This window comes from Lissotriton helveticus, chromosome 2_1, assembly GCF_964261635.1.
Source record: "Lissotriton helveticus chromosome 2_1, aLisHel1.1, whole genome shotgun sequence".
In the NCBI taxonomy this organism is placed as follows: domain Eukaryota; kingdom Metazoa; phylum Chordata; class Amphibia; order Caudata; family Salamandridae; genus Lissotriton; species Lissotriton helveticus.
The window spans coordinates 1558254516-1558542873 of NC_136059.1; positions in this window are offsets into that span (position 1 = coordinate 1558254516).

Consider the following 288358-nt stretch of genomic DNA (forward strand, 5'->3'; position numbering starts at 1 on the left):
GAAAGCCGAGGGACGTCTTGCCCGGTAGGCAGAAACATGTTGGCCCTTTTTTCGACAGTCATTTGTTTTACACTGTCGTTTGCGCTGTTCCTCTTTTTTAATTAGGGGATGTGCCACGTTTCGATTAAAGAGTTGTTCAGACACATCACTCTATTTTACATTCACCACCTTTTTCTGTATGTTGCACTGTATCTTTATCACTTTTCACCAACCATCATAAACTGGCCAACAATTGGAGGTTCATTTCATTGTGGACCGTACCCAGTATTCACGATCTACTGTGTGGCGAGGGGTCTAGATGATCTAGGGACCCGCCAGGCCACGGTGTGGACGGCCAAATGATAGGACGGATCACTTGGTTTGTTTGATGGTTATCCACAAAGTTTATATTCTGGATTTGGTTGACCAGTCTGTGATCGTTGTTCTAGAGATTCTTTCTAGAGATTACCTTTCACATTTCCCACACATGTATCCTCTGTTCTCCTTTGTTTGACTTTTAGTAGTTATTATATGGTGACTGCAGCATCAACTGACATAGTAGTAGTTTTGTCAGTACGGCCAGTATAATGTATGGCTTATAGACCTCCTGGGTTCTTGTTTGTGTTTCACATGATGTTGCTGGGGAAATGAACCAGTAGTAGGTCTTTAATCTTTTCCCTTTGACCCTCCCCTCCCTGTATGTTTTTTGTCCATCAGGAGAATGCACTAAGCACTTAGCTGGGGAGAGGGGTGCGTCAGGGTTGTATTATAGCTCCTTTTCTTTTTATTTTATATATAAATCAATTAGATTCGTTTTTAAGGGATAACTGTAAAGACGTCCCAAGGATAGGATGCAGAACGGTACCCACCTATGCAGATGATACCGTCCTTATTTCCCAGAGAGCTATTGGCTTGCAATCTTTACTGAACCATTTATATGAATTTATGGAAAATTTGGGTCTAAAAATTAATTTTACCAAATCATATACCATGACTTTAGGACCTAGAGGCACCAAGACTAGAACGTTTATGATAAAGAATAACAATATAGGTAAGGTGGATAGGTTTAGCTATCGAGGCCTATTGCTGGATGATAGACTGTCCTGGGTGCCCATATTTAAATCACACATTCAATCCTTTCCTTGGGCGGCTCATAGCATTGATGCTTTCTCTAGGCGATTAGGTCTCAGTCACATAAAGTCCATATTACGCCTCTACAATGCTAAGTGTGTCCCGGCTGTAACCTACAGGGCAGAACTCTGGGGTTATAAATCTCATATATTAATACAAACAGCAGAAAATAAATATCTAAGGAGACTGTTATGCATTCCACAGAATGTCCCATCAGAAATAGTTCAGGAAGAGAAAGGGGCCGGCCACATATCTGACTATATACGCTGGTGCCCGATACTACTATGGTGTTCAATATGGACTAAAAAAGAATTCAATTTTAATAGACTAATAGTAAGATATTGCCTGAACTTGAATTTTAGTTAACATATTCCATGGCTGAGTTATATAAAAACTACCCTGTCTAATTTGGTCTTATTGCATGTCTACAACTCACCAGAGAAAATAACTAAATCAGTTACTGCAGAAGTTAAGAAAGTATTTTTAGAGCTTACTCAAGAATCTAGACCTCAAGACTCACAGCCTAAACGCTGGTGCATACATCATACAATGGTCAAAAGCAGTCAAAGAATGGAACTTTATCTAACACTGGATATGCTGGTGAACCATAGAAGACTTTTAACATACTTTAGACTGAATATATTCCCACAGCTTGTGGTAGTATGGCATAGGCAACCAGATCTTCATATATGTCCTTGAGATGAGTCTTCTGCACTAGACACTTTACACATTGTATTAATTTGCCCTAATGGGCCAATTTGTATATACACCCTTTATTTGAATTTTAAACAAGCGAGACCTGCCCTTTTATATTTACAATTTTTTGAAAATTGTACCGTCTGTTGCTATGTGGCGAGATTTTCAATAGCAGTGTATTATGCTTATGCTTGACATTGAATTGGAGTGTATTTTCTTAATTACATTTTTTGCTGCTTTTCCTGCTTTTTATTTGATTATTTTATTGTACTTTTATGATTGTTAAATACAATCAAATAAAGTAATTATTGATAGATTGATTGATTGATTGAGTGGGGAACCCCTCTGCCACTTTCCTAACACCCAGAGTTTGGAATTTCTGTGTCCCCTATATGACTTAAGGTGGTACAAAAGGGGGTGGTGATGGACGGAGCATCAGAACCAATCAAACACTCGCACCCAGTCAAAAGATCTGGGTTTGATCCATCACCGTTCTTTAGCCCACTCTGCCACCCCAGTTCAGACATGCCTATATGCAAATCAGTCTGACCCTGTGCCTCATGGGAACAGTCCAGCCCGAACTGCCAAGCCATGCCTTCCCTGGACCGGAAACAAGATTCAGAGGACCGGTTTCTGGCATTCCAGCCGTCTTCAGCCCGGCTTGCTTGAATCCAGTGGCAAAGTGAGCAAGGGACTCACGTCTGAGCATACCCTGCCACACTTATGGCGGCCAAAGCGGTACAAAAGGGGGTGGTGATGGACGGAGCATCAGAACCAATCAAACACTCACACCCAGTCATAAGATCTAGGTTTGATCCATCACCGTTCTTTAGCCCACTCTTCCACCCCAGTTCAGACATGGCTATATGCAAATCAGTCTGACCCTGTGCCTCATGGGAACAGTCCAGCTTGAACTGCCAAGCCATGCCTTCCCTGGACCGGAAACAAGCTTCTGAGGACCGGTTTCTGGCATTCCAGCCGTCTTCAGCTCGGCTTGCTTGAATCCAGTGGCAAAGTGAGCAAGGGACTCACGTCTGAGTATACCATGCCACACTTATGGCGGCCAAAGCGGTACAAAAGGGGGTGGTGATGGACGGAGCATCAGAACCAATCAAACACTCACACCCAGTCAAAAGATCTGGGTTTGATCCATCACCGATCTTTAGCCCACTCTGCCACCCCAGTTCAGACATGGCTATATGCAAATCAGTCTGACCCTGTGCCTCATGGGAACAGTCCAGCCCGAACTGCCAAGCCATGCCTTCCCTGGACCGGAAACAAGCTTCCGAGGACCGGTTTCTTGCATTCCAGCCGTCTTCATCCCGGCTTGCTTGAATGCAGTGGCAAAGTGAGCAAGGGACTCACGTCTGAGCATACCCTGCCACACTTATGGCGGCCAAAGCGGTACAAAAGGGGGTGGTGATAGACGGAGCATCAGAACCAATCAAACACTCACACCCAGTCAAAAGATCTGGGTTTGATCCATCACGGTTCTTTAGCCCACTCTGCCACCCCAGTTCAGACATGGCTATATGCAAATCACTCTGACCCTGTGCCTCATGGGAACAGTCCAGCCCGAACTGCCAATCCATGCCTTCCCTGGACCGGAAGCAAGCTTCGGAGGACCGGTTTCTGGCATTCCAGACGTCTTCAGCCCGGCTTGCTTGAATCCAGTGGCAAAGTGAGCAAGGGACTCACGTCTGAGCATACCCTGTCACACTTATGGCGCCCAAAGCGGTACAAAAGGGGGTGGTGATGGACGGAGCATCAGAACCAATCAAACACTCACACCCAGTCAAAAGATCTTGGTTTGATCCGTCACCGTTCTTTAGCCCACTCTGCCACCCCAGTTCAGACATGGCTATATGCAAATCAGTCTGACCCTGTGCCTCATGGGAACAGTCCAGCCCCAACTGCCAAGCCATGTCTTCCCTGGACCGGAAACAAGCTTCCGAGGACCGGTTTCTGGCATTCCAGCCGTCTTCAGCCCGGCTTGCTTGAATCCAGTGGCAAAGTAGGCAAGGGACTCACGTCTGAGCATACCCTGCCACACTTATGGCGGTGGTGGGGGGGAAAAGTGAAAACTGGTCAGCTGAGTGGTGGCCGGCGTGCCTGGGTCCTGTTCCCACACCCTGTGAGGAGGCCAAGAATTTAGGAATCTGGATGAATCCCTCTCTCTCATACGAGGGCCACATAAGGCGGTTGGTAGGCAAATGTTTCGGAGTCCTAAAGACCCTAAATAAAACCCTAGACCTCCTACCCATAGAGGCCAGAAAGACACTAACTCAGGCACTGGTGACCTCGCGGTTGGACTATGGAAACATACTGTTCCTAGGGGCAACCGAGGGGAGCCTAGGCCGCCTTCAGGTTATACAAAACTCCGCCGCCAGGCTGGTGCTAAGAAGACCTAGGAGAGCCAACTCGCAAAAGGCACTGGATGCGCTTCATTGGTTGCCTGTGAAGAAACGTGTGCTGTTTAAGTGCCTCCTCTTCTGTCACCGAATTGTCTGGGACAGGTCGCCCGATTACCTGAAGGATTTAGTCAATCGCTATGAACCGACCAGGACTCTCCGTTCGGAGGGTGCCGGACTGCTGATAGTCCCCAGGATAAGGAAGGCCAGATTAGGCGGGCGTTCCTTTGCGCTACATGCAGCTCAACAATGGAATAAACTTCCCCTTGTACTGAGACTGGAGAACAGTGAATCACGGTTCAGATCCCTACTTAAAACTCATCTATACACGGCTTAGAGCTAAGGACCTCATGTCATGCTGCTCACTGATGGCTTTAGCGCGGGGACACGCCGTGATGGCGTTACTGAGCGCTCTACAAGCTTTTATATTATTATTATTATTAAAAGCGGTACAAAAGGGGGTGGTGATGGACGGAGCATCTGAATCAATCAAACACTCACACCCAGTCAAAAGATCTGGGTTTAATACATCACCGTTCTTTAGCCCACTCTGCCACCACAGTTCAGACATGGCTATATGCAAATCAGTCTGACCCTGTGCCTCATGGGAACAGTCCAGCCCGAACTGCCAAGCCATGTCTTCCCTGGACCGGAATCAAGCTTCCGAGGACCGGTTTCTGGCATTCCAGCCGTCTTCAGCCCGGCTTGCTTGAATCCAGTGGCAAAGTGAGCAAGGGACTCACGTCTGAGCATACCCTGCCACACTTATGGCGGCCAAAAGCGGTACAAAAGGGGGTGGTGATAGACGGAGCATCTGAATCAATCAAACACTCACACCCAGTCAAAACATCTGGGTTTAATCCATCACCGTTCTTTAGCCCACTCTGCTACCCCAGTTCAGACATGGCTATATGCAAATCAGTCTGACCCTGTGCCTCATGGGAACAGTCCAGCCCGAACTGCCAAGCCATGTCTTCCCTGGACCGGAATCAAGCTTCCGAGGACCGGTTTCTGGCATTCCAGCCGTCTTCAGACCGGCTTGCTTGAATCCAGTGGCACAGTGAGCAAGGGACTCACGTCTGAGCATACCCTGCCACACTTATGGCGGCCAAAAGCGGTACAAAAGGGGGTGGTGATGGACGGAACATCTGAATCAATCAAACACTCACACCCAGTCAAAAGATCTGGGTTTGATCCATCACTGTTCTTTAGCCCACTCTGCCACCCCAGTTCAGACATGCCTATATGCAAATCAGTCTGACCCAGTGCCTCATGGGAACAGTCCAGCCCGAACTGCCAAGCCATGCCTTCCCTGGACCGGAAACAAGCTTCCAAGGACCGGTTTATGGCATTCCAGCCGTCTTCAGCCGCCTTGCTTGAATCCAGTGGCAAAGTGAGCAAGGGACTCACATCTGAGCATACCCTGCCACACTTATGGCGGCCAAAGCGGTACAAAAGGGGGTGGTGATGGACGCAGCATCTGAACCAATCAAACACTCACACCCAGTCAAAAGATCTTGGTTTGATCCATCACCGTTCTTTAGCCCACTCTGCCACCCCAATTCAGACATGGCTATATGCAAATCAGTCTGACCCTGTGCCTCATGGGAACAGTCCAGCCCGAACTGCCAAGCCATGCCTTCCCTGGACCGGAAACAAGCTTCCGAGGATCGGTTTCTGGCATTCCAGCGTCCTCAGCCCGGCTTGCTTGAATCCAGTGGCAAAGTGAGCAAGGGACTCACGTCTGAGCATACCCTGCCACACTTATGGTGGCCAAAGCGGTACAAAAGGGGGTGGTGATGGACTGAGCATCAGAACCAATCAAACACTCACACCCAGTCAAAAGATCTGGGTTTGATCCATCACCGTTCTTTAGCCCACTCTGCCACCCCAGTTCAGACATGGCTATATGCAAATCAGTCTGACCCTGTGCCTCATGGGAATAGTCGAGCCCGAACTTCCAAGCCATGCCTTCCCTGGACCGGAAACAAGCTTCCGAGGACCGGTTTCTTGCATTCCAGCCGTCTTCAGCCCGGCTTGCTTGAATGCAGTGGCAAAGTGAGCAAGGGACTCACGTCTGAGCATACCCTGCCACACTTATGGCCGCCAAAGCGGTACAAAAGGGGGTGCTGATGGACGGAGCATCAGAACCAATCAAACACTCACACCCAGTCAAAAGATCTGGGTTTGATCCATCACCGTTCTTTAGCCCACTCTGCCACCCCAGTTCAGACATGGCTATATGCAAATCACTCTGACCCTGTGCCTCATGGGAACAGTCCAGCCCGAACTGCCAAGCCATGCCTTCCCTGGACCGGAAACAAGCTTCCGAGGACCGGTTTCTGGCATTCCAGCCGTCTTCAGCCCGGCTTGCTTGAATCCAGTGGCAAAGTGAGCAAGTGACTCACGTCTGAGCATACCCTGCCACACTTATGGCGGCCAAAGCGGTACAAAAGGGGGTGGTGATGGACGGAGCATCAGAACCAATCAAACACTCACACCCAGTCAAAAGATCTGGGTTTGATCCATCACCGTTCTTTAGCCCACTCTGCCACCCCAGTTCAGACATGGCTATATGCAAATCAGTCTGACCCTGTGCCTCATGGGAACAGTCCAGCCCGAACTGCCAAGCCATGCCTTCCCTGGACCGGAAACAAGCTTCGGAGGACCGGTTTCTGGCATTCCAGACGTCTTCAGCCCGGCTTGCTTGAATCCAGTGGCAAAGTGAGCAAGGGACTCACGTCTGAGCATACCCTGTCAGACTTATGGCGCCCAAAGCGGTACAAAAGGGGGTGGTGATGGACGGAGCATCAGAATCAATCAAACACTCACACCCAGTCAAAAGATCTTGGTTTGATCCATCACCGTTCTTTAGCCCACTCTGCCACCCCAGTTCAGACATGGCTATATGCAAATCAGTCTGACCCTGTGCCTCATGGGAACAGTCCAGCCCGAACTGCCAAGCCATGCCTTCCCTGGACCGGAAACAAGATTCCGAGGACCGATTTCTGGCATTCCAGCCGTCTTCAGCCTGGCTTGCTTGAATCCAGTGGCAAAGTGAGCAAGGGACTCACGTCTGAGCATACCCTGCCACACTTATGGCGGCCAAAGCGGTACAAAAGGGGGTGGTGATGGACGGAGCATCAGAACCAATCAAACACTCAGACCCAGTCAAAAGATCTGGGTTTGATCCATCACCGTTCTTTAGCCCACTCTGCCACCCCAGTTCAGATATGGCTATATGCAAATCAGTCTGACCCTGTGCCTCATGGGAACAGCCCAGCCCGAACTGCCAAGCCATGCCTTCCCTGGACCGGAAACAAGCTTCGGAGGACCGGTTTCTGGCATTCCAGACGTCTTCAGCCCGGCTTGCTTGAATCCAGTGGCAAAGTGAGCAAGGGACTCACGTCTGAGCATACCCTGCCACACTTATGGCGGCGAAAGCGGTACAAAAGGGGGTGGTGATGGACGGAGCATCAGAACCAATCAAACACTCACACCCAGTCAAAAGATCTGGGTTTGATCCATCACCGTTCTTTAGCCCACTCTGCCACCCCAGCTCAGACATGGCTATATGCAAATCAGTCTGACCCTGTGCCTCATGGGAACAGTCCAGCCCGAACTGCCAAGCCATGCCTTCCCTGGACCGGAAACAAGCTTCCGAGGACCGGTTTCTGGCATTCCAGCCGTCCTCAGCCCGGCTTGCTTGAATCCAGTGGCAAAGTGAGCAACAAGGTACTCACGTCTGAGCATACCCTGCCACACTTATGGTGGCCAAAGCGGTACAAAAGGGGGTGGTGATAGACGGAGCATCAGAACCAATCAAACACTCACACCCAGTCAAAAGATCTGGGTTTGATCCATCACCGTTCTTTAGCCCACTCTGCCACCCCAGTTCAGACATGGCTATATGCAAATCAGTCGGACCCTGTGCCTCATGGGAACAGAAAAGCCCGAACTGCCAAGCCATGCCTTCCCTGGACCGGAAACAAGCTTCCGAGGACCGGTTTCTGGCATTTCAGCCGTCTTTAGCCCGGCTTGCTTGAATCCAGTGGCAAAGTGAGCAAGGGACTCACGTCTGAGCATACCCTGCCACACTTATGGCGGCCAAAGCGGTACAAAAGAGGGTGGTGATGGACGGAGCATCAGAACCAATCAAACACTCACACCCAGTCAAATGATCTGGGTTTGATCCATCACCGTTCTTTAGCCCACTCTGCCACCCCAGTTCAGACATGGCTATATGCAAATCACTCTGACCCTGTGCCTCATGGGAACAGTCCAGCCCGAACTGCCAAGCCATGCCTTCCCTGGACCGGAAACAAGCTTCCGAGGACCGGTTTCTGGCATTCCAGCCGTCTTCAGCCCGGCTTGCTTGAATCCAGTGGCAAAGTGAGCAAGTGACTCACGTCTGAGCATACCCTGCCACACTTATGGCGGCCAAAGCGGTACAAAAGGGGGTGGTGATGGACGGAGCATCAGAACCAATCAAACACTCACACCCAGTCAAAAGATCTGGGTTTGATCCATCACCGTTCTTTAGCCCACTCTGCCACCCCAGTTCAGACATGGCTATATGCAAATCAGTCTGACCCTGTGCCTCATGGGAACAGTCCAGCCCGAACTGCCAAGCCATGCCTTCCCTGGACCGGAAACAAGCTTCAGAGGGCCGGTTTCTGGCATTCCAGACGTCTTCAGCCCGGCTTGCTTGAATCCAGTGGCAAAGTGAGCAAGGGACTCACGTCTGAGCATACCCTGTCAGACTTATGGCGGCCAAAGCGGTACAAAAGGGGGTGGTGATGGACGGAGCATCAGAATCAATCAAACACTCACACCCAGTCAAAAGATCTTGGTTTGATCCATCACCGTTCTTTAGCCCACTCTGCCACCCCAGTTCAGACATGGCTATATGCAAATCAGTCTGACCCTGTGCCTCATGGGAACAGTCCAGCCCGAACTGCCAAGCCATGCCTTCCCTGGACCGGAAACAAGATTCCGAGGACCGATTTCTGGCATTCCAGCCGTCTTCAGCCTGGCTTGCTTGAATCCAGTGGCAAAGTGAGCAAGGGACTCACGTCTGAGCATACCCTGCCGCACTTATGGCGGCCAAAAGCGGTACAAAAGGGGGTGGTGATGGACGGAGCATCAGAACCAATCAAACACTCAGACCCAGTCAAAAGATCTGGGTTTGATCCATCACCGTTCTTTAGCCCACTCTGCCACCCCAGTTCAGATATGGCTATATGCAAATCAGTCTGACCCTGTGCCTCATGGGAACAGCCCAGCCCGAACTGCCAAGCCATGCCTTCCCTGGACCGGAAACAAGCTTCGGAGGACCGGTTTCTCGCATTCCAGACGTCTTCAGCCCGGCTTGCTTGAATCCAGTGGCAAAGTGAGCAAGGGACTCACGTCTGAGCATACCCTGCCACACTTATGGCGGCGAAAGCGGTACAAAAGGGGGTGGTGATGGACGGAGCATCAGAACCAATCAAACACTCACACCCAGTCAAAAGATCTGGGTTTGATCCATCACCGTTCTTTAGCCCACTCTGCCACCCCAGCTCAGACATGGCTATATGCAAATCAGTCGGACCCTGTGCCTCATGGGAACAGAAAAGCCCGAACTGCCAAGCCATGCCTTCCCTGGACCGGAAACAAGCTTCCGAGGACCGGTTTCTGGCATTTCAGCCGTCTTTAGCCCGGCTTGCTTGAATCCAGTGGCAAAGTGAGCAAGGGACTCACGTCTGAGCATACCCTGCCACACTTATGGCGGCCAAAGCGGTACAAAAGAGGGTGGTGATGGACGGAGCATCAGAACCAATCAAACACTCACACCCAGTCAAATGATCTGGGTTTGATCCATCACCGTTCTTTAGCCCACTCTGCCACACCAGTTCAGACATGGCTATATGCAAATCAGTCTGACCCTGTGCCTCATGGGAACAGTCCAGCCCGAACTGCCAAGCCATATCTTCCCTGGACCGGAAACAAGCTTCCGAGGACCGGTTTCCGGCATTCCAGCCGTCTTCAGCCCGGCTTGCTTGAATCCAGTGGCAAAGTGAGCAAGGGACTCACGTCTGAGCATACCCTGCCACACTTATGGCGGCCAAAGCGGTACAAAAGAGGGTGGTGATGGACGGAGCATCAGAACCAATCAAACACTCACACCCAGTCAAAAGATCTGGGTTTGATCCATCACCGTTCTTTAGCCACTCTGCCACACCAGTTCAGACATGGCTATATGCAAATCAGTCTGACCCTGTGCCTCATGGGAACAGTCCAGCCCGAACTGCCAAGCCATGCCTTCCCTGGACCGGAAACAAGCTTCCGAGGACCGGTTTCTTGCATTCCAGCCGTCTTCATCCCGGCTTGCTTGAATGCAGTGGCAAAGTGAGCAAGGGACTCACGTCTGAGCATACCCTGCCACACTTATGGCGGCCAAAGCGGTACAAAAGGGGGTGGTGATAGACGGAGCATCAGAACCAATCAAACACTCACACCCAGTCAAAAGATCTGGGTTTGATCCATCACGGTTCTTTAGCCCACTATGCCACCCCAGTTCAGACATGGCTATATGCAAATCACTCTGACCCTGTGCCTCATGGGAACAGTCCAGCCCGAACTGCCAAGCCATGCCTTCCCTGGACCGGAAGCAAGCTTCGGAGGACCGGTTTCTGGCATTCCAGACGTCTTCAGCCCGGCTTGCTTGAATCCAGTGGCAAAGTGAGCAAGGGACTCACGTCTGAGCATACCCTGTCACACTTATGGCGCCCAAAGCGGTACAAAAGGGGGTGGTGATGGACGGAGCATCAGAACCAATCAAACACTCACACCCAGTCAAAAGATCTTGGTTTGATCCGTCACCGTTCTTTAGCCCACTCTGCCACCCCAGTTCAGACATGGCTATATGCAAATCAGTCTGACCCTGTGCCTCATGGGAACAGTCCAGCCCGAACTGCCAAGCCATGTCTTCCCTGGACCGGAAACAAGCTTCCCAGGACCGGTTTCTGGCATTCCAGCCGTCTTCAGCCCGGCTTGCTTGAATCCAGTGGCAAAGTGAGCAAGGGACTCACGTCTGAGCATACCCTGCCACACTTATGGCGGCCAAAAGCGGTACAAAAGGGGGTGGTGATGGACGGAGCATCTGATTCAATCAAACACTCACACCCAGTCAAAAGATCTGGGTTTAATACATCACCGTTCTTTAGCCCACTCTGCCACCACAGTTCAGACATGGCTATATGCAAATCAGTCTGACCCTGTGCCTCATGGGAACAGTCCAGCCCGAACTGCCAAGCCATGTCTTCCCTGGACCGGAAACAAGCTTCAGAGGAGCAGTTTCAGGCATTCTAGCCTACTTCAGCCCGGCTTGCTTGAATGCAGTGGCAAAGTGAGCAAGGGACTCACGTCTGAGCATACCCTGCCACACTTATGGCGGCCAAAAGCGGTACAAAAGGGGGTGGTGATGGACGGAGCATCTGAATCAATCAAACACTCACACCCAGTCAAAAGATCTGGGTTTGATCCATCACCGTTCTTTAGCCACTCTGCCACTACAGTTCAGACATGGCTATATGCAAATCAGTCTGACCCTGTGCCTCATGGGAACAGTCCAGCCCGAACTGCCAAGCCATGCCTTCCCTGGACCGGAAACAAGCTTCCGAGGACCGGTTTCTTGCATTCCAGCCGTCTTCATCCCGGCTTGCTTGAATGCAGTGGCAAAGTGAGCAAGGGACTCACGTCTGAGCATACCCTGCCACACTTATGGCGGCCAAAGCGGTACAAAAGGGGGTGGTGATAGACGGAGCATCAGAACCAATCAAACACTCACACCCAGTCAAAAGATCTGGGTTTGATCCATCACGGTTCTTTAGCCCACTCTGCCACCCCAGTTCAGACATGGCTATATGCAAATCACTCTGACCCTGTGCCTCATGGGAACAGTCCAGCCCGAACTGCCAAGCCATGCCTTCCCTGGACCGGAAGCAAGCTTCGGAGGACCGGTTTCTCGCATTCCAGACGTCTTCAGCCCGGCTTGCTTGAATCCAGTGGCAAAGTGAGCAAGGGACTCACGTCTGAGCATACCCTGTCACACTTATGGCGCCCAAAGCGGTACAAAAGGGGGTGGTGATGGACGGAGCATCAGAACCAATCAAACACTCACACCCAGTCAAAAGATCTTGGTTTGATCCGTCACCGTTCTTTAGCCCACTCTGCCACCCCAGTTCAGACATGGCTATATGCAAATCAGTCTGACCCTGTGCCTCATGGGAACAGTCCAGCCCGAACTGCCAAGCCATGTCTTCCCTGGACCGGAAACAAGCTTCCCAGGACCGGTTTCTGGCATTCCAGCCGTCTTCCGCCCGGCTTGCTTGAATCCAGTGGCAAAGTAGGCAAGGGACTCACGTCTGAGCATACCCTGCCACACTTATGGCGGCCAAAAGCGGTACAAAAGGGGGTGGTGATGGACGGAGCATCTGAATCAATCAAACACTCACACCCAGTCAAAAGATCTGGGTTTAATACATCTCCGTTCTTTAGCCCACTCTGCCACCACAGTTCAGACATGGCTATATGCAAATCAGTCTGACCCTGTGCCTCATGGGAACAGTCCAGCCCGAACTGCCAAGCCATGTCTTCCCTGGACCGGAAACAAGCTTCAGAGGAGCAGTTTCAGGCATTCTAGCATACTTCAGCCCGGCTTGCTTGAATCCAGTGGCAAAGTGAGCAAGGGACTCACGTCTGAGCATACCCTGCCACACTTATGGCGGCCAAAAGCGGTACAAAAGGGGGTGGTGATGGACGGAGCATCTGAATCAATCAAACACTCACACCCAGTCAAAACATCTGGGTTTAATCCATCACCGTTCTTTAGCCCACTCTGCTACCCCAGTTCAGACATGGCTATATGCAAATCAGTCTGACCCTGTGCCTCATGGGAACAGTCCAGCCCGAACTGCCAAGCCATGTCTTCCCTGGACCGGAATCAAGCTTCCGAGGACCGGTTTCTGGCATTCCAGCCGTCTTAAGCCCGGCTTGCTTGAATCCAGTGGCAAAGTGAGCAAGGGACTCACGTCTGAGCATACCCTGCCACACTTATGGCTGCCAAAAGCGGTACAAAAGGGGGTGGTGATGGACGGAACATCTGAATCAATCAAACACTCACACCCAGTCAAAAGATCTGGGTTTCATCCATCACCGTTCTTTAGCCCACTCTGCCACCCCAGTTCAGACATGGCTATATGCAAATCAGTCTGACCCTGTGCCTCATGGGAACAGTCCAGCCCGAACTGCCAAGCCATGTCTTCCCTGGACCGGAAACAAGCTTCCCAGGACCGGTTTCTGGCATTCCAGCCGTCTTCAGCCCGGCTTGCTTGAATCCAGTGGCAAAGTGAGCAAGGGACTCACGTCTGAGCATACCCTGCCACACTTACGGCGGCCAAAGCGGTACAAAAGGGGGTGGTGATGGACGGAGCATCAGAACCAATCAAACACTCACACCCAGTCAAAAGATCTGGGTTTGATCCATCACCGTTCTTTAGCCCACTCTGCCACCCCAGTTCAGACATGGCTATATGCAAATCAGTCGGACCATGTGCCTCATGGGAACAGTCCAGCCCGAGCTGCCAAGCCATGCCTTCCCTGGACCGGAAACAAGCTTCGGAGGACCGGTTTCTGGCATTCCAGACGTCTTCAGCCCGGCTTGCTTGAATCCAGTGGCAAAGTGAGCAAGGGACTCACGTCTGAGCATACCCTGCCACACTTATGGCGGCCAAAGCGGTACAAAAGGGGGTGGTGATGGAAGGAGCATCAGAACCAATCAAACACTCACACCCAGTCAAAAGATCTTGGTTTGATCCATCACCGTTCTTTAGCCCACTCTGCCACCCCAGTTCAGACATGGCTATATGCAAATCAGTCTGACCCTGTGCCTGATGGGAACAGTCCAGCCCGAACTGCCAAGCCATGCCTTCCCTGGACCGGAAACAAGATTCCGAGGACCGGTTTCTTGCATTCCAGCCGTCTTCAGCCCGGCTTGCTTGAATGCAGTGGCAAAGTGAGCAAGGGACTCACGTCTGAGCATACCCTGCCACACTTATGGCCGCCAAAGCGGTACAAAAGGGGGTGGTGATGGACGGAACATCTGAATCAATCAAACACTCACACCCAGTCAAAATATCTGGGTTTCATCCATCACCGTTCTTTAGCCCACTCTGCCACCCCAGTTCAGACATGGCTATATGCAAATCAGTCTGACCCTGTGCCTCATGGGAACAGTCCAGCCCGAACTGCCAAGCCATGTCTTCCCTGGACCGGAAACAAGCTTCCCAGGACCGGTTTCTGGCATTCCAGCCGTCTTCAGCCCGGCTCGCTTGAATCCAGTGGCAAAGTGAGCAAGGGACTCACGTCTGAGCATACCCTGCCACACTTACGGCGGCCAAAGCGGTACAAAAGGGGGTGGTGATGGACGGAGCATCAGAACCAATCAAACACTCAGACCCAGTCAATAGATATGGGTTTGATCCATCACCGTTCTTTAGCCCACTCTGCCACCCCAGTTCAGATATGGCTATATGCAAATCAGTCTGACCCTGTGCCTCATGGGAACAGTCCAGCCCGAGCTGCCAAGCCATGCCTTCCCTGGACCGGAAACAAGCTTCGGAGGACCGGTTTCTGGCATTTCAGACGTCTTCAGCCCGGCTTGCTTGAATCCAGTGGCAAAGTGAGCAAGGGACTCACGTCTGAGCATACCCTGCCACACTTATGGCGGCCAAAGCGGTACAAAAGGGGGTGGTGATGGAAGGAGCATCAGAACCAATCAAACACTCACACCCAGTCAAAAGATCTTGGTTTGATCCATCACCGTTCTTTAGCCCACTCTGCCACCCCAGTTCAGACATGGCTATATGCAAATCAGTCTGACCCTATGCCTGATGGGAACAGTCCAGCCCGAACTGCCAAGCCATGCCTTCCCTGGACCGGAAACAAGATTCCGAGGACCGGTTTCTGGCATTCCAGCCGTCTTCAGCCTGGCTTGCTTGAATCCAGTGGCAAAGTGAGCAAGGGACTCACGTCTGAGCATACCCTGCCGCACTTATGGCGGCCAAAGCGGTACAAAAGGGGGTGGTGATGGACGGAGCATCAGAACCAATCAAACACTCACACCCAGTCAAAAGATCTGGGTTTGATCCATCACCGTTCTTTAGCCCACTCTGCCACCCCAGCTCAGACATGGCTATATGCAAATCAGTCTGACCCTGTGCCTCATGGGAACAGTCCAGCCCGAACTGCCAAGCCATGCCTTCCCTGGACCAGAAACAAGCTTCCGAGGACCGGTTTCTTGCATTCCAGCCGTCTTCAGCCCGGCTTGCTTGAATGCAGTGGCAAAGTGAGCAAGGGACTCACGTCTGAGCATACCCTGCCACACTTATGGCCGCCAAAGCGGTACAAAAGGGGGTGGTGATGGACGGAGCATCAGAACCAATCAAACACTCACACCCAGTCAAAAGATCTGGGTTTGATCCATCACCGTTCTTTAGCCCACTCTGCCACCCCAGTTCAGACATGGCTATATGCAAATCAGTCGGACCCTGTGCCTCATGGGAACAGAAAAGCCCGGACTGCCAAGCCATGCCTTCCCTGGACCGGAAACAAGCTTCCGTGGAATGGTTTCTGGCATTTCAGCCGTCTTTAGCCCGGCTTGCTTGAATCCAGTGGCAAAATGAGCAAGGGACTCACGTCTGAGCATACCCTGCCACACTTATGGCGGCCAAAGCGGTACAAAAGAGGGTGGTGATGGACGGAGCATCAGAACCAATCAAACACTCACACCCAGTCAAAAGATCTGGGTTTGATCCATCACCGTTCTTTAGCCACTCTGCCACACCAGTTCAGACATGGCTATATGCAAATCAGTCTGACCTTGTGGCTCATGGGAACAGTCCAGCCCGAACTATCAAGCCATGCCTTCCCTGGACCGGAAACTAGCTTCCGAGGACCGGTTTCTGGCATTCCAGCCGTCTTCAGCCCGGCTTGCTTGAATCCAGTGGCAAAGTGAGCAAGGGACTCACGTCTGAGCATACCCTGCCACACTTATGGCGGCCAAAGCGGTAAAAAAGGGAGTGGTGATGGACGGAGCATCAGAACCAATCAAACACTCACACCTAGTCAAAAGATCTGGGTTTGATCCATCACCGTTCTTTAGGCCACTCTGCCACCCCAGTTCAGACATGGCTATATGCAAATCAGTCTGACCCTGTGCCTCATGGGAACAGTCCAGCCCGAACTGCCAAGCCATGCCTTCCCTGGACCGGAAACAAGCTTCCGAAGACCGGTTTCTGGCATTCCAGCCGTCTTCAGCCCGGCTTGCTTGAATCCAGTGCCCAAGTGAGCAAGGGACTCACGCCTGAGCACACCCTGCCACACTTTTGTACCGCTTTGGCCGCCATAAGTGTGGCAGGGTAGGCTCAGACGTGAGTCCCTTGCTCACTTTGCCACTGGATTCAAGGCAGCCGGGCTGAAGACGGCTGGAATACCAGAAACCGGTCCGCGGAAGCTTGTTTCCGGTCCAGGGAAGGCATGGCTTGGCAGTTCGGGCTGGACTGTTCCCATGAGGCACAGGGTCAGACTGATTTGCATATAGCCATGTCTGAACTGGTGTGGCAGAGTGGGCTAAAGAACGGTGATGGATCAAACCCAGATCTTTTGACTGGGTGTGAGTGTTTGATTGGTTCTGATGCTCCGTCCATCACCACCTCCTTTTGTACCGCTTTGGCCGCCATAAGTGTGGCAGGGTATGCTCAGACGTGAGTCCCTTGCTCACTTTGCCACTGGATTCAAGCAAGCCGGGCTGAAGACGGCTGGAATGCCAGAAACCGGTCTTCGGAAGCTTGTTTCCGGTCCTGGGAAGGCATGGCTTGGCAGTTCGGGCTGGACTGTTCCCATGAGGCACAGGGTCAGACTGATTTGCATATAGCCATGTCTGAACTGGGGTGGCAGAGTGGGCTAAAGAACGGTGATGGATCAAACCCAGATCTTTTGACTGGGTGTGAGTGTTTGATTGGTTCAGATGCTCCGTCCATCACCACCCCCTTTTGTACCGCTTTGGCCACCATAAGTGTGGCAGGGTATGCTCAGACGTGAGTCCCTTGCTCACTTTGCCACTGGATTCGAGCAAGCCGGGCTGAAGACGGCTGGAATGCCAGAAACCGGTCCTCGGAAGCTTGTTTCCGGTCCAGGGAAGGCATGGCTTGGCAGTTCGGGCTGGACTGTTCCCATGAGGCACAGGGTCAGACTGATTTGCATATAGCCATGTCTGAACTGGGGTGGCAGAGTGGGCTAAAGAACGGTGATGGATCAAACCCAGATCTTTTGACTGGGTGTGAGTGTTTGATTGGTTCAGATGCTCCGTCCATCACCACCCCCTTTTGTACCGCTTTGGCCGCCATAAGTGTGGCAGGGTATGCTCAGACGTGAGTCCCTTGCTCACTTTGCCACTCGATTCAAGCAGGCCGGGGTGAAGACGGCTGGAATGCCAGAAACTGGTCCTCGGAAGCTTGTTTCCGGTCCAGGGAAGGCATGGCTTGGCAGTTCGGGCTGGACTGTTCCCATGAGGCACAGGGTCAAACTGATTTGCATATAGCCATGTCTGAACTGGGGTGGCAGAGTGGGCTAAAGAACGGTGATGGATCAAACCCAGATCTTTTGAGTGGGTGTGAGTGTTTGATTGGTGCAGATGCTCCGTCCATCACCACCCCCTTTTGTACCCCTATATGACTTACGTCAGCCGTGTTCCTGGTCTTTGTAGCACGCGCATACTCCCAAAAAGTGTAACGCAATATTATGCAACCCCCCCCCCAGAATGTGATGTGGGCCCTAGAGTCTCCAAATCTCACAGATATATATTGACCATGGGCTGAATAGGGCCCCCTTGAAGGCCTGCGGGCCTCCTTGGGGACTGCCCACCCACCCCCATGCCTTGGGAGCTGCGGGGGCCTGTGTGACGCCCCAAGACTCCCGTGTGTTTCTATTAAATAGGAAACAGCACCTTTACCTGATTTCATAGTGAAAAGTGTAATATTTGGCGACAGACCTTCATACATAATACAGTGTAACATTTTCTTCTCAAATGACTGAAAATGCAACTGTTCTGTCAATGCAGCCAGGGAATTACATTGATGCCAATTTATTTATTTCGTTTTTATATAGTGTGAACCAGCTTCAAGAGCACCAAACATGCGAAATAGACATCATAATGTCTTAAAGGAAAAAGAAAAAGAGTGCTGTGCAGTTTTGGAAAGACAAGAACAGCAGACTAACAGCAACAGTTTTGAAGTAAAAAAAATATATTCAGTAAAAACATTCTTGCTTGGAGATCTTTGTGGTGGGGTAATAGAAATATTTCTATCATATTAAGGAATCTAATTATAAAGATGCATTATCTTTGGTGACGAACTGTCCTTATTTCTCCGTGTTGCTTAAACACTTTACTAATGCACATTATACACGTACTACTTGAGTGTGATTTCCATATTAAGTTTGATCATAGTTAGTGATTCTAACGTTATAGTTGACCATAGTAAAAGTGTGTTGATGTTAAGTTAGCTATGATTAATGTAGGCCTCAATTAAACAACTCATATTCACACTGAACATATTCCTTTGGCTGCTGTGTGTTATCATGATTTCCCCCTCTTGTTTCAGAAACGAAACCTTAAGCTACAGCAGTTTGCATTAATGAAATGCTCAATGGTTTTAGATGGGTGAGAAATGTTATAATTGTTAGGTTCACAGAAGTAGAATAATGAATCCTTTGCACTTGCTTTGAGGGTGGCCTTACCACATTGTACCACCCCCTACGAGATATCTCTGAAGGCTGTGCATCTGTAAGCCTCTTTTGTGTGATGAATGATAATATGACCAAAGTTACTTTATCAAGAAACACTTGATCCTGAATGGTTCCCGCTTCCTAGGAAATGTGGGGAGTGCTAAAATCTGAGAAACTGTGTGGTTTAACTGTACATTGCTGAGTTAGTTAAATCGAGATTGCTTCTGCCCACTTTTGAATGCAGATGCTCCTAGCTACTCTTTTGAGGGCAGATTCCCCTTTCCACTCTGTTGAGAGCCCAGACCTATTTTATTCCTGCTCATTGAGTCAAACTCTCAAACAACGGAGAGGAGCTTGGCGGGCATCCGAGATGGCCGCTTGGGCACAGCGCTCTCCGGACCCTCGCCGCTCCCGACATTTTATCCTGGCTGAATCCTGATTTCTTGCAAGAATTCGTGTAGGGGACGTTTGGCTGATTACCCTGGCACTTTTCTGAAATCGATTTGGATCTCGTATTCCTGAGATATGGTGCTCTGAACTTTTGGGCTCCGCCCTTGAGGTGCGCCCGGGACGGGGTGCGGTACTGTAGCCGTCCTGCAATTGAACAACAACGGCAGGAGATCTGGCCTTGTGGGTCCCCCCTTCCTAAGTTTCGGTTTCGATTCTGTTTTGACTTGGGCCACGGACGTGGATGTCGTGTTGCGACTGAGACTTGGAGGCAGATCGGCTGTTGGGCTTTCGTGTGACCTATTTGCTGGCCTGGCGACCTCTACCCGAGTTGTGCCCCCTTTTTATGTACTTTTGATCCTCTGCTTTGGGTGTCGGGCCCGTCGACCCTGGTGGCTTGTCCCGTGACGCATCTTCAAAATGGCGGGCAGAGGGGACAGAGAGACGCGCAAGACAAAAACACCTCTGCGCGGAGCTCCAGTTCAATCAAATGTCATGGACCGTTATACCCATTCTAAGGGGTCCCCCGGAGCTGCCCTGCCTGGTTCTAGTATAGCGTCCGAACGAATTTTGGAAGAGTCGGCGGAGCCCTCCCTACAGGATATCATGGGCGCCATCTCGGGCGTGAGGGAATCCATCGGCCTGCAGTACGAGGCCTTGGCCCGCAAACTTGACACCGTGGCTATTGAGGTGAATCTGATTCGTGCTGATCTTGGCAAGACGAATGAGAGGGTACAATCACTGGATATTAAATCCTCTAGCCTTACGAATGATGTCTCGGAGCTCCAAACAGAGATTGGAAATCTCCGTCGGGGGAACGACTTCATGACCCGTCGCCTGGAGGACTTTGAAAATAGGGCGCGTCGCTGCAATGTTCGCCTGGTTGGTGTACCGGAAAACCCTGAACCCCACTCGGTGGATCTCCTGGTTGAGGATCTGGTCTTGAATCACTTGGCCCCTTCTGGTCTCACAAAATTTTTCACGGTGGAACGTGCACATCGTGTTCCAGGGGGCAAAGTCAAGCCGGGAGCCCCGCCGAGACCCATTGTAGCGAAGCTTTTTCATTATAGAGACCGGGACGCTATCCTGCAGGCCTCGCGGGTGAAGGGCCCGGTGGCCTTTGAGAATGCCACGGTGAACTTTTACCCGGACTTTTCCCAACAGGTTCAGAGACAACGTATGGAGTTTCGTGGTGCCAAGAAACGTCTCCGAGATCGGGGTCTACGTTATGCCATGCTCTTTCCCACTAGACTCCGGGTTGAATACAATGACCGTACCCTTTTCTTTGATCGGCCAGATGCTGTTAATGACTGGCTGGACTCATTGCCTGATCTTCCTCCTGAGACAGACTCCGCCGCTCACCCTGGTGGTGCCGAAGGTGGGGTGGAGATCTAACTGTTCGGCTCTTACGTCTTCTTTTGAATACATTCTCAGGAGTGTTGGCCGGCGTCCCTCTACAATGTGATCGCACTGTCTTTCGTTTGTTATTTTTGTTCTTGCTGAGGTCGGGGGGTGGATGGAACGGAGACCTTTCCTCCTCCGGGGTCTTTGTGTAGAATAGGGGTTCTTGGGCGACAGGCACACTGCAGGTTGGGGTGGCTCTTTAGCTTTTTGCAGGGGTGCAGGGTGGGGGGTATTTCTCTTCAGTTTGGGGGTGGGGGGTTGGGAAGTTTTTTCTTTTCTGTGTGTTGTTTTCAAGGCGAGTTGCTCCTGTGTTTGCTGCTGTTTCTGATGTCTAGCTCATGGACGAGGGATCTGGGCTCGGGCGGATGGGATGGGGGGTAGAGGGTTGAAATTTCTTTCCTGGAACGTTAATGGCCTAGGAGATCGTATTAAGCGCAGTGTGGTCTTAAAATGTATACGACGTTTGTCACCGGACATTGTTTTCATGCAAGAAACCCATTTGATTGGTAATGTTTGTTATGCAATGAATAGATGGGGCTACCGCCTTGTGGCGCACTCGGGGTTTACCTCCGGATCTAGGGGTGTGGGTATTCTTGTTCGAACCTCCCTCCCCCTGGCTATCGATGAGGTGATTCATGATGACCGTGGGAGATATACTGTCCTGGTGGGTAGATATGAAGGCCGCACCCTATCTCTCTTCAATGTTTATGTTCCCCCGGGTTTGCAAGCCTCTACTTTTACTGACTTGGGCCGTGTTTTGTTAGATCTCCCTGATAGCACTCTCTTCCTTGCCGGTGATTTTAATTCGGTGCTTTCTGGCCTCCACGATCGCCATCCCCCTAGAGATACCCCGCAGGCTCAGCAGTGGTTGGGAGGGTTTTTAGATACCTTTGGCCTTGTGGACTGCTGGCGACTGTTGCATCCTACTCAGCTCCAATACACCTTCCATTCTGGGGCCCATGGCAGTCTGTCCCGGCTGGATTATTTCCTGATGCCCGCAGCCCAATCATCGGCGGTTCGCGAGATCTTACATTTGCCGAGGGGTATTTCTGATCACTCGCCGCTCTGGCTTCGTTTTGAGGTTGGGGTAGAGGCGGCGGGCCGAGTGGCTCCCATTAACCCTTGGTATCTTTCCTCCCCTGGGACTCGTACCCTCTTGCTCAAGTCTATGGATGCATATTTCCTGGAAAATGAGGGGTCGGTCTCTTCGGCTGTGTCCCTGTGGGAAGCTTTTAAAACTGTGATCCGTGGTCAGGCCCTTTCCTTGATCGTTGAAGCTAAGAGGGCAGGGAGGAAGGAGGTGGTGGACCTTGAGGGGGAGATCTCTGCTTTGGAGGACGAGTTGGAATCTGGTGTCACGCCTGAGAAACTCCATGCCCTGGGTCTAAAACAGTTTGCATATAAATCTCTGGTCACTGACGCTGCAAAGGTGATGTTTCGTGAACAGCAGGGCAGACTGTACGATGTGGGTGACAAGGCGGGCAAACTCCTGGCGTGGTTGGACAAGAAAGAAAGAGTTAATCGTGTAGTGCCTGTGATTCAGTCTGCGAGTGGTGAGAATGTGATTGATCCGACCGCCATTGTTGATCGTTTCGCGGAATATTTCCGTGTGGTATATGCTCCCGTGTCTGTGAGGGATGTTGCTGACTCCCGCCTTCTTCTGCGTGATATCTCTTTGCCCTGTGTCACCGACTTGGACCGTATTGCTTTGGACTCCCCTTTTACGAATGATGAGATAGCCAATGCACTTCGATCGCTCCGTTCGGGCAAAGCACTGGGCCCGAACGGTTTGCCTATTGAGTTGTACAAATTACGCCCCAATAAGGTGGCGCCGTATCTCCGCGCCATGTTTCTAGAATCTCGTGAGCGGAACATACTTCCTTATGATCAGCGTCTGGCGACAATCGTCGTCATTCCCAAAGAGGGTAAACCGCGTGACCTCTGTTCCTCGTATAGGCCCATATCCCTATTAAATGTTGAACCTAAGGTGTTGGCTAAACTTTTGGCGACCCGTCTCCTTTCGGTTCTTGGGGAGTTGGTCCATCCGGATCAATCTGGCTTTATCCCGCATCGCAACACTGCTCTGAATTTACGTCGCCTTCACGGTGCGCTTGCGAGGGCGGGGCTTTTGACTGAACCGGCCATCTTGGCGTCCCTGGATGCCTCGATGGCCTTTGATACTGTGGAGTGGCCCTATTTATGGGCAACACTTGAGAAATTTGGATTCGGGTGCGAGTTTATTAACTGGGTTAGGCTGTTGTACGCGGAACCTCTGGCGCAAGTTGTTGTGAACGGTAGAGTGTCGGCCCCCTTCTCCTTGGGCAGGGGTACCCGTCAGGGTTGCCCCTTGTCCCCTCTTTTGTTCGCGCTCGCTCTTGAACCGTTGGCGGCCTGGCTCCGTTGGGAACCGTCCCTTAAAGGTATTCGTTGGGCCCCGGACTTCGAAGACCGCGTCTCGCTTTATGCGGACGACATCCTCTTGTATCTTACTTCTCCTCGCAAGTCTTTATCTGTTTTATTTGACGTTCTCGCGTCCTTTGGCGCGAACTCAGGTCTCGTTATCAACTGGTCTAAATCCTGTGTATACGTTTTATCTGGTATCTTGCCTCCGTTGCCGAGTAGACTTCCTCTTCAGGTGGTCCGGGATGGTTTCAAATACTTGGGGGTTTTCGTTACCTTGGATCCGTCCCTTCGTTTTGATCGTAATCTCCTTCCCCCGTTGCTTAGGCTCCGTTTGGACGTTGCCCGCTGGCGCAAACTTCCCCTGTCTCCACTGGGTCGGGCGGCCCTGTTTAAGATGATGTCACTACCGCGGTTTCTCTACGCTCTCCAGAATTATTATGATCCTGTCCCCAAGACTTATTTTCGGGAGATTGAGAGCCTTCAGAGGCAACTTATTTGGGATGGGCGACCGCGCATTGCTCTCGCGAAACTTTCCATCCCGTGGTATGATGGGGGCATGGCGCTCCCCGATATTAAGAGATACTACTGGGCTTCCCATCTGTCCGCTATTAATCACGCTATGTTCTCTCCGGGTCGTAATCCGGCGTTTGAGATGGATAAACTTCAGCTTCCGGGAGGGGACTTTAATAGAGTGCTCTATTCTCGCTCCGCTGGACGCCATCTTGTGGGACCTACTTTGACTGCCTTGACGGTGTGGCGTGCTGCGAATGTGAGCCTGGGCTGGGAGGATCGCTTGACGTTGGCGACGCCGCTTTATGCTTCGGAACGTCTGGGCGGTCTTTGGTCTTCCAAGGGTTTTGACCGTTGGGACTTGATTGGGATCTCTAAAGTGGGGGATGTATATTCTAAGGGTTTTGTGCGCCCGTTTCAGGCCCTCCAGGCTGACTACGGCCTGAGTAGTCGGGAATTCTTTCGTTATTTACAGGTCAGGCACGCTTTGGTTTCGGTGTTTGCTCCTGGTGAGATTCCGCCTGACTCTTCCCCACTTGAGGACCGTATCCTTGACGAACATCTTCCTGATAGCACTATCTCCCTGATCTATAAAAAGTTGATTAACAATCGGACTGACTTATTGGCCCGACTTCGGGAACAGTGGCTGGGAGATGGGTTGGAACTTGATGACGAGGATTGGCAATCGGCCCTCTCCTCTCCGAAGGAGGTGGCTATACCGGCTCGACTCCGTCTGGTCCAATTGAAGATCCTTCATCGGGTGTACGTGACGGGCCCGCGACTGATGGTGATGGGCTTTTCCTCCGATGGACTGTGTAAGCGTGGGTGTGGTTTGCGTGCTACTTTCCTGCATATTCTTTGGGAGTGCCCGATGGTGGCTGCTTATTGGGTAGCCGTGCTTGATCTGATGACTGTGGTGACAGGGATTTCCTTGCGACCGGAACCCCGTCGCTGTCTTTTGAATGTTTGGGAGCCCACGGACTATTCGGTGGCGCAGACTAGATGGGCCACCCTGGGCTATATGGTTGCGAAGCGAGATGTGGCGCAACTCTGGGGGGCCTCCAGGCCCCCTGCCCTCTCGCAATGGGAGGATAATATGGATTGGTCCATGTTCCGTGAGAAAACTGTCTATGTGGCCAGGGGTAGACCCAGGGCATGGGTGAAGGTGTGGGGTCAATGGAACGAACACCGTGGCGACATTTGTACTCCTCCCCTTGTGGACACTATCGAGGTTACCATATCTCCTTAGGCTAGCGTTCCCGGAATCTTCATATAGGGACTGAGCTGGTGTCTCCGGCTCTTCCCCCCTTCTTCTTCCTGATCTCTGCCCCCCTCCCCCCCCCCCACTCCATACTTCTTTGTGCTTAGGTTATTACTACTGCACCTCCGCTGCTGTCCCCCCCTCGCGTCCCTTGGGCTGACCTTCAGTGACACACTCTCGCCTTTCTATATGTTTGTTTTTTCATATATATAAAACCTGTTTTGGTCCTGTATATAATGTGGAGTATTGCATTGTTGATTGACGGTTCCCTCTGCGGGCATATGTGATATGTATCTACTCCTTTTTAGCGGCTGGCCCGTGTGGTTGTAGGCCCATCCTTGTACATTTCTGCTTGCTCAAATAAAGGTTTTTAAAAAAAAAAAAAAAAAAAAAAAAAAAAACTCTCAAACAACTCTATTCTTTTTTGACTAATTGAACCTTCACTTGGTTCTGCCTTTGGAGGCCTTACTTGCTGACACCTGCCACTTAAATTTACCTGACTTTATTTGTATACTAAGCTTAGCTTTAGCGAAATTCCCTTTTATGGGAAACTGATCTTTATTCGATTTACATATGCAATCTTTAGGCAACTTGCCTTTGTATTTGTAACTTTGACCTGCTTTGGATTATATTAAAAATTGCTTTGGTAAGGTCACTATTACTTGAGGGTAAAAAATGCGTAAAAAGACACAAAATATATAAAAATAAGAAGAACTATAAAGCTGATTTAATGTGTTATAGAGGTTATAGAGGTCATACAGATAGGGATATATACTATTCGAAATGCATCGAATAAAATGCTTAGCTTGGAACGTTTCGGGCTTAAATAATAGATTAAAGAGGAGTCTTGTGTATGAGGAGTTGAAGATGTACAACCCTCAAATCGTGGTAATTACTGAAACCCATATAGCTTACAAAGATAAACATTTGCTTAAACAACTAGGATATGATATTATAGTTTGTACTAAATTTAATGCTTCAATTCGGGGGGGGTGGCGATCTTAAAGGATAAAGGTTTGAAGGGTGAGACACTCAAGACACTAACTGACAAAGCTGGTAGATGGGCTATAGCTCAGATAAAGGTGGAAGGTCGAACATATACAATATGCGGGGTTTATGCGTCAAATCAAGATGAACCAACTATTTTTTATCAGATTAATATAGAATTGCTTGGATGGCAAGGGGAATATATTGTATTGGGCGATTTTAATTGTATAATGAATTACAACGTAGATATAACTAGGAAAAATTCCTTCCAGAGAATGAGGAAAACTAGAGCTGCAATTCTGGACCTAGCGACTACTCATTTCCTGAAAGATGCTTGGAGATGCTTAAATCACAAACTAGCTGGTTATACATATTATTCTGCCGCACATAAGCTATGCTCACGCATAGATATGATCTGCGTTTCAGACTTTATTCTCAGTAACTGCTCAATGGCTATATATCCAAGGGTAACCTCAGACCACAATCCAATTTCTTTGACTTTCGAGGTCACAGCTGAAGAGTTTTCTCCTCGCCTTTTCTCACTTCCAAGATATTTGTTTACTGATTATGGGTTTGTGAATCAACTTAAAGAACACATAAAAGAATTCATCGATATAAATATACAATCTAGTCAACCGTTGATAGTTTGGGATGCTTGTAAAGCTAGCATACGTTGATTCAAACAACAATATATCTGGCGACAAATTAAGAACATCGAAATCTAAATGAGAAAAGGCTTGGAGAAATTCGTGACATTGAGCTTCAGCTATCAGAAGCTCTGTCTGATGGGGCATCGAATTTAGATATACTCAACTTTAAACTAATTGAACTTAAAATTGCATTAAAGGATTTTCTCAGGGCCAAGAGTATTAACAAATTAAAAAAATATCAACTTGATCAATATGAAAACGGTGATAAAATTGGTAAACATTTGGCCTATAAAGTTGCTGAAGATCGATCACAGAACATAGTTGAAGAAATTAAAGGAGATAATAATCAATTATTTTGCGAATCTAAATCAATATTGCTACAATTTGCTTCCTTTTATCAAGCTCTATATACACCTGAGACTACAACCTCGGAGGATTGCATTAAAAATTATATAGAGCTTAATATGGTTAAAACCTTAGAACCGGTACAATCTGTACAACTAGGGGAAGACATTACAGCAATAGAAATTAGGGACGCTATTAACTCCCTAGCAACAGGGAAAGCAGTAGGGGAGGATCTATTCCTTTGGAATTATATAAATGCTGTGCCGAGGACCTGACACCTTTATTAATGGATGTGATCCATGCTATAGGTAATGGGCAACAGGCACCTAGATCTTGGAATCTAACTCAAATTATCTTCTTTTTAAAAAAGGGTAAAATACCTCAAGAGAGAGTTTCATACAGACCAATCTCGCTTATCAACAGCGATGCTAAAATCTTCGCCAAAATATTGGCTACTAGGCTCGCGCCAGTTATGTCTCAGCTTGTATCTTTTCAGCAACATGGATTTATTCCAAAACGCGATACTACAGCGCATATTAATATGGCCATTTCTGCTTTTGATGCTGCACGGACTCAGTCCGCCCCACTCGGTATGATTCTACTAGATGCAGAAAAAGCATTTGACCGAGTGGGGTGGGGCTTTTTATGGGTAGCTTTACAAGCATTTGGTATTAGCGGCCAATTTCTGAGATGGATTCAATAACTTTATGATAACCCTGCGGGCAAAGTATCTTATATGGGAAAATGCTCTGTTCCCAATTAAGAGGGGGACAAGACAGGGGTGTCCTTTATCACCCCTGCTTTTTGCTTTAGGTATGGAACCTTTTTTAATTGCACTACAACACCAGGCACTAATCAACCCTTTCTTCAATGGCTTAAATAAGCTTGACATTACTGTATATGCGGATGACGTAGCAGTGTTCTCCTCGGATGTGCCTCAAGCCTTGAAAGGTATCATAATTGAAGCAGGTATATATGGCTTAGTCTCTGGCTATAGACTTAACACCACTAAAACTCAAATTGTTACGAATTACCAGCTGTCCGTTCCCACTCCAGGAATTTGCGGTGTCGCAACGTATCTGGGTGTCAAAATCTCTTCGGATATTGACTCAATTGTAGCACTAAATTATGAAATATTATTAAAAGAGACTGCTATGCAAATTAAGAAATGGCATAAATTACCACTAAGTATCATTGGCCGAATAAATTTAATTAAAATGAAAATCTTGCCAAAATACCTATATTTATTTCGTGCAATTCCTCTACGCGTAAACAATTCCTATTTTCTTAGATTAGAAGGAATTATTAGTAGTTTTATAAGGGGGTATAAAAAAGCCCGACGAGCTGTCTCCTCACTTAAACTTCAGTTTAGTCAAGGAGGTCTGGCTCTCCCGGATTTCAAGCTATATTATTGGTCGGCTTTTTTGGTTAGTTTTCGTAGTTTAACAGTTTTTGATAAGTTTTTGTATTTTCATAAATTCTTACTCGGACAAGATGCTAATATGTTTATTTACAGATTAAATGACCCTAATTATTTCAAAAGGGTTAAATTTAAGACGGTACGAGATACCGTTAATATCTGGCGTTCCATCATGAATAAATGTAATATTTCTTACTTACATTATAAAACACCTTTGTGGGGTAATCCAGGCTTTCCTTTAATTTTTCAGGATTCAACATGCCGATTATACTTAGAATCTGGTATTAAGCTCTTGGGAGATTTGTATGATCATCAAGGATTTATGGTGTTTGAAAAAATAAAGCAATGTTATAATTTATCAGAACTGGTTAGGTTTAAATACTAACAGATTAAAGTTTATTTGGTGAAGAAATTAGAACTCACTATGGTCATAGATTCTGATTTTTGGGACTGTATTTATAGAGAATCAGACAAAGCCATGATTTGTATTGGATATAAGATATTTTCTGACTTTAACACTAGCGACATCATAAAATTAACTGAGAAATGGAATAGAATATTAGCTTTAAATGTACCACCTGATCTAATTACTTTATCTCTTAAGAGCTTAAATACATCAGTTCATTCTTCTAGCCTTAAATTACAAATGTTTAAAACTATATGTCAATTATATCATACCCCCGAGAGAATTCTTAAATGGGCAACTAATAATAACTATAGTGAACGTACGAAATGCCCTAAATGTGATCTAAGTGGTGCTGATATTGTTCACATGTTTTTTTCTTGCCCTCATCTTAGTGAATATTGGGATGGAATAGTCAAGGTGGTTTCTGATAGACTTACTGAACCTATTTTTTTTTCACCAACTGATGTGTTGATTGGTATATGTGGGGGTTCTAGTACATTTAGTGACTTGTTGAATATATTAGTTACCTGCGCAAGACTTATTATTGCTAGAGCTTGGATTCAGAAAAATCCACCAACTGTTATGGAATGGTGGTGTTTAGTTAAGGAAACATATACTATGGAGATCACCCTAGCTATTTCAAAGGGCCTTCGGGCTAAACGAAAAACTGACAGAATCTGGGGATTATTTATGTCTTAAACATAGTATACTTTACTTATCGTTTTCTCTATTATTTATTATTTTTTATTCTGTATGATCTCTTTACTACTTATGACTAATGAAATGCTTAATGTTTTTCCTTTGACTCTACTGAAATCTGTGTAGATTTTGTCTATCATGACTTTTTTTCTTTGTGTTCATTTGATGCAAATAAAAAAATATAAAAAAAAAAAAAAGGTAAGGTCACTATTGATTGATGACTAATTTGATTTAGTGAGTTTGCAACTTTGCTAATCTTCTAATTAACCTCCATAGTTTACAAATATGATACACTTTGTCATCCTTGTGGGGCAAAATGTCCTTAGCTGTCATTGATATACGGCTGTTGAACAGATGATAAGCCTCAATTCAGTCAACGATCCATCCGTCCATTTGAGTGCAACTTGTACTTGAATTTGCACTAAAGATTTGCATGGTGTAAAACTCATCCCAGCTTCTTCAGTTGGTAGCAGAGGATGGCTGTCATTGAGGGTTAGGGAGGTAGAATTTGCCACAGAGACAGATTCTGCCCTAGCCCAGGTCACTTCCCCCAGGTTCCATGATCCGGTTTGGAGAATCAGCAGTGTTCTGACATTCCTGAAGGGGTTGAAGTGTCCTGGAAGTGTGACTATATTAGGGTTATACATCTTTGGTTGTGTGTTGTCAAATGCTGCAGTGTTTGGGGGCCTGATGAGTTAGTGTGTTTTGTGGTGTGGTATCCAATTGGTTCTAGAGAAACTCAGTGTTGAAACTGAGATTTGAAATGCCGTTTTGTGTGTATTGCTTGTGCTTATGAAAAAAAACATGCTTGCTATAAGAAGTTAAAGTTTGGTTATCAGACTCATCATAGTCTAAGATCCCTGGATGAATAATGAGTATGAATCATTCAATTCAATCTTTATTCAAATGCTATAAATTAAATGAAAATAAATTAAATAGTGCTATTTTAAGAGAGTTTATTTAAGAGAGAACTATAAATTCAGCTGATTTAAGAAATCTTCCCAATCTAAAACATACGTCATCATTAGGTAAAATTTGTAAACAAGCATTCACAATGCGATAGGTCTCGCATTTACGTGAGTTTGAGCTATTGGCATTGTAAATGACAATGGCTTTTATTTATGTTTTGGTTTTTAAAACATAAATAAAAGGCATTGTCATTTACATTGCTAATAGCTTAAACTCTCACAAAAGCGAGATCTATTGCATTGCAAATGCTTGTTTATTTTGAGAGGAAGAGTACTCAGCACTTCTCAAGAGTGACATATTACTTCTAATTGGAAAGTACTAGCACTTTTCAGAAGCAAGCAGGTACTCTGGTACATAGTACCTGCACTTCTATTTTTCCATTTCAAGCGCTGACTACAATGGTAAGTCACAGCAAAATCTAGGTGAATCTGAACCATGTTTCCACAATGAACCGCTCTAGACACTTATCTTAAACCACTTTGATTTGGATCTTAGTTTCTGCAGAATTCTAAGTGCTCTCCTAAATATAGAAAAAAAGACAGAAGCCTTCAGGCGTCATCCAACCCAGCAATAGGAACACCCTCTGGTAAAGTGAAACCTCAGGAGGCTTTGGAGGTGCATCATGGGGAGGCCAGTCTTCTATGCAGTATGATAGCAAGAATGCCATGAGTTCTGGTGCAGGCAAGGAAAATGGCCATCTTGACTGCTACAAGGGTAGAAAAATACAGCACTGGCAGGACTTAAAGGGCTTCTGGCCCCAGTGCCACTGGACATGCTGCAACAAAGGTAGCTATACCCCCTACTTCTAAGCCTGCTGCCCTACACAAGTGCTGTTCCACTGGACAAGCTTCCATAGCTTTTTTACCCGCACTTTAAATGAGCAGGTACTGTTGAGATCTAATTAAATGCTCTTATATGTTTTTGACTAGATGAGTGTCAGCCCTTCTCAACATGGAGGCATTACTGTCATGAGGATACTGGACTTCTCAGTTGGAAGCAGGTTTGGCAACGACATTGAGTACTAGCACTTCTCTTCAGCAATTGTAACTAATGCAATAAATACTACAACTGTAATAAACTTTGGATAGCTCACCTGGTTCAGCACTGCCTGTGCAGACCCACTTGTAAACATAAAGGGATCTCTCAACAAAGCCTTCAGTGCCAGTAAACCAGTACTTGAAATGGAAGAGTAGAAGTGCAGGTACTCTGTGCAAGAGTACCAGCTTGTTTCTGAGAAGTGCTGATACTCTCCAGTTAAAAGTATTACATCTCTGTTGAGAAGTGCCAGTATTCTTGAATGAAAAGTTTTACGTCCCTCTTGAGAAGTGCCAGTACTCTCCCCCTCAAAATAAAAAAGTGCTAGTACTCTGTACCAGGCAGTACCAGCCCATTTAAAGCACTGCAGTAAACTGAATACCACTGGGTGGGGTCGCATGCTATGTACAGCTCTACAAAGCACAACATCTAACTAGCAAGCACTATATCAAGACCCAATTATGTTATTTGCTCCTAATCAGCGAAAAGCATTATAACAAACACACAGTGGAACATAGTGCTGTCCTTTGGCTACACTCTGCTGCAATGAATACGTCTTGGAAGTACTGCAAGCAGTACAAAATCACATTTCAGCATTTCTTTCCACCAAAGAGGAGAAATTCAGCCAAAAGGCTAACTGCCTGGAAAACAGCTCTGGCTCATGCCTGCCAAAGACGGAAGCCACAGAGGTGGAAGTGGGGCCTGGCAGGGCCTCGTCTGTGCTGTGCATCTGAATCTCAAACAGGACAGACAGGCGCACTGAGTCTGAAGACTTGCAGTAGAACTATAGCATTGTGACCACCATTAAAAACAGATCAGCGTTTACCAAACATCAAATTCACTTGAAAACAGATTTTTAGAAAGAATTTTTAGGATATTTTAAAGAACAAACTTGGTTAACAATTTATACAATAAATGACATTTGAATATGGTATGTGGCAATTGAGACTGCTGGTTATGTAAGGTTCACAGCTATGGTAAAGCGCTCTCTATCTTTACCCCTTTGTCTCGCTTTCTCTTACCCGTTGCTATTAATTCGAGCATTAGCATAGAGTTTTCTGACTTTGGGCACACGTTACCTGCCTGTAAAGACGTTTCAGCACAGATGCAACAAACCAAAACACGCATGTTGTCAGTGTCCTCTTTTTCTGTTTAAATTGCATTTATATAGTGCCTACTACCCCGGACGAGGTGGTAGTTGCGTGCACGTGCACACTAGCCTTTCTGCAGAGCTCGGTGTAAATAAACACCAGTGTGTGTTTCTCTAACCCGCGCACACTGGGATGTGACCCCAGTGACACAGAATGCCCCACTGTCCCTTGGTGGTAGATTTGCACCATAGATACCCCCAGATACAGATACTCCGAAATTTGCATCGGTAGCCCAGGACCTAGTAAACCTTCATTGGCTACCAACCCGCAAGAGAATTATTTTTAAAGCACTCTGCATGGTCTTCAAAGCCCTACATGATATAGGCCCTAGAAGCATGAAACTGCTCTTTAACTGGCACAAACCAGCCAGAACCCTGAGGTCCGGGGAGCTGGCGCTGGTGACAGTCCCCAGAGTTAAAAAAGCACGCTGGGGCGGCAGGAGTTTCTCCCTTGGAGCGGCTGAGGCTTGGAACAAACTGCCACTCAACCTCAGACAATCCTCGGACCTGATGGCCTTTAGGAGAGAGCTTAAAACCTGGCTCTTTACCCACTAAGTTACCTGACACCAACACTCTCCTGTACAATCATGTCAGCGCCAGGACACCTCCGGGTAACAGAGCGCTCTACAAATGTGATAATAAATAAATAAATAATAAAATACTAAGTGTGTCTGTAAACGCCAAACGCCTATACATAGGCGGTAGTCATGTTTGCACAAACACGGTGTGAGGCAGACGGGGTGAATCAAGGTTGCATCAAACGCGGTACAGGGGCAACTTTTCCATTACTTAGTAACAAAAAACACAAGGCCGGGGAGATTGGATTGACTAAGAAATACAGGAGATGAAAGCAATGCTGGCGTGGTAACAGAGTAAAACCGGGGTGTGAAACACGCTCCACTTAAATGTTCAGTCTGTTAAAGTGTCTGTCAACACCCTCGTCACAATTAAGTTCCAGAGCAATGTGTGTGGTTACTTTGAATGAAACGGACATAAAATGAAACATCGGAACAAAGAAAATAACTTACCCGCATGTCAGCGAAAAGTCGCATGTTTGTTCCTTCCCTATAATTCAAAAGCGTGAATAGTTTCAAACCCAAATATGTGTGATTAAAACGGGTGCACGTCTCGGAAGTGAACAGTGTTCAAAGGTTACTGCGGTCATGGCGATAGAAGACAGACTCAACGTCCAGTTTGTCAAAACAGGTAAACAATGTGCAAAAGTGCCCGTGAGGGTAAAAGACATACTCAAGGTGCATTCCCAAATTACTCTTAAAAAAGAGGAACATAAAGCAAATAATGTGTTGTAGTTATTCAACTTTCAAAAAGTTAGTGGAAATGATAATACTCTTAAAACGAGCAACATGGCGAAGCAGAAAGCCCCCTCCCCCCTTGGATGCTGAGTGACATTAATCAGAGCAGCGCCAGTGGAGTACATCCCGGGGTTGGTGAGCCCTGCCACCTTTGCACATGAGGCCGGGGGAGGCACCAAAAAAAAAAAAAGCATAATTAAACGGCGGCCATGAAATGGGAGCCGTTAGCGTGAACCAAACAAATAAGTAAACAGCGGCCGTGAAATGGGAGCCATGAGCATGCCAGTCGAACAGAGGAACTTGACGGGGGCTAGGGGAGGGCAAAATCTCCATAAGCAAGTAAAAGCAAATGGTGGCCGTAAAATGTAAAAGAAAAAGTAGAAAAAGTAGTCCCTAAATAGACTAATTACAGCCCAGCAGCGTAACTAAACAGTAGTTAGTCGGTGCTGCTTCCTGCAAAACGGTAGCATAAAGGAAGTGACGTTTTGCATCCCAAACCAAGCATAAGCAAGATAAGAAAGAGCAATGCAGTGTTAAACAAATGGCGATCAGCAGCACATATTAGCTGCCAATAGGCGGGGTTTCACTCAACATTTAGAATACTTTATGTCTCGCTGAGACAGCGCATGCGCTGCGCTCTGCGAGACCTAAAAATGATGGGCAACCCTACATTGCTTAAACCTGAGCATCCTTAAATGCAGTGATAAAAAAAGTGATCTAAAATACTATAACATTTGCAAAATAAAGAGTAAAATGCTACAGAGACTGTGGGGAGGTGCTGTCACAGATACAGTTGTTCCCTTCCAGGTCACCAAAACATCCCAGTGGAAAATATAACAGGTTATACATAGTACTGGCTCTAAATCTCACCAGCAGAGCTCTCTCCCAAATGTTACATCCATGGGTCAGATACCAATCCAAACCAGGGTTAGTTTTTAAAACAGCATATTTTCATGCAAGAGACTTTCTTAATTCCTGACTTTCTCTTTGAGCACAACTCATAAACAAACACTTAACAGATAATTTATCACCTTTTCATATTGTTGAACGATTATCAAATAAAAAAGATCTTCCCAAGTCAGCAAAATTCTGCTTGACATATTTAAGCCAAGGAATATTTGAGACATGCTCACTTTGCAAGCAGTAACAATTATGGATTGACTAAAGGTGGCCCAGGGATTATTTTACACTAAAAGCCATAGGAAAAGGGGCCTTAACAGAATGGGAGCCTCAAGGTACAGTGAGACACGTTCTTCATGGAAAAAGTAGTGAGATGTAGAGAGGGGAAGGGAGAGGAGACACCTAAAAAATCTGTTCTCCTCTACTTGAAATGCTTGACAATTAGTGAAGCCCCAAAAACCATTTCTGTAGATAATGTTAGGAACACACTGGGGCATATTTACAAACACCTATTGGCACAGGAACGTCACTTTTAGTGATGTTTCTGTGACGATAGGGGCTTCGCCTTATTTACAAGGCATAGTTAAGCCACTTAATGTGGCTTAACGCCGCCTTGTGAATAAGGCACCCTTTCACGCTATACTTAGGGCCCCATTAGGATATTGGGCGGACTTCAGTCCTCCCACCACCCTAGCGTTGTTGGGACCAGCCGCCAGCGGTGCGGCGTTCCCCTACTACCAATTAGGATGCGACCGCCACCCTGCGTGTAAGACTCATGAGGTTGAACAGGGAATAGCAGAAAATATTTGAATTGACTTGTCTAAGAGTCAGAATGTGAAGAAGAATTTTAGGATGTTCATGAGTGAGTAATGAAATTCTTAAAAACATGTGAACGCCAGGACTCAAATTACACCTAAAGGAATCCTCTGGCAGTGTCCAAAAATGAGTGATACTCAAAAGATTAAGGATTCATGATCTCAGAAAATTAAGAAGAAAGCGAATGATGATGTTGGAGGACCAGAATATGAAAACAACAAAAGTGAATCAGAGGTTTGGGCTTACCCATGGAAAATAATACATGGGGGGTGGATATGTGCAGGTACCCTGGAGTTGTGGTGATCTATTCATGTTGACAAATTAATTTCCAAAATTGAGAGAAAATCCTGACCTTTGGTATATGCAGGTTTGACCACTTTGTGAAAATTTCAAAGGTGCTTTTGAAGGATTTGAATACCTTCTTTGACAGTGTTGCCCCTAACGATTTGTAGGCGGAGTGCAAAGTGGTGGTGCAGTGGCTTACTGAGTAACCGTAGAGAGATGCCCAAACGAAAGCTACATCTCCCACTATCATAGGAGGATAACTATTTGAAGACTAAGGTTCCACAGAAAGAGATTGATTGATTGATTGATTGAAAATAGCAAGAACTACACAAGAGTCTATGTATTCCTATTATGAAAGTCACATGCAAGATTTTTGGCAGCATAGTGGAGCTGAGAACACTGAGTGAGGAAATCTTATTAATTGTGTGTCTCAGTTGCATATTTTGTCCCTAGCTTGCAAATTTGTACAAAAGGGGGTGGTGATGGACGGAGCATCTGAACCAATCAAACACTCACACCCAGTCAACAGATCTGGGTTTAATCCATCACCGTTCTTTAGCCCACTCTGCCACCCCAGTTCAGACATGGCCATATGCAAATCAGTATGACCCTGTGCCTCATGGGAACAGTCCAGCCCGAACTGCAAAGCCATGCCTTCCCTGGACCGGAAACAAGCTTCCTAGGACCGGTTTCTGGCATTCCAGCCGTCTTCAGCCAGGCTTGCTTGAATCCAGTGGCAAAGTGAGTAAGGGTCTCACGTCTGAGCATACCCTGCCAACTTATGGCGAACAAAGTGGTACAAAAGGGGGTAGTGATGGACAGAGCATCTGAACCAATCAAACACTCACACCCAGTCAACAGATCTGGGTTTAATCCATCACCGTTCTTTAGCCCACTCTGCCACCCCAGTTCAGACATGGGGCATATCAGTATGACCCTGTGCCTCATGGGAACAGTCCAGCCGAACTGCCTTCCCTGCTCGCCATAAGTTGGCAGGGTATGCTCAGACGTGAGTCCCTTGCTCACTTTGCCACTGGATTCAAGCAAGCCTGGCTGAAGACGGCTGGAATGCCAGAAACCGGTCCTAGGAAGCTTGTTTCCGGTCCAGGGAAGGCATGGCTTGGCAGTTCGGGCTGTACTCCAGATGGTGTTGCACTTCAGACAGGCAATGAGCACACAAAAGTCAATGGTTGAATTGTTCCTGGTTTAGACAAAAGAAGACGGAGTGAGGAAGTATGGATACTCACAAAGATATTGACCTGATCACAAGCGTTGAACCTGTGAGGATAACAATCAAACAGAATGCAGAGTAGCCCCAGGAAAATCAGTCACCTGAGCCAGAGGCTGGAATGACCACCGTAATTGAGTCCCTGTGGAGCAAGGCATCTTAAAAGCTGTATTAGGGAGTCCTTACAATTCTTCTGTAATGGATTTATGGAAACCAAACAAGAAATGGAGAATTGTTCAAGACCTGCAAAAGGTCAATATTGTTGTTGTCCCATGTTGTCCTGTGGTACCAAATTCCGCTGTGATACTGTTCAAAATACCCTGTGATGCTGAGGGGGTTCATGGTCCTAGACCTGTGCCAAGCCTTCTTTTCCATTCCTTTGCATGAGCATAGCCAGTTCCTCTTTGCATTCTCACTCCAAAATAAAGTTTTGGCATGGTATTGAGTCCTGCAGGGGAATGCAGAAAGCATCTCAATCTTCAACGAGATACTAAAAAGGAATCTGGAGATCTTGCAGTTGCTGTGCAATTCAGTCCTGGTTCAGTCCATTGACAAGCTTTTGACGGTGTCACCAACACAAGATGCATGCAGAGAAGATATAATTGCCCTGTAGAATCAATTGGCCAAGAATGGACATGTGGTGCCCCCAACCAAACTACAGTATTGTCAGAAGGAAGTTCTGTATCGAGGACATCATATTGAGAAAGGACCTAGAAATGTGTGGCAAGAGAGAATCTCAGCCATACTGAAAATGACCCCTCCTACAAAACAAGGAGAAGTCAGAATGTTTCTGGGGATGGTCGAGTATTAGCGTTAGTGGATTCACAACTGATATTAACTGGCAAAGTCTTTACGTAGGCTTACACACAAAGATATATCTAATCCATTACCAAGGGACAGTGCTTACACAGAGCCATTTAAGTTCTAAACTCTTGATAGTCACAGCATTGCCTGGGTTACCTAAATGCAGAGGCTGCAATTGGTGTCAGCATTCAGTAATGTAGGAATAGTAATGGGATACACTCTGTTAGTTATGGTTCCACATTCTGTTGAAATCCTGCTTACCTGCTTACCTGCACACAAACACAACACATGACAAACAGTAGGTTAACATGCTACGGGCAGCTTATCCTCACTGCAGAGAATATCACTCTGCAGAGGTGCTCCTGTGCCAACACTGCCACACTGTTACCTCTACTTGTGACTGAAAATGATGATGGAGTTGACCATGGTTGTCTTTATGTTACAGAATTGTGGACCAAGCCTGACATTCAAGATGTCCCTCTGGAAGAGCCCAGTTATATGTTCTCTATGGAAGGCTCTTGTTTAAGTTATGAACAAGGGATTTTGAAAGCAGCCTGAGATGCTTGCATCTTATCACTTGTTGTGGAAGCCTTCTCTTGGAGCAATGTTACATTTGCCCAAGTGGCCAAACTGATTGCTCTTTCTAGAGCCTATTGTGGCTGTTACAATTTAAGAGTCACCATCTACACTAATAGCCAATACCGGTTTGGTGTGTTCCATGATTTTGGATAGTTGTGGTCACATTGGGGTATCAGGACTTCCTCTGGCTCTCCCATCCAAATTGGAAATTATGTCATGGATCTTTTAGATGGCGTTGCAATTACCTGATGAAGTATCTGTTGTGAAATGTGCAGCACACAACAGTGGCTAGTATTCTTTTTTGACCATTGGCAAACGTTATACGGATGAAAACGGCATATCGACGGCATGTTAACTGTTACTGATACGTGGGAAAAAGTTAAGAATTTGCAGAATGGAGCCTCCAACAGCGAAACAGAGGGTTGGGTTACAATAGGACATGTGAAGAATCAGGATGAGATCTGGGTTTCAACAAACGGTAGGCCTATCATGCCTGATGCAAAATTGTCCCCTATGGTCAGACATTTTCCATGGCCCCACCCTCATAGGGAGAGATACTATGGTGCGTCTCTTTAAGACTCACCGGTTTCAATCCTCGGTTCAGTGTCATTGCTGAGAATTTGTGTCACCGATGTGTTATATGTCAGCAGTTATATGCAGGTGGAAGGACCGTGGTGACATTGAGTCATGTAGGGAGAACAGGTAGTCCTTCAATCACATGCAACTTGATTTCATTGAAATGCATGTGTGCAATGGGCTTTGCTAAATCCTAGTAGTAGTATGTATTTTGTCACGCTGGGTGGAGGCATACCTGACTAGGCAAAATGAAAGTCTCACTGTAAACAAGTTGTGGTTGAGGGAGTTGGTCCCTCATTTCGGTCAGCCGATTTATTTGGAGTCAGATCATGGAACTCATTTTATTAGTGAGGTGATGAAGATGCTATGTGTAGCCCTACATGTGTATCAGAGACTTCATTGTCGCTACAGGCCTGAAGTGTCAGGAATTGTCGGACAGATCAATCTGATGCTGAAGTCCTCAGTTGCCAAAGTGTGTGCATACACATCTCTTAAATGGTTGAATGTCCTTCCTTTGGTGTAGATGAGTCCCCAAGGTACCCCTGAACGGAGCACAGAACTGTCCTTGCATGAGATCCTCATGGAGAAAGCCATGAGAGTTCCTGCTGTGCTTGCAGCTACACTTGTAAATATTACAGACGATATGAATCTCAACTACTAAAAACAATTGGTAGATGTGATGCATTCTGTCTCTCCTCAAGTCGAAGATGTGACTCGCTTTCTGAGCAAAAAACAGTGCCACAAACTTAGACCAAGGGACTGGGTCCTAGTAAAGAAACACTTAAGGAAATTGTCTGGAGCCCCACTAGTGTGCTCCTTGTAAGTCATCTTGGTGACCAACACTGCTGTGAAGTGCGGTGGCCTTCCGAGCTGGGTACATACTTCTCACACCCATAAAGTGAAACAAGCTGGTGTAGGGGTGTTGAAAACTACCATTGATTTTCAGAACCAAACACCAGAGCACAGTGGAAAGAGCAGATGGTGAAAAAGAATATGTCCTAAAGTCGACCTGTGACAAGTGCTGAGTCTGTGATGAGTGAGCCAAGAGTAGTCAGAGTGAATGAAGCTGAAGAGAAGGGGGACAAAAACTCAGATCCTGGAGAAGAGCCAAGTGATGCAATCAGAGGTGGGCTGAGAAGAGAAAGATGGCTAAGGAAGGGTGAGAGAATGCAAGCTGTTGTGTCAGAGGAGCTCCTCCCACAAAGACTCACTGAAGAAACAGAGACAAGTCAGTAAATAGACAGTGAAGATAAACAACTAATGGTCAGATCAAAGAGAACACAGATGTGTAGCCAATGGTACACCACTCCTGAATGGACTTACTTTGCTCAGTATGGACCTTATTAGAGAACACACAGGACTGATGATCAATGAAAGATGCTTCAAAAACCTCCGTGAATAGGGCTACTACAGTGACGATTGACTAAACTTTGACTCAAATTGAAGTGAACTGTACAACTGAACTGAACCTTTCTGAACTTTTGAAACTCCTTAGAGCCAAGACTCCCGTAGATGAGTATGGTTGTCACTTTAGAAGAAGTTAATGTAGGTTTAGCAATATATATATGACCAAGGTCTCTAAGTAGGCCGAAACGTTATGCTGGTGGCGATGCAAAGAAATTGAAAATAAAATATTCTCTTCACCTTGTTGCTGGGTCAGCTTTCGTTTATTCAGGATCGGTGGTGCCCCGGGACATTGGGGAGTGCTGGTTCGAGTTGGACGAGTGCAGAAATATATATATATCTTTATAATATATATTTCCTGCCATGATCGTGCTGCGAGATGGAGTATTCTTTCAAGTCTGCATTGACAGAAGTACATGAAGATACTGTACTAACCCACCTGACTGTGCCAAGAATTCCCACAATAATATCAGTGCATGTGTGCAGAGAGAAAGTACCACTGAGGAAAAAATATCGGAAGATTTCTATTTGAATTATGACCAATCCACACAATACACTATGGGACTTGAAGTAAGTTAATTCCAGTCATGTGACTTACTTTTGAAAAAGCGCGCCCTAGCACACCTGCGTGTTATTGAATTCCCTCTGTGAGCAAGGCGTAGAGCCGAAACGTTAGAGACTATGGAATGTGGTGCTGCTTAACTTGGAAAATAAACGTCATCTGCAGTATTGGGCCTCACTTTCTGTGCTACAGTTGTGTAAGGATGGGCTGCTCCGTGCCCATTTGTGTGAGGCCGCTCTGAAGGGTCCTGGGCTCCAGAACGGGGGACTTGTTGTGTATATATATATATATATATATATATATATATATATATATATATATATTACCTACTGGCAGTCGCCAGTAGGTATATACAGTTAGGATTTTTTTTAATAGGGATTTCTGAAAATTCTATGTTGAATAACTTTGGCGTTGATGGACGGAATTGGCTGAAATTTTCAGGAAAATGGCACATTTTGTTTCTGAGCGTCCCCTGAAAGTTGGGGGGGGGGGGGTTTCGTCAAGCGGGGGCCGAGAAAAAAGGGGGGTCCCATAACGTGTTTTTAACATTGAGTTTTCCATAGGGCGGTTGGACTCACTTTTAGCTCGAACGGCTGAATGGATTTCCACAAAACTTGGCAAAATTGTAGGGACTGGTAGCCCGATGTGCCTTTGTAATGTCTCAAGATATATGCTCCAGTGGTTTTTACGAAAATTAACTTTGAAAAATATATATTGGGCTACATTGGGCTATATATATGTTAGAGCCCAAATGTAGCCCAGTGGAGCCCAATGTAGCCCAAAGATGGCCACCAGAGACAAAAAAAATCAAATGTAGCCCAAATATCAGCCAGATGTAGCCCAACTATAGCCCAGTGACAGAATGTCCCAGAGTGTTCTAAAGAACAACTAGAGCGCTAACAGTCTTACTTATGACAAAAGTATGGCACACCTGAAGTCATCTTGATTGGAATAAAGTGTTAACACTTAAAACATTTAATTTGCAAAGGAACAAAATGAGGGGGTTCATTTTGCCATAGAAATTATGATTAGCGCTGAAGAAAGAAAAATTAGGGCACATTTTGAGTGACTTCTCAAATCCTCTTATATTTCATTAAAAAAATTCTGATATGCAGTCTCCCAAGATGGCCACCAGAGACAAAAGAGCCCAAATGTAGCCCAAATATCAGCCAGATGTAGCCCAACTATAGCCCAATGACAGAATGTCCCAGAGTGTTCTAAAGAACAACTAGAACGCTAACAGTCTTACTTATGACAAAAGTATGGCACACCTGAAGTCATCTTGATTGGAATAAAGTGGTAACACTTAATACATTTAATTTGAAAAGGAACAAAATGAGGGGTTTCATTTTGCCATAGAAATGTTATATATATAATATATAGATATATATATATATATATATATTACCTACTGGCGGTCGCCAGTAGGTATATAGTTAGGATTTTTTTGAATAGGGATTTCTGAAAATTCTATGTTGAATAACTATGGCGTTGATGGACGGAATTGGCTGAAATTTTCAGGAAAATGGCACATTTTGTTTTTGAGCGTCCCCTGAAAGTTTGGGGGGTTTCGTCAAGCGGGGGCCGAGAAAAAAGGGGGGTCCCAAAACGTGTTTTTAACATTGAGTTTTCCATAGGGCGGTTGGACTCACTTTTAGCTCGAACGGCTGAATGGATTTCTATGAAACTTGGCAAAATTGTAGAGACTGTTTGCCCGATGTGCCTTTGCTAGGTCTCAAGATATGTGCTCCAGTGGATTTTGAGAAATTAACGTTAAAAAAATATATATATCTGTGACAGCGTCCCGGTTAGCGCCCCGGTTCGCGTACCAGACGCGTAACAGAACTTCGCGAGGAGAAGCGGATTGGCTCTCCGGTGACTGTCAACATTCTAAACAGTCCGGAGCGGCCGCCATCTTGTCTCTCGGTAGGATCGAGAGACAAGAGGTGGAAATAAACGAAGGGGGAAATGAATGAAAGGGGGCAAGGTAGACCCCTCCTGACCCCCTAGGATTGATGTGGGGGCTATTAAAGGGCCCCGCGGGGCAAAAAAATAAAATACATTTTTTTTCGATTTTTCGCGGTGGAAGCGCTACCCGGTACGCCAACCGGGTAGCTCACCGGTAGCGTAACGGGAGTCCGCCATCTTGTGTTTCGGACGAATTTAGTCACAAGATGGAGGATAAACAATGTTGGGAATGGGTATAAGGGGGCACGGGAGACATATCCTGACCCCCTAGGTTTTCTGAGGGTGGCTGAGGAGTCCCATACATGTAAAAAAAAAAAACCTTTTTTTTTCCAAATTTTCGCACGGTTAGCGCCCGGTCCGCGCACCGGGTAGCGTTCCGGAAAGCGTAACAAGGGGAAAACCAAGGGAAATATTAAAATAATATTTTAGAGTGCTTTGAGGTAGGGTAGCTCTGAATAGAGCTGTTGTGTTGTGTGGGTGATGTAAGTACCAACTTGTAGGTACCAATGAAGAGTCTAAAATTCAATGTACACCGTCTCCTCTGTAGATATTTTGTATGTTCTAATATGGGTTATTTAAATGTAAATGTGTGGAAAAGCACTTCATGCTTTAAAGCAATTGTATTTTTGAACTGATTGTTCTTTCCTCTTAGTCCTCCTCTTTGTTTTTTTTTCCCCACACTCTTCTTCAGCATGATAGTTGATAAATTCGTTCCCTCAAAAAATGTATATACATAAAAAAATTATATTAAATACATATAAAATATATTTTTCCTTTAAAAGAAGAATACATTTTACAGCTTTTGATATTTACTATTAAAAAACCATTGAAATTCACTGAAAAAACGATAGGTTATAGACCATATATAGTTAGGAATTAGCATTTACAAAACCTTGAAAATTCACTGAAAAAACCATAGGTTATAGACCATATATAGTTAGGAATTAGCATTTACAAAACCTTATTTTACTCACACAAAACCATTGAAATTCGCATATATAGTTAGTTGAACTAACTATATATCGCGCACCCGCAATCCACTACTGATCATGTCACATATTACATCATTCATGACATGGTCAGTGACATCACTGATGACATCACTGATGACAACATCCAGTGACTGTATGTTTCTGTAAAGTTAAAATATGTCTTACATATTGAAGAATGAGTGGATGTATAAGTGTCTGGATGAAGGATTTAGTAGGTGCATGACTGACTGTATGAGTGAGTGATTAAATGTGTCTCACTGAGTGCATGGGTTAGTGACTAAACTGTCTTAATTTGTGCATCATTATGTCTGTTGTTCTGTAAACTGCTGCATGTGTCAAATGAGATGTCATCAGTGATGTCATCAGTGATGTCATCAGTGATATCATCAGTGATGTCATTTGAGATGTCATCAGTGATGTCATTTGAGATGTCATCAGTGATGTCATCAGTGATGTCATTTGAGATGTCATCAGTGATGTCATTTGAGATGTCATCAGTGATGTCATCAGTGATGTCACTGACCATGTCATGAATGATGTAATATGTGAATTGATCAGCAGTGGATTGCGGGTGCGCGATATATAGTTAGTGCAACTAACTATATATGCGAATTTCAATGGTTTTGTGTGAGTAAAATAAGGTTTTGTAAATGCTAATTCCTAACTATATATGGTCTATAACCTATGGTTTTTTCAGTGAATATATATATATATTCACTGAAAAAACCATAGGTTTCACACCAGTTATAGTTAGCTGGAAATTTTACTTGCATAAAACCATTGAAATTCCCACGTTATAGTTAGTTGGACTCACTATAACTTGCGCGTGCAATGCACTGCTGATGATGTCACATATTACATCACTCATGACATGGTCAGTGACATCACTGATGACACCATCCAGTGAATGTGTGTATTTCTGAAAAATAAATATGTTTTATATATGTATATGTAAAAGTTGATGGTAGAATAAATGTTTAAATAAGTGTGTAAATGGATGTTTTAAAAAAAAAAAATGATTGGTTAACTGGTTTATTAAGTGTATCTTAGTGAATACATATATTAGTGAGTAATGTTTAAATATTTAAATATATGTATTAGTGTTTCACTTTGTGTATAAGTGGCTGCATGGGTTGGTGAGTAGCTACATGTGCATGTATATGGGTTATTAAATGTCTTTCTTAGTATCAGTATGAGTGTTTGTATGGTTTGGCGGGGGTATTACTTAGCACATAGATGCATGAATGACTGACTCTCTTTGTATGTGTTCTGAAGACAGCATATGTGCAGGACTGTATGGGTGGATGAGTGTGTATATGTGTGTGTTAGTGAGTGAATGACTGTCTCACTAGTGTCTTTATCAGTAACTACATATGTTTTAATCTAGTATATGTGAATATTGATGTATATAAGTGAGTATATGTGAGAGTGAGAGATTGTAAGAGTTCCTGTTTAAATAAGTATGTGTTTCTATAAGTGATTGTTTAAGAGAGTAAATATGTGTACGTTTCCTTAGAAGTAAGGTGGTAGTGTGTGTATAGCTGTATATGGAAATAAATGGATGTTCAATAGTTAATTTGCATGTGTGAGTATGTGTGAGAGTATCTTTTGGATGACTGTCGGTGTGTAACAGGATGTATAGGTGTATCATTACATATGATGAGTGAGTATATGTATGTGTGACTATATAGAACTGTTGGTGAATGAGTGGATGTGTATATAGATGGTGGAATTATTGAATTGGTTGTTGTAACTGGTATGGGTATCTCCATTTTTTTGAAAATGTTAGTTTCTGGTGGATCCAAGATGGCGGAGTTAGGATCGACGCCAGCAGCTCACCCGGAGTCTCCCCTCTCATTCTTCACAAGGAGATGCGATAACCACGAAAAAGAAGAGCGGAATAAAAAAATAAAGAACTGAAGCCGATACCAACGCGAGGGAGCTGTGCTGTGACGGGGAAAAAATCAGCGACGGTGGCTCTGTACCGATGCTCTGAAGCTGATACTAATGTGAGGGAGCTGTGCAGCGTTGGGAAAAAATCGGCGACGGCAGCCCTATATCGATGCTCTATCTTACCGCCACAGCTGAGTTTCTTCGGCAGACGATTTGCAGTCTGCTCAATGGGTCTGGGCTCAGCTCATCGGGACTTGTACGCTTGAGCCGCCTGAGTCGGCAGGCTTCGAATCTCTGGAGGCTGGGAAGAATGTCACCGAAGAATCCTCCCAGAGTTACGAGGAACAGTAAAAATACAGCGGGCAAACCGGCGCCTCCTACTTCTTTACTCGAGCAGGTACCTCTACAGCCAAGCTCATCAAACTTGACAACAACAGCGGCGGCGTCGGTAGCTCTTTCGACTCCACAGACTCCGGGCATGTCAAAGAATACTTCTCGGGAGGTGCCTGCCTCTACTGCCTCAACTGCGTCAAATGCCCCAACTGCTAGCAAGGAAGGGGAGAAAAAGAAGAAAATAAAACTTGCTGCCCTTGCAGAATCCGCGGAGACGATGGAAGCCTCAGATATGACGGGAGAACAACAACTGGAAGCTAGCAGCGCAAAGCAGGTACTGAACAAGCCTAACACTTCTTCAGTAGTGATTGGGAAAAAGACTGGGCAAACGGGGGAGATAATTGTTAAAATCACTGCCAAAGATAATGCTAAAGATAATATAATGACAAAAGAAAGGGCAGATGAGGAAGATTCGGCAGGTGTACCTCGGATAACAGGGGACAGAGAACTAGTTATCCTAAATGGGGTCCAGGACATAGATATGACAGTAGCAACAGAAACAGAAATATTAAAAAAGCCAAGCTCTAGCCCGCGCACAGATATTCAAAACACCTCTGGCGGAGAAGGCATCGATTTAACAGGTTTTGTAATCAACACTGATCTAGGAACTGTGGCTATGGCTCCTATAACAGACTCTGCTGAAGGCGGGCTAGTGGGAGATTTGGCAATAGAGCTGACAGACTTTACTGAACAAAGCTCTTTCGAAGATTGCAACGCTGATACAGAAGATGAGCTAGGGGTGAAGGAGAATAATGCTGACATAACTACAAAAATAAAAATAAAGAAAGGACGCAAACAAAGAAACAAATCTAAGGCAAAAAAAATACTAAACTTGGCTTACTGACAAACAGCCCTGTGATAAATAACAGCCAGATTTCGACAAAAACTTTACAGGACAAAAGTCCGCTAATAAGATGGATGGTGGCAAAGGGGCTAGTAAAAAACATGACACAAAGGTTATCAGGAGCAAGCCCAACAGAATTATCCTCCAACAAAATCACACAAAGAATCACTAGTGATGTCAACAATGGGGAAAATGGTCCCTCAACTACTTCAACAAAATTATCTAATATGCCACTTAACATAGCATCAGATAATCTTTCTGAACAAATGCCAACACCAATGCTACATGAGCCGCAAGATTCTACCATAGATACTCCAGCAATAGAGGGTGAGACGCTTGAGTCGCAAATACTTTTCCTAGCAACAACAGATACAAAGATAACAACGAATGCTATTCTTCCTATCTCTCCTGTGAATTCCCCTTATGAACCTTTATCTCCTCACAATATCTTGGAGAATAATAGACCTACAACTGCCCCTGAAGAGGAACCAAACTCACGAGGTTCTACCGATGCCTCGCCACTGGATATAATACTTCAGCTATTAAGTAATCAACGGGCAGAGGCTCAGGAATACTATCTACAGTTGAGAGAAGATAATAACAAGGTTCAGGCAGCCCTACAAGAATTGACTGGAAAGTTTGGAGGAGCTTCACAAGATATCGTGGAACTACAGCAAAGAGTTGCTGATGTGGAAGAAACAAGTGCTAAAACTGCATCTTCATCCGATAAACATGAAACACAGATTGCGACCTTACAACAAAAAGTGGAAGATTTGGAGAATAGACAGAGACGCTCAAATTTAAGAATTTTTGGCATACCGGAGGAAACAGAAGGATCTGATCCGAGGGCATACTTAGTGGGGCTACTTCAGAAAGCCTTCCCTGATTTAGCGGACTGGGACTCACAAATCCAGAGAGCACACCGCCTTCCTCTAATACAGAGAAACAGAGGGGGCCAGTTTCCACGTCCCTTCTTGGTTTTTTTTGGTGATTTTTTACTTCGCCAGGCTATCTGGCAGAGAGCTCGCCCTAACACCTCGGTAACCATTGGAGAGATCTCGATCTTTGCTCGCTTTGACCTTAGCAGGGAAACTATGGACAGACGGTGGATGCTACGTAAGTTTATAGATCCAATTAAATCAAGTGGCGCCCAAGTTTTTCTCCAAGAGCCAGCACGCCTAAAGGTAATAAAAGGGGGCCGTACCCATTTTTTTACGGACATAAAAGAAGCAGAAGCATATTTAGCCGACACCACTGCTGGCTCAAGCAAGACTAACTCCAAAAATTAAGAACTAAGCACTAACATAAATTGAGACATTGTAAAAAGAATCTCTTATTTTCAATTAAGAACTTATACATAAAAAAATCTAGCTTTAATTGTCTAACTCTTTAATTTAACTCTGGCTATGTGCATTATAATATGCTAGATCAATATCAAACTTATCTTCTTTTTAGTGGACTTATGGACATATGGACTGCTTAAGTGAAGAGAGGGTGGGGGGCTCCGGTGCTGACCTGCCAACCAGCTGCCCATCCAGCGGCAGCAGATGCGGAGGGATGGCTCTACTCCGGCTGGGGTGAGAGCTAGGGGGGAGGGGGGTGGTGGGAGGGTGTTCTCCGCACTTTGGGGGTTTGAGGGTGGGGGAGGTAAAAATAAAGAAAACAGTTTGCAGGCTGAGGTGGTGGACTTAAACAATGATGTTGGAATTTTCTTGTACATTAAACATAATTGTAGAACGCAATACATGAGATCAAGTTACTATTATGGACAATACTCTGATCAATATAAGATAAGCTTCGAGTGCAAAGCTTTAATTCTGTCCCTTTTCTCTTCTTTTAAATTGCTTTATAGATGTATGAAATAAAATGCCTAGCCTGGAATGTTTCTGGGCTAAATAGCAAGAATAAACGAATTTTGATAAAAGAAGAACTAAAAGTGCATAACTCTCATGTTGCTTTTCTATCTGAAACACACATCGCAGGGAAGGATAGAAAACTCCTCTATCACTTAGGATACGATGTCATCATTAGCTCAACTTATGGCCAATCTGTCAGGGGAGTTGCTATACTTAAAGATAAACGATTTAAGGCTGAGATAATACAAACATCTTGTGATAAAAATGGTAGATGGGCTATTGCTCAGATACGGTTTGAGAATGCTAATTATGTTTTATGTGTGGTATATGGATGCAATATAGATGACCCTACTATCTTTGACGTATTGAACATCAAGCTATTAGATTGGACGGGAGAACTCATTATTATGGGTGATTTTATTTGCATCATGGATTATAGAATAGATACAACTAGATCTGGGGGATATCAAAGAATGCATAAGACAAGGGCTTCTATATCTGACATATGTCGTATACATAATTTAAAAGATGCTTGGCGAAATCTATATGCTAGTAAGCCAGGATATACCTACTACTCTGCACCCCATAAATTATGTTCAAGGCTTGATATGGCATTTATAAGCGACAATTTATTGAATACAAGCTCTATGATCCTATGCCCACGCATTTCTTCTGACCATAATGCTATAATATTATCATTTAAAACAACCAATATTAGAACCACGCCTAGGCCTTTTTCTTTCCCAAGACACCTAATATCGGATACAGATTATATAACACAGTTAAAACTACATCTCACAGAATTTATAAGTATAAACTTAAACTCAGCATCATCAGCAATAGTATGGGATGCTTGTAAAGCTAGTATTAGAGGCTATACTCAAAGTTACGTGATTAGACAAAACATAGAATAAAAAAAAAAAAATGATACTTTGATGTCAAAAATAACTATCCAAGAGGAACTATTGTCATCATCCCTTCAGTCTAATTTGCCATTGAGCATAGAAATAGGACTTAAACTCACGTCACTGAAAAATGAAGAAAAGTCCAAATTTATCAAAAAAAAGCATAAATAGCCTACATAAATATAAAATAAACCAATACGAAGGTGGGGATAAAATTGGGAAAATTCTGGCCTATAAAACTGCTGAAGATAGAGCAAATGCTACAATCACAAATATACGGGGGAGAGGGAACAAAATCTATAATAAACCCCAAGACATTTTAAAGCAATTTGCTGACTATTATAGGAATTTATACACTCCTGAAGCGATCCCTAGCATAGATGACATACAGAAATATATTGAAAACTACACCATAGGTACTCAAAATATCATAGAGATAGACTCGCTGTCTGATGAGATAACAATGTTAGAACTACATCAAGCTATTGCTTCACTGCCCTCAGGAAAAGCGGCTGGGGAAGACACTATACCATTAGAAATATATAAATATGTTTAAAAGAACTTGAACAACCTTTGCTGAAGGCAATCCAATCTGTAGGCCTTGAAGGAAAAACACCACAATCTTGGAACAGGGCTAAAATAATATTCTTTTTGAAGAAGGATAAACCGAAAGAAGAAAGAGGGTCTTATCGCCCCATCTCGCTGATAAATACAGATGCGAACATTTTTGCTAAAATTTTAGCTCTAAGACTGGCTCCCATTATGCCCATGATTACACATCCACAGCAACATGGCTTCATTACTGGGAGAGACACCACCATACATGTCAATACGGCTATAACAGCATTCGACGTTGCAGAGACGGATGCCACCCCACTCGGCATGATCTTGTTAGATGCTGAAAAAGCTTTTGACCGAGTGGGGTGGGATTTTCTTTGGTGCGTACTGTCCAAATTAGGGTTTGGGGGGGAATTTTTGAAATGTATTAAAGCATTGTATGACAAGCCAACTGCTTTTACTAGTTATGGGGGGCTGGTATCTTCAGATTTCAGGATTCTACGCGGAACCCGACAGGGCTGCCCTCTTTCACCCCTTTTATTTGCACTTTCTTTAGAACCTTTTTTATTAGCCCTTCAATGTCAAACCCAGATCATACCTTTTAAATCAGGACACCAAGAATTAAAAATAACAGCTTACGCTGATGACATAGCGGTTTACACAGAAGATGTTGTAGAGGCCCAAAAAGGAATAATTTTAGAAGCAGAGAAGTACGGCAAGGTAGCGGGCTATAAATTAAATCTACAAAAAACGCAAATAATAGTTAACTATGCCCCACCTGTGATAGTACCTGAGATATGCAAAATAGCCACTTATTTGGGAATTAGAATAACAGCTAAAGTACAAGATATTAACAAAATAAATTATGATGAATTATTCAAATCTACTAGTTTACTATTAAAAAAATGGCATAGGCTACCTCTTAATATTATTGGCAGAATTAATCTGATAAAAATGAAGGTATTACCTAAATATGTATACTTATTTCGATCTATACCACTAGCAATAAACAATCTATTTTTTAAGAAACTGGATGGAATATTTAGCAGTTTTATATGGGGGTATAAAAAGGCGAGAAGATCATTAAACCTTATGAAAAATGATACACATGAAGGCGGGCTTAATTTTCCGGATTTTAAACTATACTTTTGGTCAGCTTTCATCAATCGTTTACGCTCCCTACTCAATGAAGGAAGGGCTCTATTTTTTCACTATTTTATGTTAAAGTCTGACTCAAATTTATTTTTATTTAGAACCAATGATCCCAATTATTACAAAAGAGTCAAATTTAAGACTGCCAGAGATATAACAAAGATATGGGGCAATATTCTTTCTTTTTGTGATACTAACTTTTTCCATTCAAGTTTACCACTATGGGGAAATCCTGGTCTCCCAAGTATCTTTAACGATAACATTGCCCACGGATGGTCCAGATTAGGTATTACTACCTTAGGGGACTTATACAATACACAGGGCTTCATGGATTTCAACACTCTAAAGCAAGTCTACAATCTATCTGAAAATATGAGATACAAATTCTTACAGATACATGATTATCTGATTAACAAAAAACAAGTTTTGGAAATTTCTGAATGTGACATCTGGATTTGCTTATATTCATCAAAAAACAAATCTGTTATAAGCGAGACATATAGAACTCTTACTGCTGTCAAATCTAATGATTGCAGCAAGCTTGCTGATAAATGGAGCAGAATATTGGGATCAAACATAACTCCTAAACAGATAACAAGCTCCTTTATGAATATTAATAAACGAGTACGATCATCCAGCTTAAGACTTCAACAATTCAGAACAACATGTATGCTATACTACACCCCCGAAAGAATCTCTAAATGGTCCTCTAATAATACTAATAGTGATCGTACTAAATGCCCTAAATGCTCTATTGAAGCAGCAGACCTGGTACATATGCTGTTCGCATGCCCGAATTTGAAAACTTTCTGGTGCGAAATTGAAAAAGTTTTGAATATGAAGCAGATTCAGATACCTGTGCTAACAGCCACGTCTGTCTTATTAGATATTTATCCAGCTCCACTCCCACATGCCGCTTTGATTACAATATTAATATCTTGTGCTAAATTAACTCTGGCAAGAGCTTGGATTAGTCCAGAAACACCAAAAATTTGGGATTGGTGGGCACTGGTAACTGAAATACACTCAATGGAGCTTGCTTTAGCAAACATTAGGGGCATAAAGGCAATGAAAAAATATGAAAAAAATTGGGGAAATTTCATTGAACGTTAATGTTATACTTATGAAAGACTATGGTATCTGATAATTACTATTGTGTTTTGAGATTGTTAACAAGAAATTGCTCCTTTCTTCATTGTTTCTGCCTTTATTCCCTTTTCGTCTTTCTTTTCTCTCTTCTGCTTTCAATTGTAGTACTGACCTAATTTTGTATACATTTTTTTATGATAGTCATTATACCTATGTATTGTGTTTTACGTATTATTATTACTTTATTCTGGATTTGCTTTTTTTGTTTGTTGTTCTCTTCATCAGCCTGCTAACAATAAAAAATGTTTTAAAAAAAAGAAAATGTTAGTTTCTATTATTGAATATGTGTTTCAAGGGTTACATTACAGTGAAAGGAGGTCTGTCACTCTGTCACAAGGATGGTGTCATCAGTGATGTCATGAGTGATGTCACTGACCATGTCATGAGTGATGTAATATGTGACGTCATCAGCAGTGCATTGCACGTGCAAGTTATAGTGAGTCCAACTAACTATAACGTGGGAATTTCAATGGTTTTATGCGAGTAAAATCTCCAGCTAACTATAACTGGTGTGAAACCTATGGTTTTTTCAGTGAATTTAATAGGTTTTTTAAATGCTAATTCCTAACTATAACTGGTGTGAAACCTATGTTTTTTTTAGTGAATTTCATAGGTTTTTTAAATGCTAATTCCTAACTATAACTGGTGTGAAACCTATGGTTTTTTCAGTGAATTTCATAGGTTTTGTAAATGCTAATTCCTAACTATATATAGGGCCTCAAACCTATGTTTTTTTCAGTGAATTTCATAGGTTTTTTAATAACTAATTTCTACAGCTATGAAATATAATATTTTTTATAATAAATCCTATATTGTATATTTATGTAATACTTTTTTTTATGTATATTTTTCCTTTTTTTTTTTTTTTTTTGCTTTGGTGCGCTCCCGGTGCGCGTACTGGTGAGCGCACGGGTAAGCGCTGTGTTAAGGCACGCCCCGGTGCGCGTACCGGTGAGAGTCTCGTTAGCGCTACTGCCGCGAACGAAAACATCATCGTGACGTATCGCGTAGCCGCGTGATGCGTCTTATGACGCACGGCGTAAGCGCACCCGGAAGCGCCTGAGCGCATACGATCGCGCAACGTAAGCGCCCCCGGAAGCGTCTACGTTCGCGCCGCGTAAGCGCCCCCGGAAGCGCTCCGGAGCGCGTAGCGTAAGCGCGTCAAGCCATGTGACTTTAAAATAACACTTTTCATTGGTTAAGAACTTTTTTTTTCCAAATATTGAGAAACCCACCCATTTCTCTCACTATTGCTTTCTACTTGGAGAGAGCAAGAGGTGTTCTGTGCATTATCTGCTTCTCAAATTTTCCTGATCTACAGCAATGACTGAAAGGGAGTCATCCAGCAATGATTCTGATGTTTTTTTGCCTGAGGACCCTCCTCACCACAAAACAAAGGACCACTTCATTTGCAAATTTTTTGACATCCCTGAAGGAAAAAAAAGGTTAATGCTGCTAAGGTAACCTGCAAGATATGTAGCTCTATTTTATCCAGAGGCAATCCTAATAGGAAATATAGCTTTGGAAATGCCACTTTAATTAGGCATGTCCAGAGAATACATCCAAATAACTATGCCAGGGAGAGTGTCAGGGACCTGGCACGGAATTTACCAAGAGATGGCGGCAGCACCTCCTCTGGTGGAGCAACACCTTCAGGAACACCACGTGGAAGAATGGCCCCTAACGTGCACCCGGTCTTTGCAGGCATAACATTTCTATGCGTGGACTGTGATGAACTGCTCTGTTATGGGGAGCAGAGCGTTGAACTCATTGCTATGAAGAGACAGGAACACCGCTGCCCTCCCCGTCCCTAATTTTTCACAATTTTTTGCTCTTGTTGAGCAGTTTTGGAATCCCTGTTTTTGTTTTTCCCCTGAAAAAAATCCCCCCAAAAATATAAAATCGTTATAAAAAGTATAAAAAAATATTTAAAAAAAGAAAAAAAAAGTTTTTTCCAGAACTACCTCCAATTCTCAAAAAAGAGCTGTATTTTCACTCTAATTTTTTACAGTTTTTCCCCGTTGTGCGCTCAGGGTACGCGTACCGGAGCGCGCACCTGTGAGTGCACCCAGCGCTTAGCCCGTGAAATTATAAAAAAAAAAAAAAACTTTTTTTGCCCTTAAGAATCCTTCTAGGCCCACCTCATAAAACCTAGGGGGTCAGGGGGTGTCTACTCTGCCCCCTTTTGGTCATTTCACCTTTGTTTTTGCCACCTCTTGTGTCTCGATCCTACCGAGACACAAGATTGCGGCCGCTCCGGACTGTTTGGAATGTTGACAGACACCCGAGAGCCAATCAGCTTTCCGCTCGCGAACTCGCGTAGCGCGCTGGTACGCGTCCGGGTGCGCGTACCGGGGGGCGCATATAGATATAAATATATTTTTGAACCTAAATTACTTAAAATCCACTGGAGCACATATCTTGAGACATAGCAAAGGCACATCGGGCTACCAGTCCCTACAATTTTGCCAAGTTTGGTGGAAATCCATTCTGCCGTTCGGGCTAAAAGTGAGTCCAACCGCCCTATGGAAATTAACATGGGGAAAACACGTTTTGGGACCCCCCTTTTATCTCGGCCCCCGCTTGACAAATCCCCCCCAAACTTTCAGGGAAGGAGCAGAGCGGAGCGGGCCATCCTCTTTGAAAAATTCGCAAAGATTGGTCCACCGGCACCAAAGTTATTCCCAATAGAATGTTGCAAATTTCCTATGGAAAACAATCCTAACTATAACTACCTACTGGCGACCGCCAGTAGGTAATATATATATATATATATATATATATATATATATATATATATATATATATAAAATTGTTCCAGCAACCATGATATAATTTCCATTTGAGTGAAAAGCATTTCTTTTATGTCTATAAGAATTGACCTTTGGAAATCCATGCACTTGTCCCTTTAAAAAACAAAAATGTTTTATTTAAATGTCCCACCTACCGTGTAGCGCGTCATGTGATCAAGATCCCTGGGTGGATTGAAACGCGTCATGCGAATGGTGTTGCTGTTTACAGGAGCTGAATAAACTTAAGCTGCAGTTCATTGTGGTCCATACTCCATCTCGGGCGCAGCGGAACTATTGTTGCAAGAAGGAGTGTTCTTTATATGTGTAACTGTGTCCTGAGTCCTGACTGGCATTGACATCAACTTCGTGGCAGCGACCACAGCACCAGACTCCCTTCGATCAGTGAGGCATATTTCCATATGCAAAGCCAGCGACACATAGTCCCACTAACCCTCTTTAACACAAGCCGATCTCACATGTGTAAATGTGTCCTGAGTCCTGAATGGCAGTGACCCCACCTTCATGGCAGCGACCTTCGATTAGTGAGGGGTATTTGGATATGGAAGGCCGGCGACAAGTGGTGCCACTGAACCTGCACTACGCAGTCCGGTGGGGCCACCAACGTATGCATGCGGCTGTGGGCCCTTGCTCACCGCTACCTCTGGCCTACACTACGGTCAGCAGACCTCACAATTTAGATAGAGTCCCGATTACACATGATGCAGTCCAGTAGGCAAGACACATCCCCCAGTGCGGCCCGTCCACACCAAGCATCCTCACAGGCTCATACAGTCTCAGTGCTTCTGGTGCCACTAACCCTATTTAACACAAGCCGATCCCACATATGTAACTGTGTCCTGAGTGGCAGTGACCCCAACTTCGTGACAGCGACCACAGCACTAGATTTCCTTCGATCAGTGAGGCATATTTCCATAGGGGGTCCTAAAACGTGTTTTCCCCATGCAATTTCCCATAGGAATTACACCAAATTTGGCAAAGAGGTAGTCCTCAGTTCAGACTTGTGCCTTTTTCTTAAATGGTGTCAATCTGTTCAGTAGTTCCTGAGAAAATTACAGTTAAAGTCATTTATATATCTATGGGCGCGGTGGATCCGCGGAGTCTGCGCGTATTGTAATCGTACCATAAGCGCACCCTTCCGATCACGCGCTGAATGCTAATTGGCTGTCAACATTCGAAAGCAGGAACTGTTGGCAGCCATTTTGTGCTTCGGTAGAAGCGAGGCTGAGGGAGTCAGTGGAATATGTGTGCAAAACGTAGAAAGGGGGAAGGGTAGAAATAATTTTACCCTCTAGTCCTGCTTAGGGGGTCCCAGAAGGACCCCCAGGACCCACAATTTTTTTTTTAAAAAGACCCGGCAGGTGCGTGTAGGGTGCGTGGACTCTGCCGTAAAATAAATGAAATAAAACAGGGCTTTTTTTAGAATTAGCTCCCGGGGGGGCTAAATACCGGGGGCAAATTATTACATTTTATTGGGGGCCAAGAGGGGCCCCCCAGCCCCGGGGATCGCCTCCCCCGGGGCAAAAAAAAAACTTGTGGTGGGAGGGGTCCAAGGTCCCCAAGGCCGCGGGGACCACCACCTCCCGGGGCTTTATGTATTGTGGGAGGGGGACTGCATGGCCCCCCTCCACAATACCCCTCCGGGGCTTGAGGGGATCGTTGAGGCCCTTCCACTTCTAATTTTGCAGGGGGGGGCCTTGGAGCCCACTCCAACCATTTATTTTATAGCTATGGGGGGTGGATCTCAGTGTTGCATAGCAAACAGCAATGTTAAGAAAATCTTCCTGTAAGATAACAAAGGATTTTGAAGTCTATTTTTGGCATTTTTGTTGTAGGTTGCAGCCGTTAAAGCGGCAACAATTTTAACGCCGTGTTTGTAAATATGCCCTAAAGTTTTGCAATGTCGACAATCTTGTCTCCCCTTTAAACAGGCACGATGTATTTTTTGAAGTGCATTGTGAATCGTGAAGCAATACTGTCTAATTGTGATCGATAAAGAATTGAAAGAGTTGTGTATTTCTTTTGCTCGTAATGTGCATAGGGGCAGATTTACAACTTCATTGTGTTATTGTTGCATCATTTTTAAGATGGGAAAAGTGACGCAAAAGTGGCTCAAGGGGCTTGTAGTTCTGCTACACAGTGTTCTGTCCTACTTTGCTTTCCTTTCTGTCATGTAGAGGATCCTGGGTAAATATAACGGATTATGTACAGCCAGTACCTTTCAACCCTACCCCCAAACTGCTTAATGCCTGTTACCATAGTAACAGTTCATGGAACACTTAAGTGAGCACAAAGGTTAGAAGTTCACCACACTACGTTGCTAATCGAAACAGTTACTGTGCTGGAGTTTTAAAAGCTTTCCATGAGAACCGTTAGTTGTAGAAGAAGTCAGTGGAAAATATAATAAAAATAGTAGCGGGGGTTCGCTGGGGCCCCCACAGTCTTGGGGCTTCACTCATGTTAGGAGGGGGGTGCAGTACACTGTGCAAATTATATCGGGAAAACAACATTGCGGCTTATTGCGGCTTTTCTTTAATATAATGTGGAATAATGTTTATTTATTAGACAGTGTTCACTTTTGTTACGGATAGAGTTACTTTGTTAAAGGAAATGTATTAATATGTAGGACGGCGTGTTCTGTATATGCGCGTGGACCAAATTTAACGTTTAATTGGCTAAGGTGTTCCAACAACAAGCTTAATGTTCATTTATTTATTTATTTATGTATTTATTTAGTGTTTTCTATAGCGCGAACATGACCCAGTGTAGGGTATCAGAGCGCTTTACAGTAGCGTTTCAGCAAAATGAGTACATTAGTGGATAAAACCAGAACATTAGAGGACAAAACCAGTCATTACAGTTTCACACTTCAGTATAGCATATCAACATATATATACAGTCAATAGTTGAATGACCAAGGCACAGCTAAATAACAGGATAATCTTTGTACCAACATCGAATAGCGAAGCACTGAGTGCAAGTGAGCAGTTTATAGACAAGTGAGCAGTTTATAGACAAGCAGTCGTCCAATCAGTCTTATGGGAGAAATTTGCTCATATAGAATGATTTTGCTTCCTTTTTGAAGGTTGCGATGGATGTGATTCTTCTGATGTTTGGTGGGAGTGCATTCCAAATTCTTTGTGCTGCTCCTGAGAATGCTCGGTCATAAGTCTTTTTCTTGCGGAAGCGAGCCGGTTTCAGAAGTAAGTCTGTTTTGCTCCTGGAGGGTCGGTTAACTCCGGAAAGAGTATGTTTCTGAGCCAGGTAACCTGGAGTTTTGTGATGGATTGCATTATGGGTGATGCATACCAACTTGAAATGAATTCTTGCTTCAAAAGGCAGCCAGTTTAGCATTTTCAGGTGAGGGGAGATATGGTCGAATTTTTTGGATCCCGCAATCAGCCTTGTGGCTGCATTAAGACAGGCTTTCAAAGGGGCTGTTGTTATTTTGGGGAGCCCAGCCAGGGTAGTGCATCCGTATTCGATCCTTCAGATGACCAGCGCTTGAACTGCAGTTTTAAGGTCTGTTTTGTTCAGGAAAGGTTTAAGTTTTTGCAAGTAACTTAAATGGAATCAGGCGTTTTTTGCCATTGTATTGATATGTGCTGACATGTTCAGGTTTTTATCTAGAGTAATTCCTAGTGATTTGGTAGAGTCGACAATCTTTGGAGTACAATTTAGAGCAGTGATAAGGTTGACCCATTCTACTGTCTTTAATTTGCTTTTCTGTGGTGAAATTAGTAGGAATTCGATTTTCTGAGGGTTTAGTTTCAGGTGATTCTTGGTTAACCATTGGAGGGTTCTTGATAGTGCATGGTTTATTGTCTTTATCTCTTCTGTTGATACAACCTTGATGTACAACTGAGTGTCATCTGCATACATGTGGAAAGCAATATTTGCTTTTGTAATATTTCCGTGAGTGGTTCAACATATAGATTAAATAGCGCTGGTGAAAGCGTTGATCCCTGAGGAACTCCGATTGTATTATTGGTCAGGCCAGAAAGGGTTTGGTTAACAATGAATTTTTGGGATCTGTTCTCAAGAAAGGAGCTGAACCAGTTGAGGACTGTGCCCTCTAGGCCCATTCTGTTTTCCAATCGATCTAGGATTTTGACTTGGTTCACCGTGTCGAACGCCGACGACAGGTCCAGTAAGATTAAGAGGCAGGTTTCATTGTGGTCAAGAGACAGCAATGCGGCATCTACTATGTGCAAAATTGCAGTTTCTGTGCTGTGGTTTGGACGGACGCCTGAATGGCAAACATTTAGCAGGTTGAATTCGGAAATGTGTAGACTCAATTGTTGTTGGACACATTTTTCCAATACTTTGGCTAACATGGAAATGTTAGTTACAGGTCTGAAATTGTTTGGAACAGAGGGGTTCTCTGTTGGTTTTTTTAACAGAGGAGTGACTTGTCCTGTTTTAAGGCAGGCTGGGATTTGTCCTTGTGACAGTGAGGCATTTATGATCTTAGTCCAAACTGGGATTAACAGGTGGTTAAAGGTGGACCAGCATTTTGCTGGTAGGGGATCGTTATAGTGGTTGTTAGGTTTAGTGGTCGACATGATCTTTGCAATGTCTAATTCACTGACCGCTTTAAAATCTGACCATCTTGCATTGTTTTTAGGTTTCCTTAATTCTTGTTGAACCAGTTCTTCGTCATCCATATCCTTCCTACTTTCCATGTCTTTGGCTGCTTTTTTTAGTTCCCTCTCCAAAGCGTTAGCTTTATCTGTAAAGAAGACTGAGAAATCTTCACTATTTAGGCTTTTTATGGTGATGGATGGTGCTACTTTAGCTGATTTTTTAGATTGTTCTTTAAGTAGATCAAAACGTTTCCTGGGTCTGTTTACTGCATTATCCAGTGCTTGGGTGCGAACTATTGGAAGTAGAAGTGTTTACTGCAATTCACTTCTGCTCCGGAGAGTAGCAAGGACATCTAATTGGCTTACATGTTGTAAGGAGGACTTTCCTGAGCTTTATGTTGGTTGGTTGCGAACTATTGAAAGTAGAAGTGTTGCCAGCCATTCACTTCCGCTCTGCGGAGTAGGAGGGACATCTGATTTGCTGACATGCTCCAAGGAGGACTTTCCCAAGCTTAATGTTGATTGGCTGTAAACTGTTGAAAGTAGAGTATTAGGGACATTTCATTGGGTAACCTGTTCCAAGTAGGACCTTACAAAGCTTAATGTTCATTGGCTGTGAAGCAATAAAAGTAGAAGTTTTGGCAGTCATTCCTTCCTCCTCTGCGGAACAACATGGACATTTTATTGGCTAAAGTGTTTCGAGCACAAGTTTGCTCCTTATTGGGTGGGAACGGTTCACTGTCAGTGGTTTTGTGACGCACTTTCAAAGGAGTATGTGAAAAGAAAGTAGTAGAGGGGAGGTTAGGAACACTATTAACTCTGTACAGTGGTCACAAGGTGGTGGACAGGGATTATGAAGGTAAAAATTGTTTTTATATTTTTTAAGGGACATTTATATAATTGCAGTGTGCTGTACAAATCACGGCGGAAAAATGACAGTGTCTTGCGGTGTTTTTTTGATCAAGTTTGCCTGTGGGATACTTCCCAGGAGCACTATTTACTTATAATCTGGTGTTTACTTTTCTGATGGGGAGGTGTGGTTGCGCAGCAAAAATTCAGGCTAGGTTTGAAACAGTTTTTATTTAGCAAATACAAATAAATTTCTTCAGAAACTGACGCTGTACATATGAAAGGGGTGGCAATTAAAAATGCAATTACAGAAAATATCAGTTATGCGTGGCCATACCCTCCTTTTTTCTGCTATAGTTTGTAAAAGTGTTGCCCCCTATTCTTGATAGTGTAAGAGGGCATCAGTTACTTTTAGATAAAGTAGAATAGAAGTGCTACAACAAGCACTCCCGCACTACATTATCTGAGGTCAGGAGAACAAGTAAAAAACAGTTAAATACAAGTGACTTCATATTACATAGAAATGTATGCATTATTATTTTTCAAATTTGTATTTTGTAGAATTCAGGAACGTTCTGTCGTAGTGCTTAGAGGTCGCACACTGTTCGGCTAACAAATCATATACTAACATAAGAATATATAGGACGGTACTATTATAATATAGAGAACTGGTCCTTTATATATTGTTTAGGGAGAATGTGAATAGGAACCGCAAATGAGAAGAATAGAAATTAGACAATAACATTCAGAAATGTAGGGTTTATCAAATATTTAAAGTAACAAAGTATGTATGAAAGCTAGATTTTTTATTCTGCAATTTCGTAAAATATGCTCCCTGAAAAAAATATCTGATCAAGTAAGTTCTAATGTTTCCTAATCTGTATTACAGATGGCGCAGACAAATCTCCTATTCCTCTTCTGTAACAATAGGACAGTCTATTACAACATAATGATTGTTACCATTGTTACAGTAAAAAGAAAAGGAAAATAAAGTTATCTATTTAACAGAACATCCATAACGAAATACTTTCAAAAGGTAATTATTTCCTGCGCTTCTTTTCTCCGGAGGTCAAAAAGTTCTGAGATCATGACTGTGAAAATTTTAATATATATATTCACAGTATATGAACAAAAGGGGGGAAGAGACTAAAAACTAGAAGCTGGTGACGTCGCTTATATATCTTTACTCTTTGTGACGACGAGTCATGAACTCCACTGAGATTAGCATAACTGTTAATATTATAATATACATATTAACAGTATATAATCCCTAGGGGAAAACACACTAACAACTGGAAGGTGGTTATGTTGCTTTTAAATGTTTAGGGTCTGCGCCGACGGGTCACCAACACCTCTGAAGCGAAGTACAGTGTCAATATTATAATATAGAAAGTCTCAATAAATAGGCTGAAAGGAGCCAGAAAAGGAGCAATGTTTGTTGTAATCTATCTGTTTCTGAAAACAAGCTGCTGACGTTACAGATAAAAAGGGAAAACATGCAATAACACTTTTTTCTAGATATAAATGTCTAAATATTGACAAATAGCCACAAATTATAACTATCTACTATGCCATAATGAAATAACTTACAACTCCGGAATATGTTTGTTGACACAAAACAAGAATCTGATGCTAGAAAAGGGAACCTGCATCACAGATTGGCGACGCAGAAATAACTTGCGAAAGCTAAACTAATCGCACAATAGGTGTGGTTTTTAGAGTTTTTGGTTGTTCAGTAGTCTATGGAAGGAAGATTTGGCTCCGCCTATGTAGATGTCACGTTTTACAGTTTACACGTGCTCACGTTTTAACTGTTTTACTTGTGCACGTGTTGGGAAAAGTTACAAACTGTGAAGCTGTAAAGGTTTCGATTTCTATAGTAACACGTATAAGGTCCTTATAATCTACATACGTTGGGGAGTTTAAAAAGTGTCACCCGGTAAACTGTGTCCTTTGCATTGTCATGATTAAAAACATCTAAATAGAAGATATAAAAAAAATATCGTTTACAAAAGAAGAAAAAAAAGAACGTATTAATATTTGTTATCACTATGATTTATAATTAAAAAAATGCAGAATTTGTAAAGCGTAAAGCTACCCCTGGAAAGGTGTGCCGGCGTTTGGGGCGTTGGGAAGATTAAGCAAGGTGTTACCTACAGTGAGATAGTGGTGGGCTAAGAAGCTGATGGAGTTGCAAAGTCAGGTATTATAGGTGCTGCATCATACTTTTACCACACTTATATGTTAATAACTGCTAACTAAGTTGAAAATATTCTTAAATTATAAGTAGGGCTCCTTGATTTATGTTTTTAATGATTCTTACAGATACATACAGACAGAAAAGTATTTTCCTCTCTGTATTTATTTTAAAGTGTGGATAAATACGGAAATTGTTTTTTTTTGAGCTTTTGTAAATGCTGTCAATGATGAGTAGTAGGCCAATACATCTGTCATTCTAAAAGTAAAGGGTAAAAAAATAAAAGACTTTTAGTAAAGAGCCTTAAAGAGCAATATATATCCTCGTATGAGAAACTTGCACGTTTTAATATGAATGTTGTGTATAGTTTATCATCTAAGAGTGTTTACATGGGGAGGAGCCAAGCTCGCGAGCGAAATGGTCGCCTTGTAGCTCGGCTCCGTCAGCCCTCTGGCCTGACTCACATATCCTGCTACATATCCTGCCCAGAAACGATACATTTTCGAAGAAAGAGAAACGCAACACTTCGCTCCCACTCACCGTCTGGCCTGGAGGCTCCGACTTGCGGTGGTTCCGGAGTTGTGCCCTCTCGCGGAAACCGGGGCCTTTGTGAGGCTGAGACCGGGGCTTCGCCTATTGGATCCGGCCTGGCGTTGTGGTGACTGTTGGCCCCGGCCGAGAGACTGCGCCACGAGAGAGAGCCGCTGTGAGAGGTCCCCGGTGATCCTGAACCGGGCCTGCCTTGACGGCCGTGGGGCTGGTGCGGGGCGCGGTGCTCCATGGGCTAACCGTGTAGAGGGGTTTCCCCGCCGCCGCTCCGTCCATCGACCCTGGCCCCTCGCGCTCGAGCTATACTTCTGAGGAGCGCCGGCTCGAGCGTGTGCGACCTTCCGCTTGGCGGGGCTCTCTTTTCTGCACCGCGGTGGTCATTGCCGGGACCCCCCCAGAAATCTGTAAAGGCCTACATTTGTGGACTGTTCCGGGGGTGACGGAGAGTGAGGAAGGGGTTGAATTTACAAAATGGCTGCCGCGGTTTGGAACTGTGGATTTCCTCCTGATGGCGATCTCCGGTTGCTCGATTGCACGGAACTATGGCCATGTGGACGTGAGCCTACGACCGGCGACGTTCTTGCAGCTTTGAGATCTTTGCACGTGACCTTGGCCCCCGGTGCTCCTGAGGGCTTGTCCCGATCCGCCGCCATCTTGGATGAACGCTCCTTCAAGGTCCCCTCTTGCTTCGATGCTGCCATTGCCTCACCCCTCTCGATGGCGCCGAAATATGGCGCTGTTATCCACCAACGGATTTGTACATCGGCGGCTTCAGAACCTCCTGTTCGATGTTCGGAAACTGGAGACTTAGATACTGTGCGAGGGCCCGATCATCCCCGGGTCCCTGAGAAAGATGGCGGACTGCTGCTTGTTTTTACTTTGATGAGGTCTTGTTTCTATTTTGCCAGTATACTCCCGCCTTTTCGAACGGCGAGACTGCACTCCTGTTTTTTATTGCCCCTGTTGCTGTCGTTGATATATTTGGATTGCTTATTCGAATTTTTATTCACTTGCTTTTTCATTGACCTTTCTGACCAGCATTTGTATCGTACTCCTTTTCCTTTGTGTGCTTGCCTCGCATCGTATTGCACGCTTCAGGCTGTTGTTTGGTGGGTGGTAAATGTAGTGAAGAAGGGATTGGGGTGAGATGCATGGCCCCCGAAAGATTTTTGGTCTACGAATTCATGGCGGAGTCGCCCATATTCATAGTGTTATGTGAAACCTCTCTGAAAGTTTTATTGTGCTCGAGTCTATATCGTTCTGGTATACATGTGTTGTAGAGTATGGTTGGGTAGAGGGCTGTGGCCGACCGTATTTATTTCTGATCTTATGCTCCTCCCTCCTATTTCTTATTTTGTTTCCGACCCCCTTTTTTTTGTCTTCTGTTTCTTTTCTCTCTTATCTTCACTATATTTCGGGTTCTGGTTTAGGGCGACAGGCGCGCTGTTTGGAGGGTAGGCCGTAGCCTTCTGCAGGGGTGCTGGGTGGGATGGGTGGGTTGGGTCTCTTTTGTCGTTTTATTTTTCTTTTAGTTCTATGGTCCTTTTGTATATCTTTATGAGGGTGCCGCGTCTATCCTTTGCCCCCCGTGGTATGATTGGGTGGGATATGTGACGTCGCTGTTCCTCTTCTTAAAGTTCTGTTGCTTCTGATGCGACTCCCATGCCCTCATCGTTGTGATTCCCCTGTTCCTATGTGTGTTCCTTGCTATGGGGTGCTTGTTCCGACGCGGAATTCCTCTCTTTTAATCTGTGTTTTCTTTCCTTCCTCTCTTTCCTTTTCCCTCTTCCTCCCCTCCCCCTTTCTTTTTTCCCCAGGTTAGTATGGCGGTCTAGTTTTAATGATATTATTATTCCGGCCCCCTTGTTCTGTATCCGAGTGCTATTGGGTGGTGGGTACGCCAAGTTATTATTGATTGCATATTGGTTTGTGCTTCCTACGTCTGTCCTTCCACTGATGTGTATAGTACTGACATTTTCACATTGCTGCCCTTTATCCTATGGCTGTTAATGATTTGTGCGGGGTATCCGGATACTGTTTTGTTCTCGCTGAGCCTGCCATGCGCCCTATTGTTATATTATAAAATTAACCTATATTACTCCTGATTGCTGGCCGTATAGATCCTCATACTTTCCCCTCTCTTTAGCGACTATAGTGAATGTACAATTTTATTCAGATTCTGTGACTATTATTTTGAAATTTTTGATTGCTCTAACATGTCGTGGCCGGCCAGATCGGTTGTAGGCCCAGCCTTGTATATCCTGTCTGTACAAATAAAGTTTAAAAAAAAAAAAAAAAAAAAAAAAGAGTGTTTACATGTGTGAAAACGGTCAGTCTTTCAGCCATGAGTGCATATTTATCAGTAAAATAAATGTGGAAATATACTAATTTCAGATTAATTTTTTTACAAAACTCGAAATATATATTGGTAAATACACATACAATTATTAGGTTAAACTAAGGAAATATCTTTTAAAAAACCTTTGAAATTCATTGAAAAAAACATACGTTTCGGGCAGGTTATAGTTAGGAATTATAATTTAAAAACCTTAGAAATTCACTGAAAAAACCATAGGTTTCAGGGGTGTTATAGTTAGCTGGACGTTTCACTCATACAAAACCATTGAAATTCCTCCATTATAGTTATTTGTACTAAGTATTTACTCACGCGCCTGAAATCCACTGCTGATGATGTCACATATTACATCATTCATGACAGTAAAACTTGGCTACAAAGGGAGGGCTTTTGGCATTGCAAAAACTGCAAGTGTGTAAAATTGCCAGTCCCAAAAAGAAATCGAAATCAGAAATGGAAGTAAATGGAAAATAAACCAACACCTCACCCACAAGAGCACATTTGTGATATATATGGTGGAATTTCCATGTCAAAAACTATATATAGGGAGTACTATCTTCGAGGTGAAAAAAATAATTCTGGAACATGTCAGTGCTACAATTCATAAAGATCGCATGAATGGGATCGCAGGACACATGGAAAAAGATCATTATGGCAATTGGGAGACATTGAAATATTGGGCCCTGGAACAAATTCCAGTAACAGAAAGAGGTGGAGATCGAACGAAAATCCTATGACAGAAGGAATCAAAACACATTCTGAGATTCAGGACCCTAGACCCCAGAGGGTTAAACCAAAATGAAGAACTTTATGTACATCTTTAATGTAAATTCAAGAACTAATCAAACCCCCATACCACGAAGGAAACATTGCTCACTAGAGAGCAAAAATCAAATACTGACATTGGATGAACCTTTCAACTCAAAGGGGAGATAAAAAGTATCCACTTTATAACTACCCCAAGCCCTCTGAGATAAATATCGCCAGAGTCAATTGTTGCGCTAGAAAATATAATGACTCACTAGAGAGTGGTAAATTGTTAAACACTATTTAATGAAGACACTACAGTCTATGATATTACGTTGCCTCATTATAATTTGTTTTTAACACACTATTTGCACGAAATTCGGAGCACTTAATTTTGACACTTACATGTTTTGTAAGCATCAATGAAATATATAAACCACATTAACCACAATGCACTTCACTGTGAAACAGGAAGTAACTGTGTGCATTTAGACATAAAAAAATCTGTGTTTTGTGCGGCACATCCCATGAACAAGCCTTATGTAAAGGCGAAATGCGTTGGGCAGGACAAGCTTTGCAATAAAGCCGTTTTAAGCTTCCAAGAAACATGAGTGAGTGCGTTTTTGTAAACAATTGTTGGATTGAACTGTGACAAATAAATACTGGCTGGACTCTGCCGGAAAAAACGCACCGCCTCATAGTGGAGCGCCAGCATCGAAGAGGGTCACGCTACAGGTGGATATATATATATATATATATCCACAAACACAGGAACCCAACTTCGGAAGAAGGCCACAGGAAGTATAAATTCAGCCCTTTCTTTAATGCTTGGCAGCTTGCTGACAATCCCGCTGCACGGGAAACACATCAAAGATAAGGATGCCAGACGCGTTTCGAGAAATGCAAAGTCTCTTCATCAGCGACGTAGGTACTTTGAAAGTGTGGAAGCGCTTTTCAATATGCACTAATTCTCAACCGCCCCAGTGGGCGTGGCCATCACTGTGGCCTCCTGGTATATGTAGTGCCAGATTTAAATCCCCAGTGGGTGCGCTGTCCATTCTTTTCACATTAAAACCATATGAAACCCGAGTGGGTTGATGCTGTAATCCTGGCGTGAGTTTGTTTCTGCTTTGTAGATGCCAAGTAGAGAAAAAGCTTGCAGCTCCCTGCAAAGCGCCAGCTTTACTTCCTCACATAGTTCAATCTCCAACGTGGTGTCAGAACGGTCCGGCTGCAGTGGTGGGCCTTCAATCACGACCGGGAAAGCTGCTCATAAATCCACAAACGCAGGAACCCAACTTCGAAAGAAGGCCACAGGAAGTATAAATTCAGCTCTTTCTTTAATGCTTGGCAGCTTGCTGACAATCCCACTGCACGGGAAATACATCAAAGATAAGGAAGCCAAACGCGTTTTGAGAAATGGAAAGTCTCTTCATCAGCGGCGTAGGTACTTTGAAAGTGTGGAAGCGCTTTTCAATACGCACTAATTTCCAACCGCCCCAGTGGGCGAGGCCATCACTGTGGCCTCCTGGTATATGTAGTGCCAGATTTAAATCCCCAGTGGGTGCGCTGTCCATACTTTTCACATTAAAACCATTTCAAAGTACCTACGCCGCTGATGAATAGACTTTCCATTTCTCGAAACGCATCTGGTGTCCTTATCTTTGACGTGTTTTCCGTGCAGTGGGATTGTCAGCAAGCTGCCAAGCATTAAAGAAAGAGCTGAATTTATACTTCCTGTGGCCTTCTTTCGAAGTTGGGTTCCTGCGTTTGTGGATATATATATATATATATATATATATATATATATATATATATATGTGTGTGTTTGGCGCGCTACCCACGGTGTGCACACAGGACCCCTTTCGTGAAGAGGTCGTGATACATGGGACATTTTCTTCGATGTTAGCTGAGTTATCGGATTATTTCACGACCCGCTGCCCAAACCAACCAAGAGGCAGGAAGCTGCAGTACTACAGCGGACCGAGATTTATTGGTGAGATGCTGTCACCGAGTTTGCGTCTCCGTCCTGTGCTTGGAAGGTGGGCAGCAGAAAGAAGGGGACAGAAGTTTGCCAAAATGTGAACTATGAAGCGCTTTCCTCATTAGCGCTGGGTTACCTGCACGTTGCAGCATGGGACTGGTAGTCCCTGGAATCGGCACAAACAGAATTAATCAAGCGCAGCTGATGCTCCCCGCCACTGGGAAGGAGGAGCTGAAATACGACCTGAGCAATGAGAAGCGAACATTTAGATAAAGGCATCTGAAAAAGGCACATAAGCTGAAACCGGTCATGCCCGCAAATCTGAATAACGGTATATATATATATATATATATATATATATATATATATATATATATATATATATATATATATATATATATATATATTCACTGAAAAAACCATAGGTTATACACCATATATAGTTAGGAATTAGCATTTACAAAACCTTATTTTACTCACACAAAACCATTGAAATTCACATATATAGTTAGTTGCACTAACTATATATCGCGCACCCGCAATCCACTGCTGATCATGTCACATATTACATCATTCATGACATGGTCAGTGACATCACTGATGACATCTCAAATGACATCACTGATGACATCACTGATGACAACATCCAGTGACTGTATGTTTCTGTAAAGTTAAAATATGTCTTACATATGGAAGAATGAGTGGATGTATAAGTGTCTGGATGAAGGATTTAGTAGATGCATGACTGACTGTATGAGTGAGTGATTAAATGTGTCTCACTGAGTGCATGGGTTAGTGACTAAACTGTCTTAATTTGTGCATCATTATGTCTGTTGTTCTGTAAACTGCTGCATGTGTTGATCAGTAGCTATATGAGTAACTATATGGGTTATTGATTGGTTGCCCAAGTATTTGTATGGGAGACTGAGTGTGTGTGTGGGTGGCTGGGAGGTGTATGACTCTGTGCATAGATGTGTGAGCAGTTGATTCACTAGATGTATGGGTTCAAAAGTGCATGTGGAAACAGCTGTATGGGCGGTTGACTGTGTGCATGAGTGTATTGGTGAGTGAATGGATATCTCAGTGCTACATGTCAAAGTAAGTACATATGTAAAACACAGTACATAAGAGCCAGTGAATGTGTGATAAGCATGGGCGGATCTAGCGGATCTCGCGTACGCGAAATTGCGGATTTACGGATTCGCAATCCGCGAAGATACGCGAACTCTAGCGGATTTGCGGATTTTCCCGTTTTTTGTGTTGGCGCGCGTTCGCGCCGATTTTGGGACAAGTTCGCAATTGCAAACTTACTTTTCGGCTCGCAACTGCCGCGACTATGTTGTTTCTACGTCTGGTTTATCATCACAGGTTCACAGCACCCTCTGTTTCACCACTGCCACCCTCTGGGACACCCATGCCACCCTCTGGTACATCCTCACTGCCACCCATTAGGTTTATTTATCACTGTAGATTATGGTGGTTGAAAAAAGCAAGCACACCTGCCCTTCTTCAACTGCCATCAATTAATTTGTGGGTCATTAATGTGTCAGTAATTTTGAAACTTCCAGTCTGGCTGGCACCTGCTTCCTTCCTTATCTGTAATTTGCTTTTTGTTGCAGTGAATTTTTTTTTCACAGGACCTTTATGGTCTACTTGTAGCTATTCTATGAGCCTGCTGTTTGGGTCATAGCAGGGTCATAGAATAGTTGCAAACTCTGGAGGGGCCCCTCAGGAAGCACTACCTTGAATGTTACTAATGTTAAGTTTGAACTTTTGCACCTGCTCATTGCTTTCAGTTTAGCTAAAATCGTTTTTTCTGCAATTTCGCGTGTTTTTTGGGGCGCGAATCCGTGCGAGATCGATTTCGGAAGCCGCGAATGCGTGCGAATACAAAATTGGTTTTTTTGCGACGTGTATGTTCGCGTGATCTTGCGCGTGTTCGCGAGGCGCTTCTAGCTATACGTTTGCCAAGTTACCCTATCGGTCGTACACGGGCGCGGCCATCTTGTTTGCGTGACGTAATTCCGTTTCCGGCCGCTATGTGTAATCTCGCAAAGTGTGCTGCTCACTAGTACAATTTCGCGCGTGCTCGCGAGGAAAATCTCGCGCGAACTTACCCACGCGGTCGTGAACGGGCGCGGCCATCTTGTTTCTCATTCATTGCTATGGTTCTGGGCATGCTTTCTCTATCCTCTCTCAATCTCTGCCATCCTTTGCTTGTTTGAAGTTTATTTGATCTAATTTTACTTATTATCTATCCCTCTATTTTTCTAGCTCTATATTTTTGTGTTTTCTGCTGCTTTTAGTTACTTTTAAACTACTTTTTTAAACTCTTTTCTTTTCTTCTTCACTATTCTATTTCTTGTTTATCATTTAACTGTATTTCTGCCCAGACCATGGTAAAGGGAGCCGGGAAGCACCCTGAGAAGGGGAAGGGTCCCGCACCCCGTGCCCGGCTCCCGTGCGGGCGTTTGAGGGGGGAGCAAGTGGTGCCGCGGGAGATCTTCAGCGCGGAGGAAGTGGCGGCACTCATCTTCCACGTCCAGCGCCGCCTCCCCAAGACGATCCTGGGAGGCGGCAAGATCGCGACTGGCTATGGCATCCGGGAGCGCCGCAAGCGGTGGGAGAAGGTGTGCCGGGCCATGTATAAGCTCTCTGGGGTCCGGCGCACATATAACCAGGCCACCCACCGCTGGACCGATGTCATGGACCGGGAACGGGACTTGCTGGACGCGCTCGGCGTAGAGGTCCCCGGGCTTGGTGAGTAGTAGTAGCTATTCATTTACTACTCTGTTTTATCCGGCTCTGTTATTTGCAAATCTTTGTTCTTTACCAAGAGCAATAATGCTGCCGATTACATTGAGGTAAATTATATTTCAAAATCTTCTATGCATTTCAGGTGCACTGCTCTCCTTCTCAGTAGCCTTGCTTGCTACTATGCTTCTTTGTTTTGTATGTTGTGTTCAGAAGCATTTCATTGGCCTGAGAAATTATGTATGAGTGTAGTGTAAAGATAAGAACTGCGTAATGCTAGACACTAAGGGTCATATTTTCAATTACCGGCGCATCCCTGCAAAGTAGCAGGGATGCGGCAGTAATTGTGTGCCATGCCACCACCACCCATTGGCCCAAAACGTCACAGAAGCCTTACGCATCTGTGCCGTAAAGGCAGCGCATTGCTGGAGTTGCGTGCCAACGATGGCGCAGCTCCAGCAATGCTCTGGGGTACCCTATCTCCCCAATGCTGCATCAAGCCGTACGTCGGCTTCAAGCGCGCAGGGTTTGAGTCATGCATCATTGTCCTAAAAGTGACTGATTGACATCTTGTAGATTTCCCTCAGCCACTTTTAGGATTCGTTCCTGCGCAGGTACGCCCTCCCTTGCGCCGGAACGCCCCCTGATGGCGCAGGGCTTTACAACGTGATGCATCGCCCATATGTGTTTTTTTTTAATATATACGCCGCACCAACACCATGGCGAGTCTTTTGTTCTGCCGCTGCGTCACAAAAGGCACGCAACAATGGAGGAAAATGAGCCGCAAGGGACTTCTAAATCAGCCCCAACAGACTGAAGTCCAGTCCTTCCTTTAGACACATGGCTATAAGAAGAAATAGTGGCGGTGGTGGGTGGATTGATAGTTTGAGTATTCACTGATCTGCAAGCAGGATGGACTTTGTCTGTCACTTCGCGTGCTGCGGACTGCTGCCTGCAGTGCCAGGCCTAGGCAAACCTCTTTAGTAGTCTGTTTATTGAGTTACATAGGAACTTTCTAAGTCAACGTTCCGCAAATCAGGCAATACGAATAACGTAGTATACCACATGAGATAGATCCCGTGGAATAGTTGTCTATCTATTTGCTATTTCTCCAAAATATTTTGTTATTGTTCTTTTGAAATGTTTGATTTGGTTGAAAAATCTCATCCATGTTTTCTGGTCTTTCTTTCTTTCATGTTGTACATCAGCTCCCCCCAAGGGCAAGAGGACACAGGAGGAGGGTGCTGAGGATGCAGGCCAGGATCGGGCAGGCGAGGGCTCCTTTGCTGGCCCCAGTAAGTTTACATTTTAATAAAGAGTACCTATTTTTTCCTAGCGCTCCTCATTCGATTTTTTCTAAATCGTCTTTGATCTTCTTGTAGACTGGATATAAATTCTTATCCTGCCTCGAATATGACTCCCTGTGGTATTACTAGACTATTCTTATTAGTCTGTCTGTGTAGCTAACTAAGATTGGACATTTGGCAATTCCATTGGACTCCCATTCTATTCAGCAATAGCTCTATGCACTGTCTCCTTACTGACTAGATAGTGTGGCAGAGTCATTCAGCTCCCGAAGTCACCGATTATTGATCCCCAATGATCTCTAGATTATCGTACGCAGGACAAGAGAGTACGGAGTCACAGCACAGTCAAGAAGTGTCAGAGGCACTCATGCTTGCAAAAATTCCAAAACCTTTAGCTCATCCACTCTAGTCTGGAGGAACAAAAACCACAGAGTCTATTTAAGTTTAAAAGCTTTATTAAAAGTAAACACATTTATTAAAATCTACTTTGTCATAAAACTATTTAACTGAAAACGGAAAAGTGTTTAGTGCTGACGATTAATTGGACACATTTCTTGTGGTCCAGCAGAGCTCTCACCTGGTTTGAACTTGATCCTGGTCGTGTTCTTAGGAGTCAAGCTTCTGTCTGTTAGGAGAAAAAGTGGTGCGTGTTAAAAATCAAAAGCAAGCATTCATCAGTTGTGCATAAAAGTGCAGCAAGACAACAGCCTTCCCTGGAAAAAGGGACATTTTTACTTTGGAGTAGACAGTCACAAATTATTACATTGTATTCAGTTTTTTTAACATTTCTCCTAGACCAAATATTATATAGTAGTGAGTGGTGTATTCTAACATTCTTAAATGTACTTTGTAGGTGTAACATCTGGTGACGGGGCCAGCGCGGAGGTGGCTGTGTTGGGCGAGGACTCGGAGGACTCTGGGGAGGAGGCGGTGCAAGAGCCGGCGGACGGTCCTGTGGGGGTTCAAATGGTGGTGGCGGAAACAGGTAAGCTATATATTCCTTACTTATTGAGATTGAAGACTGCATAGTGTGCTTTCTGCACGGGTGTATTACAAATCAACCAGGTAGTAGCCTCCTCGAAATGTACTTCGACTTAGCTGTGAAGTTTTTGGTGAGAAGAATCCCAATAAGTTCTTAGACGAACGTGATGGATGGGATGAACGAAAAGCGAAAGAAGGGTGTAAGTAAGTGGGACGCGAACTTGTATGATGGCTGGCAAAGAAGAACGATATGTGTTTGCTTGGCCCCCGAGGTGGCTGGGAAGGAAAGAATATGGTATGGTGCATGGCTGGGTCAATGATGAAGCAAGGATGGGTGGAAGGACAGCAGCCTGGGTGGGTGAAACAGAAACTGTATGTGTGCGTATACTTTGACTGAATGGATGCCTGGAGCATGGTATTCTCTGACTCTTAGATAGCACATGTGTATCTAGAGAGAGTAGATGGTCGCCAGATGAACTAAGTGTTACCTTGAAGAGCATGTACCACCGCACCCGCACGTCCGTTCCAGTGCAGGGAAGGCAAGGAAAAGAAATTGTAAATGTGTCCAATACTACCATGAATAGTAGCAGTACTTTGTATTGCGTCTGCAATCACAGCATATATCTGGTTATTACGGTGGACACTCCGTACCTCTCTTAATAACTTTAGTTTACTTGTAGTACGTCATTCATGTGTGGGTGTATCACTGTTCACTCAATATTAAGCAAAGCACCTAAAGTCATCCCATATGTCATCAAATACGTCCCATGTGAAGTGATAGATAATCAAATTAGTTAGCTTCTTCATTTTCCTTTTCTAGTACTCATTTGCACTGTAGGGTGAAAGGTAAATTAATTAAGCAGTAGCCCTTGTAACAGAGTATTCTCAGTGCCACCCGTAATAGAAAAGTAATAGCTTCACCACCTGCATGTACTGGACCGGTACAGTAACGCAAGTCTGTCTCACTCATCATGGTGTGCAACTTTTTTTCTCGGGTGCAAGTTCACTGTGCTGTCCATGTCATTCTGCCGGCTTGCATAAGATAACGTACCAATTTCCCTAAACAAGAGAGAAGAAGAAGAATAAGACTGGTGTACTGTCATAGTCGACTGTAATGTAAGTCCATAGTGGTCGTAGAATTTGTTCATTAAACTACCACTAATGTTAGAGCAAGGATGCAGAAGTGGGAGGTTACATAGATATTGTCCTCAATAGTTATGTACTGTGCTTTCAATTTGCTACTTGTACTGTGACCCAACTTTCGGCTCAATCACTTTGTGTTATTAATGCTAAGGAGCATTGGTTACAGACTATGTCTTTCTTTCTTCATATAGTTGCTCCTTCCAAATCAACAACACGGAGGGAGCAGGCTAGAATGGCCCGGCAACGGAGGCTGGAGGCCACTGTCGCCGAATATCGGCGGCTGGTGGCCCTGGAGGAGGAGGAGGACACGCAGTCGAGCGGGGCAACAACAACATCCTCGACTGGGACCACTGCATCCTCCTCCGTGACTAAGCCAGCGGGACCGAGCCGGGCTAACAAAGACAACCGCCACCGCCAAGCAACAGGAATACCAGCTGCCCCCCACAGGAGCTGCAAGGAACGCCAACGCCGCCTACGAGTCCGAATGTCCAACCTGGAGCAGGAGGTCCTGAAGTATAAGAACTTGGTTAGGGGCCTCCGCTCCGAGCTTGCCACCCTCCGCAAGGAGTATGATGCCCATGCCGCAAAATGCACCAGCACCAGCACCCTCCAGTAGTGGAGTGTCCCTTGCCCTTTTTTTATAGACTTTTGGGGGGTGGGATTTGGGAGTTGGGATCGTTTTGGGACGTTTCAAAGACAATCGTTGGGGTTAGGGTGGGTGAGGGAGATTATTTTGTTAGGGCTACATAAATATATTTTTAAACTTTATCTGACCATACCTGTTTTTTACTGCTTTTCAGTCTGGTGGGTGGGGGGCGGGGGTGTAACAGTAACTTTGTTTTCCTGAACAGTCGTAGGACTTTAGTAGTACAACCGTCAATCTCTTGTCTACTCCGAAATAATACTCCATTATACTACCTCCCACCAAACGCTTATCTTACCTGTAATTTGTGTTAGAAATTAGGGCTAGGCCCAGGGCTGGCTCCACGTGAAATGGGGATTAACGTTGTCAATCCTGGGCGGGTGACATTTCCTCATTGCGGTGGTACTAGTGGTGTGACACAGTGGCAGTTGCATGCCTATGGAAAAAAAGAAAACGAAACCTTGTTTGTCCTTACTGTAGCATTACAACGGTTACGGTACGATCGAGAATATAGCAGGTGACAGACAGAACAGTGCCATAATGTAGCCTAACAAATGGTAAAGTATTTGCTTGCAAGTATAACTAGTACTTGTGTTGAATTTATTTGACATTGGCTACTACTACTAGAAGATATAGTACTGAAGCTGAGTAAGTCTAGAAGATATCCTCGTATTCCTTCACCAGCCTGTTGCTATGACCTTATCCTCCCCAGCAAGTGTGTGGAATTATTGATGTCATTTTAGTCAGACATCAAGCAAAACAACACAGCCCGGGGGAAGAGGGTTAGGGTTTGTAAAATGGATGGGAATGGGGGTTTCTTTTTGGGTAGGTTTTGTTGAGAGAAGAAAAAAAAAGCAGAGCATGGACAAACAATAATTGAAGATAAAGACAATCTTTGGTTACAAACTAAAGCTAAGCACATGCAGTCACACTCATAGAATAAAACAATGGATACTGTATCTGTATTGCGTATGTTGTTGGAGTTGTCCTGTTGAATTTGGTAAGTAAGTTGCATGCAGCAAACAATTCCTCTTATTGGCGGCACTCCTCCATTCCAGCTGACGCTTCGTCCATCAATGTTGGTGACCACTGACAGAAGACACCCTGTCCACTGCCTGCCTGGCGGATGTTGACTGAAACCCGGCCTGTAATTATTGAACGGAAAACAGGAAGTGCTATTACAATACCACTGATAAATAAATAAAAGGTATGTACGCTGTGTGGTTCAAAAAGTGACACTTTGATTTCCCTAATAGACAGTACAATATTTTTGAAATTGCGTGCTCTGTCTGAGTCACCTTTTTAAGGATAAATAAGTATGGCCAAAATATTATAGCGGATCTTTCCCCTCAAGTCAAGGTAGGTGTACTGTAAACTGTGTTTTAGAACAAAATTTGACCTTCCCAGCAATGCTCCCACCAAGACCCTTACTAAAGCCAGTCGCAAAAATGTAGAAGAACCCCAATCAGATCTCCAAAAACGATGCCTAGCAGAAAAATGGTTACAAAACGTACTTTGAAAGTAACAGTAGGCCCAAATACAGACCGTGGATTGTATTCAAACCACTTGCAAGCAAGCAAAAGTATCCATAGCCAGCATCGCTCCAACAGTGCTCTACAACACCAGAACTGCGTTGTAATAGAACCCCCCGAAACACATGCAATCCTGCTGCTAGGGCTAACCCTAACGAACCCTAACTTACAAAAAGTGCCAAAACTGGTGTTTCCTTCAGGATTTTGTCCAAAACACTTCTATCCGGTATTAGACCTTCCCAGGAATGCCCCAGGCAAGACCCGCCAACCCACCCGGAAAAAACCACCCGACAACACCCCCAAACAGCGAAAAAGCTAAATCTCATACTTACAATATCTCTCGGCCTTCGGTCCAAACGCGGCGCTGTGCAGCTAGGTCATCATCATCAATCATCATAACTCCTGTTTTCCACCACGGATTTCCTGAAAAGCAAATGCAATCAAGATTAGATTGTCGCAGCAGTGCTTCGACAGAGACCCCGGCCGCAACCCACCCACGAACAGCAGGAAGCCCCCCAAAACGCTACATTGAGCAAGATGACAGAAGAAATAGCAAAAAAAAGGCTGTTCCTTAAGGATTTTGTCCAAAACACTTCTATCCGGTATTAGACCTTCCCAGGAATGCCCCAGGCAAGACCCGCCAACCAACCCACCCGGAAAAAACCACCCGACAACACCCCCAAACAGCGAAAAAGCTAAATCTCATACTTACAATATCTCTCGGCCTTCGGTCCAAACGCGGCGCTGTGCAGCTAGGTCATCATCATCAATCATCATAACTCCTGTTTTCCACCACGGATTTCCTGAAAAGCAAATGCAATCAAGATTAGATTGTCGCAGCAGTGCTTCGACAGAGACCCCGGCCGCAACCCACCCACGAACAGCAGGAAGCCCCCCAAAACGCTACATTGAGCAAGATGACAGAAGAAATAGCAAAAAAAAGGCTGTTCCTTAAGGATTTTGTCCAAAACACTTCTATCCGGTATTAGACCTTCCCAGGAATGCCCCAGGCAAGACCCGCCAACCAACCCACCCGGAAAAAACCACCCGACAACACCCCCAAACAGCGAAAAAGCTAAATCTCATACTTACAATATCTCTCGGCCTTCGGTCCAAACGCGGCGCTGTGCAGCTAGGTCATCATCATCAATCATCATAACTCCTGTTTTCCACCACGGATTTCCTGAAAAGCAAATGCAATCAAGATTAGATTGTCGCAGCAGTGCTCCCAGACACCAAAAATCACCCACAAACACCCGGAACCCCGCCAAAGAGCACCCCAAAGGCAAGCAAGTCAGCAAAAACGGCAAGAAATTTCCACCTCATATTTGGTCCAAAACACTTTTGTCCATTATTAGAGCTTCACAGCAATGGGCCCAAGTCCGTCAACTCACCCGCAAAGAAGTACAACACCCCCACAAGTGCTTCATTGGGCGTAATCCAGCACTCTGCTTTGAGGGAAATCGCAGTCTGGAGGAGGAGGATAGAGGAGCATGTTCTTCAGAACTTGTGAACCTGAGGAATGTAGACTGCGGCACCTTCAAATCAATAAGCAAACAAGTGAAGACAGTTCTGCTGATGGTCTTGTTTTTGGGATTAGGTGATTAAAGTTTGAATTAAATTAACTGTGCAAACCAAAGAAAGAGAGACAAACAGGAATAAAAGTGAATAAGGACGAAAAAGAAAGTTCTTGATTCATTGTCTCATTTTCAGGGCTCGGTGTCAGGGAATAAGAAGAAGATTTCGTCATCATACTCTGCGAATTCAGGCTGGATGAGGTCAGTGCCACCGAACAGAGAACAAATCCCCTCATCTACGTTGCCGTCCTCCTCGTCTTCATGCGGCGTGCTTTCTCGTACTTTGTAATCTGGTGGTATGAGGTGCTGATTCATCTTGATCATTGTCAGCCGCTCCACATTTTTGGGCGAGAGGCGGCTCCGTTTGGGAGTTACAATGCCACCAGCAGCACTGAAAACACGTTCAGAAGACACACTTGCGAGTGGGCAGGACAAATAGTTTATAGCCAGGTTGGAGAGCTGTGGCCACAATTGTTTTTTGCCATGCCAATACTGCAATGTCTCATCATTAAGAAAGACCTCTGTTGAGTCATTCATATAGTCCTGCACCATCGGCTCAAGGTCATCAACGGTTCCTCCACTTTGCTTACTTTTTGCTGTGCCTTTGACATTTTTTCGAGAACCATACCCAAGCAAACTTAGCCAATCCTCTACAACAGCCACTGATACTGTTGTGTGTGGTGCAGATGATCCAGTTGCCTTTAACGGCTGAGAGGTCACTTGTGCCCCAGCCACAGGTGCAGAAGTGGATTCTTGTGACTGGGGATGGCCTGCTGATGCTGATGCTGATGTACTGTCTTCTCCTTCAATAACCTGCCGTTCTTTTTCAAACCTCTTGGCTGACAAGGCTAACCAATGTTTGTACTTTTGAACATCTGCATCAGCAAAAGGAAAGAATGCTTCGCCTGCCAGTGCCTTTTTGTAGCGTGGATCCAGAATAGTAGCACAAATGTAATGCTGTTCTGACTTGATGTTTTTAAGACGTTCATCACCACGTAGGCGCTCTAATAATTTCTCAGACAAAATAAAATGGTCTTTTTTTTTTCATCTTTTTCAAACTCAGAAGACACCGCCATCAGTTGGTGCTCCAGCATGCACAACAATGGGATAGCTTTTCCCAAATTACAGTCCTCCTGGCTGACTGCACGCGTGAAGAACTCAAAAGGACGAAGCATGTCTGTCAGGCTTTTAACTATGTCCCATTGCGCCGCACCCAACCGCATGTCCTCCTTCTGAGATGTACCCTCTGTGAAGAAATAGTGATCGAGTACCGTATACTGCTCATACAGACGCTCAAGCATGTAGAAGGTTGAGTTCCAACGTGTTGCCACCTCCTGGATGAGTGCTTTCACTGGCATTTGACGTTCAAGTAGCAGTCTCCTCAGATGCTTCCGGGCCTTAAAAGAATGGCCGAAATGGTTGCACATTTTGCGGCAGGTGGCCATTACCTCGAACGCTGGACTGTGTTTATCACTCAAGAATTTTTGAACTACCAGGTTGATACAGTGCGCCAAACACGGCACTCTAAAATAGTCACCCTTCCACATGGCCTTAACTACATTGGCGCCATTATCCGTGGAAACATAACCAATCATGCGTTTTTGGGGGGATAGCATTTTCAAGACCTTTTTGTTAAACTCTTCCAAAAGGTTTTCTGCTGTGTGACTTTTCTCCAAGCCAAACATGGCTAGTGTTGCATGTTTCCGAGCAGCTTTAAAAACTTGGTCCGGGTCAACACCTGCGTTTAGCTTTGCTTTAACACCTGAAAAAGAGACCCAGTGTGCAGTGATGCACATGTAATCAGCGCCTGCGCCACTGGTCCACATGTCTGTTGTCAGATGTATTGTGTGAACAGCACTCTTCTGCAAAGCTGCCCCAATCGCCTCCAGCACATCTTCATGTAGTGCTGGAACCGCAACTCTGGCAAAATAGAACCGGCTAGGAACCTTCCATTTAGGGCAGAGCGTTGCCACTAATTCTAGAAAACCTACCGCTTCTACAAAAGAAAAAGGGAGAAGGTCCACAGCTAGCATTTTAGCCAGCTTAGTGTTATACAGACGCGTCAGTGGGTGGTTGCGTTCATATGGCACGTCTGAAGTAAGCATTGTTCTAATGTTGCCCTGGACCAAGCATTTACGGGCTGATAATGACTTCGTTGACCCAATTTTGCTCGCTGGTGAACTTTTGTGCGTTGGTGTCTCAGTCGCTCCAACACTCTTAGTGTGCCTCACATTGGGTGTGCTGCTGACAGGGGTACTGGGTGTAAGGGAAGTGTTTGACACGTCTTCTTCCTCCTCGTCATCATCAGATGAAACATCAACGTTTCCTTGAATTCGGCCTTTCTTGATCGCATCTAGGTGCGCAAACCATTTGACAGTGTGCTGTCTCCTAAGATGACCTCTCTGGCCTCCGGTACCATAGTTGGTACCTGGCTTACCACGACTAACTGCTTGCTTACAAATGGTACAAATGGCAAACTTTGGATTTTTTGGACAAACAGTAAAGAAGTCCCAAACTGGGGACTTGAAGTGTCTGTGGGACATGGAGGAGGCGGCGATACTGGTGGTGGTGGTCATGAAGCTAATGCCAGATGAAGTGGAGGATCTGGATTGCCCAACTTTTGTACGTTTTGCACTTTCACCGCCACTAATTAAGGTCGAGGTTGACGGAGGTCTCTTCTTGCCAGAAAGAAATATGGAAGCGGGACGAGTTGGTGTACTACTTAACTCCAATGATTGTGGTGTTTCCACTGCCTCCTCATTGACAACATCATCATCATCATCACGCTCAGCAGCTCTTCGGGCTAGGGTCAAAATGTCTGTTTGCTGCATGCCCGCTGGGGCTGCAGTGACCTTTATGATGACTGGGTCGTCGTTGGCAGAGTCTTCATCAGCAGCAGTATCCGCCACTTCTTGTTGAGCCTCATCACACTCCATAACTCTGAGACTTTGGACGAGCTTCCTTTTACGCTTAACTACCTTTGTTGGATCATGGTGTGCCTCACTCTCAGACGGCTGTGGTGCTGGTTCCCAAGTTTGATCCGTATCATCAGAAGGAGGTGTGCTTGAAGAAGATGTAGACACCACCCTTGATCTCTTCCTTGCTAGGGGTGTGGAAGACAATGAAGGATCATCAGGAGGAGTGGCTTCCTCAAATGATACCTCGCCTTGATTGTCGATTTCCTGATGTGCCCCTACTTCGGGAGGAACAACTATTGTGGCCACTTGTGACCCTCCATGCACCTCTGCTTGCGCATCTCCTTGCGCTGCCTCTCCTTCCACATGTACTTGGGCTTGTACTTGCACATGTGATTGTTGTTGCGGCTGTGGTTGTTCAACACTCGTCAGATGAGCTACAACAACCTGTGTTGATTGAGGGACATTGCTGCTGCTTTCTTGCGATGAGCCAACATCACTGGTCGATGGTGATTGAAGAACTATACTGGCTGCCTCTGCAGCACTCAAGGGCTTGGACTTAAGTTGGAGTGGTGGTGGTGGTGGCACTGAGCCCAATGGAGCGGGGGTGCTGCTGCCAGCTTGGTCCCCAGCAGATCCCGCTGCTGCTGCAGGCATACTTTTTTTTTTACTCCCAAAAAAAGGGGCGGGCGGCACACCAGTGTCCTTGGTAACTTGCTTCTTCTGCTCCTTACTGGCACCTTTCTTGCTAGAGGAGCTACGGGTTACTTTTTTTGGGGCCATCTTCTTCAGAGCAGGTCAGCAGGCAGCAGTTGCACGAGTTGCAGAGGGTTCTGTGTCCAGACGTGACGTCGCGTGACGTTATGCTGCACACACACACCGCTGCAGGACTTCTTCCTGGCACTGGTGGTTCTCTTGAGTCTTCTTGTGCACCTAAAAGCAATGGAAGACAGAGGAACATCAGTTCAGTTATACACCCCAAAAAATGGACAAAACACAGAAAAATGAGCACAATCCCATGCCATACATGATGTTTACATTGAAGACACCCCACAGAAAGACTAGGGACATGCAAGTATGCAACACTCACTACCCCTGGGCATAATGGATGAAAAGTAGGCAAAATAAGTGCATGCCTCAGACACTGCCTCTCTTCAAAATGGCCCCTTACACCCCAAGCACATGTTGCCTGTACCAGCCAGCACTCAAGATGGCCACCACCACCACCCACATGGCCAGTCCACATCAACAGTACACCCCCAAAAAACAGAAAAACAGCCAGAAATCACCACAATCCAATGCCATCCATGATGTTTACATTAAAGAGAGTGAGACCAGACCACACCACAGGCACACTCAGTCCATGCACCACCACCCCTGGGCAAAAGGCCACACCAGCAGCCCCCCAAAAACGACAAAAAACAATAAAATAAGCACAATCCCAGCCCATCCATGGCCTCAATGGTGTTTAAATTCAAGAAGACACCCCTCAGAAACACTAGGCCCATGCAACACTCACTACCCCTGGGCATAATGGATGAAAAGTAGGCAAAATAAGTGCAGGCCTCAGACACTGCCTCTCCTCAAAATGGCCCCTTACACCCAAAGCACATGTTGCCTGTACCAGCCAGCACTCAAGATGGCCACCACCACCACCCACATGGCCAGTCCACATCAACAGTACACCCCCAAAAAACAGAAAAACAGCCAGAAATCACCACAATCCAATGCCATCCATGATGTTTACATTAAAGAGAGTGAGACCACACCACAGGCACACTCAGTCCATGCACCACCACCCCTGGGCAAAAGGCCACACCAGCAGCCCCCCAAAAACGACAAAAAACAATAAAATAAGCACAATCCCAGCCCATCCATGGCCTCAATTATGTTTAAATTCAAGAAGACACCCCACAGAAAGACTAGGCCCATGCAACACTCACCACCCCTGGGCAAAGGGCCCCACCAGCAGGCCCAAAAAAACGACAAAAAACAATAAAATCAGCACAATCCCAGCCCATCCATGGCCTCAATGGTGTTTAAATTCAAGAAGACACCCCTCAGAAACACTAGGCCCATGCAACACTCACTACCCCTGGGCATAATGGATGAAAAGTAGGCAAAATAAGTGCAGGCCTCAGACACTGCCTTTCCTCAAAATGGCCCCTTACACCCCAAGCACATGTTGCCTGTACCAGCCAGCACTCAAGATGGCCACCACCACCACCCACATGGCCAGTCCACATCAACAGTACACCCCCAAAAAACAGAAAAACAGCCAGAAATCACCACAATCCAATGCCATCCATGATGTTTACATTAAAGAGAGTGAGACCACACCACAGGCACACTCAGTCCATGCACCACCACCCCTGGGCAAAAGGCCACACCAGCAGCCCCCCAAAAACGACAAAAAACAATAAAATAAGCACAATCCCAGCCCATCCATGGCCTCAATTATGTTTAAATTCAAGAAGACACCCCACAGAAAGACTAGGCCCATGCAACACTCACCACCCCTGGGCAAAGGGCCCCACCAGCAGGCCCAAAAAAACGACAAAAAACAATAAAATCAGCACAATCCCAGCCCATCCATGGCCTCAATGGTGTTTAAATTCAAGAAGACACCCCTCAGAAACACTAGGCCCATGCAACACTCACTACCCCTGGGCATAATGGATGAAAAGTAGGCAAAATAAGTGCAGGTCTCAGACACTGCCTCTCCTCAAAATGGCCCCTTACACCCCAAGCACATGTTGCCTGTACCAGCCAGCACTCAAGATGGCCACCACCACCACCCACATGGCCAGTCCACATCAACAGTACACCCCAAAAAAACAGAAAAACAGCCAGAAATCACCACAATCCAATGCCATCCATGATGTTTACATTAAAGAGAGTGAGACCACACCACAGGCACACTCAGTCCATGCACCACCACCCCTGGGCAAAAGGCCACACCAGCAGCCCCCCAAAAACGACAAAAAACAATAAAATAAGCACAATCCCAGCCCATCCATGGCCTCAATTATGTTTACATTCAAGAAGACACCCCACAGAAAGACTAGGCCCATGCAACACTCACCACCCCTGGGCAAAGGGCCCCACCAGCAGGCCCAAAAAAACGACAAAAAACAATAAAATCAGCACATCCCAGCCCATCCATGGCCTCAATGGTGTTTAAATTCAAGAAGACACCCCTCAGAAACACTAGGCCCATGCAACACTCACTACCCCTGGGCATAATGGATGAAAAGTAGGCAAAATAAGTGCAGGCCTCAGACACTGCCTCTCCTCAAAATGGCCCCTTACACCCAAAGCACATGTTGCCTGTACCAGCCAGCACTCAAGATGGCCACCACCACCACCCACATGGCCAGTCCACATCAACAGTACACCCCCAAAAAACAGAAAAACAGCCAGAAATCACCACAATCCAATGCCATCCATGATGTTTACATTAAAGAGAGTGAGACCACACCACAGGCACACTCAGTCCATGCACCACCACCCCTGGGCAAAAGGCCACACCAGCAGCCCCCCAAAAACGACAAAAAACAAGAAAATAAGCACAATCCCAGCCCATCCATGGCCTCAATTATGTTTAAATTCAAGAAGACACCCCACAGAAAGACTAGGCCCATGCAACACTCACCACCCCTGGGCAAAGGGCCACACCAGCAGGCCCAAAAAAAGGACAAAAATCAGCACAATCCCAGCCCATCCATGGCCTCAATGGTGTTTAAATTCAACAAAACAGTTGTATCATGCACCCCTAACCAACCCTGGTCCTACTGGATACTGTGGCTACCCACAATATAATTTATTTAATGTTCTGAAAAAGTTCCAAAATTTTACTTGCAGCAACTGTAATGCCCCAAACAAACTTACTTGTGAAAGTTGATTTCTAATCCAAAAGTGATCCAAAGACAGTCAAAAAGGCCTCAAATGCAAATATCCAGCAGCACCCACAAAAAGTAATCCTTCCAGCTCCAGATCCAAATGAAAGTGACCAGGAGATGGACAAAGCACTGGGAGGAGCCTGCTGGACAGGAACAGGAAGTTGGAGACTGTGGGGCACTTCCTTCCTCCCCCCCCCCCAAAATGGACTCCTTGCAAAAAAAAAGGCCATGCAAATGTCAACCTGAGGAGTGATTCTGATAAAAATCATAATTTTCTGAAGGTTTATCCTGTTTGCTGGTGATTTTCTTGTGCGAAATTGCAAAATCTCTATTTCGCAAGTGCGAGATTGTTCCTTTCCGCCGCAACTACGTGTTCGCAATTGCGAACTCTCGCGAGGTGTGCTGTGCAAGGTGGCAAGCCGCGATTACGTATTCGCGGGCGCCAAACTCCCGCGGGAACACGCAGCAAGATCTAAAATGGCGCGTCACTCGCAAAGAAAAACAACTCGGCAAACGCTAAATGACGGAAAGTGAACGCCGTGCACCACGCCGCGCGCCGCAACCAAGCAAAAAATCCGCCGCGAGCGGATTCACGGATTTTCGACAAATTCGCGAGCGTTCGCGGATTACGAATTTGCCGAAAATCCGAAAAATCCGCGATCGGAGCGGATTTTACGCCCATGCTTAATGTGTGAGTGGCTGTATGGGTCATTGTGAACTTGTATGTAAATATGTGTTAGTATATGTTTGAATAAGTAAGGTGTGTATAACTGTATAGTTGAGGAAATGGAGGTGTGATTGATTCTTTGCATGACTGACTAGGTGTGTGTGTAACTTCATGGATGAGTGACAGTCTGTGAGTGTCTGTTTACACTGAGTGTATCTAAGGTTATATTAGAGTCTGAAGAGGTTCATCGTATTATCACATGAATGATGTCATCAGTGATGTGATCAGTAATGTCAAATGAGATGTCATCAGTGATGTCATTTGAGATGTCATCAGTGATGTCATCAGTGATGTCATTTGAGATGTCATCAGTGATGTCATCAGTGATGTCACTGACCATGTCATGAATGATGTAATATGTGACATGATCAGCAGTGGATTGCGGGTGCGCGATATATAGTTAGTGCAACTAACTATATATGCGAATTTCAATGGTTTTGTGTGAGTAAAATAAGGTTTTGTAAATGCTAATTCCTAACTATATATGGTCTATAACCTATGGTTTTTTCAGTGAATTTCAATGGTTTTTTAATAGCAAATATCAAAAGCTTTAAAATGTATTCTTCTTTAAATTGAAAAATATATTTTATATGTTTTTAATACAATTTTTTTATGTATATATTTTTAAAAAAAAAATGTTTGTTTCCCTACCGGTCCGCGCACCGGGTAGCTTCCCGTTAGCTAAATTTGGTGCCGCGACCCGGTCCGCGAACCGGTAAACGTTCCGTTTGTGCAACTGCCGCGTTAGAAAACAACATCGTGACGCGTCGCGTAAGGGCGACGTATCGCGTTGTCGCGTAATGCGTCTTATGACGCGCCGCATTAGCGCACCCGGAAGTGCTCCGGAGCGCGAACCGAGGCGCGAATCGCAGCACCCCGGAAGCGATCCGGGGCGCGGCGCGCAGCACGTAACGTAAGCGTAACAGGTCATGTGACTTGTTAATAAAACTTTTCATTGGTTCATTTCACTTTTGGTTTCCTAATGATGTAAGGCTAGGTCATGTGACCTAAAAATAACACTTTTCATTGGTTTAGAACATTTTTTTTCCCAAATGATGAAAGCCCCCACCTTTTTTCTCACTCTGACTTTCAACTTTGTGAGAGGAAGACCTATTTTGATTAAGAAGAAATGGCTTCATTAGTAGCTGCAGCTGGTGCACCCCCACCACCACCACCACCTCCTAGGAAGGAAGGACCACCTCCTCAGGTCATCCTTCATCAAGAGGAGGAAGAAGAGGAAGAAGAGGAAGAGGAGCAAGGTAGGAGACAGTTTTTGCCTGAAGAGCCAAGGAGGTCCCATGTCAAGGATAGTTATATTTGGCAATTCTATACATTTCCCCGGGGCCAAAAAAAAGTAAATGCCCGGTACGTCACATGTCTCATCTGTGACAAAGCTCTGTCCAGAGGGACTGATAAAAAATACAGCTTTGGTAATTACACCATGCATCGGCACATGGAGAGGTGGCACCCTATAAATTATTGTGCTGCGCAGGTACGTGACCTGCAGGAAAAACCCCCTCCTGTGGCCAGTACATCAACTGAACAGGCAGTGACGGGACCAGAGGCGAGGGAGACGGTCCCAAACATTCAGATGAACTTCGGGGTCGTGAAGCAAGTCTGCATTTTTTGCGGCAAATTACTTTGCTATAGGGAGAGTAGCATAACTCTAATCAACAGAGCTATTGAAAATCATAAATGTCCAAAATGCCCCAGAAAGTAAATTATCTTTTTTTTGTTGCTCCTGTTGAGCCCTTTATAATGATTGATTTTTGTTTCCCCCCCCAAAAAAACAAAAAAAATATAAAACCGTTCAAAAAATACAAAAAAAGTAAAAAAATGTTCAGAAAAATAATAAAAAAATATAAAACAACAAAAACAATAAAAAAAAAGTTCTTTTCAGAACTACCTCCCATTTATAAAAAATTGCTAGAATGTTTAGCACTCTGGCAACCTCTATTTCTTTTGATTCGCTTCCCGGTTCGCGCGCCGGTACGCGAACCAGAAGCGAAAAAAAAAAAAAAAAAAAAAGGAAGAGTGAGTATAAGGGAAGGAAACAGAGAGTAATGTTAAAAGAAAGACAGCTAGAGGGAGTAACACAGAGATACTGTTTAATAGATCTATTTACCAAAGAAAAGATGTAAGAGGGTATAATTGAGAAAAACAAAATAGATAAGGAAGTGAAAGAAAAAAAGGAGAGTAGAAGAATAATAAACAAGAGTTTCTTAGAGAATGTGAGTGAATGTTCAAATTAAGAAGAAAAACAGTAAAGGATGTGGAATGAGAGGTAGGGATAGAACCGGACTAAAAGAACAACCCTGAGGGAAAGTGTTAAGAAAACAGTGAGCGAAAGTAAATAGGAATAAAACAAGATGTATGACAGTGACTAAGGTTAAAACATGTGGAATAACAGAGAGAAAAAACAGAAAGCAGAAAAGAAGAAGTGACAGAAAAGGAATAATTGAAACAGCAAAGAAATGTAAATAACATAGTGTGCTTGAACTACAGGGAGAAAGCATAATGAACAAGTAGTGAAAGAGTGATGAGTCAGACACAGTGAGAGTAATAGAGACGGAGTGAGTGAACAGGAGTGAGGAACTATGAGAACAGAGGGACTGAGAAAAGGAGTGGAAGGAGTAGAGTAAGTAAGTAATAGAAAAAGGAATGAGGGAAGTAGCAAAGGCAGGAAACTGAGGGTTAAAGAAATGAAGCAGTGGAACTAATAGAAGTTAAATGTGATAGAAAAGTAATGAAAAGAGTACAAAACACTTACCTTATAATTGTCGTTAACTTAGTCACTTGTTATTTTTATACATTCAATCTGTGAAAGAAAGAACAAAAATTTGAAAGATATTAAAACATGTATTTAAAAATTAGAAAAGACAAGGGAAAAGATTGAAAATCATCCAATTTTACAAAGAAATAAAGTTAGAGATAAACATGTGGAAAAAAAGAGAAAGAAACGGTGATAGACAGTCAGAGACAAAAAGAAATTGTAATTGAGTAAATTACTAAGAGAAAAAAAGGAAGATACTTTCAGTGACAGAAAAGAAGGATAGAAGAGAAAACTAAATTGAAGTTGTGTAAGCTACTAAAAGAAAGTGAGTAAGGTAAACTATATAAGGAAAGGGTGAAGAAGGAAAAGAGAGTGAGGGAGAGAGGAGACAGAGGAAGTGAAGGAAAGAGTGTCAGATACAGACTGAGTGAGGCAACAAAGAAAGATAAATGAGTGAGGGTGAGTTATACTAACTTATTGCACCAAAAAAGGAGAACCCAAAAATATTTAATTTAGTAAACAAAGGGAGGAAAGATGGAAAAGACAAGCGAAGCAGAAGGTCTAAAAGCTGGAAAATGGTGCAAGGGAGAAAAGAAAAAAGCAGAGTTGGAATAGGGAAACAAAGGTTGATAGATAAGTGGAGTTAGAGAACAAGGGTGAAAGAGAATAAAACAAAAGGCAATGTGAGTATGTAAAGAGGATTGATAGAAGGTAGTAAAAGACGAGTGAGCATGAGACAAGACGAGTACAAATTAAAATTCACTATACAAACTACAGAATTAATTATACATGTTAAATGGTTTATTTTTGCTGTTCTCTTATATATCAAATTTCACTAAAAACAGTGAGTTGAAGGTATTCATCATATAACAGCGGGGAAAAAAAAACACAATCAAAATGATTGTGTTTAAAAAACCCATATAACATAACCAATCAGAAATCAGAACTCCTCAAAAGTAACTTACTTTCCATGACGTCGAAGGATGTCCTATGAACAGCTTATACTCTGTTGTGCTGTTATTATTTTCTGCCTGCCACTTTCTGAAAGAAAAGCTCCATCATTTTGACAAATATGTTACATACAATAAATGACTTCTTGCTCTCTACCGCACTTCTCCTCAAGGCCAAATAGTGTAAGAGCCATTTATAACTCTTGGAATTCTTCTAAGCAAATCCCGTCATTTTCTTTTTCCACAACTTTCAGAAAGAAAACGTTCAAGATCACTTTCACAATCCTGTACTAGTAATATCTCACCCTTCTTGCTCACTCATGTTCCACATTTCCTACGACACTGATACTGCTTACTATGAGGCACACTTACACTACCTCTATTACTATCAACTTATTTAATTCTCTTGATCACTGTTAATCACAAAGCAATTTAAAACAGTACATAAAATTATATCAACTCCTAGAATCATTATAGGCCAGTTACCTACCCTAAATTCTCTCTTCTGAAAACACCAAGTAAGAATATTTTAAGTCAAAAGGCAACATTGTTTCATAGTCAAATGGGAATCATTTCCGAAACACCAGCTTTTTTTACATTTTAAATAAGCTGTGTAATAAGCGGATGTTGTCAAAGGACCATCATGTCATATAATAGCTGCAGTTACAAATGTTCTTCCTAAAATCAACGACTGTGTAGCCACAACATTTGTAATTAAAGTTGAAAACTTACTTTCATCAGGTTTATATAGTTGGAATTTTAAAATGTCATTATAACCAAAAGTTTGTACAAATAATGTGGACAGCATTGCAGACTTACATTACCTCTACTCCATGTTTTGATTGGCTGCTTGAATTAGCTTATTAAAAGAAACAGTTTTTCAGAACTCATTCAAAGTGCAGTTATTTTTCCATGACGTCAAGTGTTATGGTAAGAACACCGTTTGCTTTGGGAAATACTCTGTTGTCCTTTAACTAATCCGTGCCTACCACTTTCTGTAAGAAAACCTTCTCTTTTTTCAGGAACTACTTAAAACTCAAAAATAACTTTTCACTCTGTACTACACTTATCCTCAAGGCCAAATAGTGTAGGAGCCATTAGAACCTCTTGAAATTCCTCAGAGCAAATCCCGAGATTCTTTCCCTAACATTTTGGTTGTAAAAACACCAGGTAAGAATTTTTAAGGTCAAAAGGCAATTTAAAAAAAAAGTTAAAACAGAATCATTGCAGAATGACCAGCCGTTTCTAGACTTCAAATAAGCTGTGTAATGTCCTGATGTTGTTGAAGGACCGTCATGATATATAATTGCTGCAGTTACAAAAGTCCTTCCTGATATTGACAACTGCGAAGCCACAACATTTTTAATTAAAGTTGTCAATTTCGTTCCATCAGGTCTACATCGTTGGAACATTAAAATGACATACTGGCCATAACTTCGTATAAATAATGTGGACAGCATTGCAGACTTACATTGGCTACACTCCATGTTTTGATCGGCTGCTTTTACTAGCTTATTAAAGGACACTGATTTACTGTCTGGCAAAGTTAAATATATAAATCTTTCTGAGTCTACACTAGTAGTACTTGATACCCTACAGTTCTTGCAGTCATGCTGCCATTGATAAGAAAGGCCAAACAGATGATCTACATCTACACCTTCATCTTGCAATACATCAAGCATATACATTAAAAACTCCTGACAATCTTGCTGAATATTTTGAGAGAATTGCATTTGACCTGAACATTTGTCTAACAGATTTCGAATTTCAGACACACTTTCTATTTTTGTTCTATCAGTGCTACATTTCTCTAACACAGAATTCAATAAACAGCAAAAACTTTGATCCAAATTGATCACAATCTGTTCTTTTAAAGTTTCTAGAGAAAAGACAACATTAACCACTACATTAGCATAGCAGTTGACACCAGAACTATTTTCAAATTGAAAACCAACAACATCTTCAACAGAATCCATTTTCTTTCTGCTTATAATTTCGGGTTCATCGACTTTTCGTCTTTTTGCTACAACCTCCCTACTATTGGTCACATTTCTTCGTTTCCGGCCTACCACACGTTTCTCAAACAAAGGATATTGAGGCAAATGTGGCGCATACTCTCTTCTTAACCTATTGTATTCCTTAACACAATCTAGATCCGCACAAATGTTTGTGACATCACACGCAGTCAAGTACAATCCCGATAAAGTTCTGACTCGTGACAATGCCACATATGCCATACCCTCCTTGAACACAGAACTGCCAATTTTCACCAATGCACTGTCTACACTTAAACCTTGCGATTTATGGATTGTCACCGCATATGCCAAGCAAACAGGATACTGCTTACGGCGAACATATAAGTATTTTACAAGCAAAAACCTAGCAGAGCAACGACCAATTAGCTGTACTTCCTCAATGCCATCAAATTTAATTTTTAAAAATTCAATTCCATCTCTATTTCTGTATTTCTCAAAATCAACAACATTACCCATTGATCCATTTACCAGACCTCTTTCAACATGTAAATTCCTTCTCAAAATGATACGGCAATTTAAGCACACATTCAGAGTCTTTTCAAAACCAGCAGTTTTAGATATAGTCTTCTCTAATGAATCCAATTTAGATTTCAAATTCTCAGACAAAATAATTGTTGCTCCCATATGCTCTATTCTGTCAATAGCTTCCAGTTTCACAATCTCTTGGTTTTCTAAATTCAACATTTTGTTGTTGAAGATGGCACATTCTGCAAGAGTTGGCATCAAACATATTCCAGATTTCTTCTCAGTAATTTTCCGAAAAATATTCTCTGGCAGAACGTCTTCTTCTGGATACAAATTTGACAGTAATCATGCATGTAAAGCTTCTTTCCCATGCTCGGTCACTTTTCCGATTCTAACATCTTGTAGAATATTCTTATAATCTTCATCCTTCGCTTGACGCATATTTTCACGCAGTTCAGCATAATTGAAGTTTAACCATATGTTAACGTTGCCAATGCTCCCTAGGCACTTCCTGGTATCTTCATGTGTAAGTAGTTTAAACACTGGTTGTCCTTTCACTGGTGTCAGCTGCAGAAGATCACCGAAAACAATGATGTGTTTGCCACCAAATAACACATCATACTCTGTTTTAAGAACTTCTTGCATTCTCAAATGCACAAAGGCAAGCATGACATTGGAAACCATGCTCACTTCGTCAATGATAAGAAGTTTCATTTTCCTCAAGACTCTTGAAACTTCACAACAAGCATCTCCAGATAACTTGTGGTATTGTAATTTGTTATCATGCTCCACTGGCAGCATCAGTAGACGATGCAAAGTAATACCTTTAATGTTATGCGCTGCCAGTCCAGTTGGAGCGGTGACAACACAAGACAGCGATGACTCAGTCCTTTTCTGCAAATAACATGAAATTGCTTTAATGAGGAAACTTTTTCCTGTTCCTGCTTCTCCACTCACGTACAGTCGGACAGGCTTCAACGACGTACATGAGCACTCTTTCTTCTCATGACTTAATCCATGATCAATTTGGTTGGTAACTTCGTCATATATTTTCCTCTGCTCAACGTTGAGTTGTCTTTCCAAATCTTCTAAGTTAACCGCATCCTCCTGAGCATGTGCCATGGCTCTTTCCACTTCAATCATGGCAGTGGCAGCTTCATTTTCGATAACTGGTCCTCCTAGTGGATCCTGACTCAATGAAACAGAACTCTGACTGTCCTGAGAACTGTCTCTAGCAATCTCGGCTGCAATTGTTGCTTCCTGCTCGATTTCCACATTCAACATTTCTAGATATTTTGGAAAAACAGGACATTCTATGGTCTCCTTGGCTGCATTGAAAGAGTCTTCGTAACAGAGGAAATCTCCAAGCAGTTCCTCTTCTGCACGCCAAGGCTTGAAAAGTTGCAAAAGCGCTAAATAGAAAAACTCTTTTCTTTCAGGAGATTCGCCACTCAATTTTCGATGATTTACCAATTGGCATTTTCTTTGCTTGACCAGACATCCCTCACTTCCAATTACAGCATACACTCCTTTATCAATATCTTCTTTGATGTTCCTCTTGAATATGTAATTTTGTAGAACCTCATACAGGCAAACATTCTCGAGGTGACTGCTTCTATTTGGATAATATGTATCCAACATGTTGGTCTTCAAAATATCTGTACTGTTTGGCTCCTTTTCCTCCAAATACTCAATTAGTACAGGTTTCAGAACTCGATTACGCGTTGCAGCAAGACCAAGACTCGCCCAAATGATACTTCTAGATTTGGCATAGAGACTTGCTGAAGATAACCGGTCAGAACATTCGTAAGCTCCGATTTCTCGATGCGACAACATCTTCAGACTGAAACTGTACAACTTCTTACTGAGGCTCTTTTCATGGGAAATGTCCTCCCACATATCCTTCAATTCTGTCTTTTCTTTTTTTGTGATGTAAGATGTCACATACCGAGCCACAGCCATACAGTTATCAGCCACAAACTGTATATCCATGTTAGCATTCCACATGGACAAAATCACTGGGTTGTAGTCGTTGATGTACTTGGACTCTTTGTTTCTTTTCAAATTGTATGCATTTTTGGGTGATTTCCTCGTCACATTATGTCGCAGCGAAGACATCAAACTGTTCACTCTTCCTTTAGAAATCACTGGTCGTGGAAAGCTGAAATGACATTTTGTGTAGAACTTGTCCTTGTTTCTGAATTTACGACGACAGTACTTTCCACAACGATGGCTTTGAAAGCGTAAAACTTGTTCTCTTAGGCTTTTGTCTTCCTTTGTCTTTGGAACAGCACATGTAGAATACTGTTCTATGAAACTCATCACTAAGTCATCCGGATCTGTTCTAAATTTGGGTGCATCTTTGATCCATAGCAGCATATGTATATGAGGAGCACCTCTTGCTTGATACTCCTTTCTCCAGAAGAAATCCAACACCTCTCGAAGAGGTGGATTTTTCTTGTTCATGATGAAAGACATCATAGCTTCAAATCCATGATTGAAGTACCTGCATACATTCACTGGATCCAAAGAGCACAGTCCTCCGGGTGTCTTGAATTCGATATTTTCAATGTTTCCATTTGCCTCTCGTAGAAATTCAAGTAAGTCTTCCCAGCCATACTCGGCACAGCTGAGAGTGAGGAACCATGTGGGAGTTCCTAAGTTCCTCAGCATACATTTTAAATCACCATGACGACGGTACCAGTACTCATTAGTACCACGCTGACATGCCATGAGAATAATCAGGTGAGAATCCAAAATACTGTCTTGCACATTGACTTTATCCATAAAGTCCCTTGCCGAGATATTTTGCATCTGTACACCACTTTTCAAGATGTGGTTCACTGCATATGACAGTCCAGACAGATCACTTTCAAACAGTAGATGAAACAAATAGGGAATGCATTGACGAAACCTAGGATCTTCTGCATACAATCGTAAAGTCCGGTATTCAGAAGCAGGAATTTGATCAGGTCGCTCATCATATCTTCCTCCTTGACCTGTTTGAAATAGCTGTGGGAAACACCGAGCTTCCAAACTTTCCTCCCAAACACTAATGGGACTCCCTTTGGCTTGTTTCATTTGAAACAACTCAATAGCATTCCCCATGACTTCCTTGGAATGCAAAGGATGAACACTATAATGTTCATATATTTCTTCATTTTTAGAGGCTTCTAATTTCTCAATTTGTCCAGCACACAAATCGCTGTCCTCTTCTTCACTTACTTCCTCTTCTGCAACACATACATTCTTGTAGTACTCATTGTTTTTCATCAAATACAATGTTGCCTTTTTGACTTTCCTAACATCCACTAAATCTTTCCAGATTTTCTTACTCTTTGTCGGAACCCGATTAACTAAGATAACCAGAGGTTCCTCTTCCACTCTCTCTACTCCAATTGTATTAATGTTTTTCTTCAAATCTAGAGGCAAATAAACAACTCTTCCCTTTAATCCTCTCTGTAAATCTGATGGAGGCAATTTCCCTGTCTTTGGCTCCATTCGTACAATAGCCTGAAAGGGATGGACACTTTGAATCAAAATAGATTCATAAGTATTTAAATCCTTCAATTCAGAAGGAATGTCAACCAATTCCAGATTATTATGAACCGCTCTAGCAGGCATCCGGTTTTGATTTAATTTGTTACAACAATAAGTACACACACGTTGATCCGATCCCAAATCAAAACAATTTTCTACCATCAAGTATGTTGCGAAATCCTTCCATTCACTATTATTTTCCCTTTCACTTTTTGCATATAAATCCACTAACTTAGTCTGATTCTTATAATAAGTGCATCGACAACACACACAAGTGAAATTAGGCCTCTCATTTGATTTCACCTGAAACGTGGCAATTTCCTTCTGAAAATTATCTGTACTGGAAACCTGTACACTCTCTTCCACATTACCTTCTTCTTCTGGGTCAATTTCAACATTCTCCTTTTTACTTGCAAAGTAACAAAACTCAATTTCTTCACAAATATTCTTCACATCTACTTCAGAACCATGCAAAAGAGCACTGCTAAATTGTTTAAGCTTAATTGCTGGGCTCTTAGCAAAATACAACATTCTCACTAATTTCCTCACTTTATTATGATGGACTGCTAGCATCCTGAAATGATGAAAAACACTCTGGCATACTCTCCTGGAAAGACAAGCCAGTGAATGACCATGTAAACCTGTCACTTCTCTCACTCTGCATGGATCTAATTCCTGCAACAACTTCATTTTCTGTTTTAAACTTTTCTTATTAAATGTCCGTACAAAATCACAAAGCAAATTGATGGAATCCTGTCGCACACTGCAAATACTACTACACTTCCAGGTGTACACTGGACCCTTAGGACGCCTCCCTAAAACTTCATCACCTAACACCTCTTCTGCCTCTGTTGACACAAGTTTTTCTTTTTCAACTGGACAACCGTCTTTCACCTCATATGCTCGACCACTGGTGTCAACTGCATGCACCAAATCATTGTCCTGGAAGTAACTCTCCTCATTGAAAAATGCCTCACAACTTGAACTATGCATCCATTCTCCTGAAAATACTTCACAAAAATTTGTACGATTAACTATTCTCTTCCATCTACTATTTGTTTTGAATTCATAAATTGCCTTGTTTAGTTTCCTAATTCTATTGATTACCAAAATAAATAACTTTCGCTTCATTTCCAAAGCCTGATCAATAATTTTTTCAACATTTTTTTTTCTTATAAAAAGCCAGTTTCTGTTGACCTTTCTTTACATTTTTCATCAAATTTACAATTATCCTGTTGCGGAACATTCGTGTACGAATGGCCCTAAATTGATTGTGCCTTCTACCGGCTCTCACAGAGTTTTCTCCTGCTCTACCACTAACTTTATTAAGGGGCCTTTCCTTCCTGTTTAAATTGACTCTCTTCTTCTGGACTAAAACATGTTCTGTACTGATACTTTTTTTTCTGGAAATGTTTCTTAGGAAAGATTTTGTTGTCTTACCCGGAGCTTTTTTGGTGACTTGACAAGTTTTTATTGTAGAGGACTGCTGCAAGCATGTAGTAAGCTGCTGTGTTTGACGTTTTATAGCCTTTCTCCTTCTTTGCCTCGAAGGCATGATTTAATTTTGAAATGATCTGCAGTTGAATCTGTGGTAAAATATAATAAAAAATTTTATTAACCACTATTACCAAACAGTAAATCAATAACAGTCGTCAAAAAATTAACACACTAGTTGTCAATTCTACATACAATAATTTTTAGTGCAGTGACAAATTTAAAACTCACAAATAGTACCAAAGAAATGGAATGCTTCTACATTTGACATGTGCTCTTTTAAATGTGAATCTGAACTAATTTTATTAGCATATTTCACTGTTTTATTAAAGACACTTCACACAAGCTGTTTTTGAAGTTGTATTTAATTTTAAATAAAACGGTTAACATGGTTACTTTTCATTTCCAGTAATTTAAATTTGTTTTTAAAAGTCTTTATAGTTCAATAGGCTCGAGCAGGTCAGCTGCCCACCCTATGTCATACAAATCTGACAAATCAGCATCCTCATCATATTCTTCATCATCCACAGGATATAAATCATCCAAGGGATCTACTTCCACTGACGTTTCAATGACAAGTTCAATGATAAGATCGAGATCAACAGATTGCTCATTATCACTCATGGTTGATGTTGTCGTTATCTTTAAAGAAAGAGAACAACAATGAGATGTTGCAGAGTAAGAGACAAATCTCAGAGACTATAATAGTAAAATTGTTTAACAAGAGTAACATTTTGCAGATATTATTTAGCCATGTCCAGCGATGCTGAGGAGGTGAGGCCTATGTCCAAGTTTTCAGTGAACAGGACTAATTTCTTCTTAACCTTGGATAAGCCTCACCGACTCTGTGTCCCCTGCTCATACTTAAATGTAAAGGGGCAGATTTATGTTAACTGGCGCATCCCCAGGGATGCACCAGTTAACGTGCGCCGCTGCTCTGCCACCCATGGTGTGCCGCATTTACAATGCGGAGCACCATGTGGTAAAAACAGCACAGATGCGTCACGCATCTGTGCCGCAAAAGCGGCGCATTGCAGTAATCACGTCGCAAGTGCGACATGACTACTGCAATGCACAGGGGCAAGGCACACATTGCATGGTGCATCACTCCTTATGCCTGTTTCAAACAGGCGTAAGGATTTGATTCAGCAATGCCATAAAGCTGACTCAGTGAAATCTTGTAAATTTCACTGTGTTAGTTTTACAGGGCTTTCATGCAAGTGAACGCCCACCCTGCAACAAAACGCCCACATGAAACCTGACGCAGGTTTCATGTGGCGCAGGACTTTACAGCGTGACACATCTGCCTAGATGCATCAAGTTGTAAATATGTCGCAACATAGCGCTTCTTTTGCGCCGCCGCTGCGTCACAAAAGTGACGCAACGGCGGCGCAAAAGAGGCGCACGGCCATCATAAATCTGCCCCTAACATTTTAAATGATTGGTTCAGGATGCCGATAAGGTGTGGCCTATTCAGAGGTTTGTTTGAGGTGAGGCCTACTCAGGGTTGCAGATGAAATTTAGGCTTGTTGAAGAGTACAGAGGAGATAATACATGTGCAGGCCTACCAATGAAGTGAGTCATGTCCACTGCACTCTTGAACAAAGGCCAGACCTCCTCTGTCTCCCTGGACAGGCCTAAACCTCATCTGCACAATGTGATTCGTAATGTTAGGAAACACAGGTGATGTAATTGAAAAACTTGCAATTTGTTTTGCTCATTTCACAATCACATCACCTGTGTTTCCTTTGCTTAGGTATCTCATTGTGCAGATGTAGTCTAGCATATCAAAGAGTACGCAGAAGGTGAGCACTGTATGCAACAACTATGACACTTACAGAAGCCTCAGCTTCTCCATGCCCCCTACACAGTCCTAAATGTATACATTTTAAACTGAAGGTATCTTGTTGCAGATGAAGTGAGGCCTATCTTGCAACATGGTGCATCTTTTGCACCGCTGCTGCGTCACAAAAGTGATGCAACGGTGGCGCAAAAGAGGCACACGGCCACCATAAATCTGCCCCTAACATTTTAAATGATTGATTCAGGATGCCGATAAGGTGTGGCCTATCCAGAGGTTTGTTTGAGGTGAGGCCTACTCAGGGTTGCAGATGAAATTTAGGCTTGTTGAAGAGTACAGAGGAGATAATACATGTGCAGGCCTACCAACGAAGTGAGTCATGTCCACTGCACTCTTGAACAAAGGCCAGACCTCCTCTGTCTCCCTGGACAGGCCTAAACCTCATCTGCACAATGTGATTCGTAATGTTAGGAAACACAGGTGATGTAATTGAAAAACGTGCACATTTTTTTGCTCATTTCACAATCACATCACCTGTGTTTCATTTGCTTAGGTATCTCATTGTGCAGATGTAGTCTAGCATATCAAAGAGTACGCAGAAGGTGAGCACTGTATGCAACAACTATGACACTTACCGAAGCCTCAGCTTCTCCATGCCCCCTACACAGTCCTAAATGTATACATTTTAAACTGAAGGTATCTTGTTGCAGATGAAGTGAGGCCTATCTTGCAACATGGTGCATCTTTTGCACCGCTGCTGCGTCACAAAAGTGACGCAACGGCGGCGCAAAAGAGGCACACGGCCATCATACATCTGCCCCTAACATTTTAAATGATTGATTCAGGATGCCGATAAGGTGTGGCCTATCCAGAGGTTTGTTTGAGGTGAGGCCTACTCAGGGTTGCAGATGAAATTTAGGCTTGTTGAAGAGTACAAAGGAGATAATACATGTGCAGGCCTACCAACGAAGTGAGTCATGTCCACTGCACTCTTGAACAAAGGCCAGACCTCCTCTGTCTCCCTGGACAGGCCTAAACCTCATCTGCACAATGTGATTCGTAATGTTAGGAAACACAGGTGATATAATTGAAAAACGTGCAAATGTTTTTGCTCATTTCACAATCACATCACCTGTATTTCCTCAGCTTAGGTATCTCATTGTGCAGATGTAGTCTAGCATATCCAAGAGTACGCAGAAGATGAGGACTGTATGCAACAGAGAAATGTACATTACTCACCTCCCTTGACACTTACAGAAGCCTCAGTTTCTCCATGCCTCCTACACAGTTCTAAATGTATATCATTATCATCATAGTAACTATGAAACTCTAGCAGTACATATTGTGAAACCTAAATGTCTTAAATTAACGATTTTTTAACCGACAAACAAGCAAAATATTCTCCCAGATTGATGGTGAGAAGTGATATATTTATTTAAATAAGCAGACACCTTTTTGTCATTGTCATAAATGTAAAAAGCATTCCTTTTCTTTATGAACCATTTTCATGTCATACTTTGAAAACACAGCACAACTCCTATGTACAAGTACACCCTGTCAGTACTTAAATTTGCCAAGCACACATGCGGGCGTATTTACAAGAGCCTTGCACCACAGAGAAATGACTTAAGTTTACCAAGCACTCATGAGGGCTTATTTACAAGGACCTTGCACCACCTTTAAAGTCACTTTTAACGTGGGGAAAATGACGTGAATGTGGCTCATAAGCTTTGTAAATTTGCCCCCATGTTGACTATGAAACTCTTGCAGAACATATTGTGAAACCTTAATGACTTCAAGAAACGTGTTTTTAAACAGGCAAACAAGGAAATTATTCTCCCATATTCATGGTGGGAAGTGAAATATTTATTTAAAGAAGCAGACACCATTTTGACCTTCTCATAAATGTAAAAAGCATTTCTTTTTTTTTTTTAAAAAACGATTTTCTGGTCATAATTTGAAAACACAACACAGCTCCTATGTACAAGCACACCCTGTCAGTACTTAAATTTGCCAAGCACACATGGGGGCGTATTTACAAGGACCTTGCACCACGGGGAAATGACTTAAATTTGCAAAGCACTCATGAGGGCGTATTTACAAGGACCTTGCATCACCTTTAAAGTCACTTTTAACGTGGGGAAAATAACGTGAACGTGGCTCAAAGGCCTTGTAAATATGGTCCATGCTGACTATGAAACTCTATCAGTACATATCAAGTAACCTAAATGATTTCAAGAAACGTTCTTAAACACATGAAGTAAAGAAATTATTCACCCAGATTCATGGTGAAGTGACTTAAAATGCCCTAACACACATGAGGGCATATTTTACAAGGCCCTTGCACCACTTTTGCATCACTTTTAACATGGGAAAATAACATGAAAGTGGCTCAAACATGAGAGCGTATTTACAAGGCCCTTTCATCACTTTAGCGTCACCTTTAACATAGGGAAAATAACGTGAAAGTGGCTCAAAGTCCTTCTAAATATGCCCCATGCTGGCTATGAAACTCTAGCAGCACATATCAAGAAACCTAATTGACTTCTAGAAACGTTTTTAAACACATCAAGTAAGCAAATTATTCACCCAGATTCATGGGGAAGTGACTTAAAATGCCCTAACACACATGAAAGCGTTTTTTTAAGGCCCTTGCACCACTTTTGCGTCACTTTTAACATGGCTATGAAACTCAAAGAAACTAAATCTATTTGTAAAACACTTGACACAAAGCAACATTTTAAATACACAACTTTCTTCATAATTTTCTCCCTAAAGCATACTATTCTCTATCTAAATTAAATGAATCTTTTCTCACCTTAGCAAATACTTTTTGAGTTTCAAAACAGTCTCAGACACACCAATTTTTCTTTAGCAGAGCAAAGGGTATGCACTCCAGAGGCTGCAACCAACAAAGGCACAGAAATGCTGTAATTCATCACACATATCTCTCATGTCACCCAATCAAAACTCTTCCCTCACTTTTTTCAAATCAACACCCTTCCCCCCTCTGCCCTTTCTGCCTTTTTTCCATAGCAATCACCTCCTGAAAGACCTGTCATGTTTACAAGTTCACACAACAATGTTTCCATTGAACTCTGAACTCTCAGTACACCTGCGTATCCAGTGCAATCTTTCATAAAATGATTTTTTCTTGACCATTCAAATTACATCTTTCAAAGAACTCATCCATGCACCCTAACTTTCTGTTTTCAGCAATCAAAATCCACCAATCACTGCTACTGAATCATTAGCACAGAAACTCCACAGTTTTTTTCATTACAAACTCCTACTGTTTCAAATGCCATTTCATTCCCACACTTCATCTGACTGCAGCAGAACCTCCTCTCACCATTTTTTCTGTCTGGATTGTTGGACATAGTTACATCCACTGGGCTCAAAGGTATGCTGATAACAGAAATTTACACAACCTCAATTTACAAAATGTGGAAATCAACTGGTTTGGCCACAGAGGATTAAGATGTCACCAATTGATACCATTGATGAAAACCTTTTTGCATTTGCCAAAACCTGACCTGTTAATTGTGCACTGTGGAGGAAATGACTTGGGGACTTTGACTGGGGTAGGTCTGGAAATGCTTTTAAAGGACACCTTTGAGCAACTGATGGCACTTTTTCCTCAAACTGCCTTGGTATATTCAAATATATGCCAAAGACAGAAATGGAGGTGGTCCAACGAATTTTGTTCACAAATTGAGAAATTGAGGAAGCATGTAAATAAGTCTGTTTCAGCTTACATGAGAGACCATGGAATGGGCTCCATCTACAACAATAACTTGCGTTACTACATGCAAGATATCTACAGAGGAGATGGAGTTCACTTCTCAGATGAAGGGAACAGAATTTTCATCCTGAATTTAAGACTATGTATTGGTACCTACTTATAAGTACCTAGAACTTACACAGAACCCAAAAGCTCTTTTCAGAGCTACCTTAACTATGATTACTCTTTAAAAATTTCAAATGTACCTTTTTTCACTAATTTTCACTTTTGTTCGCTTCCCGGTTCACTACCCGGTTCGCGTACCGGCAGCTAACCTCGCGAATAATTCAATTTTTTTTTCTTGTTCGACATATATGAGCCTCCTCAGCCACCCTTAGAAAACCTAGGGGGTCAGGATACGTCTCCCGTGCCCCCTTATACCCTTTTCCAACATTCTTTATCCTCCATCTTGTGTGTAAATTCATCCGAAACACAAGATGGCGGACTCCCGTTACGCTATCGGTTAGCTTCCCGGTTAGCTGCCCGGTGAGCTGCCCGGTTCGCGTACCGGGACGCGCCTCTACGGCGAAAAATCGCAAACAAATCTTTTTTTTTTTTTGCCCCGCGGGGCACTTTAATATCCCCCTCATCAATCCTAGGGGGTCAGGAGGGGTCTACCTTGCCCCCTTTCCTTCATTTCCCCCTTCGTTTTTCACCACATCTTGTCTCTCGATCCTACCGAGAGACAAGATGGCGGCCGCTCCGGACTGTTTAGAATGTTGACAGACTCCGGAGAGCCAATCAGCTTCGCTTCGCGAAGTTCCGTTACGCGTCAGGTACGCGCACCGGGGCGCTAACCGGAGCGCTGTTACAGATATATATATTTTTTTGAACGTTAATTTATCAAAATCCACTGGAGCACATATATTGAGACCTAGCAAAGGCACATCGGGCAAACTATATCTACAATTTTGCCAAGTTTCATGTAAATCCATTCAGCCGTTCGAGCTAAAAGTGAGTCCAACCGCCCTATGGAAAAATGAATGGGAAAAACGCGTTTTGGGACCCCCCTTTTTTCTCGGCCCCCCCTTGATGAACCCCCCCCATATTTTCAAGGGCTGCTCAGAAACAAAATGTGCCATTTTCCTGAAAATTTCAGCCAATTCCGTCCATAAACGCCAAAGTTATTAGACATAGAATTTTCAGAAATCCCATAGAGAAAAAATCCTAACTATATATACCTACTGGCTATCGCCAGTAGGTAATATATATATATATATATATATATATATATATATATAATATATATATATATATATATATATATATATATATATATATATATATTATGGCGCAAACCTTTCAGATCCAGGAAAGGAGCAAACTCGAGCCCAGTTTCGTGGTGTGTGCAGTTTTATTTACAACAAAATCATCCAAACACCCGACGCGTTTCGGTGCTACGGCAACTTGGTCACGGGTACAGTGTTTTACTTAGTCATTACATTTAAAGTGTTCAAAGTGTTGAAAGTGAAGTAGGACTGATGGAGCGGTAATTTCTTCTGGTAGTTTCTCAATGTAAAACCCTCATGCTACCTCTAATTTACCGCTCAACAGGTGTTGGGCCCTTCACACCATGTATTACCTTCAGGAGACTTTAAATAAACCTGAACAGTCAAAAAATGCAATTTATTATTCAAGCCAATAAAGAGAGTTGTTGAGTATTTTAAAGGGTTTTATTTTCTAGTCAAAAGTTAATTTTTCTCTGACCCTTTATTCATTTGTAAAATATCAATCAGGTTACAGAATTTGGAAAACAGGAAAAATATCAATAATACAGAACACATTATAGTCTGCATATAAGCATTACATGTAGTTATGAAAATGTGGCGCAAAATATCAGTCAAAATTCTTAAAGAGTTTCTAAGAAAAATAGTCTTGCAAAGCTAATCAATAATTAAATAGTTGGCAAAAATCTCCCATTAAGAGAAATAAATGCATAAAACAAATAAATCTTTTTAGACCTAATTAATTAGTCAAAACGTAAACTTAAAGTTTAGCATCTAAATTTAAAGAGCCTTTCTATCTGTTGCTGTCTGTGCATCTCTGTGTATAAAGAGCAAAAAGGAGGGAGACAGCCCGCCCTTCACCAGACCTCAAAGGAATGTGGCCTGCAGTGCCAAGATATGACGTGGAAGCAAGAAACCTCCCCCTGAATCTCCTCGGACGCACCTCCCCTTCAGCAGTCTCCCGGGACGTTTCGCGTACCTAACCCATAGAAGCCAGCTGAGCTGAGAAAGCCAGCCCCCATCCAGAGAGGACATTATTTTATACTCTAATTTTTGGCAGACTACGCAAAGATGTAGCATCTTTCAGGAAAACCTGTACGTGATTGGTCAGTCATGATGGCATGAGTTCTCATTACCCTGACTCATTCTAAAATCCTGACTTTACCAGTTTTAACAAAAGAAGCATACATGAATAACTACATTTATAAACATTTGCAACATTTACTAGGAAAAATGTTTCATTCTAATTCTCCTTCCTTCCTTCCACAGCGTAGTCAGATGGACACTTTTAACTAACACTGGTACATTGGCAGAATCACAAGAATGTACAGTTGAAGATGTCCTTCACTTCTTGTCATGAGGAAAGCTGCCACAGTCTGCGCATGCTCCCTTCTCATTAAATTGCAAGCCATAGCCTTGATGGATTCACAGGCAGCCATGTTTTGTGTAGGCCCCAAAAATAAAACAAACACAAAGATAATATTAATTTCATGTAAATCAGCCCATTATGTTTCCCAACTCCATACTAATACCCCTTATAAATGTTTACCTAGCCAAGTTATTAGTATAAAGCTGCTTTTTCTAATTTGTGTACAACATGCAAAAATGTGCAATGTGCAAAATAGAATCTTCATGCTTTAGTGTAAATTTTAAAAGCACACACAATTAATATAGTGCACACAGCAACATGCATTAGTGTTTTAGATAGCTTTTCATGCAAAAAGCATTTAGTCCCCTGTGTAGTGTTTGGTGCATTATTAATTCACACACATTATAAAAAGAGGTGTTATTAACTGAAAATATGTATCAAAATATGCAACAAGTCAAAGTCCTTTAAGACAGAAATAGTGAACTTTAGATTGGCAAGGGATGAGCTGGGAAGAGAGAAACACATTCTATTAATCTTCAAAGCTAAAAAGGCCACTTTTCTCTACATTGCAAAAAAACACATGTTAATTCAGCAAAAGCATCTCAGACTGAATAGGCCTCACTTTCATGTTTTTCATGTGCCATGTTTTTAACTTGCACCAAAATGTGCGTGGCAAATTAAATGCAGTCTGATGCACAAAAAATAAAACAATGCCTGACTGCAGATGAACTCTGCTCCATCAATCCACCCTTCTGATGATTCAAATCATAATAAAAGGATGTATAATTCATCACACAATTTTCATTTCACAAGTGACAATATCTTTTTTTTTTATTGCAAAAGCTGAGCATGTTACTTCTATTTCTAAGGCAAACACAAGTCTGGTCTGTAATCAGATCATATATATAGCCAAGCTCAAATGTTTTAGTGCAGAGTTCTGTAAGTAGCTTCTTGGAACAGTTAGTCTTCTTTAAAATAAGTAACTAAAGTAATAAAAGGAGAATTCAACAGGACAGTTTCAGCATTTCTTTGCTCTTTGTCATCAGCTTGCCATTAGAATGGCTCATACAGTGTGGCATTCTGTTCTTTTACCATGCAAATTAGACTACTTAGGTGCTGAGAAACTCTGACAGAGCACCATCAATCCTTTGCACTTTTTCAACCAAGGCCTTTCACTCTTATTTTCACTTTGATCAGATTCAGATGTTTCACCACAGCATCTCTCAGATCAAAGCTGTTGCACCATCCAATATGCAGATCTTGTGTAGCAGCTGCAATCTGGTGAAAAACTGCACACTGTACATCAACCAGACCTACACAGCAATGGCTAGTGTTCTCATCAGTGTTTTCCACAAGTGCATTTGCATATGCATTTTCAAGCCACTTTGGTGTTGCTGAAACACTGTATTTTGCAAAAGGTAACTCAGTGCTGCCATTGTGTTGCTTTATTATGCTTGACACTTCAGGCAGATAGCTACAATCCATTCCTTGTCCAATCTGTTGTTCTGCACTCATTATCTTTGAAAGCTCATTATGATCTGATTTCAGAGAAACTGGCAATCTATACCTGGGCATTAGTTTTTGCAATAACACATTTGTCACTTTGCAGTTGTCATTTTTTTCAAAAATAGTTCTGATACAACCCTGTTGTGCTGCTTCAAAAACATTTTCCTGAGCCTCTTTTAATTCAACTGTGCAGATTCCATTGAATGTATATGCTAACAGAACACAATTTTGTGCAACTGAATTAGCATTTCTCTCTCCCATGACAACAGTGACTCTCAATTGAGCAGATATACTGCATGTTATGGTAAGGGCAAACAATTTCGAATTTTGGGCTGGGGTAACTACTGAAAGCCATGAAGCTTTGACAACATAATGTATAAGGAGCACAGCATGTGCTGCTTTTAATGTGTCACCTTTCAAACATGGGCCATCTACAAAATGGACATTGTTGGGCTGACTCAGACGTTCATCCTTAAAGTCTGAATTTGGCTTTATGCATATTTTCATGATATTTAAACACTCATATTCAGTTTCATCACAATCCAATTCATTTGCTGACATTTCTCTGAAGTTAGGGTCAAAGGTCATTGGGCAATACATCACAGACCTTTGAACACAGTCATCTTTTTCAATAGGCAATGAGAGAGCGCAGCCCTCCCTCTCACTGCAAATTAGGGTATTTTCTTTCAAATAAACTTTCATTCCTAGTGCTGGGGCGCGACATTTTTTCTCTTTCAACTCTAGGAATGCTTTTGTGCAGTTGTTGTCCAATGGAAGCGGATCAGACACACCAGAGTGTGTCAGCCTCAGTAAAGGCTTAGCCACTAGGGAAAGGTTTAGTAACCACTCTCTACAGCAGCTAACCATTCCCAAAAATGTCCTGACTTCTTTCTGAATTTGAGGTGGATTCATCTTGGAAATTATTTCCACCTTCTCTGGTGACACCTTTCTACCTCCCTTTCCAATTTTGTGTCCCAGACATTCAGCTTCTTTTTGACAGTACTCCTGACTATTCTCATGCAATGGCACTGTGACATGAACTTGGCAAAAATCAATAAAAATAAGCCATTCTTCACCACATGGAATTTGAAAAAATATATTGGCTGGATTCGGTACCACAGGACAACATAGAAAAAATATGCTTTTAATCTCCTGCACTATTCTGTTCTTTTCATTTATTTTCCGTGAACCTGTGATCAGAAAGTTACACAAACTTCTAATCAATTCCATCAAAAATTATTTTACCGGTAAAATTCCTGCAACTGATTGTGCTCCTGAATACATGTCATCTGGTTAAAATTTTAATAAGACATGTTCTGCACATTTTATTAATTTGGCATCCTTCTCTGTGAACTCTCTTATTTCTGTGTTTATTATTTTTTCCAAAGCAGAAGGTAATTTTTCAACTGTCTTTTCTGAAAATAATGCTACAGCTGTCTCTTTTTGGGCCATTTTAAAATGTACATCCTCATCAGGAATCTGAAAAATAACATTATCTGATGTACAGTAATCTGAGCTGCTTGATTTGCAAAATAATTGTTTTCTTGCTAGGCCTGAGTCACAGACAACAACTTTGCAATTTTCCTCAAATGGGCCTAATTTTGGTGCACATTTTTCTAATTCTGGGTTTGTAATTTCTTTCTTTAAAACTCCTGTAACTAAATCTGTACTTTCCACTGCCTTCACAATGGATTTTGTAAATTCAGAATTGTGAGTGTTAAAACTCTCATTTTCAAACATAGTAACCTGTTGGACTGGGATCTGTTTTTGTCTCTGGAAATAATTCACATTGGCATTTTCCATATTTTGTGGGACCATCTGTGCTTGAAAAATTCCTGCCATTGGTACCTGTTTCTGAACTGACATTTGCATTTGCTTAGCTGGCATATTTTGCATCTGCAATTCTCCATGTTTTTGTGCATCATGTTTAAATTTATATTTCTTCTTCCAATGCTCAAATCTGTTATAAAGATGGCAAAGGGACACATTTTCCAGCAGTACAACATCCATACCTGAATTTGCACAAACCAAAACACCTTTACTTCCATCCTGTGTTCTTTTAATCTGTACCCAATCAACATCCTTTGCTGGCACTCTGCCCTTCAGGAAAATATTAACTGCTATGTTTTTCTCCATAACAACAGAAAATGATGGTGCATTCATGCAAACCCTTTTCACTGTCTCCTCACCTGGCCCTTGAACAACAACTTTAGATTCAAACCACAATTTAGTCAGCATGGCAATATAAAAGAACATTTCCAAATTAATGCAAAACTCTTTCAATATTTCATCAAATCCATCAATTTGTGGGTACCACAGCATAAATGTGTCTCTCAATTGTGGGATTGTGTTCAGAAATGCTGCAAGTTCACTTTTATTCTGTGGCATATGAACATGCACTTCTCCCACCATTTCTCTCGATGAGTAAGCAAAAGCTTCTCCCTCCTTCTGCTTATTATTTTTCTCAATTAGATCTGGTGGCTTCTTTTCCTTATCCATTTTCCTTGCTAGGTCTGGTGGTTTCTTTTTCTTCTCATGTGTTCTTGCCCACTTGTCTCCTAATTTCTCAAGCTCATTGCATTTAAAACCATATTTTATTTCTGCAATGTGCAAATGCATTCCTGAAGAACACATTTTCTCATTTGCTTCATCATCCATGTGTACCCTAAAACTTTTCTGAAATGGAAAACTTCCTGAAACATCAGTTTCATATTTTTGAGCCAAATCTGTCAGTCCATTGTGTGTAGTTAATGCACATGTAGCTGTTTCCTTACTCAGGGAAATGAATTCTTTTTCCTGACACTGGTTCACATTTTCATGATTTAAACAACAAGGACTGTTAATTTCTCCATGCTCACATCTTCCATTTAAAACACTAGGCTGTCTCTCTTTTTCATGGTCTGTGTTAATATGTTCTCCCATGCTCTCTATCTTTTTAATCACTGCTGCTTCCTCAAAGCAGGTTTGAAAAATCCCATTTTCAATTACATTAATTTTATTCTGGGCTGCAGATGTTGTAAATATCATTTTTCCCTCACCTTTTAGTGCTTGGAATAATTTCTGTTCAATAATCACTGATTCTGCAGCTCTTTGAACCTTTTCAGTAGGGACCATATTAATTGGGACAGTCATAATTTTTCTAGGCATTATCTGTGCATCTGCAGTTTGTAATTCTTGAACAGAATCAGTCACATTTGAAGCAGTAACACCTGGAGGTATCACTGTCAGTACTGAATCAACAGGTAATGGGTCAATATAAAATGTCTGCACAGTTCTCTCAGTCTGTATTTCTCTCTGTTCAACAGAAGCAGTAGCCCCTGTAGTATTTACTGGTGCACTATTTTCAGTATTTTTCATGGGAACCACATAAAGTGGTGGACCCTCAGGAAACAATGCATCCATTTTTCATCCCCATAATCATTATTTATTTGAAGCTCTTTTTCATCACTAATTTTCTTCTCCTGCATCTGGTGCTTTACCTTTTTATCCTCACTTGCTTTCTCTCTTGCTGCTTTTTCCCACATGCTTAAGGCCTCAAATTGTACAGCTTTAGATGGTGTCTTTATTTCACATAACACTTCCCTTAATTTGTCAATAATTTGCAATTCAAAAGTACCATCTTTTGGAAACCTCAAAGCACCCTCTTTTTCAGTAATCTTGCACCATTGGTGAACCCACATACATGTTATGTTATGTTATGTTACCTTGATTTATATAGCGCCAGCTCACCAACTGGTCTCAAGGCGCTCCAGACCAAAGAAAACCACACTTTATTCTTACTCACAGGATACTCAAAACAGATTATAGGTTAGCCAGTATGTCCAAAAGCCTCCCTAAAAAGGATCGTTTTCAGCTGTTTTCTAAAGCGAAGGAGATTCGACTCCTTACGCAAAGACACAGGTAGCTTATTCCATAGCAGTGGGGTAAGTATGGAAAAGGATCTGCCTCCTTTTGTGACTAAGTTAAAACGGGGACAAGTCATCAGTAAGGCATCAGATGATCTTAAGGTTCGTTTCGGGTTGTAGGGCATTAAACGATCCTTAATGTAGCCAGGGGCTTGCCCATGGATTGCCTTGTGTGCGATACACAGGCTCTTGAATTCTACCCTCTGCTTCACGGGAAGCCAGTGGAGCTTGGACAATAAGGGGGAGGCATGAGATCTTCTCGGAAGTTTAAAAATTAGGCGTGCAGCGTCGTTCAAAACGACCTGCAATCTATGGATCAAATTCTTTGGTAGACCTAAGTACAAAACATTACCATAGTCCAATCTTGATAATATTGTGGCCGAAACCACTGTCCGAAGCATAGATTCGGATAGAAGAGGGACTAGTCTACGCAATTGCCTAATTAGGCCAGTGCAGATACCCACAACCGCAGAAATCTGGGTGACCATTGACAAATCCTTGTCAATCTTTATACCCAGACTTTTCACATTTGGCTTTGGCAATGGGGTAGGGCCAAGTTATTTTGGCCAGAACAGATCTCCCCAAGGTGAAATGCCGGTTGACACCACCAAAACCTCCGTTTTCTCGGGGTTGATTTTCAGCAGATTGTACCTCATCCAACAGACTGTATACTTAAGTACCTCCTGTGTATGTAGTTGTGCTGCTTTAGAGTTCTCAATGCTAAAGAGTAGTTGGGTGTCGTCTGCGTAGTTAAACACCCGACAACCCATCTGTACCAAGGATTCAATAAGGGGTTGCAAATAAAGATTAAAAAGTAACGGGGATAATGCGGATCCCTGCGGAACCCCACAGTTCAACCTACCCAACTCCAAAATCTCCTCTCCCAATTGAATCCTCTGCTGCCTCCCTGTCAAAAAGGACTCAAGCCATTTATAGGCTGTGTCCTTTATTCCAAAATTCGCCAGTCTATCCAAGAGCAGATCATGGCTGACAGTATCGAATGCCGCTGATAAATCTAGAAGTATCAGGGCACTCGGTTTCCTACTGTCAGCCATGTCCCTGAGCTCATCCAGCACCGAGAGCATCACCAGCTCGGTGCTGTGATGTGCCCAAAAGCCTGCTTGGCATCCCTGGAGAAGATTGTGTGATTCCAGGAATGCGGACATCGATTGTAACACGTGCTGCTCAAGAATTTTGGACATAAACGGCAGCTGAGAGATTGGTCGATAATTTTTCAAATTTGTTTGTTCAGCTCCAGGTTTTTTCAGCAGGGGTCGTACCCGGGCTTCTTTAAGCTTTATTGGGAGATAGCCCGTTTGTAGTGAGCTATTTAGAAAGGAAGCAGTATGGTCTGACATCAAAGCTAGTGCTCCTCGGAAAATAGTTGGAGGACATGGATCTGCCGGTGAGCCTGATTTTATAGAGGACATAAGATGTTCAAGCCTCGTAACATCCAACTCTGGAAAAGTTGAGATAGTACAATCCTGCGGTGCTTTGATCAAATGTGGTGTATAAAGGCCACTCACCGTGTTGCTCTTGATCTCAGAAAGAATAATCTCAACTTTTTCTAAAAAATAATGTTGGAATGTATCACACTCAATGTTTGTAACCGCCTTCGTTGGTTTCTTTGTCAGTTCTGACAAGATACTAAAGGTTTCTTTCTGCACGTTATGTGCCCGCTTAATGCGGATATCAAAGTATTCCGCTTTTGCCCCCAATAGCCTTTTCTTATAGTCTTTTGAGAGGGTTTTATATTGTTTTCTATCAGATTCCTCCTTGGATTTCCTCCATCTCCTTTCCATACTGCGAAGCTTTTTTCTAAATTCTCTCAGAGGGGGGGTATACCAGGGTGCCCCCTTCCCCAGACCCTTTGCTTGTTGTAATTTCTCTGGGGCTATCTGGTCAATTGCCTGGGAGATGGTCTGAATTAAATCCATATAGTCCTCATCTAAATTTCCACTAAGCAAAACAGGGTGTTGCGGGAGAGTATCCGACAACGCTTGTGAGTTAACACTCCTCCATTGGCGTACTCGCTTCAATTTTGGAGCTTGACTGGGTGGTTTCCCACTAATGGGGATAGTACAGTAAATAAAGAAATGATCTGACCAAGGACACGGTAAGACGCTGTCTATAGTGACCTCAAGATCTGAGGTCCAGATCAGATCGAGCGTATGTCCTTTAATATGAGTAGGGCATTTAACCAGCTGTGTCAGGCCGATTGCGGACATAACTTCCTCCAATTGTCGAGTTACTGATACTTTAGGGGATTTTTCCCAATGAAGGTTAAAATCACCTGTAACCACCACTTTTTGGTATCTTGAGCAGATATCGGATATTACGGGGCAGAAGAGATCATTAAAAGCAGGCGAGGAGTTAGGGGGACGATAGATGGTGAGAATCACCCAGCAAGAGTTTTCAAAAGTAAACTTGACACCAAGTATATCGGCCAGGTCTATCGAGTCTGCCATCAGGTTTTCCATTGTCAACTGCCTTTTGAAGAAGATTGCAACTCCTCCACCTCGCAGGTTGTTAGCTCGGTTTTGCCAGATGACATCATATTCACTCGGCAGGGCGGCCACGATGTCTGGGGCTGAGTCATTATCTAACCATGTCTCAGTTAAGGTTAGGATATCAATATCACCATCTTGGAGAAGAGTAAAGATATCCAGATGGTGTTTATGCAGGGATCTCGTATTCAGACTAACCACTTTCAGTTTATGTTTCCGGCAATAGGGCGTAGTATCAGGAGGTCTCAAAAGATGCAGCACTTTCAGTCTCTCAATTACATTCGCCTCTAGCCTCACCTTATTTGCATTAAGCAGATGTAACTGATCTGCATTATAGGTGTAGTTTTGGCCAAGAGTCCTGGCCCCTGCGCCCGCTAAAAACAAGGGTAAGATTAAACAAGTTAAACTAAGATACAAAACGGGTGATTAAAAAATCCGAGCCTATGCGCGACTAGTTAAGAAATTGTAGGTCTCAACGCGACCTGAGCGCAGCCTGATTCAGAGCGCTGCTTTCAGAAATGAGTGCGCGTTTACCTGGTCAAGCCCTGAGCTTCAGTCCTCGCTCGCCTTAAGTAGATGTTAAAGCACTAGCGCGCTAACCACAATAGCGCCGCCTAACGTGCACTAGTTACCCCCAAGATGGCGCAGATATTCGGTGAAAGTGAGCAGGACCCGCCAAATGCGGTGATTGTACCAATTACAGAGCAAGTGAGGGCCAGTAACGACGCTAAAAACAAGGGTAAGATTAAACAAGTTAAACTAAGATACAAAACGGGTGATTAAAAAATCCGAGCCTATGCGCGACTAGTTAAGAAATTGTAGGTCTCAACGCGACCTGAGCGCAGCCTGATTCAGAGCGCTGCTTTCAGAAATGAGTGCGCGTTTACCTGGTCAAGCCCTGAGCTTCAGTCCTCGCTCGCCTTAAGTAGATGTTAAAGCACTAGCGCGCTAACCACAATGGCGCCGCCTAACGTGCACTAGTTACCCCCAAGATGGCGCAGATATTCAGTGAAAGTGAGCAGGACCCGCCAAATGCGGTGATTGTACCAATTACAGAGCAAGTGAGGGCCAGTAACGACATGTGTTTTGTCCCAAACTGGTAGACATAAAATGCACAGGTGTTCCTTCAGGAGCATCACCAATAAAAAACGAATTTTTCACTTCACCTCCTAACAGCTTCTTTAAACCTTCAAACAGTACCATTTTTGCAATAGTTCAATGCAATTTCTTTTCTCCAAAGCTGTCAGTCTCAATTTTAGTCAGTTTTACTCCTACCACTGACCCTCCACAAAATCTTACTGCAATATTTCTCTTAATCAATAACTCTGTTAGTAACAACATAAATACATTCGCTACTCTGTCTATTGTGCTAAATAAAGGATAGATTTATATTCACTGCGAGTAACACATTCCGCTTACCCTTCACATAGTAAGACTTTCCGTTTACTCTTCAAACACTACAGGTAAATCCCTTCCGCTTACCTTTCACTCAAGCTCAGAAGAACCTGCTACTCCTTTGGACTTATCCTTCAGGATATATCGTAGTCCAGTTTCACCAGCGAACCCTTTTGCTGTCAATCAAGCTCAGAAGAACCTGCTACTCCTTTAGTGTGACCCTTTCAAGGTGATATCAGACCAAAGTTTCACCAGCGAACTCTTTGCTATCAATCACTCACACAGAAAATAGTCCCTAATTTAACACTGCCAGCCCTACCTAGCTTCTTAGTGTTATTCCAACAGACGAGTAACCTCAGTGCAGTGTGGCTTCCATTTACCACCCGCTATTCCTTCCCGGGATTCCACAGGTGTGCATACCTGCGTGTTCCAGACAACAAAGAACAAGACACTAACTTAACATGAAGAGTTAAAACATGTAATCAATAACCAAAAAAGTATGTCCTATGAAATTACCAATATAATCAATAATACCATCAATTCAAAATGAGCAAAATTTCACCAACAGTAAAAAAAACTTAATATTTTCAACACTTCAAAAATACATGCTAGCATATTAACAACATTTCACAACCCTATTGATACTCACACCACTTCTTGCATCACCTGCCAGTACTGCTTTGCCAGTCTTCAGGTTCTGAGCATTGGAGTCAGGAATCAGGACTTGGACATTTATCTAACTTGGGCAATTACTTTACTTCCCTCTTAAGGTCAATGATCCATTAGTTGAATAGTTGATGGTGAATTCAATAATCATTAATCACCAAACTAATCAATAATGACCATCCTCTGCTTACCAAAAACTGATGGAGCGGTAATTTCTTCTGGTAGTTTCTCAATGCATAACCCTCATGCTACCTCTAATTTACCGCTCAAAAGGTGTTGGGCCCTCCACACCATGTATTACCTTCAGGAGACTTAAATAAACCTGAACAGTCAAAAATGCAATTTATTATTCAAGCCAATAAAGAGAGTTGTTGAGTATTTTAAAGGGTTTTATTTTCTAGTCAAAAGTTAATTTTTCTCTGACCCTTTATTCATTTGTAAAATATCAATCAGGTTACAGAATTTGGAAAACAGGAAAAATATCAATAATACAGAACACATTATAGTCTGCATATAAGCATTACATGTAGTTATGAAAATGTGGCGCAAAATATCAGTCAAAATTCTTAAAGAGTTTCTAAGAAAAATAGTCTTGCAAAGCTAATCAATAATTAAATAGTTGGCAAAAATCTCCCATTAAGAGAAATAAATGCATAAAACAAATAAATCTTTTTAGACCTAATTAATTAGTCAAAACATAAACTTAAAGTTTAGCATCTAAATCTAAAGAGCCTTTCTATCTGTTGCTGTCTGTGCATCTCTGTGTCTAAAGAGCAAAAAGGAGGGAGACAGCCCGCCCTTCACCAGACCTCAAAGGAATGTGGCCTGCAGTGCCACGATATGACGTGGAAGCAAGAAACCTCCCCCTGAATCTCCTCGGACGCACCTCCCCTTCAGCAATCTCCCGGGACGTTTCGCGTACCTAACCCATAGAAGCCAGCTGAGCTGAGAAAGCCAGCCCCCATCCAGAGAGGACATTATTTTATACTCTAATTTTTGGCAGACTACACAAAGACGTAGCATCTTTCAGGAAAACCTGTACGTGATTGGTCAGTCATGATGGCATGAGTTCTCATTACCCTGACTCATTCTAAAATCCTGACTTTACCAGTTTTAACAAAAGAAGCATACATGAATAACTACATTTATAAACATTTGCAACATTTACTAGGAAAAATGTTTAATTCTAATTCTCCTTCCTTCCTTCCACAGCGTAGTCAGATGGACACTTTTAACTAACACTGGTACATTGGCAGAATCACAAGAATGTACAGTTGAAGATGTCCTTCACTTCTTGTCATGAGGAAAGCTGCCACAGTCTGCGCATGCTCCCTTCTCATTAAATTGCAAGCCATAGCCTTGATGGATTCACAGGCAGCCATGTTTTGTGTAGGCCCCAAAAATAAAACAAACACAAAGATAATATTAATTACATGTAAATCAGCACTTTATGTTTCCCAACTCCATACTAATACCCCTAATTAATGTTTACCTAGCCAAGTTATTAGTATAAAGCTGCTTTTTCTAATTTGTGTACAACATGCAAAAATGTGCAATGTGCAAAATAGAATCTTCATGCTCTAGTGTAAATTTTAAAAGCACACACAATTAATATAGTGCACACAGCAACATGCATTAGTGTTTTAGATAGCTTTTCATGCAAAAAGCATTTAGTCCCCTGTGTAGTGTTTGGTGCATTATTAATTCACACACATTATAAAAAGAGGTGTTATTAACTGAAAATATGTATCAAAATATACAACAAGTCAAAGTCCTTTAAGACAGAAATAGTGAACTTTAGATTGGCAAGGGATGAGCTGGGAAGAGAGAAACACATTCTATTAATCTTCAAAGCTAAAAAGGTCACTTTTCTCTACATTGCAAAAAACACATGTTAATTCAGCAAAAGCATCTCAGACTGAATAGGCCTCACTTTCATGTTTTTCATGTGCCATGTTTTTAACTTGCACCAAAATGTGCGTGGCAAATTAAATGCAGTCTGATGCACAAAAAATAAAACAATGCCTGACTGCAGATGAACTCTGCTCCATCAGGACTACCCGTCCCAACACACGTGATTGCTTGTGAACATAGCTGCCATCTTTGAATGGTAAAGTTGTAAGTATCAGTACATTCATCTGTAGTTGATTTAAAGTCACTATGGTCATGCAGAATGACAGCATATTATCTAATCAGCGTCACACATGCTAATTTATAAGATTCCATTTCATGTATAACATTGTATCATTGATACAAATAAACATAGTTTATCTTAGGTACGGTCATTCAATTCTGCCCCTTTGGGCTAACCATTACCACAACAGATAGTTAACAGTAACCATCAACATTCCTGGAGCTCATCTCAATTCTGCCCAAGTGGGCTTGTACTCATTAAGACAGCTAAATAATATATATAATGGTGTCAAGGTATGATCCATTCAAGAAAATGTTTCATTTAACACTAAAGATTTACACAATTTTCCTTCTCATACTATACCCAGTGCACAATTCCTTACACCAATATGTGCTATATTTCTCTCTAGGCAGCTGTCATTTGCTCATCCTTGTTGTGTGCAGACTATTCGTCTCCTACAAAGATAAAAAATGTGAAATCACTATATGTACATGTTAAAAACCAGACAGAAGCTTCAAATCAATTACAGAATTCTTATGCGTTAATTATGCAGTGTGGTTGTGCCTGGGCCAAAATTCAACCTAGATGTACAGACATCCCCTCATCTTTATTTAGCCCTAGAGGATGAACTGTATCATATTTGATTATTAATCTCGATTCCAACTGGCGTAAGTCTCTCACCCTGTTTCCCCCTCATTTTGAAATAGGAATCCTATCCAAGGCATAGAATTGTAATAGATTCACGTTTTTTTGGTGTAAATCGTAAAAGTGCTTGGCTATAGGGTAATTCTTATCTTCATTCACAATTGCCCTAGTATGTTCCAGGACTCGTTTTTTGACCTGGTGTATTGTGCTCCCAATATATACAAGTGGACATGGGCAACATAATGCATAGACACAAAAGTCCGATTTGCACGTTAAGTGCTTCTGTATCATGAATGGCTTTTCGGTATTTGACAGGAGCAATTCCTTCCTGTTGACACTGTTCTTACAGGCTTTACATGCTCTACATTTATAAAAACCCTTAATTGCTTGCAAATCAGCCTTAACTTTCAAAGTATTCCTGCACAACAGATCTTTCAAAGCAGTGCATTTTTTAAAAGTAATTTTAGGTTGGTTGCCCACTACTTCCTTCAATATTGGGTCTAGAACAAGCACATGCCAATATTTTTTAAGACTCCTCCTCAACTGCCAGGATTGGTCCGAGTATGCTGTGATGAACCTAAGTGGTTCTTCTTTCTCATTAATTGAGGGTTGTGGGTGTAAGAGATCTTCCCTATTGATATTTTTGACCTTGGCACAGTATTGATTAATCACTTTTTTTAGTATACCCTCTTTCCTCAAATCTCTCTTTCATGTTCACCATTTCTTTTTCAAAATCTGTATTCGTACCACAATTTCTCTTGGCACGCAGGAGTTCGCCGAAAGGTATGCTACAGATTAGGTTACTGGGGTGGCAACTAGCCGCGTGAAGCAAGCTGTTGCCCGCTGTGGGCTTTCTAAACAACCTGCTCCTTAGTCTTCCTCCCTCGACCTTGACCTCCACATCCAGGAATTCCACACAATGTCTGTCAATACTGCATGTAAATTTTAAATTACAGTTATTGGCATTCAGATCATTACACAAACTCCATTGCATCCTCTCCACTCCCTTTCCACACACAGAACACGTTGTCTTTGTACCTTGCCCAGAGGACCACGTTCTGGGTAAAGGCCAAGATGTTACTGGCCACCTGTTCCTCCCACCAGCCCAGGAATAACCCCCGCGTAACTGGGGGCGAAGCAGGTTCCCATCGCGGTCCCCTGGGCCTGGCGATAGACAACATGGTTGAACAGAAAGTAGTTGTTAGAGAGGCAAGTCGGCATCATGCAGACCAGCATCTGGGTATGGAGTAAATATTTCACATCACGCTGTGCCAAAAAGTGTTGGTTAGCCTCTATCCCCAATTTATGTGGTATACACGTATAGAGGCTGTTGACGTCTAACGTAATCAGCCACATATCGTCCTCCCACTGAATTGGTTCAATAATACGTAAACAATCTCGTGCATCTTGAAGATACGATGGCAACCTCTGAACATTATCTATCCATGTATCTACCCATCTATGAGGGCTACTGATGCTGCAGCAGTTTTGAAACTTTCTATAAAATGGCGTGTCACTTCTAATCAGCAAAAGATTTTTTTATCAAGAAACATCAAAGCATACATGTCTACTGCAACTACCATTTTACATTGACAGATTATGTTCACTATACATTGACTGATTAAGAAATAAACCAATATTCAAATATATTTTTTGGGTAGCTCGTACTGAAGAAGTGATGCAGGCTTACTCAAAAATATATAACACTGCTTCCTTCTCTTGCATACATTCACTACCCTCTGTTCAGAGGCCTTGCTTTGCCTTTGTATTTTTTTGATTAGTCAGAAAAATCCAAGGTGGAACACCTTGTCCTAAAGCTTATATAGGAACAATAGATTCCAAACCTTCTTGATTTCTTGTGGCATTGGGCAACAAATTCTACAGAAAGGTTTTGGAAATAAGTGGCTGTATCTCTCCATTCTGCCCTAGGTTCACCTAGTAAAAGGAGACAGATTTCTAGCCAAGCCTTCAAATAAAATGTAACAATGCAATTACAGTTAGGGAGCACATTCTAATGTACCTGGCATTCCCTGTAAGAGTAGGCAAAACAAGGAGGTATTTGTGTCGCAATTTAACTAGGTAGGACACATTTCATTGTTAGGTTTAGCTCAGTGAATGAAAGTGGCATTTTTATGTCAATCAGTTGTTGGTATAATAACAAGAGTGCAACGAAAAACGACTCCACAAAGCTTAATTAGGCTGGACTTGGGCCTAATGTCGAACGCAGCCCAGATAACTATTAATTGTATTAATTACTGTATAGACAGCAAGGGGACATCTAATAACACTATATGATTTTTTATCAACAAAGAACTGCCTAAATCTTATAGGGTGGCTTCAGTGGCAGAATCCCGTGTTAAGGACCCCCTGACTAAGTATAACTTGCCATCTATAAATAAATTGTACGAAATGATCAAAACCACAAAGGAACAACTGCTAAAACAAGAAGTTAAAATGACCAGTTACTGTAGCAGGGATCCTGTTCTCCTACAGAACTGTGCATAGAGACCTGGAACCTCAGTGAATAAGGGTGTGCCAAAACTCACCTCAGTACCCAAAATCCCCTTACTGAGCTAGCTATAGTGTCTCATTGGTCATTACAAACTCCCAATGTTTTAGACAAACCAGAACATGAACTTAGAATATCTCAGGTCACATGGAACACATGAACACTCTTTCGTTATGCAATCATTACAAACCAGAACGTGGAGTAAATGAGGACGCGTGCACTTTTGAAATATTTATTTACTAATGCAGTGTTCTCAAACGCAGTATCTTAGATAATACAAGCAAACATATTATAAGAAGCAAAGTTATCAGCATAGTTACTAGTCCATAAAAGGCAAAAGGTGACAACATGCTAAAATGTTGAAATGAATAAGGGTTAACAACACCTAATTCTCACCCTCCCTATCTAGTATATTATATTATATCTAAGAAGGTCTCTTTGGGTTTTAGCAGGGCAGCCCCATACCTCAAGATCCTAGTGGCAGAGGATCACATCATCTTCCACCAGCTCTCTGCATGCGAAGCACCATCAAGTGTTCCCCGTGTGCTCTAAGCAAAGCAATATAAAACACGCCTAAAGCCAGATTTTGGCAGCAGTTGCATTTATGTTATGTCTAGGAAGGTGCGAAGATCAGACCTCACAACAACACTGTGCCAAGTTATCCTTGAAGGCTTCAGCACTCACTGTACAGACATAGTTTACCAAGCAAAGTTGATATCAGAGCAATAACATATTATTCTCGTGTAAATCACAACGCTCTTCTAGGCTGAAAGCTAAAACAACAATTATGTGTCGTGTGCAGAAGCAGCAAAAGGTAAAATGGCGTTTAAACATTTAATAAGCTCATGCTAACTTATCACGGTATATAGGTAAGCAATAACTATATGACATTACCTCTTAGACATCTAGAGGGCACCATTATACAAAAACACTTTGGGGTCGTTTACTATGCGGCTAGTAAAAGCTCCGACCTGCGGTCCGAGCCTTTGTAGCCGCATCGTAATGGGCCAATCGGTATCCTTGCCAACCGCCTCATTACTATGGAGGCGGTCAGAAAGGAAACCGGCCAGTCATTCTGGCTGGCTTCCGGTAGGCTCAATTAGCCCATCTGCCAGTCGGATCCGGTCTGTAATCTCAAGGGCGGGCCTTTCCGCCCTTGAGATTACACGGACGGTTTCTTACATGGTTTCCATGCTGGTCTGTCCGACATGGAAACCCAGCAGGGCCCTCTTTAGTGCACACCTATGGCGCCCCGCTGTTGATCCCTGTACCTTGTGGCCGGCACCTTGAGGTGCCTGCAATGGAGTGCAGGGATGAACCGCACCTCCCATTTCACTATGGGAGCATGCATTAAAGCCGGTTTACGGACAGAATGCATGCTGCCATAGTAAAAAGTAGGAATGCGAATGAACAGTGTTCGCTCGCATCCTAATGAGGCGGTCGGGACTGCCGCCCGGGTGTCAGTCGGTCCGATTACCCATGCGGTGTCAGGTAGAAGTGATTCAGCCAGATATTGTAATGATCTCCAATGTATACCTTGAAGTCTTATTAAATTCAAATGCAACCATATTTTGATTTGAACCTAAATACGAAGGCTATCTCTTCTTTTGTTTACTCCACAGACTCATTTACTTTAGGTTTTACCAGTTCTACTTTAGATGGAAACACCTTTCACGAACAATCAGCATGTGCTGCCTTAGCAACAAAGTGGAGGAAACAGTGGAACACATAATTTGTTTATGTCCCGAATAACTAGACATTAGTAAGAAGCTGCTGAAACAGTATTTTAACACAGAAGGGATCAGAACAATATGTGAGGTTATTTTATTATTTTTTTTACAATTCAGGTAGTGTGTGAATTGCAACCCAAATTCTCATGTCTCATTACAAAAATATACTGCATTGGCCACGTTGTGTATGGTGTGAACTGCAAATAGACATAGGCTTCGGAAAACATGTACTGATGTGCCCAGTAGTTTCCTCTACTTTGTTGCCAGACCAAATTATTCCTTACAAAGCAGGAAAAGAAAACCAAGTTAAACTCTCACCATAAAGAAAAATGTATATTTTTTTATTTTCCTTACATCTGCCCACATGTGCATGTATGCATGTGATTACATGTCAAGTCGGCCATGATGTGTGTGTCACATTCCTACATTTTTGGTGAATGCATTCTTTAGTTATTTTATTAGCATGACGAAATGTTCAGTAATCCCATCATGCAATAAGCTTTTGAACAAACCCCCAAGAAATGCTTTAAAGTTGTGCACTTGTAAGGTTTGTGGGTATGCGTTTGTGCCCGGGTGTTTATTTTATTTATTTGTATATTATAAGAGTATTTATAAGCATGACTTTAAACAAAGGTCACTGGAGCACTGTAAACAGCAACAAGAAATACAGCCACCATGTGAGAATACAGTGAAATGCATGAATGTTTACAATGTCGCCTGAGGACAAAAAGTGGGTATAAAAAAAGAAGGGTCAGAAACATAGCATTCCAGAGACATGTGGAGGGGGAAGGGATAAAAGCTAAGAAGGAAAAAAGAAGTAAAGAGATAGGTTTTGAGACAGTTCTTGAATTGCAGCAAGGAAGATGACGTTTGAAGTGAAAGAGGCAATTGTTCCACTTACTCATAGGCTCATTTAGACACTGACGGCTGGTCTTCTGGCCAATCAGATCAACAGAGTATGACCTCTGATCCTCTAAAGTCAGGAGGGTAACAGAGGCCCCCACAGCCCCTGAGGCGCGGGTGAGGGTCTCCGGGGTTTCCTGTTTTGGAGGGGGCCCCTCACTCACTAAGCCATACCATTGCATGCCTTTCAGAATGTGTGAAATGGCATACAGTAAGCGGGGGCATCTTAAGGATTTTGGAGGTCCTTGGCAACATATTTTGGGGGCCCCTGTTGGGAACAATTTTGAATTTATGATCCAATTTCAGCTCTTTAATACCGTCTTTGGCCAGGTCACTGACAGGCACACTCATCCGAATTCTAAATGTGTTTACTATCTAATATTCAGGGACAGCTTCAGGGAGAACTTTATCGAACCTAATTGGGCTGAATATGGCGATAATGTTAATGCGGCACTAACTGCTCTCAATGAAGCAGTAGCTATCTCCATCAATCATGCTGTTCCTCTTAGAACATACAAACCCCGTCCTGCCCCAAGACAAGAAGTCTGGTATACTGATGATGTCAGGCAACTAAAAATTACGGCACGGAAATCGGAAAAACTATGGAGAGCCACTCATAAGGCTGAGGATAAAGACATTTATAGGACTGCCCAGAAAAATTACCGTAAAGCTATTCGATCTGCTCGCAAACATCATATAGCAGATCAAATAACAGCTGCAGGTAAAAATGTGAAAGTCCTTTATCAGATCTTACAGACCTTTGTCAAGCCTACAGCCTGTGAAACTGAGGGCATTGAGTCCCAAATACTTTGCAATAACATCTCGCAGTTTTTTGTAAGGAAAATAGAAGGCATATATGCAAAGATCTTAGCCTCGAATTCCTCCTCCAACATCTTGAGAACTGTGGATAGTATGGCTCTACTTCACCCCTGCTCAACAGAAGTCAATGTTAATAAACTTGTTGAATTCCCCCCTATATCTATCGAGGAAATTGGCACTCTAATCAATCAAACTAAGAGTGATTGCCCGTTAGATGTTGTTCCAGCTCGGATCATGTCTCTATTAAGGGATGATCTAGGAGTAGGGATTCAACAGGTGCTTAATCTATCTTTGGCATCAGGTGATGTTCCCCTCAATTGGAAACGTGCTTTGGTGAGGCCTCTACGTAAGAACAATTCCATCCCATGGACTGACCTCACTAACCTGAGACCCATCTCACTTCTCCCTTTTTTAGGGAAGCTTGCCGAGAAGTTTGTTAACCGGCACCTATCCAACTACATTGAGAGTGTAGGGGGACTAGATCCCTCTCAATCGGGTTTCAGGCCTAGGCACAGCACCGAGACCGCCTTGCTGTCCGTCACTGACAATCTTCGTATGCTTCAGGATAAGGGATACTCCGTTATCCTGGTGCTATTAGATTTGTCAGCGGCGTTTGACACGGTGTCACACGAGATCATGACCTCCAGACTAGTTAACATCGGTCTGGGTGGCAAGGCGCTGGCTTGGCTGAGGAGCTTTTTCAGCAAACGCACTCAGAGAGTAATACTGGGCCCCTACCAGTCAGAGGAGGTGGAGATCTCAAAGGGGGTGCCACAGGGCTCCTGCTTGAGCCCAACGTTATTTAATATCTATGTGGCACCCCTAGCTAACATCGTTAGATCCCACGGGTTTATCCCTGTGTCGTATGCAGACGACACACAACTCCTCTTTCCCTTTAAAATCTTGACTCCTGAAGTGCGCCACTCCTTTGCCCAAGGGATGAAAGAAGTGGCACACTGGATGGCAGCAAATCTCCTTCAGTGCAACGTCTCCAAGACGGAGGTGATGCTCTTTGGGGAAGCAAAACGACTGTGGACTCCGGACTGGTGGCCCTGTGACCTTGGCCCAGTCCCAGAGCCAAAAATGGTAGTGAAAGATCTGGGAGTCAAACTGGATCAGGAGCTTACCTTAAAACATCACGCTACTCATGTAGTAGGCTCCTGTTTTCATGTTATTGGTCTTCTCCGAAGGGTGTTCCCCATGCTACCTGATTCCACCAGAAAAACTTTAGTTCAGTCACTCGTGCTGAGTAGACTGGACTACTGCAACGGTTTGCTGCTAGCCGCCAATGAAGGGGTCATCGCTAGACTTCAAGTCGTGCAGAACACGGCTGCCCGCCTTGTTCTTAATGCCCCGGCCAGGACTCCTTCAAAACCGCTTCTTAAAAAACTCCACTGGCTCACCATAAAACAGAGAGTGCTGTTTAAAACTTGTTGTACTATCCACAAGTGCCTGTCCGGTAGTGGCCCGGAGGTTTTAACTAAGAAATTCACCCCATATATTCCCGCAAGAACTCTGAGATCTGGAGACCATGAACTTTTATGTGTCCCCAGATTCTGGAAAACACGACAGGGTGGAAGAGCTCCTTCAGTGGCAGGCCCGAAACTTTGGAAGGAACTTCCATTGGAAATCAGAGCTTGCAGGGAACATTTTCCCTTCAGGAAAAAGTTAAAAACGTTCTTATTTAACTATTGATACTGTGGAACATTAATAACACATGACAGGGCTGTTTGCTTTCTGATGTTGCCAATGGCGCGGAGATACTCCCCAGGGAGTCGATTCCCAGCGCGGTATAAGCTTGCAAATTAAGTGATGTGTGTTTTCAATATTGCATCACAGCAGCAGCTCACTGACATTGTTGCAAATAATCTCTGTGACACCATTACGTTTCTGAGATCCTGTTTCGTTCTATAAGAAACTTTTTCATATGGATGTTGCACGAAAAATAAACACAGCATTTCTCTGCAAAATGTCTGTAATAGACTCTCACATATCGCCCACAATAAAAAATAAATTAATTGAAAAATGGTATTTAAAAAAATCTGTTTAATAATTATTAAATGTCACGAGGGGAAGACTCTCTGCAGAATAGAGCTGGTTCCCTAAAAGGCTGGGGCCCTGGGCCCCTGGGCCAGAGTCCACTTTGCCCATCCCTTTAAACGTCTCAGACAATAAGAAATATTTAAACGCTCGGGATAAGCCACTCTGGGGCATATTACCAACAACTAGCGATATTTATCGCTAAATGCGCTTAGCGACCTTTTTTTATCGCTGCCTATCGCTGGATATTTTAGAGGAGAAAACATGCTATTAGCAACGTTTTTTTCCATTGCGCTAAAATATCCAGCGATAACGGCGTAATGCGAGAATATCGCTGAGAATACAGCGATATTCTCGCATTAGCGACAAAATGCTCTTAGCCATGTTATCCACCTCCCATTGGATAACATGGCTAAGAACTGGTCAGAGCAGGCGTTAGTTTTTGGCGATAGCGGGAATATTTCCATCGCTACGCCAGCCTTTTTAATAGGCGATAGTGACGTTATCGACTGATTTCAGTCGCTAACGGGTTGGGTATACCCACTTTGCATGTCATTAGCGATAAATATCGCTGACATGTAAAGCGGGCCCCAAACCGCTCGCTATCGCCTTCAAGCTGTCGCTAACTGCTGTTAGCGACAGCTTGATAATAGGGCGATCGAATTTTCGCCACTGGGCGGCCTAAAACGGTCGCTAAACCGGCGAAAATTGCATATCGCCCCCCTTGATAATATGCCCCTCTGTTCTACTAAACGGGCTCCTGCAGTGTAGGAAGGACCCAACCATTCTGAGGGGTATGGGGGGGGGCAATGATCCCGTTCTGTAGGGGGCTCCATCATTTTGTGTTAGGTCACTATCTAAAGGAGGACTGTTTGCTAAATTTGGGCACCCATTTACTAATGTTTAAGTCGGTGCTTATGCATTGCAACATGATAAAGAAAAAACAAACAATTTATATATCCTAATAAAGACCCATTTTCTCAACGATAAATTACGCTCCTTTGCATGAGCATTAACATAAACTTTCGTAAATGTGGGTTGTGGAAGCCCTTACCATGAAGGTAGAGATCTCTGTGCCTTTAGAAGACCTGGTGGTGTGACTGCTGGACCATAGAGATACCGGTTATAAAAGGGAGGGGGCCTGGTCCTTCACTGGACCTGCCAGTGCAGCAGCTCTTCTGAAAGCACTGACATTTACAGAGCGAGTGCCATTTTTGTTGTTCCCACTGAGTTTTCACTTTTTAACTGTGTGCTCATTGTGTGTCGCCTGTGTACATGAGAGTGCCTGCATGCGCTTTCTGTGAGTATGGAAGGCTGCAACAGCTCTGTCTCCGTGCTTGCCTGTATGTTGGGAGCATTTGTGTGCATTCACTATCCAAAACTGAAACCTACTGTCTTTGGCAATCAATGTTATTTTAATGGGTGTTCCAGGTCGGGCCATAAAGCACCTTATAGCGGAAGAAACAAATGGGAATAATGGCTGTTCTACCCCCATCTTCAAATGTCAGTGGTCCTCGTTTCCCTGGAGCACAAATCTGACAAATTCATAGATCACCCCAATGGCACTTCTGTTTTGCCACACCAACTCCTCCTATGCTAGAGCCACACAAACAGTCCTTGATGACCTGGAGAAATAATTTCCTCTATTTTCCTCAGTTCCATGCTGAATCGGTTAAGTGTAACACATGCAGCAATGCCCTATTTAATTTGGCCTTTCTTAAAAAGGTTAAAGATTCGAAGGGACCATGAAAATGAAGAATGTAAATTGCCAATCTTCAATGATAAAAATAGAAAGCTGCACGATAGCCTTCTGTAAATGTGGAAATTGATATCATGCATTTAAAGAGATGCTAATGTCAGTGATAATTCAGGAAGTTTAGAAAATCTATCTTCCTAAAGGTTAAAGTGGCGGGCAGGAAATCAGAAAATTACACATTTATTCTAAAAACCAATATAAGGTTTTGACCCTGCAGAGTAAATATTAAAATATTAATTGGATGAGATCAACATTTATAGGTTAAGACTGATTTCAGTTAGCACAGAAACAGTGGCTAATAATAATAATAATAATAAATGTGCTTACAATTTTTACCTATCCTTACAAACTTATATGGTAATGCATTTTGCCATGAAGGTTTATGACTGAAAATAACTTTGTGAATCGAATATAAGGTCTTTGCCTCTCACTCTCAGAGAGTGAAAATCATATATCAACGCACACGGCATATATGTTTGATTACTCCTGTAATCATGCTATGAAGATTAAGTTACTATGCCACGTGGCTGAAAATACGAGCATAAGATGCCATAAAATGTTGGTGTTATCCCACATTGTTCAATCTTATTGTCCAGTGTGTCAGGGCAAGTGTGCTGACAGATGCATGCATACCATGCATTGCGATGGCGGTATGCGATGGCCTGTGCAGTGGGGAGATAGGAATGGTGCAGGCAGACAATAATGGAGATGTAAGTGGAAGGAGAGACATGAAGGAAAACGACCAATGGAAAGGGAGCAGACTACAGAGGAGCTGGTGTGGAGAACACGAACACGAAACAGTTTGAACAGGTGCAACATCAATGTTGGGATTGTGTGGAGAATTTGCATGCATAGCAAAAACCTTTCAAAGAACATGACAGGTCTGTGCCAGACTTCAGCATAGTTTCTTAGAATGTGCAGGGCTGCCCCAAACGGCTTAACAGATTAACTGCTGCTAAATCAACAAATAAATCAATCTGAATTTATATAAAGTGGCTTATCACCCCTGGGTGGGGGGGTGTATCCAAGCTGTGAGGTAAAGTGGGCCTTAGTCAAAGATGCAGGTCTTGAGTCCCTTTTTTAAAAACGGTGAGTGAAGGGGAGGTTTGCAGGTGGAGTGGGAGGACCTGTCGGTGAGGTAGGAGAAAGAACGACCTCTGCTGTGGCTCTGCCGGATGCGGGGGATGTTAGCCAGTGAGGCGGATCAGAGTTGCCTGATCATCTAGTGGAAGGTCAGGTGTGTGGGATGTAGGATGGTCTGCATTGTGGAGCGCCTTGTAGGCATCAATCAACAACTTGAAATGGCATCTCTTCTGACTAGAGTAGAAATCCAGTAGAGGCTTCTGAGGTGATGCTGGTCCTTTTGGGGAGGTCGAGTCTGACTCTGGCTGCGGTGTTTTGTATTGTCTGTAGTTGCTTCAGGAGATGGGTAGTGGTTCCGGTATGGAGGGCATTTCTGTAGTCCAGTCAGCTGGTGACAAGGGCTTCAGTCACCTTTTTCCTGTGCTGGCAGGATCCACCTGAAAATCTTATGATGGATGAGGGGGGTGTGGAAGCAGGACGAGGCTACTTCATTGACCTGGCGCTTCATGGAGAGATTGCTGTCCAGGATGATGCTGAGGTTGCTGGCGTGGTTGGTGGGGGCAGGTGATGGTCCATGTATCATCCCAAAGGGAGGTGTTCCTTCCAAAGATGAGCACTTCTGGCTTGTCTGTGTTCTGCTTCAGGTATTTGAATCTTATCTAGCCGGAGACATTAATCATGGCGTTCAGGAAGTTGGATCTGGTGATGGTGGCGTCTTCCATGAGCGAGAGGATTAGTAGGGTGTTGTCAACGTATGAGATGACTTTGAGTCCGTGGGCACAGATGATGTTGGCTAACAGCGTCATGTAGGCATTGAAGAGGGTGGGGCTGAACTAACACCAAATCACGAAGGGCCAGATTACAGGTTTGGTGGGATGGCTCCGGGTCCGCCTCACTGCCGCCCCACCAAACCTGTGGTTGAGCCGCATGCCAGATTACAAGTGTTTCTTGTGTGTGGTGGGCTTTTTTTTACGTTCCCATGGCGGTGCCTCACAAAATGGACACTGCAATGGAGTAACGCAAAAAAACAGTTCCTGCATGACATGAACTGTAAAGTCCATTCCGTGCAGGAACTGGGGTGCATGCACACGGGGGGCACATGTTGAGCCCCCCTTCATGCACCTCATGGCCCAGAGGCAACAGAGGGCCCTGTAGGGCCCCCTTTGTTTCCTCTCCATCACAGTTTTCATGGAGGAGGAACCACCCTGAAAACCGTGGCTGAGAGGAAACTTGTAATATGCTGCCTCTCCACCACTGCACCACCACCAGGGAACAGCGGTCCCCTGGCGGCTGCGGTGGGGCAATGGCGATCCAACCGCCCAAATTATAATAGTGTGGTCGGAATACCTCTACCGCCACGTCCAGGCAAGTTTGGCGGTCCGTGGACTGCCAGACTCGTAATCAAGTCCTAAATGATGTGGCTTGCATGGACCCCCATAACTTTAATATTTTCACAACAAAATATTCATGACATTTTCACGTTTCATCCTGAAATGGCTATTACATTGAGTTACGTCTACAGTCCTGCAAAGGTTTGTTTGACATTGCTGCATTGTGGAAGACATTTATTTTTATTAGTGCAAATTTGAAAAGTAATCGTTCATCACTTGCACTGGCGCTATGCAGCATAATGCTCAAAGTCATGACGTATATGTATGTATGTACATGTGTGTGTCAGAGAGAGTAAAAGTGCGTGAAAAAGAACCAGGAAATTAGAACCTGAGTCTGTGTGACAGAGAAGGAAGGTTGGCTTGCACCATGCATTGCTATCCCACGAGTGAGGAATACCAAGTGATCTGAAGTGTTCCACTGCCCTGTTCTGTCACACACCGTCATACCAATTCTGCATTCACAGAGCTTCTATATAGCACATCTTCTCAGACCATTACCGTTCTTCAAATATTGAGACATCCACTTAACACACATAATGAACTTCTGTAGGCAGTGGAATCCCAATGCCTACAGGATACTCCTCTGATTTCTCTGGCATAATGAAGTGATAGCCCAGTAAGGAAACATTCAAAAAGAGACATTTATAGGACATTAAAATTGCTCCTCAAAATAAACCTGCACATGCATCACCTTTAACTTCAGCTGTCTACATACAGACAAATTACTACTTAGGGATGGCCAAAACTCGAGGAGTTTCACTTTGCGCAATTCCACAGAAATATCTAAAAACTCATCAAAATGTGGCAGAGTTCTGTCAACAGCCAGAAAATATGCCTATTCTGCTGCTCGAACAGCAATTTAGCACCAGTTGGGCAAGGAGCGCTGAAAAATCTACTTGATGCTGCAGCAAATCTACTCCAGAAGCACCCATTTGACGAAGATCTCCCATGTTAGCAAATGGCGCTAGGGGACACCAAATCTTGGTTGCATTCACATTTCTGGAGCCTCGCAGGAAAACATTACGCCATGCAGCGATAGGCTGAATTTGGCTGGAACACTGCATTACAAGAAAAAAAAGTGAGTAGCTAAATTTCACCAAATTCTGTGTTTGGAATGAAACATTCCAACCGCCACTGTTACTCCTGTGTGTCGCAATCTATCCCTCTAAGCCACAATTTTGCTGCCATTCGTTCCTTCTTAATTTTTCCTGTCAATTTTCTTTTTTCTGGCATTTTACCCCAGTCTCCTTTCCTCTTTTGCATCGCTCTTTTCCTATCAATGCCATTATATACCTGTTATTTTCTTTTTCTCTCATCATCCTTCTGCAGCTACCTCTTTTCCCTCTTAACAATTTCTAGGAGTTCACTTAAAATTTACAACAAGGCAGCACTCTCACAGATGCCTTTGACTGTGGTCAGGAGACACAAGCACATTGTCCAACCATCAGCACGCTTGTGTTAGTTATTGCTTCAGGAGGCTATGGGGCAAGTTAAGTTTTGGGGAGCAGCACTGTGCTGCCATGATGGCTTAGAAATTAACTGCTCGACAGGAAGAAAGTGGATCCACAACATATCCTTACTTTGCTAACAGAGTGTGTTACAGGTTGATCATTGCCATAAGCAGGAGAAACAACATATATCAATGTAGCCATTCAATAAGTAAAGTTGTTGGCTATATCGGTGTCCAATTCTGATCTCTGAGTCAACTAATGCTTCCATTCCAGGGATCTGTGTTTAACTCAATGAAAATGAGTTCAATTCCCCGCTGGTCCTCTCAGCTTTGCATAATTTTTACATTGATAATGTGAGTACCATTGAGTTGGGTAATAATAACATCCTTCGTCTATCAAATAGCACCATGCATCTTTCTTGGGGTGAACAAGCACTTCACAACTAGGCAGTTATGTTATTATTTTATATTGGTGAAGGAGCTGAATCCGTGCATTATTGCAAGTCCACCAAATTACATTACCAACAAACTAAAGAACTAAATCTCTATTCTTTACAGTTACAAGTCTTCTCCATATGTGACAAACATGCTGCAGGCTAGTAAGCAAAGGTTTTTTGATGTTCAAGAGGGTTGGCACTGGAACACACTCTTCAGACTATTGGTAAGGAAGCAAAACATCCAACCTTCCAGAACAAAATCTAATTTATCATCTATCCAACAAACAGATTTCTTTTCCCAGAAAGTTTCATGAGGTGATTCAGTTCACATATAGGATTTTTGCTAGCATTTTCATTCACTACAAGATAGAGTGACATTTCAGTAACTAACTTATTTCAGGTAAGTAAAGACACATGCTGTAGGCTTCAAAATACACAAACATCTCTATAAATCATAAAAGTGGATAACGTTGCACAGAACTCTGAATAAAAAGAGAAACAAGCATTGGCAAAGCCTGTTTGTCTTGCTTTATAATGGAATGTGTTAGTGTGCGGATTCTGAAGTTCTGGGGTATTTAGCTTTGTGGGTGATTTACTGTGGTTAACTGTTTTTGGTATTTATCTGTTTTTCATATTTACCGATGCTTTGCATTTATATCTATATTGTGATCCTACATAGTAAGTGGACAGACAAGCCAGATACACGTGGTAAGGCAGTGACCACGTAAATTGAATGATTAAATGAGCCAATATGCCTTTATTTACTTTAGTGAATTCAATGGTATTTTGCAAAGTGATCTAGGCACTACTAGTTTGGGTCCCAAAATTCTGAATTATAGTGGGTCGCAAGTTGGCATACCTCATCCATCCTATTAAAGGAGGTCGCAAACTTTCATGGTGCTCTGCTGGGATCATAGATCACCATGACTGTGCTTGGGTTCCCCTACCGGATTTCTGTTTGCACGAGGAGCTTCACGGACTTTTGTGCTGCCTGTCTTCCCATTTGCACGCCACTTTTCGCGACACCCGCTTCGCGGGTGCCGCTCATCCGCCTCCTAAGGCTGCCACTCGCTGGTGTGAGCGGCTCTGCAGTCGGCAGAGAGTTACACGCTCCCAGCTGAGGAGCGGCCTGGTGAGAGTACACGGGGCGAGTTTGAGCGCTTGAGCCTACCAGGGGGACTGCGAGGACCAGCAGCCCCAGCTCTACACAGCTGGTCCTCTTCCCCCGGCGGCCACGCCCCCAGCCTCCAGCATACTTCAGAAGCGGTAAACGCCAGCTCAGTGGGTTCCCCTACCGGATTTCTGTTTGCACGAGGAGCTTCACGGACTTTTGTGCTGCCTGTCTTCCCATTTGCACGCCACTTTTCGCGACACCCGCTTCGCGGGTGCCGCTCATCCGCCTCCTAAGGCTGCCACTCGCTGGTGTGAGCGGCTCTGCAGTCGGCAGAGAGTTACACGCTCCCAGCTGAGGAGCGGCCTAGTGAGAGTACACGGGGCGAGTTTGAGCGCTTGAGCCTACCAGGGGGACTGCGAGGACCAGCAGCCCCAGCTCTACACAGCTGGTCCTCTTCCCCCGGCGGCCACGCCCCCAGCCTCCAGCATACTTCAGAAGCGGTAAACGCCAGCTCAGTGGGTTCCCCTACCGGATTTCTGTTTGCACGAGGAGCTTCACGGACTTTTGTGCTGCCTGTCTTCCCATTTGCACGCCACTTTTTGCGACACCCGCTTCGCGGGTGCCGCTCATCCGCCTCCTAAGGCTGCCACTCGCTGGTGTGAGCGGCTCTGCAGTCGGCAGAGAGTTACACGCTCCCAGCTGAGGAGCGGCCTGGTGAGAGTACACGGGGCGAGTTTGAGCGCTTGAGCCTACCAGGGGGACTGCGAGGACCAGCAGCCCCAGCTCTACACAGCAGGTCCTCTTCCCCCGGCGGCCACGCCCCCAGCCTCCAGCATACTTCAGACGCGGTAAACGCCAGCTCAGTGGGTTCCCCTACCGGATTTCTGTTTGCACGAGGAGCTTCACGGACTTTTGTGCTGCCTGTCTTCCCATTTGCACGCCACTTTTCGCGACACCCGCTTCGCGGGTGCCGCTCATCCGCCTCCTAAGGCTGCCACTCGCTGGTGTGAGCGGCTCTGCAGTCGGCAGAGAGTTACACTCTCCCAGCTGAGGAGCGGCCTGGTGAGAGTACACGGGCGAGTTTGAGCGCTTGAGCCTACCAGGGGGACTGCGAGGACCAGCAGCCCCAGCTCTACACAGCTGGTCCTCTTCCCCCGGCGGCCACGCCCCCAGCCTCCAGCATACTTCAGACGCGGTAAACGCCAGCTCAGTGGGTTCCCCTACTGGATTTCTGTTTGCACGAGGAGCTTCACGGACTTTTGTGCTACCTGTCTTCCCATTTGCACGCCACTTTTTGCGACACCCGCTTCGCGGGTGCCGCTCATCCGCCTCCTAAGGCTGCCACTCGCTGGTGTGAGCGGCTCTGCAGTCGGCAGAGAGTTACACGCTCCCAGCTGAGGAGCGGCCTGGTGAGAGTACACGGGGCGAGTTTGAGCGCTTGAGCCTACCAGGGGGACTGCGAGGACCAGCAGCCCCAGCTCTACACAGCTGGTCCTCTTCCCCCGGCGGCCACGCCCCTAGCCTCCTCCTACATTACTGCAGTGACAATTACCGCACCGCGGGACGCGCGCGGGGCGCAGCGCGGGGCTAAGCCCGGGCAAAGGGCGGGCCCTCTGTGGCCCTCAGAGGCCTGAGGAGCCTGGCCTGGGCCACACCCTTTGTCATTTGTTTCCTAGCCCTTGGGCACACGGACCTTCATCACAACTGTAAGTTTGCCCTTTGTTGTTCGTGTTATTATTACCGAGACCATTATAACAGATTGACTGTTGTGATTGCCTATACGTACCTTCGTCAACCTTGCACTGCAATTCTTCTGGGGCTTGTTATGAACGGTCGAGAGACTAGAAGCATGGCAGCTGCTGGAGCCAAAAAACTGACCGGTACCCTTGGAGATTTCATCGTTCGGACTCATGCCCTAATAGACGAAGGGATCATTTTAATGGATAGAAGGGTGTCTCAAGATTTGGCAATGGCCAGGCGATCTTCTCTAGGACTCATAGCTCAAGCTTGTACCCCACATGCAGCTACAGGCCCAAACACTTTTGCTATTGTACATAATGAGGGGGCCCATGATGATCTCAGCTCCCAAGAAGGTTTGGAGGCAACACCTAATCTTGCTTTGTTAGTAGAGAGCGGTTCATTAAATGAGTCTGAAAACGCTTCTATGGCTAATGCACATCAAAGGGGTTTGAAAGAGGGTGCAATCCCTAAACGAAAGTCCAAACCTGTCACACGTAAAGGGAAAAAAGCACTGACCACTCAGAATCCAGATCAAACCACCCTAGACCTGGCGCTCCTAAACTCGAACAGCATTTTGGTTGCGCACACTGTTGACACGGATGGAGCTAATCAAACCAACGTGGGTTTACCCCTAAGCTTACCAGATGACACGGTTATTGATAGTAGTTTAGAGGAAATTTTGAATTTAAGTGGTGAAGTAGATAATCATGTTAGAAGCAACGAGGATAGGAACAGCTTAAACATGGTAAATAACAACATCTTTGAAATGTTAAAAATCCTCCTTGAACCCATCGAGGTTAGGTTACGTTGCTTAGAAACCATCTTAAAAAACTTTCATAAAGATATAAGTGCCCCCAGTTTTAGTTTGGATAATAAGATACCCCCCGTAAAAAAGGCCACAAATAAGCCTTCCATAGTTGACAAAAACATCTCTATTATCAAAAAAAATGTGCCTAGCAATCCCACTAATACCATCATCTCAGGAGGCACTTCTACAAAAACCCCCGACTCAAAACAGACCCCGAATCCTGTTAAATCTAAGGTAACACCCCAGGTCAAGTTTAAAGACCCCACACCCCGACCCCTAAATTAGATCAGGCCCCAAAAGAAAAGAGAGAACCACGGAGAAGCATCCATCTTCCCCCGGATGCATGCTCCTACGTCGTGATCTTTACCGGGGTTACTGAACTAGTACCAACTGAAACGGAGTCCTACCAAACCCTAAAAAATAAGGTATGTCACTGGCTGTCTAAAAATTATCCATTACCGTCCGGCATGCCCAGTAACATCCTAATGGTGGAGAGAACTCCTTGGGTGGGAGGCAACAGGAAAAACTTACAAGGCGACTGCGTTGTGGTCACCTTTGAGCATCCACAGGTAGTAAGTCATATCTGTGCCGGCACACCGCGATATCAGGCGAGTACGGTCACTGCCAGGCCTCTCTCCTACTTCTATGCTCAGGGGAATCAACCCGATAGAAGATGGAGCTGGCTAAAGGGCCCCCAGGAGCACAATTATAGACAGAAGTTCAATCGCCCATGGGAGGCTCAATCACGTGGCTGGGAGGAGGGGGGTGAGGACGGGTGGAATGTGGTCAGGAGAAGAAGAGCTAGACCTTTTCAGGGCGGGTTTGCTGCGGGTCCCCAAAATAACCACTCATATCATGACTATCACTATGTAAATGGGCAAGAAAACTATTTTAATGTCCCAACATTCAATCATTATGATCACCCGTCCTTCATGGATTGGGTAGATTGACAAACATCGAGCCCCCCCGCTATACAATTGTTAATTGCCCCACACACCTCTCCACAGAGCAGTCAACCCGCACAAGAATTAAACCCTGAGCTAAGTACTGAGTCAATGTTAACTTTAGGACAGGGTATGGAGGAAGGGACAGCTTTGTGTGCGATTGATGGGAATGAAGGAGGCAGGCAGGTGATCGCAATGGCTACATGGAACATTGCGGGCCTTAGGAATAAAATCGATAACCCTCATTGGAGAGACCTCATAGGCACTATGGACATAATTGCCGTGCAGGAAACGTGGGCGACCGAAAATTTGCTTACAGTGGATGGATATACCACCTTTTTCCTCCCAGCTGTTAATTCAATGAGAGGGCGGGCCAGAGGTGGCCTGGTCACTTTGATATCCGCAAAAATTTCAGGCACCTACAAAGAAATTCCCACGGGCAGCCCCTATTGTCTTGCAGTTGTAATTACGCATAGGGGCTCTAATGCTGTATTATTAGTGAACTTCTATAACTCCTTTGACAGAGAACACCCAGTTGACAACCTGCTGAGGTTAAACTCTTTCTTAATTAATTTCCAGGAGTCTATGGAGCCTAATTGTATTGTTATTTTACTGGGAGATTTCAATGTCCATGGCTGTCAGGAAAAATGTCCCCCCAATCTTCTATTTGGCCCCCCAGAAGATGAGAACATCCATTTCGAACATTCAGAACAGGGAACCTTCCTAGAATCCCTGTTAGCTGAAAACGGTTTAATGTTGCCAATTGGGGGGGAAGAGGGCATTCCAACTTTTACGGGTCATGGCAGTGGGTCCACCATTGATTACATTTTTTTGAGCAGTAGTTATGGCAGCTATATTGTTTGTTATACTGTTGTAAGGTCCCATTTTAGTGACCACAATCTTGTTGTATTAAAAATTAAAAATGTATTGAATATAAATGACAGCAGTTTGAGTCTAGTAGATAAATGTGATTTACGACCAACCGACCAGGCCCGTCGAATCAAATGGTGTAAGATAATTCCTGAGGATTTTTTTGGTAATCTGTGTATAAGTAGTCAGGAGGCCTTTGAACTCTGTTTGAACGATCAGGCGGGGGATACTGAGGTGTTAGAGGCGTATAATAGGGTCTGCGCCGACATCGTGTCCAACCTGTCACAACAGTGTAAAAGGAAAACCCAAGAAAGGGTAGGCTGGTTTGACAATAAATGTTCTGCTGCTAACCACAAGTTAAAATTAGCTTTAAAATCCAAACCAGTAGATAGAAAACTCGTGGCTACCCTCAGGAAAGCATACAAGACCACCATTGAGAATAGACGGCGTGAGATCAGAGAGGATGCTTGGGCTGACCTGACCTCAACTGATGTCTTGAAAAGCAGCGCCAAATTCTGGGCCGTGGTCAACCAACCATTCTTTGCGGACTCATGCAATAGTAAACTGGATTGTGGCATCCAAGAAGACAAATGGCACTTGCACTTTAAATCTGTGTATGAACAGGAAACTCCTGGGGCTGAGGACACAACCAGTTTATACCAACTCCCATACAGCTTAACGGTAGATGAGGAAGAGGTGGGCCTAGTCATCGAAAAAATGACTAGTATAAAGCCCCTGGTCCGGACGGGGTTCCCGCTGATCTTTTTAAAGTGGATATTTTATTCTGGTGCAAAATTTTAGCTAGAGTTTTCAACAGCATTTTTAAAACAGGAATCCCAGAATCATGGACCCAATCAGTAATTGTCCCTATTTTTAAAAAAGGAGACAGGGGGGAACCGGGAAACTATCGCCCTATATCCCTAATAGATTCTGCGGTTAAGGTCATAGGGAGAGTGGTTCTCAGTAAACTTACTGAATGGTTAGGGGAGACTAACATTCTCTCCCCCCTTCAGTATGGTTTTAGAAAGGGAAGGAGCACCATTGATCAGAGTTTAAATCTACAACTGCTGATAGGAAAATACACCAAAGCAAAGCATGGATCCCTGTACATCGCCTTCATGGATCTGTCCTCGGCTTTCGACCGAGTTAACAGATCCAAGTTGTGGGGCCAGCTTCTTAGCATAGGTATTGACCCAAACATCGTGTACTTTCTAGCAGACCTCCACAAGAACCTTACCGCTACTGTCCGTTATGACAGAAAAGGGAATTGCACAGGGAAAATTTGTATCACCAATGGTGTCAGGCAGGGCTGTATTCTTGCTCCCCTGCTCTTCACATTATATATTAACAATCTGGGTGGAATACTGGGCACAGCATGTAAAGATATTCCTAGGGCAGGGAAATATACATTGCCCGCATTACTGTACGCAGATGATGCGGCTCTCATAGCTAGAACTGCAGTGGGTCTGCAAAGTCTGTTGAACTCTTTTTATAATTTTATGGCAAAACTGGACTTAAGTATCAATTTTGGTAAATCCCATGTAATGGTGGTAGGTCACCATGCTAAGGCCAAAAAAAATGCCATGACCTTACACTGTAATGGCCACAAATTATCCAGAGTTTCCAGATTCCCTTATTTGGGTGTAGTGTTTGACGATCGTTCTACATGGCTCCCTCAAATGTTGGAGAAAAAAAAGGTCTTGGCACGTTCCATATCTGCAGTCCTCGGTTTCTCATGCAAAATTGGGGTGAAGCCCTTAGAGGCTGTCCTAAAAGTGTATGCCGCTAAATGTATAGCTATCGCTATGTATGGCGCAGACTTGTGGGGCTTTAGGCCCGTTAAATTTCTCCAAGTGATCGAAGATAATTTTTTTAAATCCATTCTTTCCTTACCAAAATCCACGGCAAGCTTTATTGTACATCAGGAATGCGGGGTGGATTTTCTGGAGGATCGAGTCTCTATGGCTCCCCTCCTGAAATGGATATCTGTGTGGCTCAACCCAGAGCTTGAGGTCAATCATGAAATCCTGAAGGACTGCTTAAAATTAGATCATTGGAACAAGATCCCCTGGCTGAAATATGTTGAACAATTGTGTGTTAAGCTGGGAAGGCCTGAATTGTTCCATAATCCTCCCGCCCTTGTGAAGGCTGATTTGAAGTGGACAAAGAATACCTTTTTGTTGTATAGTGGAATGGATAGAGAAAACAGGGAGTTGATAAAACCCTCTGTTAGGTCGCATCAATTGATTGTCTCTTCCGATCATGAACCGGAGCTTTATTTGAAGGTCGTAAACAACTCAAGCCACAGGTACCTCCTCACTAAGTTCCGCCTGAACAAAGTCCATTTGTTAATTTCTGGCCGTCCTGGCTGGACTAGGGACTCGGAACTGAACATATGTAATTGTGATGGCTATTCAATTATGGACACTGCCCATTACCTGTTCTTTTGTATCCACTTCAAAGCCATCAGGAAAAAATTCATTATTCCCCTGTTAAAGGGGAGAGGGTTTAGGCAGGTTAAACCAGCTTTATTATACCTTCAGATGTTATCTAATATCTGGGAAATCTATAATGTGGCCAAATTTTTAACCATTGCAGTGAGATTGGGTAAAAAGATCAATTGGATGTAGAACACTCATTACCAATTTTGTTTACTGTATAACTGAATCAAGTTTTTTACCCTGTAATGTTTTTACTAACGCATGATTGTTAATTGTAACCTTTTTAATGATGTACTGTGTTTTCTGGACCATTTTTTATGTGTGTCTTGTACTTTTATGGTTTTGAAAATTCAAACCGAATAAAGTATTTCTTGATTGATTGACTGTGCTTCCTTTTCAATAAAGCTATCTTTTTTTTTACTTCAGCCTGTTTTCATAAAAAAAAAGGATCTGTTAAAAAATAAAGAGAGAAGTTTTACAATTTTTTTTACGACTATCCATCTGCCGACACCTAAAAATGTTTTTGTCATCATTCGCAAAAGGGAAGGCATCTGTTCAGGACCCCTTCCTGTTTGCGGATAGGGTACCACTACTTTTATGTAGCCACTTAAATATTGCTGTATTGCAACTGGAATTTGATTGTAAAAAATTAATATGACCCATTGTGAATTGCTATTTCAAAGGGACGCCCTGAACATGCCCCTTTCAAATAGCAATTCTGTATATTACTGAATTGCAATTTGGGTTTTGTGCATACCAACATGCTCAAATTCTGCTAATCAGAGCTGTTGTCACTGCGATATCCCTTTGTACACCTGGTCCAATATGTAGTAATTTATACATTTCTCTCTCTATTTAACATAGGTATTGTGGGAAAGCCCTGGTCACTAATGGAGTACCTTATAAAATGGGGGGGGGGGGCTAGCCAACCCACCAGGTCAGCAGAACTAAGGCTTTTGGCTGGTGGAGGACCGCCTGCCCGATTTAAAGATCCTCACTTGCCTTGTTGGGCTCTATAAATAAAATCTTCACTGCAGCCACCAATGTGGCAGTTATCTTGAAGGCATAAAACTTTGAAGAGAGGAAGCCTTGTCCTTCTCATCCACTCAGCAAAGCTTTTTTTGTTTTTATTTAATAACAACTCCCAAAGCAGCAGTTTGTATGTTTATTTACAATAAGAATACTCACCAAGCTGGAGTTTGTTTTTGAAAAACAAAAAATCAGTAGGCAAGATGTACAGAGAGGTTTCTAGCTGTGCACTGGGTATGTCATAAATTGATTTCCGTGTCAGAGAGCTCTATGTCTCATATAGTGATCCCGGGCAGGGAATCCAGTAACAGTTGCCACTCCCTAAATAGGTACAAAAGGGGGTGGTGAATGGCCATCAGGCCAGTGGTTTCTGACAGTGGACCCAGGTGAAATTCCACGGTCAGAAACCCCTGCTGTTTTTACACATCTAACTGGAATCGGGTAACTTTGAATTTGGCATATGAGGAGATTACTGTATTTTGGCGGATGCTCAGCATTCACCAATCAGTAACTCTTAAAGTATCTTCCATTAGGTTCAAAAGGAAGAGGAACAAGCAGAATTGGCCCCCCATTACAATTCAGGAAGTAATCCCGAATTTATGCGAAGACACTGTGATGGAGCGAGATTTGGAAATAAATGTATTTCAACTAGCAAAGTTAAACTTCCATAACAAATAATAAAATTAACATGTGTGGAGTGAAAAGTATTAATCAACCTAGATTAAAATTGCAGATCATTACACGCAGGAAACTAATATATGTGCTCATACATGTGCTTTTTGTTGCAAAGGCATGTTTGTGAAAGATAATAAATTAATTTTGTCTATCGATTTTGTCAGAATTAAATGCGGCTGTTTTATAATTGCATATGCTTATTTTCGTGTGCTCATGTTTTGTTTTTCTGTCTTAAATGTGCACGAATCTGTTCGTTGCTTCATTTGCTTCTGCTAGGTAACATAGATTAATGGGTTAATAATTAGCAAAGGTGGGTGGGTAACAGAACAATTTCTCACAGTAATCAATGTTTTGTGTTTGTTTATATATTAGTTTTGAGAGTGGGCCTAAAGAAGATGGCTGCCAGCACTGCAGCCTTCGAGATTTGGCCAGAGTGAAATTGTCACTCATGCGCAGAACGTTTTGCTGAACTGACAAAGTTTATGCAGAAGAAATTCTAGTTGAGTCGAATGTGTTCTTGGTGACATTTCCAAGGACAGGACGGATGCTGTTAGGCCTGCCAAGATTAGGAAGTAAAAGTTTCCCCGTCAAAAGTATCGTTTTGAGGAAGCAAAGAGGATGGTGAGACTAAGAACAATAAGGGCAAAGATGAGGCCCCGGACTTGGTCATAAGCGTGTGACCTCAGAATGGACTGTCGTGGCTTAACCAATGAGACGTTTGGATTGACAGAAAAAATATACGACACTGATACTTTAGTTAGCTAGAAAGGTATAAAAACTGTTCCCCTGGGAGGGAGGGCGCGCTTGCTGCTCATCTCCTCCTGACACCAGTTGGGCGTGACGTGCTGGCGGACTTTCTTGGAGCACGTAAGGATCAATAGGGCTAAATGACTTTTACTTTATTCTTTTAGGTGAAGTGAGTTTTAGACAGGGACGTTAGGGCTTAGGTGATGGGAAACTGTTTATTCTTCTTTGAAACATGCTAATTGATTTTGCTTGAAACTGTCAATACTTTTGCTAATCCTCAAATAATGATGCTTGAATAAAAAGATTCTAATAAAATGCACTTTCCTTGAATAAAAAGTTAATAAAACAAGATTTTTGAAAAGACAAGCTGGTCTTGTTATTTCAGAGTCATGTTATCATCAGCAGATCCATTAGCCTAAGTGGCTTAATTAAATGCAAAGTTTTACAGATATCATGGTGAAATCATTATTTTGCAGTTGTATATAAATGTGTATATAATTTGTGAATAGGTTTTATTAATTAGGCCACATGATTCAGTTGCTCAAAATATGTCACGTTAGTTTATGGGCCTTGTGAATGATTTATGATTAATGGTGAGTATTGTGGAGTTGGGTAGCGTTGTTTATGACATATTTTCTATAGGGGCGCTGGATCAATTCTCTGGTAGCAGAGGATGGTTGCTATGGTAACTGACATGCTACATGGTAATTACATAGGATCGATGTTTAACATATGTTGAGTTTGTTCACTTGTTACATGTAGTCGAAAGTTTTTTTCCTGCAGTGTGAAAACTCCTAGTTGTGCCGGCATATGAGTGGTGTGACAAAGTGAAGTTGCACAGTGCATTTGTTCTGTTTCAAAATAGTGGTATTGCTATCACTAGTGTTGTGGTCGTACAACACGAATTTAGGGATTCTAGGTGTGCTAGGTAGAATGTATAGTGAGGATTGTCTATGAAATTGTAGCTTTCAAGTATAGGGACTTGGAGCCTGTTTTAAAACTCACTGCGAAAAGAGTAGTAGAATTTATTCCAAGCTTGTGTGAAGGGTAAGGTAGCGTCATCTATTTTTACTGGCAAATGTGGATTTCTATGGCTGGTTAAAGTCCTGCCAGGATTTCATGTATGTATGGTTAGGGAAACTTTTCGTTTGAAAGTGCGTAAATGATTTTGTAAAATCGTTCGAGTCAAACTTTGATTTGCTACTTTATGTGCATTCGGAGGGAAACAAGTTCGAATATTACCTGATAGAAGGGTAGAGTAAAAGTTTACTTTATCAACGCTTGTATATTCTGTGAGAGTAGCGTCGTCTATTCCACGCAAAGAATACTGGAATGTTTGTAAAAACTATCACTTTATTTTAGTGAAACAGACAAATGGTTTGTTTATTTGTTGTTAATAATTGAAATCCATTGAAAAAAGTGTTCTTAAAATGGCGCTGTGAAAAGTTTTTGTGAAGGAAGGGTGAGCGCTTGGAGTGAGAGACATGAAGCTGCAGCGGCTGTGTACGTCACAGGGTCCGCTCTGTGATTGGCTAGCATACGTCACAGCTAGCGCACTGATTGGCTCACGTGACTCTGACGAGCTGTTAGCTGATTGGCTCTTTCGGACAACAGCAATTCTATTGATTGAGCAAGGTGGTGACGTAGCTTAACCTGATTGGCTTGTTGGTGTGTTTCGCGCACGGATTGGCTGGTTTTGCGGAACAACCAGGAAACATTTACGATCATTTTAAATTAGGCGGATTTGATTTAAACATGAGTTATTATTAAAAAAAAGAGGAGAAAAAGCTTACATGGCTTCAGAAATTAATTTTTTTTATTTCACCCGATAAGAAAATTGAAACGCGAGGTGGAATATTACTTCATAAGTACAAAACACCTGCAGCCAATATGGAAGGTGAATATGGTTATCATACTTGTCTTTGGTTTGACGTTTAGATGCATTATACTAAAGATGATGGTGTTTTGGCCTGGCCGGAGGATGGCTCATTTAATATGATAATTTTGAAAAACTTAAGAGAAAAAATGATGGCTCTTGTGCCGAAGCCTAGACCAACACAGTTTGAGGCTTTAGTTGAATGGGAGGATGAGATGTTTCAACTTCAGCGGGAAGCAAGTGGTATGATAAGACCTCCAAAATCAAATTTTAAAAGAGAAACCCATGAGGACAGAATGCGTCGGTGGAGACAGGCAGACATGTGTGATGGTCTCTATCCAGTGAGAATAATGATTACAGAAATACCAGGTCAAAAGAATACCCAAAAGAGAAATAATATTGGGGAAAGTGATTTGGAAGATCCAGTTCTAGAAGAAATATACCTTACTAATAAAAAACAGATTTCTTTAAAACCAGCTTGTTCATGCTCTACCCCGATGGTTTCTACAGGAACCACACCGAGTGCACCTCCACTTAATGAGGAATCACCCAGTTTTTACCCGAATAATACAGAAACTCCTGAAAGATTAGAAACGAGAACTAATTCTAGTGCATATGGTGAAAGCAGACATTTTCCTGAAACACCAGTTTCAAGAAATGAGACTCTCTCCAGAGGTCTAATGGGTACCGGAGGAGATGAGGAAACTCCCAGTACTTCAGAATATTTACGATCAAAGGAAGAATTAATTCGATAATTAACTAAAGGTATGGAAGCAGTAACAGTTCCAGTAACGATTGGTCCTGTACAGCCTGTTTTCGATCAGGGAGAAATTAAACATCCAGGTTTGACAATTGCATTAAATGCAGAAATTCAGAAAGTGGCTGAACATTTTTACTCAGAATTAACTGAAATACATCGAGAAAAACAAGAATGCCTGATTTAACTTTTAATCCAGATTCATTATGCGGAACACCAATGGGTGCAGAGTCAGATACTGAGTCTCCAGAAAAGAGTGTTGAGAAAACAGATTCATCTTCAAAACTTGATGTCGCAAAGCTTAAAGCAGATTTGGAGGAATTAATCATAGGCACAATTGGTCCTGACAGTTTGAAGCATTATCAAGATGATGAATTGTTATTCATTTGTAAAAGTGTACAGTGGAAAACGAAAAACAAATATGATCAATTAGAAGAATTGGCTGCAGAATTAGAGATTGATTTGAGCAGGCAGAAAAATTTGGGAAAATATTACAGATTGGATTTCACTGAAAAAGACATTGAAAATTTTTATACTATGGGAAGAATTGTGCATATAAAAGATTTGATTGTGTACATTAAAAAATTGGGTGACATTTTGAGTAAATGGAGAGTGAAGTGGACCAAGAAAAGAGAGGAATAACAAAGAGAAAGGCTGGCTAATCAATACCCAATGAGAGAAATTGCAGGAGGTGGTTATGTACATGTTCCCTGGTCTAGACAGGACATTTTGTGTTCACAAATGATTTTCCTCGGCTGAGAGAAAAGCCTGTAGAATGGTATCGACAGGTGGACAGATTTATAAAAATGTCGAACGTTTTGTGGATTGATCTTGATGGATTCTTTGACATTGTTGTCCCATCAGATCTTTGGACAGAATGTAAAATTGCTGTAAGTTGGCCAAAAGTAGAACCAGCTCAGGATACAGCGACAGGTGCTCCATCATTAGAAGTCATAGGACTGTATGACAAAGTGATTTATTGGTTGAAAGGAAAAATTGCCCCTAAAGAAGTAGATTGGGTTAAAATTAACAGAACGAATCAGGAGCCAAAAGAATCAGTTCATTCATTCTATGAAAGACTACTGTTGGTTTTTAAACAGTACAGTGACTATGAAAAATTAAGTGAAAAGGACATGAGCCATTTTATATACAGATTTGTTTATGGCCTGAGTCCTGAAATTGGTGATATGATCAAGAATGGTATTGTCGGATGGCAAGCACCCTCAGTTGATGACATATTGAGAAAGGTAAAATACTGCAGTGATGAGATAGATGCCAGGCAGAAAAAAATAAAGGAGAAGGCAATGTGGGCACAGTTGAAAGTAGCTGAACAGCAGATTGCAAATTTGGAGAATAAAAATGTAAATTTCAATCAGAATCAGGGTCAAGGAAAATTTAAGGGAAATTTTAACAAGCCAAAATTTAATGTTAATATTGAAGAGCTGAAACAAAAATTGCCTTGTTTTAATTGCAGGGAAATTGGACACTGGAAGCGCGAGTGTAAGAATCCGCCCAGAAATTTAAAAAATGCATCATTAAATCCACAGATGCAGAATGATGTATATCTGCAGCAACAGCTACAGCGACAATTAAACGAGCTGAATCTTCAGCAACAGCTACAGCGACAGTTAGCGAATCAGCAGAGTCAGATTCCACAGCCTCCTCTTCCTAACTGTGGAAGTGGTCAGAGGTATAATACGGAGACAGGATTCAGCGGAGATGATCAGGTAATAAGAACACATAGAGTGAATGTGCCAAATGTTTCTCGGCAATTTTTGATGACAGAAAGTGGTGGAAGTGATTCTAAGGATTACTTATGACGGTGCCTGAGAGAGGGGGAAGATTGTGTGCTTGGAGCCACTCTTGAGGTTGACCAGTCAGGTCCATTTGTAAATGGCAAAGTGAATGATGTAGAAATCACTTTTCTTGTGGACACTGGTGCTACCCGTTCTACTGTTAGATCAGTGGAAATAGAAAACCTCCCTCTCTCTGGTGAATCGTTCCAAGTAGTTGGTGTAGCAAATCAGCAGATTAAAACAAGTTTGACGGAGCCTGTTAAAATTGAGATTGGCAAGTTCAAAGATAAACACAGATTTGTAGTTTGTAACATCAGTCCTGTAAACTTGCTAGGGAGGGATATCCTTTGCAAGATGAATTGCAAAATATATTGCTCACCGGAGGGTATTGAGCTTCAAACACTAGAAGAAGATGGGCTTTACAGATTGACAATGCTAATGGTTGAGGCAGAGGAAAGCAAATTATTCCCTGTATTTGATAAAAACAATTTACCTGAAGAATTAAAAAAGACAGTCAAAGCTGAGATTTGGGATTTATCAGGAAGTGAGATGGGCCTGATGAAAAATGTTGATCCAGTTAAAGTCACAGTAAAGCAGGGAATAGATTTTCCAAATATTCCACAGTACAAGATGAAAGCAGAAACAATTGAAGGTGTTATTCCTGTAATTCAAAAATTCATAAAGCAAGGTGTTTTAAAAGAAATTGAGAGCAGTCCTTGTAATTCACCAATCATGGGGATCAAAAAGCCAAATGGAACGTACAGAATTGTTCAAGACCTGAGAAAGGTTAACCAGATAGTTGTTCCTTGTTGCCCAGTTGTTCAAAACCCAGCAGTGATCCTTTACCAGATTCCGCATGATGCAGAATGGTATACAGTCATTGATCTTTGCAATGCGTTCTTTACTGTTCCATTACATCCAGATAGCCAGCAAATTTTTGCGTTCCGGTTCCAAGGTCGCACATTAGCATGGTGTCGTATTCCTCAAGGGTATACAGAGAGTCCATCTATCTTTAATCAGTTGCTAAAGAAATCATTGGAGAATCTTAAGTTACCTGGAAGATCAACATTAGTCCAATATATTGATGACTTGCTCGTAGCAGCAAAAACACGAGATAACTGTGTCACAGACAATTACTCTTTTGAATCACCTGGCAAATGAGGGACATAAAGTGTCACCTGCAAAATTACAGTTTTGCAAACAAGAGGTAAAATACCTTGGTCACAAAATTGCAAAGGGAATCAGACAAGTGACAATTGAGAGAATTAAAATGATTCAGGGAATGCAACCTCCAAAAACACAGAGACAGGTCAGAATGTTTCTAGGGATGGTTGGATATTGTCGCCAATGGATTAGTGGATTTTCAGTAATTGCAAAACCATTACAAAGATTAACAAAATCAGATATAAAAGATCCAATGGTTCTGACAGAAATTGAAATGGAAGCTTTTGAGAAATTGAAAAGAAGCTTATGTGAAGCACCTGCTTTAGGTATGCCAGACTATGAAAAGGAGTTTGAGCTGTACTGCAGTGAGAGGGAAGGATGTGCATTGTCTGTGTTAATACAGAGACATGGAAAACTGAGAAAACCAATAGCATACTTCTCAGCAGTGCTTGATCCAGTTGCGAAAGCTTTACCAGGCTGCTTGAAAGCAGTAGCTGCAACAAGTGTGAGCCTTGAGCAAAGTGAGGGAATTGTAATGGGATTTCCTGTAAAAGTCTATGTAACCCATTCAGTTGAAATTCTTCTTACCAGAAGCAAGACGCAGCACCTGACAAGTAACAGACTTACAAATATGAGAAAATTATTCTGGGATCAGATAATGTCTTGATAGCAAGATGTGTGAATTTAAATCCTTCCACATTATTGCCTGATGGTACTGTAACTGAAATTAGAAATGAGAATGACATTGATCATGAGTGCTTGGATGTTTTGGAATATTGCACCAAGCCAAGGCAGGACATTAAAGATGTTCCTTTGCCTGAATCAGATTTTGTTTACTTTGTTGAAGGCTCTTGTCTATGAACAGAGGAGGGCTTTTTGAGAGCAGCATATTCTGTCTGTACAGTTGCTGATGTTATTGAAGCATCGTGTCTCGAAGGAATTCGTTCACCTCAAGTAGCAGAATTGATTGCTTTGATTCGTGCATGTGAGAGAGCAATAAATTTGAAAATAACCAAAATAACTGACAGCCAATACGGATACGGAGTTGTGCATCATTATGGACAGCTCTGGTCTCAAAGAGGTTACTTGACCTCTGCAGGTTCACCTATCAGAAATGCAAAATTAATTAAAAGATTAATTGATGGCATTCAATTATTTTTTTTTTTTTATTCTTTATTTCGGCCAATTTGGCCATCAAAGATAGGCAAAAAACACGTTTAGAACAATATAAAAACATCGAAAATATACAGCAACACATGTTATACAGTGTAAAATCATTCCACCCTAAGAAATAGATACTACTAGAGTGAAAACAGATAATAGACCATACGTTTAAAATTCTTAATCTTATAATTAGGTGGACAACTGCGACTTCAAAATACGGGTGCGAGTATGCCAAACATTTGTTAGGAATTTAGCTAGTGCAAACACCGTTGGTCCCGAGACATCAGTTTTTAAAATTCTGTACATCGGGAGGTACTCCCTACAACCAAAGTTTCTGATGAGTGGTAAGAGCCAGTATTTCCTTGCGGCTTTGTAAGTAGGGCAAAACAAGACCACATGAAGGTCGCTTTCCTCAGCACAGATGCATGCCGGGCATTGCTTGGTAGAGGGCGGTGTTGACCAGGAGCTAGTGAAGGACCGCAGAGGCAGTGTGCCATATCTCCATTGGAGGAATAGCTTCCTGGCCAGCACGGGCGTCATACCATCCAAAACCCTCTCCAGCCTGTATAAATCCTAACTTTGCATGAATGCAGATGTTAATGACCCCTCACCCTGGCATTCTACGACCATAGCTAGTTTCTGCTCATGGTAAGCATTGGCCAGAACTCTTCGTGGGATCCCTAGTGAAGCATTAGCTGGATCGGACCATAGGTCGGGGAGCCCTAATCTCACACAGGACTTTTTTATATATTTTATCCAGGGGATCTGTAGAGCTTTGGGGTGGGTTAGAAACTCCCTCAGTTCCGCCCTGTAAGTAGAAAATTCTTCACTACTCCATAACCTTCGCCAGAAGGCTATGGGCCTGAGACCCAGTTCATCTGCTATTGGTCTCAGTCCCAGGTCCATTCTCAAGGGGACGATCGGTGTACTAGACGGGAGTGCAACCATCTGTCTAATAAAATTGTTCTCAGTTATAGACAAACTGTGGGAAGGTGTGTGACCCCACAATTCCGCCCCATACATGATAGCACCCCTGGCCTGTGCCTTATAGATCTGGATGACCGGCCCCAGTGGACGATATGTGGAATGTTTCATCATCCGTGCGATGCCACCTGTGGTCTGCACTAGTTTAAGGTTAGCCCTAGTCTGGCGTGTTCCCCAGGACATGGTTTCATTCAATGTTACACCAAGGTATTCAAAGGTGGAGACTCTCTCTAAACGTGATGATCCCAGTATGGGGTTCAGGCGTGATCTTTTGGTTGGGTTCAGGACCATGAACTTAGTTTTTGTAGCATTGATCTCTAGCCCCCTATCCGTGCAGAAGGCCACAAAAGAATCAAGGATCCTCTGTATCCACATGGGGGTTTTGGACAGCAGCAGGGTATCATCTGCAAACATGATTGCAGGCACCCTGCTGCCGTTCAACTTTGGAGCATCAGTGTATTCAATGCCATTGAGGTGGGCGATTACCCCATTGACAAAGAGGCAGAACAGGGTCGGTGCCAATACACAACCCTGCCTAACCCCCCTGTCAACGGGGAATCTGTCAGTTAATTCCCCAAGCTTCCCGCATCTGACCCGGGCGTAGTTGTTATGATGCAGTCTCTGTAAAATTGTCAGAATATCCGGGGGGACCCCCATCTCGGCCAGAACGCTCCAAAGTTTCCCTCTGGGCACCAGGTCGAAGGCGGCCCTCAGGTCCACAAATATTGTGTACAAGCTGCCACCTTCGAATATCGCTGTCCTCCAATAGATAATATTCAAACGGAAGACCTGGGTGTCGATTCCGATCCGGTAAAATCCCCGTCCGTACGAATCGTATCCGGAGCCGTTTCCGTACGACTCGTACGGACGCCGTACGACCGGACGATTCCGATCCCGATCGGCCGACCAGGACGCGATTTGTACGGTACACGTCGATTCGTACGGAAAAGCGCACGATCACCTACACACCGTACGGCACGTACCCCCCATGATCGCAGGGGTACGCGCCGTACCCCAGTGATCATGCGGGGTACGTGTCGTACACCCAGCGTACATGGGGTACGTGCCGTACACCCACCGTACATGGGGTACGGTGCATACCCCATGTACGCTGGGTGTACGGCACGTACCCCACATGATCACTGGGGTATGGCGCGTACCCCTGCGATCATGGGGGGTACGTGCCGTACTCGGGGGGGGGCGTTCCGTACCTGTTTCGGCGCGAACTCTGCGTTTACACTGTTTTCGGCTCCCGTAGGAAAAGGGTCGTACGGTGCGTACCCGACACGAATCGTACTTGCTGGGTCGTAAAAACCAGCCACGAACCGTAGCGATGTCGTGTACAGCGGGTTCCGAGTGAGACTCGTACGGATATTTTAGTCGTACGGAGTCCTGTACGACTCGTACGGACTTTGGCTCCTGGTACGGATCGTACTTCGTCGTACGTACGGGGACGCTTACGGGTACGATTCGTACGGGGAAAAATGCTCCGTACGACCATTCGGAGCGCATTTTACCCGGATCGGAATCGACCCCCTGGTCCACTGTAGAGACTCCCTTCCTAAAGCCCGCCTGGTATGGACTGAGGGCGCCCGTCTCCTCCACCCAGTCCTGAAGGCGATTCAACAGTATCCTACCAAACAGCTTCTGGGGCACGTCAATTAAGCTGATTGGTCTGTAATTGGCTGGGAGCAGGGGGGAGCCCTTCTTAAATATAGGAACCACCTCTGCCCCCAGCCAAGTGCTCGGGATTTCCATGCCATGCAGGACTGCATTGAACACAGTGACAAGGTATGGGGCCCAAACATCGGGCTCCTGCTTGAACAGGTCCCCCGGGAGACCGTCCAATCCTGGCGCCTTTGCAGATGCCAGTCCTGCGATTGCTGCCTTAACCTCCCCCACTGTTATCAAGTCCCCGTCATACTCAGCCAATCCATTACCGATGTCAATTATAGTTTCTCCCAGCTCAGAACTATAAAGAGACTGGAAGTGTGCCTGCCACACCCCTGCTGCAATATTTGGCTCTATTGCCGAAAGGAGACTCCCTGATCCCCCATTTACCACTCGCCAAAACATTTGGTAGTCTCTTGTTGCGAGGGAACTAGTGAGCTCCTCCCATTGGTTCTCCTCCCATTCAATTTTAGCGTGGGCAACTAATTTTTTATATGCCCGTCTACATTCTCGTAGCTACTCTCCGCCTATTCCCTCCTTGATGCTTCTGAGGAGTTCTCCCTTTGCCTTCCTGCAGGCTGCATTAAACCATGAGGATTTATGGTGCTGCCCCCTCCTGGGATTCTGTACCTTACTAAAGAGTTCAGAAGCTGCTCCCTTAATAAGGTCCTCATGTGCCTGGTATAATTTATTATGGGAATCTTTATTGCCCACATCTTTAGCTAGATCTCCCACTTTTTCCAAAATTGGGATTAGTCCTGCGTAGAGCCTCGGGAGTTTAGCTTGGCTCATCACTAGTTTTTCCCACCTGATTCTTCTCCTGTTGTTACCCAGTAGAAGTTCAGGTTTGTTCTCCTCCTTGGTTGATCTGCAGGCTTCTAGGCCGGGGTGGATGAGATCTAGTTCTAGGGCATTATGGTCACTATCCAGTCTTACGGTAACCCTGAAGTCCAAGATAGATGACCAGTTCACTATCTGTACAAGGGCGTAGTCCAAGCGGGACTCTCTTCCCACTCTATTATACGTGGGTTTGCTTGGTGTGTCAGATTTAGTACGCCCATTGCAAGCTCTGATTCCATGTTTTAAAGTTAGGGCTGTAATCTGTAGTGCTACAGGTGTCCATGCCTTCGGGGTGGGGTGCTACTGCAGAAGGTACTAACCACCTAGACTCTTCTTCCATGGGAAGTCCCTCTAGAAGGCCGGCCAACGGCTCGAAATGAGAGTTTAGGTCCCCTCCCACTACATAGGGTGTGTCCCTTGGGATTTCACATAAATAAGCTGAGAGCTCATCTATGGTGGAAGATTCTCGCGAAACTCCCACTGGCCTTGAATAGATATTTATCAAGGCAAGTTTCGCTGAGTTCGGCCAGACCAGTAGAACCACTAGAATGTCATTCGATGGCACCGGTAAGCGTGAAGCCTGACACCCTAGGTGGGATGCCACCCAAGTTGTGAGTCCACCTGAAGGGCGGCCCTTTCCCTCCCACCTAGCTGGGATGGAAAATGACAGGTAGCCCTGGTGCCTATATTCTTCCCTTGCCCAAGTCTCCTGGAACATACAAACATCCCCAGACTCGATATAAGTTACCCAATCTTGTGAGTCCATCTTATTAGCTAGACCGGCCACATTCCACCAGATTAGTCTCAAATGCGCCGGAGCAACAACGGGGGGGATTACAAAAGTAGAAATAAGAGGGGAACCAATGCCAGATGCTGCACTAGTTGTTACATCAGGACCATTGTCAGAAGTGGGTCTATTTGGATCAGATGGTTCACTAAAACCGATATCAAAAGTCACAGGATTTAAGTTAGGGTTTGAGGATAGTCAATCAACCCCATCCAGTCCATTCAGACAGTTAAATCGGTTATAGTCGAAAAAGGGTGTCTCCGGAGGTTGATAGACAGGTCGTGCAGCATACCCCCTGTATCTAGAACTCCGTTCAACCCTTGTCCAATTACCTTGTGACAGATCATGGTGCATACGAGTAGGGGGAAAGAAAAAAGACACTGGTAGGGTCTGCCTGAATCAGATTTTGTTTACTTTGTTGATGGCTCTTGTCTATGAACAGAGGAGGGCTTTTTGAGAGCAGCATATTCTGTCTGTACAGTTGCTGATGTTATTGAAGCATCGTGTCTCGAAGGAATTCGTTCAGCTCAAGTAGCAGAATTGATTGCTTTGATTCGTGCATGTGAGAGAGCAATACATTTGAAAATAACCAAAATAACTGACAGCCAATACGGATACGGAGTTGTGCATCATTATGGACAGCTCTGGTCTCAAAGAGGTTACTTGACCTCTGCAGGTTCACCTATCAGAAATGCAAAATTAATTAAAAGATTAATTGATGGCATTCAATTACCAGAAAAGATTGCTGTTGTGAACTGTGCAGCACACAAAAAGGGAGAAGATTTTATCACAAAAGGAAATGCCTATGCGGATGAGGTTGCTAGGTATTGCGCGAAAAACAATTGTGCAATTAATCGGGAGAAGAATGATGAACATGTTATGAATTCACTAATGCTAACATCAGTAGTTGAAACATGGCAGGGATTAAACGATTTACTAGATGAAGCCAGTGATGAGGAGAAAAACACATGGTTGAGAGCAGAATGTAGACAGCGAGATGAGGATGGAATTTGGACTTACAAAGATGGCAGAGTAGTTTTACCAAATAGCATGATTGCTGACATGGCCAGGATGTATCATGGTCTGGGACATATAGGAAGAGATTCTATGATTAGGCTTTTTAGACAGACCTGGTTCAATACAAAATTCAGAACTATTGCAGAATCTCTTTGCCAGAGGTGTCTGACTTGCCAACAAATTAACCCAATAAGAAAGACAGTTGTGGGAATGGGAACCATAGGACGGGAGGGTGGTCCATTCACCAGATTGCAAATGGATTTTATTGAAATGCCACAACATAACAAATTGCGTTATGTCCTTGTAATAGTCTGTTTGTTTTCAAGATGGGTTGAAGCATTCCCTACACGCCATAATGATGCAATTATTGTTGCAAAATTACTTTTAAGGGAAATAATACCTAGGTACGGTTTCCCGGTGACTCTGGAAAGTGATCGTGGAAGACATTTTGAAAACAGATTGTTACAATTAATTTGTGAAGCTTTACACATAGAGCAGAAGTTACATTGTGCATACAGACCAGAAGCATCAGGTATTGTAAAGCAAGTAAACGGAACCATTAAGAACAGAATTGCAAAAATGTGTCTAGCTACAGGTATAAAGTGGACAGATGCACTTCCACTTGTTTTGATGTCTCTGAGAAGTACACCTGATAAAAAGACACGTTTAAGCCCACACGATATACTTATGGGCAGAGTCATGAGACAGGCATTCATACCAGTAGGAAAATTGATGACTATTAACGATAGCGTCATTTTGGAGTACTGCAGGAACTTGTCTGACGTCGTGATTTCTGTGTCCAATCAGGTGGGAACTGAAGTGCAAACAAGAGAAAAAGAGCAAGCACATGATCTGTTACCAGGTGACTGGGTGAGGACAAAAATTCATTGAAGAAGAAATTGTTTGGTACCCAGGTGGCAGAAACCAAGACACGTCATTCTTGTTACAACAAATGCAGTGAAATGCAGGGGTCTGAAGAGGTGGATCCATGCAAGTCATACTATTCGTGTACCTACACCTGAAAACTCTGATGAAGAAAGTGACACCACAGCTGATTCAGATTCTGAAGAAGAACCTGAGAGAAATCCAGATCCTGAAGATCGACAAGCAGGTCGACATCTGGAAAATTCAACTGTGAATGGAAAATTGAGTGAAAAAGATTTGGAAATTGTGATTGTAGACTCTGAAAATGAAGATCTGCTAGAAAAAGAAGCAGAGGAAGAGTCTGATCAAGTTGTGATTCAAGACCAGGAGAGTATTGAAAAGCAGAAAAGAAGCTCTGAAAGCAGGAACAGAAAATCTGAAACTGGGAAGTTGAAGATGATTGAAGAAGAAGAAGAAGAATTACCAAGTACCAGCTATAAAAATAGAGTTCCTAACGGAGTGAAATGGCCGAGTAAAGAAGTACCTGAGTCAAGAAATTATATTTCTGACAGTGAAACTGAAGACAGTGATGAAGAATCACAGATAAGAAACTTCAGAAAAAGAGCTTGGAGAACAGAGGGTAATGTGACCGAGCCAAAAAAGAAATTACTGAGAAAAGGTGATAACTGGCCGAGTGAAAATTAAGGTCTGAAATTCAGATTGATAAAGAAATCAAAGGAGCAAGTCAATGAGATTTCAAGTCAAAAAGATCCTGAAAAGAAAAGTGAAACAGGAAAGAAAATAGAAGTCATTAGTAGTAGGGAAAAAAGAGTTGTAAAGCCGAACCAGAAATATAAGTCCCCTGAATGGACTTATATCATTATTCCACCTGTAGTGGAGGTCAATAGCAGTAGTCAGGAAGAGATTGAAGACAATAGTGAAAATGATTGAAATATATTTCTGTTAAAATTTAGGGTTCTTGTTTTTTGCACAAGGCTGAAGAAATTGTGTTAGGTGACACAAGGTCGAAGAAACTTTGTTAGTTGGAAAACAAATTGTGACGCAAGGTCGAAGAAAAGTTGTTAGAAGGGGGGTTTTGTGTTAAAAAAAATAAAAAATACAAATAAAAAGGGGGTATTAAAAATTTAGACATTTTTAGACATTTTTAGTTTTTGTATTCTTTGCAAGGTTCTGTGAAAATACCTTAAGTTTTTGTTAATAACAGTTCAAGGTGTTCTATTTTCAAGAGATGTTGTAAGATGTCCTCAATTTGTGTGATTCTAATAATCTTGCTTTGGTTAGTTCTAGCTGTCATTTTCCCTTTTGGAATTGACAAGGAAAAGTATAAGGTCAACATGACAAGCAAAGCTTCAATTAATCAAGACAAACATAGCGCAACAAGCAAAACTAACAAAGTTATTGATCACAGACCAGAGATTCATCAGGATAGATCTGTTGGTGATTTTTCTAGTAATACTTTTTCGAGACTCCTGGCTGAAAATGTGAAGGTCATGGAGGTCAAGGATTGTTACATCTGTGTGAAATTGCCTGCTTCTGTTTCAGAGGGAGTGACACACAATATGCTTCCTCTTACTTATGGCATAACCTGTAGTGTAATAGCTAGTTTATTTTATCAGACTGGTCGTTTAGAGTATTATTACTCTAATTATGATGAGATTTTTGCAAATCTGAAAATTGAGAAAAGCTTGAACAAGCACAAACAAGCCAAACAGATGAGGGAATTCTTTATTGTGACAAATGAACTCACCTATGAGTATGCTTTTAGAAATAATTTGACATGTAAATTGAGAACTGAGGAAAAGTCTTTCCTGAATCTAGTTGAGGAGAGAAGAGCAATTTACAAAAGAAATGAGATGGTCAAGCAGACCAAATCCAAATTCTGGCAGATAGAGGACGAAAAGCTTAATGGTAAATCGTTCGAGAATGTTGCGATACACATAGACAAACCAATTAGTGGTAAATTATGTATTAGGAGAGATAACACGTTATTCGATAACTATTTTGTTGGAGCAAGCCATTGTGAGGACACTTATCAAATCATGGGGGTTGGGGATTCAAGGGTGGCAAAGATCCAATTTTTCCTGGAATTAATTTTGTTTGTGGAGACAAAGCCTACTATAACCTCCCAGATCACTGGTATGGGACGTGTTTTGTTGGTCTTGTTTTTCCGAAAATATTTCATGTTGACAGAAATGCAAAAGGTTCATTTGAAATCAGCAATCATGTAAATAGGTTTAAAAGAGAAAGTTTCTCAGAAATTTTGGGAGACATCTTTGAAGCAGTGATACCTTTGGTGGGTATAACCCTGGATGCGGGTAGAATCAGAAAATTGTCTACAATTGTTGACAGATTGTCAACTGACACAGCTAGTGGTTTCCAGTTAGTGGATACTGAGGTTATTGCTATACGGTCCATGGTAATGCAGAACCGTCTTGCCCTTGACATTCTGCTAGCAAAAGAGGGAGGAGTTTGTGGCATTTTACATGTCCAACACTGCTGTACCTATATTCCAGATGAGAGTAGGAATATTGAGATGTATATCAAGAATATCACAGAATTGCAATCAGAAATTGTACCCTTGGAAAAAGATGATTTTTCAGAACGTTTATCCAAAAGATTTGCAGCAATCAAAACCTGGTTTCAAGAGATTGGTAGTTCAATACTTGGCAAAATTCTGACACCTTTGTTAGTCATAGTTTTTGTAATACTTTTGTTGAAGATCAGTTGCATGTTACACAAGAGAAAGAAATATCTGAGGGAAAAGAAGAGGATATACAAGATCAAAAAGGAACAGGAGAGAGAGATAGAACTGGAAGAGATCCGTAGAACACAATATGAGAGTTGCAGACAGACAGCTGAGACAAGTCTTTAGAAATACTAACACAGTGAAATCGAAACATATTCATCTATAAGACAAAATTTTGCTAAATTTTTGGGTGTGGTTTGGTGATTTTGAAATCACCAGATGAGGGAGTTGATGGAGCGAGATTTGGAAATACATTTATTTCAACTCGCAAAGTTAAACTTCCATAACAAATAATAAAATTAACATGTGTGGAGTGAAAAGTATTAATCAACCTAGATTAAAATTGCAGATCATTACACGCGGGAAACTAATATATGTGCTCATACATGTGCTTTTTGTTGCAAATGCATGTTTGTGAAAAATAATAAATTAATTTTGTCTATCGATTTTGTCAGAATTAAATGCGGCTGTTTTATAATTGCATGTGCTTATTTTCATGTGCTCATGTTTTGTTTTTCTGTCTTAAATGTGCACAAATCTGTTCGTTGCTTCATTTGCTTCTGCTAGGTAACATAGATTAATGGGTTAATAATTAGCAAAGGTGGGTGGGTAACAGAACAAACTTTATTTCTCACATTAATCGATGTTTTGTGTTTGTTTATATATTAGTTTTGAGAGTGGGCCTAAAGAAGATGGCTGCCAGCACTGCAGCCTACGAGACTTGACCAGAGTGAAATTGTCACCCATGCGCAGAACGTTTTGCTGAACTGACAAAGTTTATGCAGAAGAAATTGTAGTCGAGTCGAATTTGTTCTTGGTGACATTTCCAAGGACAGGACGGATGCTGTTAGTCCTGCCAAGATTAGGAAGTAAAAGTTTCCCTGTCAAAAGTATCGTTTTGAGGAAGCAAAGAGGATGGTGAGACTAAGAACAATAAGGGCAAAGATGAGGCCCCTGACTTGGTCATATGCGTGTGACCTCAGAATGGACTGTCGTGGCTTAACCTAATGAGACGTTTGGATTGACAGAAAAAATATACGACACTGATACTTTAGTTAGCTAGAACGGTATAAAAACTGTTCCCCTGGAAGGGAGGGCACGCTTGCTGCTCATCTTCTCCTGACACCAGTTGGGCGTGACGTGCTGGCGGACTTTCTTGGAGCACGTAAGGATCAATAGGGCTAAATGACTTTTACTTTATTCTTTTAGGTGAAGTGAGTTTTAGACAGGGACGTTAGGGCTTAGGTGATGGGAAACTGTTTATTCTTCTTTGAAACATGCTAATTGATTTTGCTTGAAACTGTCAATACTTTTGCTAATCCTCAAATAATGATGCTTGAATAAAAAGATTCTAATAAAATGCACTTTCCTTGAATAAATAATTAATAAAACAAGATTTTTGAAAAGACAAGCTGGTCTTGTTATTTCAGAGTCATGTTATCATCAGCAGATCCATTAGCCTAAGTGGCTTAATTAAATGCAAAGTTTTACAGATATCATGGTGAAATCATTATACTGCAGTTGTATATAAATGCGTATATAATTTGTGAATAGATTTTATTAATTAGGCCACATGATTCAGTTGCTCAAAATATGTCATGTTAGTTTATGGGCCTTGTGAATGATTTATGATTAATGGTGAGTATTGTGGAGTTGGGTAGCGTTGTTTATGACATATTTTCTATAGGGGCGCTGGATCAACTGCATTCAGTATGGCATTCTCTGTGCACATTTCAGCAGCAACGTCGTGGAATTTGCATTGGGAAAAGGTACCAAAAGAGAAGGAAAAGCCTGTGGGAATTGGTAGAGAATAAATCTCCATTCCTGTGTGAAATAGACTGCATTGTGTTTAAATTTCGCACTAGGACATCCCTGCTGTGGTAGCTAGTGAGAATTTAGTATTTCTTTTATTCTTATGTTAATGCAATGTTCTATAACCAAGCTTTGTTACCTTAACAGTGTTTTACTTGGTAATTATTGGTCGGTCTTTGTGATATGCATGCATTCCAAGTTCTGGAGGAGGATTCTGTTTCAGTTGGGATCCAGCCTTTGTTGCGTGTGGATGCTCCAATGAAGTCGGTACTGAATTTCACTTCGTGCTTCAAGTGTTTTTTATGACTATGATATATTTGGCGATGATCGGTGAAGAACCGGAGTGAGTGTCCACACCTGTTGCCTGTTCTCAGCCCAGCTTTCGGAAGAGACGTCTGCGGTGTTTGCTGGCCCAGAAGTTGATGTGCTGCTTCTTAACAAGGTGCTGATTGTTGCTTAGCCTGGCATTGTGAACAAGGTGCTGATTCCTGTGTTCATTTTGGCCTGCACACTAAGGGTAATGTTTCAAATTTGGGTGAATGTAAAGAGGTTGCACTCAAATACGTCAGGCAGTGCGAAGGGATGGTGCACACACAGAGACTCTTCCAACACGAATGAAAGTGACGCATGCACGCACACACGTCGTAGTGGCCATATTTTGGACAGCTTTCAATCTAGTTAAATTGTGGTTCACACTTTGCGCGTTTAACATCTTTCTGTTATCACGTGTATATTTTGCTTTTGGTGATAACTGTGGCAAGGAAAGCATCACAACCTTGGAGTCTTTACACAGGTTGGATAACAAGATATATTTTATTCATTAGGTCTCGCGTAGGCAGCCTGCATGCGCTGTCTCTCCGAGATATCCAGTAATATGTTTAGTAAGAGTAATCCCGCCTGCTGCTTTCCTGCTGCTTGAAATTGGCATATTTATGTGCCACTGTGATTTCTGGCCTCCCTATTGGTTGCTGGTCCGATGCATCACTTCCGTTTTTATCTGAAGCAGCACCGACTAACTACACTTTTATTGTGCTGTAGGGCTTTGTCAGTTTCGTTTAGGGACTACTTGTTTTTAATCGGCATGGCGAACGCTTCATGGGCCGCTATGTGCATATGTTTAATATGCATGGGCTCCATGGCGCCCGCTTTCATCATTACTTTGCCTATGCGCATTTGTTTAATATGCATGGGCGCCTGTAGTATGTGTGTATTTCTTATCTCTCTTGTGTATGGCTTTAAAGAGTTTTGATGTTAGCACATTCTTAGGTTCTTCATTGCATTCCAGAATCTAAGAGTGTGGATGTCATTTCTAAGGTTGGAATGCCTAATGGATGTCGTGGGTTATTTTATCTCCTCGAATAAAGGATCTTACTTCATATTTCCTGACTGGATGTCATCTTTATCATAACGAGCTTACTACAGCGCCGCGGCGCCCGCTTTCATCTCTCGGTATTTATATCCGTGCCTCTTCTTAAGCATTCATTTCAATACAGCATCGCTTAAAATCCAGAACTTTTCTTTCTCCTCAGGTGCATTTTCTGACTCTCTTGAGGATCTGTCACTCTGAATTGCGTGAAATTGGAACAGATGAGCTTTATTAAATGGCGCTCTGCGTAGGATCATCGCGGTCACGTGTTGGAAAATGTACTTCTCGTAACCATGCCTTGAGAGCAACCCGGCGCTGTTAACCTTCCAAGATGGATAGCAGCCTTCCTCCGATGAGAGCTGGGTCTCGTAGAGTACATCCTTAAAGACAAAGCTATTGCCATTAGAGTTTAGAACAATACATTTTACACGTTTGGCTCAATAACGGGAAAATATGCAAATAAGTTTGTCATAACTAATGCTTGTCTTATTTTACTCTGAGGTCGTGAGATCTCTTTGCTGTACTGAGCTGGTCCAGCTCCTGTTTCCGGTGCGCCACGAGCTTCAGTGTTCACAAGCCAGCTTCAGATACTGAGATGCTCTGGGAGAATCTCCGTACTGCCAGGCAGTGCTGCATTTTGCAGCGCTTAAAAGTGTACTAAATTGCTGCAATGTTTTCAGCGAGTGTTCTGCTGCTCTCCTTCCAGCCCTTTGCACACACACTTTAGGCAGCACTACCTGCGCCACTGCTGTCTCATGTGATCCCGACTTGTCCCAGGCACTTCACCTCTGACCTCACTCTGGAGCAGGAGAGGGCGGGGGAAGACCCGGGAATACTGCGAGAAATGGACATTAACATTATCCTTCCTCAGAAATCTTTTGTGGCGCTTCTCCCTCGGCCTGTCTGTAGGCACACTGCCATAGGTGATGATAGCATTTGGCATTAAAAATGTAAACATAAAAAATGTAAACATATAACAGTGGCTCCACCCCGCCGTTCTCCACATCATGTGGAGCAGTGTGGCTCAATGGTTAGAGCGGCAGACCCTGATTCAGAGTGCTGGCCAGGGACCAGGGTTCAATTCCCACCTCGGCGGGTCTTGGGCTCAATTTCCTCGGACCTGACAATTCTCACCTCGGTGCCTATTCTAATCATGGGCTCCACGCTGCAACTCTGGGCAATAGCTTGCTTAACCTCCACACCGGCCCCAACAGCGCTAGGATGCCTGGCTTCACCCTGGGGTGCCCAGGAGTGGACACTACACAGGGAAAGCCAGGAAGGGTTCCACAGCGGTATGAGTAATAGCGCCAGGAAACCGCTTGGTGGCAGTGCGCTCTACAAATACATTGACATTTACAATCATTACTCAGCTAAGAATGCCACACAAAGGTTAAGTGAATGAAAGGTAAAGAGTGCTCTCTCTGTGGCAAGAATAAACATTACATTACCCTGCAGCCCTTCAACACATGTTAAGCCACAAAATATAGTTGGCTTTCTTTTTCTCACAGCTTTTTCACAAAAATTAATTATTTAGTCACACTAACCCAAGTTCCGATGCGGTGCATTTTCTGATTTTGGTTTACATAAAAATAAGCATCTATTTGTTGTCATCCTATGGGAAGGTCAAAGTACTCCGGTTTCGGAATGTGGAAATCTGTTTCTCACTTAAAAGTTCCACTGATCTTTCTTGCTATAACAAGCATTTGTAATGCAATAGGTCTCGCATTTGCGGGAGTTTACGCTATTAGTATTGTAAATGACACTGCCTTGTATTTATGTTTTAAAACCCAAAACATAAATAAAAGGCATTGTCATTTACAATGCCAATAGCTCAAACTCTCATAAATGCGAGACCTATTGCATTGCAAATACTTGTTTTTATTCTGAAACCACCATTTTTTTTTTTAGGTATTTGAGCATAGTTCTGGAGTTCACTGTGTCACGGCTCACAACAACTATGGCAATCCAGCACCTGCATTTTATTAAATGTCCTAATCAACCAAGTATGAAATGGGATAAATGACTCAGACATTTTAATATGTATCTCTAAGTGATTAATGGAGGAATATTTCCAGCTCAAAGGAAGAAAGCTTGACTTTTAAATGTGATTGGTACTGACGCTGAGGATGTATTGGAACATTTACCGGTTATGTTACCACCACATGGAGTTATAGCAAGGGACTATGATTGTTATTCTTAAGCTTTATATAGGTTAAAGAAAAGATTTTCTGAGGAGCCACATATAGTTTTGGAAAGGTTTAATTTCTAGACACGCCATCAATTACCTGAAGAGACGGTAGATGCCTATGTGTCATAATTAAGGGTTCTTGCTGCAGATTGTGAGTTTGGTGCTGGAGTTGACACATACATAAGATACCAGTTGATTATGCGGTGCTCCAACAAAAAGATTCAGGAACAGCTTTTACGGCAACATAATCATACTTTACAGGATGCAATAGACATTGCCAAAAGGGTGGACAGTTTTATTAATTCTTTTAAAACAATGAATGTGGATAGTAACTTGGTGGGAATTGTAGTATTATCTGTTAAGGAGGGTAGTACATCTACTCCTTCCAAAATGAAGTTTGCAAAACCTTTTACGCCCCTTAGTACCTCTAGCTCTAAAGTAGCTCACAATCGCAGTGGATCCAAAATACATTCTGCACAGTACTAACAATGTCCAGCTAAGAGTAAAGAATGTTTAATTGTGGCAAGATTGGGCATTTTGGTATTGCGTGTCAAAGTAGGTCAAAATGTATTTCTATGGTTCAGGGACTTTGGAAGGAAAAAGAATGTGAAGAGAAAAATGTACTGTGTGTCAGAGAGGATATGCTGATGAGTAAAACAGATCAGACAGGTGATGTTTGCACTGATTCTGAGGCTATTATGAATGATGCCATACTTCCAGCACCTCAAATATGTGAGTCAGTTTGTAAGAAGGATGTCCATGAAGTTCATGTTATTACGTGTGCATCTTTTTTTTAAATGGCTTCATTTGATCAAAATAAACATAACCTCATACAATAAATGTGAAAGCATATCATAGAATATAAGAAGGCAATGCTAAGTTCTAAAGAGGGAAAAGGAAAAAAGGGGGGAAGGAGGTAGGCTGTATAATAATAATTTAAACACAGTAGTAATAAATAAATGTTTCTAATACAATGCCTGAAAAGATAGAGCAGACGTATCCTTCCATGCCTTAGTAATCTGTTGAAAAGCAACAGCAAGGAGTAAATCGATGATACGTACTTCGGTGATTTGGGACGACCGTCAGAGATGCTTCCCGAAAAAATATGGATAAGGGAGAAGGAACATGTGTGTGAAACATGGCATTGATTTGCTGCCAGACTGGGACCCAAAAGGTATGAATAAATGGGCATTTGAATAACATATGCTTAAGGTCTGCTGGTGAAACAGTACAAGACCAACAAGTAGAAGGAATGTCTGGATTAATCTTGTGTAGTTTGACTGGGGTGATCATGAGTCTGTTATAAATGAAAAACAACGTTTGATTTGTGTTCACTGCTCTAGAAGGCCTCCTTATTTTAGTCCAGATTGTATCCCATATTGGAATAGAGAAATATTTGCCCAGATTAGTTTCCCAACTGGATTCTATTTCTGATTTATCTTGAGCAAGAGGAATATCTGTTAAATGATTATAAATTTGAGAGACAGAGGGATTGTTCCATAAAACCGATTTTACATTAGGGGAGAGGGAGCATGTGTACAGTTAAACGATAAAGCATTGTAAGAAGTTTGAGCCACTTCCGTCAAACATAAGTACTTGGACTGATATGAAGAAGGAAGCGAAAAGCTAGATTGAATTGTTGAAAAGGTAACACAAAAACCATCATGAAAAAGTTGATGAGTCCATTTAAGGCCGTAAGCTAACCAATCCTTCCAAAAGATACATTTATTGTTATGTTTAATGTGTTTATTATACCAAATTGCTGAATTTAAGAATTGTGCACGTTCATTGTGCGGAGATGAAAAAATTGGTTGGAAAACTTTACGAGCATTTTTAAAAATAGGAAGAGATAATTATGAGGGGATATGAGAGAGAGAAATATATTCTTCAAAAGAAAACTGATGGTTAAATGAATTTTTCTCCTCTACCCATAAGGGATAGAAAATAGAGTCATTACCACTGTCCAATAACAGAAAAATAGAGTGTGATTGGAGTGAAAGTCTGGGAAATGAACTCCTCCCAAATGTTTAGTTTTTTTAAGTTTATAAGGAGACATTCTAGCTTTTGGATTATGCTACAACATTTTTATAGAATACTATTTAACTTTTTATAATAAGATTTGGGAATTTTAATCGGAATATGGGATGAATAAAACAATATTACAGGGACTAATATAATTTTTATAGTATCTAGTCGGCCCCACCATGATAAAAAAAGGGAGTGCCATCGCGATGTAGACGAGGATAATATTGACTCGCTCGTTTCCCCTGGACTGAGTGGTCGCTCCCCAGTGTCCTGCTGTGTCACTGGTATCGTTGCTGCTTTGCTTATTGTGCCATATACTGCTGCCTGCTGTGTGCCTGGTAGACGCTGTTTTAAAACTGCATTTTACATTTGTTTAAATCGCCGCTTTTCCTGTTTGCGCGCATTTCCACTGTGCTCCCCCCTCCGCCTCCATTTGGTCTGATTGTTGTTTTGGTCATCTGTAGCCCGCCCCGCCTCCCAGCTGAGACGCCCTCGCCCCTCCCCTTCCACCATCCATATATGACAGCTGTTCCCGCGCGCAGCGATCACGCGCAGCGACCGCGCCCAATCCGCGCCGAAGGTGCGCCAAAGGTAAGCCCGTCTACGCCCGTCCGCGCCTGGACCGCGCCCAGCGCCAGACCCCCTGGCCCCCGTCCCTCCCAGCCCCCCTACATTACCTACGATGCCGCAACCCTCCTAGCCCTTAACCCCGGCCACGCTCCCAACTGCGTCCAAGCCGCCCCTGGACAAACCCATGGACCTTTCTCCTGCTTCTCCTGCAAATTCTGCGGCACCGACAACATCCCTGCTGCGACCACACCACAGATTCCCGACCCCAACCACCTACAATGCATCCTTCTCAACACCCGATCAGTCCACAGGCACGCCATTGACCTATGGAACCTACTAGACACCATTTCTCCGGACGTCGCCTTCCTTACGGAAACATGGATGAACGCTTCCTCCGCACCAGACATCACCATTGCCATCCCTGAAGAATATAAGATCACACGCAAGGACCGCACCAGCCACACAGGAGGAGGAATCGCTATCGTCCATAAGAAATCAATCCGCATCTCAACCAGCTCTGACGCCAACCTCGCTAACTCCGAACACCTTCACTTCCAGATCCACATCGACCCCAAGACCACACTCAGAGGCACCCTCCTCTACAGACCACCAGGTCCCCGCGCAAAATTCAGTGAAGACATCACGGACTTCATCACCCCACACGCGCTCCCCTCCAAAGACTACATCCTTCTGGGAGACCTCAACTTTCACCTCGAAAAGATCAGCGACCGCAACACCGCCACCCTCGTGGACAACCTCGCCAACCTCGGACTTAAACAACTAGTCACTTCCCCCACCCACATCGCAGGTCACACACTCGACCCTATCTTCACATCCAGCAACCATGTCTCCTTCAGCCACACTACGGACCTCCTCTGGACTGACCACAGCTGCGTTCACTTCACCTACAACAAACCAAAACCCAGCATCCACCTCCAACCTACACTGCAAAGGAACTGGAACAAAATCACCACGGACCAAATCTCCGCATCGCTCCTTCAACACACCCCAGCCCCCTCTTCCAACGCTAACGAAGCCGCCGCTAACCTCACCCTATGGTTATCCAACACCGCTGACACCTTAGCACCACTGAAAAAACGTCAAAACAAACCTGGCAGCAAGAAGGCCTCATGGTTCAACGATGATCTCAAGAAGTCCAAGAAACTCTGCCGCTCCCTTGAAAAGGCCTGGAAAAAAGACCCAACCACCAGCACCAAGGACGCCTTCAAAAACGCCACCCGCACTCACCACCAACTAATCCGAAAAGCCAAGAAAACAGCATTCAAGGATCGACTCGACAACAACGCTCACAACAGCAAGGAACTTTTCAACATCGTCAAGGAATTTTCCAATCCCTCGGCCAACTCCAACGACATCACCCCCTCTCAAACCCTCTGCGACTCCCTAGCCTCATTTTTCCACAACAAGATTGCAGACATCCACAACAGCTTTGACAACCAACCCGGAAACCAACCCACCCTACCATCTGCAGATCATCTTCCCCCCGTGAACACCCTTAACGACTGGAACCCAATCTCCACTGAGGACACCATCCGCCTGATGAACTCCATCCACTCAGGATCCCCCACAGACCCATGTCCTCACCACATCTTCAACAAAGCAGACTTCGTCATAGCACCGCACCTCCGAGACGTCATCAACTGCTCCTTCAACTCCGCCACCTTCCCGGAAGACTGGAAACACGCTGAACTCACCGCCCTTCTGAAAAAACCCACAGCGAACCCCACCGAACTAAAAAATTTCCGCCCCATCTCGCTTCTCCCATTCCCGGCCAAAGTCATCGAGAAAGCTGTCAACAACCAGCTCGCCGCCTTCCTCGAAGCCAACAAATCCCTCGACCCCTCACAATCTGGCTTTCGAGCAAAACACAGCACGGAGACCGCCCTCATCGCAGCAACAGACGACATTCGTACTCTACTGGACAATGGAGACACAGTCGCCCTCATCCTCCTCGACCTCTCTGCAGCATTCGACACAGTCTGCCACAACACCCTCCTACAACGCCTCAATAACATCGGAATCCAAGGAAAAGCACTTGAATGGATCACCTCGTTCCTCACCGGAAGAACCCAGAGAGTCCGCCTCCCACCATTCAAGTCCGAGGCCTCTGAAGTCATCTGCGGCGTACCACAAGGATCCTCACTCAGTCCCACCCTCTTCAACGTATACATGAGCCCCCTCGCGGCCATCGCACGCCAACACAACCTCAACATCATCTCCTACGCGGATGACACTCAACTGATCCTTTCCCTCACCAATGACCCCAGCACCGCCAAAACCAACCTACACGAAGGAATGAAAGAAGTTGCCGAATGGATGAAACAAAGCCGTCTGAAACTGAACTCAGACAAAACAGAAGTCCTCATCTTAGGTACATCCCCCTCTGCATGGGATGACTCCTGGTGGCCGGAAGCCCTCGGAAAAGCACCCATCCCGACTGACCACGCACGGAACCTAGGCGTCATCCTGGATTCTTCACTCTCAATGAACAGACAAGTCAGCGCCGTATCCTCTTCCTGCTTCAACATTCTTCGCATGCTCAGAAAAACATTTCGCTGGATCCCCTCCGAAACAAGGAAAATAGTCACCCACGCTCTGGTCACGAGCCGACTGGACTACGGAAACACCCTCTACGCAGGCACTACCGCAAAACTCCAGAAGAAACTCCAACGAATCCAAAACGCCTCAGCCAGACTCATATTAGACATCCCACGCAACGATCACATCTCTGGTCACCTTAAAGACCTCCACTGGCTACCCGTCAATAAGAGGATCACCTTCCGACTGCTTACCCACGCACACAAATCACTCTACGACATCAGTCCAGAATGCCTCAACTCACGACTGTCCTTCTACACCCCCTCCCGCCAACTACGCTCTTCCAGCCAAGCCCTCGCCACTGTACCTCGCATCAACAAGACCACCATGGGAGGCAGATCCTTTTCATACCTGGCTGCTAAAACATGGAACTCTCTCCCCGCTTACCTTCGCCTTACCCAGAACCACCTAGCATTCAGAAAGCAACTTAAAACGTGGATATTTGACAAGTAATTCTCCTCCCCTTCCTAAGCGCCTTGAAACCCTCCGGGTATGTAGTGCGCTATATAAATCATTTGACTTGACTTGACTTGACTTGACATTGTAACTCTTTCAGATTTAAAGCAACAGTGTCTTTAATAGATGCATTGAACCATATCCCAAGATATTTGATTTTATTTTTATTCCAATGAAAAGAGGAAGATGAAAAGTCTGCATGAAAGCATAGTTTATTCAAAGGAAGAATTTTGCATTTATCAGAGACGAGGAAAAAGTCGTCCACTTCTGACAGAAAAGCTGGTAACAAAGTCCGGGTGTTTGAAGTAAATAATAAAATGTCATCTGCATATACAGAAAGTTTTAAATGCTTATCACCAAACGAGAATCCTTTAATAACTTTATTCAATCTGATTTCTATTAAAAACGGTTGTAGGGCAAGAATAAATAATATCGGAGATAGTGGGCATCCTTGCCAGACTCCTCTATGAAGTGGGAATGATGGGGATACAAGTCCATTAGCTAAAATGAAGGATCTGGGAGAGGAATACAATAGAGAAACATAATTAATACATTTTGGACCAAAACCCAACCAAGCAAGCGTAGAAAAAAATAAAAGGCCAACTGAGTCTATCAGATGTTTTTTCAACATCTAATGAAATTGCTGCTAATGAATTTTTATATGATTTAGATTTGCTTAAGACATTAAAAAACAATTGAGTGTTATCCGATAAATGTCGTCCTTTAATGAAACCGCATTGCTCCTGCCCAATCAAGTGGAGCAATAGAGAATCCAAACGAAGAGCAAGTATTTTCGCAAATATTTTATAATCTAAATTGATCAAGGAAATGGGCCTATTATTTTTGCCCATAGTATGGTCTTTGTTTTCTTTGGGGGGGTAGACATATTAAAGCTTCCTGAAAAAATCCTCCCGATTTCCGGTTAGATATAAAATATTGAAATAATTGATACGATGTAGGAAGAAGAATCTTGGAGAAATGTATGTAAAATTTGATAGTGAAACCATCAGGTCCTGGAGCTTTACCTTTTTTTATAGACTAAATAGCAGTTAGAATGTCGTTAGTTTGTGGGGCGTGGCTTGAGCGGCTCGAAGATGGCCGCGCCTGCTTGAAGCTCCATGACCGGTCCAGAGCCTCCTTCAAAATCGGAGCCGTCTTCCCTTTGTCCGAAGCTATGGACGGTCTGCCTTGAAGCACTAGCGTAACGAAAAGTGAGGGGGCCTCCCTGCACGGTACTTAGGGAGGTCCCATCCGTGCTCAATCAGGAGCTCTCCCAGCCAGAGTTCAGTGCCGATGGGGCCCCTTGGAGCTAGGGGCCCACCCGCACCGCGTGGGCTCTAGGGGCCTGTGTTACGCCCCTGCCTTGAAGGAGCAGGTGCGGGTCACAGGTAGCTGCTTTTCTTTTTTCATTTGCTGCCTCGTATCGCCCTGTGCCCTCCGTGCTTTTCTCCCCTGACGATTCTTAGCAGCACCCGCCATTTTGTTTGCGGTGCGGCGCTGCTTTGCCTCACAAACCGCATAATGTTTTGTGAAGCGCGGTGGGGAATTAAGCTGCATTATTTCAATGACACCGCATGGAGCATTGTCATAAACGTCCTTGATGCAGGAGCCTCTGGTTTTCTTTGGACTTTCCCACAATTTATGATATCTCCCTTTTATTCTCATATATGCTGAGTAGTTCTGCCTTATGGTTGTACCACATTATTTGTAACTCTTCTTTTATTCATAATTGCCTGAGTTTTTTGATGTGCTGGGAGTGTATTATATCAGATGGCTCCACATACCTGGGGCTTCGTTTCTGGATTTGGTTTTGCCTTTCATTGTAATAGCCAGATTACATTTGCACACTATGCCTTAAAGGCTCATTCCAGTCTTCTATGTGCCAATTAAGTACACTTTGTGTTATTGGTATGCTAAGGTGATTCTCAGAGAAACTCTCTTCTTGTTTGTCTCCCTTTCGCTGTCACTAACCGATTTTGGAAACCCTCTGGGCTGACGCAAACTCCACTTATCACCTAATTCCCATTAGTGGAGATTACTTTGAGTGTTTTACACATTGTTGACTCAGGTTTCCGTGACAACGTCTGTAATAAAATCTTATTCTGTCGACTTTATGGAGTCTTCTTCCTCTCCTGGTCAAAAGTTTGCTTCCGCAGTCATGTCATCTAACCGCAAGGATTCTAACATGGCTGCATCTTCCAAGCGCCCAAAATAAGATCCTAATTCTCCTACTAAATCTACACTACCTACAACAACGGAGGACCTTATTGAACAGCTTAAACGTATTAAATCTTTTGTTATTGATACTAACGCTACCATTCAAAGGCTGGAAGAGAAATGGTCCAGCTTGGATGCTAGAGTATCTGCGGTGGAACAGAGGATTAGCGACACTCAGGATGTGTTACCTCAAGTTGCAGCTATGTCTAAGGATATTGCTCTCCTCAAAATGCAAGCGGAAGATTTGGAAAATTGCAACAGATGCAATAATCTCAGATTTGATGGTATTCCTGAAGGAGAGGAAGAATCTGACATGCTTACATTTCTAAAACTACAATTTCCTAAAATTGTTGGTCCCAAGGATGGCACTAGTCTCAATCTGCAGCGAGCATATCGAATCGGCCCTAGACCTGGAAGTTCAACCTACACCTCAAAGGTCAATCGCCCTAGAGGGATTATTGCTCTATTTTTAGAATACACCTAGCTACTTATGGTCCTCTCAGCGGCTAAGGACAGTAAGGAAACTTTATGGTCTGGACATAACGTTTTCTTCTGCCAGGATGTGGCCCGTGCAACTGCTGCTCGTCGCAATGAATTTTATTTTTATTTTTTTTTATTCGGAAAACCTTATATATGTTGCTGCAAAGAAATACAAACATGGGCCTACAACCCCTAGGGCTGGCCGCTAGACAGAATCAAACCGTGCAAAGCAAAAATGAACACAGTCCGGCATCATTCGGTCTGGAGACATAGCAAATCGTAACAGAAGGATGTATATCGAAGCGCGTCCACTAAATATCAGGATTGAAGAGGATTCCATTTTATAATGTGGGAATAAGGATCAATGACAAACAGTCTAGCAAAGTCATACGCGGATCAAATCGTGCAGTCGGATATTCGCTTTCAGTATAAGCATGATTAAGAAGTTAGTGAAGAGCGTGAAAATCAGAATATGCAAGCATACAATAACCATGCGCTAACTCGGTGTCCTACCCGTAGGGTCAACAAATACTGTGAGAAACCTAAGCGCACATTGCAAGATTCTCCCAATTCTTCCAAAAAGAACAAGACTTGACCCCCCACCCGATCCAAGGTGTATAAGAATAAAGAAAGAGAGTACGAGCAGAAAAAAGAAAAAAGAGGCCATAGAAACAAAAGAGAATCGAAGACAAACCCCATCCCCATCCCCCCACCCTGCATACCAGCAGAAGGCTACGGCCCACCCCCCCCCCCCATAGGCATGCCTGTCGTCCCAACAACTGAAACCCCAAGTAAGGAAAAAAGAGGAGGAGGACCCTCGCACCCACCCCCAACCCCCCCCACCCCCCGCGTCTCAGAGGAATATGTAAGCTCCCCAAAAGGGAGCGGCCATCTTCATAAGTCCATCTCACGTCCCCCACAATTACAATAACGAGCCGAGTCCTGCATAACCACCGGAATCACCGACACAGTAACAAATCAGGCAATATTCATCCTTGGCCAGTTCGAGCTGGTATAAGCCAATTCCCCAGCCCAGCAGTTCCACGGGCAGGCGAGCCTGGGGACCAAACCTGCTTCTTATATGCCACCCGAGTGCTCGGCAGAGGCCGCAGAACAGTGACTACACCTCCTCTCCAGTAGTCGCTTTCCAACATGAAAAGTACCCATTGTTGTTGTTTGGTGGCTAACACATGAGTCGGGAGAACCAAAAGAATGTCAGTTGTGTAAATCCGGTCGGCGAGTTCACCGTCCTCAAAATCCAGCACTTTGCAACCCAGGGAGTCTTCGGTGGCCAGTGGCCGGGCGTAGCCGGGTACCTGATATACCATACTCCCAACTATGCCCACAGGCCCCATTTCAGGAGCAATAGACGCCAGCGAGTCATGGAGAGTCAACAGGCTACGTCTCATGAAGGAGTGAACTGCATTAATAGCCAGGAGGACATCTCCTAGTGTGTACTCCCTTCCTCCGCTGTCGGCGGTCACAATGATCCTCGCCCCCGGGGGGCCCCCGGAGAGGATAGTGCACATCGTAGCAAGCATCCGGGGTCCCAGGATCTCCGAGTAGTATGCGTTGGGGTCGGAGCGGAGCACTGCAAAGCCCTTAGTAGTATAGGACCATCAACATCCTATAAACCATGCCCAGGAAAAGAAAGAAGGGTGTCCATAGTCCGACATTTGCCGCGGCCGGCGGACGGTCACACTGAGGGGCAGGCCACCCCGGGCAGTCCACCAGATAAAGACCGAAGCGGGCGGCAGAGCTGTCTTCGGCGCCCGGGTCGCTCACCACAGGGAGATCAGCCAAATGCGTGTTGCGAGGCCCGGGGTACGGGCATCATGCTCCGTCTGCGTCCGCCGTAAAAATCGGCATGCTGCAATGACCGCCGGGGCCCATCGGTCCCTCCCGTCCGGCCGCGGCCGCTGTTGTTCGACTCCCCTCCGGCCACGTCACAACTCGAGGTCCTGGATTACTACCAGCACAGGCCACAATCTTCGCGTCGACGATTCTCGGCCATCCGAGGCGACCGCGAACTCGGAATAGCACGTTCGGGTACAGCACCACTTCAGCTATGCGGGGGCACAGTGGAGATGCAGGATAAATGTCAGGATGGTAGGGAGGGAGAGGGCGAGCGGCGGAGCCGGGCTCCTAGGCTGCCATTTTGGACTCCGACTTGGCTCCTCCTCGTCGCAAAGAATTTTTGTCTTTTCACCCAGCTCTTCGATCCATGAATGCTCAATATGGCCTGGTGCATCCCTGCTTTTTTTAAATCACTTACAAGGAGCATTCATACTCCTTTGATCGCCCTGAGGATCTATGACAATTTATTGCTTGCCGTAAAGGAGACGAGATGGATTTTGGATGGTCCTGAGAATTGTCTTTTTGTTCTGTCTCAATTATTTGAGTTTTTTCTTTTCTCATTCTAATTTTCTGATGAAACTCGTTTTTTTCTGTTCCTGTTAGTTAAGGTCTGCTGTTTCATTGCAGATTGTTGTGGCATGTTTACCTTCTTTGGTGGTTTGTTATTATTTCCTTCTCTGTTTCTCTCCACAGATGTTTACCCTCCCATACAATCTCATTCCCCTGATGTTTCTTCCCTCACATTTTCCCACCCCGCTCCTACTGTTTGAGGTTACTTTCATTGTTTGGTAAGTGTTTTTCTTTTTTCATCGGATACTCATGTTTCTGTAGTTGGAATATTTCCCTTATATCACCATCATATGGTTTTGCTGTTTGTTTCATCAGTGTTATTAATCCTATCTCATGTTTTATCACTTTCTTGGCTCCCTGTTCCTTATACTTCCTTCGCTATTGGTTCTTGTTGTTTCCGTAGGACTTCGCAGGCTCTGCCATCTATCTTTCCTTTGCGGCTCCCCGCCTCTACAGGATTTCCTTTTTCTTTTGGATCTGTATTCCGTTATTCTTGACTGAAGTGTTTCGGCTCCTCCGGCTTCCTGTCAACCTCTCTCCTTCTAGTATGTTTATTTTTCACCTTTACTTCTTTCCTCTCCTCTCCCTTTTGTGGTTTCCTTTCTTCTCTTTCATGCATTTCTTTTCTTCTTTCCTTTCCTTTTTCTGTTTCCTAATTCTCCTCAGCACACCATCTCTGCCTATCTCCGCTGCCTTTTCTTTTCTACCTTATCACTATTTTACCTTTAATTTTTCATACTGGTTTCTACTATTCATTCGCTGGTACATTGTTTTACAAGTTTTCATGTGTTTATTTTGCAGTTATATAACTTATAAATTGTTTCTGTTGTTGCTAAAAGTCAACAATTGCATATCTTGTTGCTTAATGCTTTTCCTCTTCTATTATCATGACTGATAATGTTCATATTGTTTCATTGGAATATTAAGGGACTATGCAGTCCTGTCAAGAAACAGAGGGTTCTTACTCATTTTTCTAGGCTGCAATGTAAAATAGCAATGCTCCAGGAGACTCATCTTAACAAGACTAAGATTAATTCACTTAAAGGGGTAGGCCATGTTTTCTGTTCCCCATCTAAAGATAGGAAAAATGGAGTGGTTACTTTGATTCACAAATCTCTTTCTCTTGTTTTGGGGAAGGAGGAAAAGATGCTGATGGAAGATGCTCCTTCTACATCTCAATATAAATGGTTCCTCTAGTTCCCTTCTCAACATCTATGGTCCTCAAATTGGGAGGAACATGGCGGCGGGCTGACGCCGGCCGCGGGAGCTCCGATCCGACCAGGGGAACGCCCTTCATAACTCGACCATTTTCCGATGTTTTAACCCTGTTTAATGGTGAGAAATGAAGAAAGACACATTTTCTTTATCTGAATTTATGTTTTAAAACCGTCCGTTTGCTATTCTATCCTTTTCCTTTCATCCTGCATGCGTGACTATGAGACTGCGAGAGGCGAGCGGTAGGACCCTGATGATCACTTCTGAATACCGTATGGGAGCTGAGTTGGTAGTGAGGGCGGAGGCAACGGCAGCGCGACGAGGGAAGGCTGCGGAGAAAGCCGGGCGAGACTATGGCGGCGAATAAGGGCGGTGGCTCCTAGAGTCAACTTTCGAACCCCCGAGGGCAGAGGAGCTGCATTTACACGGTCAGTAGCGGAAAGGAGGGGCTGCGTGCAGCGCTATTTACAGAACCACTGGAGCACTGTGACAGTTCAGAGTGAGGTGGGCATTTCCCAGGCCCCGCTGTTGAAAGTAGATTCTCTCTTGTTGTTGTGCTCTGTAGGGATGGACATTGTCTCCGAACGGGGTCTCGGTGTGTGTCACGGTGCGTGTCCTAGCACTGGGGGGGAGACTTTGGCTTTAGATTCAGAGAGGGACAGGGAAAGAGAGAGAGAAAGAGAGAAAACTTTATCTGTACCTATACCTATATCTGTGCTACCAGTCCCATTTGTCAAGAACAGGTACCAGCTGCGTTCTCAGTTTGATCTTCAAAGAAAAGATTTACTGGTACCACAGGTTACTGTAGGTGCTGCGGTGGTGGTTCCGCTTAACCCTCGGCAAAAAAAAGAGAAAAAGGAGAAAAATACTAAGATAGGGGAGACTAAAAAACGCAATATACCAAAAATTGTTGCTCCCTCATTAAAACCTACTCCCTCACTAAAATCCTACTTTAAAATAATGGAGCAAGTGGCTATTTCTCAAGGAGAAAACACTCCCTCCTCGTCTCCTACTGCACAGGCTACGGTGCAGATAACTCCTCTTGTCTCCATTGAAAACAGGTACTCTTCCTTGGTATGTGATCCGGATATAGAACACCCGGCCTCCCCTGAGTTAGAGATACCTATCCCTCAAGCCCCGTCAGAGTTTGAGCCTGATATCTTGGCTACAATTCAATACCCGAATAAAGATCTAGACCCTGCAGCTAAGGCTAGAACTAAAATCTGTGCAGTTGTTCCTCCCCCATTAACATCATGTTCATCATCTTTTATTGATGTTGAAGCAGATGAAAGAATTATTCGTAGTCCTTTAGAGACCGTACCTGGAGATCCGGGCAGCGGGCTCCTACAGCTAGAGTCACTCCTACAGTCCTTGAGAGGAGATCTACTATCCAAATTTGAAATTTCTGAGGCCAACCAAAGGGGAATACATGAGAAGTGTGCTAACTTGGAAACCAAACTGGACGATATCTGCAAGCGGCCGGGGGTGCTGGAAGTGGAGGTTGCCACACTCTCAGAAGTAGCACAAATACACACCAAGGATATAGCGGGACTGAAAGCCCAGAATAGATCATTTCAGATGGACATTGAGAGACTGGAGATTCAGGCCAGAAGAAACAATTTAAAATTTCTGAAGATCCCAGAGGGGGCTGAGAATGGGGATGTCAAATCACTTGTATGTAAACTTCTCAGAGAAGGAGTATTAAAGGATAGACTAGATATCGATCTCGAAAAGGAAATTCAGAGGGCGCATAGAGATCCTTTTAGACAACACCCTGACAGGAAAGCTCCCAGAAAAATCTTAGTCAACTTCCATACCTTTGCTGTCAAGGAGTTGATATTAGGAAGAGCACTAACTGATACAACACTTCAGATTGATTTCACAAAATATCTAGCTTGGGTGCACACGTTCAGATGAAGTTTCCGGCCTCTCTAAAGGTGATGTGGAGAAACAAGACTTACAATTTTACTTCCCCTCAAGAAGTTGATACATTTGTAATCCTAATGAAAGAAAGCTCGCATTAGAATGTTTTCCCCTTTTTTTTTCTTCTCCTCCTTTGATTCAAAGAGGCTAGATCTTAATTTGTAATTGAATTTCGCGATATATATTGCAATGAGGCCTCTTCATATACATGACTGTCATACATACTGTCTATACATACATATAAAAAGGGAAAGGAAAAAAAAGAGGGGGGCACGATTCAAAATAAAATATATGTATATGTAGAAAAAGAAAAAAAAGGGATAAATAAATACACTATCAAGGGGAAAAAAGGGGAAAAAAGGGGGGTGAAAAAAAAAAGAGGGTCACAGTATATTTAGCAGTGTGCTAGCTATAAGGGGGCAGATCCTGTAATGGATCTAGTGAGTTCCCGACGGGCGGCAAGATCGCCAAAGAAGATAAGGGGGGGTTCCTCAAGGGAGGTGGGTGGTCGTTGTGGGTGGTGGGGTTAAAAAAAAGGGAAAAAATCAATCCTCATACAACCATGAAAATAAAGAAAGCTATAATTTTTGGGCGGGAGCAGAACTTGGTCCATCCAAAGAAAGCCCAAGATGAGCAGTATCTCCAATAAGATTAAGATCGTTAGCTGGAATGTTAATGGATTAAGAGATAGGAGAAAGTTGTCTAGAGTGAGCGAATTTTTGAACAACTGTGGGGCCCATATTTGCTTGTTTGAGGAAACTCATTTAGAAACGCAAGAGTGCAAGTTAGCATTCGGTAAGCTTAGGTTGTTCCAAGATCTTCTCTGCTCTGATCAAAGTGGTAATACAAGAGGAGTGGCAATAGTAATTAGAACTAACACTGGGATTAGAGTGGAGAAGTTTGAGACAGATCTCTCTGGGAGATGGTTGGTTGCATCATTATTAATAGGAAGCTCTCCATTTTTTTGTGCAGTTTACTATGGGCCTAATCAAGATGCTCCAGGGGCTCTCTTGAATCTAAAAGCTAGCCTTTCTGCCATGGCAATACCTGTCATCCTAGGGCGGGATTTTAACCTGATTCTAGATGAAACCTGGGACCGCACTTCAAGGGTTAAATACACTCCCCCTCGTAAATCTCAAAATGAGCTTAGGAATATTATCAAATATTTCAATTTGATAGACATCTGGAGAGCAAAAAACTGCCGTAAAAAGGATTTCTCCTTTTACAGCCGGAGATACAGATGCCATTCCAGAATTGATTTCTTTCTACTAGATCAGTCCCTTTTTTCAGTAGTAGACTCTATCCTATATATCCCAGCCCTACTCTCTGACCACTCTGTGGTGGAGCTGGTGGTCAACCTTAAGCAAAAGGAGCATCATAGAAGGTGGACTCTAGATAGGTCTTTATTACTAAAGGATGAGGTTAAGTTGGACATAGCGAATCAGGCAGAGGAGTATTTTAGACATAACTGTGGCACCGCAAATGATCAGGTGGTATGGGAGGCATTTAAAGCCTATCTCAGAGGATCTCTAGGCACTCTGATGATCAGAAGGAATAAACTTAGGAAGAGGATGGAGGAAGAACGCCTATCCAAGATTAAGCAAAAAGAGCAGGAGCTCCAGAGGGCATCTGCTGATCAGCAGAATACTGTACAACACCTACAAAGTGAGCTAGATGGTCCACGGGCAGAATATCAAGCAAGCCTAGATAAGATCTTAAAAGACAGGTGGGACGCCAGTAAGCTTCAAAACGTCTCCTATGGCGAAAGATGTGGCCATTTTCTGGCCTGGAAAACCAGGGCTGATAGGGTCAGAAATCAGATCAATAGCCTATTTCAGCGTAGAACAGGAGCTATCACTCACGATGACTATCAAATTAGGTAGGAGGCAAAACTATTTATGCAAGATCTGTACAAAGAAGACACCTGCTTTATTCCTCAGAGAGCGGAAGATTGGATGAATCAGCTAGGGCTGCCTCATATATCGGAAGTGGATAGAGCTTTTCTCTGTTCAAGCATAAAAGAGAGTGAAGTTAGAACCCAGATTAAGAAAATGGCCTGGGGTAAGGCAGCCGGCCCAGACGGGCTTCCAATAGAGTTATATCTGATAGTTTTTGATAAAGTTGTTTCTGTCTTAACGATTTTGTTTAATAAGATCTACCTATCGGGTGAGACTGTTCCAAAATCATGGTCTGAAGCCACAGTTACCCTAATCCTGAAGCCCAACAAAGATCCCTTAAAAATTGAGTCTTACAGACCGATTCACTTGCTAAACTCGGACTACAATATTTTTGCGGGGGTTTTGGCAGCAAGAATGGCAAGAGTTATCAAAACCATTGTACATCAGGATCAGAGGGGCTTTATCCCCGATAGGCAGTTAAATGATTTAACCTTTCAAGCTATCGCGACAATAGATGTGGCAATGGATAAGAAGCTTCCATTGACTCTAGTAGCCATAGATGCCACTAAGGCTTTCAACCAAGTGAACTGGTCATATTTGTGGAAAGCTCTATTTGGGTTTGGATTTCCAATTAACTTTGTGTCAGCAATTAGGTCTCTTTATTCCAGCCCTCGAGCAAAAATTCTAGTTAACAGACTTCTCACAGACTGGGTAATAATCTCCAGTGGCACCAGGCAAGGGTGCCCCTTGTCACCTCTATTGTTCAATTTATATGTTGAACCTTTCATCTGTCAGCTTAGGTCCGATCCCGTGATTAAACCTTTTAAAATTTTAGATCTGGAACTAAAATTTGCTGTATATGCCGACGACCTACTTATGTTTACCTCTAATCCAGCTGAAGCCATCCCAAGAAGAGTAGAACAGGCTGAGTCATTTGGGGAAATTTCGGGGTACAAAATAAATAAAGACAAAACTGAGATTACGGATTGGAACCAAGATGTGGGGACACTAGGAGCTAAGCCACGAATGAGGTATCTGGGGATATATCTGGCTCAAAAAATTGTAGACATACCTAAAATAAACTGGGCTATAGTCTCTAAGGACGTTTGTGGTTTGCTTCAGCGGTGGTCAAGCCTCCCTTTAAACATCTTTGGGAGGGTCAACTTGATAAAGATGATCATCTTTGCAAAAATAACCTTTTTTTTAAATTCTGTTCCGTTATCCTTTACCACACCAGATATCGCGAAACTACAGGGAAAAATTGGCTCCTTTGTCTGGAATACTAAGTCACCAAGAATCTCCTGGAAAAAGCTAAGGAGAAGTTTAAATTCAGGAGGGCTGGCTCTACCGGACCTACTTATTTACTGTCACTCATTTCATTTTAAGAACTTTAGAATACTGGCCAATAAGACAGATGCATCCTCACTAGGTTTACTGTTTCAGGCCTTATTGCATGATATTCCTCAGGGGCAAGAGTTCTTTCTTTTTAAATTCGGCGATCCAACATTTTACAAAAAAGTTAGGCTTAAGAACCTGGGTGCAGCATTGAAGAACTGGCTATATATTAGGAAAAGTCTAAAGATCCCCTATAACTCATTCCAGGCCCCGATTTGGGACTCTCCGGGTACGCCAGACTGTCTCAAAGATCAATTGTCCCGGCCCCTAAGAATGACAGGTTTAAGTTGTTGGGGGGACTTGCAGAAAGATTTGAAGCTTTTGAGTTGGGAGTCCCTTTCTAGTATGACTGGTGGGACACTCACTAGGTTTAAGTATTATCAGCTGTCAGGATGGTGGACAACCAAATCTTGGGACTTTGAAGAATCAAACTCAAAAGTCAACTCAGTCTCAAGGAGGCGCAGATGGAAGCGTGAGGTCTCCTTCTGGTATTGGGCCATGCTAGAGGTTGAGGGAGTGACAGAATCTGAACTACAAAAACTATGGAGCAATGTCACCAGTCTAAATTCTAACAACATTAAGGGCATTTGGGGGGATTCTTTTACTATTTTGCAGGCAATGGTCAAACCTGCTGCCCTTAAAAGAAACCATCTATACACTATGCATAGGGTATATATAACACCCAAAAAACTAGTTAAGATCACTGGCCTAGAATATCATTGCCCTAGGTGTAAGCACCCGGTCGCGGATAATTTCCATATGTTTGTGGATTGTCCGGGGTAATAAATTATTGGATTAAAATACAGGAATTTTTGGAGGATGTCCTTCATCAACAATTGGAAGTCACCCCGAGGAGTATTCTTTTTGGACTCAAGACAGATTACCATCTTAATGAACTGTCTACAAAATTCATCTTCTATGTCATCATTCTGGCAAGGCGCGAGATTTGTAGGGCCTGGAAAGATGTAAATCCCCCGACTTTAACAGAGTGCCTGAAGCATATAATTCTTACAAGTGAATCTTACATGGCATGTGACAGTACAAGTTATGATAAGATCTAGGCGGCCCTTGTGGCTTGGCACAACAGATAAATGGTGTTCCAATGATTTTCCCGGGCTATGTTGGTTCTTTTCCTCCAAAGTAACACAGGGTCCTCGCTGTGGTGTGAAATGGAGTGGACTAAGAAAACAGTAGTGGCTTGAGGGATTTGTATCTTTCTCTCCATATTGGTCTTAAACATCAGGGTCGGAACAGGATGACCGATTGAGAGAGGACGTGTTGTTTCCTGTCAAGAATGCCCATCATGGTGTATGAGGAAAACCAAAAAACAAAAAAAAAACAAAAAATCATCCATGGTCCTAACGGTGTTGATGCACAATTCTGGAAGAATATGTCACACACCCTCCACTCATGTCCTGACATTAATTTACTGGTGGGTGGGGATTGCAATAAGATCATGGACCCTTTCACGGACAGGAAGTCCAACACTAGATACATTCCCAACGAAATGCAAAAAGATTTCACAACTACAATTCATTCAAGGGGTTTGGTTGATGCGTGGAGAACGTCTAATCCTGACACACTCGAATACACTTTCTATTCTCCTATTCATAAATCCTTTTCTAGAATAGATTATATTTTTTTGAGTCCCCATCTTCTCCATAACTTAATAAATGCTGACATTGGGTCTATTCTCATTTCCGATCATGCCCCGGTTTTCATTAGTCTGGACCTCCCTTCTGAACCTTCCAAGCCACGCAGATGGTGCTTCAATAATTACTTACTCAAGGATCCTAATTTTTTGGAATGTTTTTAAGAGTTCTTGCCAGAGTTCTTCCTTAGGAACGCCAGTCCGGATATTCCTTTTCATACGGTATGGGATGCCTTTAAGGCGACAGCCAGAGGATTCATTATTGACTATGTTGCGGTTAAAAAGAAACAAAGTATAAAGGACTCCGCTTCCCTACTAACTTCCAATATACATCTTGAACACACCTGCTTCACTTCTAATAATGAAGATACCCTTAAGAAATTAATTCAGACTAAACTGTCCTTTAATAGGAAGTCGACAGAGAAGGCTTCTGGGACCCTACTTAAAGTTAACTCTAAATTCTATGGGGGTCGCACAGATCAGGCAAGCTATTTGCGAATTACTTGAAAGTAAAGTCCCAAAGATCTATGGTAGTCAAACTTACTGATAACAGTGGTGTGGATCATTTCAAGGATGATGAAATACTAAATTGTTTTACAGACTTTTATAAGATACTTTGTACCCCAGAATCTTCCCTCTCTGATGAGGCATTGGATTCTTTTTTTGCAGCGCTCCCTCCACGTCCTTCTTCTTCTCTTGATTGCTCCTTATTAGAAAATGATCTATCCCTCTCTGAGCTTAAGTCCGCTCTAGCCCAACTACCTAAGGATAAGTCCCCTGGTTCGGACGGCTTCACTGCCGAGTTTTGTTCTTGCTTGTCCCAGACAACACATCCACACCTATCATCTTTATTCCAACATTTCATGTCTCATGAAGAAGCATGTGGCTCCTTTCTTGAAACTATGATCTGTCTCATTGCAAAGAAGGGCAAGGATCCTTCTTCTTGCGCTAATTATCGCCCCATTTCTTTAGTTAATTTAGATTGTAAGATCTTTGCCAAGGCCCTTGCTCTTTGCATTAATAAAGTGATCCCTGATTTGATTGGATTTGAGCAAACAGTATTTGTTAAGGGTAGAACGATTGCAGACAATTCTAGAACTTTTTTAAACATTATACATCTTGCTTCCAAAAGCTCCTCCCCGGTGGCAGCTATTACCTTAGATGCGGAGAAAGCTTTTGACCGCATTCCATGACTTTTTATGATGCGCGCTCTTAAGTGGCATGGCTTTGGTCCTGTTATTTTATCTCTTATTAGTTTGTTGTATTCGTCCCCTACCACTTTGGTTTTCGTTAACGGTTTTCAATCCCCTTATTTTACTCTACAATGAGGCACTCGCCAAGGTTGCCCTGTCTCTTTTGCTTTTTATTTTGTCTCTCAAACCTTTTCTTCACTCCCTTAGGAATTTCCTTGCTTTTCGGGCCTTTACTCATAAATCTATTGAAGTCAAGTAAACTGCCTATGTAGACGATATTTTGTTATATATGTCTGATCCTTCTACTTCTTTACCCGTTTTTATTGACCTCTTGTCTTCTTATGCTGCCTTGTCTGCATACAAGTTACATTTCTCCAAGTCTGAAATTCTTCCCTTAAATAAACATTGTCTTAGTATTATGATTGAAGGGACATACTTCAAATGGAACACTACTTGTATCACTTGTTTAGGAATAAAATATTCTTCTTCAATTGCCAAAACAGTTCAACTCAACCTTGGATGATATTTTATTAAAGATTTCTGGCACCACAGAGAGATGCTCTCCTTTATTTCTGTCTTGGTGGGGTAGGCTGGACACTTTTAAGATGATGATGCTTTCAATCAATAACTTCTACTTTTCTATGATACCAGTACGACTTCTGTTAACATTTTTAAAAATCTTAACAGTGTCTTAAGCAAATTTCTTTGGGATAACCGGAAAGCTTGCATTTCTGTCTGCTTTGTCTGCTCCCAAAGATAGGGGAGGGGTCAACTTTCCCAATTTCCGTCAATATCACTCCTCCTTTTTAATACGTTAAGTTCTGCCCTATCTTCTTCTTCAGATGATCCTCCTATTTCGGTTTGGTATAAATTGGAGGAATCCGTTATTCATCCCCTCCCTTTTTCCTCGTTAGCCAGCTTGACTCACCCTCCTCGCTTGTTCAAATCCCCTACCATTTCACATCTTATATCGACCCTCTATCCGATTCTTTCTAAATTGTGTTCACCACTCCAGCTATTCCTGGTTTCCTCTATTTGGCATAATAAATCCATTACAATTTCTAATCGAACTATCTTCTGGAAAGAGTGGATTGTCAAAGGGCTTATACAGGTTAAACACCTCATGCATAACCAGCAGCTTTTATCTTTCCAGGAAACTCAATCTAAATATGATTTACCTGTTTCTTCCTCTCTAAGTTTGACTCTTTGAGATTGATTTGAGCTCAACAGCTTCTCTTTTCTCTGAGACTTCCTCCTCTTCTTATGACCCCCCTCGTTCGTTAGCATTACCTACTTCCCTTTCTGTTCGGGCCTCTCACATATACACATTTCTCTATTTTTCTCTCCCCATCTGTCCCAAAACCAAAATTAAACTTTTATGGGTAACGGATTTACAACATACTCTTTCTATAAACACATGAAATTCCATTTGGGGTAGGATACATCATACCTCATGCAACGCCAGTACCACTCAAACTCTCTATTATTTTTATCAGAGATTATTTTTAACCCAATTAGCTGTTTCCAAATTCAGTTCTGACTCATCTCCTAACTGTTGGTCTTGTAAGAACACTCCTGGCACATATATTCATTCCATTTTTTGTGCCCAAATATTTCTATTTTTTGGACAAAAGTATGCAAGTCTATTACCTCTATTTGTCCCACTAATTTCCCTTTGATGTCCACTCCATATTTTTGAGTAGTAACTCCATACATTGGTTGGGTGTTCGTAAACCAGGTTAATTGATAGATTTGTGCATTGCTGTAGCTTTTCAGGTTATAACTTCTAATTCAAAGGAAGCCTCCAAGGTCTCCTTCTCTGCCTGGTGGAATCTTTTATGTCATCATCACTGGATCGATAGAGCTTCTGTAACCACCTTGCAGCAACTTATTCAAAAGGAATTCTTCTGGTCTTCTCTCACTAATTACATTTCTTCCTCTGCATTGCATGCCAAGGACAGTAACTATGTTTTTCAGCCCCTGAGAGTGCAGCATTTATTCCTTTTTTTATAATGTTCATGTTTTATGGATATTATATTGCTAATAGCATTTCTGTATTTTCTGTCAGCAGTAAGTTGTACTAGATTATATGATAAGGTTGCTGATACCTTTTAGCTTTTCTTCTCTTTCCTCCTCCTTTTCTTTTTCTCTCCCCTTCTTTAATCTTCAAAATTCAAAAAGCAAAAATGTTAATTTATTATGGAATTCTTTGATTTTTTTTCATTCTTAACATTGGTATTTGACCTTGACAATGTATGATGTATTAGGTTTTTCATCCTTTGTTTTCCATTGATATTCTTTTGCTATCCTCTGGATTTGTATTCTTTGTCCTTTACTATAATTTTGTACTTTGTTTTCTTTACCTGTTCAATAAAGCTTTCTAAACAGAATGTCGTTAGTCTGAATATCCTCCTCTAAGGAAGAGAAATCCACAGAAGGAGGGGTAATAGAGGATAAGTAATGAAGAATATCATTTTGTTGAGAAGGAGATTCAGGGGTATAAAGGGATTGACAGAAATTGGTACATTCCATAAGAATGTCTTCATTTTTATGAACCATAGTGTTCGTTGAAGTTAAGATTGAATCAATTTTAGTAGGCTCTTTCTTTAATTTTTAAAATAATTGACAAGAAGTTTCCCAGCCTTATTTTGAGCCCCATAATACTTAGCACTGGATTTGAGCAAAAATAAATTAGCGGATTCGGTTGAAATTTTATTAAATGTAAATTTGGTTTTGACAAGTTCATCCAAAACAGATTGAGATTTTGTCGAATAAAAGGAATGTTATAGTTGCTTAATACGTTAACTAAGTGATTGAATAATTTTATAAGAAGATTTCTGTTTCTAGGCTACAAACGAAATAATGAAGTCTCTAGAGGCAGCTTTTTGAAAGTGTCCCAAATAAGTTGTGGGAGGCATGTGGGGACTCGCTTTCTAGAAAAAAATGTATCTGCAAAGTTCAGAAAAGCTAGATTAAACTTTGGGTCCAATAAAAGGGAGTTATTGAATCTCCATCTTTTAGTTCCTTTAATAGGGGGGAATACATCTAAATCCAAAGAGACAAGAGCATGATCTGAGATTAATATAGGTCCAATATCTGAATGTGAGATATGTTGTGTGAGAGCTTTAGCGATACATAGATAGTCTATGCGGGATTGGGAAGAATGAGCAGGAGAGAAAAAGGTATATTCTTGAGGAGTGGGGTCACATAGTCTCCAAGCATCAATGAGGGATCTTTGAGTTATAGTAGAAGTGAATTGAGAGTGAGCATAAGAGGGAATACATTTAGAATGAGATCGCCTTTCAATAAAGGGGTCAACAACCATATTACAATCTCCACCAACTATCAGATAATCATCACTGTCAGTCATTAATTTAGATAGAATCTGGGGCCGAAAAAAGTTTATCAAGGTTAGTAGGTGCATATAAATTAAATATAGTCAAATGAATCTTGTTGATAAGCAAAGAAACTGCAACCCATCTACCTTCAGTATCCATTTCTTAATTTGCAACTTGGAAGTCTAAACGTTTATGACAAAGAACTGCTACACCATTAAGTTTCCTGGAACCAGGAGAAGCAAAGACAAGACCCATCCATTGTCGCTGAAGCTTGGATATTTCTTTATGAGTTACATGAATTTCTTGTGATAGAACAATATCACCTTTCAAACCAGCAATATTTGATAAAACTCCTTGCCATTTTATAGGGGACCCTAAACCTTTAACATTCCAAGATATAACTCTTAACTATATTTAAATGTGTAAAGCATTTTAAAAATATTTGACATGAAAAGCTGCATTCCATGAAATATGTTAATTGTAAGATAAAAAATATTTTCCAGTAGGAGAAAAACAATAGAGTAGTAGTATAAAAGTATATCATATGAAAGAGGAACATGACTACAAAAGAGCTGGAAATAATTAGTGAGGAAAGGAAGAAGAAAAGGCCAGGAAGAGGAAAATGAAGAGGGAAAGGGGAAGGAAGGAAAATGTAGCTTATATCTGAAAAGATAAGATAAAATAAACCAGTTAAGAACAGAACAGAAAGAGAATAAAGAAAAAACAAAAGAACATGCCTCAAACATAAAATGAACATGGGGTGGTGGAGCCACATAAGGAAGACGGCACAGCCAATCGGGAAACTCCAAGACGGAGACAGAAAAGGGAGACATCATCCAGGCTGAGTGAAAAAAATTACATATCAGGGAACCACAGAAACCATACCTGGCAGCAAGAAAAGAGAGAATGCATTATTAGGGACAAAACAGAGCAATTATAAAACATGACCAAAATAAGAAAAATAAATAATTAACAACAACTTTAACTAAACAGTTAAATCCTCGATGAACGGGCAATTTCCATGTCTTTTTCTTTACAGGTAACAAAGAATTGCTATACAAGAACAGGATCCTCATAGTTAATGGTTTTATTTTTATAAGTCACTTTGAAGAGGCATGGATGAAACTAACCATATCTGACATTCAAACTTCGAAGCGCAGGTCTCATGTCCAGAAACTTCTTTCGTTGATCCACTGTTGCTTTTGCATAATCTTGCGCAAAGAAAAGAGTAGAACCTTGCCAAGAAATTTTCCCTTAAAGTTTGGCCGCTTGTAAGACTTTAGGTAAATCGGTATACTTCAAGAAATATAAAATAACACCTCTTGGTTTAGTTGATGGGTACAAAGTTCGTGGATTATGCCCTAAATTATGTGATCGTTGGAAAAACCAAGAAGCTTTGGGAGAAAAGTTTGAGAGCAAGCAGGAGGATTAGAGCCTGCAAGCCCTTCCGCATGGACATAAATGCATAGATTGTTATGCCTATTGCGTTTTTCAAGATTCTCCACTTGTTGATTTTCCAAGTGAATGATTTTTTGTTCCGTATGTGACCAATTACTCTCGAGACTTTGGAGGGGAACATTTGTTTCTACTATGTAAGGTTTCAGAGCACGCAATTCTTCAAGAATTAACTCCATAGATATTGGTGATGGAGAACTGGTAGGAGAAGGTGGGCCCTTTTTAACTCACTTACCAGATGAAGATGCAGAAGCAGAAGCAGAGGGTTATTTAGATGCTGGTTTAGGCACATTTCGAGAGGTGTTGGGTGGCGCACCCCCCTTTGACAGAGGAAGAAGAGAGCCCAGATTCCAAGTCCTCCATATTATCTTGCAGAATATTGAAAGGATTGTAATCCGCCAATGTAGTAGGATCAGGGGTTTTAATGCCACTACAAGTAGATCGTAATTTTGCCATAAACCATGCGGTACTTTCGTGGATAAATTAAATGGAATAGCATGTACTCACACAGGTAATTGAATTAGAACATTTCTTGTGAGTCAGTTAATAAAAAGAAAAACCACTTGTTTCAGAAAGTCTTCATAAAGGCAAGCAAGGAGCATTTGTATTTTAAAAATGAAACCAAAAGTGTATAATTTGAGCGTTGCATTGAGGCGTTGTATAAGCAAATGAGCTGAGGAGCTCCTGAGGCGACCGAGCGTTAAACGCTCAAAATGGTGGCTGCTAAAATCTGATGAGGAAATGTGCTTGCAGGGGAGAGGATAGAAAACTCACACCAGACGTTCGCAGACCTTGCAAAATGTGCGTTGCGACCTCTTCTCCACTTGCTGATAATTTGGAGGTCAAACAATGGGTGGGCCCGCCTGGAGGTCTTCTGTCCCCTGACACCGCCGCGGAGCCTCACGTGAAGGTGGCCATCTTCTTTGGTGCCGAAGCCATGCCAACTATTACATGTGCATCTTGTAGTAAAGTGGATGTGGAACAATACGTGACACTCATGTGTGAGGTAATCATTTATGGTAGAGCATTACAAGTCATGGTGGATTTTGGCTCTCAGTACACTATTATTTCAGATTCTTTTATTATAAGAACCGGAGTGATAAGAGTCTGGAACCTACTGATGTGAAAGTGTATGGATATGTTGGCAAATTACCATGAAGGGTTATTTTGTGTCAGAGATTATTATATGGCTTACAGGTGTTGGGGTAGGAACACCAAAGAAAGTTCAATATCACTCTTCATCCAAATGCCAGAGATCAAGTATGTTTTTCTGAAGACATGCAGTGTGTGCAGAGTGTATCGGAAAAGGATAATGAATTGGAGAATATTCTTGGCGAACATACAAATCTTTTCCGCAGGAACATTGTAAAGTGAACGATTACACAAATCATATCAAACTTAAAAAAGATGTGGTACCGGTAAAACACAAATTGAGACATGCTCCGTTATCAGTTTGGGCGGAATTTTCTTAAATGTAAAAAAATATGTACAAGGAATGAGTTATTAAACCCATCAATTTATCAAAATGGCATTCTCCAATTGCTTTAGTAAAAAATAATGGAGAGCTTAGGCTCTGTTTAGATTTGAGATACGTTAATAGACAAATGTTGGTGGACTGCCATCCTTTACCCAAGGTTCATGAATTGTTGGCGAAACTGGACGGTGCAAATTATTTTTCTTCAGCAGCCTATCATCAGGTTGAGTTAACACCTGAATCAAGACATACAGATACATTTATAACACCTGATGGGGCATTTAGATATATAGTCAATTCAAGATATACAAATTCCTCAACGTCGGGATCAACTAAAATCCTTTTTGGGTTTATGCGTATTTTACGCAAGGTTTGTTCAACGGTTTGCAGATGTTGTTTTGACATGAGATATTTGCTCAAGAAAGGAGTTAAATTTGGTTGAATTAACATACCTTAGCATTCATTAGTTTAAAAGAAGCTATCAACAAATCCTTGTCTTCTTTTGCTCACAATGAGACTAATGTTGTCTTTGTGAATGCCAGTTCTCTTGGCCTTTGAGCTGTCTTGCGTCATTAAGGATGGTATTGAACACACCATAACATTTGCATCCATACCTTTCACACTTGCTGAATCCAGGTATTCCACCATTGAGCGTGAGGAATTGGGGTGTACTCAGTCAGTTGAACATTTCAAAATGTATCCTCGAGGAAAGCCCTTCCACATTAAAACTGATCATAAGCCTCTTATTTCTCTCCTCTCAAAACATGGCATGGGAAAAGCTTCATTCAGGCTAGTGAGATTATTATCCATAATATATGAATATAATTTCACTGTTATGTATTTACCTCGTACACAAAATATACGCACAGACTGTTTGTCTTGATTTTATGGTGATGTGATGTCATCCCCTACTTTACAAATCCAAGAGGAATGTGTTGTGGCATCTTTGGAAGATGTTGTACTTTCGATAGGGGACGCACTTCCTAAAGAAGAATAGTTGTCAGCGATGTCAGAGGATGACACGTTTGAGAAGCTCGGATGATACATTTTGGAAGATTGGTCTGTTGAGAAACAATCGTCAAAAAAAGTCAGATATTCTGGAAGGTGAGAGATGACCTGTTGGTCAAAAATGATGTTATTGTTAAAAGGGGGTGTTTTGTTCCACCTCGAGGCATCAGAAATAAATTTCTATAGCTCACTTAGGTCCCTTGGGCCAGATAAATACCATTAAAAAAGTCGGAGAATTCTTTGGTGCCCAATATATTGACAGTGATCGCGTTAACTTTGTGGAAAATTTCCCTTTATGTCTCAAATCTGACAAAGTTTTGAAGACACAACAGATTGACCATGTGCAAACTACCTTACCTAATAAACCTTGGACAAAATTGGCCATGGATGTTATTTGGTCCATATGAAGGACTTGAAGTTGGGAAAACTATTGACTATTTCTTTAAGTGGATAGAGTTAAAATTGATTTCTCAACCGACCACTGCATCTGTTATTGATTTTTTACAAGACGTATTCAAGAAATAAGGGTTTTGAGATTTTATTGTGTCTGACAATGGTACCCAATTTACTTCTTCTGTCATATGTAAATATTTTAAGAGTGTAAACATTCGTCATATTAAAACAGCTTTATATTCTCCTAACCTTCATGGCTTGGTGGAAAGATTTAATAGGACATTGGTTGAAGATATTCAGTTGGCTTTAAAGGCCAGGATTTGTGTTAAGAGATATGTTGCTGATTTAGTCTAGTCATAGCATTGTCCTCCCCATTCTACCACCATATTTTCACCTTTTCTTTTGCTTGAAGGTAGAATTTGCAGACAACAATTGAACCCAGGATGTTTTTTTCCTGAAGTAGATATGTGTAATCTTAAACATATCTGCAATGATGTTAAAACTAATGTGTAAACGAAAGGGCTCAAAAGTCAGAATGAATAGTTTAAAAATAAGAAATCTTCATTACTTTTTGGTGATGAAGTCCAAATCAAATACCAGTACATAGGTAAAACTTCTGCTCTCCTTGACAGTGGTACATGGTGGAGTATTTCTAGTTTGGCAAAAACGAATTCACCAATGCAAAAGTTTGTTAATGTTACTGATGAACCGGATTTTGCAAATGAAGCTGTTACAAGGAAAATGTTGCATGACACTCACAAAGAAACTGCTGGTGAAATGTCGACGTTTGTTGTGGAAAAAAGGAGAAGGCAAACCAGGTTACAGAAAAAGTTTGATGATTTTCTCTTGCACTGAAATTTCTCTTTTTCATTTTCTCTTCTCAGTCCTGCTCTTTTCTATTTCTTTGTTATAAGGAAGGAAGGGGGTCGTAACTAGGTACAATTTAGTACTTCTTGTATTATTATGTTAATTCTATGTTCTATAAACAAGCTTCCTAACCTTAACAGTGTTTCACCTTGTTGCTGTGTATCTTTGTAATTATTGATCAGTCTTTGTGAAATGCATGAATTCCAAGTTCTGGAGGTGGATTCTGTTTCGGTTGGGATCTAGCCTTCGCTGCGTGTGGATGCTCCAATAAAGTCTGTACTTAAATAAACTTACTGCTTCAATTGTATTTTATGGCTAGGATCCCTGCACCTTGCGGTACTGGAGTTCCAGGTGTGGTATCAGTACATCAGGAGTCCTGCAACTCCCGTAATGAGAAGTTTAGGGGGATAGGTGGTCATTATTTTATGTAAACACAGATATTGTGACTACATATTTATGCATAAAGAGAGCTGATCATTGAACATCTTTTGGTTGGTTCTATTTCATGGGATTCAAGAACAAATAGAATCTTAAAGACTAAAGGGCAGTTGTAGACATTCAAACATATGTCTACCAGCGTAGAGTCTGACACGACTTACTATTCTATAGAGTATGTAGAAAGAAAAAACAATGAAGACTACAAAGGAAAACCAGATCGCTTCAGGATAATTGGCATCCCATCAATACACAATCATGTGGCCAGTGTCATCATCTGGGATTCCTAACAGTCCTCCCCTGCCTCTCTTGTCAATCAGAGATGGCAACAGAAGAGGGCTGTATCCTTCCGTGCGATTCTCTCAGAAGGAAAAGACAAATTAGATTGTGTGAATAAAATATGGGAAGTTTTCAAACAATATCAAATGTGCAGTGCAAATGGAAATGTGCAAATAAGTGTTTTTCTTAAAAAGGATAAACTGCCGAGTTATAAACTATCTACTGGTAATCCTACCAATCTGGCAGTTTTCCTAGTAAAAGCAACGTGAAAAGTGAAAAAACAGAACAGTTCGAAACTAATCACTGTTCATATGGTCTGGTCGACATGTTTCAGCCATTTCGGAGTCCATACCCCTGGTTTTCTTCAGGACCAATCAATTTAATTGTCACTGCATTTACAAACAAAAATGAATAAAATTCATACATACAGTGTCACTGTTATGTTAGTAGTGTTCAAACCCTTGGTAGGCATAATGACAGAACTTCATCTGAAACAAATAGGCGAAAAGCATTTTCCTTATATACACTAGCCTTCATATTCAATTCTTCTACATATACAATGGATTTAATCACTTCATAGCTCTATTTATGAAACTTAGGGGGCTTACCATCACTACTCAAGCACCAGCTCGGATATATGAGGCCCTGCTCTGTAAAAAATAGTCCAACCACAAAATGTTGTGTGAACAAAAATTGATGTTACCTTGATCATCAATACAACAATAAAAACTCAAATAGCAACCTATATTAAACATTCAAAACCATCAACAGTGGGAACTCGATCGAATCTAACTATTGCCATTACTGTTTCCTCGATCTAGATATGTTAGAGCATTCCAAATAGTCATTATATATACACTTGTCAACAAAAGCCGAGATGAACGGCCTATGTTGAGTATGTATGCACTAACTCCAGCCATCATTAATCGCCATGTATCTAGACCCAGAGAATAACGAGCACCACATGTTCAACTGGTAGCCGCAACGTGATCTCTAAGACGAGAAAGTGCTTCCATATGCATGCTGCCTCATAGTAAAACAACCACCCTGTGGCTGAGTGCAGAAGGAGTCACGTGCAGCGCATACTGCATTTAGATGTCATAATTCGTTCTGCGAACTGATATAACATAAAATTATTTCGCCGAACAAATGGGGAAATGTGTAGCCCTGATAGCATAACACGTTCAATCCTTCTGTATTGAATCAAAGCACTTACATTGCCAAAGGACACCCAGCTAGCCTAGGTATCGAAAAAACGCCCACACTTGAATACGGGACTCCCACCATTACGCATATTACGTTTCTGCTATCACGACAATAGATTTGCATAGTCGGCATATGTCCGCTCTTTAGGAAAAATAGGATTGTGCCTGGCGCCTACCTATCCGTCGGTACCCCCAGTCCTATCCTACACTGGGGTGGAGGTATCTATGCAAGGCTCAATGCGACATTTTATTTTGGTCATCTATGAGTGCCTCCGCTCGCGCTAGGATGATGTCAATAAGTTAAAAACTACTCATATGGAGGCATCCTGATGGGATTTGTAGTATTCTGATTTTATTTTATTTCCGTCATCTGCGGGTGCCTCCTCTCGCGCTGAGATGACGTCAAGACACAAATAGAACTACTCAGATAGAAGTGTCCTGATGGAATTTATAGTTTTCTAATTCTAAATATTCGCAAGGCATTCTCGTAATGTTTTCATCACAAATAGTGTGATAGCAACAGTGTTGTAAAAAAGTTTGCTCTATTATCGTCCTGACAAGGGAAGACAATATTTCTTCCTTTAATTCCTCTAGTGTATCTATAATTATATTGAGGAAATACAACTAACACTGCTTGATTATGATAATACCCGAAAAAATATATCTAGCTGTCGTTATAAATTCCAAAACAGAAACTTTTTTTTTTTTAGTGCCAAGTAGTGCGGTTTTGCAATTTCCGCTGGCTAGTCCAAGGTTTCTCAAAAACAGACAAATATACCACCATCTCCTCAAATATTGATAATATATATTGTTCTAACCAAACGTGATGTGTGTTCAATGTAGTAGTACTGGAATGTTTACTCATTGTAGATGTAACCCCAAAAATGTCTACATCATGTTAATATTTGGGGACTATTGTCACTAATCTGATGGTATCTTCTATTCTGACCACATGTGATATGTACTCCATGGAGTCAACTAGAATGTTTATTTAATATATGTGTTGCCCCAAAGTTGGCAACAGAGTGTAGATGTTCTTAAGACTGTTAATGCCAATCTGTAGGTTACATATGAGAAAATGGTTGTTGATAAAAATGATTTACTCTATCATTTTATCATGAATTACTCATACATTCTCAAGACAAGACGTTGTGTGCAATTTTTATCATGGTGATGTACTAATCAGGAACCCAAATAAATCATTTTCCAGATAATGCCATCCAAGGGATGGTATCATTCAATCCCATTTCATCACTTGACAGTTTGAAAACCCATCTCTGTTCAAGTTGGAAAAGTAAATTGGAGATTTCAGTGCAGTGTGGTGGAATGAAAGGTTTCTCTAATACTGTCCACTCAAAATCATCTGGTTTGTGATTTTTTTCAAAGAAATGTCTTGTAAGTTTAGTTACAGTTTTGTTGCACCTGAAGGTACTCTTATGCTTCATCATAGGGCAGCGCTTAATACAAAAATCTGTTACTGAATGTGATTTTGTGGTGGTGGTGACTTGTAACAAGAACATTTAAGCCGACTGACTGAAGCTAAGGTACAACAATGACACAACAAAAAAACAATAAAAGGGAGCACCGCCGTGAAGGAGTCATTGGAGCTGAATTAGGTTCCATGCCGGGTTGCTCCTGTGACAAAATAAGTGACTGCCTTCTGTGTTGCTTTCTGGAGGGTCTTACCTATCCTGAAGTGTTAGGCTGCGATACTAATGAATATACCTGACTTTTTTCTGCCAGAGAGTGTGTGATAATAGTTTCCTGCCAATGACTACCTATGGGGCCAGTAGGTCCCTTAAAAAGTATGCTTTAATTTTGAATACAAATCACAGTCTTGCCTGCTTCTATTTGTATCCACTAAACTTCTTTTTTGGGCACATATCGGCCATCCTGGAGATGTGTTTTCAATTTTAAGTCCTTATTTATGCAGTAAATGTGCATATTTTTGGGATGCTTATGAGGCGAGAAATGTGATATCTGGTGACAAGCGTCTTCCTATACATGCAAGACTGCATTTCAGAAACATAATATTATTGCATGTTTTTCAACATATTTCACTAAATGGTGAGTCTACCAAATTATATTAACATATAGGGCACAAAAACCTTGACATACTTTTTTTTATGTTTTCCTATTTTTTCAGATACCAGAAGACAACCCCTAAATTAGGCTGATGGTAGTATACAAGAAGGTATTGCTAAATGTGTGATTGGATACATGGGTTGAGTGTGTGATGCTGCCCCACATTCACCTATAGCCTAAAAAGGTATTTAACTCCTATATTCATTGAGGGACTTGGTTGGTCCTGAAGAAAGCTGGAAGACTTGTTGGCAGTACCATCTGAATCATGTTAACCACCGGGCAGGGAGCTCATTAATGCCTCCCAAACACCCTATTCCTTGTTTTTAACCATGTCAGGGCTGCTTTCTACTATTAAAATTTTAATTTACAACCCTAGTCATTATTAATCCTCTTTTCAATACCCCTTGTCCAGAATATCTACTGTGTTTTACATCAAGTGCTCCCCCCAAATAGCGGGGTTGAGCCCATCCAGTACTAGATATCTGTACCGGGTGAGGACACAATGATGAAACATGCCACATTGTAGGTGACAGTCTGCTAAAAAACAGGAGTTCTGCCTCTCACTAAAATATTAGGAATTCAGCCCCTCTTGTTTAGGTAGAGGCCCTTTTCTAGATTCAGAAGCTTTTGGCAAACTCTCTTTTTGGTGCTTTTGTTAAAAAATGTAGTCTTCTGGGTTGACTCTCACCTTTTATTGGAAGAAGACATTTCAGAAAGATTTAGGGCCCCATTAGGATGACGGGCGGACATTGTCCGCCCGCCACCCTATCGGAGAACGGGACCGCCCGCCATAAGGGCGGGGGTCCCGTGGGGGGAATTAGGATGTGCCCGCCACAGTGGCGGGCACATCCTGTAGTTTTACCATTGTGACGGGCGGTGCACTCTGCACCGCCCGCCACAATGCAAAAAATGCTTTTACGCATTTGCATATGCAAAGCGGCAGGCACCGCGCTGTGCCTGCCGCTTTGCATATGCAAATGTGGGGGGGTACCTTAGGTACCCCCCATGTGCCCCCCGACAGTGGCGCCAACCTGGGGGCCCTGCAGGGGGCCCCGCAGCAATGTCCGCATGCCTTTCCGTGGCGGCATTGCCGCCGCGGAAAGGCACACACATTTCGCCATCATAATATGGCTGGCGGTGTCCATTGGACTCCGCCACCATATTAATCTATTACCGCCGCGGTCGCAAGGCGACCGCGGCGGTAAAGCGGCGGACGGTATTTCCGTCCGCCATTGTCCCCTCCGCCATCCTAATCAGGCGGAGGGGAAAACGAGAGTGGTTGCCGGGCGGATTGCCTCCGCCTGGGTGGCGGTGGCCACCGCCACCCTGGCGGAGGCAATCCGCCCGATATCCTAATGGAGCCCTTAATATTTGCATATAGGGGCAAAGGTATCTCTCTTCCCTTCTTCTCTATTTTCTGTGTGATCTTTTTTTAACACTCAAGGAATTCATGAAGTTCGCCTCCCTTTAAAGCTGGCTTCAACTGTGTGTCAGACACAACGGCAGAATTTATGCTTAAGCCTATCTGAGGACCAGCATGCTCGGCTGCAACCAAGGTGAAATTAAATTTCCGCTTTGAAGCTATACTTTGAATGGTATTTATGCTGAGAGATATAAATAACAATAATAAAATCAGTAAGCAAACCAACATTTTTTTAACCCCTTAACTCAGAGGTCTTCAAACTTTTGTAAGTTGAGCCCCTCCAGCTGAATTTTTTTAAATGTCGCCCCCCCCCCACCACCTGACAAAAAATTCGGGAATCTGGTGCACTACATATCCGACCACCACCCGCATATCCCGGCCATATCTGACAAATAATGTTCAACACAATAACAGTGTTTAGTGGGTGTGGTTAAATGACAGAGGTATATTACACAGCTCAAAACACAATTTTCCAAGATTAAATTTGCGCAAATTGTTTTTACAAGGATGCATTGATTTACACATGACATAGATTGATTATAACACCGCCAACATTAATGTGACAGGTGTGCCTGTTTTTTGCCACAGAGAAGGTCAGTCTGTGGATGGATTTTCGCAACAGCCATCCTCAGGTTGTGCTCCACATCCAGTCTTGAATGGTACTTAGTCTTTAATACCGTTAGCGCCGAGAACCCATTCTCACATAAATAGGAAGAGCTAAAAGGCAAGAGAGTTTTGATAGCAGTTGTGCTGTGTGTACAGATTCCGTGAGGATGAGGAACTCTTGCTTTACTTCCTGAAAATAAAATGTCTTTGCTCTCTTTTGTTGTTCTTTTGTCTGGTAATAAGTGGCTGTCTAAGAGTGAATTGGTGATTCCCATTTTGATATAAGAGTGTTTGTAACAATGTAAAGTGAAAATCTCTTTAAACAGGAGAAGGTGCCTTGCTCCAGGTTTTGGTGTCTATATTTGAGCACACAGAGTTTCTTTCTCCTTTGCTCTGTTCCTACGGGCCTTGCCCAAACCCCCAGCGATGTTTCTTTACACTACAGAAGTATGGGCACGTCATGCCCCATTGCAATTTTCTTTAAATTACCTTATTCTCAATAGATTTCAGATTGCTATGTGTGACATTTTGATAATTTCAGTGTAATTATGAGTGACATGTCAATGACTATGAGTGACACTTTCTCACAATCAAACTCAAGCAGTGAAGTTGAGGGAAACATAAATATCTGGAATTGCACCCATTTGTGCCAGCAAAAGCACATATTCATAGCATTGCAAGTCAGTGTAACAGTAGATCATGATTTACACTCTCTTCCTGCACTGGGGCAATGAAGGTCTGACCTGTGTCACCTTAGGATAGTGAGTAACTGAATGTGTTGTAATGTGACACACTTTACACGTGGCACCTACGGCCTGATCGTGCGCTGCCAAGAAGGCATTTGCTAATTAACACAAACACATTTGGGTGGCAAGTGCACTGCACAATACACTGTGGCTGAATAAATCGAATTACTTTAGTTAGGCCTTAACAAGAAACATTACAATATTTCCTGCCAGGTGACTCGGTGTGATCAGCTCTGCTCAGCTCACTTTAATTAGCTGCATGATGTATTCTGGGAGCTGTAGTGCAGACCGGGTCCGGATTAGTTGTTCCAACTGAAGACAACACATTGCTGATTTGTAAAAGAAAAGTCCATGGCAGGCACGTGTGTGAGAGCGAGGAAGGGTGGAGGTCTGGAGTGCCACAGGCCCTTCCTAAATACGAGAAGACATTTGCAAGCCTCCCAGATAAGAAGCACGCCTCTGTTCCTGACAGGCCTTGCTGAAACCCCCAGGGAGGTTCCTTTAAATTTCAAAAGTATGAGCACGTCGTGCCCCAGTGCAAGATAGTTAAAACTAATATTGTGTGCCTTTGATTTCCCTTTTACCCCAACCCCACCTCAGCCTCCTCCCCATCCACCTCTGCCCTGAATTAGAAAACATCGAAAGAACGTTTGCATGTTTGCATCAAAAGAATATTTTCACACATGCTGCAAATAAACTGGTGGTTTAAATCTTCCGATAGCAGCAGGAGAACTCCAGTGGATCAGCAGAAGAATTCTTCACGGCGAGGAAGCAAAATGCAACTCTCAGACCAAGATAACCTTGACAGGACAGTAACCTAAGGAAGTAAAAGGCAGCAAACGGGAGGAGTGAAGAATCGCCACACTACCCAAAAAGTTAAAGAATTCAGGAGCTTTATGCTCCCGATTTCGCGGCACTTCCTGACATCTGTACTGCTGGCCCCTTCATTGGTGTAACATGATCAGTGATGACGGTACTAAGTGCTGATTGGCTGTTGTGCAGGAGTTAGCCAATCCAAAATCCCCATTTGAAATGGGGAAGAAATGCAGGAAGTATACGTACTTCGGAGTCGACGTGGTACATTTGGAAAAAAAGGTGAGGTTTCAGGTGAAGTGCGCGCCCCCCCTGAGATGACGACGCACCCCCATGGGGGGCGCCCCCCACAGATTGAAGACGTCTGCCTTAAGTGCTGCAACTTTTCCCGCCCCACTGCTGAGTCCACTTTTATGATGTTTGGGTCACTTCTTACTTAATCCTTTATCATTTTTTCCCCCCAAAAAGTATCCAAGCCAAATCTACGTTCTTTTTTTCCCATATGGCGGGAAAGCTAATGATTTGTTGATTCCCATTGATGGAGCCAAAAAAATAGCACAAATATACTAAAATGTAAAGTTTTTTTTGTAAAAATGGTTTAAAAAAAGTGCTGAGTTGGGAGTTTTTATTTTCCTTAATAGAAATGACATCAACAAAAGCTTTGCTTTGCTGTGATCACTATCTTACGAACTTTCAGAAAGAAACAAAAATGCAAAAAAAAACATTTTACAACCACAATGTTTTCCATTTTCCAAATGCTTTCTCAAAGTAGAAAAAATGTCGAATCCAACAATGGGTCATTTTTGTAGATCGCTCATGGTTTTCCCAAATAAATTAATTGGTAAAATAAAAAGAATGTAAAAAGTCGAAATAGCTGGCAACATTTTCATCTGTACATTTTTACCCTGGTGGTTGATTTATGAATGCAAAATCCCATTACCTTTGTGAGACTCGACTGGTCACAAGGATGTGTAGTATTTGTTGGTTGTCCAAAAACATGTGCTACCCATAGCCGACAGTGGAGGTGCAGCAGCTTATAATGATATTCTGAGTTCATTTGCAGGAGGGGAATCAGGACTGTTGAGGTAAAGACAGAAGGGTATTCAGGGAAGACAACACTCTAGACATAGTTTGAGAATTGTTTAGTTTCCAACATCCATTTTACCCACAATAGGACAATTCAGCAGAAAGCACATGGCTCCAGTGACTGACAGGAGTTGCAAGGCACAAGCAGGATGGTTGAGGCTCTGAACACCACAACTGAAGTCGACAACTGAAGTGGACCCTTTCTCGTCTCATCACTTTCCTATTCTCGCTGTTTCCTCTCCTCCAGTGTTTTCATGGCAGAGGAACCACCATGAAAAGCCTGGTTGAGAGAAACTGCAATATGCTTGGCGGAACCGTGGCGGTCCCACCAAGCATATTGCAGTTTCTGAACACTTCTCCTACGCCACGGAATGGCGGTTCCCCGGCAGAGCTGATGGTCCCAGGGCTGTCCAATTGCCCAATTCGTATTCAGACGGTCGGACGGCCGGTGCAGTGGTGGTTAGTACCGGCGTGCCACCACGAGTCTGGCGGCCCTCGAACTGCCAGACTCATAACAGTTCCTTAAGTAACTCCCTAACCTCAGGACTCACCGGTTCCTACACAAAAATCTGTTTGCCCCATTATCATTATCCCAGACTACAACTTCCCAAATTCACTTTAAACCATTAATAGTCAATAACAATTGTCAGACTTTGCATACCATAAGTTTCAAAGCATGCTAGCGCCGTCCGACCTGATGGGTGAGGTGAACACCAGGCTGCTCTCCACCCAATGTCCCCTTTTTAAGGATGTCTCCACCTTACACATGTGCCTGGATTGTTCGTGTAGAGTCTAGTCCTGCCTCACTCCCTCACCTCGATCAAGCGCAGACACCTTCCTGCCAATGCACCAGGTTGTGAAAGAAATCTGCACTCATGCTGAATTTGAACTTTGAAAATGTTTATTAGCAAATAGAAAAACAGTCCGTGAAATACAGAGCCAGACAACAAGGGGATTCCTCGGCATCCCATGAGCATTAAGCAAGCAAAAAAAGCACATAACTCTTGAGTGCTGTACTTTGGATTCTGCCTCTGCCACTGGTGTCTCAATGGATTTTCTCATCCTTGCAGTGGTCCTCTCACCATTGCCAATTCCAATTCATATTCAACTGGGCCAGCTTCACAGGGTTCAGATCTTGTCTTGCAGGAGTCATTAGAAAGCTTTATATCTACATTGCACCCATACCACTAAATATCTGATTAGGCAAGAATAGAGCTGAAAACACTGGAACAGATTTACTAAGTTGTCACGCAATACAAAGAAGCCTCAATAGCTGCTGCACTCCGTTGCCTGAAAAGAAGAAAGAAGAACAGCACCATATCTATTGAGATATGACACTGTTTCATACTACCCCTTCCCAGGTGCACTTTAGGCTGCCTTGTGGCAAAGCACACACCTTTGCATCATAGTGCAAGAGTGTATGTGTGATGGCAAGTATAGGTTTTGTACTGAATGGCTACCCTTTCAGTACAAAATACAATGCTTGGACATAGTTTAACACTTTTCTCACTTTGTATGTATGGTGTATAGTGCACCACACATGCAAAAATTTGAAGCTTTTTCAGAAGAGAAAACGTTTCTCAAGCATTTCACTACCTCGAATGGGCATTAATTTTTATTAGCTAGAGCTTTGCATCAAAATTGGTGGGTGGTTGCAAGGGAATGCCCACTTGAATTAAAGTAGTGCAAAGTAGCACATAAATCTATTGTGAGCTACTTTAGGGACACTTTTCAAAGCCAATCAGGATTTGTGCTGAAAAGTAAATCAGAAAACCACACCTGCCCCAGAGCACACGTAACGAGGAGGAATATATTTATTTCTCCTAGTTTTTCCTCTTTCTGTGTGCTGCATTCTGCAGCACACATAGAAAGAGGAAAACGCATCCATGGATTGTTTTGTGGAGAAAGATGTCCCATCCTGCACAAAACAATCCTGTCACCAACACAGGCAGCCTTACACCTTGGTGAAAGGGCGCTGGCTGAAAGGACCGGAATGCACTCTATCTCGTAACTACAGTGCATTCATGCCCTTTTGATTTGGTATAGGGCAGCACAGCAAAAACACTTGTAGCGCTGCCCTACGGCAAATCATTGTAAATGAGGCCCATGTATAAAATATTGTCAAATCTGATTTTGTTCATAAAAAAGGATACAGCAGTGCAGTGTACCTGACTATCCCTTGAACTGTCTGATATTGTCCCAACCAACCAGACACCTAAGGTCTGCAACCCCGGGCAGGCCACCTCTCCAAGCAATGTTTTGAGGCAAAGTCATTTCAGGGTCAGGGCTCCTCCCAATGAAACCCACTCCATTGTATTATTCGCCTTGAAGCAGATTTAGGGATTTACTGGAAATGACTAAATGTTGTAAATTTCCCTTTAATGTATGATTCTCTGTGGGGAATGTTATGTACATCGATGGAATGTTGGGGAGACCTCTGGGTGTCAGTGTCAGTTACCTGGACTGCTGCTGGTGAATTTAACTGGTGGAGTAAATAAACCTCTTCTTTAAAACATAACAGATGTGATTATCATTTTGACAGGTTACACCTACCGGAAAACTTGGCGTCCCTTATACTTCAAGAATAACCCAAACTGTTTTACTTAAGGGTTAGTCTCTCATTTTTAAAAAAAGAGAAGATGTATGCTTCATAATTACATTTTGGGATCGGCGTCAGTTCTCACTCTGGTAGGATTGTGGAGTACTAGCAGCAACGTGGATTAATTTAACTAAGAGATTTACTGATCAATAAGAATTATAATGACACTGTTAAGCACACGAGCTGAGCATTTTAAAAAGAAACTCACTGCGAGGAGCGTATGATGCTCGTGTGATTGATGCATTCCGAAGCTGTGAAGCATTGTGGTGACGCTGGAGCTTAGGAGGACGCGAGCGCTCGATGCGTGCCTGAAGACGCACTGCGGAAGTGCGCACTCTCTCAGATTTGAAGGAAGTGAGTCATGTACGTGTTGACGTACCGATGTGCCTCAAATAAGCTAGAGTGCTCACTCACTTGTACGCGTTGAGAGAATTAAAACACAAAGAACTGTCATTGATCTGCTTTCCCTTTGTGTTTCCAAACAAAGTAAATACACAATACGCGAAGCATCGTGTAATCTCCTTCTCCCAGTTGAGTGTTATTTTAACTTATTTTGTTAATTCAGTTAATTTGCAAGTTTTGGTCAATGCCAGCAGACAATTCGGAAGCTATCTAAGCCTTGATGATTATCTATAAAAAAGTGGACAAAACCAACAATTAACAATAAGCATTTTTGCTTAATTTATTATTTTACTTTATTATATTAACTTGTTATTTTGAATTATTGTATTAGTGTAATTTGATAGTTTGTTTAGTTGCTTTACTTTTCAGCATGTCAACATCCAGTGGAATGAGCCAACCACCACAATTTATATGTGAGCGTGAACCTATTCTTCCATGGAAAAAATGGAAGCCGCTTTTTGACTCGTACTTAATAGCCATTGGTGGTGAGAGGTTTTCTGCTGCAAGAAAACACACGGTATTGCTTCATAATCTTGGCATTGAAGGAAGAAATATTTATGATAAATTGGATCCTATACCAATTGGCAGAGGGACTGGAGAACCTAGTGATGTCCACGAAATGAGTGTGTTACTACTCCAAACTCATTTTGGACCATGATTGAATGTTGTTATGGAGAGACATAAATTCTTCATGCGTGTGCAGGCTAATGGGGAAAGAGTTGGTAACTATGTAGCAGCACTAACATCTTTAGCCCAAACGTGTGACTTTGAACAAGTAACTGATTCCCTTATACGTGATCAATTGGTGCGTTGCACAAAGTACTCAAGGATTCAGGATTTTTTTTTTTAAATCCTAATCTGAAGGGAGCTATTACTACTGTTGAGAGTATTGAACCCACTTCAGATTGGGTAAAAGAAATGCGCAACACTACTGTACCGTCTGAAGCTGTTACTAATGTAAAAAGGGATGAATTTGATAGTGTTGGTCATGACACCTCAACGACCACTGTTTGTAAATTAAATAGTAAACAGGGGAGGGGAAAGGGTCTGGTAAGATTGATAAACAAAGATGGAACAACAATTCTAGTAAGGATATAAAATTAAGGTGCCCTACGTGTGGGAGTCAAAACCATGGACCCAATTTTCCTAATTGTTTGCCAGAAGCATGAATTGTAGGAATTGAGGGGAAAAGGGCATTATGCGCATCAGTGCAGGAACACCAAAGTAAATATGGTGGATGATGATGAAATGTTCTCTCAAGAAGCTATTCATTGTATTACAGGAAATGTCAATAACACTGTCTAAGATGTAAAAGGTGTAGATATAGATGTTGTAGTTATGCCAAAATGTGAAGTGTAGATTGGTGACAAATTAGTCCTAGTCCTGGCTGACTCAGGTTCACCATATACATTGTTAAGCAACACATTTTGGGATTCCACTTTTGGGATTAACAGCGTAGTACTCTTACCACCTGATATCAATCCCGTGGTCTATGGTGGGCAGTATATTGGCCTGGTTGGGTATTTTATCCAGTTCATCATGTTTAAGGGAAGAGAAACTGTAGGTAAAGTGTACGTTCCCAAACATGGTGATAATCTTTAAGGTTGGCGACACCAAAAATACCTTGGGATCATTTTGAATCCCAATGCGCCTGATCAGGTAATGCTGTTCACACATCAGAGTGATGACCAGGATATTGTTGGGAGGTACCCTGAAGTTTTCAGTGATAAACTTGGTCTTCTCAGCAGATTTAAACACAAAATAATTTTAAAAGCAAAGGCAAAACTGGTAGTACACAAGGTCAGGAAGGTACCAAATCTCATGATGAAACCTCTTCAGGAAGAAATCCACAGATTACTTGAGATGGGGTCATTAAAGAGATAGAGTCCTCCAAATGGTTGGCTCCAATCATTTTAACCAAAGACAAATGTAACAAAATTAGGATGTGTGTTGACTTAAGAAGTTGCATCTGGGTTGACAGGCAGCCACTACCAAACATCAATGAAGCTCTGGCCAAATTGGGAGGTGCATGTGTTTTCAGCTTGATGGACTTATCATCAGCCTACCATCAGGTTATGCTACATGAAGAGTCAAGAGCCCTAATGCCATTTGTTACATCTCTGGGTGCATATAGATTCATCAGAAAGCCATTGGGATTGGCAAGCGCTGCTGCTTGTTTTCAGAAGTTGATGAAAGATGTTTTAGCTGGCATAAATTCAGTTCATTTCTTCCAGGACGATATACTTGTTTATGGGAAAGACAGAGTCAACCATGATGAAGTGCTGTTCAAAGTATTGTCTAGGCTACAGAAACGTGGACTCACTTCAAAAAGTGAAAAGTTTAAATTCAGAGTTGGATCCGTATCCTACCCGGGACACTCCATTTCTAGTGAAGGCATTAGTCTCAAAATTGATCTTGCGGAAACAATATTACAGGCACCAGCTCCATTGAACAAAGATCAAGTAAAATCTTTTATTGGTCTATCTCAGATGGTTGATGGCAGTGAAGAAGTCATAGGTTTTGCTTCATGTTCACTGAAAGGAGCTGAAGAGCTTTACTCAGTAATTGAGTGTGAGGCGTTAGCCTGTTCATGGGCAATCAACCATTTCAGATTCTATCTCTGGGGTTTACCTTTTTTGGTCAGGACAGACCACAAAACCTCTTGTCCACATGTTTGCTTGCAGGAATGTTGAAAGTACCACTCCGAGAACGAAAAGGTGGGTTGAAGGACTCTGGGAATATAATTTCACTGTAGAGTACCTACCTTGTTTTAAGAATATTTTGGCTGATTTTCTCTCAAGGATACCGTTGGACAACATTATTCCAACCAGTTCTGATTGTTCTGTCTCTTGGGTGAAGGAATCAGCACGAATCTAGGAAGTCTGTGATGGAATTTGTGGTCAATTATTGGCCCACCCTCAATGATGTTCCTCAGTGTGCAAAAAGGTTTAGTAATGTACGTGAATTAAACATTGTGGATGAGGAGCTTTTCCGTAGCAAAAGATTAGTTCCTCCATGCATGATGCGAGAAAAGATCATCAATCTGGTGCATGAAGGCCATGTCGGACGCAGCTCAACCAATGCCAGGGTAAGAGAATCTTATTGGTGTCCTGAGGTTGATCACCAGGTAGAAAAACTTGTTAGGGAGTGTACTTGTTGTGCTTGTAATGATATATCTAGAAAAGTCAGTGCTACTCCTCTGTCACTTGTTACCCTCCCTGAACGCCCTTGGTCCAAGCTGGCTATAGATATTGTTGGACCTTTTGATATTCTGTCTTCTAATGATAGGTTTGTGGTTGTCCTTGTTGATTATACCTCCAAATGGGTCTCAGCTTGTTGCACAAGCTCTGTAATCACAAAGAATATCATTGAGTTTCCTTAGGACGCTTTTGCTTGTGAAGGTATACCTGATGTTATAGACTCTGACAATGGGGTGCAGTTCACTTCTCAAGAGATGGTGGACTTTTTGAAAGATCTCTCCATCACCCATCACAACACTGCTCTTTATGCACCAAAAGCCAATGGCTTGGTGGAAAGCACGAATAGGCTTGTAAGGGCTTCTGTACAGACTGCTATTGAAACAAGATCTCATTTAAAGTGCATTTTAAGAGAATAATTGTGGGCCTACAGAAACACTCCCAATAGGTTGCTTGCCATTTAGGAAACTCAAGGGCAGAGCAGCCGGATCTAAACTCAACCAACCCAGTGTGGCCGAGTGTGAAAGATAGGAGCAATAAGGTTGTTGATTGGAGGGAGAGTGAAAAGGCATCAAGGGAAATATAAACACAGGTTTGAAACAAAGATGGCAGTACGCAAGTGTTTTTGGAAGGTGGATGATTTAGTGTTTGTTAAAAAAGCTTTGTAGTCTCCCAAAGGTAAAACTAACTTTTTTGGTCCCAAACATATTATCAAGGTTATGAGAAATGTTGTAATGCTTAGTGGTGGTGATGTATGGAGCATTTCAAGTTTGTCAAAATGTGGAAGGGAGGATGGTAATTTTGGGCCTTAGACTAATCATTTCCATTGTGGTAATGTGAAAGTCCAGTCTGATTAGTTATGTTGAGATAAAAGAGTAAGGAAGTCACCATTGTATCTTCATGATTACATTTTAGAGTAATTACATATTTTCTTTCACATTCATTTGATGTATTTCAGTTTTCCTATGGTTTAACTGTTGCTATATATTTTTAAATATAGTTAATGCCTTGTTGCTTTATTTCTTCTCTTTTGTTCTTTTCTTCTTTTGCTTGTGAAGGTATACCTGATGTTATAGACTCTGACAATGGGGTGCAGTTCACTTCTCAAGAGATGGTGGACTTTTTGAAAGATCTCTCCATCACCCATCACAACACTGCTCTTTATGCACCAAAAGCCAACGGCTTGGTGGAAAGCACGAATAGGCTTGTAAGGGCTTCTGTACAGACTGCTATTGAAACAAGATCTCATTTGAAGTGCATTTTAAGATAATAATTGTGGGCCTACAGAAACACTCCCAATAGGTTGCATGCCATTTAGGAAACTCAAGGGCAGAGCAGCCGGATCTAAACTCAACCAACCCAGTGTGGCTGAGTGTGAAAGATAGGAGCAATAAGGTTGTTGATTGGAGGGAGAGTGAAAAGGCATCAAGGGAAATATAAACACAGGTTTGAAACAAAGATGGCAGTACTCAAGTGTTTTTGGAAGGTGGATGATTTAGTGTTTGTTAAAAAAGCTGTGTAGTCTCCCAAAAGTAAAACTAACTTTTTTGGTCCCAAACATATTATCAAGGTTATGAGAAATTTTGTAATGCTTAGTGGTGGTGAGGTATGGAGCATTTCATGTTTGTCAAAATGTGAAAGGGAGGATGGTAATTTTGGGCCTTAGACTAATCATTTCCATTGTGGTAATGTGAAGGTCCAGTCTGATTAGTTATGTTGAGATAAAAGAGTAAGGAAGTCACCATTGTGTCTTCATGATTACATTTTAGAGTAATTACATATTTTCTTTCACATTCATTTGATGTATTTCAGTTTTCTTATGGTTTAGCTGTTGCTATATATTTTTAAATATAGTTAATGCCTTGTTGCTTTATTTCTGCTCTTTTGTTCTTTTCTTCTTTCTTTGAATCAATATTGTGAAGGGAAGATGTGTTGTAACTTCCCTTTTAATGTATGATTCTCTGTGGGGAATGTTATGCACATCAGTGGAATGTTGGGAGGACCTTTGGGAGTCAGAGTATCAGTTACCTGGACTTACTGTTGGTGAATGCAGCTGGTGGGTGTAAGTAAACCTCTTCTTCAAGACATAACAGATGTGATTATCGTTTTATTAATAAACCATCCTCTTTTGCAAACTATAAGGGCTAACATAATTTTAATGACCTAAGTACTTACTCCTCGCTGTCCTCTCAGGCTCATCCTTTAGCGTGAAATCCGATACACACGCTAGTTCAGGGAAACCAGTAAGCAAAAAGAGCAAATAAATAATATTATATACTATGCAGGTAGGAGGTACGCCATTTTGTATTGCTAGTATTAGGAGTGTCCAGCAAAACACTTTATAGTTTTTCTAATTTTGCATGCTCTCCTGTAAGTTTCTCGTTTCATTCGCAGATGTTAAACAACACTGTCAACCTCATTAACTTGAACTTATGTAGGGTCACTTTAACTCTCACGAAATGCACCACAGAGGTAGAATGCCAGGTATTTGAATTACTAGACATTATTTACACTTCTAAATGGCTGCGGCTATTGGTTCCACCTGCCCAAAATTTCCTCCATTACTACTGGAATGTCCTGAATCAGACCATTGGTCTTTGTGAGTAGAGCATTCTGAAATGTCAGCTTAGTGCTTCATACGAACTCTACCGCAATGTGTCTTGGTTCTCTGTCTGTTACCTTTAATGCCTCAGTTTTAAAAATAAAATGCAGGTTATACTTCATAACATTGTCAATACTGATAATTATCCATAGTTTTGTAAACTAATATACTTGCAAAATTGTGTAAACATAGACAGAAAATGTGAGTTAGACCTGTTGGCATGATATCTTTATGTTAGTGCAAAATCATGTTAAAAGTATGGGAAAGCACACTAATTATAATGAATTGGTAAAGGATTTTTTTGCAAAAATGGAAATGCATTATTCACAGATGGACATCTATAATTCATTTTCTCATCATAGACACTGTCAGATGGCAGAACGTAATAGGAAAATTGTGTCACTACTCACCTATAACAGTTTATTGCAAGTAAGTAATGAAGTCACAATACCTTTGTCTTTCATGGAGGCACAAATTGGCCTTTGCGTTCCCTCAGATGCTCTGGGGGATAATATTGCACCATAACCAGTACACAGTTTTGTACACTTAAGTGATTTATAAAATGTTTTAATTCCTTTTACAAGTGAGCAATGGTGTTAAAAAATAGTCTGTAAAAAATGGTAAATATTTTACACAGGCATTGCAGACTTCTCTGTGTTACAGTCCAATTTCCAGAGCTCACCCTTGTTAAAGCTCCAGAGGTTATCATCTTGTGTAACATGCGCACATCTTTGTTACATACTGATAACGAACAGTAGATGTAAATGTTTCCAAGTACAATGATAACTTATTTATTGGATTGTAAAAGTGAAAACTTTGGAAATGGCAAAATATTTCAGTAGTAAGAGTCTTGAGATTTGTAATCAGGTATGTTGATGATCTAGACAGTCTCACTAAAAGAAAAGAATGAGTGGGAGAATTAATACACAGCCAAAACTGGACCAATGTCAAGTGCCTTGAAGGGACAGCATATTACTGTTGGTCTGTCATCTAACCACTTCAAAGGCGGTTGAACATGCTTCAGAATGTTTAGAAAATAATTTATACTGAAAACGACTTTAGCATGTGAACATTAAAGGCTTTGACTTTGTGGGTAGCATCTACACTTTCAGCAAAAATGATCTATTACTTTAGTTGTGTTGCCTTATAATTAACAAAACTAAGTTAGAAAGTCTTTGGACTAAGGTGACGCTTTTGAAAGTGTCTTCACCCTGTATGTAAATATTTGGTGGAAAACCCTGAAAGAGGGCCATCTTAAGGAAGACTGAATAAGTACTACCTGAAACATAGTTACTAGAAATGATGGCTTCATGAATACATTGATAACTGGGAGGCTTTTAAACCTAACATGTGAGGATTTCTAATTTGTATTAGAACATTGGAATGTTGGGAGTTCCATTGAAGACAAAGGAGTGCTCCCTGCTTCTACGGGCCGGTAAAGGCCCGCAGAGCAACATTCCAATGTTTTACAAAGGCTTCTTGGAGCTCGAGGGGATTTAAGTCCCCTCGAGCTTCGAGAAGCTTTAGTTTTATTTGTTAGAACATTCTGCCCTCTAGAGCAGAATGTTCTAAAAACCTTATAGCCCTTTGTAGCACGGCTATACCGGCTATTAAAGTCCTGTTCCTTGTTAACGTCCCTTGCCTTCGGCTCAGGCCTTTAACGCGGGAGCGGACCTTAAATAGCCGGTATAGCTTGCTACGGCGGGCTATAAGGCTGTATTAAAATATAAGAAAAAAGGGAAGAAAAATACAACCTTTGACAAAAAATTCAAGAGCATGACCATAAGTGAGCAGGATTTTATATGGTCGGTTTTAGCAGATATAAAGAAGAGATTGATAAGCTGAATTTAATATTATCAACCACCATAACCAAAAATGGGGATCCAGAATAATGTTCAACACTGTTCTTCTTTGGTGTGCATTTTTAGAAGTGGGAGACTTCAGAAATTGTAAGCTTTAAATAAACCAATACCTAAAAGAAAGATTTGTTTTGGTGTTAGTGAAAGAGCAACCTGATCCCCATAATTTTATTACATTTTGCCACCACAGATATGACATTTGCAGAAAGTTTAAGATAAGCAATGCAATTCCTGTTGTGGAATGAGATAAAAAGAGACAAATGAGTGGCATTTACCAAATGAGCAAAAACATGTTGGTTTTAACCACAGGGGATCTGATCAATTAGATTTTAGTGTTAAAGTAGTTGATCTGAAAATTGCTGTTTTCTATTTACTGTCATGGTGTAAAGACTGGTGCCAGAGGTCTAATCTACCCTGGATCCAAACAACAATTAGAATTATTTATGCTGGCTAGAGTATATGATGAAATGTACTGGCATTTTGCCAGCTAAATGGCTGAAAAATTATTTTGGGTGTAGACTCGGAGTCGTAATTGGTTGTGAGAAGACTAGGATCTCCCGCAAGACAGTTGGAACTGTGGGATTTCACTCTAAAAACAAAAGTAAATTAAATACTCCCAAATTTTCACAGCATAAACAACCACCCAATTTTCTTCAAAAAGTGGAGTTGTATGACTATCAGCCCATGACTCATTTTACATGGAATGCAAATATATAATTCAAACGGGGGCGGCGCAATAATCTTTAACGGATTCCTTGTGCAGCTCTGCGGACAGTTATCTTGTCTAAATGTGAATTTTAAAGTGACTTAGTGGAGGCTTCAATTTTAATCCGCTGAGACTACCTATACAGTGGCACAATTGCACACCGTTTATGACAGCAAACATAAATGCTTCTCGCGGTAATGCGCCACAGTAAGTGAAATCAGTTTCCGCAGAGATATTCTAGGTGTCTGGATTTTATTTCAGCATCTTAACACTATCAGCGTCTTTAAGGCCGCACATTTAAGGCGTATTTTCTTTTTCGACATTTCTTGGTGCAGATGGACTGCATAAGTAAGCAGGGTGCTATGAAGCTCCAGACTAGCCGATAAACCCTTTCAATTTTCATGCCAGCTTCTTCTTTTGTAATTCAAATCTGGCTGGAAACTGGCAGCTCTGAAAACTGAAACAAGCACTGCCACAAATACCTTGTAATGCTATCGACCTTGTCTGCCCAAGCAGTAAGGAAGGGGGGATGCATATGTGTCTGCAGCCATTCAGATAACACAGCTCATTTTTTTTCCAGAGAAGGCAGGGTGGCAGGGATTGCAGAAGCCTGCCGGGAGTGTGCACAGACATGGAGTCATTACCAAGGCAGACTGGAGAATAAGTCTCTTCAAAATACATAGAGCAATAAAAAAACATATATGCGGTCCAAGCCTCTGTTCTGATTACCAATTTTAATTTCGCGCCGCCATTTTACCAGAACAGATAACGTCTTCCGCGCTGTTCTCCGTTTTTTTTGTAATCTATTCGCCACATTTTATTTTTAAGATTATAGTCTTGAGGGACAGTGGCGGAAATCACTTTTGGGGGAAATAAAGAAACAGATCCGCTTATCAGCACACATCAGAAAGTTCATTAAACAGCCTGGCTTTGTCGCCTCCAAATTGAAAGGTTAAGGAATCCTCCAAGGGATGTTTCTGGGAACCTCTGCCAATTGTCCGGAGAGGGGCTTCCATTCACCGCGTTGGGGATCAGCGGCCGGCTCTTTTACCACTGTTTTGACCCCAAACAATGGCGGACAAATGGCCTGCTTTAAAAAGGAACCTTTTAGTACAAGTATTGAAAAAGAGCAAAAGCTTTGCAGGAAGAATGTTAGCAGAGGAAGACGAGGGGCAAGGGAGGGGGGTGGGAGGGGGCGAAGAGAAGGAATTTTCGTGGCATTGCATGTGCATTCATATTTTATACATGAATGGGACAGCTTCCGAAGGCAACTATCTGCATACAAGCATATGTGTGCTTAATTCTAATCATATGCACATATATATTCATAAATTAAATGGTGCACAATAGCAACTGCTCACCAAGATGGAGATGGAAGGAATATGATGTGATCTATAATATTTTGGAGACCGCACAGCTTTAATAACTACCACCATTTGCCTAAATGTTCTATATTTTGGAATGGTTAATCAAAACTAGACTCCCAAAAGGAACCGAAAATATATTAAAAAAATAGAATCACACACAATTGACAATATTAGCTGAGAAAAAAAATGCATAGAATAGAACTGTGAGTAAAACCCATAGTTAATAGCAGTCATTGTCCTGTACCCCAAAACTAACCAAAAGCGCAAGTGCTTGTTGCATATCCAGGAACTGGCTGTGCTACTCTCTTGCCTTTAAAAACAATTGCATTTCAAATTCAGAAGTCAAATATAGATCAACCGACAGTTTCCTGTCACGTTTGCGTGCCAGGCAATTAGGCAAAAACTGAAAACGCTGCGCCACAGCTGGTACATGCTAAGGCTCTGTAATTATTTCCGGACCAAAAGTGCCGCCAAGGCTTAACTCATGCATAAAACTCTAGGAAATCCGGGCAGACACAAGCCTCAGAAATGATTTCGTTGCGTTGTTTATATGAAATATAGATGCGCTCTATATTCTTGTCTCAGAGAAAGATGGAATTCAGCTTGGGTTCTATAATGGCCTAAAAAATGCTGGAGCATCCCCAGTGTGGAAATCAGATAATAATCAGAAAATGAGGAGGAAAGAAAATGGGCGCCAATTAACTGACAGCCTCTTTCCTGTCAGAATTGATGGTATTGCGTCTTAGCTCCCATGTCTCTAATACTTTTGTTATCCAGGGAGGAGAAGAAAATGGAAGCCTGCTGGGTAAGTGTGAAATCTATTGCTTTGTGCAAGTCACACCAGTTCTGGTCATAGGCTTATAATGACTATATGAGGAGACCTGTTTTTTGGTTCTTCAATAGTAACACCACTTACAGAACACCCCGGTAGAAAGGCAATGTACAGTTTACCACAGCACAATACACAAAAACAATTTCTCACACAAAATAATGAGTTCTTATTTCAGAAAGACACTTTTAAACGATGGCAATGACTGGTAGGCCACGCGCAGGAGTTTTCAGGTTATATTGGAAGGCCTTTTTTCTATCTGTATTTTCTCTGTAGTTTTGTGGCTAGATACTCTTGCGGGGGATTAGCCGTGCTCTACAAATACGCCTTGATTGGCTATTATGTGATAGTGCTGAAAATATAGAAAAGGTACATTTTGTAGAAACAGGTTAAAAGGGTTGCAACATGTGCTATGGTGGCTCATTTTGTGTCACCCTACCAGTAAGAACTACAGCCAGCACCTGTTTTTTTGAACTGTTCTAACTTGATACATTTATTTTCATACCCTCCTTATTACTCTTTTGTGTATCATTAGGATTTTGTATATTTTGTTTTGAAACAATTCATGTAGCAATTTATTTCTCTCCTCATCAAAGATAGCCATACCTGCAGAGTAGTATGAACACATAAACAGACCCCACTAAGAAAAAAGAATGCAGATTACCACAAATTGAAACAAAGAAATAGCTCATATATTCATGACACTAAGGATCTCCTTAACAAACTGGCCAACTTTCCTTGGAAAGAAGAATATACTTTTGTAACATGTGAGATATATGTTCATTATACACCTGCATACGAAAAGACAAGTGACTACATCGGATTCAATATTTTTTAGCCTCCAGGGATACCGTTAATGGAACACACTAATATGGTTTATTGATTTAAATAAATTAGGATTGGAAAACATTTTAATACACAATGGTGAATGGTGAGTTCAAGCACAAGGAGTTGGTACACGATTAACATTTTCTCCATTCTTTGCCAATCTCTACATGGGTATATTATTTCAAAGGTTACATATATGCATATCCTGCCGCCATGATCTCTCTGAATATATATTATATTGGAGAAGATTTATTGAACATATATTATATTGGAGCAGATTGGGACTGGCAATATAGACTCACTAGTGCAATTCATACAGCACCTCAACAATAATACATCCAACATTTCTTTCACCTAACAATTCAACAAACCACATATTGAAAACCTAGATGTAGTCTTATATGTGGATGGTACAAATGTAGCATCCAAACTGTACAGAAAACCAACAGCGCACAGCTCCTTATTACATGCTACAACTGCTACCATAGTGTACATCCAAGCTCACAAATCAGAGCCATGCCATTTAGAGAAATGATACAACTGAGATGAAATTGTAGCAATGATCGACTGTTTCACTAAGAATTAAGAGCTCTGGAGTAAATGTTTCTAGCCAGAGGACACACAGAGGAATTGTTAATCAAAGCCCGGTGAAAAATTATGAGTGTGAAATAGGATACTTTATTTCTAAATAAGAAACATAAACCAACTAAGAAAACTAGATTCACATTTATTACAGCATATATATATATTTTTAATTGATAACAACGTTTATTTAGACAATAGTCTATAAACCATACATAAAACAATGGATCCACATAGTGATAAAATAGTTAAAACCACAATTCATTTTGCACATCTATAACACTTATAAAACCATAGGACATAAAATTGGGATACTCTATAAATTTTGGACTCTCCCACCCTCCTTTGTTATCTCCGTTACACAATCTCTTGTCGCTTTCAGAAACTTCCCCAACACAATTGCAATATCAAAAAATGGCATTTCTGTAAGGAGGTCAATGGCGTCAGCACATGAGTTCACCTCATATTTAAAAAAAATTGGACGTAAGAATAATTTCCGAACTGCTAAAATCCATGTACAGTCAAGCAGTGTATGTAAAATGTAATTTCTTACTCCTAGACCACATTTACAAGTACCGTCTGGTTGGATCAGGGCCACTCTTATTTTTCTTTCAATCTTCCATGGATTTAGGCCCACCGAACCTTCAAGATTTCATGTCTTAGCCATCTATTGGGCAACAAATCCAAGTATGGAAACCGGGCCTCCTTTACACATTCATTCTTTACCCAGTTAACCGATTTTTTTAGCCTCAGATAGTCCATGTCTTGTGATCTAGAGTATTCAAGCCCTTGGTCTCTAAGGATTTTTTTAGTACAAACTATATTCAATGAAGGTGGACAGAGGCTCAATTTCAAGTGAACAGCTACAGACTGGAGGATTTTCCTCACATCTCGCGCCCAGCGTAAGCTGCTCTCTTGAATTTCCTCTCTGCACCAAATTGAGACCTTCTGGTCACCACCAGGCTTCTGTCGATTCCAAAATCTTATTAAGGACATTTGAGTCTTTACCTCCCATGCTGTCAATCCCACTTCCATTCTAATGGCTTGAATTATGGAGCTATTTGGTAGGGACAGAAGCATTTTCATAATCTTACCTTCTTCCCGGTCCCACCCCCTTTTACCACTCAGGTAAAGCACTTCTGCTCCATAAAGTACTTGTGGGGGGATCATAACTTCAAAAGCCTTTAGAATCTGTCTGTGCGACATATCACCGTAATCTTTATTGCATTTTTTCTAACCACAGATCGATGAATACGCCTTTGCGGCTTGTGCCTCCAAGTGGGTATTCCACTTTAATGCGCTGTCAAACCAAAGGCCTAAATATTTATATTCACCTACTACGTCTAATTTATCCTGTCCTAAAAACCAATTAAAATTGTTTACCCTCTTTCCAAAACATAGGATCTTTGTTTTCTCCATATTCACAGTTAAGAGCTTTTTATCACAATACTTTTTGAACACATTTAACTTCCTTTGGAGACCCATTTCAGTTTGGTCCAAGATCACTAGATCATCGGCATATAAGAGACATGACACTTTATTACTATTCATTCGCGGGCTCACACTTTTTTCAACTTCCAAGACCGCTGACAGGTCTGCTAGGAAAATTGAAAAAAAGCAAGGGTGCCAGGACGCACCCTTGTCTCAAACCGTTTTTTACTGAAATTTTCTGGGTTAATGAGCCCTTTATGTCTCTGATGACCTGGGCCCAATTGCCACTATGTAATTCTTTTAGGATATTCAATATACCCTGTGGCATTCCATAGTTTCCCAGTACTTCCCAAAGGCTATTTCGGTCCACTGTGTCAAACGCTGCCCGGAAATTGACGAAACAGCAAAATCATTTGCCGTTTTGTTCCATCGATTCCCTGGCCAATGCCCACAGTGCAAAACAATGGTCTATCGTGGAGTGGCCTTCTTTGAACCCACCCTGTTCAACCGGCACGATAGACCTAAGTTCAACCCAAGCTTTTAGCTTACTAAGGATTATTTTAGAAAATAAAATTTCTCCTATGTCTAATAGGTTAATTAGCCTATAATTCTTCGGGTCATGTACACCCCCTTTCTTATGTAGCGGTCTTATTATGGCTCCCTTCCAGTTTGGGGGCATGGTCCCTTGGTCTAAAATTAATACAAACATTTTTGAGTAGAATTCCGCCCACCAGGGCTGATTTGAATTTAGTATCAGGGCGGGTAAGTTATCTGGGCCTGCAGCTCTAGTTAGGTTCAATGTCCTTATTGTCCTAAGGACATTTGTTATTGTGCATTCTTGTTTTAAATCCTCTACTAGGCCTCTCCAGTCCCTTGATGCCTCATTACCAATCCCACTCCCCGGGGCGTATAATTGCTGTATGTACTCTGCCCACGCCCCCTCTTCCACAACGCAAATCATAGGAGCAACCGAAGGTTCCGAAGCTGACTGAATTAGCTTCCAGAACTGACATGTATTCTTGGATTCGATTGCATCCAATAATTTGCCCCAACACATTTCTTTATAGGTCCTTTTAGCATTGCGGATTAGGGCGGTGTATTCCCTCTTTATTTTTACTAGGTTATCTGCCCTAGCTTGCACACATTTTTTCCGTAGGCTGCGCTCTTCTCGCCTAACTTCTCTTTTCTTTAATAAGCAGTCCTGGTTAAACCAAGTTCCCTGCTTTACTTGTGACCTTCCATTATTCTCATGGGCTCTTACATCACCCCTTAATTCTACACTTATGCTTTTCACTACTTGAGTTATTTTCTCAACATACCAAGGTAAGTTTTGACCGCACAAGCAGCCTAATTGCACCTTTTGTTGCAGATTAGTTAGCCTCTCGATAAATTTTTTAGTTAACTGGGTGGTTATCCGCTTTGGATAGTCCATCTCTTGAGAGATAACTCTATCACATGCTAAATGTTGGGCTATTACAAGCTCTAATATTAATATTTTATGATCACTACATTCCGCAGGGTCAATCCTAAAATCTTTTACCAACTCAAAATTCCATGCTAACATAAAAATGTAATCTATAGGCCAATTTTGAGTCCCATATTTAAAAGTTTTCTTGGCCGGACAGTCCTGAGCTACCCTTCTATTTAGACAGAACAGACTTTTTGTCGCCAAGAAATTGCCCAACTTAGCCGCATCAGTCGGTATTTTAATTTCCAAGAACTCGTTTTTTTTTACTTCATAAGCCTCTATAATTTCTGTATACCACTGATCAAACAATTTTGGGTTTAATTTATGATTAAAATCTCCCAATAACAACATCAAATCATTCCCATATTTGTCACAAAGTACATCCATATCATTCATAAAATATAACAATTCTGCCCAATATTCCTTCCGTGAACTCCACTGCATATACACATTTAGGATCAGCATATTTTCATATTTTTTATCAGCAAATTATGGGGCTCATTAGGATGGCGGACGGACTTTCGTCCGTCCGCCACCCTAGAGGAGGAGGGACCGTCCGCAGGGGCCGCGGCGGTCCCTCCAGTGCAATTAGGATGTGACCGCCAGTGTGGCGGTCACATCCTCTATCTTTAACATTGCGGCGGGTGCAGCTTCAAGCTGCACCCGCCGCAATGTTAAAAATGCATGCACCACATTTGCTTGCACAAAGCGGCAGGCACCGCGCGGTGCCTGCTGCTATGTGCACGCAAATGCAGGGGGGTACCATAGGTACCCCCCATGTGCACCCCCAACCCCCCTTCACCCAGGGGGCCCGCAACGGGCCCCCGAAGTGAAGGTCCATATGCTTTTCCACAGCGGAAAAGCCGCTGCAGAAAAGCATACATTTTACACCATCCTAATATGGCTGGCGGTGTCTGATAGACACCGCCAGCCATGTTACAGCTTTTCCGCCGCGGTTGTAAGCCAACCGCGGCGGAAAAGCGGCGGACTGAAACCAGGACCCACCAGCCATCCTAATTTGGCGGTGGGTCTTTGGTGGGTCCGCAGAGGATTTTCCGCACCGCCGGGCCGGCGGTGGCTTCCGCCGGCCCGGAGGATGCGGAAAATCCTCCATCCTAATGAGCCCCCAAGTTTGTATTCTACAAGCCAAGAGCCACTTAGACTCACAGGTATCTGGAAAGCCTTAGTCAATAAATTTGTTGAAATCAGAGTCAACAAGCCACCTGCAGGGTGGCCAGAGGTCGATTTTTCTGCTGGTTGATACATTTGTTGAAACCCTTCCACTACCGGGGGAACTCCACAGAGCCAGGTCTCTTGTATACAAATGATTTCACTCTTTTTTGCAAGTTCTTTCAAAGCTTCCTGTTTTACTTGAGTACCCAACCCATTTATATTCCAAGAGACCATATATGTGCTCCGTGGCTGCCCCATTACCTATTCTACATCGCTTAGGGCATCATTGATTACAGAATTCTCCCTATAGCTTTGTGAGGGGCCTGCCGGGCTTTCAATATTACTCCAATTCTTCCAGGCCTCCACTAGGTCTGAATTATTTATCATTATATTGAAGTTTTCCCGCCCTTGGTCCATTTCCCTTCCTGGTAGCTTCACTTGTCTCTTGCCTAGCCCTGCATGGTACTTTAAAAAAAATCTCTGCTGAGGCACCATAAGTCCTTGTACTAGCTCTTCTTTTGGCACTAGTCTAATCCCCTCTTTTCGGATCTCCTGCTCTGCATTTGTTATTGCAGTCATTACCAGAGCTGAGTAGAACTGTACCTTAGTAACCTCCTTACCATCCCCATTTGCCTGGAATCCCACCTGTCTCAGGTCTTCTGTGCCTATTCTTTTTAAATTTGAACAATGCGCAAATATATTGAGAAGGTGGGATCTATTTAGATAGGCGCTCTTTTTTAAATTTTTCCCACCCCTTCCCAATTTCACTTGTTCAAAGTAGAGACACTTATTCCCTTTATCCACCTCTTCTCCCGACTTTACCCCCCCCCTGATGTGTATTAAATCTATGTCCCTCCTCCGGGCTACTTTCCCGATGTACCTTCTTTTTAGATTGAGTCTTTCGGGCGGGTGCACTTGCTTGTTCAGGGGCCACATGTCTTAAATTTTTTATCGCCTTTTCCTGGAGGGTTTGCTTCTTACAACCACTCTCCTTTTTCGCTAGCCTCCTGCCCCAATTCTCTGATCTTATTCTAGTTAAACTGGGTTCCCTCCCGGTTTTATGGGGCTGGATCTTAGAATCTTGTACTACTACCTCTGTTAACTCATACCTTTCTTCACATTTTTTTGTCGCTCTTTTGCTCGTCTTTCTTTTCACCCCCCTTTTTGCCACTCTTACACTTTTTGAAAAACCATAGTTTCTAAATTCGCCTCTTCTTTTTACCAGCATTGGCCATCTTGACACATAGACATCTTGATCACCTGAGTGGTCTACATCAACATGGCTTACTGATGGGGGATTAACAGTTCTACCTTCCTCCTCCCCTTCCCTTCCTAGACTCGTAACCACCGACTCTAAGACAGGTCTTAACATTGAGGGCATTTGACCCCTAATACCCTGTAATTCTCCCTCAATTTTAGACAGGTGCAATTTTTTGACTTTTCAAAATATCATGATTTAGCATTGTTACTTCTAACAACCCTTGTAACTACTTTTGCACCCTTAGCATCAATTCCAAAATTGAAGATGCTGGAGTTTCTGATGACTCCAAGTTTATCCCAAGTGACTGGTTTTCGCCATTTATGTCGCCATTTTTATCCGAACCTACAAGGTCAATGCTTCCCACTAAAACCAGCTTTTCTGTTCCAGCAAGACTTTCATCAAATTGCCTCGAGCCCAGGCTAACTACCACAACCTTGCCTGATCAAGCACACATGGTAACTAAAACACCCCAAAGGATTTTAAAAATATGCCTATTGTATTGTGTGCCAATTTGCCAAGGACAACACAAGCTGCTTCCAGTATAATACAACTAGGAAGTAAAAATAGGAATAATTAATAAATTGCAATATAAGGAATGTAGTGCATTGCATAATCTGTGAATGGCAAAATATTTACATAGGCAGTACCATCAGACCTTTAAATGATTGAATTAAAGAGCATAATAGAGCTGTAAGAAATAACAACATGAACTATCCACTAGTAGTCCATTGCAACACTGAACATGCTCGGACTGAAACAATGAATTTGAAATGTCATGGTATTGCAGCTTTACAAACCAATTTGAGGGGTGGTAATAAAGCCCTAGCTTTGAGAAGATTTGAGACAACAATGCATCATTAGTCTTGGAGCAGGTGATATGGGATTGAACATGGCAGGAAATAACATGTTTTCCTTGTGGAATGAAATTTGCTTCCAATCCTTTGTAATTATGTAATAGCTAATATACTAATATGTGTATATACGTGTACCATGTATTGATCCGTATATGATGACAGACCATTAGATGGAATAGCAGTTGATAAGGGATTGAACAACTATAGGGAATTACATATCTTCTTTGTGGAATCAATTTTGTTTCCAATCTTATACAACTATGCAACAATTAATATCGTAAGGCGTTTTATACATATGCCATGTATTGATCCAAATAGATTCAAGTATTGAGTAGTCGGCTGGGTCAATTTTGGACTCCCCATTCATCTGGTTATATTCTACCTCTATCAGTCACGCTATGTCTGACTAACACAATGTCTCTGAATTAATTGTCACTAAGTTTTGCACGGTCCTCTATTAAAACCTGGGTAGCCGATATTCACACATCATCGATAATGTATAATTGAACACACAGGTGTGTTTTGTTTCACCACAAATAATACCCTAAAGCTAAGAATCACACTTAATATTTAGAGGGTTGTGCATGCATACTTGTGATTGGTCATATAACATATTGGAGGACACCACTGGTTGATTTTTAACACATTTGTTTCACAATTCTTTCATTTTCTTTGTATCTTTTCAAAATGGCAACAAGATCTTTAACGAGCCTCACACAACAAGTCCTCTTTCTATCTTTGTTGAATACACTATGAAAGCGTCCTGAACCGCTTTGCTTGACTTGACATTCAAATACAGGGACGCTTGCTCCAAACAAGGTCAGTTGTCCTCCTGTTTGCATAGCTAGGCGATTTTACTTCAAAATTATACTGTACCCTAACTATTAACTATACATAAATATAAAAATCATTCTAAAATTTGTGCTTATTATGCAGCATGAGGCTTATCTTGGCCATTCATTCCCTTACATGAATTTACCACGTTTTAAGCATACCTACCCTGTATCGGAAAACACATTCTTCAGCATTTTCTCCCCTGTAACCATTTAACTCAGGACTTTTCAGGATTTTTTTTAATTTGCTCTCAGTTGGATATTGTTCTGATGTAGTTTATGGAAGTTTTGGTTTTGCTAAACAGTACGGTGAGCTACAATGTATATACTTTGTCTAAGCCTGGAAAAGGTCATTGTTTGACTAAACACATGTGGTCTGCCTTTGGAATGGTAATTGATGCACTATCAAGTGATATGGAAACTGATGGTCTGTAATGGAATTAAAGATACTTGGATCTTCTGACCCCCTATAGCCTATTGGACTAGTGTATTGGGCTTTAAAAGAGGGTATGCTTCAATATCATACTTGTTTAATTTTGAGACAAAAATAGGAATTTCTTTGGTCTCCATACAACCCAAGGTGGGGGGGGGGTGTAGGTACCATGAGATCAACAGATACCATACGGGTCATCAGTTAATACTTGTTCCCCACTTCATGTTTTAGCTGTGCGATTGCTAGACCACAGCTACCAATCCATTTCTTTGTTTTAGTTTGCAACAATAGTTTCCCACCTTGTTCTGACCATAGTTCCCTACACTCTCATATGAACAAGATCACATTTGTGTTAAAGCAGCCTAAATAAATGTCAAAATCGGATCCAATTAAGCTTGCCAATAACATGCACAACCTTATTGGCTTCTTCACCAAAAATGCAGTATTGCCTATCTGTTCATTTTAGAACCACCATGTAACTGCTATCACAGGGAAACTAGTGATTGCGATAACATCCACTTGACGGAGAAGCCTTCCAAAAACTTTATAAAAATCCTACTTGTCTTCTACCAATGGGTACACAGACAGAATATCGAGTCCTTAATTTCAACTTGCAGTAATATCGAGTTCAGAATATCGGGATACTAAAATATCGACTGTCAGAATATCTTTGTCAAGAATATTGAGTTTGAGGTAAGTAATATTGCTTTTAACAATATCGAAGTTATTAATATCATTTTAAAAAATATCGAAGTCATTAATATCGTTTGTAAGAATATAGTTGTTAAAAATATAGTTTTTTTAGTTAGTATTATGTATTTTAGTATGTATTTTAAATGTATGTGTTCTATTATTTTTCTCAGTATTGCATTTGTTTTTTAATAAATGTATTACATTTTTAGAAGTTATTAATTGTATTTTAAGTAATTTTTGCGTTTTAGTTCTGTAACGGTTTGTGGTTTTATAGGGGAATAGGGTGGGAAGTAATTTAATTATAATAAATGCATTATTAATTTTTAGAAGTTTAATTTTATTTGAATTACATTTTGCGTTTTAGTTCCGTAGGGGGTTGTGGGTTTATAGGGGAATAGGGTGAGAAGTAATGTAATTATAATTAATTAATTAATATTTTGTATTAATTAATATTTCTGTATTTAGTATTATGTATTGATAATTGTGGTGATTCATGTATTAATTATTTATTAATTGGTTGTTATTAATTATTAATTAATTGGTAATTTTGTGAATTGTGTAATTTCTTTAGGGGCGTCCTGTGTGTTGATAGGGGAGTAGGGTGGGTAGTAATTTAATTATAATTAATTAATTAATCCTTTGTATCACTTAATATTTATGTATTTAATAATTTATATTGTTAATTGTGGCAATTCATGTATTATTAATTGTTTATTAATAGGTTGTTAATTATTAAGAATTACTTGCACATTTTGTTAATTGTGTTATTTTTTTAGGAGTGGGATGTGGGTTGATACGGGAGTAGGGTGGGAAGTAATTTACTTTTAAAACAGTTTTTAATATTTGTTTAAATAATATGTATTTAATGTTATTTTATACTGTGTGTGGTGTGAATTAATGTATTATTCATTGTTAATTGTTATTAATTATTTGTTAATTAATTATGTTAATTGTGTCATGTTTTACAACATTGGTGGTGTCATTTATAGGGGAATATGGTGGTTGGGTAAATTATTTATAATTAATTATTTATATGTTAATTAATGCTATTTAATTAAATATGCTAATTGTGTTATAATTTTGATGTGTGAGTTGTGGGGTTTATAGTTGTAAATGTTAGGAAGAAATGTATTTTACAATAAATAATGATTTGTTATTAACTGTTAATAATTTATTAATGTAAAATTAGTGATGGAATTTGTGTAAATATTTTTGTTGTGTGTGTTGGTGTTTATTGGGGTAGAGGGTGAAAAGTAATTTAGTTTAAATAAATTAATCAATAGTTGATTATCAATATTCTATTATTAATTTATACATATTTTGGGTAATTGTTTTGTTTTTATTTTGTTTGTGGTTTTAGATTGAATAGATGTAATCTTTTGTTTTGTCGCCTCCGCTATCCAACACTTTCCCTACTGTTGCATTAATTGGAGTGGGAATAGGAATTTATTCCCCTCCGCTACCCAACACTTTCCCTACTGTTGTACTTGCTGGAGTGGAAATAGTAAATTATTCCCCTATGCTATCCAACACTTTCCCTACTGTTGCTTTCATTGGAGTGGGAATATTAATGTATTCCCTTCCGCTGTCCAACATTTTCCCTACTGTTGCACTTGCTGGAGTAATTTTTACTCCTCCACTATCCAACACTTTCCCTACTGTTGCACTTGCTTGAGTGGGAATAATAAATTATTCCTCTCCGCTATCCAACACTTTTCCTACTGTTGCACTTACTGGAGTGGGAATAGTCATTTTTAAACCTCCGCTATCCAACACTTTCCCTACTGTTGCACTTGCTGGAGTGGGAATAGTAATTTTTACTCCTATGCTATCCAACTCTTTCCCTACTGTTGCACTCGTTGGAGTGGAAATAGTCATTTTTACCTCTCTGCTATCCAACATTTTCCCTACTGTTGCACTCCCTGGAGTGGAAATAGTAATTTATTCCCCTACACTATCCAATACTTTCCTTACTGTTTCACTTGCTGGAGTGTAAATAGTAACTGATTCCCCTTCTCTATCCAACACTTTCCCTACTGTTGCACTCGCTGGAGTGGGAATAGCAATTTGTAACCCTCTCCTATCCAGCGCTTTCCCTACTGTTGCACTTGCTGGAGTGGGTATAGTAAATTATTCCCCTCCGTTTTCCAACACTCGGTAGCGGTTGGTGGTGGGAATGTGGCCGGGGGTGACGTGGGGTGGGGGAGGGGCAGGGTGTGGGGTAGTAAACTACGGAATACGGCCACATACAGGTAAGTACACGTAAAAATAAATAAAATGAATTTCGTTGCGTGCACTGCATCGCATTTGGTGTACTTACCTGTATTTGGCCGTATTCTGTATTTTACTGCCCCCCACCCTGCCCCTTACCCGCCCCACGTCACCACCCAGCTGCACTCCCACCACTGACCGCTACTGCCAACACTTTCCCTACTGTTGCACTCACTGGAGTGGGAATAGTAATTTTTAACCCTCCCCTATCCAACACTTTCCCTACTGTTGCACTTATTGGAGTGGGAATAGTAAATTATTTCTCTCCACTATCCAACACTTTCCCTACTGTTGCACTTGTTGCAGTGGGAATAGTATTGTTTACCCCTTCACAATCCAAAACTTTCCCTACTGTTGCACTGGCTGGAGTGGGAATAGTCATTTTTAACCCTCCCCTATCCAACACTTTCCCTACTGTTGCACTTGCTGGAGTGGGAACAGTAATTTTTACTCCTACGCTATCCAACACTTTCCTTACTGTTGCACTCGTTGGAGTGGGAATAGTAATTCTTACCTCTCCGCTATCTAACATTTTCCCTACTGTTGCACTCCCTGGAGTGGGAATAGTAATTTATTCCCCAACTCTATCCACACTTTCCCTAATGTTTTACTTGCTGGAGTGGAACTTGTAAATTATTCCCCTCCGCTATCCAACATTCTTCCCACTGTTGCACTCACTGGAGTGGGAATAGCCAGCACTTTCCCTACTTTTGCACTTGCTGGAGTGGGAATAGTAAATGATTCCCCTCTGCCATCCAACACTTTCCCTACTGTTGCACTTGCTGGAGTGGGAATAGTCATTTTTAACCCTCCCCTATCCAACACTTTCCCTACTGTTGCACTTGCTGGAGTGGGAATGGTAAATGATTCCCCTCCGCTATCCAACACTTTCCCTACTTTTGCACTCGCTGGAGTTGGAATAGTAATTTTTAACCCTCCCCTATCCAACACTTTCCCTACTATGCACTTATTGGAGTGGGAATAGTAAATTATTCATCTCCGCTATCCAACACTTTCTCTACTGTTGCACTTGCTGGAGTGGGAATAGTATTTTTTACCCCTTCGCATTCCAACACTTTAATTATTGATGCACTTGCTGGAGTGGGAATAGTAAATTATTCCCCTCTGCTATCCAACACTTTCACTACTGTTTCACTCGCTGGAGTGGGAATAGTTATTTGTATCCCTCCCCTATCCAACACTTTCCCTACTGTTGCACTTGCTGGAGTGGGAATAGTAAATGATTCCCCTCTGCCATCCAACACTTTCCCTACTGTTGCACTTGCTGGAGTGGTAATAGTCATTTTTACCCTCCCCTATCCAACACTTTCCCTACTGTTGCACTTGCTGGAGTGGGAATGATAAATGATTCCCCTCCGCTATCCAACACTTTCCCTACTTTTGCACTCGCTGGAGTTGGAATAGTAATTTTTAACCCTCTCCTATCCAACACTTTTCCTACTATGAACTTATTGGAGTGGGAATAGTAAATTATTCACCTCCGCTATCCAACACTTTCCCTACTGTTGCACTTGCTGGAGTGGGAATAGTATTTTTTACCCCTTCGCATTCCAACACTTTAACTACTGATGCACTTGCTGGAGTGGGAATAGTAAATTATTCCCCTCCCCTATCCAACACTTTCCCTACTGTTGCACTTGCTGGAGTGGGAATAGTAATGTTTACTCCTACACGATCCAACACTTTCCCTAGTGTTGCACTAGCTGGAGTGGGAATAGTAATTTTTAACCCTCCCCTATCCAACACTTTCCCTACAGTTGCACTTATTGGAGTGGGAATAGTAAATTATTCCTCTCCACTATCCAACACTTTCCCTACTGTTGCACTTGTTGCAGTGGGAATAGTATTGTTTACCCCTTCACAATCCAACACTTTCCCTACTGTTGCACTGGCTGGAGTGGGAATAGTCATTTTTAACCCTCCCCTATCCAACACTTTTCCTACTGTTGCACTTGCTGGAGTGGGAACAGTAATTTTTACTCCTACGCTATCCAACACTTTCCCTACTGTTGCACTCGTTGGAGTGGGAATAGTAATTCTTACCTCTCCACTATCCAACATTTTACCTACTGTTGCACTCCCTGGAGTGGGAATAGTAATGTATTCCCCAACGCTATCCACACTTTCCCTACTGTTTTACTTGCTGGAGTGGAACTTGTCAATTATTCCCCGCCGCTATCCAACATTTTCCCCACTGTTGCACTCGCTGGAGTGGGAATAGCCAGCACTTTCCCTACTGTTGCACTTGCTGGAGTGGGAATAGTCATTCTTAACCCTTCCCTATCCAACACTTTCCCTACTGTTGCACTTGCTGGAGTGGGAATGGTAAATGATTCCCCTCCGCTATCCAACACTTTCCCTACTTTTGCACTTGCTGGAGTTGGAATAGTAATTTTTAACCCTCCCCTATCCAACACTTTCCCTACTATGCACTTATTGGAGTGGGAATAGTAAATTATTCATCTCTGCTATCCAACACTTTCCCTACTGTTGCACTTGCTGGAGTGGGAATAGTATTTTTTACCCCTTCGCATTCCAACACTTTAACTACTGATGCACTTGCTGGAGTGGGAATAGTAAATTATTCCCCTCTGCTATCCAACACTTTCACTACTGTTGCACTCGCTGGAGTGGGAATAGTTATTTTTATCCCTCCCCTATCCAACACTTTCCCTACTGTTGCACATGCTGGAGTGGGAATAGTAAATGATTCCCCTCTGCCATCCAACACTTTCCCTACTGTTGCACTTGCTGGAGTGGGAATAGTCATTTTTAACCCTCCCCTATCCAACACTTTCCCTACTGTTGCACTTGCTGGAGTGGGAATGGTAAATGATTCCCCTCCGCTATGCAACACTTTCCCTACTTTTGCACTCGCTGGAGTTGGAATAGTAATTTTTAACCCTCCCCTATCCAACACTTTCCATACTATATACTTATTGGAGTGGGAATAGTAAATTATTCATCTCTGCTATCCAACACTTTCCCTACTGTTGCACTTGCTGGAGTGGGAATAGTATGTTTTACCCCTTCGCATTCCAACACTTTAACTACTGATGCACTTGCTGGAGTGGGAATAGTAAATTTTTCCCCTCCCCTATCCAACACTTTCCCTACTGTTGCACTTGCTGGAGTGGGAATAGTAATTTTTACTCCTACACGATCCAACACTTTCCCTAGTGTTGCACTCGTTGGAGTGGGAATAGTAATTTTTACCTCTCTGCTATCCAACATTACCCTACTGTTGCAATACCTAAAGTGGGAATAGTAATTTATTCCCCTTTGCTATCCAATACTCTTACTACTGTTGCACTCATTGGAGTGGGAATAGTAATTTATTCCTCTCCACGATCCAACACTTTCCCTACTGTTGCACTTGCTGGAGTGGAAATAGTATTTTTTACCCCTTCACAATCCAACACTTTCTCTACTGTTGTATTTGCTGGAGTGGGAATAGTAAATTACTCCCCTCCGCTAACCAAAACTTTCCCTACTGTTGCACTTGTTGGGGTGGGAATAGTAATTTTTACCCCTACGGTATCTAACACTTTCCCTGCTTTTGCATTTGTTGGAGGAGGAATAGTAATTTTTACCCTTCCGCTATCCAACATTTTCCCTACTGTTGCACTCCCTGGAGTGGGAATAGTGATTTATACCCCTACGCTATCCAACACTTTCCCTACTGTTGCACTCACTGGAGTGGGAATAGTAATTTATTCATCTCCGCTATCGAACACTTTCGCTACTGTTGCAGTTAAAATTAGTGTAAAATGTTGTTTTAAAAATGTATAAATATTTTAATAATTTAATTTATAATACACATAGTTTTTTTTGTTTTATGTTACAGGTCTATGTTTATATATATGCATTTATTATTTTTAATATATTTGTAACATTTTATTATTTTATAAAATGCTTACTTATTGATTATTATTAGGTAAATAACTTATATTATATTTTATATATTTTTTTTAATTTATTTTTACATAACATTTATTACTTATAATTGTTAACATGTTATACTAATTATAAATATATTTTTTAAGTTATATGTATTATTTTATTTATTTTACATTATTTTTTATACATTTAAAAAAACCAATATTTGTAACTTCGATATTTTTAACTATATATTCTTTTCGTTATTTTAGTACTTACCATTATGTAGATAGGATTTTGATATTTTTGACATCGATATTCATGTCCCGATATTTTGGGAACACGATATTTTGACCTTCGCTATTTTGTCAGTGATTCCTACCAAGAATAACAAGGCAATCTGCTCAGTGAAAGTAAACCTGGAAGGAGTGTATAGAGTTTCTGATCTTCAGTACCGCTGATGATAGGTTCTTTTCGAAACTGGGGAATTTTTTGTCTGATTGACTAATAATAATAATACCTTGTTCCATCCCAGATGAGAAGGTTCTAAATTAGGCTAATAATTGATATTTTAAAAAATACATAAACTCTTTAGTTGCACAATCATTTAATAGTTTGCCATGCCTGCCCTAATTCAGAAGCATCAATTTATAAATGTCCTGTTTAATACTGTCCTTCAGGCAATCGACAGTCTTACACATAACCCGATTCACAAAATAGTTTGCATATTTAATATTACACAGATGTGAAAAAAGCAGAATTTGGAATTAAAATTCCCAAATCCTGATTCCCAGAAACAGCATCTACAGATTGTACCAACAGAAAATTGTACTTACGACTGTTGAAAAAATTCAAGTCGAATGGATTTTTAGAACAATAATATCAAGGGTAGCTCGGGTAAATAGGGAGTAAGGGAGAGTGCCAGCAGGGAGAGCTGTAGAATGTTCTTGCAACACAATTAAAGTCAGACCTTTCTTAGGATTTACCAACATTTTGCATGGCCAGTCGAGCCCTAAAAGCGCATGCAAACTTATTCCTAAAAAGGTAGTGAAAGAGTTGTCTCCATTGAGGAAAAAAGAGATAAAACTCCCTGTAAGTGATAAGCCTTGTGGAAAGGGGCCCTCCTTCTGATCAATATTTTCAGTAGAACAAAAAAAAGCTAATATGCATGTGCATCTTTAACATAACTGTCGATTGATGGATATTATCGGAGATTACCCTCAATTAACGCCCAGTAGTGTTCAATCAACAACATGCCATTAGCAAATAATATTTCCTTATTGTATTCCTTTCTCCCACTTTAATATGGTGAAACTTAATCAAGTGCAATGTTTGGATAGTGGCTGAATTGTAACTTTATACAACAGTGGATAGAAGAAAGTGTTTTCCTGTTTTGTTCCCTGCTCGACGTGAAAGCCTACAGATTAAATTCTATTGGCAATGAAATATGTTCAAAGCGTTATACACACCACTTTAATGCCCCTCATATACTTTGTGCCAAAGCTAATTTCTTGCATTAGGTAGAAGAAAGCACATCAGCTGAGATTATGAAATTATTGTCTGCGTCAATTTCTTTCTCTGTTCTCTGCCCTTGCTATCTTTCGTCTTTGAGTCTATTTTATAATAATAGCTAAAAGTCAAAAGCAAATGTTTACTTCATAACCCCAGTTTGGTAATTTTCTTTGAATTTACCTGTAAATTTAGCTAATCCTGAGACATATTTTTGTACCAGAGGTAACTAAAACGTTTAGGTCATATCTGTAGGTTTTGAGGGTTTTGGGTGGTTATAAAAATAACATTCCGCAGGGCCAAGTTATATAATATTCCAAGTAGCAGAGTGATCTGGAGACCAAGGGGCACATTAAGATGGTGGGCGGACTTTGTCTGCCCGCCATCCCGTCGGACAGTGGGACCGCCCGCCATAAGGGCGGGGTCCCATGCCTGCCATTAGGATGCGCCCACCACAGTGGCGGGCGCATCCTGCATCCCTAACAGTGCACTCAGCACCGCCCGCCACATGTTATGGAAGTGCACAACATGGCAGGCACCGTACGGTGCCTGCCATGCGGTGCATGGAACTGCAGGGGGGTACCATAGGTACCCCCCATGTGCACCCACCACCCCCCAGAGTCCTTGGGGGCCCGCAACGGGCCCCCCTAACAGACTCCGCATACGCCGCCACGGAAAGGCATCCCTACACTCACATTGTAATATGGTTGGCGGTGTCTGAAAGACACCCCCACCATATTGCAGCCTTTCCGCCCCGGTCGCAAGTCGACTGGGGCGGAAATGCGGCGTACGGTCTTTTCGTCTGCCACGGACCCCCCCAGCCATAATAATATGCCAGGGGGTCTTTTCAACATGGATGGCGGGTGGATTGCCCCCGCCGAGCTGGCGGTGACTACCGCCGGCCCAATGGGGTCCCTAATGTTGAACAGAACTAAACTAGCTTTAGAATACTACAAACTGCTAAAACAACAAGTTGCTGCTCGTGCATTTCTTGGTCGAAGTCATTAAAACATATAGAATAGTATGTTGGAAAAGTATTTTGAAAAATATTTGAGAATGCACTTTAGGCTCTGAATCTAACATTACCCCAGCAGTTCTTGCTATGCTGCAATGTTGTACACCTATGTTGATGCCTTTTTCGATACTGTTGGAAAATGGTACATGTTGACCTTGTATTAAGGAAACAGAAACATATGTTCACACCTTATGCTTGGATGACTATCTGCATTCTGAAAGAATTTTTGCAGAGAATTCAGTTTATAATAGATCTAAGCATTGAAAAAAATCACATGCGTTTTCTCCTGCGTTTTGACAATTCAAATAAATAAACTTCTTGAAAACACAAAAAGTTTTTAGGGCGAGCATGACTGGGAGCCAGAAGAATATTTGTACAGTGACTTTGTACAGCGCTCTGATACCCGTAAGGGTCATGTTCGTGCTTTAAAAATCTTTTCAAATAAATAAAAATATAGAAATCATTTAAAATAAAAAAAATGGACTTGGAAGTAGGAATCATTTACATAAAGCTGCTTTGTTAGACAAAATCTTGTTATATCACAGAGGTCAACTTCACAAATTTAATGCTAATTTTGAAATTAATTCTTGGAACAATATATATGAGTTTATAGTTATAGGAACTAATAGGATTACTTAACATTTTAAAATATGTACTTGTATTTTGATATATGCAACAACACTCCTCACTTCTTTGCCTATTATCCATCCTTTCATATATTGTTTCAGGGCCCAATTCCCAAAGGGGAATTTAAGGGCGGACCACTCTCTGCACATCTAGATTTCCACCTATGCCAGGGCCGAGTTCTCTGTGCAGGTGATATTCACCAATTCTGCGCAGACATCTCAGCTCAGTAGTAAGAATTATAAGACTCCACCAGGGGTAGAGACTCTTATGACAGAAATTATGACTGATAACTGATGAGCCTCTAGTAGGAACTTTATAAGAGTATTTCTATACTATGCCTGTAGAAAGTGATCTCCACAGTGGTGGCAGAGATTGGAAAGCTTAGGAAAACAGCATCAACCTAACCACAACCACAGCCACTAAACTAACTTTAATACTACAAACTCATAAATGCTGACCACACCATGGGGTCTGTGTTGCCGGTCGGAACACAGGCTCCCATTGAAGTCAATGGGAGTACGACCGAAAGGTGTTCGGAAACAGTGATTCGTCGTTCGGACTCCCCGAATCTGAGTCAGTCGGAAACAATTCCGGCAAGGAGTCGGTTGGAATGCTTTCTGACCAACATTGTAATGAGGCCCTAAGAACCAAATCCAGCCTTCAGCCTGCAGACCACTATACTCAAAAGTAAGAGGAACTTTACTTAGGAGGAGCTACACTATGTAGTTACCTTTGCTGTACAACACCAAAGGGAACTATTACATACACTTTCAGTGGAGTGGAAAATGTGGCCCTGTGACACTGAGGTGTCAGACTCAGTTAATATATTGGGTATACAGATTTGCACCTTGGGGGCACTCAAGGAGTGGCAGGATGAGAGGAGGAGGGTGAAGAAAGTGTCCAGAATTCAGGTGGCATAGGCTCTTTCTGGAGGAAGACCTGGATTCTATTGCCATCTCACGCCCCTGGATAAACGTACCCTTTCCACAATGTATCTTGACATTCTATATAGCCTGCCTGTTCCTTAGAATCCCAACATCAGGCTAGATAAGAAAATACATCCAAAACACACAAAAGGTGATGGGAGGCTGCTTGCAATAAGTCTAACTACTGGAAATACCTTGGGTAGCACTCCAATCTATCGGTCTCTTGCTCACAATGCCACCTCAGTTTGGAGCAAGCCATATGCAATCAGTCTGGACCCAGCACCTCATGGGAACAGTCCACTCTGAACTGCCATGCCAGGTCCTCCCTGAACCAGAACAAAAGCACCCCAGGACCGGTTTTACCTTGCTTATGGGCTCATCAGGCAGGTACAGATTGGGTATAGTGACACAGTAAGCATGGGACCCACATCATTTAGGGTGGTGAATGAAACATACAAAAGTTGTTGGGAGGCTGCTTGCAATAAGGCTAGCCACTGGCAATAGCTCAGGGTAACACTTGAACCCTTCGTTCTTTTGTTCACCATGCCACCTCAGTTTGGATTCAGCCTTATGCAAATCGGTCTTGAACCAGCTCCTCACGGGAACAATACAGCCCGAATTGCCAAGCCAAGTTTTACCTGAACCAGAACACAAGCAACCCATGATCTGAGGGATATGATGAGCAAAAGAACAATAGGTTGGGATGCTACCCCAAGTGATTGCAAGTGGTTAGACAACTTGCAAGCATTCCTCCCATCATCTTTTGTGTGTTTCGAGAAAATACACCCCTCTATTTCACCAACACAGCACCATTTTAAAAATACTTTGTGACAAGCTTGTGGTGCTTTTGTAATGCAAACCCAGTGCATAGCGTTGTGGTTGTATTTCTTTTCCAATGCAAGTCAGGATTTGAGTTGAAGTTGCCCAAAGTAACGCAAAATAGCACTATGTGCTACTATGTGGCAGGGGGCGTTCCATAGATGATACTTGGGTGTTCCCATGCAAACACCCATAGGGTGTGATGCAAATCCATATCTACTCACAATTACAGGCAGGGATTTCTACCAAAATCATGTGCCTCCTGGAGGCAGGTTGACTGGACGCAGGTGTTTTAATTTCTCCATATTTTTCAAACTTTGTATGTTTGCTGCTTTGCCTGACAGAATGCACATACCCTTGCACTGCAGTGCAGGGGTGTTATGTTAGCACTTGGCAGCCTATAGTGCACCAGTGCAGAGAGAGAGAGTGAGAGAGAAAACAGTGCTGTAGTTCAGGAGATATGGCACTGTTCTGGTCTCTCCCTTTCATGCAATGCAGCTCAGCAACTTTGGTTTAGTATTTATGTGACTGCCTTACTCTAGAGTCTTTATGTCTTGTCTTTTCATGCTTGAATACTGATATGATTGTATCTTTTTTCAATGCCTTCATATAAAATGTAAATAAAAGATCATAGATGGGATTTTCATATGAATTACACTATTGCAAAATGGGAAATGTGTGTTTTGTAAAGGTACTACGTAAACCAGAATGCTTTGTTGGGTTAAAATGGTGGAAGGACAATATAAATTAACAATAATCATGGCAGCCGCTTTGTATGAAAAAGACTTAAGGTCGAAACGCGTCTGGTACTTGGTGTGCTGCATTTTCCAATAAAAAATAACCCAGAAGTGGTCTGGAGTGCCTCCATCATCTTTTATTCATAATTACATGTGAGCCGGTTACCCCAGGAGGAGGCACGGGCAAAAGTGTTGAGCGCTGCGGCATGGATTAAAACTGACTCATTTCATATAAAATGTACTAAACATATGTTGTTAGTCTTTGGGCATGTAACATGCTTGTTCATTTCACAATAATTTTATTTGTTTAAGGTCCTATGTTGTGTACGGATTCGCCAGCTGCCTTCAACTCCACTTTTGCTCCAGTCTGTGGCCACGAACAGGTGGATGGCAGAGACTGGTGTATCTCTAGCAACATCATTTTCAATATGTATCTACATAGTTCTTTCTGCATAAGTTTGTGGATGTGTTAGTTGTTTTTTTAAAGTAAATTAATCTCCTAGTTCTGCATGTTAAGTGACAAATTTTATTTGTTTCATTATATGTGTCAGACATTGGATTATTGGTTTGACAGGGCGTGCCCCACACCAACTTAATATACACAATCCAGTTATGCTTAAACACATGTTTTTTTAGAGAATCTCTGCTCATCACCTAGTAGCTATGGCAAAAGCAGAAATAAATTCCCATAAAAGTGTTACGTTCAAGTGATAATGACAATTATAAAGCCACACTGTAACATTTCCATACCACTTCAGAAAAATATAGACACATTTAGTAAGCAAAAAAGTCACCAATATCATTAAAATTGAATAAACAGGAATGGAGCTATGAAATGTTATCATTTTAAGCCAAATAGCACTTACAAAAGTTGAAGCGCCATCAAAAACAACAGGACTTAGGTGCAAATTATTGTTTGCTATGATGGAGCATAGGGCAGGTACACCTAGAGTGATTGTCCTGATACAAGTTTTTATCTTTGGAATGAATTCCTGAAATGGTAGTCAACATTTTGCAGCAAGGAAGGGGTCCAAGGCTGAGGCAATTTAAGATCCATCAATTTTGGATACATTGTCATCGAGTTCCCGCCAAATCTGTTGGTTTTCCAGACAAAACTCTGAGCGGGATAAAACTGGAGTTCATAGTTGCCGAGGTTGCTTCATCGCTGGCATAGATTTGCTGCCTCGTCCCCATCAAAGGCTTTACCTCTCGATGTAGCCTCGTTTTTTGTTCCCCAAATCCTCCTATGGTTGCAAGGCTGAAAGTATAGCCGGGCAGTCTCAATAAGAGAACTTTATAAGCAATGTCTGATAAACATGTTCTGCAAGGATTCACACTCCTGGACGCCTTGTGATTTTAAGTGTGGAGAAGTCCTAGAAAAGTTTTTATGTATTATGTTTTTGCAAAAGTTTTAATTAATCATGCAAATAAAGATTCTTCTTCAAGGCTGCACGAGGTCGAATACCTTTAGTGAAAAATCTCAGTGAACGCATTTTCAGCGCAGCAGAAAGCTATGAATGAGACAAAGATGGGTTTTTGGCCCACTTTAGGTGTGATCTCCCTGGGCAAACCGCTGCACCTTTGCCTGGACCTCCCATGGCAGAAAAAAAGATTAACCCCCACATGCATCAAGCATTTTTGGAGTCGCAAACGGTGCGATTCCTTAAAATCGGCCGTTTGCGATTCCAAAAGTGCTTTTTGGGATGCATGAAGCAATTTTAGAATTCGTAGCATTTTTGCGAGTTCTAAAATTGCGGTTGCTTTTAAGAAGTCGCAGATGTGCGATTTCTTAAAAGCAATGCATCATTAATTTCAAAAGTGCAAAATCGCAATTAGGGTGTCAAATTTACCGAGTGGTTAAACCACTCGGTAAATTTGGAAAAAGTGTTTTAAATGCTGAAAATGTTTTTTTTTCAACATTCATGTTTCACACACACATGTCCTTAGGACATGTGTGTGTGAAACATGATGCGAAAAATACATTTCAGGGGTGCATGGGGGGGTCCTTTGGACCCCCCCCTGCACCCATGAAATTTTCAAAGTGCCACTCGCAATTTGCTACTGCCTTCCCATTGACTCCTATGGGCCAAAAGGCCCATAGGAATCAATGGGAATTGCGAAAATGTACTTAAGAATTCGGTATTTATTTGGGATTCAGTAAAAATTGCGATTTTTACCGAATCACAAATGAATACCGAAAATAATGATGCATAGCATTTTGCACTTCTTAATTTGCGATTCCATCCCCCACATGCATCAACGTTTTTTTCATTCGCAAACGGTGCGATTCGGAAAAATCGGCCGTTTGCGAATGCAAAATCCGTTTTTGGGATGCATCAAACTGTTGTGCATAATTCGCTATTTTTAGCATTTCTAATAATTGCGAATGCATTTAAGGAATCGCATTTGTGCGATTCCTTAAATGCAATGCATCATTTTAAAAAAAATAGCGAATTTGAAAATTGGAAGTGCAAATTAACACGAGGTTGACCCTCGTGTTAATTTGCGAAAATAGTTAAAAAAGCAAAAAAATGCATTTTTAAAACTTGCATGTTACAGACACACATGTCCATAGGACATGTGTGTGGAAACATCCACTTAAAAATACATTTCAGGGGTGCAGGGGGGGTCCTTTGGACCCCCCCTGCACCCATGGAATGCATGAAGATTGTGCAAATTCGAAATTGCGAATTCGCAATTTCCATTGATTCCTATGGGCCTTTTGGGCCATAGGAATCAATGGGAAATGCGAATTACCAAATTAGAAGTCGCATAATATTAGCGATTCGGTAAAAAATGCGAATTTTACCGAATCGCTAATATTATTAGAAATTAATCATGCATCCCGTTTTGCGAATTCTAAATTGCGTTTCGCTATTTTTCGCAATTTAGCATTCGCAAACGGCCGGGATGATGCATGTGGGGGCTTATTTTTCGCAAATTAAGAAGTGCAAAATGTCACAATGATGCATGTGGGGGCAAGTCCCACTACTCATCAATTTCTAGAAAAGTTGTTTTTGGGCTGTCCTGAACCTCCCATGTCCTCTGGCACTGAGGGTCAGCTGTAAAATGAGATTTTGCATTTGCAAACGTTGTGATTCCTAAAACCATAGTGTCCGAGACTGCAAAATTACTTTTTTGTGTACTAACAACATTTTGGGATTTATCAAAGTTTTCCTAATTGCAAAATGGGGTTAGTGACTTATATTCATTATAATATATATCAATGCTTTCTGAGTACGATCCGGACGTAAACCATTGATCAGTTACCAACTCCCATGTTAGAGAGGTAACTAATTTGCAATGGGGACAGGGTTCCATTTGTGAATCTAGGTGGCAGCTTCGTTGGGAGTAGATAGTGATCCAGAGGACCACTGCCTGCTACCCCTGAAGTTTTCCAAAATGGAAAACCTTTTTCTAACGCAACCCCAGTTCCTACTAGCTGCTTAAAAAAAAGGGTTCTGTTTTGGAATGCAATCACAGTGGTGATTGTCTGCTGTCCCTTGTAGGCCAGCAATCCTGTGATTGCAGCCACTCACAGGTGGTTGCTACTTGAATATTAAGGAATACTAATTAGGCAGGCCATTCATTGACCCCCGGCGATTCGTTAATTCTTAATTGATCTATTAGTGCATAGGTTGGTTCCCAAAATACAATTTGGTTTGCAAAACGTTGGTGCACATTTTGCGACTACTTGTTCCAAATCAAACCTCAGTACATCTGGCCATAGATAGGTTTCTCTCCAGCCAGGGCTCCTTCAGGGTTCAGCCCTAGTACCTTTGCACAGATGGACCACTTTTGAGTTATTTCATTCTATTTTTTTCTTGCTTTTAGCATAAGCCAAAGCAACTTTAATCATACAACTGTATAAATATCTCCATTAAAAAACAATACAACAATAATAAGGAGAAGACATGGAAGGGGAAGAACAGGAAAGGAAAGGGAAGATTAGAAGGATATTTGAACCATACTTGATAACTATTCCTTTAAAACAATACTTAAAAGACAGCTGTACGGGGAAACAATAATCCCATGTGCCCTAAGATTGGGGGCTATCTGAACATTACCAATGTACAGTGTACTCTAGTGATAGCAACATTTAGGACATCTCTGTGTAAAACAGTAATCCTACAATCATGTAACTTTACAAAGCTAGGGGGCACATGGTTGTACTGCACTAATGATTACTCTGGGTTCTCAAGAGGGGCCCGTGTCCCGGCTTTCTCAGTGGCTATCCATTCTGGGGCCCATTTCCAATCGTAACTTATAGACTACCCAGGTAACCCATTGCCTAGTTCTCAAATCAAGGTTAAAATGAAAGTGAAGGTGCAATGGTACAATAAAGAACCCAGCAGGACTCTCTGTGGGGCCAGGAACCCAAGTCAACGGCCTGCACTGGTCTTCTCCTCATAATCCTGGCAGCCCAAAGGCAGCTTACTTCTGACATGTAAATCAAGAGGATATCCCTCCTGTGACAAGGTGAGCCTGCATTATCGAATGTTGAGATAGAAAACATCCAAAATAGAGGCACTAACTATTTATGGCACAGGTTTTAAGTTTTGTGCAAAATAATATAAACTATGTTAGTGAGTCCCCCTCCCACTAGTATGGTGTTTTTTTAGTTTTTATTTAGAGTTTTATATAGCACTAACTAGACCCGAGAAACCGGGTATCAGAGTGCTTTACATGAGCACCAGTTTCATTACTAATGGACACATTCATTTTTTGTTAGGCATGGGGAGATTAAGTGATTTGCCCAGAATCACAGGATGTTGAGCGTCGCTGCCGAGGTTCGAACCCGGTTCCCCAGCTTTGAGGTGACCACTCTAGCCGTAAGGCTACATCCTCTCCCTAAACATTTGATGAAAACGTGGACAAGTTCAGTATAATCGAGAAAACACCCAATCCAAATTGATGGTAGAAAGTGTGAGATTCCTTTGGTAGCATTGTGTTAAGATAAGTCTCTATCCCCCATGCGGATTAGTAGGGAGGTCGCTGGCAGTCAGTTGCAAGGTTTCTGCATGTGTAATATGTTCAGTTTAGAAGTAGAAAATGAGTCCTTGACTGGGAGCTGGACTCAGAAGTAATTGTTGGATTGGCATACAAATGGCTGTACCCCTAGTAAAAGTTATTTTAACATAAAGTGCTCATGCTTTGTTGGGGAGCTTGGTAGATGCAGACATCTCAACTAGAGCTCTTAGATAGTTTTCTCCATATTGGTTTCTTTTCCATTGGTGCCAATACTTACCGGTGGCAAGAGCAGTAAAAAAAATGTGTGGGACAAATACCAGGCTCCAACAACACAGTCGAGTAAGCGACTCCAGTTTTTAACAGAGTTCTTAGATAATTGCTCTAAATTATTTGAAGCTGTCTGAGATTGCTACATCGCCATATTTCAGCGACGTAAACCGCCGATGCATGTGCTTTCTGCCTGTATGCAAAGAGAGTAACACCTAGAGAATGGCTACCAATTTTATTTTTGAGCCACAGAATGGAGTTTGATGTACGTTTTAAGAAAGTTGATGCTAGTGTTTAATTTGAGCAGGTGGTTTCTGGTGCTCGGCAACGGCACTTAATTAATTGTCAACACCGGCACTTATGACAGCTGCCACATGGTCGGCTGTTTGTGCAATTAAAAGATGAACAGAACAACAATTGTTTATTGATTCAATTTGCAGAACAACTAATGTCAACTGCCCACGCCATTCTTAGCGCTTTGGGGCATTCAAACAGTCAGAAAAGTCATACTTGTTAGTAGTTGAGTAGGTGTTGTCTTGGGCAGCGCTGCCAGGGCAATGGGTGGTACAAGCTGTCTTAGCCACCGGAGGAGGTCCCTGGCACTTTTTTATTTTTTAAATTAAGCTGTGGTTGATGCCTTGTCTATGTGGTCACGCCAGCTTAGTTTGTGGTTGAAGCGCATGCCCCAGATAATCCTATTGCAGGACGCTATCAAGGGCTTGCCAACCCATGGAGACCTTTAAAGAGAGGGTGAGGGGGGGGTATTACAATGATTTTTGTTTTTCCTGAATTTATTTGAAGGTTCTTCTCCCTGCAAATGTTATCAAAGTTGACTAACGATTTCTGCATTTCGTTTTGTGTATCTAATAAAATAACTGGATTGTCAGCAAAAAGTAGAGTGGCTTTTTTTACACAACTTTGGAGCATCAGGCTTCTCTTTTTCTAAGCAGATTTTAACATCATTCAAGAAGAGAATAATACTTTTTTTTGAGAGATCAAAAGAAGGCTGTCAGTCGATCTTCCTCCCAAGGCCTCTGCAACCCTTTTAGGCCGAGTAGAAGCTCGAGATGAACTCACTTTGGCTCAATGTCAATTTTTTTTATTTCTACTTTGGTTTCAAGATCATTAATTCTTGGCAACTGGAAATCAGTAACAATAACAACTTCCCAATGGTTAAATAAAATGCAAAGAATTTTTAAGCGGGGAATCTATATACGCAAGAAGGGTGGGTTCTGTAATTAAACTGAACAGAATATGGAAGGAATGGAAATAATCAATTTTAGAGGGTTGGGCAGGACATTTGTCAAGGTACATTTAGATTAAATGAATGCCAGTATTTTAATATTTATGAGTAACTCTATAATGATGTATTATATTTATGTATCGGTATACATTTTAATCTCTATATGCACTTTATATAAATATCTGAAGAGGAAATGTGAAATGTTTTATTTGCTGCAAAGATTTTTTTTTTAAAGAAGAGAATAATACAAGTACCCACTCCTGACGGACACCAGAGGGGATATCAAAGTAGCTTCTACATTCCCTCTCAGGCCATATTGCATGTAGGCATTGGTCTACACATGTAGGCTTTGGATGTATGACGTTACAACGCATACTTTTACAACGCCTACCTTTACATCGCAAGTTTTACAACGCATACCATTACAAAGCATAATGCTTTTGGGCGCTGGATAGTGAATAGTTTAATTTACTATTCCAACTCCAGTCCCCGTGGATAGTAGGGAAGGTGTTGGATAGTACATTAAACCTATTCCCTATCCTAGAGCGCCCCCCAGCGCTATGCGTTGTAATGGTTTGCATTGTAAAAGTTGCGCTGTAATGGTAGTTCGTTGTAAAAGTTTTGTTGTAAAGGCTGTATACCGTAGGCTTTTAATGGCTTGAGTGGCAATTTCACAGTCCCCAAAAGTTTAAGAGCTTATCAAAGTTTTGGTCTGTTCAGCCGATTAAAGGCGGCTTTGAAATCTTAGGTTTAAATCTTTTTATTGAATGGTTTAGGAACATACAGAAACAGAAAGCCTTCAGCTCCTCAAGGACAGCGTAGTGGAGACAATAAAGTTGCGTTGCATGACATTACCATAAGTAAATAGCATGGAGCGGGCCAAGACCAAGAAAACAACAATAACCCCTCCACCCCCCCTTCCCCGCCCTCCCCCCACCCACCCCTCATCCACCTGAACTAACAGAGAAAGGGAAAACCAGGGAAAAAAGGGACAGTGGAAGACGGCTCGATATCTAGCGTTGCTGCTTGCAATTTTTGGCCCGAGGCGCTGTCTGGGATTTGTGTGTCTGGTAATCGAAGCAATCGAAAGTACCGTGGGCACGTCAACTCCCGGAATTCAGACACCAAAAGTGTGAGGAAAGGCCGCCACAGATCGGCGAATTCTGACCCTCTACCAGCCAGTGTAAGAGAAAGTTTCTCCATACCCAACACCAGGCAGAGTCTCTGGAGCCAGCCAGTATGCGTAGGAAGTTGAGTGGTGTGCCAGTGAATCAAGATATTTTGCAGGGCCATCCCCAGAGCAATCGCAATCTATCTACCCCTCCGGGTTTTGAGGGGGCAGGTCAACGGGTTGGGCAGCCCCAGAAGGATATATGCAGGGAACCATGGGAGCTGCGTCTCAAGGTGCAGATCAATTTCGTCAAGAATTTGGGTCCAGTAGGGCTGCAAACAAGGGCAGCTTCAGAGTATGTGTTCCAGGGTGCCCACCTCCCCGCATTCCCTCCAGTAAAGGTCACTACGCCGGGGGTCAAAGCGATGCAGCCGCTCCGGTGTGTAGTACCAATATGTGGCAATCTTTGTCAGGGTCTCTGTGAGTCCCATGTGGTAGGCCGAGTGTCTGGCTCTATGATAAATACCCTCCCATCCTGTGTGACTCAAGGATCGCCCCAGGTCGCGTTCCCAGCGCGCGGCCTGCATTATATGTATGTGTGGTATTGGCCGGGAGCATCTTATAAAGGTCAAAAATTAGTTTTTTATCGGACGTGCGTGTCACTAGCCATTTCTCATATGGGGTCAGTACATGCTGCACTTGCGGGTTGACTTGTGGGTGTAAGGCCCAGTGTCGTATTTGCAGGTATGATATGCGCTCAGTCTCCGGGAGACCATAGTGTTCCCTAAGCTGGGGGAAGGCGATAATACCATCTAAATCGAAGAGGTGGCTTAGGGACCTACATGGGGAGGTACGCCAGGCCTGGAAGGACCTGTTGTCAGTGCCTGGGTGGAAGTCTGGATCGTCAAATATCGGTGTAAGCGGTGACAGGAAAGTGGTCAGCTGGGCAGAGACATTGGTGCGGTCCCAAGAGTCCATGGTAGTGCGCGTGATGTATGAAGCATAAAGATTAGGCGGGCGGTGTTGTCTACAAAGAAAGGGAACATTTTGCAATGGTCTGCCTGCCACTGCTTGATCCTGAAACAACCAATGCTTCTCAGATTCTAACCGTTGCCACTGCACCAGGTACCTAATCTGGGCGGTGTAGAAGTACAGCTGGTGGTCTGGTATTCCCACTCCTCTGTGCTCAGGTGAGAGAACTGCTATCTGATGTTGGAAGCGGGGTTTGCGACCTTGCCAGATGAAGTGCGACAGGTCCCTCTTAGTCCATTGGATCCAGCCAGATGGAGGTCGGAGAGGAAGAGTCTGAAAGATGTATAGGATCTGAGGGAGAATGGTCATCTTGACGGCTGATATTCTTCCCAGCCAAGAGATCGTACAATGTTTCTATCTGGTCAATTCCGAGGGTATGCAGGTACAGAGAGTGGCATAGTTCACGGCAATGGTAGAGTGGATGATGGGGGCTAATTGGATGCCTAAGTAAGGGATCGCGGTGGTAGCCCACTGAATTGGGTGTTCTTCCTGAATGGAAGTAAGAGTGTGAGGGGAAAGGGAAATGTCAAGAGCCATGGATTTGTCCATATTGATTTTAAATCCTGAGCCTCGCGCACAGCTATCTAATTCTATAAAGAGGGAGTGCAATGACGTGATTGGATCCGAGAGAGAGAGGAGGATGTCGTCAGCGTATAAACTGATAGTATGCGTGTCCCCCCAAATTTAATCCCGGTAATAAGTGGCTGCCGTCGCACTCTGAGCGCCAGGGGCTCCATATAGAGCGCGAAAAGAAGGGGTGATGAAGGGCACCCCTGTCGGGTGCCCCTGCCAATAGGAAAACGGGAAGATGTGTGACCATTGACTAGGACCGTTGCCATGGGAGAGCGGTAACAGTTCAGGATTCGGTTCCAGAATTTCTCCCCAAATCCGGCCACTATCAGTACCATTTCCAGGTAGGGCCAGTGCACCCGAAGCATGTACTCACCTTGGGTGCGGGAGGCCTTTTCTATTAGGTGCAGAATGCGTTTAGTATTGTCGCTGGTCTGCCTCTGCAGGATAAAGCCCGTCTGATCTGGTTCTACTAATTGGGCCATGTATGGTGCCAAGCGGGTCACTAGGATGCTGGTGTACAACTTAATGCCCACATTTAGGAGTGATATAGGCCTGTAGGTGCTACACGCAGTTTTATCTTTACCTGTCTTTGGGATCATGACTATCGTCGCATCGAGCATTTCTCCCGGGATGGTGCCCGCCTGTTCAAATGTGTTGAAAAGAGCTGTCAGGACGGGGGCTATTTGGTTATAAAAGATTTGATAAAAGACAGCTGTGTAGCCGTCTGGTCCCAGGGACTTGCCTATCTTGAGACGGGAAATCGCTGAGATTACTTCTTCAGTCTGAATCGCTCTAACCAGGTAGTCAGCCTGGGCTTGAGATAGGGAGGGCATCCGCGCTGCAGCAATACATCCCGCACTAGAGGTCGGCATAGAAGTCGCAAAAAACCTCAGCTATCTCAGCGTCTTCAGTAGCGACATCACCCGCAGGCGACCGAATGCCCTGAACTCCCTGGCACTGTCTGGTCTCCCGCAGTTTATTCGCCAGGAGGCGGCTACATATGTCCCCTCCGGTATAGTAGGAGTGTCAGAGACGGAGGGCCACATATTCTGCTCTGCCTTGATCAATGGCCGCCAGTTGCTTCCGTTCTACACATAGCTTCTGCCATGCCCTGGAGGTGCCCGTTTTCTGATGCAACTGCTCAAGCCCCGCCACTCTCTGCGTGAGTTCCGCCCGCTTACGACTCCGCTCTCTGTTCTGAGCAGAAGTTATTGCTATGAATGCACCATGCACTACTGCCTTTAAGGCCGTCCATTGAGTCGCCAAGGTGGTGTAGAAGTTAGCATTCTGAGCCAGGTAATCTGTGATGGCCTTCTGAATTTGGTCTGCCACTGTCGGGTTGTGCAGCAGGGTGTCGCGCAGTCTCCAGTGAGAGGGGGCGGGGAGCGCGGCAACTGAAAAGTGGCCAGGACAGGAGAATGGTTGGCGAGAGAGGTCGTCAGGATCTCTGCATCTATTGCATGTGTCAGCAGTGAGGTGGATCAGAGAAAGTAATCTAAGCGCGCGTAGGTCTTGTGTGCTCCTGAGTAATAAGTATTGCTGCGTGAGTGCGAATGTAAATGGCGCCATAGGTCTAAGAGCACCAGGTCGTTAAGGTGAGCTTGTCCCGCTGGAGGCAGTACCCCTACCTGTGTAATCCTTTGACATGAGTGATCGGCTGCATTATCAAATATGATGTTGAGATCCCCTCCCAGCAGTAAGTGTCTATTAGATGTAGTGGCCGCCTCGGTATGGGCCTTAAAAAGGAACTTGATTTGTCCTTCATTAGGAACATATATAGAGCCTACCACAAAAGTCAAATTCCTAAGTGAGAATAGATATGTGAGTAGGCGCCGCTTAATCTCCGCCTCTCTCTGCAGAACCCTCCTGGGGAATGATCGTGAGACCAGAATAGTCACCCCTGCCGACTTCGAAGTGTTGGAGAGAATAATTGTGTGGGAAACGCCTTGGACTTCAGTCTGTGGTGGTCCTTTGCGAGAAGGTGAGTTCCCTGGAGAAGGCACATATCTGCCTTGGACTGTACGAGAAAGTGAAGAACCGCCCTGCGTTTATTGGGGTTATTTAGGCCCAGAACGTTGAGTGTGAGGATCTTAATGGGATAAGGCTGTGTCATAGAACTATCCGTGGGGTGAGGCATAGCGTAAGCAGTCTGTGCATGTGTGCAATTGGAGGGATGGGTGCAAGCTCTCGGGCCGGAGGGGCGGGCAATTCCAAGGGACAACTAGGGGAGGTGGACAAGGGAACCTAAACATAAAACCCCTAAAACAAACGAGAACAAGTAATAGTTCGTAGACAAAGTCCGTTGTCCCAGGACAACTGGTATCGTCATCAGACGGGGTCCATTGCAGGGTCATCTTAATGACCTTCTCTTCCCACCACCCCCCAAGGACAACAAGGAGACTTAAGAGAGGGGAGTATCCAGGCCTCTACATACAGTACTCACGAGTCACCAGAGGCTTCCCTGGCTAGTGTCACCGCTGCCACAGACAATGCCTCTTGCTGACCACGTGCAATGTCCACGGTCGCCGGCCTCCTCGAGCGCCACCTCCCTCGGTGGCGCTGCCAACCCGATGGCGAAACCTCAGAGCCCGGGTTCGAGCCGCCAGCGACCACCCCCTCTTTGGGCGGAGCCAGCCCCAACAGCTTGCAGGCCTCATGCAGGGAGCGGAATTGATACAGCTTGCCACCATGCTGGAATATTAAGCGGAACGGGTGACCCCAAGAATAGGAAACTCCCAGCCACCGAAGGTGCTTCGTCACTGGGCGAAATTGCCGACGTCGTTGCAGCGTGGTAGGGCAAGGTGTTGATAGAGCACCGGTGTTTGCCCCCGGAAGGAAATAGGATGAGCTGCTCTTGCCTTTGACAGAATGGTTTCTTTGGTTTTGAAATCTTGTACACACACCAGTATGTCAGTCGGCGGCGTGTTAGGGTCGCAGGGCGTGCCCACCCTGTGCGCCCTGTCCAAGACGACCTCCGCCCCAGAGGTATCATCCAGAATATACTTGACTTTAACCCCCCTGATCCTTATATTGTGTCTACGAGAGAGGTTTTCGACGTCCTCCAGATGCAACTGCATGTCCAGGTGTTGGTCTTGCAGCCTAATGACCTGTTGCTGAAGAGTGTTCAAATCAGTGACGGTGGTGTCGCTCTTCTCCTCTAACGTAGCCACTCGTTCGCCCACATTGTCAACATCTCTTCAGATATCTTTGAGTACGGTGGCAAATTCAGTTTTCACCGATTGGATGTCATCTCGGCGTGTGAGAAAGAGTGACTCCAGAAATGATCTAGTGATTGGTTTGTCTCCGGTCTCTCCAGAGGATCCCTCAAGCCCAGGACCCGAAGCCATCTTGCGGGTGGGCTGTGGCTGACTAAAGATATCTTTAATGGTTTTCGGCTTCGTGCCTCTAGACCTGGACATGCTCCCTGGGGTGTTCCAAGCACGGGGCAATCAGGCAGGGCCGCTCGGAGCTCCAGTAGTCCAGAGGAGGTGCCCGGCTAGGAGCGATAGGGGGTGCCTCCTGTCTGCTATGGTGGCCCCATGCTGCAGGGGCGCAGGTGTGGGAATCCCCACAGCTATAGAGCCCCAATTGTTGTAGGCAGGCGTGGGCACAACTCCGAGGCGGCCGGGCAGGAGCCACCTCAACTATGTGCCACCTCTGCTGGGCCACGGGCAGAGTTCAGACGCAGAACTCCGTGGGAGCCTCTGACTCCAACGTTCCAAGGTCCACCCAACAGCTTGCAGCGCCGCTCTGTTGCTCCGATCCTGGGCCAGAGAGGGTCCTGGCACAATCTAAGGGCCGCAGAAGCATCTGTCACTCCTCCCGTGAGTTCCAGTGCATGCCCCCGTCCAGTCACGCAGCTCCAGCTCCGTTCAGCTCACCTCTCGCCGCACCGCCAAGTCTTGTCCAACTTCGGAGCGACTGTTCGCTGAGGGCGGGATCTTATTGCTGCCCGGCAAAGAGTATAATGCTCTTGACTCCACCACAGCCTCCGCGGCCCCCACCAAAGCACACCCACGACTGGGCCGCCGTCCGGGAGCAGGCCCGTGGCCCGCTCACCACCCCCCGACCCTTGCAGTACATTCCACGGCGGGGTGCGTCAGTCAAATTCAATTCAAATTCAAAATTGACTTTATTCGGTTTTCATTTTTTACAAAACCATAAAAGTACAGTGTGATTAAAATCTCATTCATCATTACAGGGAAGAAGATTTCATGATTTTTAAAAAGATATTAATAAGATAAAATGTTACATTAAAAGATTCTGTATGAATATTAAGAAAAGGTAGGTCGAAAAGACACAAGTTAATTAATAGCATGACAATACAGTTATTTGTTGTCCTAGACCTGTGCGAATGGTTTTTTTTGTCCTTAGTACATGAGATGTACTCTATTCCAAGTTTGGTCTGTGTCGTACAATGAATTTTAAAATTTTAATTACAATCATTGTTACCCATTCGTCCTCCAGAAACTGTAGAAATAACATTGCAGGGCCGCATCTCCTAAACTCCATATGTATTAGTGCCGGTATAATCCAGGTCTTTCTGGGTTCACTATAAAATTTACAGAATAGAATAGTGTGTATGGTGGTTTGGGTGGAGAGGCCATCACATGGGCAAGGTGATAGGACAGTTGACCAGTCGCTTCTTTTCGGGAAAGTGACCAGTCGATGGAAAAAGATTAATCTGAACCGGGTCAGCAAAAATCTTTCATAACTAGTGATGTTACTAGTTAAGTAAGGTTGGATTGAGAAAGTGGTCTGGATGGCCAAACTATACGCGGCTGATGGTTTAATGGCTTCTTTGGCCAGCCGCAGGTCACCTAGATGTATTAGACACTGCGTCTGGAATGTTTTCCTTGATGACTCACGGATTAGGGTCGGAGTGTTATAGTATTTCTCTAGCCCAAGGTCATACAAGAAGGTTTTGATATAGCGAAACCATCCTATATTTTTTGCATGTTCCAGCGAGATGCAGTCTGTAATGAACCCCTGGCAGAATGATGATCCTAAGTATGGATATTTTTCTGTATGCTCAAGTTTTTCATTTTTCAGGAAGATACCTTTTATTCCTTTCTTTCTAGTTCCCGAGGACATGACAAAAGTCTTTTTAATATTGATGTTTAGATCCAGGTTGGCCATAAAGGAGGTATATCTGTCAAGGGCTCTTTACAATTCTATGGGAGTACGGGCGAGTATCACCGCATCGTCTGCGTAGAGCAGGGCCAGGACAGGGCAGCCGTTGATGTACGGAAGGTCCCGGCACCCTTTAACCATGGCCCGCTCTAAGCCATTGGTATAGAGTGTAAAGAGAAAGGGTGCCAGGACGCAGCCCTGTCTCACCCCCTGCTCCACGCCGAACGACGCGGTGAGCTCACCGTTCTTCCCGTATCGCACTCTAGCTGTGGCATTTGAATATAATTCACCCAGAAAGTTGACGAGCCTCTGTTCTACCCCCATTTTTGCAAGGACTGACCAGAGTTTTGCGTGACTCAAAGGCAGCAGACAAGTCGACACATGTCATATAAAGTGCCTCGCCTTTTGCGCTAACATATTTGCCTATCAGCAGGGTGAGATTTAGTGCCTGTTTGGTGGTCCCTAGCCCCTCTCGATAACCGAACTGTAAATCAGACAGGGTCCCGCTGTCGTCCACCCACTGCTGGAGGCGTTCGAGAATAACTCGACCCGCAACTTTGCCGAACGAGTCCAGCAACGAGATTGGGCGATAGCATGATGTTAATTGGTGATCCCCTTTTTTGAAAACGGGTACTAGGATCGAGTTTGACCATGATTCCAGGAGCCCCTCGGAACAAGAGGCCTGGAGGACCCTGGTTAATATTGGAGTCTAAAGATCTGGATTCGATTTAAAAAAGTCGATTGGTGCCTGGGGCCTTCCCATTTTTACTGGCTTTTAATGCCAGGGCTACTTCGTCGTGTGTAAGATCTAAAAGTATAGGGTATACACACGTATGTTGTTCAAGAGGGGTTTCTCCCTGACCATGGCCTGGACCTTTTTCCTTTGCGAATGTCTTGCCAAAATACTCATCCCAGGCTCTTTCATCTATGGCTATGTCAATTTTAGGAGAGTCTCTCTCATCTGCAAGGAAGGGTGATTTAACAATGGCCCAAAAGGCAGCACTGTTTTTTTGGGTGCTGCTTTTACGGAGTTGATCCCAGAGATCCCGTTTGAGTTCTGTTTTTCTATTTTTTATGGCCAAGTGATATTCCTTTCTAGCTTTTTTTATTTCTTGAAGGTCTCTTTCTTGCTTTTGTAGCGCAATTTTCAGAGTTCGATAACTCCTTCTGCATCTTTTGTTGAACCATCCTTTCTTATTTGACCTGGGTTTATTAGATTTAATAAAAAGTGATTCCTTTATTGATTTTGTGATCACCATGAAGTTACTCAAGACTTCCTAGTCCGGAGAGGCTAAGTCCAGGCACTTTTCTTTGGCCGAGTAAGCTGTTTTTACTACTGATGTGGTTAAGGCTAGTGGGTCAGCTTTCTCCCATTTAAGTGCGTAACCATTTGTTCTGTCCAAGGTTAACCTATTTTGGTCTAGGATACTCTCTGTGATTTGGATGGAGTGTTTCTGGAGTAGAGTCAAGGTGATGCTATTTGGGTAAAGGTCGCTTATTGCGATGTCATGCGTTGCTGAACTAGTGATACGTTTTTCAGCTGTGCAGGAAATAAAAATAAAGTCTATCGTACTTGAGCTTCCTCTTCCATTAAAAGTGGGGGGAATAGGAGTGAAATGATTTTTCATCTAATGTGCTAGGCCTAGATCTAACTCAAAAAGAGTATTATTTAAGGCATTCCCTATTACTGAATGGGAAAAATGGTTTATTGGGAGGTCGTTTTCGTCTAATATGCCACATATATTTTGATCGCTGTATTTACATAGACGTTGATTGAAGTCACCACCCCATATTGTTATAACCTCTACTGATGAGCGCTGTTTTGAAATATGGATCTGCCGTATTGTGGCCAGGAGTTCTCCCTCAGGCATATTATTATAGAAATTTACTAGAAGAAGTATATCGGCCTTATTCAAGCGAAGGCTTAGTATTTGGTAGTTTGTTTCAAATCTTATAATGCTGATTTCAGATGTCACTATCAAATTAGATACGTAGATGGAGGATGTATGTCATTACAACGCATGCTTTCACAACGCATGCCTTTACCACGCAAGTTTTACAACGCAAGTCGTTACAACGACTTGCGTTGGGGGGTGCTGGATAGTGAGTAGTTTAATTTACTATTCCAACTCCAGTCCCCATGGATAGTAGGGAAGGTGTTGGATAGTAAATTAAACTATTCCCTATCCTAGAGCGCCCCCCAGCGCAAGTCGTTGTAATGACTTGCGTTATAATAGTTGCGTGGTAATGGTATGCCGTTGTAATAGTTGCGTTGTAATGGTTGTTCACCGTAGATGGATAACCCACCCTTAGCTTTACCAGACGGCGATGGTTGTGCAGGAGAGAAATATGTTTTATATCTTTCTATGTGAGTTTCTATGGTAGTCCAAGTCTCCTGGAAACATAGGATATTAAAATGTTGAATAAAATCAAGCCAGATGTCATTCTTTGCCTTTGAGCACAGTCCAGCGATGTTCCAGTAAAGTATAGTTATTGTTGGTATGTCTTTGACTACTTGTGTGGAGGTGTATATTTGATCATTAGATTGCAAAATACCCATGGGATTAGACATCACACCTTGGTTTCTCCGTGATTTCAGTGAGGAGCTTTCTTGATAGGCCAGAGGTGACGGTGAGTTACACTCACTAGTATTTGAGGTTATGGGTTGTTCTGGGGAAATGATGGGAAATTCACCCAGGGTGAGCGGTGTGAGTCAATCGAGTTCATCTAGTCCCGAGAAAATCTCGAACCTGTTACTTATGTAATGTAATGTATGTATACTTGTAAAGCGCACTGTTACCTCGTTACGTGGTGTCCTGGCGCTGTATACCGCTGGGGAACCCGTCCTGGCTTTCCCTGTGAGAGGGCACCCCAAGGTGAAGCCAGGCATCCCCGGCGTTGCTGGGGCCGTTGTGGAGATTAAGCAAGCTATTGCCCAGAGTTGCAGAGTGGGACCCATGGTTAGCGTAGGCACCTAAGCGAGAATTATCGAGTCCGCGGACATTGACCCAAGACCCTGCCGCGTCGGGAATTGAACCCTGGTCCCGGGCCGACCTCTGCTTCAGGGTCTGCCGCTTCTAACCGGTGAGCCACACTTCTCCACACACTTATGGGAATGCTATTTGGATAATGTTGATTTAGGAGTTCTCTAGCCTTCCCTGATACTCCCATAACCCCCTTTACCGGGGGATAGAAATAACCTAGTGGGAGTATAGTTATTTCATTGCTAGTAATACCCCTTGTTCCACTATGTTGCAGCACTCTATTTACCAGGTGTGGGGAACGGAAGGTCAGGACAATTGAGTCACCTGTGAATGTGTCTCCTCGAAAACCCACGCTTTTTACCCTTCTGGACATTTTAAATTCTCTGAACAGATGGTGTGTTATGCCCGTTTTCTTTCCCAACCAATCTAGGGATTTATTTCTCAATGTTTCCCAACCTTCCCTTGCCAGAGGTTCAATCTTTGGAACGTTTGCTAGTACTATAATGGCTGCTGGGGGAAGGTCAAGATGTTCCTTTGGAGCCATAATTGTCCTACCCACAGTGGCATTTTTATCCGTGCATTTTACCGGGTTAGGGGGTAAGTTACTGGGGGTCGAAGTCACTGGATCAGTTGAGCTTATTGTAGATAACAGAATGCCCCTTCTGGATGAGCGATTTTCCTGAGCAGCGGTGGGCGGGTTAGGTATACATCTATTTTTCTCATTTGATACGTGATTGGGAGTCTGATGGAGGTTGGGATAGTTTGTTTCGGACGTGTGTATTTTTAAAGATGGTGTGGTTGGTTGATTTTTAACCCTGCCTAGGTGTTCTTCAATAGATGTCAATTTTTGATCCATCTGGTCTAACCTGACTCTAAGATATAAATCGAGCCTCTCTATTAGTAATGGTAAGTTCTTTGGTTCTGTGCGTTGTATATCAGATGGTTTCCTGGTCCTTGCCCTCTCTTTTATATGGGATTTTATTGGCCCTCTTTTTTTCTTGATGTTATGGCTGGAATTAGTTTTCAGTGGGGAAGTTTCTGGACAAATTATGACATCAGGTTGTAGCGTGTTTATGTCCATGGCGGGATTATGTGGAGATACAGAGGGCCCTTGCTTCTTTCGAAAGGACTGGGATGGTTGGTCAGACTGGCTTGGGTCAATGTTATCGTTAATATATCGAACACACCCATTAGCTGACTTTTTTAGTGTGGGGATCTGCCCTAAGGTGGATGAGGCCTCCAAATGAGTCACATCTTCATTGGATCTGGATGAAGATGCCTCTAGGGATTCCACTACTGAGCTTATTTGCTTGTCTAACGCCCCCATTGCTCCAGTTAGGTAGCTTAACAGTGTTTGTTGAGTCTCAATATGGGGCCTTTTTCCACTGCTTGAGTTTGGGCTTGGTAGTTTTCTCTTCCCCATACTAATTTCAAAGTAATAGGGGGTTTTAAGAAAATTAATGCAGATATTTAAAACAACAAACAGTAATAGCAAAGATAATACACTTAGCAACAAATTAACATTGGTTAACCGGTGTTTTAAAGGTATAGTTAATTCAGAGTTTTCATCAAGAATGGAACCCTTTACCCTTTACTCTTAACAGGCACAGCAGTCTGAAACTATGGCGACAATTGTCCAGACGCTCTCCAATCGGCCCAGATATAATTCAAAAGTACCTTGTTCACAAACAGAGGCTAAGAGAAAGGTCCTGGCCCGGCCTCCTCTGGCCTCAGACGGCCTCAGACGGTCCCGCCCTTGTCCCGGGCTTCTCCCGGGAGCTCCCGCGCGCTCCCGCGCGGCGGGAGAAGACGTTGGTTAAATAACGGCTGGTCTGTGGGCGGAGCACAATCTCGTGTGCAGGTGTGGGTAGCCCCAAGGACTGTTGGGACAGGTAGTCCGTTGATTCAATGCAGGCGTCACTCGTCCATAACCCGATGTCCTTTCAAGAGCAGCAGGAGTCAACACACAGCCCCCGATTCAAACTGGCGTGAAATCTTGTCAGGGAATCCCTCTAGACGCGGGTGCGGCGAGGTTTCTTAAGGCATCTGGTCTGTGGGCGGAGCACAATCTCGTGTGCAGGTGTGGGCAGCCCCAAGTACTGTTGGGACAGGTAGTCCGTTGAAGTCCTTCACTCGCGGTCACAGGCCCCCAAGCTGCACCGGGCTTCGAAACTGCGCAGGGGCACCTCCAACAGCCACGCAGAGCAGCTCACCCAGCGGCGGTCAAATCCTCGAGGCCGGGCGCAGAGGCAGCAGCAGGCCTCCGGAGCCCCCTCCACTCCCTGACCTCTCGCAAAGCACGGCCGCGTTGCTCGCCCCCAAGGCAGACTCCTGGAGCACCGCAGGCCAGGGATCTGCGCGGCCTGGCCCGATGGTACAGGGACCAGGCCGCAAGCAGCACTCCACCCGTGCTAAACGGTGGCAGGACAGATGATGTGTGGTCACCAGGCAGTTGGGAGGCTCACCAAGCCCCCGGGCAGGCACCTGTGGGACGTCACGGCTGGGACCACGCCAGGCCCCCCTCGCCACTCCTGTCTCTGCAGCCCTCGAAGGTCGGTCCCGCGCCTGGACCCAGCAGCAGGCGGGCACCGTGTACCGGACATGTAGGCAAGTCGGGAGACTAAAAGTTAGCCTCCGTGACTGGCATCACCAGCCACCACGTTGTTGGGGCCTCCCACACCAGGGGCGCCGGGACCGTCTCCAGGCCAATGCGGAAGGTCGCACTTCGGAGCCCCCTCGGCTAAGACTACAGGTCCGGACCGGGCTCGGGGCGACCCAGAGGGGATGCAGCCACTCCTCAAGCGATTAGGCCCCTCGAGGGGCCTGTGCTGTGCTGTCCTGAGAGAAGGCGGGCAGGAGCTCCAAGAGACACATCCTATCCTGCCGCCATCTTGGCCACGCCACTCCGGCTTTGAGATTTATGATGGATAAATAGAGGAACCCTATTAAGCAGGAGACAACGAAAAGTTACCCACCCTGTCAAAGAGTGATATGGGCTGTAATTGCTAGGTAGTAATTTGTTTCCCTTTTTGTGCAGGGATATTATCACAGCAGAGCACTATGAGGGTGGGATAACATTTGTTGCAAATACTGCATTGAAGACCTTTGTCAGGACCTCCAACCATAGTTCAGGTCAGCACGAAACATATACACTGGAATCAAAGGGGGCCTGGTGCTTTTTTGGACATTGCCGCAAAGATCACTCTTTCTATTTCTGGACAGAATAAAATAAGCTGCCCAACCAGTAATGGTTGAACATATTTTTTATCACCTTTTGCCTGGGCATGTGGGATTTCATCTCTCAAGTGACTAGCATTATATAGGTTCTTATGATGCTCGACCCAGGTGTTTGTGCTAATATGATGCTCTTATTGTTTATCCAGCCTCCAAAGGCTCTTGTAAATAGACCAAAAAATCATTTGCTGTTCTTTTCTACTGCTGCTTTTCTCAGGTCCTCCCAATTAACTTGTTTTTGGATGCTCCATTGGAGGACTTTATACTCTCTCCTTACACTTTTGAAATGGTCTTCATTGATGGAGAAGTATGACACACACATTGCGCATTTGAAATTGCAGCTTTCCTATCTCAACATATCTTGTTGAACCAACCATCACACTTCGTATCTCCGATGGTCTTGCTCCCATGGGTCTTTGACCAGAAAAAGGAAAGTTCTTTTTATATGGTATTATAATCGTCTGAGATAATTTTGGAGTCTTTGCTCTCAAGAGTGCGAATGGTAGTTATTTGGTCTTCAAGACTGCACATCAATTCTCTTTCCATTTCATGGCTTTTCTGTTATTGGTGCGGATGATTTCAGGAACTTATGCAGTAGTAGAAGCAGCTTTGTGACGAATTTTGTGCATATGGAGTCATGTTCACTGTCTAGGCGCTGGACAACCCTCATATCCACGTATGACCTAATGATTACATTTTGAGTAATATATAATCAATCAAGCAAGATCCTCTATTGTTCCATAAGTTGGCATTGAAAGGTTATCTGAGGAAGTTCAACCATTGAGGAAGCTGAGATGTCAGTTGGACAGCAGATTTACAAATAGCTTTCCTTTTCTTGAGTTGCATAACTTGATACTATTTGTAATATCAGGTGTGGAGATACCCCAGCTTGCCTCTTCTTCATTTATGAAATTTCCCTATATTCCATAATGGCAGAATGACATTAAAATCTCTGCACATGATCATATATTGTTGTGTAGTTTCCACCCCATGGTAGGTACTTTGCATCTGTGGACAGCATAAATGTTGGGATGGTGCAAGACTGATTCAATGCACCCCCTCAGGATATGTTGTCTTATAGATCAGCTAGCTCATAGTGCCACCATACGCCTAGTTGGGAAGCAAATGATTTCTGGCAACCACTGAACATGACAACCCTGGTCCCACAGGAAGCGTGCCAAAGATCTAGAACTCTTTTGCTCAGTCACTTGTGCGCTTGTACTCTCAGAGAAATCTACAAGGAATGCACAAAGGGACTCTTCAATATTTTATTGAACCAGCTTGATTCTTGTATAGAATATATGTGCTGCAATGATCGATAGAAGCAGATGAAAGTTACCAACAGCTTTAGAATGGTGAACAGAACAAAAAGCTCCACCATGGTAGTGAAACAATGTATATATGCAGGCATAAAATACAACATAGAGAATTGGTTGTACTCCTACTATGCAGTCCCTAACTTCAGTGTCTAGGACAAGTATGTGTGTGTATATAAGCACAGAGATTCTATCCGTACGTTATATCTATATCTCTTATGATAGGTCACATAGAGTGCCTAAGTGTGGGGATGTTGATCTGGGTGATGTCCCGGAGGAACACTATGTGTTTTAAAAATACCCCTCACACACTATGAATCCCATAGAGTCATGCTTCATCATGGGGGTCTTCCCGTCCCTCTACGGGGCGGGCGTGCTGCGACCGACGACTATGTGGGAGCACTGTATTTTGTGATAGGCTATGTGGGGTGTAGGGAAATGGGAGTTGGTTTTGTGTGGGCTTACCTCAGACATAGAACAACCAATCCTCAGATTAAGGGACGACCCAGAAGCTATCTAAAAAGCCTAAAGCGCTATAAAAGCCATGACATATAAAAAGGTCCATTATGTAAAATTATTAAAAACTAATCTTAAAAAAGGCAATCATGTAAGTTTGAAACTCAAAACATAAAGAAATCCAGTTGCTTAAAACTAACAGAATTGAAGGAAATTTAAAAATCAATTTGTAAAAATCAGGTCAAATAAATTTTTTCCTACCAAACGGAATAGTCAATTGTTTATGTGCTCCTAGGGGTAGACAAAACATTTCTTGTCCCAGCAACCGCAAACAATGTTCCTAGAGGTGTACCTTAAAGCAAGTTTATGGAGCAAATGTGTTCCCATCAGCCCCCATCATCAGCTGCTGAGGGAGTGACCACAACTTGTAGATGGTCCGCAGAGCCAAGATCTATTTCAGTAGGAGCTGAGGCATTCCAGAGCGGCTCAAAAAAGGCATTCAGCAACAATGGAATATGCTAGGGACAACTGTACAAATGGGTCTTTAAGTAAATGTATTTAAGACGGCTCAACCAATTGCGATACAAGACATAAATACAGGTTGCACGCAGTGCAGGAAGACTAGCTAAAGGACAAGAACCAATGCTCATTCAGTTCTTTAAGCAGAGGTGTGCCTTAGCAATGCACCATGCCTTCACGGCAGAACAGTACATGTAGCAGGGCTCATTCCGTGATGTTTTGAGTTGAGACTTCCATTGCGGAACAGAAAAATGAAAATCACAGCCCGGCAATCACAGCAGGACAATTGTAAGACCTCCAAAAATGCTTTCTAGTACGGAGTGTATGAAAGATGGAATGACTCCAAAAACTGTCTGGAAGGTAGTAACCAACCCAGAGCCTATAGGCAAAAAACAGTTCCATTTGTATCAGACATGTTAAAAATATGGTGGACCAGCTCCCCAAAATACCAATGGGAAGTTAGTATGAAGTAGCACCTGTATCTCTGAAGAGGACCTTGCAACCTGGAGATCAAACGTCTCTTTAACGGATGTTAAGGCCACATCTTTTTGAAACAGTGTGGCTTTCAGTTAGCTCAGAGCATCAAAGTGTATGCTGGAAATGCTTATCTAAGGCCACAGCGTCGCCTCTCTAACTGTGTGTGCCGGTGGAAACAGAACTTGAGTACAGCAAGTAACTATGGAATTTACCGTCACCAGATAGGCGATGCCGGTTTCATCTCAAAACAGCCTTGACTTTTAAGCATCAAATAGTTCACATGAGAGAGGAATCTGAAAGCTAGACAAATCACGACCATTTTGGAGCCTTTAAATTGCAGGACATGCTTGTCACAGATGCATTACAAGCCCCATGGAACGAAATGTCCTTGCAGACTAGGGACGCACTTAAAGTGTTCTCACAGTTGGAACCACTGACAATGACTTCTGCCTCCCCATTCCTACATCGATACTTGAAAGGAAGTTCCCAGTACCCATGTACGTACCCTTCCCCTAATGCTTCATATCTGACTACTTGATGGTGTCGCAGACAATATTGGAAATGGAATTTCGAAATTGGCAAAGTAATATACCCATGGAGTATCCAATCTGCGGATGGCATTTCCACAACAGTGAAAGGTAATTTCCCCAACTTTTCAATGTGTAACATGGTGTACCTAGCATCCCTCTGTGCAATGAGGATCTGTTGTTCCATTAGTTGATAAGGGGAAAATAGACAAGTTGTGTTAATATGTCACCATGTCATTTGGCTGGAACATAATGTTTGAAGAGTCCTTAACTGTGACTGCCCATGTTATAACGCGGACATGTCCTAATGCATAATGTCTATTGCAGACTGCACTATGTTGCCCAAAGAGTATTGTCTAGACGATAAGATGGTCATACTGTTGTCTACCACTGCTAAAGCCTTTTCTAAATTACCACTATCAATTTCACAAAGTCTTTCAGCAGCATCCTGCTGTGAGACTTTCCATGTCTCATTGTACATTGCATAAAAAAAGCGCTTTTGACGTGGCTTCCGGGGACCTAATAAAAAGTCCCTGAGATCCAGGTCATCAGACAAAAGGGACAAGTGTTGATTCACTTGTGAAAGTGTTGAGGTTTTTAGCCAGTCAAAGCACAACTTCCAGACACTATAAGTTGTCACTACACCGAATGTTCAGACTGCACATAACGCATGTCAGGTATATTAGTTATGAAACTGTTGGTGGTACCTAGGAATTGTGCCTGACCCCCGTTATTGCCCAGTAGCCCAACAAACCATCTCTGACAATTGAGTTCTGATGAATTGTACCTGCCATTACATAGCATGGCATTCAATGTATCCACACCATAGTGTGAAACTTGTTGGCAATTGTCAAACTGTGCGAATGTGGGAATGTGGCTTTATGCAGGAAATGATTAACATAATGTTGAAAACATAACATGTCATCATAATTAGATGTACCATCATACGATTCATCAGAGAAAAACACAGTTGAACGCTGTAGATCTTCTAGCTATTCATGCACTGTATTACTGTCCCAATAATCCGAAATAGTACAAGGGTTAATGACATAACTTAATTTATTTTTACAGTTTTTATAACTCTTTTTATTGAACAGTCTCAAGATTAAGTACAGACTTTCATAATTATGCAAACATGTTGATGCATTCAACAATCGGTATTACATCTTTACAATGTTCGGGTATTAGTCAGTGTCCTCCACACTCTCCGAAGTCCATGGTGAGGACCTCTGCATGCAGCCATGATATTGCACATACATCAAATACATTTTGAGCAAATATGGAATTTGTAGCAGTTCAGTGGGGCCATATACATCATACAATTACCATGTAATTCCCTCGGGAACCGGAAGAGCTGTAATGTTCACCAGGGAAAGGTCCCTCCGCTCATGATGTGATGATGCATGTAGTTTGAGCAACATGTTCACCAGTAGTACAGAGTGTTCCAGAAGATAATGTCTGTTTAAAAGCAGGAAAAAGGCAATTATCAAACCAATCCAGAGGACCCAAAAAAATAACCCAGTTGTAATCCTAAAATGTTCCCAAAAAGAAACAAAATATGCCCTTTTCACTCACAGATAGAAAACATGCACTTTCAACCTGAAAGGTAGAGGTGGGGTTGGCAGAGACGGTGGATCAGTTGAATCAATTGAAAAGTCATCAAAGTCGATGAAGTAGCCAGAGGCCATCCGATCCATTTTTGGCAGCTCAGCAGGGTTTATAACATTGGGAGATCATTCAATCTTTGGTACGTTTATGTAGACTTTCTTCTTTTCATGTTTTTGGATTGAAATCTGTGTTTCTGTACTAGTTGATTGTACAGGTATTATAGTTGCAACAGATAGAAGATAAACTTTGTTGATGTTTGTCGGTGTCTCTTGTGCGAGAGAAGGTGCATCTTGAGATATCAAAGCAGTTAGCTACCCAGGAGTCCAGATGGCTTACTGTTGAGAATCAGCCACATAGTGTGGTTTGATCAGAACAATGAAGACAAATTACTTGTCTCTGTGGCCGGCAAGAGACGGAAGAAGCATCGTTCTGGTACTTTCAATAGCCAGGACACGCACAGGCATAAGATGGCCCAAACTCTTTTTTGTCCACAATTTTCTCCCTGACCAGATCTCCAATGATCGGGACCCAGCCAGGTCTTGCCGTCACTACCTTCACTTCTCCAGTGGCAGTGTGTTTTACTTGGACATTGCTTTGTTTGTCCTGGAAATCATTCAGTTCCTGTAAAACAACCAAACATTTATTGTTGTCAATTGGTGTTTCTGCCGCCACTGTGCTGGGATTGTCGAGGTCTGGGACCCACATTCTATCCCCAAACAGGATCTCTTAGGGAGGCCAACCACCCAGGTATTTTCTTGGCTTGCTATTTAAAGCCCTCTGGACCCCTATGGATTGTGCATGCAGCTGAGTAGTGATGCTTTGTCCCTATGGATTGCAAGGCAGATCCATCAGTATTTATGATGTAGTCATAGCGCTCTAGAGGCATTATTTCATCGGGCAGAATGTATTCTTGTTCATACTGCAAAAAGGTTTGTGTTTGAAGGATTGAATCAAATCTGTAATCTACATCTGATGCAGTGAGAGAGTTAGGCCATTATATCCAATGTGGATGTAAAGCCTTAGCATTTGAAAAGCTTGCTTTAGTGACGGCCTCTAAGGTTTGCACCGAGTTCATGACAATTATGCGTTTACCCTGAACCAGGGCTCTCTCTCACTGCAGCGGTCTGTACTGCTGTCAGTATCTTTTTAGTAGGCGCAAAATGCATTTCGGCATTGGTGTATAAATGTGATTTATATGCAATCGGTACATTGTCGTCTTCAATGAACGTGACATGTATTCCTGATGTTCCTGTGATGACATGGATCACGAGGTTTGTTGTGTTAACACGTATCTGTAAATGTTTGGAGGCTATCATGTCAGCTTGTACGGAATTTAAAAAGTTTGTATGTTCCTGTGTCTAATGTGTAATTGAGAAGTCAGGATATATTAAATCGTAGAACGGTTTAACCAGTTCTGTTTAATCTGGAATGTATATTCTGCCAAAATTCAGAAATCCCTAAATGGATTGTAGTCTTTTCAGAGTTGTCAGTGGTTGAAGAAGCACACATATCTCTAGGAAGTGTGTCGCCAGTCTTTTGCCTTCACTTGACAAATCATATCCCAGAAAATGGACATTGAGGTGGGCAATTTTTGATTTCTGAAATTGAATTTGTAACCCATGTGAGCAAATCACAATATTAAGTGATTCATTCTTGTCAAGTGTTCCATAAGGTCATCATCCATGAGATACATGTCATCGGCATAGGACAATGCCTGGTGGTCACAATTTTGTAACAGCTCTGTCACTCTGGCTGAAAACAGCCTGGGGTTATTCTTGAACCACTGAGGTAATCAACATAATTTCCTCTGCGAGACTAGCGCGCTGAAGGCGGTCAAATATCTGCTCCCAGGCACTATATTCTGGCAGAAAAATGTAATCAAGATATCTAGAGTTGTTTTGTATTTCTTTTGCACAATGTTGTTCATTAGCAAATGTGCGAGTAGCTGTGTTTAAGTATCTGTAATCTTATACTAGACTATATGAAAGGTCTGGTTTGATTACTGGAAACAAAGGATTGTTCATAGATTAGGTGCACATTTCTATTACACCTTGATATTCAAATTGTTCTAGGATGTCCCTAACTTGTTTATTAGCTTTATGTTTTATTGGGTATTGTCTTTGAGGTTGAAGGGTTGTCCTCAATAGTACTTAACATAATGGCAGATACTGCTGCAAAACTGCAAATCAGTTTCATCTTCTCCAAGTCCAGGGCAGGTGCTGCCACGTACTCATTCTGAAGCTGTTACAGTACTTCAGGCAAAACAGCCAGGGAAGTGGTACCACGTGTTCTGGAAAACACTGCAGCACAGACTGTACCTCAAGTGGTGCAGTCCTCCACTGGGAGAGCCATCTCCATTGGAAAGCAAATTATCAGTATTCTGTGTTTTTCCTCTGGGTCTGTATGGGGAAAAACTGTTTCAAGCTGGTTTGTTTTTTGTAAACTCCAGAGCAGAATCTCCTCTTGCCTGATGGGATCTTTCCCCATGACTGTATTCCGGTTGGTGGGTTAATGCCTGGGGTAGCTAATTGTGGATGTGCAGCTTGAGCAGCCCATGCAAGGTTACGTGTCAATGTCTGCTTAATGAACTGTGTAATACTCCTGTATATTTTAACTAAGTTGTTATATAATGCTCGCACCTCTGCTGCTTGTTAATTATCAACATTAGGGTGCTGTGTGTATTTGGCTATGACTGGCCATGTCGCTCCTTCCTTACTGAGTGGACCGAGCCTAACATTTGCTTTGTGTGAGGGTGGGTGTCTTTAAACCACTTAGTGTGTTCTTGGTAAGTGAGAGGAACTTCTATTTCCTTGTATGGAATATATTCTTCTGGTATTTCATTCTCAATGTAGGTATGAAATAGCTAGGTGGCATTGTCTACAGCCGGGAATGTAACCCAGGAATAGAACACCTCTGTCCTAAATGCTTTATGTGCCTCAACCACGACAGTAATATCTGCTCCCCTTGCTTAGAGGCCATGTTGCAATAGTTTCAGAGTAACTGTATTTTAGTGCCCGGGTATTTTTATCTACGGACATGATAGGTAATAAATTACAGAGAGGATGACACAATGGGAATAAGAATCCTTTCAAGCTTGAGTTGCCTACAGCCAATACATTGGGCTTTCCTACTCAGCTGAGGCGATGTTCCATACCACCACAGACGTCTCCGGTTTGGTGGTAAGCTGGGGTCTCTGAGAAGGCACGATTGAAATACTCAGGTGACCCATTAAATAGGAACCTAACCAACATAGGCTGTGCCATATCATGTAATTTCTACCTCAGTGTAGGATGTGTGCGTTTGTGGACAGCATGAACCTTGGGATGGTGCCAGATTAATTTTATGAACCCCCTCAGGATTAGTTGTCCTATAGACCAGCAAGTTCACAGTGCCATTATAAGTCCTCCAAACCGAGTCAGGCACCAAATGATTTCTGGCAACCACTAAACATGGCCACCCTGGTCCCCTGGGGTTGTCATGCCCCCTGGCAACAGATCTTGAACCCTTTTGCTCAGTCACTTGTTCACTTGTACTCTCAGAGAAATATACAAGAAATACAAAAAGGGAAGCTTTCAATATTTTATTTAACCAGCGTTATTCTTGTATAGAATATATGTACTGCAATGATCAATAGACAGAAGCAGATGAAAGTTACCGACAGCAGCACCAGAGTGGTGAACAGAATAAAAAGCGCCACCATGGTGGTTAAACAGTGTATATTTGCAGGCATCAAATGCAACATAGATAATTGGTCACACCCCTCCTATACAGTACATAAACTAGGTGGCTAGGGTGAGTGTGTGTGTGTATATAGCCAAGAATTCCCATACTAGATGGACCAACCTTGATTACCTTATGAAAATAATGTAAGTCCGTGTCTTGGTCATGAGCTGGACATCCTTGCATGAAGAAGTCAGAAAGATGCTGGGCTGAAGCTTCAGTGTGTAGAGACTTCACCAATGTTAGCAAAGCACTCCTCCAACTAAACCCCGGAAATGGCTGTTTATTTATAATGCAGTGCATCCTTGCGTGTCCTGTGAAAGTAAGCATTGTTTTCTTTATAGATAGCCATGTTGCCCGTGGATGAAAAATATAATAACATTTGAACAATGTGTGTCAAGATCTTGTATGTGGTGTTCAAAGAATCGCGATAATATTACGTGAAGCAGACTCTGTTAAGTGAAACAGTTTCAGAGAAACGAATCCAACATTGTCACTCACGCAAATGTGTGTAAAATGGTTATTCTGTAAAAGAGAACGCAACACAAAAAAATTTGACCACGAAACAAGATGGTGTTGGTTTTGTGTGGACCTACCTCAGACATATAACAACCACCCCTCAGATGAAGGGACAACACAGAAGCTACACATAACAATATTTTTGTAAGGCTGTTTACGCTTGACCTAATCATATGGGGTGTTTTGTTGAGTAATTGTAATTTGGCAGCTACCTCTCCATCAGAAACACAACAGTGAGGTAGGACCTGGGGAATATTTAAAGACCTAGCTCTGAATACAGTCCCCAAATTAATAGACAACTACATAAAGTATCAGAGGGTCTAAAACTAGAAAGAGTTTAAAGGCGACAGACGCAAAAACTGACAGTACAAACCCTTGAACTCACTCAACATCTCAAGTGAATGAGGATAAAACCCATCAGTCACCACTCGAATCCGCCCTTCATCATTTGGGATTTATCCGGACCATCCGTATGAGTGTATTATATCACAGATATAAGAAGACCAGATGATTTAAAGGTCTTCTTTGCTGTGCCAACAACGGTATGGTCTCCCACTCAGTAGCAGGTGATGAGTGTAAAAACAGGGCAGTGAGACTGGGGTGTGCAGTGCAGAAAAAAGTGAATTTGAAAAACAAAAAACAATGTGTTATAAAATTGGATAAGGGAGCACAGAACCAACTTTATTCATTTGTTGCTCACTGGACCAAGATTAAAATATATATCAAAGACAGTGAAGTTACGTGAACTGTCTAAGATGAAACCGGGTCAACATGTTTCAGCAATTTAGGACTTCTATGTCCTTGCTTTCATCAGGACCTTATAAACAAAAACCAGTGCTACTGCAAAAACGTAATAAAGTGACAACAAAGAATTGGTGTAAAAAAACAAGTGCAAATGTCACCTGAGTTTTCCAAACTAGGATTACAGCTAGTGTTGTTCACTGTGGATTAAGAAAGAAAAAGAGAATTGAGTGTCAGAGAAGACAACCCGCACCTTAAAAACTCATTTCATGATTTATCTGGTTGCTAAGTCCATAGAGTACAGACTTCCACATATGTCAGCAATCACTGTTGCTGACATTCGCACTCTTAACAGTAGAGCAACAGTTAAATTGATTATGGACGTATGTTTTACATTCCAGAAACGTAGCAAAAATTCTTACCATAGTCTGTAAGAAAGGAAGACCTCACCCCGCCTGGCAGTGGCTCAGGGAAAGAGTGAAGCACCGCTCTAGAAAAACATGTAAAAGTTACATCATGTTTTACATAGTGTGCAAACAAACTTCCACATAATTACCTTCTTTCTAATTGACAATGAGAGAGCTAACGGTCAAATGAGCCCAGTTGGTTTAGATCAAGGCTATTACAAGCACTTCCTCATGCTGCCCGTATAATACATGCAGAGAGCCCTCTCTGACAAAGGAATAATCTATACAGCTAACGCTGCGGAAGAAAAAGCGGAGCATTCTCTTACCTGTCCGTCGGTACTCCGTAGCCGGCGTCTAAGCCTACTGGGGAGGTACCGGACGGCAGGAAAGAGTTTGGTTATGTAGCGCCACCCGATAGGCTGAAAGACCCGTGGTATCTGTGTCTCAGCGATCTTATTGGTCTTTTTCGAGCCGGCCGTGTAACCGCGCTCGTCATTGGTGTTTGCAGTCTTGCTGTTCCTATACGAGCCGGCAGTGAAACCACGCTCGTCATTGGTGTTACTCGGGATACCAGAGTTACGTTTATAGTCTTGCTATTCCTGTATGAGCCGGCCACGAAACCGCGCTCGTCATTGGAGTTGCTAGGGATACCGGGGTTATGTTTATGAGCGTCATCGTTCTGTAAAGGAGAACGTATGTCAACAAACTGTGCACGCAAAGATATGCGTCTGCGTATAGTGAAGCCCTCATGGTAGATGTCGTGTAATCTTCACTAAGGTACCACTATCCACCTCTCGAGTAGCAATATTAAAGTAAATGACAACCAAATCTTGGCAATCCTAATTATCCGTTCAGGGCGAGCCATTCATAACGCTACTTCATTGATGTAGTGGGAATTGTCCCCAAGATGGAGAACAGGAAGTCCTGGGGTTGCACAGATTTGATTAATTAAGGTACAAGAAATGGTATAGATACCTTTAAATCATCTGGTCTTCTTATATCTGTGATATAATACACTCATTCGGATGGTCCGGATAAATCCCAAATGATGAAGGGCGGATTCGAGTGGTGACTGATGGGTTTTATCCTCATTCACTTGAGATGTTGAGTGAGTTCAAGGGTTTGTACTGTCAGTTTTTGCGTCTGTCGCCTTTAAACTCTTTCTAGTTTTAGACCCTCTGATACTTTATGTAGTTAGCTACCTCTCCATGCCAGTTAGGGGATAGATAAGCATTAACAATGTCTATGATTTGCATTTGTTATGATTCTTTGAAAAATCCTATGTGTAGCAAACTTGAGGCCATTTTAAAAGTGGGTATTTGAGTAGCTTTACAATCCAGTTTTACAGAGAACTATGTTGAGATGCCCCCCGTCGCTTTGCCTCTACTAAGTTTAATTGCGTCTATTAAAAAGTAACGGTTTTCAGCAGGTACAGACTCAACCAAGTTACCTCCCACCACCCACATCTCTGTAAAACACCAATCTCATGAGAATTTACAAAATTCAACCAGTCTTCCTACTTTGGTTGTAGGCTGGTGATGTTCCATGACAAGAATGAGATTTAATTGTTTGGCTATATACTGACTGTTCCAAAGGTTTTACAGTATATGTTATCTGTAGATGAGGTATCTGCAGCGTTAAAACAAAGAAGTGTGAGCTAGCTGATTTTTGTTCTCAGTGTAGGTAGTGTACCAGGCCGGATCAACCCTGATCAGTGGACATATCACCACTACTCTGTTATTATTTTCCCTAGTTACAGTCGTGTTCTTGGTCACTGAGATAATGTGCCTAGCCAACGTATATGCTTCTTCAAGCTGTATGGAACTATTCGCTAATTTCTGTTTTATACAAGTCTCCAGTCTTGATTCTGTAGGGCCCTTTCACCCTGAATTGGATTTCTGATCATTCTGCTGGAGAATCATATCTAAATCCATGACATGTAATTAATGTATGTTGTCCATGATAACTTTGAGAATGACTGGTATAAAGAACTGCACCTTATGTCTGGCCTTACTATGCTGGCTGTTGAATAACATATTATACTGAGAACTTGGATTAATATAGTTTATTTCTCGTGAGGTGATTAATTTCAGTGATGGAATCGCATAGAAGAGATCCAATAAGTGATCCCTATTAAGGGGAGGTAGAGCGTGATGAATCTGGGACTAGGTTATGAAAAAGTTGTAACAAGTACAGTGCACACGTGTGATAATAAACAGTAATAGTACTGAGCAATTAGCAGAAGAATCAGATGACATCGGTTAGGTAATAAACAAGTTGTTTATATGAAAATTTTCTTCATGTAATATGACGCCAGCCGACACGTGTTTCGTCAACAGGGGGATACCTGTGACTCTTCAGGGCTGTATGGGCGTCGTATACAGGAGCTAAGGACCGGTGACTGAAGAGAGGAGCACTGCTATGACCTGTTATCGTCAAGGTCCTGGCCACACAGAAACACCCTTCTGTGTCTTTTCCCCTCATCCGTCTGTAATTTCTAATGCTTTGATTTTACCCGTCGACCGGGTTGGAACTATTACCGGTCCTTATCTCCTGTATAGGACACCCATAGAGCCCTGAAGAGTCACAGGTATCCCCCTGTTGACGAAACACGTGTCGGCTGGCGGTATATTACATGAAGAAAATGTTCATATAAACAACGGGTTTATCACCTAACCGATGTCATCTGATTCTTCTGCCAATTGCTCAGTACTATTACTGTTTATTATCACACGTGTGCACAGTACTAGTTACAATTTGTTCCAAGGCTAGGGATTGTGATCCTGGGCTCTTTGAGAGGTTTAGGGTATTCCTCCATACTTTTCGCACCGTGATTTACTCTGACTTTCCCAGAATTCAACCACTATAATACTACCTTCACTACTGTTTGAGCGCCATTGTCCTGCCATCTCTCAAACCCTACGCAGGCCTTCCACTAGGTTATGAAAAAGTATGATGCTGAGACCTATGTCAGCAGGCAGAAATAGGTTGTTGTATCCTTAGAATATTGTGCATTTCATATGACAGGGGAGTTGTCTAATCTAAAAGATTCCACTGTGGGGTTCAGTAAATATGAGGGCCCAGTAGTCAGCAGTGCTTCTGTTGGGGTGCTGGGGTGGAGTCCATACTTCTGCCCACCATATGATGCCACTTAATGATTTACTCAGCCATACTTATCACTGATTTTCATAGAACATTTCTTCTTGAGCTTCTTTGTATTCATGTTTTTCTCTTCCAAATGTTACCTTATTAGGGTTTTTCCTAATCTCTTGCATGTCCTTTTTAGTATCCTATTCCTTTCGACCTCTGTTTTGGCCTTGAGCTTGATTCCTTTGATGGGTGCAGAATTGATATGGACATGTCTTGTTATTTTCCTCTCAAATTGTTGTTCTCTTATGTTTCTTTGTGCTTTTCATATCTAAACTTTTTTGATATTTCATTTCCCAGTCTATTTCATGTTGCCCTGAACAGACCAGGGAGGACATAGATCACATATGCAGAATTACTGCACCTAGTGGATAAAAAAGATAGAGAAGGTGAACAAATAAGAAACACGGAACATGATACATGTCCTCCCTGGTCTATTCAGGATGATGTCCTTCTTCCCTGTTCCGCCCTGAGTCACCCGGTCAGTTGTGCCATTTTCCCGATGTGGCCCAACCACCCTCATCTTTTTATGTTATTTGTAGTAAGTGAGTATGTTTTGAATCTTCTACCTTACTTTCTTTCTTCAATGTATTTACCTTTCTTTCTTTACTGTATTCTCTTCATCCTTCTTCTCAGACTTCTGAATCTCCTCATTTCTCAATCATGCCTTCTTCGCTTTTCTCTTTCTTTCCTTTCTTTATTTCTCTCCATTATTTTGTCTTCTCTTTTTTCTTTCTTCCTTTTTCTGTCATTCTCCTCCTATTCTTTATTTGTATACTCCTTTTCATAACTACATTCCTTTTTCTATTATTGAGAAATTTAATATCATCTGGTATAACTGCATATTTACTGAGTTACACATTGATATTTTTCACTGTTCTCCAAATTTCAATTGTTATATTGATTTTTATGCAACGTTTATATTGTTTTATCTCTTATAAATGCATTAAAAGTTGTTTCATGGAACGTTAAAGGTTTAGGCTCCGCGATCAAATGTCAGAGGATTCTTTTCCATTTATCTATTTTAAATTGTGATATCGCTTTATAACAAGAGATTCATGTTGTAGAGAAAGAAATTCTTAAACTTAAAAGATTATGGGTAGGTAACATTTTTGCAACCCCAGGCTCAGGTCATCGCAATGGCGTTATCATTTTGTGTCATAAACACCTTGATTTGCAGATTAATACTCAAGAATCAGATACCTCAGTAGATGTGTTTCTGTCTCACTCTTACTTAATAACATTCCAATGACTCTTTTTAACCTTTATGCTCTCACTGCTCCAGATGTCACTTTTTGGCCCACAATTTTATCCAAATTAATGTCCTTTCAAGATGATTGTTTATTAGTTGGCGGTGACTGCAATATGGATGGATCCAATTATTGATCGCAAATCCAACTCTAAATTCATCCTGTCCACTATGTTTTCCCAGTTTACCTCTACTATTCAACAATGGTCATTAGTAGACTCATGGCGCTAATGTAATCCTACTCGTTTAGACTATACCTTCTTTTCCACAGCACACTCTTCACATTATCGCATTGACTCACAATCACTCACTCAACATATCCTACAATCTGACATTGGTTCTATCTTAATCTTTGATCACGCACCAGTTATCTTAAGTCTAGATTTCTCTTCTCCTACACAAGGCACCGGAAGGTGGAGATTTAATAACTCTCTTCTTCTAGACCCTAATTTCACCAAACAATTTTAATCGTTTACTACTACTTTCTTTGCTGAAAATGAATCCCCTTCTATATCTCCTCAAATTGTTTGGGATTCTTTTAAAGGAGCTTCCAGAGACTTTATTGTTTCTATTGTATCCGGTCCCAAAAAATCGTCTCTCTTCAAATTACAGCATCGTATGACACAACTTAAACATTTAGAATCTTCCTTTGCTGTCTCTGGCTCTAAATCTTGATTGGATGAACTTGTTCGCGCTAAATTTCAATTCAACAAACTTTCCACAGAAAATGCCAACCCATTTCTACTTAAATCCTTAGCCAAGTACTATGGCGGCCAGAATAAGGCAGGAAAACTTCTAGCCAATTATTTAAAAATTAAGAAAGAACGTACCAAGATCAGCTCCATCCTTGACTCCAATAATCGTATGGTTTATAAAAATGAAGACATTTTGTCAGAATTCACTAATTTCTTTCAGTCTATCTACACCCCTACATTTTTGTTTCTCCAGATACAATCTCTCAATATCTTTCTTCATATTACCCCTTCTTCTCTTCCAGATCAGGACTGTTTGGTGTTAAATGATGACATTAAAGAATCTGATATCAGTAATGCTATTCATACTATTAAACATGGTAAAACCCCAGGACCTGATGGTTTCACCATAAAATTTTATTCTCACTTTTCTTGTTTCCCTATTCCCAAACGATAACAACTATTTCACTTCTTTATTTCTTCTAAAAAATCTGGAGGATCTTTTCAAGAAGCTTTACTATCTTTAATACCTAAAGACGGTACAAATCATAATTTGTGTAAGAATTATTGCCCTATTTCTCTAATTAATCTTAATTATAAGATTTTTGCTAAAATCCTTGCGTTTGGTTTAGAAACATTTCTCCCCATGTTAATTGGTCGTGAACAATGTGGTTTTATTAAAGGCAGGCACCTTGCTGACAATACTAGACTCTTTTTCAATGTTCTTACTAAAGCTAGATCATATAAAGATTCATTAGCAGCAATTTCCCTAGATTCTGAGAAAGCCTTTGATAGAGTGGGATGGCCTTTTATTTTCTCTACTTTATCCTGGTTTGGTTTGGTTCTACATTTATAAATGATGTTTCCTTGCTTAACTCCTTCCCGGTTTCTTCTGTTCTCTCACATGGTCTTCTTTCATCTAATTTCCAACTGTATCGTGGAGTACGACAAGGTTGTCCCCTTTCTCCACTTCTATTCATTCTTGGCTTGGAACCTTTCCTAATGAGGATCCGCTCAAAGTCCCAAATCACAGGTTTTAAATATGGCTGTAATCAATTGAAATTATTGGTTTACACAGATCATATTTTGCTCTTTTTATCCCATCCGCAATCGTCTCTCCAGGCTTTCTTATTAGAAGTAGAATGTTTTGCCTCTGTATCTGGTTACAAGTTAAAAATTGACAAATGTGAAATTCTTCCATTAAATAAATTGTGATTTTCTGCAGATTATACTGCATCTGGTTTCAAATGGAATGCTGACAAAATTAAATATCCGGGCTTATGGTTTAAACCCTCTTTTAAAGAGTCTATTTTAACTAATTTAAAAGAACTCCAATCCTTTTTAGAGTCTGCTACATCGAAATAAAATCCTTTGTTTTTATCATGGTGGGGTCGTCTTGACACAATCAAAATGATGTTAGTCCCTGTTATTCTTTATCTCTCCGATATTCCTATTGCTATTGCCATCTCCCATTTTCAAACCATGTATTCCATATTATCTAAATTTTTATGGAACAACAAAACACCCTGCATCTCTTTGCATAAACTTAAACGTCCTAAATTCTTAGGAGGCGTTAACTTCCCAGACTTTCAGATCTATCATAATACATTCTCTCTCAAACAGGCCTCATTATTCTTATTAGAAGACGATGATGTGCGTTCTCTCCCATTATGGGTTGACGTTGAAAAGTCCTTTTTTCAGCACTTTTCATTTCAAGAAACCGTAACATTTTCTCAACTACACTTTTCTATTTCTCTCCCTATACTCAATAACTCTTGCAAACTTCTTAAACCGTTATTTTCCAATCATCTTTCTTCTTCAGACAAATTTCTTCAATCTTCCATATGGTATAATAAAGATATTACTTTAAATAACAAAGTTCTATTTTGGAAAGATTGGCAGCTTAAGGGTCTTCATTGAGTTCACAAACTTTGTCATGAGGATGCTTGGCTGTCCTTCTCTTCAGCTCAAACATGCTTTTCCTTTCTTTCATCATACCTTTCCAAATATACCTCCCTGCTTTCTTTAACCCAAACATCCTATCACAACATCACATCCACAACCCATCCTTCCTCTTAACCCCCACATGCTTTATCCATCCTGTCCCTCTACCCATCAGCATCACAACTCTACCAGTCTCTATCGTCAATCTCACCTATTAGAGACAAACTGAAGTGGAAACACTCTAGGAGACTGATCTTCAATCCTACTTTTCTACGGCTACGTGGAATAGGATTTGGATTAACATGAGAAAATCTTCCCATGCTGCTAATACCACCCAAACTTTGTTCTACATCTACAACAGACTTTTAGTTACTCCCGTCTTACTTTGCAAAATGAATCCTACTCTTTCCACCTCATGTTGGTCCTGTAACGCAAACTTAGCAGACCTAAAGCATATGCTTTTCCTATGTCCCCAGGTTCATAGTTTTTTGGAAACATGTCTGGATACAGATTAATATAATTTTCCAAACCCAAATCCCCTTTTCTTTCGTTAACATATTTTTAGGTAGTCTTTCCGATGATTGGAATTCACAGCCTCGTGGTTTCCTTATCATTGATCTACTCCTTGCAGTTGCCTACCAACAAATTACTAAATCATGGAAAGATGCCTCAAACCTTTCCTATCGTGCTTGGTGGTATGGAGTTTGCTACAACCATAGGTCGGACAGAGCATTGTTTTACCGGATCTCCCATGCCATTAAAAGAGACTTCCTATGGTTACCTATTACTGATTGTATTGATGTATTGGCACGTGCCTCATAAACTCATGACCCTCCAATTGCAGAAGTCCCTAAACCTCCATGAATAATATTCTTTAATGTATATACACATATATATTTCTTGTTGTTTTTTCTATTTAGTCATTTTGCTCAGTTTCCCTATATCGTTTCCATTTATTACTTTGAATCTTACTAAAATTATTACAGTAGTTATGATATATTGATATCTGATTACCCTTACCCTTTTACTCCTTTTTGTTTCCTTTTCCCCCTTTTCATCTCTATTACTTTATCAGTTTGCATACAAATTTTTCTTATATTAAAATGTTCTCATTAAATTGAATTGCATTTTATCTTGCATCAATATACTTTCTCTTAAACTAAAAAACAATTGTATTTTTAGGCCAAACACTTGGTGTTTCGTCGCCACCCCAGCATTGAGACTAATTTGCTTTCTTTTCCCTTTGCCCCCCCTTTGTTCTTCTTAGCTGTGGGAGGCATACTACTTGGGTTCTCATTGATGCTTTTCATGTCTATTGGATTTATTATCTTTTTTCTTTCTTTGTTAAGTACTTGTTTGACCTTTTCGCAATGTGTGGTAGACAAGTTAGACTCTTCGTGCTGCTTGTATTATTTATGAAACTAGTTGCATTTGTATAGCCTCCTACAACTGGATTATTCATACTGCCATTGTTGTTGCTAGGAGTATTTACAATAATCAGCAACAGTTTCTGGTCTCGATTATTTCTCATGGTGCTTCAGATGACAGTTCCTTACAATTATTTTGAATTCTTCCAACACTTCCAGCATTGGTCCCTGTGCCACCCTTTGCCCTTTGAGTTCAGCAGAGAATCCATGCAAATGCTCTGTCTATTTCATGGGATGAATGGAAACGTGGACAGTCGGTGACTTAGGTTGGCATATCTAATCTGGGGGCTTTCGTAGTTAGAGCTTCCAATACTAGGGTTAGCAAATCTAAGTTATGATTTGTATCCCGTATTATATTTTGTAGCAATATTAGCACAGAGCTCAAAATCCTCTCAAGAGCTTGCAAGCAGTTCCAGTCCCTGGGTGGCAGCAGGAGTACTTGAGTCAGGAATAAGCTGAATAGGTCATGGTGAGGTGCCTATGCCTTAGCCAGCAATTGGAGAGGTTTACCTACCCAATTCTGGCTTATGTCTTGCCCTTTGCCCACCTTGTTTTGCTGTACTTTGTCATTTCAGAAGCCTTGAATCTAAGATCTCTGAACCCTTCTCCCCTCTGGAGGAGTGCCTGGAAGACCCCTAATGTTTCTGATTTATTTATTTATTTTTTTAGATTTATAGAGCGCGAACGAATGCCCATGGGCGTCTCGGAGCTGAAAGCTCAATTCATGACTCTCCTGATATTGGTTCCCGGAGTGGGTTACTGGTTAAACAGCCAGGTCTTTAAAATTTTACGAAAAGAGAAAAGACTGTGACTTAACCTGATTGACAGAGGAAGAGAATTCCAAAGTCGGGCTGCCGTAACTGGGTTAGATAAGTTATTCTCCCCTCTGCAATGGCCAGAACTGGTGCTCCATCCTAATTGGTCCAGTAGGGTTGTGAAAATAAATGGGAGCAGATTTGGCAAGCCCTATTTGGGAATAGGAAGTCAAAAGAAGAATTGTTAATGTTGTCCTTTTTTCTTCCAATTGACATGTGCCCTTTCCAAATGCATAATTCCTGTTAGGGGGCCAGTTGTTGACAAAGCGTTTGCCTTCCTGATCCTACCGGCTGGCTCTTCTCCTCTGACAGGCAAGTCATCAAATCCAGCTAGGAATGCATACTGGTCACGGGAGGTATGATTAATGGCAGAACCCATTTGGAATTTGTTTTCGGAAAAGAGTTCTGGGTCTACTCACAGACTGAAACATTTTGCTAACTCTAGTCTTGTTTCTAAGGCTCCCGTTATTGAGTGCTGTCTCTTATACCTGGGAAGGTGTTCCTTTCTGTAATTCAGGTTAGAATTGAGGCAGCTCTTGGCTTGGCAGCACTGAGACAGCATGGCTTAAGTCTGCTCGTGTTCACTAGTGAGTATCCTTGGCTTTGATCTTGGTTGTCAGTCTTGGGGTTCCATATGGAACTAAAGTTATATCACATCTGATTTCACCATTAAATCAGATTTTGCTAATTAAGTGGAAAACAAACTTTGAAATATTTTCCTAGCATTTTCCCTGCATTTTCCCAAGCAAAGTTGGAAAATAAATATTTTAATCGTATTCAAGACTGCACTTCTAAGTGTTTTTATATATTAAACACTCTGTCCTGTGGGATTACATTCAGCACCTTAGAGATGACATATTAATATAGAAAAATTGGCTTTCTTTCACGACCAAGGCTCTTTTTCTTGGCATGTATTACTGCAAAGTTTTAAATTACAGCCAATTCAGAGCAGTGATGCTTCTGCCAGCCATGTATTTTTTATCAACTATGTGGGTGGTGTAAATACACACTGCAGCCAACATATAACTTTTAACTTCCACGTCACTGGTGCAATTTTCTATGATTGCCTCACAAGAAAGTTAAATAGACCATGTGGGTGAAACCAATTTTACAATTACCATTTTTAGGCCAGAGCACAAGAACACTGAAGATAGAGACCAACATGCATAATCTTGGTGTGTTTATATCACTCAAAACACATCTTTATCTTTTCAGATATGTTGGCATGCTTATCATCCACTCAAGATACCCATGTGAAACTTTCCTACAATTTGGTGAATATGTTTCATGTCATACTACCTCACTCTCTCTCATGTCATGTGAGTATATGTCTATTAATACCAACTTTCTTACATTAGATTTGAACCAGTAGATATTTGCGATCTTCTTTATGCCATGCATATGACATACATTTCACTAAACCCTGACAATATTTTTATACACATTATTTCTTGGTATATGGATACAAACTCAGTTTGAGTGATGCAATGTATTTTTCTTTGAAACTTACTGCTGATCTAAGGACCCATGTTCACCACCTTCCTTCAGGACTCAGGTCATCAGCTGACAGCTAAGAGTCCGCCACAAAGGAAAAATCTGCATCAAACACAGGTAAGATACTATTTGATAGCATTTTCTTTGGACATATAATAACCACTAAATAAACAGTATTAATATTGTAATGCATTATTTCTCAGTAAAAACTGTGCTCTCTTTTGATCTCTAATTAAGCTTAATATTTCTTTTTTAGGAAAGACGACAATCTCTATGTGAAGATTATAAATTATAAGTCCTTTATCTGTTAGCTCCTGGGGATGAAGTGCCTGACAACGATGCATTACTATCCACAAGTAGAAGACAACATGCAGTCCTGGGAGAAACCCCTGTCCTCCATCAAGCTGACACGTATGTGTCCTCACAGCTCAAGAGAAGGAAAACAAGGAGGAGATTATTGGTTCCATGCAATTTAACATCTCAAAGAAGATCTCAAGACTGGTCAGCAGTTTCCTTCATCGGTAACGCCTAAGGATTGGAAATCAAAAGCAAGTAGCTAGAATTCCATGGATACTTATGCAGGCTGCATAGAACTCTCCTGAAACCACCTCCAGACTCCAGGTACCCCAGTTGACATTCCCTCTTTCACCTTCCAATGCAGGAGCACTCCACTCTACTCCCATCTTCTGAAAGAGAAAAAAACAACTAAAGTGAGGAGGACTTCTACCTCATTCATCACACAACCTACTAGATAGCAACACTCAACATGATGGACAACCTGTTGGCATGGTTAGATGTCCAGGCATGCAGTGTGGGGATATGGTTAAATTCAGTCCTTTTGGGGGATCAATTTTTGAAGGAATTATCCACTGTCAAATGTCAAAGGTTCTTATATAGCGCCTTATCACCGCAAGGTCTCAAGGCGCTTGCTTTGGGAACCCGTCCTGGCTTTTTCCCTGTGAGATAACCCGTACTGGGCATCCCCAAGGTGTAAGCCAGGAATCCCGCCGCGGGGGCCCATAGTGGAGATTAAGCAAGCTATTGCCCAGAGTTGCAGAGTGTGAACCCGTGGTTCGAGTAGGCACCGAAGCGAGAATTATCGAGTCCGTGGACATTTGGCTCAAGACCCTGCCGCGTCGGGAATTGAACCCTGGTCCCGGGTCTGACCTCTGCTTCAGGGTACGCCTCCTCTAACCAGTGAGCCACACTTCTCCACTGGCCGGAGATATTTAACAAATGAGGGAAATCCTATGGAACATCCCAACTTACCAAGAATAGGTACCTCAGTTGACGGAGATACAGACATGTGTCTTGAGAGAGTTTAAAATATCATTCCAAGACAGAGCAAATTTGTACTGTGAATATCTTTGTTTGTTAAGGCTTTGATTCGCACAGCAGTGGATGCGATTCATCTGCATTTCTGCATTCAGAAACTGACTCAACCTACCCCTGATGGGTCTACAATGACCCTGTTTTTCATTCTTGGCTAGAATCCAACCCCTGGTGGATCGATCAATCAAAGCATTCATCAGATCTTTGATGGTTACTACTACTGGCTTTCCTACCTTGTCCTGCAGAAGACCCGACGTGACTTAAACTGAATCACGCACTTTCTTGGGTCGAAACGTCGACGTGCCTACAGCCTTTCCCCATTCTCTACACTCTGTGCAATAGCAGATCCATGTATGGATTGGAGATTCAATGAAATAGGGATTGATGTCTACTGAATGAACATTTTATATACATTTTGTATAGCACTGAATATATGTTATTCACCTAAAGCACTTTGTCACTTCTAGATCCTCTTATCACTGATTAGTTTATTGTTTGCACCGCTTTTTTTTAAAACAGAATAGTTTTTGTGACAGCCTGACTAAGATATAACCCTAATTGTATATCACAAAAATGAATTAATTTATGAATACACATTTTTTTGTGTGTCCTCATTCTGCCAACTCTCTTGCTAGGATAGCTCTGAGTCTTATTCCATAGAAACCAAAAACAAAAAAAATCTGAGCCCTTCCACACAAGGATACTGCGGTTTCCACTCAGCTTCTGCACCATAATGATAGTGAACCATCAACTGAGGAGAGGCCGGGATCCACAGCATGTTTGGCTTAATCATTGGACCCGCTCTCTTTTTCTCTCCAGGCGATCAATTTTGTCTAGATCTTATCTTGACTCCTGGGGTCACATGCTATATCGGATAGGCTTGTATAGATAATACTTTTAAGTTACTAAGCAAAGGATGGAGGCTTTTTGGCTTTCCAAAGCCTCCCGCCTCACCAATAGAGTCACATACAAGATAAACTTAGCTGTAAGTGAGTTTGTACGCACAGCGACATCTTGATTTAATCCAAAAAATACAAGGCTCAGGCTTACCTTAATCTGTTTACCAATCACCTCACCAAGAAAGTCACATACCGAGTTCCAGTAAGAGGCCATCTTTGGGTACCACAAAAACAAATGTAAATCATCTGCTAGAGGGAGCCTACATATTGGGCAGTAGTAGATACTGCCCGTTATTTTTTATAACTTTGCTGGAGACCAATAAACCCTGTAAGTAGTAAAAAGATGGTTACGTTTGAGTGAGGCAGGTTTTACAAATGATCGTAGAATGGAAATGGAATCAAGACAGATTTACTTCAAGGCATTATCCCCAAACTCATCTGCCCATAAATTTGAGATTTCACTTTCCATGTTCTCATCCGCCTTCAGGAAAACCTAGTACCAATATGAGACTTCCTTTACCCATCGATCAGTTTTCATAACTTGATCCAGCCTTGAGTCATCTCCCTCTCCTGCCCAGTCATGTGTTGTCCACCAAGACCGTAGTTGATAATATTTAAATCTTGTCAACTGTCCCCTAGTGCAGTTGCTTAGCCCTTCTCAATTCACTAGACTTGATCCTGCTTGAAAATCTGCCCAATAGCGTAGCCTCCCAGATTTTAAGGGCTGACTCAGTTGACCTCTCAGACATCCAGGGTAACTCCCAAATTGGTGCCTGTATTGAATAGTAAAGGACACCCAGCCTTTTCCGCAGATAAACCCACGTTCTTTAGACAGTCCTCAGAATCTTCAGCCTCACTTTTTAAAAGAATTTCGGGTCTCCTTATTTGAAAAGAAAATGATGTTGGCCTTGAAAGACATCAGCCAACATTGCCTCAAAAAGCAGGCCCATTTAGGATCCGTCTGTCTTATTCGCCAGCATACGAAATTTCTTGAGATGAAAGGCATAACAGTACACCAATAAATCAGGTAGCGGTAATCCTCCTGCGCCTAGCAGCCTCCTTAACTTTTTCCATGCTATCCTCGGACCCTTTGAAGCCCAAATAAAGGTTCCAATTTTTCCCTGGAGCTTTGCTACATCCTCTTTCTGAAAGGTTAGTGGGATTGAATTGAAAAGAAAAGTGACTTTAGAGAGGATAATCATTTTTATGAGGTTCACCCGACCATAGATGTTTAATGGTAGGTTAGCCCATTTTAACAGCAGATTTCCAATCTCCCGACTGATTTTCTTCCAGTTAGTTTTGGGAACCTCTTCTAATTTCTGTGGAATCTGTATTCCTAAACAGCATATTTGAGACCTAGCCCCCGGACTCCTCATGCTTTGATTCCACTCCATTATTTCAGTTTTTTCAGCATGTCTCTTATATCCAGAAATTAAACCAAAACTCTCTGCCTTCTCCAACAAATTAGGGATTGCCTCATGTGGGTTAGTAGCGTATAGGGTTACATTATCTGCATATAAGGCCAATTTAGCCTTAAACCCATCAGATTTAAAAAGTAGGATGGTATGATCTTGCCTGATCAAATTGGCAAAAGGCTCTATATACAAATTAAAAAGGAGAGTGTACAGGGGGCAACCTTGTCTGCTTCCCCTTGAGATAGTAAACCAGTCTGACAACTCTCCATTAACTGGCACTTGGACTCTGAGAAGATGATAAAGGTTTTGCATAGTCCTCACGATATTCTGTGATAAAAGCCAAAACTAGTTAAAGCTTTCCAGAGATACGCCCAGCGCACCTGATCAAAAGCTTAGGCTGCATCCACAGCTACTATGGTCAAGGGTAGATTTTGGACCTCAGCCAGTTCTATACCCCCATCATCAAGAACGTGAGATCATTCAACTGCCTCCCAGGGATAAATCCTTTCTGATCAGGATGAATGTCTTCCTTTATAACCTTTGCCATTCTAGATGCAATAATCCCTGAGAAGATCTTATAGTCCGTGTTCAAAAGAGATATTGGTATATACGACTCCACTCTCTGAAGACCTTTATTCAGTTTCACTATTAATGTTATCGTGGCCTCCAACCAGGAACTAGTGACCATCTCCCCCTTAATATATATCTTGTTAAATAGATCTTTTAATACAGGGGCTATTTTGTTCAATAGAGAGTTTTGGAAGCTCAGTATTTTCTAACCATGCCTCTATACAATTCCCCGTAGGTTGTGTATCTTCACTATAGAAACTACTCATATAGCTTCGGGCTTGCTCACTAATATCTGCATTGGAGTGCAATAATTCCCCTGACTCTCTGCTAATCAGATTCTGTATTTATTCCTGGCCCCATCTGTTCTAGACTTCCAGGCTAGCAATGAACTGCACCTTTCCCCATATGTTGGAGCTTGCTAACTTTCCATTTGTGTAGTATCTTCATATCCAGATGAGCCTGATATTTTGGCTGAAGTCCCTCCAGTTCTTTGCTAAGCAAGGGTACTCTATCCGATCCTTCCATGGAGGCCCTCTGGAGATCCCTTTCTCTAGCCTTAATTTCTCTTATTTGGTTCTCACCTTCTTCCTTTGCCTTACGCTTTTTGACAACCATTATGGACCATACTATTCCCCTTATATATGCTTTAAAAGCATCCCAAACTATACTGTGTTTTGTAGAACTCTCATTAAACATGAAGAAGTCAACCGTTCTTTCCACTAGTCTAAGTGCTACCTCCTCATCCAATAGGATAGTCCTATCCAAACCCCACCTTCTTTGCCCCACTTTTTCATTTGATCTCAAAGATAGGACTACTGAAGAGTGGTCTGAGAGCACCGCCTGTATATGAGATATTACCTCTACTTCATCATATAGCTCCTGAGCTACCAAAAAATCATTAATCCGAGAGTGGTGACGGTACTGTTTACTGTAAAATGTAAAACCCCTTACAGCACCCCTCTTTTTGCACCAGGTATCGACCAGATCGAGCTTAGCCATCATGCTTTTCAGCCTGGCAGATGTTTTGGGAGGACTGATATATTTAACTCTCGACGTCCGGTCCAGCTCTTTATTCAAAACTAGGTTAAAATCTCCTCCTAATACAATCGGGGCTGATGTTTCCAGTAAGCATGATTCTAATTTCATTAAAGCCTCAGGGTTATCATTGTTTAGACCATACTATACTGCACATACTACTGGCCTACTTTGGATCGCGAGGGAGTCCATCAACCATCTACCAGAAAGATCTCATTCATATTTAATTAATCTTACTCCTGAATCATTTCTAATAATAAGAGGCACTTCTCTGGTATTCCCTCTCTGGCCTGATCACACTACCTCTTGGACCCATCAGCGCTTATTGAAATATAAACCACAGTCCCTCCGTTCCAATGGATCTCTTGAAGCAGAATCATTTGCACCTCACTATTTTTAAGATGTTCTACTACCTGAGCCACTTTCCTCCTAGACCTCAGTGCATTGACGTTCCATGTTAGGAAATTTACCAAGTTTAACCTATTCATTCTTAAACTCTCAAGCTCTACCCCTATTCAGCTTCTTCATTATCTTCACCTTCATGGACATATACCCTTTGTTAAACCTCCCAGGCAAACGGAAACCATACATAACCTTGGCTAAATTAGAGGATAGCATAAAGAGGACTCATTTTTAAACTTTTTTCCCCATGCTCCCCACACTCTATGCCCCTTCACCCCACCCGCTGGAAAACCCACTTGTTTCTCCCTGGGCGATATAGTCCACCCTTTGTGACCCCCCTTCCCATAAAGTAGTGCTGCATATACTTAAAGGTAAGAAAGGAAAAGCACAGGTTTACTGCTTATAGTAATTCTACATTAGCACCTGCCCTGTTTGCATGGGACTAGAGCTGCTTACAGATATTTAAGCACCTATAGGCTCATCCATCCATCTGTGCTATGAAGGGAACTTCATCTGAACCTGAGCACCTTCACTCCTCAGTTCATTCCCCCTGGTGCCTAGCTCCCATTGCCTTTGAGCGGTTCTCTTGCCTAGGTCGGATCTTATTTAATAATTAAAGTCCCCATGTTTCAAAGAGCCTACTTTCAGGGCACCACCCAGTACCAACTCTTTCACTGCATATGTTAGAAAATTGATAAAAAAATTCCTAGGCATCTTTCTTGCTGGATTTAACTTAAAGGGGTCTCTACGGACTCTTTGGATCTCTTTCTCCAGATCAAGGTCCTGCCTATCGTGGAGAATTCCTTCTTTCAGTAACTTGCAAATGAAGGTCTTAATATCCCCATTCTCAGATTCCTCCGCGATGTTTAAGACTCCTAGGCTATTTTATCTGGCCTGTGTTTCAAGCCTCTCCAGGTCTTCCTGTAAAGATTTATTCAGCGCTTTCAGGTCCTTTATATCTCTAGAGTTCTCAGAAACCGTCAAAGATAGTTCCCTAACCTCCCCTTCCAATATTCCCGAACGTTGTACAATGTCATCTAATTTTCCTTCCAGCACCTCACATTTCCCTTGAATATCTTTCTGATTGCTTTATGAGATTTCACATTTCGTAAAGATATCCTGCCGCGGACTCAGAATCATCTTTTCTAATTGGTTCGTAGTCCCTCCTACAGCTTGACGGCTGTCGTCTCTTAGGCTTGGATCCTCCGCAACACATGCCTTAGCACTGTCCTTGGAGAGGCTCTGGCTAGTGCTAGGGCCGGGGCTTGAATCCAGACTCGGCCTTGAGTTTGTGCTTAAGGTTATGCACTCAACTTGAGGGTGAACTTGAGGGTCCTCAGTCAAGATGGTGAAACGGTTTTCCAAAGGAAGTGGTGCGGACTGAGTCATCCAAGTTATCTTGTCCCCCACCTTACTCCTCACCCCCTGTGAGGTGGAAACCTGATCCATTATCTTAAAATAGGAGCTGAGGGATGGTAAGGGTTTTGCTAGTGATCTTACATCCTTGGGGCCACAACGCTTAGGGATCCCCCCTGTGTTAAATGATTTTCTTTTTGGGGAGACCGTGACGGCCTGCCGAGCAGCCTGCTCCATGGTTCTCCCACCCTTGCTTCTCTTGACTAATGCTGACCGCAGTTTATATTGATTTCTAACCGGTGCTCCTCTCCCAGCTGGCTTGCTGATAGGAGTACTCCCCCCGGGGCCCTGTATGTTGACACTATTTGCTGCACTCACAGTGCTCAGCCCCAACCCAGCCTGCTCAATTGCAGACTCACCTCCCCCTCTGATAGTTTCTACTAGATTTATCTTAGGCTGGGTGTCCCTTTTCATCAGCCTCCATGGTACCTGGAGACTCTCCCGTAGGGGTGAACAGTGTACCCACAAGCTCTCTTTTGCCCCCTTATGTGTACCTGTAGCATCACATTCCTCCATCCTTCTCTTGCGCTGCTCCTCTGCACTACTGTGGCCACATCCATCCACCGAGGGCTGCCGACTTGTGCTGCCACTACCCTGAGCAGCCCAGGCCGGAAGCCGGATAGAATTGCTGCCACACGCGCCCACTGCCAAGAAGCCGCAGCACGCCTCCAAGTCTCTAGCTGCCATTTCGCCTCAAATCCCATGGGGGCCCACAAAACCGTTGTCTTCAAAAAAGTAAGTCCACCGTTATATCATATGTTTAAATCATTTTCAAGCTGCTTTTCCCTTTACTTTGCCTCAATGGTCTGGGGGCTCGCACGACGGGCGTCAGCCTGTCGCCATGTTTTCCCTCTGCCTCTCCTCCAATTTAGGTGCAGATCAATTTATGAATACAATTGATATTGTTGGCATCAATCTAGGTGTGTTTACCTTTTTTCTTTTTATTTATAAATGCTGTAAAAGTAATTATCTAACTCCCGACAGAACCTGCCATACCTTTGATTTCAAACAGCCAGGTTCTGAGGCTCACTGGGTAACCCCATTATACTTAAAGCAGGATGCAAAGCAGCATGCCTGGTTGTGCAGATGATATAGGCCATATTACACATGTGCCTATGTCAATCTGCAGGGCCAGCGTAAATGCCTCAGTCAACTGTGAACAACACCATATTGCAAGACCCACTCCTTAACCCCTTCGCCGCGGGGGTAATTCCCCCATGGTGTGGTGGGTGGGGCCGCCGCGCAACGGTGCTCATGACGAGCTGGCCAGTAGAGCTGTACTCATGACGAGCTGGGCTCGGCACGACTCCGCCCACTGATTATTTCTCCCTCACAGGCAGGGAATCAATCGTGCGTGGGCGGACCGCGACAGTTATGACAAGCCCAGCTCGTCATGAGCACAGCTCCACTGTGACTCATGACGAGCTGGGCTCGTCATGAGCATGGAAGGAGTTAAGTAATCTAACCAACGATCAATGGGCACCACCCACAAACCTATCAGTTCCCACCCTCAGTCACAACCACAACCTTAACCTCCAGTGGGCCCAATATTACATACGTGAAAACATGGAAGACCGCTCTCCCCAGGGAGAGGACAAGGGTCATAAACATTTCCTTCCAACTCTTCACTGACTAACCTTCGTGCAAAGAAATCCCATTTTTATATTCACCCATCCCAAGCCTTATGATGTACTAATACATTTTCTTTTGTTCTTCTTGAAAATAATACAGCAATTTTATCAACCATCCGCTGCCAAATTTTAGGCACATGCAATGTATTTATGTAAAAAAATTAAATGTATTGTGCAACAGACTCTGTATCATTTGACATTTTTCAGTACTGCCACACTTTTACATACATTAATAGGCATGCCCGCACATTCAGGAAATAGTAGCAGTTAATCCAAGTTAGAGTATAAAAATATTTTTTATAGTAATTTGCAATGAAAATATTTAATTTTTTTTCTTTTTTATTATAGGGGACAGTGCTTGGGAATGGGCAAATGAGAAAAATAGTGTCTTAGTTCAGGCGGACACGTCAACTTGGAGGGCGATGGGCAATGCAAAAAACATTAGGGGAACATTAGGGGTCAAGTCTGTCACAAAATCCAATGGGGAACATAGAACAAAGAAGTTCAAAATGTCTAACACAAATAATCCAAATAATAGGCCAAATGTCCTGAAATGAAGTCAGTCTTTAAATGCAATATTCAAAGTCCAACAGAAACTTAAAGTTGCCCCCCCAATCTAGACAGTGTATTATAGACACTGCTCTCTGCTGGGACAAAAGTTCCTGGACAACTTTCTGCTTTGATTTCATGACCACAACCAATTCCTCCTGAGATGCAGACAGTAGGCCCCCAGAGCATGATTGGATACCACCCGAGGTGCAGATACAGCTAGTGCAGAAACATACTGGTAGGCACAACACCAGCAAAGTGAGAAGGGGTGAGTTACAAGACAAGACAACATGCATGCTTTCCAGGAGGCCAGCAGCCCACAAATTTCCCATTGATGGTCAGTTTTCACTTTTGAGTTACCTTTAAATCCCCAATCATTACTTTCTCATCCTGAGAGACAACATTCTGATCAACAATAAGCTGGTCCTTCTGGAAAGTTGCCATTGCAGAGTACTGCATGGCTTGGAGGACTCAAAGTTGTCTGGGAAAAACTACCATCGGCTGCTGATCTTCCATCAGGGCACTTGTAGGTGAAGGATATATAGCATAGCACGGTTTGTGGCTTGTGGGCAGGTCTGTGTGGGGGTATCTGGATGGATATGTTGAGTGATAACAGACCCTCATAATGCTGGGTCCCTCTTCAGGGACACAATATATGTTTCCTCTTCATGTCCATAACAATCGTCGTCATTCCACTCATCCTGGCTTATGGTGTTCAGCTCTACCACCCCCTCAATGGGCTCCACAGACTCTGCCTTGAGTGTTTTAAAATGTGAACATTTGCCTCCCAGGTCTACTGAAGGTATTTGCCAAACCCCCCCCCCCCCCCCTTGGTGGTGCTGAAAACGTCCTGTGTCTGCCTAGCAGCTCAGGTTCTTCTTGCTCTTTGCTATGGGTTCTACGCCTCACTGGTTTCACCAGCATTGTCTTCTGAAAAGAAATGGTGGCAAAATAAAGAAATTGTGTGTCCATATGTCCAGTAATTAATGTATACATGAAAATGCTTTTTTGAGAAATGCAGCAGTAAACATGCCAAAGAGTGACTTTGTTGTGCACTCTGCCCCTCCTTTGCTGTGCAATCTTACTCTTTTCTCATTCCA